Source organism: Myxocyprinus asiaticus, chromosome 29 (genome assembly GCF_019703515.2).
Source record: "Myxocyprinus asiaticus isolate MX2 ecotype Aquarium Trade chromosome 29, UBuf_Myxa_2, whole genome shotgun sequence".
Taxonomy (NCBI): Eukaryota; Metazoa; Chordata; class Actinopteri; order Cypriniformes; family Catostomidae; genus Myxocyprinus; species Myxocyprinus asiaticus.
Window position 1 is genome coordinate 28,735,375 of NC_059372.1, and position 243,793 is coordinate 28,979,167.

At 38.5% G+C, this 243,793-nt stretch overlaps 5 protein-coding genes and 1 non-coding gene across 15 annotated transcripts; 2 read left to right on the top strand and 4 right to left on the bottom strand.

Annotated features, from left to right (window-relative positions):
* Positions 1–7,837: 7,837 nt before the first annotated feature.
* On the top strand, positions 7,838–28,677 carry LOC127420412 (tumor protein D54-like). Of its 3 annotated transcripts, XM_051662689.1 has the most exons (8): positions 7,838–8,222; positions 13,660–13,811; positions 13,982–14,130; positions 15,509–15,568; positions 18,390–18,437; positions 19,206–19,307; positions 26,197–26,245; positions 26,347–28,677. In XM_051662689.1, exons 1-8 carry the CDS (start codon positions 8,204–8,206, stop codon positions 26,431–26,433), a joined length of 666 nt encoding a protein of 221 aa, XP_051518649.1. In that variant the 5' UTR covers positions 7,838–8,203; the 3' UTR covers positions 26,434–28,677. The 3 variants fall into 3 exon arrangements, with proteins under 3 accessions (XP_051518649.1, XP_051518650.1, XP_051518651.1); XM_051662690.1 differs by lacking the exon at positions 15,509–15,568; XM_051662691.1 differs by lacking the exons at positions 15,509–15,568; positions 18,390–18,437.
* A 2,236-nt stretch (positions 28,678–30,913) lies between these two features.
* On the bottom strand, positions 30,914–30,985 carry trnae-cuc (transfer RNA glutamic acid (anticodon CUC)). Its single transcript has one exon. It is a non-coding gene; the product is annotated as a tRNA-Glu (tRNA).
* Positions 30,986–31,271: 286 nt separating this feature from the next.
* LOC127420419 (pancreatic progenitor cell differentiation and proliferation factor B-like) lies at positions 31,272–34,836 on the top strand. Its single transcript, XM_051662701.1, has 5 exons — positions 31,272–31,443; positions 31,988–32,062; positions 32,177–32,254; positions 33,640–33,739; positions 33,932–34,836. Exons 2-5 carry the CDS (start codon positions 32,008–32,010, stop codon positions 34,053–34,055), a joined length of 357 nt encoding a protein of 118 aa, XP_051518661.1. The 5' UTR covers positions 31,272–31,443; positions 31,988–32,007; the 3' UTR covers positions 34,056–34,836.
* Positions 34,837–46,110: 11,274 nt separating this feature from the next.
* Positions 46,111–77,438, bottom strand: LOC127420384 (protein-tyrosine kinase 6-like). Of its 2 annotated transcripts, none has more exons than XM_051662645.1 (8): positions 76,891–77,438; positions 71,457–71,578; positions 71,097–71,257; positions 60,790–60,958; positions 55,558–55,716; positions 54,595–54,776; positions 47,800–47,953; positions 46,111–47,637 (listed from the first exon to the last, which is right to left on the bottom strand). In XM_051662645.1, exons 1-8 carry the CDS (start codon positions 77,304–77,306, stop codon positions 47,447–47,449), a joined length of 1,554 nt encoding a protein of 517 aa, XP_051518605.1. In that variant the 5' UTR covers positions 77,307–77,438; the 3' UTR covers positions 46,111–47,446. The 2 variants fall into 2 exon arrangements, with proteins under 2 accessions (XP_051518605.1, XP_051518606.1); XM_051662646.1 differs by having other exon boundaries at positions 77,010–77,189.
* Positions 77,439–77,540: 102 nt separating this feature from the next.
* On the bottom strand, positions 77,541–93,441 carry LOC127420386 (tyrosine-protein kinase SRK3-like). Of its 2 annotated transcripts, XM_051662650.1 has the most exons (8): positions 92,579–93,441; positions 89,722–89,843; positions 88,844–89,010; positions 83,967–84,114; positions 82,990–83,148; positions 80,355–80,536; positions 80,116–80,272; positions 77,541–78,674 (listed from the first exon to the last, which is right to left on the bottom strand). In XM_051662650.1, exons 1-8 carry the CDS (start codon positions 92,923–92,925, stop codon positions 78,475–78,477), a joined length of 1,482 nt encoding a protein of 493 aa, XP_051518610.1. In that variant the 5' UTR covers positions 92,926–93,441; the 3' UTR covers positions 77,541–78,474. The 2 variants fall into 2 exon arrangements, with proteins under 2 accessions (XP_051518610.1, XP_051518611.1); XM_051662651.1 differs by lacking the exon at positions 82,990–83,148.
* A 7,860-nt stretch (positions 93,442–101,301) lies between these two features.
* LOC127420373 (nucleolar protein 4-like) lies at positions 101,302–243,328 on the bottom strand. Of its 6 annotated transcripts, none has more exons than XM_051662614.1 (11): positions 242,747–243,328; positions 210,118–210,273; positions 207,083–207,194; positions 203,001–203,110; positions 161,575–161,722; positions 106,729–107,063; positions 105,840–106,019; positions 104,670–104,858; positions 104,240–104,359; positions 103,637–103,841; positions 101,302–102,501 (listed from the first exon to the last, which is right to left on the bottom strand). In XM_051662614.1, the coding sequence occupies exons 1-11, from the start codon at positions 243,080–243,082 to the stop codon at positions 102,284–102,286; spliced, it is 2,109 nt and encodes a 702-aa protein (XP_051518574.1). In that variant the 5' UTR covers positions 243,083–243,328; the 3' UTR covers positions 101,302–102,283. The 6 variants fall into 6 exon arrangements, with proteins under 6 accessions (XP_051518574.1, XP_051518573.1, XP_051518577.1 ...); XM_051662613.1 differs by having other exon boundaries at positions 104,240–104,362; XM_051662617.1 differs by lacking the exons at positions 203,001–203,110; positions 207,083–207,194; positions 210,118–210,273; positions 242,747–243,328 and adding exons at positions 169,162–169,267; positions 197,991–198,133 and having other exon boundaries at positions 104,240–104,362.
* Positions 243,329–243,793: the final 465 nt, after the last annotated feature.

Sequence of the window (243,793 nt, forward strand, 5' to 3'; positions counted from 1 at the left end):
TTTAAATATGCAAGACCACTATGATGGGGGAAAGAAATCTTTCAATACTTCATGCATTTGGATTCCCTTGAAAATCTGCCTCCAGTCCCATTCCATGGTTACATGTAAGTAATCTTTTGTTTTTGTTGTCTTTTCATTGTAGTTATTAACATAGTTAGTTGAGCTATGCTTGTATACCTGTTCTGACTCAGAAATTTAAATTTGAGATAGATCTTGTGCATATTTGACTAACTGAAATGTTACTGAATTTAAACTCCAAATTTTTTTATGTATTTTTTCTACATATATATCAGAAATAACAGCACACAAAGACACATGATGTGCCTATCCTGTCATTAACCATGTGTTGAAATATTACTCAAATTACAATTTAGGGATATTGATTTGTGTAAAACCCCTTTTTTTCTTTTTTTTTTTTTCTTTTTTTTTTTTTATTATGCATTGATATGTTCAAGTACTGTTTGTTTAAAGTGCCAACTGTAGCTTTACGTATTGAGCCACCTTTTCTTACTGCCAAAAGAGTTTACTACACAAACTTACTTTATCTTGACAAAAGGTAATTTGAAGACAATGGGAAGAGTTAAAAAAGGAAACAGAGCTCAGAGAGCTTATGTGCAATTGCTGGTGGTATGGAAGCTTTGGTCAGAACAATGAAGAGTGTTAACATTACAAACAGAGATACAGGTTATTCCTCAGAAATCTTGTCTGAACTCTCTATAACTATATTTGGTCAAGATAATAAGAAAAACCGTCATTGACTGTGGGTCAGATGGACCAGAAATTGAAATGGAGTGAGGGATTTGATTAGTAAACAACAGGAAAAGTCATTTGAGATTAATGAATCTCAGGTAATGGAGAAAAGAAATTCTGATTGTGAGACTAAGGAGCCATCAGTATGCAAGACAAAAAAGGCTGAGGAAGAGAGACATGTTAGAGAGGCATGTACTCAAGACAGTGGGACAGAGGACCTTTTTTTCAAATGTACATTATTGTGTTTAATTATTATACTTTAGTATCTTTCAACTCCAATACAAGCGTTTCTGGGCGCATAGCGCCCTCATCCGACCAAATTATCATAACTTACATTGTTATAACTGAATATTTAAATCATCAACAGAATGATCATTTCCACTGTGTGCAGTCTCCTGAGTTAAAATAATATCACCTCAATGATTTATTTAGTAAATAAAGAATTCTTCAGCCTAATTTCAAAATTCTGTATAAATTTAAATAAAGAGTACATTTTAAAATGTATCTGTATGTTTTGCCACTCTATATGATATTATGTTATTTTAATCAAGTAATGATTTGTCAAAAAGTAATTTACTACATTCAGCATGAAATAAAATATTGCAGGAGTGAAGGAAGCAGTAAACTCCCAGCTCGTACGTCTTCCCCATGGTTGATTGTGGGCAATTAACCGTTGTCAAGTGTACATCAAATGTACACTCGAAATTAGAGTGCATTGTGGGTAAGAATGACTGAACAAAAGTAGGGAACGAGTGGCTCACTCAGAATTCAGGCAATCCTACAAAATGGCGGACACTCGAAATAGTGCACTATATAATGGATAGGGGGCAGTTTCAGACACATCGAGTGTTGCGCGACTGGGATTGGTGCCCTAAGAAGGCTGCATACTCTGCGTATAGAAAGCGGCGGTACTGCTGTACAGAACTAATGATTTAAATTCTTTCAAAACTGAAAACTGTAACTACACTGAAATAAGAACTAAAAGCTATGAAATAGTGAAAGTAGGCATTAATAAAGCATGATCTTGCTTTGGTTTATATTTCAGCATTATATATAATGTCCCTGTGGGATATTTTCATGTTTTCACCATAATAATTACTAGAAAGTTTTCCAAACCTCTCTTCTTATTGACCAATTCATCCAGAGCTGACAAGAGCCCTTAAAGGGATAGTTCACCTAAAAATTAAAATTCTCATTATTTACTCACCCTTATGCCGCCCCAGATGTGTATGACTTTCATCTGCTGAACTCAAATGAAGATTTTTAGAAGAATTTCTCAGCTCTTATGGTCCATAAAATGCAAATGAATGGGTGCCAATATTTTAAAGCTAAAAACAAAACAAAAAAACAAATAAGTCAGCATAAAAGTAATCCATAAGACTCCAGTGGTTAAATCAATATCTTCAGAAGTGATGTGATAGGTGTGGATGAGAACAGTTCTTCTTGTGTTTTTGGTGATTCTGCATATTGCCTCCTGCTGGGCAGGGAGAAGAATGTCTACCAAAAAATGACAAATGTTGATCTGTTTCACACTAACACCTATCATATCACTTCTGAAGATATGGCTTTAACTACTGGAGTCTTATGGGTTACTTTAATGCTGCCTTTATATGCTTTTTGGAGCATCAACATTTTGGCACCCATTCACTTACATTGTACTGACCTACAGAGCTGAAATATTCTTCAAAAAATATTAATTTGTGTTCAGCAGAAGAAAGGAAGTCATACACATCTGGGATGGCATGAGGGTGAGTAAATCATGAGAGAATTTTCATTTTTGGGTGAACTATCCATTTAAAGTGATAGCTCAGCCATCATTTATTTTTATTTTTTTTAAAGTAATTGTACTTTTACTTGACTACAGTTTTTGGCTACTCTACTCACCTCTGGCCAGGTTGCAAAACACTGCCTCAGTGACCACAGCACTCAAAATCTTCTGCTCACTGTGCACTGTATTAATTGCCAAACACAACACCAATACTGTCCTGATTAATCTGAAGGCCATGCAGTACTTAAAAAAGAATGCAAGATTCCCAACATGGAAGAGACAGAAAAAATAGAAGACAGCCCCTTAGCTCAGGAGGAAGATGATGAAGAAAGAAGAAATGCTTACACAATTGTTTGCAGATCTCCCTTCACATATGAATTCAAGAAGGTCTTGGAGGATGTACAGGGAGAGCTTGAAAAAAAAGGATGCTGAGACACGACATGATGAGGAAAATCCATATTTCTGCCCAGGCATTGTTGATGTCCTTTTTGAGAACTACCTAGGCATTTTTCCCCTTTGGAGTGGTCTGCTATTGGAGAATTTGAAAAGGTATGCATCTGACAAAGAAGATGACACCTTTGGCCCAAGTAAAACAAGGGACACAAACTGCTATGTGGAGAGATGGTTTGGAATTGTTTAACAGTCAATTCTGAAAAAGCAGAGGTGACTGAGGCCAGGGACCTTTGTCAGGAAAATGTATGGCTCTCTACAGGGGAGATACAGAGAACACATCATGTCTCATAACTTCTCTGAGCAGTTACTCCTTAAATCCATGCTACCCAAATTCATCACTCAGTCTCAGGAGGGTTGGGCAAAGAGACACGGAGCAAAGCCCCACACTGCCAGCTCTAAATTTTACACTGCTCCAACCACTGTTCCAGTTCCAAAGAGAGCAAAGTCAACTCTGAACACTAGCAAAGATCTTCAGAAGAGCACAGATGAGAAGAACAGCAGCAATGACCTCACAAGTAAAGGGTCCGAGCCTGCCACAGAGGTACTTCTTTGCTAAAATAAAATGTATGCTCTAAACAGATTAAAATCAAGTCATTTTAATTTGTGGAGCCTGAAATCACTAAGCACTTTCCAGATTTATAAAAACATTAAGGAAGCATTATGAAACATTAAGCATTATTGAGGCAGCTGTATTTACACCCAAGGTATGTTCACCCAGGACACAGTTCTGCTTGTGTCCATCTTCCATAAAATACTTACAAAATCCCAAAACACAACAATTTTAATAATGTGATAAATATTCATGAATATAAAATGAGGTGGGTTAGTTCAATGACAGCTTTCTGTACCAGGACAGTATAATGTGCTGCCAGAGTATTGAAAATGTTAAAATGGAATGAGTTTACAAATGCTGTGTGAAGTGATTACAGTTTTATTGTTCATATCCTTGTAGGTTGATGCCTTTTGGACATGCAAACCAACTGAAGTTGTTGTGGCTGTTATAAGACATGCTGAACAGAAGCTGAATTTCACCCTACGGCACAGCGAGTTTCAGAGTTTGAGGTCTGATGAGCTCATCATAGGCGAGGCAAGTTTCTTATTAAAAGGGGCCTGGGTAGCTCAGCAAGTAAAGACGCTGACTACCACACCTTGAGTCACAAGTTCAAATCCAGGGCGTGCTGAGTGACTCCAGTCAGGCTTCCTAAGCAACCAATTGGCCCAGTTGCTAGGGTGGGTAGAGTCATGTTGGGTTAACCTCCTCGTGGTCGCCATAATGTGGTTCTCGCTCTCGGTGGGGCGCGTGGTGATTTGTGTGTGGTTGCCGTGGAGAATAGCGTGAGCCTCCACACGTGCTACGTCTCCGTGGTAATGCGCTCAACAAGCCACGTGATAAGATGCATGGTTTGATGGTCTCAGACGAGGAGGCAACTGAGATTCGTCCTCCGCCACCCGGATTGAGGCGAGTCACTACACCACCACGAAGACTTAGCACGCATTGGGAATTGGGCATGCGAAATTGGGGAAAAAAGGTGAGAGAGAAAAAAAAAAGAAGGTACTCATTAAAACTCTAGTTGTACCAGATTGTTTATCTCAAATTAATCTATCTGTTAATGCATCAATCCTTAAAGTTTATGTGAAAATGTCATGAGTTGTGCTGCATAAAATGAAGTAGATTGTCAGGCCAGAAGGTCAGATGTGTGACTTCAGACAAACCAGTCTTAGCAAAAGTGTTGCATAAATGATCCATTCTTAAACATGTTGACAGCGATGTGATTAAACATGACTTAACTTTAGCCTCTACATTACCTGACATTTTTATATGATTAATTTCTCCTACAATTTCTCCAAAAGGTGATAGAATGTTACATTAGAGCCATCCTCAATTCTAAGGATACTGCTGGCCGACTATACCACATGAATCACTACACCATGGGTGTAATTTTACATGGCACAAGAGAGCAGATGGCAAGGCAAGGGTTAAAAAAAGGTGAGTACAACTGTAATCATTTATTATATTTTTATCACTTTAGTATTGTATTCTGGAAGGGTGTCAGTAGGCTTCAGAAAGGAGACTGAATGGTTCTAATTGTGTGTACACACCTTTTAGTGTTATTTTAATAATTTGTTTACCTTTTTTTGGTTGGTCATGTGGAGGAAAATACATCATGTATACTGTGTACATGAAATCTTTGTTTTACTTCTGTATATTACAGAAAAAATACAGTTGTTTTTCCATTTTCACACATTTTATCAGGTCAGATTTGATGACTATGATGGAGCCATTGGATTTGTCAAGAAATGTGCACTGAAAGTTTGTGGTGAGTATACAGCTACTCATGTAGTACTGTGTGCCTTTACAGCATTTATGTATGGGTCATGGTTTGTGCATTTAAAGGTTATCATCCTTACAATTGCTATAAATATTTATAACTACCTAAAATCAAGTAAATACAACTAAATATACATTACTGTTTATTACATGTTTTACTAAAAGTTTGTGTACTTTTAAAAAATATGATAATTAATCAACTCACAGACAGTGACAGATTTAAGATTCTGACATTTGTATCTCGTGCAGCCTCATTTTGTACATGCTATACCATGTTATCAGTGCCTCAGGATTGATTTTAAGATTCTTCTTTTTGTTTTAAATGTCTTCATGGTCTTCATCCCTATCTTACTGAAATAATTTAAAATGATTGTCTTAACAAATCACTCAGAATATCCAACAGTGGATCATTCAACAGTGTCTCATTCATTCACTATGACCCCAAATTGTGGAACTCACTTCCAACTGATCTGAGAGCTGTCAATTCTCGATACTTTTAAGTAGAATGTTAAAATATACCTATTTATAATGGCTTGTTGGTTTTTTTACTCTCACTTTTATGTCTTTTTTTTGTACAGTAAATGTACTTTCAGTGCTGTGTATCAATTTGTCAACTGTGGTTTTTGAAGTTTTACATTAAAAAAGCTTATTTTATATTTATTGTTGCTGTTGTTGATGCTGACATATTTGAAGATGGCATGGTTTAATGATATGTTACTTTTTCAAACAGAATCTTCATGCCCTTTCAAACCACATTTTTGTGGTTGATCCTCTGCAAGGGTCAAATGAAGTTGAGGACTACAAAAGGCTGGCTACAGATTTGGGTAATATCAGATAGATTATGGGAAATACATAGGTTACACACACATTTAGTAAAGCCATAGAGTAAGGGCAAACATAAACCAAAATTGATTTTCCTTTTGTCCTGTAGACAGTATTTCAAGATGTGCCGGAATAGACTTGGAAAGGAGGAGTGGGTTAAAATCATGTGGCAGCCTGGTAAGATAACCTACACCTTACAGAAAGATGACACCAACTGTGGGATCTTTGTGATGCAGGTGATTCTATGCAACATGTTGTCTTTATGACTGATAAAACAACATGTAGTTTTACTGTGTAAAATCACACACAGTAAATGTATTGTTTTGCCATCCGTACAGATGGCCAAGATGACAGTGATGGAATTTCCAAACATACCACAGACATTTCACATTGACTCATCAAAACAATCTCTTCAAAATCTAAGAAGAGACATGGCAGAAGAAATTCTCAAAAGATCAGGTATCATTCGAAATATTAAATTAATATGTTGAGCACTTCCTACAAACTTAACAGTAATATACTTATATTTATTTATTTATTTATTTTCAGTTTCAAAGGATGAGTTCTGTTCCTTGTGTGGAAATGAGGACCTGCCCAAAACTGCTGTTGATGCTGTTTGGGTGAGACTTAATGTTTAATTGTTTTAAGACATCAATAGGTAATCTGAATAGTGGATAATCCGTAGATAATCTGGAGTGAAATTCCAGCAATAACATTAAAGTAATCAAATAATGTATACTGTTATGCATTAAAAGTTTCCTACAGTTAACATTTTCTTAATATGTTTAACGTATATATCCCCATGTAGTGCCTTGGAATGACAGCAGCACAAATACCAAACAAAGATACCCCTTCTAACTAAAGAGGCTGTAGGTGAGTTTGGCTAACTCTTACTAGAGATAGTAGGGTTTAGGTCTGGAGAATTTAGGGAACAAAAACTGCTAAAACTGCAAGATTCCCATTTTGATATCAAAGTTTTGTAACTTTGACCGAATCACATGATACTTTATACCTATGTAACTTGGAATCCTCACCACAAAGAGAATTGGACAACACCTGTCAAAAATTATTGTATATCTTTTCACTTATTGGTCATAAAAACAAATGGAGGTTCACAAATAATTTCCTCAAAATTATTTTTATTTTGGGACTGTAATGCACCAATAAACTGTTCAGAGTGAACCCCACTTTTCAACTACTGACCACTGGGAAGGGCTCCTAAACCAAACTTTCATCCTTCTCAGAAGCAGTTTAGTAAATATAAGATTGATTGTGTGTTTGAGTCTGTATGTCAATTCATGAAAGAATCCTAAACCTCTGGTTTGTGGAAAGCAAATAGGACACCTTCTTACATGATTTCAATGCTAAAGAGATTCTGGTTAAAATTAAGCAAAACATCTTTTAAAAATAGGTGGTTTCCTATAACCATCGGGGTCTCATGGTGTTTGGCGTGAATTTGGTGCCACTACACTTTATCTTAAAAGCATTCAAAATGAAGACATTTGAATATTTTTCCCAATAAAAATTCGTCAAAATTATGCAAAAGCCTTTTTTTTTTTTTTTTTCCACAAACTAGGTGTTGTAGTACAACCAACAGGAGACCACTGATGTGTGAAGTGATTTTGGTGACACTACATTGCATATGAGTGAAGTTATTGAATATTTTTGTTGTATCGCTTTTCGGTGTTGCACTTTGTAGACGGTCCCTGCGCACTCGTCTCACAGCAGGCTGCACGTAGAGACAGACCAGTGTTATGTGTCCAGTTCGGAGGACGGATTGTTTCGATGAAAATTAGGTTGTAGGTTGTTGTATACCTTACTACGGTAGGAAAGAGGCGTCATTTGTGTTTTAACAACGTTTCGCTTATGAGTTATTGACCCGGGAAGTTCGAGTCAGTGAACAGATTTCCAACTTTACAGAACTCGGGTTCTTGTGTTGGCTTGTCACCACAACAACATTTTGGGATGCTTTGGTAGAAGGCACGCATCTACGTCTCGCATATTTCGGTGCTCATTCTCTGAATTGCGTAACTGTCGAGACAAAATTGTGAAGATCTAAACCAACACATTTTTTCGACAATATGGATTCCGCCAATCAAGGTAAACAGAACCAAAACATTGAACGCAAATACATTGTTGCAAGATAAGAATATCTACAATGTAGATAATTGCTCTCCCGCGAAATGTAGTGTTATTCTAGGCACGCCTTATCTCTGTATCCCCAGACGCAGAGAATGTCCTATGGTGATGGGGAGAGCAGAGCAGGCAATCATGTTACTGTACTGAGCCAGTAACGCAGTGAACTTGAACACAGTGCAGTTGCTGTTTGTATTGGATTAAATTAATTTAAGTACAATCCACATATAAGAACATCAGAGTTGTTGTGTCCGTACACAGTGTGTTGACTAGTGATTTGTGCCTTTGAAATGTTATCTGAGTCTATCCCAGTCAATTTACAACCTCAGTCACCCCATATTCTGTAACTTTCCTGAACCTTTTCCCATTTCCTTTTAACCAAAGTAAACAGAAGCTCTCTGAATGTGGAACCAAGTATGATTGAAGACAATGGTGAATTCCATGGGTGTTTTTACTTGTAGGCAAACAACCAGTTTGTTGAGGGTTGTGGAAGATTTATCTGGCTCAAACTAGTACTTTGGTTGCATTTGCTTAGAGAGTGATACTATTAAAATGGGGTTAGTTTAGTTTAGGGTCAGTGAAGATTGTCTTGTCAGTGAGCGGCTGGACTGGATGACACGTCCCATTAATACACTGCGTGCCCAGTTATTAGGCAAGTGAGTATTCTGATCTTATCATTATTTCCATGCACATTTTCCAACTCCAAACCATATAAACTTGAATGCTTATTGGATTAAATCATTTTCATGTGGTATGTATTTGTGTAATGAGGGAGGGTGTGGCGAAAGTGACTAACACCTTATATCAAGGTGTGCATAATTATTAGACCGCTTCATTACCTCAGGTAAAATGGGCCAAAAAAGAGATTTAACTGACACTGAAAAGTCAAATATTGTAAAATGCCTTTCAGACGGATGCAACACTCTTGAAATAGCTAAACTATTGAGGCGTGACCACCGGACAATCAAACGTTTTGTTGCGAATAGTCAACTGAGGCGCAAAAAACGCATAGAGAAGAAAAGGCGCAAATTAACTGCAGAAGACTTGAGAAGAATTAAACGTGAAGCTACCAGGAACCCATTATCCTCCAATGCTACCATATTCCAGAACTGTAACCTACCTGGAGTGTCCAGAAGTACAAGGTGTCAAGTGCTCAGAGACATGGCCAAGGTCAAGAAGGCTGAAACACGACCACCACTGAATATATTCACATGTTGAAGCGTCAAGATTGGGCAAAGAAATACATGAAGAGAGATTTTTCAAAGGTTTTATGGACAGATGAAATGCGAGTGACTCTTGATGGATCAGATGGATGGGCCTGTGGCTGGATCACTAATGGACACAGGGCACCACTTCGAGTCAGGCACCAGCAAGGTGGAGGAGGGGTACTCTCATTAAGGATGAAGTAGTTGGACCTTTTCGAGTTGAAGATGGACTGAAACTCAACTCTCAAACCAACTGCCAGTTTCTGGAAAGTACTTTCTTCAAGCAGTGGTACAGGAAGAAGTCCTCAGCATTCAAGAAGGCCATGATCTTTATGCAGGACAATGCTCCATCACATGCATCCAAATACTCCACTGCTTGGCTAGCCAGCAAGGGCTGCAAATATGCCCAAATAATGACTTGGGCCCCTTCCTCACCTGACTTAAATCCTACTGAGAACTTGTGGGCCCATCTCAAACATGAGATTTACAGTGAGGGAAGACAATACACCTCTTTGAACAGCATTTGGGAGGCTGTGGTTGCTGCTTCAGCGAAAGTTGATCGTAAACAGATCAAGAAACTGACAGACTCCATGGATGGAAGGCTCATGGCAGTTATTGAAAAGAAGGGTGGCTATACTGGTCACTGAATATTTTTGAAAGGCCAAAAATATTATTTAATTGTCATTTTGTGTTATTTATTTGTTGCACCTACTCTAAAAATTGAGAATAAACAATTGAGTTGGGAGAGATTATTTTTGTAATTTAGTTGCCTAGTAATTGTGCACATTTATATATTCCCCTGAGAAAGACAAAACTCACTTTTTCTTTGTTAAACATTCAGGTTTGAGGTTCAATAACATTTTGGATTGACTGAGAGCATTGTGTTTGTTCAACAATAAAATTAATCCTGAGGAATACAGTTTGCCTAATAACTGGGCAGGCAGTGTATAACTCACTGCCACGTGACAGCTCCCTCACAGCCTGACCTAAATTGGGCACAATTTCAAACCTTTGAACTGATAATTTGATCTGATAGTTTCTTTAGACGTGTGCCTATTATGTACAGTAATTTAAGTTCCACTTTTGTAAAGCAATAGACAAATTTTTTTTTCAGCCCACATTGACTGTAGACTAAGAAATTATGATTGTAAAAATGTGATGTATTTCTGTACCACTACCATGTAAAAAAAAAAAAAAAAAAATCGATGAAAGCAGCATAACTGCTTTAATGACAAATTGAAGGCCATGAAATGAGTCCTGCTGTTCTGTCTGGTGTTACCAATAGCAACAGGCTGCAGCCATATTCAAGGCATTTTCTCACTGCACTGAAATCTCTGCTTCTCTTCCCTGCTCTGCTGTTTGTGTCTTTGTTTTTTGCCCCTGGAAGTGAATTCCCAGTTAGGTAAAAAGTGAAGAGTGGTTATAGGTTTATAGTGACCAGATATATACAATATTATGAATCTCTATGGAGCCTTTAGATTGAAGTGTCAACTTGTGCTGTGTGTTATTTCTGCAACACTTTATGATTGGTCAATCCTGACATCCAGCGGTCAAATATTTCTGAATAATGACACACATCCGGGGATAAAGTGATATTTCACCGGGCATCTGGGTATTGCGAGTCATCTTTCCTATGTCTCGTATCACTATGCAATCTCTACAAGTAAGGGAATAAAATAATTTTAACTTGAATCAATATTTCCCATTAATTAATTAATTTATTTGGCAAGGAGTTGTGCAATAAGCGTGAAAATTAGCAGTTGGTCATTTTTGCAATAATAGCTGCAATAGAATTAAGCTGTTTCTGGAGACTTTGCTGTCTCTCTCTTTTCACATAATGACGTAATTTAAAGCCAAATCATTATCTCATGTCCATTTAATTATTTGGAGTGACTATTTGAATTACTGTATGATAAAGGTCGATACCGATATCGATAACTAAGTTGGGCGGTACCTGCCTATAACCGATTAATCAACTGATAGTTTTTAAAATTGATACTGAATGAAAAAATAACACTCAAAGTAAAATAGTGTTGAAATTTATTACAAAAATAAACAGTACTGACTGAACCATGAAAATGAATTGTACTTTTTTAAATGAAATAAATATATAAATATTAATATATATGAACTAATGTTTGAATTTTAAAGTCAGCTGATTTTTAAATTGACGATGTTTCCTTGGTCCACAAGAGGGTGCAATAAATACATAAACCATTCAGCACTGTTATATTATTGCAAAGAACATTCCTATCCTGGCTGTTAAAAAAGAGCATTTCATTTTCAACTAATGTGCATAAAATAAATAAATAAAAAGTTTTAGTCGGTCCATATTCTCAAATGTTAAGTCAAAAGTAAAATGAGGGGGGAAAACGCTTCAATAGACTGTTCACATGGTGTTACACTTGCACTGATTCCTACTACTCCAGACTCAAGCTTCATAATAACTGTGAAATACCACATTGTTTTTTATTCAGTACAGTTGTATGTAGAGTAGCAATATTCACGGATAGCAGTGGTATTCGGCTGAACTCAGTGGTGAAGCGGCTCAAACTATAAGCCCAGGCCAGGGGCTGTTCAATCAGACGGAACACAACAGACTGGAACCGAACGCGAGAATCTCGGGACACACATTTCCAAGTTGAACATCTTTCCTGACAAAGCATTTAAACAACTCATTGCTTGATCTGAGAAACGCTTATACGAGAGCAAGACACAACGGCCAAAGACTGTAAGGGGTTTTGCAATCATCCATTTGTTTTTCTATGTAAAACAATAGCGTGCGTACGCTAGATGAATGTCTTTGTTTCCCTTTGTTTTTGTTTATTCAGCGTCTCGTTCAGGAGTGCTGTTTTTTAGATGATGTGTCTAATTAAAAAGAAATTTAAAAGCATATTGAGACACCTGCTTTCTGTTAAACTGTGTCTTGCCTTTTTTGCACATGCATGTGATTGATCTGAAGTCATCGTATTACAGTGAGGATAAAAAATTTAATTGAAATCAGATGCATTTCTGATTTGTTTATACATTTCTCTCAGCTGCATGAAGATATGAATTTGCTTTCTCACATCACTAGCTTTAAATATGCAACTTAGATGGCTAACGAATGCATAAACGTGACCAGCTGGATATAAACTAATGCAAATACATGGTAATATATGGTAACAATTGTGACATTTAAACATTTGGGTAGCACTTGCGTGTATTTTTGTCACATTATTCTAACCGCTTGAGGTTAGCTTTAATGTTAGCATCCTCTCAGCCTTGTCGGCAAACATACTGCTGTTCTATACTAATGCAGCATCTAGTAAAAAAAATGCATTACTTTATAATGATATGACAATGTGTACTGTAGTGTACTGTATACATACCTTTTGTTGAAACATTGTTGATGTTTTAAATCTGAAGTGTTCCGCTCTATGCAGAGTGTAGTCTCGCTTGTCAAAACAAACACCACAAGGCATCAGTGAAGTGATAGTTTTTATTTCGACCTCTAGAGGCTGCTCTCCTACTGTATAATGACAGTGGACCCTTCCCAGCCGCTCCAGCACTGGACGCAACGGGGAAAAACTATCGGTGTGGATTTTTGCCGATAACCGATAGTTCCAGAAATCTGTTATCTGCGAAACCGATATATCGGTCGACCTCTACTGTATGATGTTAGTATTTAATTAGGGGTGCAAAAAGCATCTAACACTATTTGCACTTAGTGCAAATAGACTGTGCCTTAATTATTTATTTGTTAAATAGCCGTGTAAAAAGTGGGATAATGTAGAATCAGTCGGTCATTTTCGCAAAATAAAACCCTTCAGGGTGATACAAGTGCCCTCTGCTCCGTGTTGGGGGTCTGACGACCATCTCTGGGTTTATTTTGTGATAGCGACTGACTGATTGGTGATTATATCTTAATTAACTAAAAATAACTTATTTTCTATTTATTTTCTATAGTTTTATCATTTTTTCTTGTTTAATTGCTATCTCAAGAAAATTTATATTGGCTTATCTCAAAACAAGACAGAAAAATAATTATGCAGCATCGCCTCTTTGAGCTTCCATATGTTTGGAAACCACTATTATTTTTGCAACTCAGTTTGGTTGAATTTGCAGTTGTGTTAGTGTCATAAAAATGACATACTTCAACTTTAACTTGTATCACTCAACAAACACACCCTCTCTCTTTCTCTTTCAAACTACAGACATCAATTTGAACTCTCCACATAAAGGTCTGGGCACTGACTCTCTCTCAGATGTGCCAGTGGAGAGAGGGGCAGCGGGTGTGAATCCAGTGACTCTCCCCCCAGTTCTTACAGAGGAGGAGGCAGAGGAACTGAGACTAGAGCTCACCAAGGTAAACACCAAAACCACTGCCCTTACACTGCCTTCCCATCCTGAATAATCTCCAAAGTGTGTAAAAAAGATTATTATCAGAAGTCATTACCTAGAGCCTTCATATATTCATTTTGCAGAGTTTATTTTGTATTTACATCCCTAAAAAAATCAATTCTGCCCTAATATCAGGTTGAGGAGGAGATCCACACCTTGCGGCAGGTGCTGTCAGCTAAAGAGCGCCACGCATCGGAGCTGAAACATAAACTGGGCCTCAGCCCCTTAAGTGAGCTCAAACAGAACCTCACCAAAAGCTGGCAGGACGTCCAGACCTCAAATGCGTAAGTATGCCTGCTCTCTACATGTCCCTCTCGCTTACTCAAACCCAGGAGGAAACAGGTACAGTCTTCTGGATTGCCACATACAAAGCCAAACCCTGAGCCCTATTATAGACCCTGCACATGCACCTCACTACACTGGCAGTGTTGTATAACATCGTTAAATCCATTCCGGTGATTTAGAATTGAGAGATGTTTACTGAAGTGGCAGGATAAATGGGTATTGACTTTGTACTGTGGCAGATCCTGTAACTGCAAGCTGTTAGCTGATGCCATCAGTGGATGTAGCTCATACACTCCAGCCTTCAGCATGCTCTCCACCAGCTCGCACGCATTCCTCTCGCTTTATGCCACTGGAAATCAGCTTTCAGATAAAGACTCATGTGTCCACTTGTATTATTCTGTAAAATTTTACAATACTACTGGAAAGCATTAGAAAAAGCCAGGGAGTGGAGATAACCATTGTTCTCTGTATATATTATAGTCAGGCATCTAAGCTTTCAATTGCAAGTCCTTCAGTGTAATTGTATTATCAGTTGACAAATGGCAGTTGAGTTTCAAAGGGCATTGTGGGAGTATTGTGGTCCAACTCAATCATGAATCACTCATTTTGTTTCAAGCTGTTTAGCTCATGTCCATTTGTTTAGTGTGCAACTTTCTGGGTTTTAGACCGAAACAACAGATGTTTGCCTTTTTTTCCTGTAGATAAGTGTTGTTTCAAATCAACATTTTAAAGACTTTGACCAAATTCATGTTAGATAACAGATTTAAACTGCTTACAAGCATTAAATTATTTATATTAATGCAGATATATAACACAATTTAATGATAGCAAATTAGAATTACTAAATTTAAATGAACACTTATTATACACAATATTTACTCACGTTCCAGTATTTATTGAAACAACAACATTTTGGTTATGTTATACTTTTTTTTTAATGCCTGATTAAGGTCACAAGACTGAACAGTTACAATGTTTTAATAAATATTGAATTTCTTGGGAGCTACAGCATTATAGATTTTTTTTTTTTTTTTTTTTTTTTTACCAAAAATTATTTAAAAAAAAAAAAAAAGGTTGACAAGGCTGTTAGAACTTACAGTAGGCAGAATGACCACATCTGGCAATCGAACATTTAGGCACAGTTATTGTCCGATAATCTCAAAATGGCAGATTAAAGTATTAGCCGATTAATGTACCTGGTTGATATATGTCAGTCTATCATTACTTAGTCTGTTATGAAGTTATTGGTCTGTTGTCAGGCAGAGTAGATATGTCATGATCATTATGAAGATAATGTAGTATTACCACACTTTGCTTTTGCACGGCTCATTCAGCTCTGCTTGAGGCAGCACATAATCATGTCTGTGTTTTTTTTAGCTATGCCACAATGACAGAGAAGCTGGGCCAATTGAATGAGAAGGTTGCAGGGTGTGATATGTGAGTGTTTGAGCGCACTGGCATGTATCCAGATTTGCTGTTAATGCATGAATTCCTCTCACCTACACTCCAGACGGAGGATGGTGGAGCATTTCACAATCCAGAAATCACCCTTGACATCTCACCATCAAATGGTGTGCTTCAGGAGGAAACGTCTTTGGTTTCTCTGCCGTGCTGACCACATTTCACTAAGATTGACAATGCATCAAATATAGCTTGTGTACATCTCACCTCAAATGAGCACACTAAGCAAATTTACTAACTCCTAACAAGCTAAACCAATAGCTGATGTGTGGTGAGCGTTCTGGCACACTATGGTTGCCGTCGCATCACCCAGGTGGATGCTGTAAACTGGTGGTGGTTGAGGAGAGTCCTCTGTTCACTGTGTAAAGCGCTTTAACTGTAGTGTCAGAAAAGTGCTATATAAATGTAACGTTCGAAGTCTGGCGCACACATAAGAGATATAATGTCTCTTTGCCATTGCAAATTTTTTAAGAACAGAGAAAGTGCATTAAGTGATACTGGCTATAATAAAATGGCATATCAAACAGAAATATAAGCCTAAATGCGCAGCCATATTTGCCTTTACATAGCGAAATTCCGTGGGCGAAGAAGGCATGGGCGGACGTTGAGCGTGTGCGAAACTAGCAAAAAATGTATTGCCTAGCCCCTTTATAATGCTGCACTTTATACTCTGGGAGAGTGAAGTTTAAAAGAAACTCACCGCTAAAATGATATCCTTATCCATTGTGAATATTCAGTGTAGCTGTGTATGAAGCACCGCCCACACAGAGGTCACTGCCAAACCAAGCAACTTCCTATTGGTCAACACAGTGAATTCGCCTGTCAAAGTTCGATATAAAAGTTTGTGATTGCACGGATTCCCATTGAAATGACTGTATTTCACCCATGGAATTTCGCCACGCAAAGGTAACTGTACGTGTCCACTGGTGCGGAAGAAATCCGCTCAACAACGCTCTCAACGCTAGAGAGCTGTGGCTTTTGGACATATTTGTAATATGTAAAGTGAGTGTGTATCGTCTATCATTGTTTTCAGTACACAAGCAATAAAATAATCTTCTATGCATGATTACAGTTGGAAAGATGCCAGTTTAATTTCCGAATGCCCAAAGTATGTAAACAGTGTTGATTTATTACACTTCCTTACCCAGCCACAGTATTGCCACAATGAATGTGTGCAATCTTCATTTGAGGTCTGTATCAAGTCTGAAATAAACATAATAATGTTATTAAGGCACTGAATCCAGCAGAAACTCCAGCATTTTAGACATATTTTGAAGCGCTTATAACAGACATCACCGCTTTAGCATATAGTAATTGGCTGGCACCCAGTGTTTTCCGCTCCTCATTTGCATAAAAAAAAGAGCATTTCTCAAATTTTTGACACTCTCAACCGCCCTCAACGCTTTTGAAATTGAATTGAAAACGCTCGCTCAACTTCGCTCACCACGCGCCTTAACAGCTTTTAACTCTTGAAGCCACTGCCAGTTTGGTTGTTTGTTTGTTTTTTTGCATGACATCACAATAGTGAAATCGATTCATTTTTATTTGTATAGCACTTTTTGCAACACACATAGTGTCAAAGCAGCTGTTTAGAAATGTATGATGGAACAGAAAACGATGCTGTATTGTCTGTAATGTCTCAAGTCCTCATTGAGCAGTTCTAATGAAAACGTGATTGAAAAACATGCTTTTAAAATTATTTTAAATTTATAAATAATTTTCCCCCAGTGAGCAAGGCAAGGCGACTGTGGCAAAGAATCAAAATTCCATAAGATGTTGGGAAAGGAGAAAAAAAGCCTTGGGAGAAACCAGGCTCAGCTGGGGGAGCCAGTTCTTCTCTAGTTATATACAGCATGAATATTACTCCAATATTTTGTATTTATTTGTAATACAAGTCATGTATTAATTGAGTAAACAGAGTAGATGTTGGTGGGCAATGTTTAAAACTAAAGGATATTGACTGAAGTGTAAGGTTAATGATTAAAAGATGAGAGGTGAGAGAACCCAGAGCTTCCAAGTTGTAAATACTTGTTCAACAAAAACGTGAACGCTATGATGTGAATGTGTCATAACATTCATTCTGGTTCTTTTAATGTGTCTCTCATTCTTTAGGTATAGGTTTAGATGTATGAATATAGGTTTAGACTTGAACTTGTCAGACTGGCTGCAGTATCACGAGTGTGTGAGAGTTTGCTCAGTTCCCTCTTCACACACAATCTCAAGTGTGCAATCAAACCAACAGACAGATGTCTAAAGAAAGGGCATCAAATTTTGTTTATGTAAGAAAAGTGCTGTCATGTGCAGATGAATGAATGCTTTGTTGGCAGTGATTTGGTGACCAGTCAACCATGTGAAAATGCTGTTTGCTGTTTTGTACACTTCAGTCATGAATATTACATTAAGGTTTACTTGCCAATATCCTCTGCGCTTACATGCTACTTGTTTTCACCGTTAACACATGTTTTTCTAATTATTTTATAACATGGACGTATATTTGAGCAGTATCTTTGTCTTTCTGTGACATTTAGTGCTTGAAAGCTCCTACCAAATGTACTCCCATATTTCATCTGAGCAAACAAAATCCCTGGAGTTTGTGTGTCTACTGTAAGGGTACTGTGCAAATTAATCTTGTATTGTTTTGCTGGCTGTACAACTCAGCCTTGTTTAAGTTCTGCTTGTGTGGTGGGATCTGTATTCCATAACTGTATACGTTTTCTTTCTTTAAGTTGTGTTTATTTGCGAGCACATCTTCTCTGTGAGAGTGGAGATTTGAATGTATTACCCTGTTCGTTTGTAGATATCTTTCAGCTTCAGCCACTCTGGATGACATTACCAGCTCTGAAGTGTGAGTTATTTCATTCTTTGTTCATTTTGTGTATTTTAAAGGTTGCTTTCTTGTTTATGTCTTTGTATCTCTATTTGTTTCTTTGTTTCCACGTTAAAGGGATAGTTCACCCAAAAATGAAAATGTTTTCATCACTTACCTACCCTTATGTTGTTCCACACCCACATGACTTTCATTCTTCCTTGGAACACAAAAGTAGGTGTTTGGCAGAATGTTCGTGTCCAGCAAGTCACCATTCACTTTCACAGCATGTTTTTTTTTCTATACCATGAAAGTGAATGGTATGTGTTTGGAACTGAGGAAAAATGCAGTTATGAGTAAATGATGACACAATTTTCATTTTTGGGTAAACTATCACTTTTAACACCATGTAGGGGGCAGATGCTTCATGGTGGCTTGCTATATTTTGGACTGCTTGAAAATTGGGTCTATTTTGTTGATTGGTAGAGCTATAGAGGTGAATGGAAATTAATGGTGATATTGCAGCTACAGTTTCTTCTGTTGTTTGCTTTTTAAAGAAGTGTGAAGCACAATTGCTGGAGATGTTGTTGTGGATATGATATGCTTACTCTGTAGATATATTTATTTAGAGGCTATCTTATGAAATGACTAACAATTATATTTTTAATTTACAGGTCAAATTTGGTTGACTAACTCCTTAAGAACTGTTTCACTCATGTCTAAAAGGGCGTTTATAAGTTGTCATGACACCTCTTTATTTTTCTCTCTCTCCCACATTCTCTTCTCTCTGCTCTCTTCCTCTTCAAGGTATAAAAAGACTCAGGAAACACTGTCTCAGGCTGGACAGAAGACCTCGGCTGCCCTTACCACCGTGGGCACAGCCATCAGCAGGAAACTGGGAGACATGAGGTAACACCGGAGTAAAAATGCCAATCTCCATTCTTCCTGTCTTTCTTATTCTGTCCCAAAATTACAGTGTGACTCTGCAGCAGTTACAGAAATTACTTTTTATTCTATATATATATATATATATATATAAAACAGGGCCATATTTGCCCCCTGGAATTTTTTTAACCACCCAGTGTGTTGGCAATTTATGTCAAATAAAATAAATTATAAATCTAAATTGCTGTTACCTATAAAGTCAAGCAGCATCAATTGCCAAAGCAGCTGTAAAAAATTCACAAGATATCTTAACACAGTTAACACCGGGGGGCGTGGGTAGCTCAGCGCATATTGACGCTGACTACCACCCCTGGAGTCGCAAGTTCGAATCCAGGGTGTGCTGAGTGACTCCAGCCAGGTCTGCTAAGCAACCAAATTGGCCCGGTTGCTAGGGAGGGTAGAGTCACATGGGGTAACCTCCTCGTGGTCACGATTAGTGGTAAGTTGTGCGTAGATCACAGAGAGTAGCATGAGCCTCCACATGCTGTGAGTCTCCACGGTGTCATGCACAGCGAGCCACGTGATGCGGATTGACTGTCTCAGAAGCGGAGGCAACTGAGCCTTGTCCCCCACCACCCAGATTGAAGTGAGTAACCACACCACCACGAGGACCTACTAAGTAATGTGAATCGGGCATTCCAAATTGGGGAGAAAAAGGAATAAAAATAAACAAAAAACACAGTTATCACTGCCAGAGTTAATTTTAAATAATTGGCCGCTCACTTTTTTAGATTATATAAGTGAATACAGATATCTGACAGCTGTAGGTCATTACGGTGACTTCAGAGATGATAAACCCATAACAAATTAGGCCTAGAATAGAATATTATGAAATGTGTTAGACAACAACAAAAAATATATATATATAATAATTAAATACTGATGAATTCACTACGTGGGCATTTTTTGAAATATCTGGGGCATTTTAATCACTTGTGGTGACATTTCTGCCCTAAGCCCTGGTTACTGTCTGACCCTGCTCTGCAAGCATTCTGATTTAAATCATTCTTATCTATTAACCTGCCTGCTAATGCTTATTAACTTGTCTTTTGTTTTTATTCACTTTTTCCTGGGTAACATGGATATGGACTGTTATTAAATCATAGCTCCTCATTAATGTGCATTTGTTTTGTCTTACTCTGTCATTGGTCTGTCATTGTATCGGCATTGCGCATGATTTATCTTAAACAGTATTTTGTGTATGTATGTGTGTGTGTGTTATATTCTGCATCACATGCATGTGATTTTGTCTGCTCTGTCTACATCATGCCTGTGACTTTTAAACATCCCTTCTTTTTTTGTTTCTTGATCCACTCCTTTGCTATCCTCCATTCATCCATTACTCTAAACTGATTAACCGTAACATGTGTTAATGCAGTCCAATGACACTCAGCAAAACCACTTCTGCCTTCGGCTGCATTCAGCTGTTTTAGTCAGCATATGATTAAACAGAAGCATGTTCTATGTTATGATTCACTTGACAGCTTTTTTCTTCCCTTCTCATATTATTATTTGCACACCTTTATTTGACTTTCTTCCCCACCTCTAACACAAACAGTAGGCTGAAGAAAATGAGTGCTATGATTGAGGCCTGTTTTGCCTTATGCTTCAGATCAGTGGATCTTAATTGCTGCGTCATGACCCAAAAATGGGCCAAAGAACTGTTCTGAGAGTCGCGGACAGCATGCGAAATAACAATGCTAAATGTGAATAATAAAATGCAACTTGCCGTATAGTTGTGCATAGTTAGGATAGCCAAATAAATAGGCTTAACAACTTCTCATATGTTTTGTTATTGATGTCCAGTCAAACCTTATCGTAGTTTCACGCAAATGTATCTGTCGATGACAGCATGGGCAGGTTGCTTAACATATATTTTTCTCTATCACCTTATATCACAATATACAGATCTGAAAGGCCCCAACTCCTCCCATAGGCATCCTGTCTTTTTTGAGAAGCCTCACCATAAAATTGTAGAAAAGGTCAAAATTTTATAAGAACAGTCATACTCACACACACGTTGGTGCGGCTATCCTTATGAGGACTCTCCATAGACATAATGGTTTTATACTGTATGAACTATAGATTCTATCACCTAACCCTAACCCTAAACCTAACCCTCACAAAAAACTTTCTGCATTTTTACATTTTCAAAAAAAAAACATTATTTAGTATGTTTTTAAAGAGATTTGAATTATGGGGCCACTAGAAATATCCTCATAAACCACATTTATAGCATAATACCTTGTAATTACCTGTTTGTAACCTAAAAACATCCTCGTAAACCACCCAAACCTGCCCACACACACAACACATAAGTACATACACACAGACAACCACATACACTCAAATGACACAAATGCAAACACAAAAATGCAGTTAGGCAAAAAAAAATTATTATAAACAAAAGATTTGTTTAAACAAATGGTAGTTTGTTCAGGGCGCCACCTGCTTTTCAGAGCTGTAGGTTGTGATAGAATTTTTTTTTTTTTTTTTTCGTTTTTTTTTGTTTGCTACCATCTAGTGGAATGATCTGAGACTAAAAGTAGGTGTCCCCTGCCTTTCAGAACTGTATATTGAAATAAAAGGTGATTCTATTCTATTCTAATTTTTTTCTAGTGTACCTAGACGAAAGAATTCAACATTTCTTTATGTGCTCATACATTGGGGGAATCCTAGAGTTTTACTTAAGAGGGAAGCGCCACTATTGCAGTGGAATTCTGCTGCAGGACGTGATGCAGAAATTAATAAAAAAAACAGCAACATCTCTGGAATATCTGGAAATAAAGTGAAGCAATGGAGAATAAAATAGCTCAGTCCTCAGATGCCATGTTTTTTTATTTTATTTACATATGCGTCGCAGGGAATTAGGTTGCTGTTGTGAAAGCTGCTTACTGACCGCATGTATACAGTAGTAAATAATACGCTGCTTATACAGTGCATGTAAAAAGGAATGCCACTTTATCACTATAAATCTCTTTCGCATTGAGTCGCTTTCTGGTGTCCATGTAAACGCATGAGATCAAACCATTTAACCCTCTACTGTACGCATAATGAAATCATTGCTTTTAACTTTTCTTGCATAAAACTGACCTCATTTCTAAAATCAAAAACAAAATTAGAAAAATTAGGCATCATTGTGCAACAATAAAAAGAAGTTAAAATAATATTCTGGGTTCCATTCAAGTTAAGCTCAGTCAACAGTATTAGTGGAATAATGTTGATTACCACAAAAAATATTTTAAACTCGTCCCTCGTTTATTAAAAAACAAATTGCAGTTACAGTAAGGCACTTACAGTGGAAATGACTGGGGCCAGTCTATTAACATTAAAATACAAATTGTTTCAAAAGTCTAACCACAAGACGTTAACATTATATATGCAGTTTGTGGTAATATTTATTACATAATTTCAGTGTTTGATTTTTAAGATTATTTTTTGTTCTATGCGATTAAACAATTTTGGTAATGTGTTTGGTCATCAGTTAATGTCTGATATAAAATTCGGGTCTGAAGCAAAACCAATTGAGGACCACTGCTCTAAATGTTTTCTTAGTTTGGTCTGCATGATCTTTTCATAGTGCATTCTCTGTATTCCCATATGCAGAGGGCCTGTATCAACCATCAGAATCAAAATCATTAGCTGCTCCATGAGTCAGTCTCCATTACATAATAGATCATTTTAACAGATCAAAAGATCCAGTGCTGCTTTTATCTGAAAAAGCTCCACTGCTCAGTCCTTCCAAACCCCATTCTTCATTCTTTAGAAATCATCACAAATGACATCACATTGGCTCTTGAACTCATTGTATATGTCAATTAACATCATAATGATTTTATTTTGAAGTGTGATGGTCTTATAAACCAGTGGATGCGCCTCATTATTAATCACTCAGTAGTCCTGTGTATCGTTACGGAAAACACATCTCATATTTTGTTCTTTCTGCTTGCTTTGGTCATGCCTGATGCCTAACGCCCAACCCTCTTTTCTTTTTAATTGCTGCCTCTGCTTGTCCTACAGAGCTCTCCCTTTCTCTAACTCCTTTGGGTAAGAATGATTCATGTCATAATTGGTACTTATTAAATAATCAAAACACAAGTAGAACCCTGCTCTTCATATTTAGAGCTCTGTTTTAATACCAAGCCAGTATAATTTTGGATAATGCTCTATTATAGTTTGGATATAACTTAATTTTAATTGTTGTTTTAACTTGAAAGTCCTGCATATTTTTATTCCTACTTGCTTTTGCATGATCGTGTGATTTAAAAATGAGAAACTGAAGCACCTTTCTGTTAAGTGTTATGGTATATTGTTAGAAAATATCACAGATATATTAACGTTAACTGAACGCTCTGCGTTTTGTGCTGTCCTGCTTGCTTGCTAACATTCGCACTTCTTTCTCCTTTTAATGCTTTCGAAGTAGCAACTACTCCATTCGCCATTCAATAAGTATGCCAGCTATGAGGTAAAGTATTAGGGTAGACTGCTGCTAATTCATTGGACATTTAAGATATTATAGCTTGTCACTGGTATGCAATTACTTCTGTTGTAGCATTACTCATTTGTAAGTCGCTTTGGATATAAGTGTCTGCTAAATGAAAACATTTAAATGTAATGCAGTGGAAATGTTTCAAGAAAAATATACATTTCTTGATTGAGTCCTTGTGTAAAGCTCTGTAAAGTGAGAAGGCTTTAAGGCTGGGTATTGACAGCGATTTCCCAATTTGATTCAATTCCAAATAGCAAGCTCTCGATTCAATTGTGATACGATTTGATTTTGATTTGGGTATACTTCAGTTATAATGTTCATTTTGCTTACATATGAAAGAAATTCTCTCGCAGCTAATGCTTTAAATTATACAGGCAACCTTCTAACTTGGTAGGCCTGCATTACGGATATATTAATTAAAAAAATTAACAACTTGGCCCAAACTTTGAAGTTCATTTGCTTTTTATTTAATATCTCATAATCAACACAATTAAAATGGAAGTAAACTTCAAAGTAAAGTAAAAGATACATTTGAGGATATTAAGATTCGATATCAGGGTCGTTCAAGCAAAGATCACAATTAATCTGAAAATCTATATTTTTACCCAGCCCTTGAAAAGCCCTTTGACATTGTGTTTTTTTTTTTTTGTGTGTGTGTTTTTTTTTTTTTTTTTTTTTTTTTTTTTTTTTTTGGATACCTATAGATTTGAACCTTATAGCCTTTTAACTGTCATTAAATGTTCTTAGCCTAATGAATTATTAGGAATGGGAAAATATTGAATTTCGAAATATCGCAACCAAAATAATAACGAACCATATTGAGGCAAAAAATAAATGACCCATCAAACATTAAAATCTCTCTAGCTTTTTTCTACACTATTTACAAGGTCCTTGAAGTGCTTGAATTTAGCTTTTAAAAATGTAAGTACTGAAAAACCTGGAAAATCACTTTGTTTTGTTGAAAAGTGCTTGAAATAAAAATTTAACATTTCTTCAGTGTAGTGTGTGTCCATATAAGATAAGATCCACTCACTCCACTTTCATTGATTTAATGTCTCTTTTAATATCCTTTCTGTTACTACAGTCAGTTGTTGATCAAAAAAATAAAAAGGAACATTTATTTTAATCACACATAGCATGGATGATTTAGAGAAACCTTACGACTCTTTTCTCATTTATGCGTGCTAAGCTGTAAGATGCTTGCTAAATGTTTAAAAAGACAGTACTATTTTAGTGTTATACAAATAACAGTGACAGCGTACATCGTAATTATATAAATAATCTCATGGCATAATATTAATTGATAGAATGTAGAATTGTTATTTTTTTCACAAGAAAAAATGTGATTATAATAATGTCCTGCTCCTGATCTGCCTAAATATAATTATTTTAGAAGGTTTATTTGTTTGTGATCTTTTATTATAGAGAAAGTTATATTGGAAACACTTATTTGAATTTTGAGCATTTATATTGTGTATTAAACAACTTTATTCTGATGAGAAATTATAAAATGCATTTTCCTCAAACATTTTTCTAAAAAAAAAACAGTCTGTCAGACTTTGTCATCTAAAGGGATAGTTCACCCAAAAATGACAGTTCTCTAATTTATGCCATCCCAGACATGTATGACTTTCTTTCTTCTGCTGAACACAAATTAAGATTTTTAGAAGAATCTCTCAGCTCTGTAGGTCCCTATAATGCAAGTGAATGTGGCCAGAACTTTGAAGCTCCAAAAATTATATAAAGGCAGCATAAAAGTAATCCATGTGACTCAAGTGGTTAAATCTGTTGTTAGAAGCGATTATAATAGGTGTGGGTGAGAAACAGATCAATATTAAAGACCTTTTTACCATAAATCTCCACTTTCACTTTTACTTTTACATTCTGAAAATGATAGTGAAGATTTATAGTATAAAAGGATTGAAATATTGATCTGTTTCTCACCCAAAATGATTGCATCGCTTCAGAAGACATAAACCATTGGAGTCTCATGGATTACTTTTATGCTGCCTTTATGTGATTTTTGGTGCTTGAAAGGTCTGGTCACCATTCACTTGCATTGTATGGATCTACAGAGATTAGATAATTTTCTAAAAATCTTCATTTGTGTTCAGCAGAAGAAAGTCAGTCATTCACATCTGGGATGGCATGTAAATGTAGTAAATGAGAGAATTTTCATTTTTGGTGAACAATTCCTTTAAGTGTTGTCATATCGAATCGAGATTATATGGAATCGTGAACCACATATCGTACATTGATCCGAATCGTGAGATAACCATATCGTCCCATTCCTATTAATTGTGTCTAAGTTGCAATGCTCCTTCCATTGTGACCTCGGGGAATAATGGGTGTTTTGTTTAATAGGAACTCTCCAACCTTTAAATCATTTGAGGACAAAGTTGGAAACATCAAGGTAAGGCTTAACCTTACCTATTTGGGCAATATCTGGATTTGCCATTGCTGTTGTCTTGCAAATTCCCTGATCTTTCTCTGTTTGTGTTTCCTTGTTCTCAGGACAAGGTGGTTGGAGGGAGAGCTAATGGTGAAAGCGCCCACTCTCCCAACGAGTCGAACTCAGTGCAGGGCAACGCTCCGTTCTGAGAGCCCACCCTCCTGACTTAAAAACACATCTCATTTCTTTGTGAATCCTGAGTACACCCACACTTCAGTTCTCTCTCCCTCTGTTTCTCTCTCAATTATTTGATCCCTTTTTCCTCTGACACCCCTCCACCTACTGCTAGGATGTGCTTGCCTCATCGCACCATTAAAAACACACCCTACAGGTTGTGCCATGAAATCATCAAAGGTTGTACAAAAAAATTTTTGAATCATTTTGTATTCAGAACTATTTTACACTGCTCTGAATAATGTTTTTGCATAACTTTTATCTATATGTGAATATAAAGGAATATAATAACTATTTAAACATTACTGCCAAGCAGCATTCATCAGATGCATAAAGATGCAACATTTAAATCTAAAGGGGGGAGGATATTAGATAAAAAATAAAATAAAAATTGCTGCAACTTGCTGAATGTTCAGTTGAGTAATTTTCTACTCTCAGTACAATGTGAAGCGATGCTTTGCTGTACACTTGTAATGTCTGACCTTCTCAGTCTGCCTTACACACTCAAACTGATCAAACTTTTTTTTTCTTACATCAAGTAGTTTTTTCTCTCTTTATTCTCTTTGTACCTTTGCTCTTTCTTGCTCTTGTTCAGTTTAATTTTCAAATGGATGAGAATGTTTTATTTATGCTGTGCTTGTCAGAAATTGCTTGCCTTTGATTTGTTCCATGCTATGTATGCCAGTTAGCAGATGCCCAGGGTTGGGAGAGTTACTTTTGAAATTTATTCCACAACAGATTACAGAATACATGCTGTAAAATGTCATTTGTAATGTATTTCGTTAGATTACTCAAGTTCAGTGACGTATTCTAAATACTTTGGATTACTTCTTCAGCACTAGTAGATTTTTTTCACTTGTTTTGACCATAAAAACTCTGCCAGTACAGTAAGACAAAATACACATGTTAAAAATACATTCTCTGAAAATCCTAAATATCTTATGCAGTGTTGTTTCTAAAACAAGATCAATCAAATTGATCTTGTTTTAAGGATTTGTAGATATTTTTACAGGAAAACAATACAAAAATTATTATCAAGAATACGATTTTTGCCCTAATATCAAAGGTCTTACTAGAAAAAAAGAAATCATGATCCAATGTGAATTTTCTTGATAAAAAATATGATCGTGCCTGGTAACATGTGCATGTAAAATGGCCAGAAATAGCATTTTAGCTTAGCGTAAAGCTGACAATTTACACAAGGTTTATTTCTATTTCTTCTGCTCCAAATTTACTTCAAACTTACTTCTCTGTCTGCTCGTATGAATGTAACACATCATAAGAAAGTGTTTCACTGCTGTTCAAATGCACTTTGGATCACATCATTTATATGTATAAATGTTTTCCATCTGAAAGAACTAAATATTAAAAGAAACAATAAAATGCAAAGTAATCTCTTCAGTTATCAAAATACTTATATTTTGTATTTCAAATACGTAATCCCGTTACATGTATTCCGTTACTCCCCAACCCTGCAGATGTCATAGACATTTTGGTGTCAAAATGTTTTATACACGAAAACTAACACATCGGAAGGGTCACAATTTTAAGAAATTACCACAAAAAAAATCATATATATATATACACACACACACACACACTCTCTCTCTCTCTCTCTCCCTCCATCCCCTGGTCAAAAGTTTTGAAACACTCATTCTTTATTATAATTTTTTTTTTCACATTTTAGAATAATAGTAAAGTCATCAAAACTATGGAATAACATAAATGGAACTATGGGAATTATGTTGTGACTAAACAAAATCCAAAATAAATAAAAACTGTGTTATATTTTAGCATCTTCAAAGTAGTCACCCTTTGCCTAGAATTTGCAGACATGTACTCTTGACATTTTCTCAACCAAATTCTTGAGGTATCACCCTGGGATGCTTTTTAAACAGTATTGAAGGAGTTCCCATCTATGTTGGGCACTTATTGGCTGCTTTTCTTTATTATTTGGTCCAAGTCATCAATTGATGAAATTTTAGTTTTATAATGAAATAAATTAATATGGTGGCACAATTATATTTTTGTCTACAAAACTAATTTCAAACATTTAAGCATACGCCTTCAGATCAAAAGATTTTAAGATCATGAGAAACATTTCAGGCAAGTGACCCCAAACTTTTGAACGGCAGTTTATGTGTATGTGTGTGTGTGTGTGTGTGTGTGTGTATGTGTGTGTGTATATATATATATATATATATATATATATATATATATATATATATATAAAAATAATAATTATTTTTTTTTTGGCAGCATTTGTTTATTTTTCCATTAGAGGTGGACACTCGTGTATTCTGTATGGTAACACAGACACTTTTTACCTGGAAGTTATTGGAGTATATTTCACTATTGGCAAATTGTAACTTTTTCCCCCTTCTTTATTTTAATATTTTTTTTTTTATACCTTTTTTATCCTATGTTATTGCATCCATTGGGTGGCTTTGTTTCAATATATTACACAATTATTAAATGCTTGACTGGGTGAGATGTGAGGGGTTTTGTACATTTGACAGATGAAGAGGATGACAACTATACACAGCTGCTCGACATGGCTTTCTGTTGGAATTCATGTGTTATGCCATCATACTAAATAAGTGGATACTCCTGTTGTTAAAACAGAATTTCAGCTGTTGAAAAGAACATTTATTAATTATCTTTATTATTATTATTTCAACAAGTACACACACAAATATTAGGGGGAGGTTGTTGTTTGGGGAACAGGCACCATAGCTTTAAATTAGGGATCTCAGCCTTGCTGTTCAGAATTAAAGGCTCTGATTGTTTCTTTTAAAACAACAGTGGTGTAATACTTCTCGTTTATGATTATAAATCAATAAAGCATTCCTTCAAATGGCTTGTTTTCTCAGTCACGTGTTTTTCTCTTCCTTTTATAATCGTAGTGGAGTAAATCCGCCAGTAGGTGTCAGTATTATACTACCAGTATAACATTCAACTGTAGCGCGTTTCCTTGTCAAGCTGGGACACTAGACACAAACTGTAGTCAATATACTAAGAATAAAAATGAACGTAGTGTCGAAAAGTTCGGCAATGCAGTTGCCTTCTCTCTCGAATGTTTAATAGTTAATATGTTTGCATTTAAAGGAATATTGCGGGTTCAATGCAAGTTGAGCTAAATTCACAGCATTTGTTGGACAATTTTAATCACCACAAAAAATAATTTCAACTCATCCCTCATTTTCTTTAAAACAAATAATAAAAAAATCGAGGTTACAGTGAGGCACTTACAATGGAAGTGAATGGGGCCAATTCTTGGAGGGTTTAAAGGCAGAAATTTGAAACTTAACATTTTATAAAAGCACTTACATTAATTATTCTGTTAAAACTTGTGTATTATTTGAGCTTTAAAGTTGTTAAAAATCATTTTTACAGTCGTTCTAATGTTTATGGCATTACGTCATCATTGCAGCGAAGTTGTAAAATTGGATATAACTTTACACTAAAAGGTTAGTAAGTGATTTTATCACACTAAAATCATGTTTACGTTCATATTGTTTGTGTCTTGTGACTATCCTTATGAAAAAGTGAGTGTTTTAAAGGTGCACTCAGCATTTTTTTTTTTTTCCTCATTAAAAAAAGTTTAACTCCTAAAGGCATGAATTGTAATTTTGCAATACAGTATATGTAGGAAATCATGAACACATATTCAAATGAAGACTCCAGTCAGAGCAGTAGCCTTATAAAAGCTGTTTTATTCTACATGGAGAGGGTCCGCACATGGGGGCGGCCATGTTAGAATCACATGACCAGCCGAATATCACTCACTTAATCTCAGTAACCGTCCTGTTATTTGACACTTTCACTCATTGATTAAAGTAATCATGGCTGACTGTGAATACTACATTTCTACAATGGCATTTGAAACTAAAAAGTAATGATTTTAAATGACGCTGCATCCAAGCCGCTAGCTGTCAGTAACAAAATTTATTGAGTGCACCTTTCACGTTTACGGATTGGTCCCATTCATTCCCAACGCCTCACTGCAACCCAGATTTTTGCCTTTTTAAAATGAAAGGATGGACAAGTTGAAATAATTTTTTGTGGTAATCAACATTATGCCACAAATGCTGTCGATTGAGCATAAATTGAATTGAACCCGGAATATTCCCTTAACACATTGCATATAATAATCAAATATCTCAAAACCTTTTATGGCTAAAAATACAAACATCAGCTTCATTCTATCACAGTATTAACATTTTTGCTTAAGATGATTTTCTCAAATGGATAGCCAGTTCTGATTCAATGCGAATATTAATTCTCTACCAACTACATTTGTTATCGTCATATTACATTTACATGCAGATTATGGCTTTAAGCAATATTACGGATTCTGACATTACTTCTTTCAGATTAACCTTACTTATTTTCACCGCATTTAGATGTCAGCAAAGGTTCAGATTAGTTAAAACTAGACATAAAAAGCAATTGTTCCCTGACCGGGAATCGAACCCGGGCCGCGGCGGTGAGAGCGCCGAATCCTAACCACTAGACCACCAGGGAAGTTGTTTAGTGATTGAACGCAATGCTATTTAGATAAATGACCTTTTAAACGGCATATGTACGTGTTTTCATGTATTTTTACATTTAATGGGATGAATGATGAATATTGACTTCTCTTTCTTTCCCTTCTAGACCATTCCGAATTAAAGCGCCAGCCACTCCGTCCTTGTTTTGGCTGGTTTCATCCGGTTACACGCTTGCTCAGGGGGTTTATATGGACGGGAGAGAGGTCACGCCTCCGCTCGCCACTGCTGGTCGTTTACGTCACCTCTGTATATAAATGACAGCGAACGGGTTGTTTTCGTTAGACAGCATTGCGGTACGTATTTCACGACGTGGAGGGTCTTATCCATCCAAACCTTTTCAAATGGGCTCCGTCGCCTAGCGTTATCTCCCCAAAGCCTCCGACTGAATCGAGCAGGGTGCTCCAATAACATCAACACGAGCGGTAAAAGAAGGTGCGTTACAACTAAAGGGTTTGCTCTTATTTTACAGGATGCACCGTCAGACGGGTTGTTTTGGGTCATTGTTTAGGGTCTAGATACTGAGAACGTACAGCCATGTACGTTGTTGTTATGTTTTCCATTTCTGTCGTTTTAACGGAAATCATGTCTTGTACAAAACGTTAATTTGTGGTTGCATGTACATCCCTTTTCCAGCTGCTGGAGTACTTGTACTTACTGTCATTTGTTTGTGCATCCTTTTGAAAATAATGTGTAATGCTCTTCAGTGTCTCATGTGGCATAATGTCAGTTTGGTGTACACTAAAGAGGATAATGAGTAGCCCTTACAACAACACTGGCTAACCCAAACCAGGATTCAGACCACATGTTAGTGTAACAACCTTTTAAATGCCTATTTAATGTTTTCTTTTGTGTTTGTCTGTATTCATTAGAAGCCACAGAGTTTTTCAGAATTTGTATGATAAATGATGTTGAATTGGCCTATTTGGTATAGAAGCAGCCATATCTGACCAACTGTCCTCTTCCCCCTCCTCTTCAGGGTTTACACAAGTCTGTAAAATGGCAGCCATTCCAGCTAGTGGTTCTCTTGTTGCCACTCATGACTACTACCGAAGTAAGTAGCCTTTAAGAGCACTTTACTTTTGGTGCTCCACAGTGTATGGTTGCCCCTCTAAAAATAGTTAAAGTTATACAGAGAATTTGCTTTATAAAACTGTTTTCTCACCAGGGCGCATCGGCTCTACATCCAGTAGCAGCTCGTGTGGCAGCTCTGAGTATAGTGGGGAGGTTATTCCACATCATCCAGGTGAGTTTTGTTTGTTATTTCATTTTCATTATGTTCCATTCAAACCCCCCACCAACACTGCATTACAGCAGTCCTGTTATAACTCGCTTCACACTATATGGTGTTTTGGGCTATTTTATACACAATGCAACAATTCACAGAATACACCCACATCACCAATCTAATGCAATGTGTGTGGCAATCTGATGACTGTTTCTGAGTAATCAGCTATTGTATGGAGCTGAAACAATGACAGGTGTTTGAAACTGAATTTTGTTCATTTGAATTGTTGACGTGACAATTAACAAAATTGAAAAAGATTGTGTGGTATATTTAATCAATTTGTATTTTAAAAAAAATATTTTTGGTTTTAAATTATTTAAGAGGTGAACATTGGACACCGCCAGCTTTGTTCAGATTTCGACCATTCTGAAAACCTCCACCTTTTCCTGTGGAACATGACCTTTGGCCTATTTTTTTATTTTATTTTATTTATTATTATTTTTTTAATCTGAGGTTTTATAATCTGAATAATTACAGCTATTTCGACCTGAAAATTTAAAAACATACGAATTTATAAAATGCACCACAGAAATCTTCAGTTTTGTTAATTGTCACTTTTAGAGTTCAAATGAGCAATATTTAGATTCAAACACTTAATTATTCATTGTTCTAGCTCCATACTATTGAGGAAGTCCTCCTACCGAATTGTTACTTGAGGTGATATCACATTTACATTTGCATAGTGAAATCGCACAGGCGAAATACAGTAATCTCAATGGACCCTTTTCACACTACGATAGTGCTGAATGGGTGACCATGCCAAATATAATTTTTGCTGACCCATTTGCTCCAACATAAAAAGAAAAATGCCACTATTACATTTCCACAATTTAGGGTTAGGGTTCCAAATGAAGAAAAATGTAGAGTAATGGATTATGGCTGTCTAAAGAGAGAGGATGGCAGCTGTCTGGCCACTCTCTCAGCAGCTGTACTGTAAACCTAATACAAAATTATCTGAGGTAACTTTTTTTTTTTTTTTTTTTTCTTTTACTAATTCCAGGGAAATACAAAGTATAATGTTAGAAATTTACACTAATTTAAAAATTGCCTGTGTAATTTTGCCATGCAAAGGTGTAAATATGACTGCTCCTTTAGTCATCTGTTTGGGATTGGATTGTGCCATTTTATCATGTTGCCTTTTACCTGACCACAACATGGCACACATATGCACCAGCCTAAATGTCTTTGTTTGGAGACACCGCTATCCGATGACATCACCTTTAATGGTGATTGAGGTAGTGCTTGCATCGTTGTATACTAAATCCATTAGAAGTTTAAGCTGCTTTAGAGGAAAGACTGACCATGCTTGGTTTGTTCTAATTAATTGTTTCATTGTCCCCCAGGTCTGCCCAAACAGGACTCTGGTCATTGGTGGTCCAGTTTCTTCTTTGGGAAGCAGAACCAGCCTGGTATGGGAACTCTAACTGAAGAGGCTCAACAGAAGTGAGTCAAGTGTCTTAAAGTGGAGTCATTGGATTGAGTTTCACTGACACCATATTTGGTGCATGTAACATGAATCCTTGCTTGGTGTTAATCATAACTGCAGTTGCAGATTTTAGAATTTGTAACCAAGATCAGTCCATTAAATGGTTACATTTTCTTTTTTAATCTCCTAATCTGATTGTCTCTCTCCAGGTCAGGGGTGATGAGCATGACCAATGGGCAGGTGACCTGTGTTGCCCGGGAGATGGTGAAAAGGCAGGAAAGCGAAATGTGTGATGGAGGCAAGTCGGAGGTGGGGAGTTCTCCCAAATCCTGAATCTGAGACCAGCTCAGGACCCCAACGCTAGGGGACGGAAATGGCCCCCTCTTATTTTATTTTTTTTTTATTTTATTTTATTTTTTTTTTAAATCTCCCATGCATATAATGGCTTGTTTTAGTATTTGTTTTTCTTTTTTTTTTTTTTTACTCGTTTTTTATAAATATATATACCATAATAAAATGGAATAACTGAAACATGCACAAATATTTTGTACATTTTTACACATCTGTAACACTGGTGGAGTTACATGTCTTTGTTACTCATTATCATTGTATTGTATGTATTTTCAACACAATAAATTGTCTTAAACAGCCCACTACTGGATTTTTTAAAATACTTATAAAAGACATTTTCATATTTTATTACAAACCCCCCATTAACAATTAAAAGGTGGTTGGCTAGATACACGAAAAAGCCTTTCTGTGGCATGATGACTCTGTATTTCTTCAGTTAGTTATTATTTCTCTGTATTCAGCAAGAGGTCCCAGCTAAGAGACTGTGACAGGTGCTGTGTTTGGGAGTTTTTGTTGGAGACAAAAAGGCATCTCATGTAAATGTTTTTTTTGTGTGCAAAATGAATGAGGCAGAGTAAATGGCTATATGGATATTATACAATACAAATATAAATTAGTTTTTCTCTAACATAAAAAGGCTTTTAGATGTACAGACTTGAAATCAAATCTACACTTGATAGGAGCAACACATTCAAGTCCACATATGCTGTCTGCTGCTCTGTAGAGGAGCGCTATACAAACTATTATTAAAAATGTTTCTTAATTTTGTGCAGGTGTCTACTTGACCACACGGTCAGCAGGGCTTATCCTTTTGGAAGAGGCTCCACTGGATGTTGGGCTCTTTAAAACCACACTTATTGTCCAGCCATCGGTCATGTGTCCTGAGAAATCTATTCAGAAAGACAGAAACAGAATAAGAAAGATAGACAGAATTACTAACTCTTTAATATATGTTGCATGTCCATTGTAAACCCTAAAGATGTCATTACAGCAAATAACAAGTTTTCTTAATATTACTTGAAATGTCAGGTTTTGGGCTCATAACTCAAATATTAAGTTCACTGAACTAATTTATCTTAAAAATCCATAGATTAATATTTCAAGTGTTAATAACTCAAACTATTGAGTTCAAAATTGAGGCTATGGGGAATACCCACCATTCCTTGCTATTTTAATTATTTAATTGTTTCCTTGCATTTAAATCATTTTTATTAAGAATTCATAGATGTTTTATCTCTTTTGTTGAATTATGTTGTTTTGTTGCAAATAGTTGTTTCGTGTGATGTCACCATAGGGTGATCTGTGCCCACTTTGGTCAAGTTGGACCCTGTTAACACTATCTCAGTTCTCCTTGTGCATGTGCAGCTGAAGTGTAGGTATATATGCATTTCTGTGGAGAATTAAGGTTATTTAATGTCTGACCTAGAATCTGTTATTATCTGTATTTGAACTGTGCTATTGTGATCTAAACTTGAATCAATTCAATTAAAATTATTTACGATAGTAGAAACAACAATATTTAAAATGCAAATCTGAGTTAAGTCTACTTGCATCTAATTAACTCAATTTAAATAGTTACATTCACTCTAATTGAACACCAAGTTAATTGAACTAAAATACTCAAGTTTTGGGAGACCCCATTACTCAGTAGAATTGAGGGAATGAGTTTACTCAATCAAATGAGTGCAATGAATAAGGGTTTTCAGTGTACTTTTGTACTATGGCTGCTACATGGTCACAAAATGGTTAAAGGGTAAAAACATTAGCACAGAAATAAATAAGCAAATGTGTTTATTCAATGTTCAATTCAATCATTTTGGAAAAGTTGCTCTAACGGGAGAGGAAGTTACTTGCTACTGTTTGCATTTAGCTGATTAAAACAACTGCTCCAAGTAGGTTTCCTATCATACCTTGGTGTTTGGATTTGGTCACCCAGACAGTCACTTGTTTTTGATTTGGTTCCTTTAAATTATCAGAAAGACTATTGACTGCCTTCATTTTGTCTGTTGGGCAGATGCCTGCACACAAAAACAAACATAAACAGAATCTGAAGATCTGCAATAGTTAAAGTGACCTATGTCCTACAGAGTAAATCCACTTAGAAATGCATTTTATTAAAATTGAGGGGATTCAAATGTCTTCTGAAAAGAACCAAACAGTGTAATCCCCTGTGAATATGTGATTTTTCCAGGGAGTCCTTTTTAAATGCAGAGTTTTGATAAAGTTTTATATGCAACTACTTTCCCTTTGATATTTTTAGTACTCTGTACTGTTTAAGCAATCGCATTAGGTCTTTTTCGGGCAGTTCGCAAAAAAGGAGGGAGATACCTGTTTTTATTTGGTCAACAAACTAGTCAATGACAAAACATGAGTTGATAAGGCTAAAATAAGAACAGAGTGTGCTGTAAATTCAGGTAGAAGTTCATGCATGGAAAAAAAATAAATAAATACAGCTTTGGGAAAAGCAGTCAGCAGCATAACACGTGTTCAGTAGCTGGTCAAACACAGAAAAGAGCTAAAAATAGTGCTGCACTTACTCCGATAAAACTCATTCCGAGCAAGCAGACAGACGGGGGCATTTACTGAGGCCATGGTCAGCTTTTATGTGCAAATATGACTGAACCGACTGCTTGGAAATTGAGATGTTCTTTGGAACCTGCGGAGATACAGGAAAGAAGAAGGGGTTAAAGTTTTATGGTCTGGGGACAAATATAATCATCAGAGTGACATAAATTGCATTCCTGATGCATTCTGGGAACAAAAACTGGTCAAAGTCCTCCATGAGGAAAACCAAAATCTCTTATCATGATAAAAAAAAAAACTAAAAAAAAAAAAAAAAAAAAAACTTGTTGACTGAAAACAACTTGCTGGTTGTTGTTGGGGAATCACAGGTGTGTCAAAGGGCACAGAACGAACTTTTGTCCCCGTTTGTTTTGCTAATTTAATGATCATGTTGGTTGATAAGTTGTTAAGAATGATCTTGTGTTTTTAAAATCATTAAAGATATTGATATTAAAAGAAAATTCAGTTTTCAATACAAGTTATGATAAATAATAATAATAATTAACGGTTCACGGTTTCAAACGTATAGCCACAAGATGTAAACATTATATGTGTTAACTTGATTTTAGATTGATAAAGTTATATCCACTATTACAGCTTTGTTGTAATGATGATGGTACACTGTAAACCATCTGTAAATCCCTGAATATATCACACTAAAAATCATGTGAACATTTAATGATAATTTTTTGTGGCTATACCTTTGAAACTGTGTGTATTTGAATGTTTATGGACTGGCCCTATTCACTTACACTGTAAGTGCCTCACTGTAATAATGATTTTGCCTCTTATTTATTTTATTTTTTTATTTTTATAAACAAGTCGAAATTATTTTTTGTGGTAATCAACACTATGCAACAAATGCTGTCGATTGAGCTTAAGGTTAAGAGTGTTTCTCTGAAAGTTTTTGTACATTTTCAATTATAAGCTGAAATATAGCTGCGAGCAGCAATTAACGGGGTTCAAGCGGTTTAAGGCCTTTAAGCACATGCGTAAAAAGGTATTATGTTTTATTTAGCAAGCATGTAACCACCTAGATCATAGATGGAATAGACCATTTACAGCCAATACAGGCAATTTACTTAGTAAATATATGGTTTTTAAAGCTTTTTAAAGCTCATAGCGCCACCTATGGTCCGATCTCCATAAAACTCTGCATGCTTGTTTAGAATCATATGTCACATGTGCTCACCTAATTTCATGCAGTTCTGAGTTTTTGTTTAGGAATTATGGGCTTATTTGTACACTTGACCACACCCATTTTCTAAATGACACATAGCTACCCAAAGGGTAAAGTTCAAAATGTTTTATTTTTTTATTTTATTTTTTTTATAATTATCGACCTAGAGAGTCCAGAGAATTGTACTGCATTGGTTTGATTGAGGTTGAGCGAAAAACCTAGGACTAGTTCACAAAAGTAGTTTTTTTTACATAATCGTGAATATTTAATGAACGATTTGATTGGCAGCAGTGGTTCTTGAGGCAAAGTTGTTCAGTACGAGGAGATCTAACAAATTATGTGAATTATAGCAGCGTCCCGATTCAGAGGCTGCATCCTTCAAAGGTCGCATTCGAAGGCCGATTGCGTCACTGCTGTGCGACAAAGGCTCTCCCAGTTCGAAGGCTCCTTCAAATGCGGCCTCCCAATGCGTCCTTCGTTTCCCGTGAAATGAAGGATACTGGATCCTTCGCGGCCTTGCCTACCCCAGAATTCATTGCACGCCAGTGACGACAGGATTGTTTTGAGAGAAATTGCAGAATTACACATTTAAACGTAAGTATTGGGTTTCAGCTTACTCAAATATCTAATGATACAAATGTAAAAAAAACAACAACAAAAAAAAAACTTTAAAGTGGTTTAAATGTTGACATATCTTACTAAGATGCAATTATATATAGTTTATACTCTTTATTATATACAGAAATGGACCATTGTGAAAATATTTAGACAGTTTGTGAACCCTGTTTTGTTTTCAGACAGTTTAATATAACTTTCAAAAAAGTCCAGTACAAACGTTACAGTCACTCGGCTGCTGTCACAGTTGTTAGGCGACAAGAACAGTCCTCCATAGGCTAGACTGTCCCAATTAAAAATGCTCAGTCCGACCTTCATGGCCTTCGAAGGCGAGGCCGATCGGCCTCTGTTAACCTTGTCTAATAGGTGCTCAAATTTCATTGGCCGATGGCGGCCATGTTTTTTGAGATACGCCAGTGTCCTCATAGACAGTCATGGCACCTTGGACAAAGACACTGCACACTCATTTTCAACTCAGTCAGACTAAGGGTTGCGTAGTTAGAGCTGTTTTCATGTTTTTTTTTTCTGTTATAGTGCCACCAATAGCCAAACTCCTCATACACGTATGTACCGAGTTTGGTGAAAATATCTCATTTCGTTCGGGCATTATAGCCGTTTTAGTAAAAATGGCCCGCACTTTTCGAACGTTTTGGCACCCCTAAATGACCGTGAGTCGAAATTTCTACTTTTTTTTTGATAATTATTGATAATCAGACTCCAGAGTATATTTCTGCACTGGTTTGGTTCCGATCGGGTGAAAAACCTAGGACTAGTTCGCAAAAGTAGGTTTTGCACATTATCTGAAATAGATAATGTTCGCTAAGCGCTTGAACCCCTAATTACAGATTATGTTCCTGTTGTCATGAGTCATTAAAATTTATATTCAGAATGGCATTCTATGGAATATACAGTTGCGGACATGATGGATGTTCGCCCTTCCACTGGATGTCTCTATTTACATGTGGTAAGGCATAGTTAAGTTTGCTTTACAGGATTTTCATTGAGGCTGCTAATTGCTTGTGTCCCCATTTTGCTATTTGGCATAATCACAGTTTGACTGACAACACTGTCAGAGTGTGCAGCCAAAATACTGTTCCATCTCTAAAAATAAAAATACTACCTCCACATTAACATAGTCCAAGAGGAGTCACTGTGCTATCATAGCCGGCCTGTGCTAATTATGGGAGTTAACCCTGCATATAGAACAGAGGAGTTTCGCTTGATCTCGCTTGATTAGTATAGACCTGTTTTAATGCAGAATATGTTAAGTAAGAATACAATGAAATCTGATATCTCTGGTCCGGTTCTCACTCCTCAGGCGAATAATGGGATTTTTAAATCTCCCCTAAGCACAAGATTTCAGGCACTAGTCCTAAACACTAATCCTTTGTCAAGTCAAATCAACACACAATTGGTCTTGAACACAATCTGAACACTTTGTGTAAAGCCACAGTGGCATAACACTTGTGAGAACTATGCATCTTCAGTAGATTGTGATGATAAAAAGAGAGAGTGAAACAGTGGGAGATTAAAGGGAAAACTTGATGTTGTTTGATCTTATCTGAAACATCGTGTAAGGTTAGTACAAATAAAAAGACGTCTGGAATTGAATTCAGATGCAACAGTCTGAAATGTTAATGGAGGAAAAAGCTTTAATTTTTTTTTTACAAAGATCTGAAGCAGTAAATACTTTTTAGGGGAAAAAATAGATGTTTCCCTCTGTGGAAGGCTGTTTAAGGTGTGTGTGTGCATGTGTACATACTAAGCTGTAATTTGGGGAAAAGGTGTCCACGAAAGTGAGCTAAATCTGACAAAACCTCCCTTTGGGGACATTTGTGGATGTCGTTAATTGGAAAATCAAATTAAAAAAAGAAATAAAGCAAATACTGTTTTTAAAATACTAAAAACAAATTATATAGCAAATCATAGTCTATAATAATTATAATTAGCTTTATATAAAAACAATACACTGTACAAAAATCTTGTTGTTTCAGCTTAAAAAAGTTGTGTTCATGCTGCATTAAAATGTTATGTTGTGTCAACTTAAGAGGCAAAGTTGTTTAAACAGAACATAAACAAATATAACATGTTAAATGAGCTTAATGTCTTTTTTAAGTAAACTTGACTTTCTAAGTTTAATCAACTTCATTGTAATTCATTTCAAAATGAATATAAAAGTTCAGTTACTTACAATCACTTAACACTTTATTAGGTACACCTGTACACCTACTTATTCATGTGATTATCTAATCAGCCAATCATGTCGCAGCAGTGCAATGCATAAAGTCATGCATGTACGGGTCAGGATCTTCAGTTAATGTTCACATCAACCATCAGAATGGGGAAAAAATGTGATCTCAGTGATTTGGACCGTGGCATGATTGTTGATGCCAGATGGGCTGGTTTGAGTATTTCTGTAACTGCTGATCTCCTGGGATTTTCACACACAACAGTCTTTAGAATTTACTAAGAATGGTGCCAAAAACAAAAAAACAACCAGTGTGAGGTAGTTCTGTGGACAGAAATGCCTTGTTGATGAGAGAAGTCAGTGGAGAATGGCCAGACTGGTTCAAGCTGACAGAAAGGCTACAGTAACTCAGATAACCACTCTGTACAATTGTAGTGAGCAGAATAGCATCTCAGAATGCACAACATGTCAAACCTTGAGGCGGATGGGCTACAACAGCAGAAGAACCCGTTGGGCATTTTATTAGGACCATAGTGTTCCTAATAAAGTGGTCAGTGAGTGTATATTATTGTTTAATATTACTGATAACCTTATAAAGTAGTTAGGGCCATCCCCTTGTCAGAGGTTAAATAATCTGCCATTTGATGGTAAATGGACAGTCGATGATCAAAGACCAACAACTGATCCCTCCAAGGGTGTAGATTTAGACTTGAATAATCAAGTTGTCTCAACAAGACCAATCCAGGGCAATTATTCCAACTCTACATTTTAAGTTATGATAACTAGAAGGCAAAATAATTTGTATGTGAGTGAGTGTGAAGTAAATGTACATATGAGAAAGAGAAACACATGAATATGTACCTTCTGTCCATCCACAGTAACACAAAACAAACAGCAGCAAGACTCTTGTGCCCATTTCTAACTACGAAATCAAATAAGGTCTTGGACAAATGCAATATTCTAGACCTGTTAGGTTAGTAGCATGTCAATATAGACATATACTAACATAGATCAGTATACTGGATATTTATATATACAGATATATGTGAGTGAGAGCTCTGCATTTAAAATGTCATGTTTCTTTAAATATAAAAATGGTGCCACTGATATCTGAAAATAAGCTATTTACTATGCCTACTTTAAAGACCATGCATTAGTATGCCTTGATATTAACTTCAGGTGGACCTTGCCTTTTTGTAAGCTGACTGTCATGTGTATAGATCCTTAAAGTCCAATGGCAGCATAAATGTTCCAGGAAAATACTTTATGAATCTTGTGAAGCAGGGGCCAAACTGAGCCTTACGAATTGTTGAGTATATCCAAACACACATGAGCTCAAGGTGGACTCTATCTTTATATCACACTCCTCCTTTGCTCCAGGCTCTTGGACTGACTGGCTATTTGCTTAGGAACTGATAGTCCCACCCATCTCCTTTCCTGACCATTTGAGAGGGACACTGTGGCAGGGAAAAGGGACATTTGAATAAGGAGAAGGTCCAAGGAAGAGTTGTTGGGATGCTTTGCTTTTGCTCTACTAAAATATTTCACATCCCTCAGCTTTTATGCAATTGCCAGGGGAAATTCTTTGCACAAGAGATCAGATTCTCGTGGAAGCTACTAGTATTTATATTTGAACTTTGTAAATATATTAATAATAGGATTTATTGTCTTATTAAGCAAACTGTCTGCCAGTTGTGTTCTTGTTACCTTTCTCCAGTGACAAGGCTTCCCAAAATCCAAATTTGGTATTGTAAATTAGGGCAAACCTGCAAACTGTCAATCCACTTTGACCTATATTTGCCTGGTAAGGAAAACAGGAACACTTCAGAAGGGGGAGAAACAAGGACCTGATTCATGTGACCTGCTAACCAAAGAGTCTTGAACAGGAGGAGCCAGTCGGGTGGAGCATGCTCACTTACATCCTCTGTTGACAGTTCTGACCTGCATTTTAAAAGTCATTCTGTATAAAGGTCAATGGTGGACAGAGCATTAAAGGGAGAAAAGAAAAATCGTTTGAGATTCTCTTATGATCAGGAGGCTGAGGAGGGTAATCTAATTTACATCCTGTAATCTTAATATGATGACAGTTCACAATTAGAGGTTTAAAGGTTACATTTCTAAAAACATTTCTTAAATACATAGTGTAACAGGATGAGTAAGAACTTTCACATGAAAAAATAAAACTGCAAAACTGAGCTACCTAAACAATGCTAAAAAAAAATAATAATAACAGAATGAGACAATTAAAACATTCAATTAGAATTAATTAAAACTATTCAACAAAATGAAACTATTTGTTACAATCACAGGCTTTCAGTAGTAACATTAAAACTGGTTTACAAAACTAAAATTGGTTTCTTAAGGGCATTTTTTTTCCGTTTCATGGTCCATACTACAACAAGCTGCTGATGTTGTATTATTTCCAAAGAGAACAATTAAAAAAAATAAACTTCTGTTGACTCTTCTACTACAGTAAACTACAGTTACTATAATCTACTGTCATACTGTCACATCACAAATCATCCAATACATTTACATGCAGAAGCAGATACTTCCACAACAATTTCTTGTGTATTTCTACTCGTACCCCATTACACATTATAAATACAAAGGAATACAAAGTTAGAATAAGAGCACAGTTTTCTAACCGAAAAATATGCTCACATGACAGCACAGAAGCTCTGAAACACAGTTGTGTTAAAACATGACCATTGCATTAACCCACAATCCACCCACAACACTGTAACAACTTGGCCTGGTGCCAAAGTTAGAGGTTAGTGGGTGCACATCTTTTTGTGGCTTGACCTCTTTGACTGTATAAATTTGCAAAAGAGCAATATGAAACCTGTTGCTATTCATCAATACAGGCCTTTCCTTGTCTATTAATATTTCTGTATATTTATTCTCTTCATCCACTGAGTACTGGCAATATGGAAAGGTTATGAAAATGGCTTGGCTAGATTAGTGCTGTTACTTTCAAAAGTATTGTATCATCACTGTTGTGGTTACCAGTGTGGGCTCTCTGACACACAGTAGACAGGGTGCTGCTGCCCAGAGAAGCCATGCAGGTAAGCTGACCTAGTTTTAAAGATCAGAAACCAGAAAAGAGTAACATGGCTTGACATCAAAACACTTTGTATGATAAATGTTCACAGTTAGAGATTTAAAGACAATATTTCAGTAGAAGGAGTGCTATAATATACTTATTTGAAGCAGAGTATATGAAACTTCACATGCTGAGCTTCTATTGATAGAAGGGCTATCTAAGCAATGCTAAAAACATCAGTATGGGACATAACAGCATCACACCACGCACAAAGTAACATTTATTCATCACAATATAAAATCAGAGCTAGGTTTTACATTTACTGAAGAAAAGGTGAGTGGTCCTTGCCTGTGCAAAGTCATTGCTACGATGCTAGGGTGTTGTGAGTAACTTGTGCATTGCTACTGTGTGCTGTTTCTAAGTCTGTTTTTCGACCAACTGGGGGAGAAACAGATCAATATTTAAGTCCTTTTTTACTATGAATTCTCCTCCCTGCTCAGTAGGTGGCAATATGCACAAACAATGTGAATCGCCAAAAACAAAATAAGAAGTATGTGAAAGTGAAAGTGGAGATTTATAGTAAAAAAGGACTTAAATATTTATCTGTTTCTCACCCACACCTTCAAAAGACATGGATTTAACCACTGGAGTCGTATGAATTACTTTTATGCTACCTATATATGCTTTTTGGACCATCAAAATTCTGGCCACCATTCACTTGCATTGTATGGACCTACAGAGCGGAAATATCTTTATAAAACAAATCTTCGTTTGTGTTCAGCAGAAGAAAGAAAGTCATGCACATCTAGGATGGCATGAGGGTGAGTAAATGATTAGACAACTTTCATTTTTGGGTGAACTATCCCTTTAAATCACCGTTTACGAATATGATACAAATGAATGGGCAGAGCCATAAACTGATATTTACCTGTCGCAAAATTGTCCATGACATCTCTAATAAAATAGAGATGTTATCGTAGTAAAACTCCACACATAGTTCACTCCAAAAGGATTGTTTAGTGTAAATAATGTTGAAGATTAGCGGTCAGACAGTCAGTATATTAAGTTATGAGCTGTTTCCTCACTAAAGCAGTTTATTCAGCGTACTGAAGCATCTCCTCCATTTACATCCATTCAAAAAGAACGGCCTTTGGTCTCCTTGCCTGCTCCACCTGAGAGAGGGGCTCTAAATCTGTTCACGATGTAGCGGCATGACCAGCACGATTAACAGCACTCTCCCGCGCCCCTCACTGCATGTCCGACCATAAATCACTCACACACGGGGAACTATTGGAGTTTCCCTGGAAGTGTTCACGACACGTCACCGTAAATCATCACAGTCCTAGTCTGAGAGACCTGATGCAAAGTTGAATGATTTTCATACATGCTAGTGTGTTTCTTACGGTTACAGCGAAACATAAACATTTTTAACTTTTATGCTGGTGTAGGCGTAACATTTCTTCTCCTTTTTAAATGTAATTGAATGTGATTATTTAGGGTTTAAATTGAATATTTATTTCAATTTTCACCATTCTTAACTACACCACATTACTGTGAAGGAGCCATAGGAGCAAGGAGCGTTTCAGGAACGATTATGCTGCTTTGAAATGTTTTGGATTTGAGTACTGTGAAATACAGGAACACTAACTGATCCCATATAAATTTGTAGGTGTTCAAATCTACAATCGTGTGGACTGCTAATAGAATGGTGATTAAACATAACTGTTAAAAAATATCAGTGTAAGAGAGCATCTCTTTAGATTAAAATATCTGGATCTGAAACAAATCGAGTCGCTGTTTCCACAGATGTATGTTATACTTGTATTCAAGCGTGAAGATCGCAGTGCTTATGGATACAGTAGATCTACATTCTAGGCCCATAAAGTTGCAGTATAAAAATGGTGCTCTTCGGTCATTTCATGATGTTTCATGCACCAACTTAATAAAACAGGCCTACCTGTACATACATTACAATTTATGTTAAAATTGTAAGTTACAAATTACATTTACGTTAGTGCAGTTTGCTGGCAGTTATGCAACATAATAGTCCGTTCAAACAACACAGACATAAAACCCGCACAAGTCTGATACCCATATTATGATTAAAATATATGCCATTAAATTTTGAGTACCTAAAAATAGAGACATCAATTCAGTGTTCCAACTTGGTTGCACGTTACATGCATCAAATCTTTATCGTAATACTCCATCTGCTGGTGACATTTCATATTGTATGGCCATGATGATCCATGGTTTGCTTGTAGTGCCAAGTTTCAACGAAACAAATGGTAACATTTGCCAAATCAAGTAAACATTGTTATACAAATGCTCTAAGCCAGGACCTTTCAGGTTTAAGATATGGCAATAAAACTGAAATGAGTGGTGACCAAGACTGTCATCTCCTTATGTGTTTCAAAGCCATAGTTTGGAATGACGTGATGGTCAGTAAATGTCAACAGAATTTTATTTTTTTGTGTTAACTCACCTTTTAACACAATGCAATATAAAATAAATCATACAAAAGCAACATAAAGCAGTGAATATTGTTTTATACAATTTTGTTGACTGTTTTTTAACACATACACATTTAGGCTACACATAGCTTTATGCTGATTCTGCTAATGCCAGTTCAATAAAGGAATATTTAATGACATTTTCAATTGCGAAAATGTGAAAATCAAAGGAGATCAGCAGTTACAGAAATACTCAAACCAGCCCGTCTGGCACCAACAATCATCCATGCGATTACTCAGAATGGTGCAAAAAACTAAAAACATCCAGTGAGGGGCAGTTCTGTGGACGGAAATGTCTTGTTGATGAGGTCAACAGAAAATGGCCAGACTGGTTTGAACTGACAAAGTCTACAGTAACTCAGATAACCACTCTGTACAATTGTATTGAGAAGAATATTATCTCAGAATGCTATTCTTAGATGCGGGTTGGTGCTGTTTTGGCGGCACGAGGGGGACCTACATAATATTAGGCAGGCGGTTTTAATATTGTGGCTGATCGGTGAATATACACTACCGGTCAAAAGTTTTGAAACACTTAACTGAAATGTTTCTTATGATCTTAAAAATCTTTTGATCTGAAGGCGTATGCTTAAATGTTTGAGATTAGTTTTGTACACAAAAATATAATTGTGCCACCATATTAATTTATTTCATTATAAAACTAAAATTGTATTTAAAAAAAAAAGTTTTTGAAATTGATGACTTGGACCAAATAATAAAGAAAAGCAGCCAATGAGTGCCCAACATAGATGGGAACTCCTTCAATACGGTTTAAAAAGCATCCCAGGGTGATACCTCAAGAAGTTGGTTGAGAAAATGTCAAGAGTACATTTCTGCAAATTCTAGGCAAAGGGTGACTACTTTGAAGATGCTAAAATATAACACAGTTTTGATTTATTTTGGATTTTGTTTAGTCACAACATAATTCCCATAGTTCCATTTATGTTATTCCATAGTTTTGATGACTTTACTATTATTCTAAAATGCGAAGAAAAAATTATAATAAAGAATGAGTAAGTGTTTCAAAACTTTTGACCAGTACTGTGTGTGTGTGTATATATATATATATATATATATATATATATATATATATATATATATATATATATATATATATATATATATATATATATATAGTATATTCATATACAAATCTACATATCAAAGATAGTTCCTCTGATGTATCTGTCTTTAAGAATTGTTCCATGATCCATGTTCCAAGTTTCCGTGAAGTGGTCTGTTCACAAGGTGTGAAATCAACCAGCAGAATCAGTCCAAGTCACTGTAGCGGCTGATGACTTCTAGGTTTTGCCTCAGGTCCTTAAAAGTTGGACGGTCTTCTGGCTGTGCACTCCAGCAAGATAGCATGATATCATAAATGGCCTGTGGGCATTTGGATGGGGCAGGCATTCTATAGTTGTGTTCCGTGATCTGAATAAACACCTCATTTGATGAAAAACCTATAACAAAGTAGATAAAAACTTGAATCAAATATTTAACCTAGATTTGTCCATTTATCTTACAATTACTGGACCATTAAAATCCTTTTTTTCAGTAGTCTCAAACTGAAAAAACTAAACAAAAACATAACACATATAATAATAAACATCATGAAACTTGACCTGGATAAGGTATTCCTCCATAGGTGAGAATTTCATAAAGCAGAATGCCAAATGACCAGACATCAGATTTATTTGAGAAACAGCCATGACTGATAGCTTCTGGGGCGGTCCATTTATATGGTATTTTCCTCTCATCGGATATATAAAAAGGCTCCTAGACATGAATGAAGACATAGATTAAGAGTTCCAAAAAGTACTGTGACAATTATGAACCTATAAATTGAGCAGATACATCACAGGCATCTGTATAAACCTATGAAAGATGGAGGGTCTGCTTTGCCACTATTTAATCTAATAAATTGGACCTCCCACTACCTAAAGCTAACAAATGATGGAGTCTCATGTTAAATTCACTCCCTCACCAGTAATGAAAATTACTAAAAGTACAAAAAGTTAATTAGGTTTGATTTTTGACCTGCTTAAGAATATGAAAAAGACATATGAATCCATTTCACAGGACCTGGTCCATCATGCAAACACTGTTATCTCATGATATTTCCATGATGCAGGATGAAAATGTCCCAAGAGTAATTTCATAAATCACCAGGATGCAGCACTAGAAGTGGATGAAAGGTGTTGTTACATCCTTTGTTTGATTATACTGTATGTCAGTCTAGTTGCCAGGAAAGAAACCACAAACAGTGCCTGCAGAACGTCTTGGTTACATACTTAACCTCTGTTCCCTGAGACGAAGGGAACGAGACATTGTGTAGCTACACATATGTGACTGCCTTCTTACACGACCTAGTTGAAACCTCTTTACAATAACACCAATATTCTAATATTGGCTATGGTGTTTGAACCCTGCCTGTTTTGGTGCGTAACTGTCCGCTATAAAAACAGGTGCACAGACACCACTTCCTCAGAATTTCTGACTGAGAACGAGTGCATCGCTCGTGCCTCAGGAACTCTGAGTCTTGTAGTGTGTTTAGCATTGCAATGTCTCGTCACTTCGTCTCAGGGAACCGAGGTTACGTACGTAACCGAGATGTTCCCTTATGACTCAGTACACTTGACATTGCGTAGCTACGCATATGGAGAACAGAATCCCATCACGCCGCACTACACGACATAACTTCCCAGAGAGGAAACATAGTGGCACAGTCTTGTGGAATGGCGACCGACATGAGTATGCCGCATTGAGTGATCCTCATGATGGCCAGGAGGAGAGCACTCATAACGAATATATGAACTATAGTCATATAGTATGAATGAACTTGTGACACTTATAATGAAGTGCTCGTGACTTTATGGTAAATTATAACGGCCTGAATGCAGGCGGTTGTGCAAATGATGGAGAGCCCATACTTAAAGAGAAGGGCATAAGTATATATATATATATTTGGCCAATGAATAGCAAGTGCTCTAAACAGAGAGGACTTGTGAAGAAAGAGACGTTACATCTAGGTTGAAAAACCTTGCGAATGTGTTTTGAGAGGACCATCCTGCTGCAAAACATATCTCTTGTAAGGACACACCATTCGTCCATGCCCATGAGGAGGCCATGCCTCTAGTTGAGCATGCTTTAACACCAATTGGGCAAGTCTGAACCTGTGACTCATAAGCCAGGGTAATTGCATCGACAATCCAGTGAGAGAGCCTTTGCTTGGAGACGGACATTCCTTTTGTGCGTCCTCCATAGCATATAAAGATCTGATCAGACAGTCTGAACTGGCAAGTACGCTCAACGTCTGCATGTAGTGCCCGTACAGGGCATAACAAATGCAATGATTGTTCCTTATCCGAATTAAATGGAGGAGGGAAGAAGGCCTGAAGGTGAACCACCTGCACTCTGAAGTGCGTGGTAACCTTATGCACATTGCCTTTGCTGGGTTTGACAGTGGCTCTTGAAAGACCAGGGCCAAACTCCAGACATGAATTGTCCACTGATAGTGCATGCAGGTCACCTACCCGTTTTACTGAGGCCAGAGCCAGCAGAAGTGCGGTCTTAATGGAGAGCATGTCCAAAGGCTCGAAGGGGGGCCCTGCGAGATTTTTAGGACTAAAGTTAAGTCCCAACTGTAGCCGGCTGAGATGGGTTTAATCGTCTTGCTCCTTTAAGGAACTTCATGATTAAATCATGTTTGCCTATAGAGGCACCGGCTTCATGTGCGTGATACGCAGATATATTTGCCACATACACTTTGAGGGTTGACGGGGTGAGTCATGCGTCTAATTACTCTTGAAGAGATATTAGAATTTCATGTATGGGGCAGTTTACAGGGTCCTTGCCATGTGAGAGACACCAATTAGTGAACACCTTCCATTTTAGTGCATAGAGGCGTCTTGTGTTCGGCGAGTGTGAGCGTGCCGTAGAAGGGCGTGCACCAGGACTTGGATAATTCGTTATGTACTTCGGGGAAGAATGGGTCAAATTTGTGGGACGCTGCCGTTTGACGGCATCCGGACTGCTGGAGCCATTCATCGAGATGAGACTGTTCAGGTTCCTCTAGGGGAGACCACTCAAGGTGAAGCTCTTCGACCACCCTAGTAAGGACGCAGAGCATCTCCCTGTCAATGGCACGTGCACGTTCCTCTCCCTCGCTGGGGGCAGAGGCAGCAGCATCATCCACTGACCACTCACCTAATGCAGCGAGAGACATGACATCATCATTATAATCCCCAGCGTCAGAATCGCTGCACGAGATGAGGCCTCCCACTCTTTCAGATGGTCGATTTGTGAGCGAAGCGACTTGAGACTCATGTCCTCACAGTGAGGACAGTTTCACGCCAAAACAGGCAGGGTTCAAACACCACAGCCAATATTAGAATATTGCCGTTATTGTAGAGAGGTTTCAACTAGGTCGTGTAAAAAGGCACTGCCATATGCGTAGCTACGCAATGTCAAGTGTACTGAGTCATAAGGGAACTGAGAAGAGCTGAAACAGACTGAGGAGGTGAAAGAAAAGGGAAAATAGAAGGAGACTGAATATCAGCTGAGGAAACATCAGGACACAATTTTAAAGAAAGAGAGAGAGAGCGAGAGACAGAAAGAGAGAGAGAGAGAGAGAGAGAGAGAGAGAGAAAAAGAGAGAGAGAGAGAGTGTTCACACTGCACTGAAGGAGTCGTGGAGGACGAGCTGCACTTCCTCACTCACTGCAGTAAATATGAGACCATTAGAAACACACACTTTACACAAATAGCTCATATTCTACCTGAATTCCAGGACATAAATTATTTAGACAAACTCTCGTATCTTATGGGAGAGAAAGTAGAGTGTGTTCAGCTAGCAGCGCAGTATGTGTCCTACCGTCATCATATAAGGGAGAGAGACTGATCCCTCATCATATTACAGCTCTATTCAAACTGATATTTTAATTTCCTTTTTTTCCTCCCTTCCTCATTGCTCTCTGTATTTTACTTTGTCATTTGTATTTTATTTTATTATCATTATTATTTATTTATTGAATATACATGTTTTTATTTTTATTTTCTCTAATGTTTGTAATATGTTTAATGCTTTGGCAACATTGTACATTGTATATGGTCATGCCAATAAAGCTCATTTGAATTGAATTGAATTGAATTGAGAGAGAGAGAAAAAGAGAGAGAGAGAGACAGTTCCAGCAACTCAGAGTCATATATACAGTATATATAAAAACAAAGGTCAGAAAAATCCTCCAAACTGGATTGAGTGGCTGCATATCAGTCAGACTACTTTTACTGTTGTGCTGATTGTTAAATTTTTAACTCTCAAAATGTAAAAAAATGTTTTATTTATTTTTGCATGTATGAATGCGTAGGAACCTGCTAAAGCTGACTAATGATTCAAGTTCAAACTGGAAACAGATACAGTATAAAACCATTTTTATTTGCGAGGAAAGAATTAATGCAATTATTATGATTTTTGTTGATATTATTATAGATTTAACCGATGTGGCTTGCCCTAGATTTTGTTTTATTTTTTGGGGGTGTTGTTTTTAGCTGTGCTTTTTTTTTTTCTCCCCTTTTCTTCCCAATTTGGAATGCCCTGTTCCCAATGCGCTCTAAGTCCTCGTGGTGGCGTAGTGACTTGCCTCAATCCAGGTGGTGGAGGAGGAATCTCAGTTGCCTCCGCGTCTGAGACCGTCAATCCGCGCATCTTATCACGTGGCTTGTTGAGTGTGTTACCGCGGAGACGTAGCGCTTGTGGAGGCTCATGCTATTCACCGCGGCATCCACTCACAACTCACACACGCCCCACCTAGAGCGAAAACCACATTATAGCGACCACAAGGAGGTTAACCCAACGTGACTCTACCCACCCTAGCAACCGGGCCAACTGGTTGCTTAGGAAGCCTGACTGGAGTCACTCAGCATGCCCCGGATTCGAACTTGCGACTCCAGGTGTGGTAGTCAGCGGCTGTGTGCTTATTAAACTTGTTTGAGTGTTTGAGAACTTCAGACCACATAGCTATAGTTGGCTAGTGGCTGATAGCTGAAAACCCAAGAACCAGACACCTAAGAACCCAATCACCACAAAAACGTTCAATAAAATGCACTAACTGAATTCCATGTGGACAGGTTTCTTGGAGACTAAGGATTTGATGACATTGTACAGCACTGTTCCTTTATCTATATGTATTCTGAGTATGCTTTTGCTTTCACCAATAGCTCCAACAATGTGATGAAAATTCAGGAGGTGTAAACTGTTGTGTTTATCTGACAAAATGTGCTTCTCTCTCAGGATAGCCTACCATAATACCCATAAATATAAATGGGTAGCACTTCTTGTCAGCAGGAAATACTTAAATAAATGTGTTAAAGTGTGGGTTGCACATTTGGCCAGGCAGAAAATAGTTATTGGAATGTTTCACTACCATAACAAATGTGTTTAAATATGGGTGGGATATTTTCTCTGGCAGAAAATAGCTATCAGAATGTATTACCACTGAAATAATTGTGGTAAATCCGAGCATATAGCACACTTTGCTCAGCAGGACATACAGTATCTACTATAATCTTAACCCTAACGTACATTCACAGCACTTCACCGAGGCATCGCAAAAAATTTATTATTAGTGATGCGTTAATTCATTGTTATTAATTAAAAAAAATAAAAAATCAAGCTTGAAGTACAGTACCACCTTCACCAAGTATATAAGCTTTTAAGTGAGAAGTTTCTTACTTGCAACTAAGTGTTTTTGTGAAAAGCGACTCCAGGGGTGGTAGTCAGCACATTTTACCCAACATTAAAACCTTGATAATACCTTAGTTAATCATTTCTGAGATTGCTTTTTTGTTACCTGTATTACTTTAACTATTATGTAACTGTACAGATAGGCTATAGAGGCTGTTTGTTAAATTGGAGTAACTTGTAGTCCAAGTCCAAGTTGTCTTTAAGTTATTTAGGCCAGACATAAAGTATCTACCACATGCTATTGCTAACTAGCAGCCACGAGAAGTACAACTTCCCTAAAAATTAATTGGTACATTTTGTAATTACATGTTTATTGTTTTACATAGAGGGCAAATTTCAGTTGAAAGTGATCATACCTATGTCCTACTCACTTCGAAGTGCAGAGCCCTTGAAGTGGGTACTCTGAAGGGAACATGGCATTACTGTATGAATGTACCCTTTGCTAACAGTCTAGTGGAAGGGTCCTTTGTGACAAGATTTATTTTCTTACTTATGTTTGGAACTACACTTCAAATGGGGTCCCCTCCCCGAAGTGCCCTTCAATGGCGTAAAAAGGCCATTTGGAAATCACCTATAATCTCTATACATGTATTACCCATCACTCTTTGAGCAATTCAATATTTAAGCAAAAATCTTTGCACTTTTCCTGACCTTCCTGTTCAGGATTACATACAGTACCAGTAGTTTAACAGCTTCACACTCTTCTCCTTATTACCATCCCATTTCAATGAAGACACATTTAAATTTTACTTAATATAATATTTTGATATGGGATGGAAAACAAAACATCTATTTGAACTAATCTAAACAATTTTCTAACTTCAGCTTTAGTTAAAGTTAACCTAATGTTGTATTTTGCTTAATGTCTATTTTAATTTTTTCTGTTCTTACTAATGATTCAATATTCTATCTAACTGAAATAAAACATTAAGGGAATAGTTCACCCCAAAACGAAAATTCTCTCATTTACTCAACCTCATGCAATCCCAGATGTGTATGACTTTCTCTCTTCAGCAGAACACAAACAAAGGTTTTCAGAAGAATATTTCAGCTCTGTAGGTCCATACAATTGAAGTGAATGGGTACCAAAAGTTGGAAGCTCCAAAAGGACATAAAGGCAGCATAAATGTAATCCATATAATGTAATCCAATAGTTAAATCCATGTCTTCAGAAGTGATATGATAGGTGTGGGTGAGAAACAGATCAATATTTAAGTCCTTTTTTACAAATAAATATTTATCTGTTTTTTACCCACACCTATCATATCACTTCTGAAGATATCGATATATTCTAAAATATTCTTCTAAAAATCTTCATTTGTGTTCAGCAGTAGAATACTGATATATAATTCATACACATCTTAGATGGCATGACGGTGAGTAAAAGATGAGAGAACTAAAAAAAAAACTATTCCTTTATACCACCTAAATTAAATTAAAAAATAAAAATAAAACCCATGCTGGAGGACAATGCTTGGTGGACACCACTTGCACCATGGTAAAAAGAGCAAAATATAATATGCGACTATAACGATAGAGGGCATAATTTTCAACAGTATACATAAGAATGCAGAGTGCTAATTCAGTTGTAGTGTAGTATACATAAGAGTTGTATTGCTACTACTTATAAGAGGGATGAAGATTTTGAAGTTCCGAAAATTAAATGTCCACTCACCTTAATGATTCGAGCTAGGCCAAAGTCAGCCACTTTGCAGATATATCCCTCTCCAACTAGAACATTTCTTGCAGCAAGATCTCTATGAATACTGTTATTAGCCTCTAGATATGCCATCCCATCTGCCACTTGAGCTGCCATGTCTATCAAAGACACCAGGTCCAATGCCCCACCCTCAGAACCTGAATAGTGGGAAGACAAATATATATATAGAGTAGCGATAAATTTAAAGAGTGAGAGAGGAAGTAAGACATAATAAAAAAGAAAAAGAAAATTAGCTTTACATTAGTGTAATACATTCACCAAAATGTAAAGGTTTAGTGTGTCATTTTTTGATGTTGAAATAAATGCTCCTATCCAAGCTCAATATGCAGAGTGAAATATAAAAGTAACCCATTTATAAGTTGATTTCCCTGAAAAGAGAACACAAAGTGGCTCTACGGTACTTTCAAAACATTGTTCTGTTTGTTTGAGCATAACAACATTGGTTCAACCAATGGCATGAGTTTGGGGTGGGGCTAACTGTTCATCCAATCAAATGCAGCCAAGGGGAGTGCTCAGAAAAAGTCATTACTTTTGGAATGATGTTAGGCACAGAAAAAACACGTCACTTTTAAGATTTAAATAAATATGAATTTGGTTACACTTTACATTAAGGTTCCATTTGTTAACATTAGTTAACATGAACTAACAATGAATAATACTTTTAAAGCATTTATTCATCTTAGTTAATGTTAGTTTCAACATATAGTAATACAAATTTTATTAGTTAGTACATTTTGAACTAGCATGAACTAACAATGAACCATTGTATTTGTATTAACTAATATTAACAAAGATTAATAAATGCTGTAAATAATATAATGTTTATTGTTTGTTCATGATACCTAATGCATTAACTAATGTTAACGAATGGAACCTTATTGTAGAGTGTTACAATGACTTTTGAGGACAGTGACTGACTTCTGAGGAAGTTGAGCAGGTTGCCCTTTTCCATGAGTTCAGTGATGATGTAATATGGCATAGAGGAAGTGCAGATGGCAAAGAGAGCGATCAGGTGCCTGTGACGCAATCGTTTCATAATCTGCACCTCCATTTGAAATTCCTTCTGCTTAAGACAATCTGTGTTAGAGAGAAACAGAGAAAACACAGGTTATGACATTTCCAGGAAGAAACTTTGATTAAGTTATATGACTGTCACTCTAATCAGGCAGGAGTCTCAAGGATGGCCATCAAACTTCTGCTATTTAAACAACTCCAAATTCGGGTTAAATTATGTTGGTAATGCATGACAAGTTATTGACAGGTAATATACAGGAAGAATCTAAATTTTAAGCAGGAAACATCAAAATATGCATACTTACCAACTATATAATATGCAAAAAGCAATACATAGTACATCAAATAAAGAGGACGTTGGAATCCTCAGTATTTATGAAACAGTAGGCAAAAAAAGTGCTTCTAATAGTCATACTGTGGTAAGGAAGTATTCAAGCTCTTACAATTATCTGTTGCTCTGTATTAATTCCACCTTGTGAACCAACCCACAACATTCCAGTGAAAGTCAGGGTTTTGAATAAGCAATTAAAATGCAGTTTTTTTTCTGCTCAGCCATTCAGTTGTAGATTTACTAGTGTAATGTGTTAAGGATCATTGCCACTCTGCATGACCCACATTTGTTCAGCTTCAGCTCATGTATACCTGGCAGCCACCAGTAATGCTATGTATGCAATGTACAATCCAAAATTGCTGGTTGTAAAAATTGATGGGTATTCATGTCCTGAGGCTGCAAGCAAAGCAGGTGGTTTCCTTCATGGTCAAAAACACTTTTATAAGAATAAGGTACTCCATTTCTTGCTTTTGAAGAGGTTTTACTTAGACACCCACTCCTGGGAAACGGTAGTTCAAACAACGGTGTTGAATTTCTTTGCATGTCTGTACCATTTTCTGACAATAGATTTATGAAAGCAACTGTATTTACAGTAGTAATGTTCTGTAACTCTTTCCAGCTTTCTGTATAATAATAACTCTTTTCATATGAGGCATCAAAAGACCTCTTGTTATAAAAAATGCAATCAGTAACGTAATCTCATAGATTATATTTTTGGTGTAATCTAATCTGATTACTTTTGGATTACTTTCAACCTTATTCTATTTTATCTCACATGCATTTGTGTAGGATAAACATTTTAACATAAAAGTACAAAAAGGAAGAACATTCATTCCATTCTTTATTACTAACAAAAAGAGCCTCACAAAAAGTGCTCATAAAGACATTTTAAAAAGTGCATTAAACATTACATGAATGAAAAAATGATCAAATCTAACAGCAATGACAGAGCATGGCCAAAGTTTATAATTCAAAACTCTGAGGCATCAAGTTCATTTTTAGTGCATAAAACAATAGCAGCATTACGATCATTAATGACCATAAAATCAACATAAAATGATCAAAAAATTAATGAAAATTAATGACCATATAATCAACAGCAATGAAGTTACCTAGGTCAAAGTTTTCATCTAAAAACACTGAAACACTTTTAACCCTTAATGCTTACTGACAGTCCATTGCCTATTCCAAAACTGAGGTGAAAGATATTATCTTTTGAACAGCAAGAATATTTTAAAAGAGCAGAATATTTTTAAATATTCACAAAAGAAACAACTGTGTCAAGTTTTATGCCAAGTTTCATGCATGGACTCCACTGCATTAGCAGCAACAGTAGAGAGATGGGTTTTGTTTTGATATTGCTGCAAATTTTCAGTTGAACTATTGTGTTTCTTGTGGGCAGGACCCTTAGAGATGGCATCCACTAGATCCTTTGAAGTAATTAAGTTTAATATGTGAGCTGCACACCATTAGTGAGGTAGAAAGAAATAATATATCTAAAAAACATATCTAGTATCTTTAAGCACATAAAACATTAGAAACATTACATGAACAAACAGTAATGAACCTGCAATCAAAAGAAATGACATTGCTAGGTCAAAGCTAACAGCTCAAAACTCTGACACACTTATTTTTAACCCTTACTACTTAGTAATAGTCCATCACCTATTCCTTAGCTGAGGTGCATATCTTATTGCTGTAACGTAAAAGGAGCACATGCTCAAAATGTTCATCTGTGAGACTATTGCGCTTCGGGGTAAAAATATGATGATATTGTAATGATCAAATTATTAACAATTTACTGCTGTTACCTTGTTAATCAGAGAATCAGATTCAGAATCAGAATGAGCTTTATTGCCAAGTATGCTTACACATACAAGGAATTTGTCTTGGTGACAGGAGCTTCCAGTGTACAACAATACAAAAACAATACAAAAACAATACAAAAACAGCAGCAAGACATAGATAATAATAAAAAATAAAAAATAATTCTACACATACGTACAGACACACACATACATACACACACACATATACATGGGTGGTGCAAATCTAATACAATCTGTTATGTACAGTGTAAATACAAATCTGTTATGTACAGTGCAAATGTTTTTTTGTTTTTTTTCAGAGGAATGAAATGGCAGAAGAGGTTGGATGTGTTGGATAAATATAAGAAAGACTAAACTGTGTATTGCACATAGTTATTGCTCAATGGGGCAATTTAACTGTTCATGAGATGGATAGCCTGAGGGAAAAAAACTGTTCCTGTACCTGACGGTTCTTGTGCTCAGAGCTCTGAAGCGTCGGCCAGAAGGCAACAGTTCAAAAAGGAAGTGGGCAGGGTGAGTGGGGTCCAGAGTGATTTTTCCAGCCTTTTTCCTCACTCTGGAAGTGTATAGTTCTTGAAGGGGGGGCATGGGGCAACTAATAATCCTCTCAGCAGTCCGAACTGTCCTTTGTAGTCTTCTGATGTCTGATTTCGTAGCTGAACCAAACCAGACAGATATTGAAGTGCAGAGGACAGACTCAATGACTGCTGAGTAGAACTGTATCAGCAGCGCCTGTGGCAGGTTGAATTTCCTCAGCTGGCGAAGGAAGTACAACCTCTGCTGGGCCTTTTTCACAATGGAGTCAATGTGGGTCTCCCACTTCAGGTCCTGTGAGATGGTAGTACCCAGGAACCTGAATGGCTCCACTGCTGCCACAATACTGTTTAGAATGGTGAGGGGGGGTCAGTGTTGGGGTGTTCCTCCTAAAGTCTACAATCATCTCCACCGTTTTGAGCATGTTCAGCTCAAGGTTGTTTTGACTGCACCAGACAGCCAGCTGTTTAACCTCCCTTCTGTATGCAGACTCATCGTCATCTCGGATGAGGCCAATGAGAGTGGTGTCATCTGCAAACTTCAGGAGCTTGACAGAGGGGTCCTTGGCGATGCAGTCATTGGTGTAGAGGGAGAAGAGTAGTGGGGAGAGCACACATCCTTGGGGGGCACCAGTATTGATTGTACAAGTGCTGTAAGTGAGTTTCCCCTGTATCACAAGCTGCTGCCTGTCCGTCAGAAAGCTGGTAATCCACTGACAGATAGATGTGGGAACAGAAAGTTGGTGTAATTTATTCTGGTGTATAGCTGGGATGATGGTGTTGAAAGCCAAACTGAAGTCCACAAAAAGGATCCTTGCATATGTCCCTGGTCTGTCCAGATGTTGCAGGATATGATGCAATCCCATGTTGACTGCATCCTCCACAGACCTGTTTGCTCGATAAGCAAATTGAAGGAGATCTAGAAAGGGTCCAGTGATGTTCTTCAGGTGGGCCAACACCAGTCTCTTAAATGATTTCATGACCACAGACGTCAGGGCTACAGGTCTGTAGTCATTAAGTCCTGTGATTTTTGGTTTCTTTGGGATTGGTGTCTGCAGCCTCAAAAACACTCCAATCAGTGCAGTCAAAGCAGGCTTGTAGTTCCAGCTCTGCTTTGTTGGTCCATCTCTTTACAGTCCTTAATACAGGCCTATCAGATTTTAATTTCTGTCTGTAGGTTGGAAGAAGATGAACCAGACAGTGATCAGAGAGTCCCAAAGCTGCTCTAGGAACAGAGTGATATGCATCCTTTATTGTTGTGTAGCAATGATCCAGTATATTTCTGTCTCTGGTTGGGCATGTAATGTGCTGTTTGTATTTGGGCAGTTCACGTGTGAGGTTTGCTTTGTTAAAATCCCCAAGAATAATAACAACTGAGTCCGGGTATTGTTGTTCTGTGTCTGTGATTTGATCAGCCAGCTGTTGCAGCGCGGCATTCAAACACGTGCTTGGCGCGATATACACACTCACCAAAATAAACGAGGAAAACTCCCGCGGTGAGTAGAAAGGCTTACAGTTAATAAAGAGTGCTTCCAAATTAGGACAGCACATCTTCTTTAACGTTATTACATCTGTACACCAACTTTCATTGATATAAAAGCATATTCCACTGCCTCTCGTTTTCCCCGTTAACTCCGCGATGCGATCAGCTCTGAACAGCTGAAAGCCCGGCAGATGTAACGTGCTGTCTGGAATGGCTTCACTCAGCCAGGTTTCTGTGAAGCACAAGGCAGCAGAGTTTGAAAAGTTCTTGTTTGTGTGGGTGAGGAGATGTAGTTCGTCCGTTTTGTTAAGGATAGAGCGGAGATTTGCTAGATGAATACTCGGCAGCGTTGTTCGAAAGCCCCGCCGACGGAGCCTGAACAGCGCACCTGCTCGTCTCCCTCGCCTGCGTCTCATAGCGCGTATAAACAACACAGCCGCGCCTCCGACTAAAATGTCAAACAAAATGACCAAATATTCAAAATCCGGGAAAAGATTGACTGGTGTATGCTGTCGAATGTTCAGCAGTTCGTCTCTGGTAAAACTGACTGAAAAAAGATTACTAAACACAGGACAAACAAACAAAAATAACAAAACAATAGAAGCGCTCCACACCGAGGCAGCCATCATGATGTTTACATGAGTTTTAACAGAAGAATTAATGTAAGTGCTGTAAGTTGCCCAATTAACGCCCATTGTGAATGCCTCTCTGTAACCTAAATCTTTGCTTTTTTAAAGGAATGAAGGGATGAGTTGAAATGATTTTTTGTTGTAATCAATATTATGCCAGAAATGCTGTCATTTGATTTTAACTTGTATTTAACCTGCAATATTCCTTTAAAAGTTCACTTGGAAATGTATCTGAATTGCACTCTTCCATAGAAATGTACTGTTACTGTTAGAATTAGCATTAGGTTCAGTGTGCATCCTATTATACACATCTATCTAGCTAAAAGCTCACCATTGTTCTTGAGGATTTTGATGGCCACGTTGATGTTATTTTTCCACTTGCCACGGTAAACATCAGCAAAGTAGCCACTGCCAAGCTCCTCTTCAAGAGTAAATTCTTCTTTAGGCAGCTCCCACTCATCAACCGTGGAGTGTGACAGATCCTGCGGCTGAGGCTTTTTCTACAGCCAGAAAGATGAGCAAGGAGTGTCAGAAAGGTGATGTAAAACTACACACATGCTTTTTACTTTATGAGAATTATAAACAGGTTTCCTTTTTACTGTGTTTTAAATAAAGATTCTTTATGAATAATCAGATATCAGGCATTATACAACAGTTACTGTAGTTCCAGTTCTTGAATCTGAGTGGCCAATCGACATTCCAAGAGTGCTGATATATGGATATCTTCTGATGGAGAGAGAGGTCTTGTGTACACTGGATCTAACATGCATTTTCACTGCCTCATGTTTTCATATTCTAAGCATATCATTGAATACTGTACATGGCATCGCATCTCTGTCTATAGGCTACATACATAAGCGGTGGGTGAATGAACTGCAGGGTAAAGGTACATCAAATAAAATGAAGTAAATAAATAAATATAATTTAAATACAAATACATTTTCCCATCTGAATCCATACATTAATTTCAAGATTTTCAAATTGCAGGTTCTGCCTACTGTACAATGTTCACACTCCATACAAAACACAGCTTTGTACAGTACACAGCTGTGTACATCCCGCCACAAGCCGACACAGACCGGGCACTCAAGGAACTGTATGGGAGTATAAGTAAGCAGGAAACCGTGCACCCTGAGGCCGCGTTCATTGTGACCAGGGACTTTATCAAAGCCAATTTCAAATCAATCGCACCGAAATACTACCAAAACAACAGTTTCAACACATGAGGGGACCAGGTTTTGGACCATTGCTACTCTCCCTTCCAGGATGGCTACAAATCCCTCCCCCGCCCACCATTTGGCAAATCGAACCACTCTTCTGTTCTGCTTCTGCCCGCTTACAGGCAGAAACTGAAACAGGAAGTACCCGCCCTCAAAAATGATCCAGTGCTGGTCGGACCAATCAGATTCTGTGCTAAAAGATTGTTTTGATCACGCGGACTGGGAGATGTTCCGGTCCGCCTCTGATGAAGACATCAAGGTTTATGCTGATACCACAATGTGTTTCATCAGTAAGTGCATAAGAGGACGTTGTACCGACCAAAATTATACAGATCTACCCGAATCAGAAACCATGGATTAATAGCGATTTTTGTGCAGCACTTAATGTGCGGACCTCCGCTTTTAATTCGGGGAACGCGAAGGAGCATAAACAAGCCAGTTATGCCCTCTGCAAAACTATCAGAGCAGCCAAATACCAGTACAGGGACAAGATTGAAGGACATTTCAACACCACTGACTCTAGAAGCATGTGGCAGGGAATTAATATCATCATGGACCAAAAAAATCACGGGAATAAAACTCCGCTGTGAACACCCCTGCCTCTCTCCCAAATGAGCTAAATATTTTTTTTATGCTCGTTTCAAGGGAAATAACACCGCACTCGCAGAGAGAACTCTCGCGGCCGAAGCTGCAGAGGTTAGTTCACTCTCCGTCTCTGTATGTATGCGGATGTAACCTTGATCCTTCCGACAGGTGAATATCCATAAAGCCGCGGGTCCAGATGGCATTCTGGGCCACATCATCAGAGCATGCGCGAACCAACTGGCTGGTGTTTTTACGGACATTTTCAACCTATCCCTCTCCTTGTCTGTGGTCCCCACGTGCTTTAAAACATCCACCATTGTGCCTGTACCAAGCAATCCAAAATCACTTGCTTAAATGAATGGCGTCCTGTTGCTCTGACCCCCATCATCAGCAAATGCTTTGAGAGACTAATCAGAGATAACATCTGCTCTGTGCTGCCTCACTCACTGGACTCACTGCAGTTTGCATACCACAACAACCGCTCCACTGATGATGCCATTGCTTCTACACTACACACTGCTCTCTCCCACCTGGAAAAAAGGAACACATATGTGAGAATGCTGTTTGTAGACTACAGCTCAGCATTCAACACCATAGTGCCCCCCAAGCTTGATGAGAAACTCTGCCCCCCAAGCTTGATGAGAAACTTAAGCCCAGGCTCTGGGCTTAAACAGCTCACTGTGCAGCTGGATCCTGGACTTCCTGTCAAGCAGATGCCAGGTGGTTAGAATGGGCAGCAACATCTCATCACTGACCCTCAACACTGGAGCCCCACAGAGCTGTGTTCTCAGCCCACTCCTGTATTCCCTGTACACACATGACTGTCTTGCAACACATAGCTCCAATGCCATCATTAAGTTTGCTGATGATACGACGGTGGTAGGTCTGATCACTGACAGTGATGAAACAGCCTACAGAGAGGAGGTGCACACTCTGACATGCTGTTGTCAGGAGCACAACCACTTCATCAATGTCAGTAAGACCAAGGAGCTTGTGGTGGACTTCAGGAGAAAAGACAGAGAACACAGCCCCATCACCATCAATGGAGCACCGGTGGAGAGAGTCAGCTGCTTCAAGTTCCTCGGTGTCCACATCACATAGGAACTCACATGGTCTGTCCACACTGAGGCCATTGTGGCTCACCAGCACCTCTTCTTCCTGAGATGGCTGAGGAAGTTTGGTATGAACCACCACATCCTCACACGGTTCTACACCAGCACTGTAGAAAGCATCCTGACTGGCTGCATCACTGCCTGTTATGGGAACAGCACCGCCCTAAACTGCAAAGCCCTGCAAAGGGTGGTGCGAACTGCCAGACACATCATCGGAGGTGAGCTTCCTTCCCTCCAGGACATTTAAACTAGGCGGTGTGTGAAAAAAGCTTGGAGGATCATCAGAGACTCCAGCCACCCGAGCCATGGGCTGCTCTCACTGCTACCATCAGGCAGGCAGTATCACAGCATCAGGACCTGCACCAGCAGACTTTATGACAGCTTCTTCCTCGAAGCATTCAGACTTTTGAACTCTTAATCTCTCATGATCAATATACATCAGCACTGCACTTTATTAATCTTATTATCTTACACTGGACTGTCATAAACTATATTCTCTCTTAACAATACTGGCAACTGAGGGGTCACGTGACGCCATGCAAGAAGCAGACGTGTGAGCGATCTGGTGAATTTGATACACCCAGTTACACAATTGCTCTTTGATGCAAAACATGGCAAAGAAGTCAAAATCCTCGGGCTCTGGAGACATTAAAAGACACTTACGTGCTCAGGATGAAAGCCCTGACAGGCCTACGGACCGGGGACTCAATTTGGATGGTGCGGCGGGAGAAGGAATCCAGCGTCAGTTGTCCAACATGTCGGTGATGTTGACGAAGATTCTTGCTGACTTGGAGGATCTCGCTGTAATACGTTGATCGATTACGGCGATGGAAACAAAATTCTCTGAGCTAGTTACAAGAGTGACTGATGTTGAGAGACGAATCGATTTTCTGGAATCTTCGGAGAGGGAATTTACCGCTAATCCGCCCATGACCAAAGTTGATTTGGAACATCTCCTTGAAAAGCTTGAAGATCTTGAGAATAGAAGCCGCAGGAATAATGTTAGAATTGTTGGAATTCCTGAGCATGAGGAGGGCAGAGATATGGTGAAATTCCTAGACAAGTTTTTCCCGAGTCTGCTCGACATGAAGGGATGTCAGGCCACAAGTTGGAAATCGAGCGAGCTCACAGAGTCCCAGCTCACAGATTTGCTGTGGGAGACAGGCCCCGACCGATTCTGGCCAGATTTCTGAGATCATCCGATAAAGATCTTGTGTTGCGCCAGGCAAGGAGCAAAGGGAAGCTTTCTTGGAAGAACCATAATATTATCTTGTTCCCGGACTTTGCGAACTTGACAAGAGAAACGCGATTGGTTCAAGGAATGTAAGAAACTCTTACATCGGCGAAAGATCTCATTTGCTCTGATGTTTCCAGCCAAACTGAGAATAGAAACGAAGGTCGGTCTCAAAGTGTTTACATGTCCCAATCAGGCAATGTCTTTTATTGAATCAATGGATGAGTAAACCATTGGATGTTTCTCATGTGAGTGGGTCAATTCGCTGCACTGTGCTTGTTTTGTGGATAACACTTTTCCTTAAAGAAACTTTTGCATTGACGATAGATGACTTTTGCATTGAAGTTCCCTGCCAGTTTGAGAGTGGACATTACGGATGACTGCAAAATATACATGCTCACACAAAGGATGTCTTTTATAAAGTTGATGGATTGTGTAAGTCATGGTAGTGAATTAACTCGACCATCCGGGGAACCGGGATGCTGGTTTTGTTTCTTTTTGTATTGGTTCCGCCTAGTGACTGGAGCTTGTTCTACTGAATAACATTCCTTTGGAACAGCTGTGGATTAATCTGTTTGTTCTTCATGCTTATTCCTCCTGCTGGCTGTAGTTTGTTTTGTTGAGTTTTTTACGGGACACTGGAATGATTACGACATCCGTTGAACTCATAAGAGCCGGCTCACTGAACATTCGTTTGTCTGTCCGAGGAATCTGAACGGTTTCATATCAGCTGGAATTTGGTTTGTGGAAGATCACACCTTTGAGACAGTTCTGTGAATGAGTCTTCATGTTCTTTGTGTTCATTCTTCCTATTGCCTGGGTTTATTTTACAAAGTATTTTCTGTTATGTAATTTTGCCTCACAAAATTGAGCAATCCGATGGCAAAGTTGTCGTGGGCTCTCGTGGGCGTTCATGGACCTTTTGAGTTTAGAGGGATTGACGCCGGTTGGCGCTTTCGTGCGCTGGGTTAATACGCACGTTTTTCTTTTTTCTGTTTGTTTTGTTCGGGGGGAAGTTTGGGGTGTATTTGTTTCACTAATGGGGAATGTGGTCTGTATAATTTTGTTTTTGACACACAATTTATTTTTTCTACTATACCAAAATGTCTAATGTTAATATGTGTGTACTATCTCTCTTGTTTTTTTTAGTGCTGGCTCAAGTAAGAGCAAGGGAGTCATTATATTGGTAAATAAACATCTACAATTAAAATGTCTCAAACAGACTAAAGATAAATTAGGGAGAGTCATTATTGTTTTAGCTGAAATTCAAGGGCAAAGGCTGATTTTGGCTAATATTTACGCACCTAACGCTGATGATCAGGGCTTTTTTATAGATCTTGAAGGGATGTTGCAAGCCGCTGGCACCTCTCATGATATAATATTGGGAGGAGACTTTAATCTTTTGATGGATTCAGTCCTTGATCACAGTGAAGCAAAAGTGTGTAAACCCCCTAGAGCAACATTGACGCTTCACAGGATGTGTATAAATCTTGGTCTTTCGGATATCTGGAGACTTTTAAACCCATCTGGTAGGTACTACAAATTTGTTTCATCAGTCTATAAGATTTATTCTAGAATAGATTTTTTTTATTATATCCAAATCCCTAATTTCATCTGTTGTTGATTGCTCAATTGGAAACATTTTAGTCTCAGATCACGCACTGGTGAGTTTAGAGGTGATGCCACATATAGAGAAAAAGAAATCATATAGTTGGCGCCTTAATGTATCCCTTCTGCAAAATCCTGATTTCCAACAAATGTTAAAGACTGAAATCAATGTTAATATGGAGACCAACTGGTCCTCAGTATCCTCTGTGGGTGTGGCTTGGGAGGCACTTAAGGTGGTTCTTAGGGGTCGGATCATACAGTATGCCTCATTCATCAAAAAATCCAAAGCACGAGAGCTTGTGGAGTTGGAAGGAAATATTAAAAGTGCAGAAGCAGAGCTGAAGCACCGTATGTCAGCTGATGGCCTCAGAGAATTGACTCGATTGAAATATAGATATAATACTATTTTGTCGCGGAAAGTGGAGTTTTGGTTATTCAGGGCAAGACAGTCATACTTTGAGTCGGGTGACAAAGCAGGGAAGCTTTTGGCTAGATATATAAAGCAGAGAGAGTCTTTTTCTATTATTCCCTCAGTGAAATCTGCTGGTGGTGAAATATTTACCTCAGCCATTGATATTAATAATGCCTTTAAAGAATTCTATATTGATCTTTATAGTTCCACGTCTTCGTCTAATGATGAAGATATTAGAAACTTTGTGGAACCATTAGATCTTCCTAAACTGACGATTGAGCAAAAAAACTCTCTTGATTCTGAGATAACCTTGGAGGAGCTTGACGAGGTAATTAAGTCCTTACTTACTGGCAAGGCTCCGGGGCCAGATGGTTTTGCCGCAGAATTTATTTAGATCCTATGCTACAGAACTGGCTCCACTTTTGTTAGAAGTTTATACTGAGTCATTAAAGAATGGAAAGCTTCCACCAACCATGACACAAGCCCGGAGCAGTCTGATTCTTAAAAAGGACAAAGATCCAAGTGAGTGTAAAAGTTACCGTCCAATCTCCCTGATCCAACTAGATGTAAAAATATTGTCAAAAATTCTGGCTAATCGATTAAGTAAAGTTATGACATCTCTTATACATATAGATCAGGTGGGGTTATTCGGGGCCATAACTCTTCTGATAACATCAGGCATCTCATCAATATCATGTGGTCAGTAGCGAATGATCAATCTCCGATCGTTGCCATCTCACTTGACGCCGAAAATGCGTTTGATATGGTAGAATGGGATTATCTTTTTAAGATTTTGGAAATGTATGGGTTCGGGAGTACATTTATTGGTTGGATTAAGTTACTTTATAGACACCCTGTAGCAGCGGTATAAACAAATGGATCAATTTCAGATTGTTTTACTCTGAATAGGGGCACTCGACAGGGCTGCCCTCTTTCCCCGCTATTGTTCTGTCTTGCCCTGGAACCATTAGCAGCCGCGATAAGAAAGGAGGATGATTTTCCAGGGGTGACAGCGGGAGGTGTGGCGCATAAGCTTCTGCTTTACGCAAATTATATTTTATTATATGTCTCTGAACCTACTAGATCTATGCTTTGCCTCCACAGAATTATTAATTCCTTTTCCAAGTTCTCAGGATACAAAGTCAATTGGTCTAAATCCGAAGCTTTGGCGCTGACAGCGTACTGCCCAGAAACGGCTTTCCAGCCGGGCGCCTTCCAGTGGCCCAAACAGGGCATTAAGTATTTGGGTGTTTTATTCCCAACAAATTTGTCTGATTTAGCTAGAGTTAATTTTGACCCTATAATAAAAAGGTTTTCGAGCGATGTGGGCTTCATTACATATATCGATGATTGGGAAGGTTAATGCTATTAAAATGAATTGTATTCCAAAATTCAACTACCTGCTTCAGTCTCCCTGTAGATGTCCCCCTCTCTTATTTCAAGCAATTTGATAGCATAGCGAAGTCCTTTATTTGGAATGGTAAGCACCCCAGTTTAAATTTCAATAAGTTACATAAGCCGATTGACAATGGTGGGTTAGGCCTACCCAAGATTTTGTTTTATTATTATGCGTTCGGTCTTAGACATTTGGCTCATTGGTCGCTTCCACCTGAGAGAGCCCCTCCCTGGTTTTGTATTGAAAAGGAAGTTCTTGCCCCTATCTCGCCACTGCAAAGCCTTTCGATCAAACAAGCCGGAGAGGTTAAGTCGCACCCCGTTATTTTGCATTTGCACTCAATATGGACAAAAGTGTTTAATTCGGATATTTATTTAAACACAGCCTCGAGCATATGGCTGAACCCTAAACTATGTATTAATAAGTCCCCTTTTTGTTGGTCAGATTGGATTGTGAGGGGGGTAATGCACTTCGTGACCAATATGAGGGTGGAGTATTGAGACCTTTTGAAAATTTGGTTCAACATTTTGGCATTCCCAGATCTCAGTTTTATAAGTATTTACAGCTACGCCACCTACTCTGCACTGTTTTTGGGAGTGGCACGCACCCCCCTAAAGCGGCAGGTGCTTTGGGAGGGGTGATTGCTGCATTTGGAAAAGGCCATGAAGCATCAGTGTATTACTCCCTACTAATTCAGAGTCTGGGGGATGGAGCCTTGACTTCTCTCAAGAGAGTATGGGAAAAAGATTTGAATGTGGTATTGAAAGATGGAGTGTGGACTAAGATTCTTAAAAATGTCAAGTCTGTATCTAGAGATGTAAGGGTTCGCCTTATGCAATTTAAGATTTTACATAGATTTTATTGGACCCCCTCTAGATTATATAGGCTTGGTCTTAAAGACACACCCACTTGTTGGCGATGCCAATCAGAAGTTGGAGACACTACCCATGTCTTTTGGGGGTGTGTTAAGATCCAGGAGTTTTGGTTGAGGGTTCGGAGTTATTTGTGAGATGTTTTGAACATTCAGGTTTTGCTTTGTCCCAGAGGGTGGTCATGCATTTAGGGGATAATCACATAAAAAAATTGGGTTCTGACCAGTCTCATGATCAGAAGGCAAGCAATTTTAAGGGGTTGGAAGTCAAGTGGAGCACCCTCTTTTTCGGAGTGGTGTGTGGAAATGGGGAGGGTAGCTGCATTTGAAGAAGCGGTAAGTAGAAGGCTGGCGTTTAGGGACTTATTTGTTAAAAAATGGGGCAAATATTTCATTTTTTTGGGGGACTCTCGGGGAGGGGATGTGGAGAGTGTAGTTTAGTTTAATCATGTATGCTTATTATTATTTTCTTTATTTATTTATGTGTATATATGTATGTGTGTATATACAGTGCATCCAGAAAGTATTCACAGCGCTTCACTTTTTCCACATTTTGTTATGTTACAGCCTTATTCCAAAATGGATTAAATTCATTATTTTCCTCAAAATTCTACAAACAATACACCATAATGACAGTGTGAAAGAAGTTTGTTTGAAATCTTTGCAAATGTATTAAAAATAAAAAACAAAAACAAAAGTCACATGTTCATAAGCATTCACAGCCTTTGCTCAATACTTTGTTGAAGCACCTTTGGCACCAATTACAGCCTCAAGTCTTTTTGAGTATGATGCTACAAGCTTGGCACACCTATTTTTGGGCAGTTTCTCCCATTCTTCTTTGCAGGACCTCTCATGCTCCATCAGGTTGGATGGGGAGCGTCGGTGCATAGCCATTTTCAGATCTCTCCAGAGATGTTCAATCGGGTTCAAATCTGGGCTCTGGCTGGGCCACTCAAGGACATTCACAGAGTTGTCCCATATCCACTCCTTTGTTATCTTGGCTGTGTGCTTAGGTCGTTGTCCTGTTGGAAGATGAACCTTCGCCTCAGTCTGAGGTCCAGAGCGCTCTGGAGCAGGTTTTCATCAAGGATGTCTCTGTACATTGCTGCATTCATCTTTCCCTCAATCCTGACTAGTCTCCCAGTTCCTGCCACTGAAAAACATCCCCACAGCATGATGCTGCCACCACCATGCTTCACTGTAGGGATGGTATTGGCCAGGTGATGAGCAGTGCCTGGTTTCCTCCAGACATGATGCTTGCCATTCAGGCCAAATAATTCAATCTTTGTTTCTCATGGTCTGAGAGTTCTATATATATATATATATTATTTATTTATTTTTTTGGATTGTGTGTGTGTTATGTGGGACCACACGGGTGTTCGTCAGGGGTCAGGGTGGGATTGTATTAGTAGGGTTTAAATGTAAAATGTTGATTCTTTATATATGTGTTGAGTTTTTTCTCATGTGCATATGAATCAATAAAAATGTTAATTACAAAAAAAAAACAATACTGGCAACTGACTATCAACCGACAGCCTGAATGTCAATACAGCACAATAAAACATACTATATATTTTATATATACTTTTTTATTGTATACTGTGTACTCTATATTGTATGTGTATTCTATATTGTGTGTATTGTATACTGTACATTGTATATTATTATTGTATTTTGTGTTGTGTAATTATGTGTATATTAGATATGTAAATTGTGTTGTGTAAATCTGATGTTTATTGTAAATTGGTATATTATCACTGTTTTATCACTGTCATGACTGTTATGTTGCTCGGAACTGCACCAAAGGCTTTCACACACTGTTGCACTTGTGTAAATGGTTGTGTGACAATAAAGTGATTTGATTTGATTTGACTGTCGAGCCTGTGACTGAATCGTGAGAACAGCATGACAATGACGTTTTGATGATGCAGGCAAAAAGTCACTACAGGGACGTATTCCTGATTAGACATATATGACACAAATCCAAATCTGTACAGTATTTAATGCAAATGGACACACACTTTAAAAACGAAACTCATGTTCTCATAAAAATGAAGCAACTGTATAAACCACTTCCCCAGTTAACAGAACTGAAAGAGAATGAAAGAAGAAAAAGATGACAACAAGCAGAGGAGAGGAGAATGAGCAAGACTGGAGATTCTCATAAGTAACTGAAAAAGAAAGCTAGACTCTATCTTACCTGAATGCAGGGTCGCTTCAGTCTGTCCAAAGAGGCCAATGGATGCGTTTGATAGTATTTTACCACCTCTAATACGCTGGAGAATTTGAGAGACTGATTTATATAGAATAGACCACTAGCCTGGTAGATTTTGAAGTGCTTCGTTTTGTTCTTTGTCTTCACTGAAAGAATAGGTTCAGGATGAGAAATAGATCAGACATACAGTGAATTTCACAGAATTCCTTCAGGCTGAAAAAATATAGGAAAATGTGGCATTCTTCAACAAGTAGGACTGGACTTACATCTGCTTGGCATATAGTATCAGATGTTTGAGGACACTAAATAAACATAGTAAAAAAAACAACACACACATGCACACACCTGAGAGTACATGGCCCACACAGCCAGACTCACTGATTCGCACGAGAAAGGATCCATCATCATTTTCTGCTGACATGAGGTGACTCAAAGCCTCAACACGGCTCATCTTTCCAAAGAACCACCTAAAGAAATAGAATAATTACTAGGATCATATACTGTATATTCTTGTGGCATACAATTAATGACAACAAATTGGTGTTTAAAAAATAGCCTACTGCACCTAACATTGATCCTCCCATAATACCACATTTTAAACAATTATATTTCCCTTTCACACATAAACACCTGTCAATCACATCTTCCTTTTGTCAAGTGCACCTACTCAGCCCACGCTGGATATTTTGCTGTATTTACAGTGCAAAGGAAAAGCAGCTTCTAAGCATATAAGCTATGCCACAAAAAAGGAGCATTTACACAGAATGTTTAATGCTTCACCTAGGCAGAATAATGTCACGGTTATGTACGTAACCTCAGTTCCCTGAGATGAAGGGAATGAGACATTGCGTTTATTAACGCATATGGGGAGTGCCTTTTTACATGACCTAGTTGAAACCTCTCTACAATAACGGCAATATTCTAATATTGGCTATGGTGTTTGAGCTCCGCCTGTTTTGGTGCGAAGCTGTCCGCTATAAAAGCAGGTGCACAAACACCATCTCCTCAGAATTTCTGACTGAGAACAAGGAGTGCATTGCTCGTACCTCAAAAACTCTGAGTCTTGTAGTGCAGCTAGTGTTCGCAATGTCTCGTTCCCTTTGTCTCAGGGAACCGATGTTACGTATGTAACCGAGACATTACCTTACGACTCAGTACACTTGACATTGCGTTTATTAATGCATATGGGGAACAGAATCCCATCACGCTGCACTACACGTCATAACCTCCCCGGAAGGAAACATGACGCTGCAGTCTCGTGGGACGGTGGCCGACATGAGTATGCCGCAGTGAGTGACCCTCATGTTGGCACTCATAATGAATATATGAACTATAGTCATATAGTATTAATTAACTCCTTCACGAAGGGAGTTCGGGAAGGGAGTTTATTTATAATTTATGTGCTTGTGACTTATGGTAAATTACAACGGCCTGAATGCAGGCGGTTGTGTAAAAAGATGGGAGCTCATCCTTAAAGGAAGGAGCATAAGTATATATATATATTTGGCCAGTGAAATAGCAAGCGCTCTAAACAGAGAGGACGTGTGAAGAGAGAGACATTACGTTTAGGTTGTAAAACCTTGCAAATGTGTTTTGAGAGGACCATCCTGCTGCAAAACATATCTCTTGTAAGGACACACCATTCATCCATGCCCATGAGGAGGCCATGCCTCTAGTTGAGTGTGCTTTAACACCAATTGGGCAAGTCTTACCCTGCGACTCATAAGCCAGGGTAATTGCATCGACAATCCAGTGAGTAAGTCTTTGCTTGGAGACGGAAATTCCTTTTGTGTATGCTCCATAGCATACAAAGAGCTGATCAGACAGTCTGAACTGGCGTGTACGCTCAATGTATGTGTGTAGAGCCCGCACAGGGCATAACAAATGCAATGATTGTTCCTTATCCGAATTAAATGGAGGAGGGAAGAAGGCCTGAAGGTGAACAACCTGCACTCTGAAGGGCGTGGTAAGGACCTGGGTTTGACAGTGGCTTTTGAAATACCAGGGCCAAACTCCAGACATGAATTGTCGACTGATAGTGCATGCAGGTCACGACCCGTTTTACTGAGGCCAGAGCCAGCAGTAGTGCGGTCTTAACGGAGAGCATGCGCAAATCAACAGAGTCCAAAGGCTCGAAGGGGGGCCCTGCGAGAGCTTTTAGGACTAAAGTTAAGTCCCAAGTCGGGACTGTAGCTAGCTGAGGTGGGTTTAATCATCTTTATGGAACTTTATTATTAAATCATGTTTGCCTATAGTGGCGCCAGCTTCATGTGTGTGATACGCAGATATAGTCGCCACATACACTTTGAGCGTTGATGGAGTGAGTCCTGCGTCTAATCGCTCTTGAAGAAATATGAGAATTTCATATATGGGGCAGTTTACTGGGTCTTTGCCATGTGAGAGACCCCAATCAGTGAACACATTCCATTTTAGCGCATAGAGACATCTCGTGGACAGTGCTCTAGCCTCTAAAATGGTGTTCATGACTGAATGCGTCAGTTCTGGCGCATTTAGCATGCTCCGTTCAGGGGCCACACATGCAGGTTCCACGGATGCTGCCGCAATGCTTTTTGAAAAAGCTTCAGTGAAAGAGTTCTCCCCAGTTTTAACTGAGACAAGACACTGTAGAATGGCCTGAACGTGCTCGCTCATGAGGTGTGTACGCCCGCTCGTGGAGTCGAGGCGGACTCCCAAAAAGGAGATTTGTTGACTGGTGGAGAGCGTGCTCTTCGCCCAGTTCACATTGAGGCCCAAGCTGTTTAGATGTTGAAGCATTAAGTCCCTGTGCTGACATAACAGAGCCTCTGACTGTGCCAGTAACAGCCAATCATCGAGGTAGCTCAAGATGTCGCATGCCGCTCAGTTTCATAGGGGGTGAGAACCGCATCAATGCACTTTGAGAACGTGCGAGGAGCCAGAGACAGTCCGAAGGGCAAGCAGCCTCATCCACTGACCACTCACCTGATGCAGCGAGAGACATGACATCGTCATTATCATCCCCAGCATCAGAACCGCTGAATGAGATGAGGCCGTGCACTCTTTCAGAGGGCCAGAGCTCATCTCGCACATAACGTATCGACAAGCGACTCTTTTATATATATAAATAAATATATATTTATATTTCACAAAATATACAATATGTAATTGCTTTGTAAGGATACACAAAACCTGTCGAAGCACTGCGGGGAACCAGGATGCTAAGGCCTTTCACCAGTGAAGCGTCAAGTGGCGAGGCGGAGTGATGTTCGCCGGAGCACTGCAGGGGAGTGGAAAGTCTTCCCCTGAAGATTCCGCCCGCTGACTTGTGTATATCGACGGCAGTAGAGGGCTTCTACACAAAAGATGATCGTTGTCTTGAAGGAAGAAATTGAAGAAATTCTGTTTGTGCACCTGCTTTTATAGAGGACAGCTTCGCGCCAAAACAGGCGGGGCTCAAACACCATAGCCAATATTATAATATTGGCATTATTGTAGAGAGGTGTCAACTAGGTCGTGTAAGAAGGCACTCCCCATATGTGCTAATAAATGTAATGTCAAGTGTACTGTGTCGTAAGGGAACTATGTATTTAAATTAACAAAAATAATGTTAAGCAATTGCTGTTTTAAATATGAACATAGAATGAAATAAATAAAAAATATGAGATATTATAAAAGTGAAATAATAAGGGTATTAAGCTATTATGGTTGCCAACTTTACAATTTACAATAAATATTCACAACAATCAAATGGCTTTTATTTTATTGAAAAACAATGTAATCTATCATTGTTCGGACCTTTGCTGGGGAGGAAATTTGGAGACTGAATCTCTTGGAGTTTAAAGGAATATTCCGAATAGAGCTGGACAATTAATTGAAAAAATAATCGAGATTACGATTACAGCTGCTGCAATTAACTAATCATGAAAAGTGTTAATTACATCCTTCAATTAAATAGTGTTTAGATTTTCTGTTTACAAAATGTTTTGGTCTGTTGTGTGCATGAATGCAATAGACAATCAAAAAATCTGTTTAAATTAGTCTATTAGCATATCAGAAATGACAACCTAGTATTCTAGTATTGTTGTGTTGCACACTTTTTATGTATAATTTATACCAAATGTAAACAAAATTTGAAAACACTTAAAAAGTATTTTAATCAAAATGAATAACTGCAATTACAATATCAAGTCAATTATGATTTTCATAATTGTGTGGAGGCTTCACGCTATTCTCTGCGGCATCCATGCACAACTCACCACACGCCCCACCGAGAGCGAGAACCACATTATATCGACCACGAGGACGTGACTCTATCCTCCCTAGCAACCGGGCCAATTTGGTTGCTTAGGAGACCTGGCTGGAGTCACTCAGCACACCCTGGATTTCGAACTCATGACTCCAGGGCTGGTAGTCAGAGTCAATACTCGCTGAGCTACCCAGGCCCCCGTCTCTCATTTTCTTTAAAAAAAAAAAAAAAGCAAAAACTTGGGTTCCAGTGAGGCACTTACAATGGAAGTGAATGGGGCCAATCCATAAATGTTAAAATACTCACTGTTTCAAAAGTATAGCCACAAGACATCAACAATATGCATGTTAAAATTATTTTAGTGTGATAAAATCACTTACTAACGGTTTCTGTGTAAATTTATAGCCAATTTTACAACTTCGATACCATGACAACATGTCAACCTTAAAACGACCACAAATAATAACGATTTAACCCTTGTGTGTCAATAAAAAAAGTTACACAGAGGTACTTAGAGGACAAAAATGTCCTCTTCAAAAAACTGCCATAATAATATTAATATTATTTTCCATTTTCAATGAGTGAATTTTTTTAACCAACATCGGTCCTGATCATAACTACCAAATATTCATTAATTTTCAGGATTTTAACCCTTTAAATGCCAGTTTGTTTATATAATGCCCCTGTTGTTTTTTACTCACACATACACAAACATTTCTCAATACACACATACAAAACACACTCTGACATCCATACCAACACACCCACACAATTTTAGCTGCATCATTTATTCAACTGGCCTGCAGTGCTCTATAATACAGCAAACAGAAAATAGGAAAAAAGCATGTATTTGCTCCATAGGCTAAACATGAAAAAATGGCGCCATCTGTTGGAAAATATTGAAAATGTAATTCTGCAGCCAGGGCTCCAGAATGAAAGCATAATAACATGATTTTATGCTTTAATTACACTGGGATCAAATATTGCAGTTGTAATGGGGACATTTTTGTCCTGAAGTTCCTGAGTGTAACTATTATGTGTACACAGTGTATTATAGATGTATTATAGGAAGTGAGGTTGAAATATCAAAATTCCCCAGAAAATACACACCTTCGGTCAAATGTATGCCGTTGGCACTAACACAGCCAAACTTATTAGGGAAAACAAGAATGAAAAAGACAAAAACAAGGGTTAAACAACTTTACAGCTCAAATAATACACAAGTTTTAACATTAGAATAATTGTAAGTGCTTTTATAAGATGATAAGCTATACATTTCTGCCGTGAAACCATCGAAGGATTTGCCCCATCCATTTCCATTGTAGTTACCTCACTGTAGTCTCAATTTTTGCTTAATGTTTTTTTTTTTTTTTTTTTTTTTTTAAGAAAAGGAGGGACAAGTCAAAATTATTTTTTTGTGGTAATCAGCATTATGCCACAAATGCTGCTGATAGAGCTTAAATTGTATTGAACCCGGAATATTCCTTTAATTTTAGCTATACCCCTGTTCAAAACAAAACAAAACAAACTGGAAAAAGTTAATTTGTCACTCACGATTGAGACTCTACGGATTCCGCGCGCGCCAGGTAATTGTACGGAACAACACCGGTCGCCAGAACACAGGCATTTGAGTCTATTTTTCTCGCGGTCCACCATTCTCCAGAACGACTCACAATTTGGAACAAATCACCGGCTTTGAATGACACCTCCGCGACGTGGCGTGCCTCAAAGTCCCACAGAGCCGTATAAATAGCAGCACTGTCCGTTTTCTGAGGTGGCTGGATTGCGTTTCGGGGCTCCGTGTAACGACTGGCAGACTCCGTCTCTCTGTTAACTGTACTGCTCGAACCATCGCCCACATAGCCACTGTCAACGTTTATACTGATTTCTACATCGTCCCTTGAGGTTCCGTATATTCTGTCCCATAATGTCTGAAGACATGGGCAAGTTGTCCTCAACCATTCCCCCATGTGATGAAACTGACCGCGGGTTCGGCGCTCTGCTGAAGACAGCTGCTCTACTGGATCCTCAAGTAAAGCACGCGAAGAGCGTCTTCTAGTTTAGGGAACTTGCATGATTTCAGACATTATAAGACGGATGTAAAAACGTGTTCGGCGTGAACTGCCCCTTAAACCTTCCGTTTTCTTTTTCTTTTTTTTTTTTTTTTAAACCACGCCTTTGCACGACAATGACACAAAGTTCAGTAGGCTATACAGGCATACTTTATTTCAGGTTGCTTTACAAGAGAAAATAGAACAGCCTACGGGCAAACATCATGCTTGCAAATTCTGTTTAAACTCACATCCTGGATAAGGTTACGTTTTATATTTGCCAAACAAATTCTAAAGAATGTGCAGAAACATGAATACTGAAAAAATATTTTATTTACAAGAGTTGTCTGCAGAATACAACAAAGAGTCCATGGTGCTCTCGTGTTTATAACTTACTGGAAGACAATTACTTTTTGACATGGATGTGATTTCTGCGAAAGCCGTTTATGAGGAAACTAAACCAGGTAGTTTTGTCACATGGCTCCTGTGTCATCCACAGTGTTCAAGATCATATACCTGGCAGAATGCAGCCAGCCTTTACATAGGCTAAAAACACTCAATAATGATAACGTATAATGGCCATAGTTTTCACTTCCTTGACACCTATCCATATTTTGGCAGGTGTATCGTTTGTAAACATAAACTCTCACCTTCAAAAATATCAGATGATCTCCTGTTCCTATCTGAATGGCCAGATCAACTCTAGCACAACATAAACTAAGAGGAAGTGCTGTGTGAATGACTGGAGCATAACAAAGTGCTTGATATTGCTGATGATCAAGAGTTGCTTTGGCAAGCTATTGATAATCTGGCCCTATCAGAATAAGGAGATTCACTTCTCATTCACTTTTCAACTTTTCGATTCCTCTCCTTTGATCTTTTTTCTTGAACAAACATTTATTATTGCACTTTACATCATTAATATAACATAACCAATCAAAAAGAGAGTCTGTCTCCCTATCATTGGAGTACACATTTGTACATTTCTGTCTAGTGCACTTTTCTGCATGCAATTCTTTTCTGCATTCTTCTTTCTGTTCCAGTATGCCACAATCTTCTTTTTCAGTAGACCTCTTTTCCTTTCGTTCTACACCTCAATGGTTTTGAAGTAGATTCTGGAGTAGATATTGTCCAGCTGACTGTGAAGGGCATGAAATGAGGGCCGTTTGGAAGCCTCGGCATGCCAGCATTCCATCATAATGCGGTAGATGTTTGGGGGGCAACGGCTTGGAGATGGTAACCTGTACCCCGATGACAGGATCTCCAAAACCTCCTTATTACTCTTCCCTGCATTTATGGTGGAAACAGTGTGTTGCATATATATGAGAAAAATAAAACAGAGAGCATTTCATATTTTTAGAACAAAAATTGTAGGCAGTTTCCACAAATATTGTACACTTTGGTGTCCCGTGACTTTTTAAAAAGTCATTGAAGGGAAAAATAATTGTAGTAAAAAATAATTCCTGCATATGTGTCCCACATTTTGCACACAAACCTGTTTTATGCATGATTTCCCCTATTTTACAGGAAGTGTAACAGTCCATAAAATTGCAAAAATCACAAAAATCAGGGTTTAAAATATTATGTAGACATGTTTCATCGACATCATTTGTGGCATGATGTTGATTACCACAGCAAAAAATTTCGACACGTCCCTTGTTTACTTAAAGGGCAAAAATTGCAGTTGCACAGTAAGGCGCTTACAATGGAAGTAAATGGGGCCAATCTGTAAATGTTAATCAGAGATTTACAGTGTTTACCAGATTACAGTTTACCAGTACCAGTATTACGGTGTGACAACAAAGTTGTAATATTGGATATAACTTTACACAGAGATGGTTAGCGAGCAATTTTATCACACTAAAATCATGTCAACACGTAAAATGTTCACACCTTGTGGCTATACTTTTAAAACAGTGTTTATTTAAATGTTTATGGATTGGCCCCCATTCACTTCCATTGTAAGTGCCTTACTTTAAAGGAATATTCCAGGTTCAATACAAGTTGAGTTCAATCGACAGCATTTGTGGCATTATGTTGATTACCCCCCCCCCTAAAAAAAAAGAAGAAAAAAAGAAGCAAAAATCTGGGTACCAGTGAGGCACTTACAATGGTGAAGTGAATGGGGCCAATTCATAAATGTTAAAATACTCACTGTTTCAAAAGTATAGACACAAGACGTGAACAATATGTGTTTTAAAAATCACTTACTATTATTTTAGTGTAAAGTTTACAACTTTACAACTGTTACCATGACGATCCATGTCAACAAACCCTAAAACGACTGTAAAAATGATGATTTAAACAGCTTTACAGGTCAAATAATACACAAGTTTTAACAGAAGAATTTATGTAAGTGCTTTTATAAAATTAAAAGCTTCACATTTCTGCCTTTAAATCCTTCAAACTTTGGCCCCATTCACTTCCATTGTAAGTGTCTCACTTTCTTTTTTAAAGAAAAGGAGGGACAAGTCGAAATAATTTTTTGTGGTAATCAACATTATGCCACAAATGCTGTCTGTTTTATTGAACTCAGAATATTCATTTAACCACGATTTTGCTTTTTTTTTTTTTTTTTTTTTTTTAAATAACCGAGGGTCTGCTAATTGCTGTTAATGAGCTTAACTTGTAATGAACCTGAACGTTCCTTTAAGAGTTTTAGGCTCTAGTTTGTTCCCTATTTGTGGAAAGTGCCAGTAGAAATAATTTTTGACAGAGAGACCCATACCATCATATGGCATCTTTCCACGTGACATCATCTCAAAGAGCAGCACTCCAAATGACCAGACATCGGATTTCACTGAGAAACGCTGGTAGAGAGCAGCTTCTGGAGCCGTCCATCGCACAGGAATCTTAGTGTTTCTACTAGCTGTATACACACTATCCTACAAACACAGACAATAACACAGTAAGTTTAACTTTTTACATGCTGTTGTCCAGATGCATCTTTGAAATCCTGGTTATTACCTTGATGATGCGAGCTAGACCAAAGTCAGCCACTTTGCACACAAGGTCATCTCCAACCAGGATGTTTCGAGCAGCCAGATCCCGGTGGACAATATGCCGATCCTCCAGGTAGGCCATTCCTTCTGCTACCTGACCAGCCATGTAGATGAGGTGAGCAGAAGTCAACACCTGACCCTCTGGTGCTACAGGGAGACAAGTGGAAAAAAGAGGTTATAAGGAAAAGCAATGAGTTGCTCAGTGTGATAGGGGAATCTCAGTTGTGAAGCAGAAATCATAGTGATCAAGGCCACATCATGGTAAAAACCTCAGTTTCCTAAAGTCATCGTTTCCCAAAGTATGTGGTTACGGAGAGCAATTTCGAAAGTCTCCCTTTTTTGGTTGAGGAAAACACTGTTCTATTGTGGATGATAGGTGTACAGTAAACGTAGCAAAATTAATACGTTTTCAAGCGAAAGTGGATTAGTGTGGATATGGCCAAACGTACAAAAAAAATCGTTCACTCAAAAGTGACAATTCGGTCATAATTTACTCAGCCTCATGTCCTTCCAAATGAGAAATCGTAGATAATTTACTGGTCACTGTCAGGATCCTGTCATTGTCTACTCTTGGTTTTTCACTTTTATGACAGGATCCTTACACACTGGTTGTTTTTGTATTTTGTCTCATGTATATCTCTGCCCCGGCTGTTTCTGTTCTGTCTTGTTACCTGGCCCCGCCCACTTGTTCCCTGATCTTTTGTTATTTGCTTCATCTGCCCTTCTCGTTTACCTCTTGATATTTCCCCGTGTTCTTTGTCCTGTGTTGGATCATTCCTTGTGGTTTCTGTTTGATCATAGTTTCTTGTCAGTCTGGTTTGTTCCTGGTTCTTGCATTTTTTTTATGCCTGTTTTTGCATTTTGGTTGGTTTTCCCTCTCATGGGTTGTTTTGATTCGTGTCCTGTTTTGCCTGGACTCTTGTATTTTTTAGTTTATCTGAATAAAACCCCTTTTTGTGTTCATCACCGGTAATGAACAGATCGGTGATGATCTGGGGGTGCTTCAGCAAGGCTGGAATCGGGCAGATTTGTCTTTGTGAAGGACGCGTGAATCAAGCCACGTGCAAGGTTATCCTGGAAGAAAACTTGCTTCCTTCTGCTCTGACAATGTTCCCCAACTCTGAGGATTGTTTTTTCCAGCAGGACAATCCTTCATGCCACACAGCCAGGTTAATCAATGTGTAGATGGAGGACCACTGGAATGACCGGATCAAGACCCTGTCATGGCCAGTCCAATCTCCAGACCTGAACACCATTTAAAAACTCTGGAATGTGATCAAGAGGAAGATGGATGGCCACAAGCCATCAAACAAAGCCGAACTGCTTGAATTTTTGTGCCAGGAGTGGCATAAAGTCACCCAACAGCAATGTGAAAGACTGGCAGAAAGCATGCCAAGACGCATGAAAGCTGTGATTGAAAATCAGGATTATTCCACCAAATATTGATTTCTGAACTCTTCCTAAGTTAAAACATTAGTATTGTGTTGTTTAAAAATGAATATGAACTTGTTTTCTTGCATTATTCGAGGTCTGAAAAAACAGCATCTTTTTTGTTATTTTGACCAGTTATCATTTTCTGCAAATAAATGCTCTAAATGACAATATTTTTATTTGGAATTTGGGAGAAATGTTGTCAGTAGTTTATAGAATAAAACGAAAATGTTCATTTTACTCAAACACATACCTATAAATAGTAAATCCAGAGAAACGGATAATTTTGCAGTGGTCTCTTATTTGTTTCCAGAGCTGTATATCTTCAGAAGCGATATGATAGGTGTGGGAGAGAAACAAATCAATATTCAAGTACTTTTTAACTATCAATCTTCACTTTTACATTATTTTTCTTTTGTTTTCTGGCAATTTGCATTCTTCATGCATATCGCCACCTACTGGGCAGGGAGAAGAATTTATATTAAAAAAGACTCACAAACACCTATCATATCACTTCAGAAGACATGGATTAAACCACTGGAGTTGTATTTATTATTTTTATGCTGCCTTTACGTGCTTTTTGGAGCTTTAAAATTATGGACCTACAGAGCTAAAAATCTTTGTTTGTGTTCTGCAGAAGAAAGTCATGCACATCCCTGTTCCAGTATGCCACAATCTTCTTTTTCAGTCAACCTCTTTTCCTAACTCTTCTCTTCTGTCAGATGATTTAATGTACTTTTAAACAGTCCCCATAAAACACTGCAGACAGATCAAGCCATAAACGTCTGATAAGAATAAAATTCAAACCTTCACACAGCACTTCAATATACAAAATTGCTTCACCATAGTGGTATATATACAGCTATCATATACTGTATGTACTAGTGTACAAGTCATACAGAATGACTGAAATTAGAAGAGTGTAATTGACAAACAACATGATCATTAACTTTTTATATACAACAGAAATATTTTAGGTAACAATTTAGGTTGACAAACACATTTTTAGAAGTATAAATGTTCCACACAAATGAACGCTCAATTAAGTGAGATCATAAAACTGTATGCATGACCATTATTCAAGAATGTTGTCCAAAGCAGTTTTAGATAAAGTATAGCCTGTCACACTGCCATGTCATATCAGATACCCACATTGGTGTGACACTTACAAGACAGATATGCTTTCAGGCTTCCTTTAATCATGAGCTCTGTGATAATGTAGACCGGTTCCCCACGAGTGCAGAGAGCCAGAAGCTGAATCAGTTTAGGATGGTGCAGATTCTTCAATGCATGCACCTCCTTGACAAATTCATCCAGTTTTGTGTCCTCTACAGAGCAGAGTAAAAGAGCAAATGCTTTAACAACTTTTATATGTTTTTTTAACTATTTCTGTAATATCAACAATGATCCTTTTTTTCTTTTTTCAAGGTACAGTATGATACAGTTCCCAGATGATGAACAATTTCTGGTGATACGTCATTGTGCAACATTTGTAAAATTGGATATAACTTTACACAGAAAAGGCTAGTAAGCAATTTTAACACACTAAAATTACGTAAACATGCATATTTACATTATGTCTTGTGGCTATACTTTAGAAACAGTGAGTATTTTTATGTTTACAAATTGGCCCCATTAACTTCCATTGTGTGCCTCACTGTAACCCAGAAGATATTTGTTTTTATAAAGAAAATAAGGGAAGCGTTAAAATTAATGTGGTAATCAACATTATGCCACAAATAATGTCAATTGAGCTTATTCCTTATTGCCAGGTTATTCCTTTAAAAATCATCAGTTTTTTTTTCTCCATTGTTTTATATTTCGATATGCAAAGCTTTATGGGATTGTAGTTCATTCCCTTTTTTAAGACGTAACATATATAATCTTGTATCTTTGTCTTTTTGTCAAGTTGGTAATGTTGTGATTCACCTGGTTGGTTTGGTTCATGTCTTATAACACTTTTATGAAGGATTTTATGAAATCCCTATGGATGAAATAAATGGGAAAAATACTTCCTGAACCACGACGGCTGAAAAACTTTTCAGTGTATAGCATACAGTGCTTTCCAATATACAGTATATATTGCACTCCAGTATAGAGATCACTGTCTCTCCTCTGTCAAGTGTAAATGCATATGATGTCACACCTTGCTTGAGCATCTTGATAGCAACTTTCTGTTTCTTGGTGGTCCAGACAGCCTCCCAAACCTCTCCAAAGTGGCCTTCTCCCAGCTTTTTGATTAGCTGAAATTCCTCCCTCGGCCGCTCCCACGGTTCCATGTCAAACAGCTCTCTCTGCACGTGGACACACACCCACACAGGTTAAAAAAGATCTGTTCCAAGAATCTCTCCTCCCCATAACACATTTTGCTCTACACACTGCTCTACACTCTGAGAGGGTATAGTTAGTACATAGTTACATTTTCATAAAGGCTGACTCAGTAATCTTTTCCTCATTAAAAAGGTTTTACTCCTAAAGAAATGAATTGTAATTTGGAAACATATGTATATAATCATGAGCACTCACGTGAGATGAAGATTCCAGTCATCTCTGTAACTTTATAAAACCGGTTTTATTTTACACAGAGAGGATCCCCTCATGGGTGGCCGCCATGTTAGGGTCACATGACCAACCGCATACTACTCGCTTAATCTCAGTAACCAACACTTTCAATCATGGAATAAATTCATCATTAATCTGACTGTGAATAGTGAATTTCTACAACGTCATCGGTAACTGAAAACTATTGCGTTTGAATGATGCTGCATCCACACTGCTAGGTGTCAGTGTAAGTCCAAGACAACATTCATAAACAAAATGATTCAGTGCACCTTAAACTGCATATACATGAGATTTAAAGGGGGAAAGAATGGATAAAATTATAACTTATAAGACTGAACTGGGAAAACAAATCATTACAGTGAAGAAAGGTTTGTTTTGGGCTAAAACATCAGTTCCACAATGTGTCACATATCAACATACTAAATGTACTATGTTATGTTTGTTGAGAAGAAACAAAATAAAGAACTTTGAATAGTGTGAAATGTCTTTTGACACACTGCCAATTGCCACAATGCACTTGTTCCCGCAAATGTATCAGATGTGAAAAATGAAAATTAGGCCCAGTAATTGAAAAATCATTAAGATTTTGACAATGTAATGTATACACTTCTTCTTTTCTTTTGGCTGCTCCTGTTAGGGGTTGCCACAACAGACCATCTGTGATCTGTGGTTTTATGCTGGTTACCCTTCCTGATGCAACCCCCAGTGACTGGGGGACTCTCACTCACACATATGGGTCAATTTAGAGTCTCCAGTTCACTTAACCTGCATGTGTTTGGACTTGTGGGGGAAACTGGAGCACCTGGAGGAAACCAGTTGAGCTGGGACTTGAACCTGGGACCTTCTTTCTGTGAGGTGACAGTGCTACCCACTGAGCCACTGTGCCACCTACCTAATATGCTGTTGGTCCATCATGTGCTGCCAAAACAGTGCCCACCTGCTGAGGCATGGTCTCTTCAAGACCCCTGAAGTTGTCCTGTGGTATCTGGCACCAAGACATTAGCAGCAGATCCTTCAAGTCCTGTAAGCTGCGAGGTGGAGCCGCCGTCGATCGGACTTGTTGGTCCAGCAGATTGCACAGATGCTCAATTAGATTGAGATTTGGGGTATTTGGAGGCCAGGGCAACATCTTGAACACTTCAACATGTTCTTCAAACCATTCCCGAACAATTTGTGCAGTGTGGAAGGGCACATTATCCTGCTGAAAGAGGCCACTGCCATCAGGGAATACCGTTGCCATGAAGGGGTGTACCTGGTCTGCAACAATGTTTAGGTAGGTGGCACGGGCCAAACTGACACCACATGAATGTCTGGACCCAGGATTTCCCAGCAGAACATTGCCCAGAGCAACACACTCCCTCCACCGGCTTGTCGACTACCCACAGTGCATCCTGGTCCCATCACTTCTCCAGGTAAATGGCACAAATGTACATGGCCATCCACGTGATGTAAAAAATATGCAGCAGGGTGCGATGCACTGTGTGTTGTGACACATTCCTGCCGTAACCACCATTACAATTTTCTGTGACTTGTGCCATAGTGGACCTTCTGTCGGTTTGGACCAGATGGGATAGCCTTCGTTGCCCTATTGATAAGCCTTGAGTGCCCAACAACCTGTCACCGGTTTGTCCCTCCTTGGACCACTGTCGGTAGGTACTCACCACTGCTGACAGGGAGCACCCCACAAGCCTTACCGTTTCAGAGATGCTCTGACCCAGTCGTCTGGCCATAACAGTTTGGCCTTTGTCAAAGCCACTCAGGTCTTTACTCCTGCCCATTTCTCCTACATTCAACACGTTAACTACAAGAAGGATTGTTCACTTACCATCTAATCTACTCAAAACTTGACATGTGGCCTTGTTATGAGATGATCAATGCTATTCACTTCACCTGTGAATGGTCATAACACTTATCGGTGTACGCACTGTTTACACTCACCGGCCACTTTATAAGGTACACCTGTACATATACTTATTCATGCGATTAACTAATCAACAATCGTGTGGCACCAGTGAAATGTCTAAAATCATGCAGATATGGGTCAGGAGCTTCAGTTAATGTTCACATCAACCATCAGAAAGGGAATATGTTATTTCAGTGATTTCGACCGTGGCATGATTGTTGGTGCCAGACGGGCTGGTTTGAGTATTTCTGTAACTGCTGATCTCCTGGGATTTTCACACACAACAGTCTCTAGAGTGTATAGAGAATGCCACGAAAAACAAAAAACATCCAGCGAGCAGCAGTTCTGTGTGCGAAATCGGCTTGCTAATGACAGAGGTCAGATGAGAATGGCCAGACTGGTTCGAGCTGACAGAAAGGCTACGGTAACTCAGATAACCCCTCTGTACAATTGTAGTGAGCAGAATAGCATCTCAGAATGCACAACATGTCGAACTTTTACAGAAATATGTTACAGAACACGTTACAGAAATACTCAAACCAGCCTGTCTGGCACCAACAATCATGCCGTGGTCGAAGTCACCGAGATCACATCTTTTCCCCTTTCTGATGGTTAATGTGAACATTAACTGAAGCTCCTGACCCATATCTGCATGATTTTATACATTACACTGCTGCCACACAATTGGCTGATTAGATAATCGTATGAATAAGTAGATGTACAGGTGTACCTAATAAAGTGTCCGGTGAGTGTATATATATGTATACATACAGGTATGAATAAATATATATATATACACAGTGGGGGAAATAAGTATTGAATGCGTCAACATTTTTTTCAGTAAATATATTTTTAATGAGGCTATTCACATGAAATTTTCACCAGACATCAGTATTAACTCAAGAAATACGCAAATGTAAAGAATTCACAACATTAAATCCATAAATAAAGTTATGTGTAATAAAGTTGAATGACACAGAAAAAAGTATTGAACACGCTAAGAAAAAGCAGTTCTCCAAGGTAAGGTAAGGCAAGGAACCAGCTGAAATCCATAAGTAGTTAGAAAGTAATTATACCTCCTATCTGTGCAAATTAATATCAGCTGGGTTAGTAAATTGATGGTCTATAAAAAGGCTTTTCGTTACCAAGGTGTCACACAAGAAACATCTCATGATGGGTAAAAGTAAAGAGCTCTCCCAAGACCTTCGTAACCTTATTGTTGCGAAATATTTTGATGGAATCGGATACAGACGTATTTCAAAACTTCTGAGTCTTCCAGTAAGCACCATTGGGGCCATTATCCGCAAGTGGAAGCAACATCACTGTGTCATCAACCCGGCCACGCACAGTAGCTCCTCGCAAGATTTCTGACCAGGGAGCCAAGGACCACTCGGAAACAGCTCCAGAAACACTTGCAGGCAGCAGGTACCATCGTCACAGAGAAAACAATAGGCAATGCACTCCACCACCATGGCCTCTATGCACGTTCACCCCGCAAGACTCCATTACTAAAGAAAAGGCATGTCGAAGCTCATGTAGTCTGTATAGTCTGGTCAGACGAGAGCAAAATTGAACTTTTTGGCTGTCATACTACACACCATGTTTGGAGAAGAAATGGCACTGCACATCACCCTAAAAACACTATACCAACAGTGAAGTTTGGAGGTGGAAGCATCATGGTGTGGGGCTGTTTTTCATCGCATGGTACTGGCAGACTTCATATAATTGAAGGAACGATGAATGGAGCCCTTTACCGGGAGATTCTTGAGAAGATTCTGCTGCTATCCACCAGGATGATGAAGATGAGATGTGGGTGGACCTTCCAGCAGGACAACGATCCAAAGCATACAGCAAAGGAAACTCTCAATTGGTTTCAGAGAAAACACCTTGATTTTTTAGAATGGCCCAGTCAATCACCTGATTTGAATCCAATTTGACATTTGTGGAAAGAGCTGAAGATCAAGGTTCACAAGAGGGCCCCCCAAATCTTCAAGATTTAAAGACAATATGTTTAGAAGAATGGGCCAAAATCACACCTGAATACTGCGGCCGATTAATTTCTTCATACAGGAAGCGTCTTGGAGCTGTCATTACAAACAAGGGCTTCTCCACTAAGTATTAAATAAATTTAAGTTAGCGTGTTCAATATATATATATATATCACACACACACACACACACAGTACATACACATTTGTTTTTTTAATTAAAGGAAACAGTATCAAATGATGGTGACTGGATCAACATCTTTGGAGGTCCTGGAAAAACAGTCCTATCAACAAATCAGATTTTTGATTTTGCTTAATATGTACGAGAGATTTGAAAACCAAAATAACCACTGCAGTCTCACAAGAGCCAGTGCCCATGGTCACTTCTCCAGAAACACACTGCTTATCTACAGTATATCGCTAATTGGATCGCTAATGAGGAACTGATCCCCAAGATATGGAAAGCCCATTTGTGAGAGTTAGTTTCATGAGAACAAACACAGATGATTAAAATTAGGATAATGAGTCATGCCATTAAATCATATAATACAGAAAAAGAGAATTTTCATACTTGCTGTACACATGGCTGCTCTAACGGGCATCCCAGACTTCTGGAGTTCTGCTGGTAGTATCTGATAAGCTCATCCAGAGTTGCAAATGAGATCTTTTCGGATACAAAATAAGCACCAATCGCTGAGCGATGAATACGAAAATGGAAGACATTACTTTCACTCCTGGCTGTGGAACAAAGAATAAAAGTAAAGTCAAGTTGTTTTTATTTTGTCATCAGTAAAGCTTACATTGGGTTCACCGGGCATTGCAATGCTTAAAGGAATGTTCCGGGTTTAATACAAGTTAAGTTTAATGGACAGTACTTGTGGTATAATGTTAATTACAAAATAATTTCGACTCGTTTATAAAAAAGAAAACAATTGCGGGGCACTTACAATGAAAATGAATGGGGTCAGTCCATAAACATTAAAACACACACTGTTTCAAACGAAAAGCCACAAGACGCAAACATTATACACATTAATATGATTTTAGCATAGTAAAATAACTTAACCATATCTGTATATGAAGTTTTGAAATATTACTTGTTTTCTACATCTACTCTTCTAAGGAGATAGAAAACGCTTAGTCAGCTGTACATGAGGGGCCAATGTGGTGTTACAAGCTATGAGGGGAGAGAGAAAGAGGGATGTGCTTGAGCCCTGAAAAATGGAGAATTGGTGTGTATGGATGGAGTGGGCATATTATGCAGACAATAATAAAAAGATTGATGAAGTAAAGGCTACGTTGATGATGTAGATGAAAAAAGGAGGAGGATGAAAATGAAGATGATGTATGAGAGAAGGGAAGACAAGGGAGTACAGACTGGAAAGGAAACTCCAGGCGTTCAAATGAAAGAGTGTGTGAAACAGAGAGAGAGGAAACATGGAAACAAACCTGAGATAGTATATTCATCGCTGTGACTCTCACTGATCCTCACCAGGAAGGAACCAGTTTTATTTTGAGGAGCCAGAAGCAGATTCTCAGCTTTTTGTCTGTTTATATTCCCATAGTACCATCTGTAAACAGACACACAGAGAGTAGCTGAATACCTCGCTGAAGGAACAAATCCTTAGATAAATGTAACGATACCTGATACTTTTTAATGCTTTTATGAGGGCCAGTTGACCGTATAGGCAACTAGTCTTGAAATGATGTTTAAAACATCAATAAAGTCATTCAGGAACAATTCTCAAAATAAATCGCAATTACAATATCCAGGGAAATAATCGTCAATTATGATATTTGTCATAATCATACAGCTGTACTGTCAAGAACATGTTTGGGTCAACCCCCCCACCTCAAGTTACTAGAATGCAAAAAATAATGATATCTTATTTAAATTGTAAAGCATATATACTACTGGTTGTACTGCCTTTAATGTATGCTAAATTCTAAAAAAAAAATAAATAAATAAAAATAATAGACTAGAGTATTACTTTTATTGTGAAAAACGAATGCTGCACTACAACAATAAGACTCTATAAAAGAATCTATAAAAACTATTTAAAAAAAGGTAATTAAAAAACTTCAAGTAAAACAACCAGACATGTTACTGTAATGAGAATTCTCATGAAATTGTCATGAAAATACAAAGTTTTAAAAAATGCAATGCAATAAAATAAAATAAAATAAAAAAATAATAATAATATAAAGAAAATAAGTAAAAAAAAAAATAAATAAACAAATCTTAAAATATGCAGCATTTTCAGGTTAAAGGTGACCTGGGCATGTGTACACTTATTTCCACTTATTTATTAAAAAGAAAGAAAGAAAGGGCTCACCATTTGCCCACATTAGCCACTGTTCGGCTTCTCACAGTAAACACTGTGGCGTCATGCAAAGTGTTGCCATGTAAAATATGGGTGCGGCCGAGTGCACATGCTTGTTAAGCATAATCCCATAGTGCTTCAGTTTCAGTGAAACTCCAGGTGACAGGTGTAGCAGAGGCCTACCACACACAGCGCTGACATAACAACCCAGAGGGCTTCACTATGAGGATAGTAATCGACTGACCCCGTTACATCAACACAATAGAAGTAAACAACAGTAGCTAAATGAAAGAAAACAGCGCATAATCCATTGTTCTCACGGACAATGATAAAGTCCATTTTGAAATAGGTGAGACAGTGCAGGTATACAAGGGCGCAGATTTGGCTTGAATGTTGGGGGGTTGCAGTGTGAAGCATTTACATGTTTCCACTGATCATGGTATAAATAATGCGGGGTTGTACTTGCTTGCTTTGATTATTGCACATTCTCATAGTATTGTAATTGCAGCAAATATTGAGGCATAATGCCATTTTTATGTCATGTTGCGCATAACAGTTGTCAGTTGAGGGCGCTATTTTGCTGCTGTTGTTTTTAATAACCGTTCTTCTCCTGTCGGTCTCAATAAAGCTCATTTGGTATCTTTGGAGTGCGGGGTTTTGGAAAAAAAAGGGGCCGTGGCTAATCCAATGGCTTATCTTGACAGCTTGTGGAAATTCTAGAACGCCTAAAATCGCTTACAGCACATTTAATGATTGATGAAGTGTATTCGAGCACACAGCTGATTGGTCTGTGCTTTCTGTACGTCATTTAGATCATTCACATCGACCGTTGCGGCGTTTGTGTCGACCGAGGTCAGAATGGCATACTACCATACTAATTCTGCCATAGATAGATATGGCAGATGTAGATAGAATTGCATGCCATTCTGAAATCAGGGTGCTACGCAAACCTTTTAAGTGAACGAATTGTTCTTGATCACTTTCATTGTTTTTGGTGGCGAACGGCTGCGTCCGAATATCCATACTTCCCTACTATACAGTATGACAAAAACAGTATGCCAATGGAGTAGTATGTCCGAAAGTAAGCGAAAAATACCCGGATGACCTACCATTTACGGTGAGATTCTGAAGTGTGGATCGACTGGACACTTTACTATCCCATAATCACGTTCAAAACGCTGAATTTAAAAGAACAGTTGTAAACCGCGAGTCAGATGGCTATTTTTAATTGAAAGAGAGATATATATACAAAGAAAGTTGTTTCTTTCTTTCTTCGTTGTTTCTTTCGTGCTTAAATGGTGCTTGTTTAACAAAACCAGAGTAGATTGCTTTCATGGTTGTTGTTATTACGTCATATTCAGGTACTCGATTGAACTTCCTCGATTGAAGTACTCGCATACTACTCGCATGCATACCTAAAGTACTGTTTTACCAGCCGAGAAGTGCGTCCTACATTAAAAACAGTAGCTACTCTGACAATACGCGATTTCGTACACACGGTCTGTGTTTTTAAACGCGTCATTTGAGTCGATGATTGAAAGATTCACTCTTGACATATAAGACGCTCATTTGTCGCCACCTAGTGGAGTAAATATGAAATCTCCAGATATGGTCACTGAATGAAATCAAATTGAACAATGAGTCAAAATCCCCACCACTATTTGGAAATACCCCATATAACACAGAAAAGCGACCTGAAACTATACAACAGGACCTGAACTAACTGTTAAACAATTGAAAACATCTTGTTACCTGCTGACAAGATTTGGCAAGATCTTCTAATTCAGTTCTTGGAAAAAGGTGTGTACTACATAGAAAAGACTAGTGGGATCTCTCACGTATCGAGTGCTAGTTTCCCATGAAAAGATCATTAACATTTTATTTCTAAGAAACATCTCTTTTACATAACCATATAGCATTAAACCGTATCAAGTGCAGAGCAAATGCTGACTACTCAGCAGATTCTCCGAGTCTGGACTTACTTATAGTTCGCGAATTCATCTTGCACTAGGGCCACGTAATTAGCTGGGACCAAACCAGACTCCAAAGACCCGGTCAGCTTCTTGGCAAGCACATAATTTCCCCTCTTCTCTATGACAGACAGTTTGTCCCCTTCTTTCACCGTCAGCTCTTCCTCGCTTCGGGCTTCAAAGTCGAACAGAGCCGCGTACAGTTGCGTCGGCTTCTTCTTCGGCGACGGGATCCGGATATCACCTGAAACGGTGCGGATCTCGGCCGGACGAACGACGTTCGGATAGTAAAACTCAGGCCATATCCAGTCCCATAACCTCTTCAAACATGGCATACAGCTGCGACAACAGTTCTCCATCCCAACCCTCTCTTTCTACCAGTGACGGACGCCAGGGTAGCACAATATTTGGCACCTCTCCACAAAGCGAAAAGGTTTAAGTTCAAAATAAAGCGGTGTGCGGGTCCCTTGTCGATGGCGAGCGACCGTCCGTAGTGCGTGATTCTACACCGGGATCTACCTTTGCTCAGCTATCGCACTGCCATAGCGGAGGATCAGGTGAAACCGGTTCTGTTTCGGGATGGATCATGCACAAACAAATAATCGCGTTGTAGGCATGCGGAAAAGACATGCTGGAGAAGTGTTCAGTGAGACTATCAGATGAGCAGAAGGTGTTGTTGTGGTTAATGTATCCTCGTTTTAAACAACCATAGCGCTTGATTCGTCCATGGCGTTCCTTTCATAAATGATCATTGCGGCTGATCGCTGTGTGATGATGATGATGGTGGTGGTGCGCCGCAGTATTTGGTGCCTCTATCCGCTCCAGAGCAAAACACCGCGCAGTGTGTAACTTTGGCTGCGAGCGACTCTTGTCCTGTAGTGCGATCATCTGTTCACTAGGCAAGAGCTGGAAACATGCATTTACTATTTTAAGATTCCTCTGATCTGTCCTTGAAACGCACATGCATCTCTCCAAATATCTGCATTAAAAACACGTCCCTCTCACAATCAATAAATATCTCACTCACACACACACACACACACACACACACACACACACACATATATATATATATATATATATAAAGCCTATTTTTATTTTTTTTAGATTTATGCATTTCAGTTTCCTAACAAAATTCCATCAAATCAGATTGTGCAATGTTTAAGAAATGTAAATGAATAAAACTTCAAATATTTAGGTTTTCTAAATTTGATTTGATTAAAGATTACTCAATTTAAATGTTATGGACACTCATTTGCATCAGCAATGGATTTCTAAACTTCTATATTTTGTTACTTTTTAACACAAACACATGTTTTTTATACATTGTTGGGACTTTCCATTGACTTCTTAGTTTTGAATTCAAGGGAAAGTTCACCCAAAAATGAAAACTGTCATTTACTCACCCTCATGTTTCAAACCCAAATGACTTTCCTCTGTGGAAGACAAAAGGAGATGTTAAGCAGAATGTGAGCCTCAGTCACCATTCACTTTCACTGTATGGAAAAAGATGCAATGAAAGTGAATGGTGACTGAGGCTCACATTCTGCCTAACATCTCCTTTTGTGTTCCACAGAAGAAAGTCATACAGGTTTGGAATGACACTATGGGTAAATCATGCAAATAGGCTAATTATCCATTCAATCTAATTATAATTACACCACAAGCCTACATCTTACCAAAATGTTGTGGCATTTTAAGATGTTATTTAGTACCTTCAGGAAGCAATTTTCATCATAGGGGTTAAATGTTTGCGATTTCAAGTTTGATTTGGATCGCAAAACTTCACCCAAACACTCACATACTGTACATACATACACACAATGATGATGCCAATTCTAAATAATTATTTAGGAAAACAGATATCTGCAAGCTGTTTGATATATAGCACACTGTTTTATTAGTATATTTAGCTTTGTGACGTACAGCTTGGGAGAAGAAAAAAAAAGTCACAATGTCATGTTCAGTGACATCACACTGGAGAAAGCTTCATCTCAAATCATTGGTTTTCATTAATGAAAGTGATATGTTAGGAGCCGCCCATGCTGTTATGCATTAAACAACAGAAATCTTTTTTTTTCTTTTCATTCAATCTTTGTTTTTTGTTTGTTTTTTACATATGTATTCATCAACACTTTTCTAAAGAATTAAAATATTTAGCCACATGTACTGAAAAAAAGTATTTACTGTTATATATATTCATATATAACACAATATATATATATATATAAAAAAAGAATTATTTCATATATATTATGGTATTAAAGGGGGAAATGGTTTGCCAATAAGATTTTTTTTCAACTATAAAACAGTAATCATTTACCTGAGGTTTTCAGTCTGCTGTTCTAGGACTCTAATACTTGACGTCTGCACCCAATGACGGGCTTGATAATGGCTTTAAATCATTAAGGAACAAATGGTCATGTTTTTCTTAATGATCAGAGGAAAATATTATTTTACAACAAGTTTTCATTTTATATGTGTTGACAGCAGTTAGAGAAAGAGTGATTGGGGTTTGCCCGAAGGCAATGATGGGCGTCTCCTCGACAGACATACTGTCTTGCTTTAAATGCATTGAACCTAATGAAGCAAGTCTCATTTCCCCTCACTAAAAAGGAATCAGATCAAATTAAGCAATGTCTGAAAAGGAGAGGGGGGAGGGGGCATTTAAAGTAAATAACAAAAATGAAAACAACAAAATAAGAGAATTTGAAAAATCTGTACATGTAAACATCACACTTCCACTGAGTCCAAAATGAGGAGATAATAGACAGATTCACATTGGTATTACGTACATATCAAAACCAGAGCTGACGTCAGCAGCTCCTTATACAGTCAGAGAAATCAAGAGGAAACCAAGGAGAGACAGAAAAGATCCAAAGCACCGACAAATTATAAAAGAACAGACTAAAAGGGGAACCACATTAATTGGACCATAGCTGTACACCACTGTGGTAGAAAAATAAAAAGTCAAGTTTATTTTTTTTTCTTTCATTTCTTTCAGAGCTGTACATCTGATCAAAGCAGACCTTTTTTTTTTTTTTTTTTTTATTTATTTATTTATTTTTTTTAAGTTGTGTAGTTTAGCAGCAACCATAACCAGTGTCACACCTGAATGCAAAGCCTGAACCCTTATAGGACAAATCGGTGTGTTGTGTTAGAAACAAGAAGGACATGAGACAAGCAGTCTGTTTACTCATACATAACATCACAGTAGATAACGGTGCTGATTTTTACCCATCTTTAAAGAAAAAAAAGGGGGCATATGACAGCAAATAAGGGAAGGCGTTTCTACACTACTAAGGGACATAAAATGACAATCACTTCTGTTCAGCCCTTTTAAAGGCATGGTTCATTATCAAATCAAGGAAATAGATGTTTTCCCAAATATCTTAGCCGATACAGTACTGAGATAAAAGTTCTTGGGACATCTGACTCTTACATGACTAATACTGTTGCTAACATCTATTACTTAAACTTCAAAGTTAATGCACATTGCCTGTGCAGTGTGGTATTGATTTTGATCAAGAGAGCACTTGAGCAGGTTGCCCTTGGTGTGAAAGTTTGTGTGCAGTCCGATGTGACCATGGTTTGGCTGGCTGCCTGGCGTGTTGACATCCTTGTTTGGAATGTATAGGCAGGCATACAGGACAACTTCATATGTGATGTTGGTATTGTTACAAAACAGTTCTGAAAAGACCACTTGCAATACAAAAAGAATTACAAAATAATAGTAATCGAGATAATTATAATAAAAACAGGAATCAGATAAAAAGGTTTTCGACAGTGGGCCACAAGAAGTCCTCAGCAGAACTCGCGGTCTGAGAGTGAGAGATGTTGATTATGGCTAAATTACCCCTCACTCCCCCTGACACACTGTACTGTACAACCACACACACAACACAGAGCATGGATTCAAAACTGTGAACTAGTAACACCTTTTTCAAGATTGTCATTTGCCTTGTTTTACAGTTTATATTTAAGGAGCTGTCCTTTAGTGAATTGGAGACAAAAAAACAAACAGAAAAAAAACCTTATGAACAGATGAACCATTTGCTTTTCAGCTTCTCCACAGATGCGGTAAGCAGTCCCACATTCCATGACACAAATGTTTAACTATTTCCATCGCAGAGCTCAGTAGCATGTGAGGTTGGTGTATAATCAGCAGGGGATGACAGTCAATTTAATAGGCAGTGGGACCCATTCCCCTGTCAATCAGACCTCAATGTGAGAAACAGAGATGACAAAGACAGGTTGAGAACGAACAGGGCATGCCGACAGCTGGAATTCTCTTATATCTGACCTCTCACCATCTATGTCTGTATTGTTGAAAGGACAAGAACATGGGAGAGACAAAAACAAACAGTAAAAACACAGAAAAGAAGGAAAGCGGCAGGCAGTTTGATCTTTGAAGGAGACCTGTCAAGAACATGTACAGATTATTTTTCACCCCAAAATCAAAAGCAATCATATTTTTCTGAAAGCGAATAAAGCCTGTTTTTAAGACAATTAAAATGGTTTGCATTGTGGAATTATTTTCATGACAATTAAGTACAACAATTCTCATTACCGTAATAAAAAATAAAAATCTTATTCTCATTATTTTAATGTAAAGCATTTAAACATCATGGTCATCTGTGTTGTTTCACTCAAAAATGAAAATTTTCTCATCATTTTCTCACCCTCATGCCATTCCAGATGTGAATGACTTTGAGTCTTCAGCAGAACACAAAGATATTTAGAAGAATATTTCAGCTCTGTAGGTCCATACATTGCAAGTGAATGGTGACCAGAACTTTGAAGCTCCAAAAAGCAGATAAAGGCAGCATAAAAGTAATCCATCAGACTCCAGTGGTTAACTCCATATCTTCAGAAGTGATCCAGTTGGTTTTGGGTGAAAACAAACCAAAATGTAACTTCTTTTTCACTGTACATCTTGACAGCAGTCTTCTTGACAATCATGATTTCAAGCTTGATTACACTTCCTACAGCACCATCTAGCGCTCTGCACATGCATCAAGCACTAAGAAGTGTAATCAAGCTTGAAATCATGATCATGCCTAGAGACTGCAATGACAAGATGAACAGTAAAAATGAGGTAATTTTGGTCTGTTTTTACCCAAAACCAACCGGATCACTTCAGAAGAGTCTGAAGAAGTACTTTTATGTGGCCTTTACCTCCTTTTTGGAGCTTCAAAGGTCTGATCACTGCTTACTTGCATTGTATGGAGCTACAGAGCTGAGCAGATGAAAATCAAACACATCTGAGATGGCATGAAGGTGAGTAGATGAGAGGATTTTCATTTTTGGGTGAACTCTTTAAGAATACTAAGATTAATCTAATGAGAATCACCTTTGAGAATAATGAGGAAAAGCATTATAGTAATGTGAATTTGGGGGGAAATCTGCTTATTTGTTATTATTTGCAATGTCACAATACAAAACATGCTACTGGTTCTAAAAATAATTGTAATTGTATTTATGCAAAATATAATTTCATACTTTTATTGTTTGATTTTGGGTGTGAAATGTTACCTTGACATGCTTTCATGAGATTCACCCAGTAACCACAAGCAGAACTAAAAACATCTATTTACCATGTTCTCTCTTGAAATAAACATCAAAAAATTAGAGAAACAAAAAGGAACATGGGCCCACTATAATGAAAGCAACCGCACTGAGCTGGGCACATTGAGGAGAGGTCTCACACTGTCAATTTTGCATATTTCTTCACATCTACAGCAAAATTCTAATGAAAAATCACTATCTTACTCACAAGGCTGAAATTTGTAGGTCTACCAAGACTTTTCATAAATACAATACAGTTCAATTTTCCTCCCAGAAATCATTAATTCTGCATGTTTGTTTTGGATGGGGGTGTCAAAATTGCACAAAAATATGTCTTAAGAGGTAGTGGAGTCTCTGGTCACATACACAGAATGTTTTTGAAAACATATTCCCACACACTCAAGTCACTCTATCACACGCACATCCATTCATATGTTTCCAAGAAATCACATCATTCTTTCAATCAAACATAGGTCCTCATGTACGCAGGGTTGAATGTATCTACTGATTTAGAAATCTCCTCAGCGGGGGTTATGGTAGCCTTTCTATATTAGTCTCTCTCCTTTAGGGCCAGGAATGCTTTTGATTATCTTCTGCATTGCGATATTCCTTTTCCATCCCCCACTAGAAGTGCAATATAGAGCCTCCAATCCCCTCAATCACAGATCAGCACTGCCTCTGTGTGCAAATGGAGCAAATTACAGTGACATTATTGTCAGTCAGTCCCTAAACAAATCTACCTCACTAACTAAGCATTTTGTAAACCTCTCCAGCTAAATACTCAGTTCACTATAGACTGCAGAGCTGAGATCGCTTTAGGGAGCCCCTTTAGCATGTGTCTGTTTGTGTATATATGTGGGTGTGCGCCAAGCTCTTGTGCCAAGACAAGCTGATTTCTATTGATTTTCAGATTTTAAGGGTTAGTTCTCCCAAAAATTAAAATTCTGTCATTTACTCAGCCTCATGTTGTTTTAAACCCATTTGGAACACAGAAGGAGATGTTAGGAAGAATGTTTGGGGCCTGACAGACTCAGTCCACCCATTCACTTTCACTGCACATAGTGAAACTTTTCACTCAACATTCTTCAAAAATGTTCCTCGTGTTGCACGGAAGAAAGAAAGTAAATAAGGGTGAGTAATTACGACAGAATTCAGATCTTTAAGCACACACTGAAGCACTTGAACACTTAAACAAAAAAGTCAAACAAAAATACGACTGCAAAGCAAACAAAAGCAGCCCTCTGTATTAAACAAATGCTCTCGGCCAGGATGCAAAACTGTGATAAATCAGCACAGCAGTTTTTGTCTTTCTTCCAAGGATTTGGTTTCCATTGTCCATCTTTCGGTTCATTTCCTGCCTGTACGTTTATTTGTTTATTTCATCTTGAGGTGCTCTGGTTGCGTTGGGAGGCTTGAGGTTTCAGGTCTGTGGCGTTAAATCGGAGTCCATAGCAGCAGAGTGGATTAATGGACATTAATAAGAGTCAACAGATAAAAGACTAACAGCTTCATCCTCCTTCCATCTCAATTCCTTCCTCTCTATCTCCCTCCATCAGTCCAGAGTAGAAGGAATAGGAGAAGAGAAATGGATAAGAGAAAAGGAAGGGCACAGTATAGAAGAGAGTACAACAGGGGTGACATGTAGAGAGGAAATGGAGTGCAGAGTTGGCATTTGTAAGTGAAAGATTTGAATGCACCAGAAAAGGCTACAGCAAGTGGCGAGTCCCAAAAAGACCCAGTCGATTAGGAAGATATCTCAACCTCATCAGAACACTTAATTAAGTCCAATAAGCCATTTCCAGTTAAAGTCCAGTATATTTAAATGGATAGTTTACTCAAAAGTGAAAAATCCATCATCATTTACTAACCCTCTTGTTTACTAAACCAGTATCACTATGACAATATTTTGCGTGGAACACAAAAGGAGATGTTAAACAGAATGTTAGCGTCAGTCACCATTCACTTATATTGTATGAAAAAAGATGCAATAAAAGTGAATGGTGACTGAGACTAAACATTCTGCCATACAACTTTTATGTTCCACAGAAGAAAATCACACGGGGTTGGATAGACATGCGGGTGAGTAAATGATGACAGAATTTTCATCTTTTGGTGAACTATCCCTTTAAAATGGATCGGAATATACAGCGATCAGCCACAACATTAAAACCACCTGTCTAATATTCAGTAGGTCCCCCCAAAACAGCGCCAACCTGCATGTCAGAATAGCATTCTGAGATGTTATTCTTCTCACCACAATTGTACAGAGTGGTTATCTGAGTTACCATAGACTTTGTCAGTTCGAACCAGTCTGGTCATTCTCCGTTGACCTCTCTCATAAACAAGGCATTTCCATTTGCAGAACTGCCCCTCACTGGATGTTTTTTGTTTCTGGCACCATTCTGAGTAAACTCTAGAGACTGTTGTGTGTGAAAATCCCAGGAGATCAGCAGTTACAGAAATACTCAAACCAGCCCGTCTAGCACAAACAATCATACCACGGTCCAAATCACTATGATCATATTTTCCCCCATTCTGATGGTTGATGTGAACATTAACTGAAGATCCTGACCAGTATCTGCACGATTTAATACATTACACTGCTGCCACATGATTGGCTGATTAGATAATCGCATGAATAAGTATAAGCACAGGTGTACCTAATAAAGTGGCCAGTGAGTGTAAATATATATATATATATATATATACATACACCAAGAAGTATTATGACCACTTACAGGTGAAGCGAATAACATTGATCATCTCCTTACAAGGCCACATGTCAAGTTTTGGGTAGACTAGATGGTAAGTGAAGTATCTGCATTATTTTATGCACTGCAGCCACACGATTGGCTGATTAGATAATCGCATGGATGATTGTAGGTGCCAGATGGGCTGGTTTGAGTATTTCTGTAACTGCTGATCTCCTGGGATTTTCACACACAACAGTTTCTAGAATTTATTCAGAATGGTGCCAAAAACAAAAAACATCCAGTGAGTGGCGGTTCTGTAGATGGAAACACCTTGTTGATGAGAGAAGTCAACACAGAATGACCAGACTGGTTAGAACTGACAAAGTCTACGGTAACTCAGATAACCACTCTGTACAACTGTGATGAGAAGAACAGCATCTCAGAATGCTATTCTTAGATGCGGGTTGGTGCTGTTTTGGCGGCACTAAGGGGACCTACACACTATTTGGCAGGTGGTTTTAATGTTTTGGCTGATTAGTGTATACAACAGATTTGGAGACTGAACAGAAAATCTGCATTTGAATTACAGAAACAAATTCATCCCACTCACTGCTTTCAATGCCTCAATCTCAGCTTGCTGAGACCTAGTTGGCTATGAAGTTGAGGATGGACAGGTGATAATTTTCTTCTCCCCCATACGGAGCGGGAGACTGCAGAGAGACTGAGAGAGTAGGACAGACAGGCTGAGGTATTTCCAGGTGAGCTTCCACCTGTGTATCTATATGCATAAGTTATGATTCAGAGGTAAGAACGAATGGAAAAGTGCTTCAGGACACAGAGAGTGCTTATTTACAGCAAACACAGAGGTTTCTTTTTTATGCTGTTTCTTTTTTTTTCTTTGTTCTTTCCATTATGCCTCAAAATCAAAAGTGTCTTCGTTTAGTTAGTGCCACTGGGAGGACTGCCGTGCCATAATACCTCCTTTGAAGTAGCTAGAAAATAAAGAAAATCCTATCAATGGCTCTCGAAAGGGGCATGGAGGTGGAACTTTCAATGAAATCAAGGGAGATGTTTAAGAAGTGAGGCCAAGGAGAAGGTATGAATCAGTATGTGGTGCATACAGACACATCAAAATGTCTGAGATTCTCCTTGGTAAAGCAGCACTGCAGTGTCCTTCAAAGCTCCGCTCACATTTCCACTACAACCCATCCATCCCCCTGCTTGTTCTCCAGGTCATCTCTCAAAAGTTCTTGCTCTGATCAGAAGCGTCCACCAGCTGAAGCAATATGAAAGCGAAAGCTTGATGGAACTGTGTGTATAGTCTCTCTCGTCTCCCAATATAACTTCTGATGATAAGAATGATGGTGATGAAAGCTCCACAAGGGAGGGACTCAGTCAGTTATGTGGTCCAGAGGTACAAGGGCATGAATATAGAAAGAGAGAGAGAGAAACCAGTTCAGTTTTGTTGTAGTATGAGGTTCTCCAGCTCGTCTGCCGATCGGAGCAGAAAGGCTGCAGATTCACGATATCCTGCGATCAGCTGACGCACAGCCGCCACCTCTGTATGGCTGAGCTGAGCTGAAGCCCCGCCCCCTCCACCATTCCTCCCGAGACTACTTGAGCTTGACGAGGATGAATTTGAGGCCAGAGACTTCATACTGAGATCAGTAGGCCCTGAGGAAAGTGTGTAGAGAGAAAATTAAAAAGAAAAGAAAATTACAACTAAGAATAGAGAGTAAGTGCAAGGACATTCAAAAGTGGGATTCGAAAGTCTGCATGGAAAATCTGGGATTCAAAATCTAATTTAAAGATGGCTAAACTAAAACGTTTTAGGATTTAGAAAAAAATTAAAACGAAGAAACATTAAACGATTACAAAATATTTAAGATTCTGCATTGTTTCTAGGCCACTAATCAAATATGTGACACTGACCATGTTAAATCCTTTGCACAAAAGGCCAGATTTCCTTCCTTCCATTGAAGCAAACAAGATAATCTTTGAATCATTCTCAAATTATGCTGGGATAACATGAATCATTAGGTTTTGGACAAAATTGTTGAGGCCATTGGGAGCTCAAATGCATGCTGTCATGAAAGCAAAAGGATATCTCAAATACTAAGAAATGAATGTTCATTTTCAATTTATCTTCTCACTCAAATTGTAATTCTGAAATATACAGTACTGTGCAAAAGTCTTAGACACATAAGATGTTTCACAAAAACATTTGTCTTAAGATGGTTTTTTATTTCTTCAGCTTTAGTGTGTCAATAGGAAATATACAATTAGACTCCCAAACATTCCTTTTGCAAATAGAATAGAATAGAATAGAACAGGGAGCCCTGCAACAGATGGCATGACCCCCACAGAACCCCCGACTGAACATCGAGTCAGTCTGGGATTACATAAAGAGACAGAAGCAATTGAGACTAAATAGATAGAAGAACTGTGGCCAATTATCCAAGAAGCTTGGAACATCTTTGAATTGGTGCTGTTTTGAAGACAAAGGTGGTCACACCAAATATTGATTTAGCTTTTTTTTTATTTTTTTTTTTATGTTTACTGGACTTTGTATGAAATTAAGTGATAAATTAAAACTATTAATATAATTATTTTTGAAGACATACTCACTATGCAATATTTCTCACAAGTGCCAAAAACGTAAGGAAAAGAAGAAGAAAAAAAACTTTTAAAAACTGAAAAACTCAGACTTTTGAACCCCACTCCATCACTTCTGAAAAAAATTAATTTGTGTAAATGCAAACTATTCTCTGCCCTGTTCAATTATAGGCATTACTACACCGTCTCTCACCACTGGCCTGGGCGGTAGGTGTTGTCAGAGAGACAGGGTGTTGCATGCTGGCGCACAGTCCACCGTAACCACGGTAACTGTAGTTGAGGCCTCCATTGATGTACAACTGGTCCTGGGAGTATGCTGTGGCTGCAAGGGAGTATGCAGAGTGGGCAAGTGAGGCCGGCTCACGAGAGACAGCCTTATCCAGTGCTATTGGCTCCTCCTGTAAATAAGACAGAGAGGTATATCAGCCACATGCACTTCCATTTAGCCCAGTTTTAAAACAAAGCGGGACAAAACGCAACAGTTCCTGTAGCTCAACTGGTAGAGGTGCTAGCAACGTCAAGGTCATTGGTTAGATTCTCATGGAACACATGTTCTGTGAAATGTATAGCTTGACTGCACTGTTAGTCACTCTGGATAAAAGCATCTGCCAAATGCATAAATAAATAAACAGAGATACCAGAACACTTCTAGGTGTCAAATGCAGACCCCTTTATACAATTACCTACAACAGGCTCGACATTAAGGATGGCCTGGTGGCCGAGAGCCAGTGTTGGGGAGTTTAGGGCCAGTTAATGGAGCGGTCACTCGCCCTTACATTTTTGCAAATTTACTCACGTGTGCCTGGTAGACGTCCATGCGCATTCTTTTGGCAGCTTTGCGTGATTCACTCTCGCAGGCTGCTGCTAGAATGTTTTCGGCCATGGCTGAGGTCAGGTGGGGTGGTGTGGGTCGGGTCTGCTGGAACAAATACAAATAAGATCAATTAATCAAACCAATATAACAGTACCAGCTTTGGAACTATTGATATTTCAGATTTAAAACTTCACAGAAAAGAACAGAACGATAATAACGTGGTGTTTTTATTTGCAGGATGTGATACAAATAAATATCTTAAAGACTCTAAATGTCACAAAACTAGGTTGCATTTCTGAAAAACTAGGGTGTGTTGGTTTGCATGTGCTTTATTAGCCACCAGGTGGCAGTAGATGACATCTTTTAATGTAAGGAAAACAGAAGGGGCAGCTCAGTGAGGCAGCGAGTGTACCTCCATGCCGTTTTTCTTCATACGGCGGCAGGATTTGAGGTAGGTGCGGATGCGCTTGCGAGCACGCTCCTGGAACTCCGGGAACTGGCGGCTGCAGGATTCAATAATGGCCTGGATCTTCTCTTTAGGCTGTTTAGAGATTGGCACCATACGGTCCAGATTCTCATCCACAAACAGACGTACAAACATCTAAACAGAAAGAAAAATAAGCATTCAAATTCAGACTGATTGGTGAACGGTTTAGATTGATTCATTGAAAAGAACTGACTCAAAAGAATGATTCACTTGCAAATCAAACATCACTGTGGCTTGCGAGCAAGTTCTACTCTATAATATCTAATCAGCTAGATATTGCTCTTTTGTAAAGCTAAGCAAAATGAGAAAACGTCAATGACTTCTAAGATTTTATTAATTTCCATTACATTTTCAGGCTTGGAAAACACAATATTGTAAAAATCTAATCATAAAACATGCATTCAAGCATTGCAGTTTGAATTACAAATAAAGCCATGAGAGAGATTGCATGGTTTCCACGAGTTATAAAGACTTTAAAGGAATATTCCGGGTTCAGTACAAGTTAAGATCAATCAAGAGCATTTGTGGCAAAAAGCTGACAACCACAAAAAATAATTTTGACTCATCCCTCCATTTCTTTAAAAAAGCAAAAATCAAAGTTACAGTGAGGAACTTACAATGGAAGTGAATGGGGCCAATTTGTGGAAGGTTTAAAAGGCAGAAATATGAAGCTTAAAATTTTATATAAGCACTTGCATTAATTCTTCTGTTAAAACTTGTGTATTAATTTGAGAAAAGGTTAGTAAGTGATTTTATCACACCAAAATCATGTAAACAGGCATAATATTTATATCTTGTATCTTTACCTTTGAAAAAGTGAGTATTTTTATGTTTACGGATTGGCTCTATTCACTTTCATTGTAAAAGCCTCACTGGAACCCAGATTTAAAAAAAAAAAAACAATTTTAAGAAAAGGATGGACGAGTCTAAATACATTTTTGTGGAAATCAACATTAAGCAACAAATGCTGTCCACCTGAGCTTAATTTGTATTGAATGCTAGAGATCTATGCATAAAAGAGACACTTTCATGCAGAAGAAAACCAAATATCACTTCCTGAGTTGAATGTCCTGATTTGTTTATGCAATTACTCACATTAAAGGCCTTCAGCCTTTCAGGGTCGACTCCTTCTACATCATTTATCTTATCACTATCATCATGGTCATCGTGGTCATCATCGTCGTCATCACCAGCCTGAGACCGACCGACAGTCAGATCTTCAGCACATATCTCCATCTTTATTGAGTCGTAGCTCCCTGAACTGTATTGAGGAGACTGCATGCATTCACATGCAAAACACACACACACAAAAGAACCAAGGTAAGCCTTCAGTATGCATGAGTGTAGAGATGATCAGAAAAGCCTTTGAAATGAGGGACTGAAAGATGAATCAAAAAGAAGATGATGTCTACCAATAAGGCCATTCATGCCCACCAACGGCGCTCAGACTGATGAAAACCATGTCTTCAAGGTCTAACCACATTATTCAGACATTCTTGCATTCCAGATTGTGAATTCCTATGCGTGCAAGTTTTTGTGCTCTTCCTTTTACAAAGAAAATAGAATTTAAAAAAAGACGGAAGGATGGCCATGGGAAACGGATGAAATGAAAAAGTTTCTTTTCAGACTGAAGCCTTGTTCAGTGGATCGTTCAAATCCTTCTGCTTCTATCTGAATGAAGAACGCAGATGTTCCAAGCAAGCTAACTGGATGAATGAGGTCTGATTGAGTGGCTTTCATGACTGTCAGATCAACATGCATTGTATGCTCAACAAATTACAATCTGTTGCACAAGTGTGAGGGCAAAGTTCACTGGCAGTACCAATAGCAAGTGTGTGAATGTGTGTGAGGGTTAATGCATGATTGCTATTAGCAATTATCATTTTTTGGCCTAAATGAACAAACTTACTGGTGTACAGGTTATTTAAACATTGTTGTGGGTGTTTGTTTTGTGTGTTATCTTGACAACTGTAGTTGTGTGTACCTTGTTGGTATATTCCCTAATGTCTCGGCCAAGGCATAGCTCTGAGGATTTAGGGTATTTTCTGCGTAGCTCTTCTGCACGCTCAGGGTTAAAGGTAGCCAGCATGGCCGCAGCACTAGGCAGGGCCTGACTCAAACTCTCTGTGAGATTTACTGGTTGCTGGTCCTCTGAGGATGATGGTGAGGATGTTGTGCTGAAGTCGAGTGGCGCTGTGGTAACATTTCCATTCCCGTTAACCTCGGCTCCTGTGCTGTCAATCACACAAGCCACACCCACCGAGGGAGGAATCAGTGTGTGCAACCCGTTTCCACTTCCACTTTCAGAAGATGAGTCATCTGAAAATATAAATACCACAAACACATTTTATAAATAAACAATGCTGACTGGAATGATAGAAAGCACACACACTGTACTTGATGCCAACAGCACACAGTTTTACTGTATTATTAAGTTGGAGTGTGTCATTTCTGCATCAGTAGCAGCACCAAACACCATTGCAGAAATAATGACTGTTTCCAAACAGGCTTCCTAAACACTGCCGCCATCTGCCATTGGTCGAAGAAAAAGGTGGTTGGTCCCAGTGTTCATTTCGTCAACTAAATAAGTGATGAAAATGCTAATTGTTTTTTTTTTTTTTTGTGGTTAACAATAATGAAGATGAGACGAAAAATACAAATCATGACGAAAATTAACCGATCTTGAGTAAAACATACTGTTGACAAAAATATGAAGACAATCTTGTTGAATATTGATGATTCAAATGATCCAGTCATAGTATTTTGGGGATTTTCACCCTTGAACTGTGGGAGCTGAAAGACCTGAACAACAGTAAACTGAAGTGCTTCTTTAATAGCAGGTTATTCACTTTACTCAAATGCATACTATACAGGCTACATGAGATTAATTTAATTATTCACAACATAGATATAATATTATAACTTACATGAAGCGAACACACAGGTGAACTTGAACCAAGTTCCATGCTATTCTAAATGTTTATCTCGCCTTGTGAATAAGCCATTGCCATAACAATACGCTATACGCAGTGCAAAATCCTAAACAGTCTATAAAAACGCGGAAAATTAATTATACTGAAAATTTAGTCTCTAAAAGTATGAAGAATCCACAGTACAATAACTATTTTGTACCTAAAACTTCAGTATACTCAACATCTGCTACTACTGAAGGAGCACATTTCAGTTGTAAGGCCTTATACAAGTTTATACGAATAAATATTTGCTTTAAAAGATGTTTGAATATTTGGTTTAGGTTTCTACTCACTGTAACAGTTGGAAATGTTTTATTTATTTTTTTATTTTTTTGCACATTATTAAATATGACTGTAACGTTATTTTCGTTTGCTAAAATTACATGTAATTTTAGTCAGAATAAAATTGACAAAAATTGATGAATGACATGACAAAATATGGACTAAATTTAAAGGTCATTTTTGTCAAAAGACTAAAAAAATAAATAAATAAAACCTGTAAAAATTAACAGTTTTTTTGTCCAAACAAACTTTGGTTTTGCCAAGGTTGCTATGCCGGTCCACTCTAATAAACAGAGCACTGTTGATAGAGCCACAGCCTTTATACTCTTCAGGGAAATGAACTGGGATAAGAGAAAGTATTTAAATATATATAAAAAATGTACACACATCACCTTTAACATGTACTTTTCCATTAAGTTTTAATATAGGAAAATGTTGAAAATGTATTTGAAATAATAGGAATCAACATTAACAGTTAAAACTGTTTGTCATATTTCAAATCAAACATGTTCTTCCACAAACAGGCAGCTAAAATGCATCAAGCTGTCTGCAGGGGGCACTTTTGGGCAGTTACTCCGTGTCTATATGCAAGTGTACAGCCTATTTAGTCTATTTATTGCTTTTTATTTATTGAAGATGCCCCAGTCAAAAAACAATGTAAAAAAATCCTGTTAAATTTACGGTAAAAAACTGGCAGCTGTGGTTGACAAATTCACCGTATGAAATACGGTAACCACATTTCGGGCTTTACGGGATGTAATTTTGATGCCTGTATATTTTACGGTGCATTACTGTTGTTTATATTTTTAAATGATAAACTTGATATATTAACCTTCTGACACTGTACAAATCATCTTTTCACTTTATAATGTATTGTTAATCACTGTAGTAATTACAGAAGGGCACATGACATGAAGTTCATCAAAAGTGGCTCTTCCAGGAGCAATGACCAATAACCATGTAGAGACGTGTAGAGCACAGTATGACTCACACAAACACAAAACACCATCAGGGTAACACATCTGAAATTAAAATAATGCAGTAAACATGAACTAAACTACATCTGATAACACACAGAATACCCCAAAGTACGTAACTGATATTAAAAATAAGAAGAAGCATAACTATTCCCATAAAATATAATGAAATGTGATGGGTCATGCAGGGAGTTCTGGGAATGCACGTTTACTGTAATTTTAACAATAATTTACATGTACTCTCTTGTTAAACATAATATACATTTTTACAGTTAATTATACGGGAAAATCATACTTTTTACATTTGACAAAAATGACATTTAAAAAAAAACATTCAGTAAAACTACTTGCATTATCTTTTTAAATATATTAATATTTTTACAGTATATTTTAAGGTAACTACCGTTTAACCAATTAAGAGGTTTTTACTGTTGCATTTTTACAGTCTTTTACCTTTAAAATTACGGACATTTTTTACAGTGAAGATTTTCTTTATGTTGTCCACTACCAAGTGTTCTTCGTGTAATGCTAACATACTGTAGTTAGTACACTAATGCACTACACTGAAAGCATCATGGCATCCACAGATACACATACAGTATGCAGAAGCCTCAGACTGTTTTTTTATCCAATACATCAAAGTCAGTTCAGCAAGAAGTTGTTATTTGGTACACACATGTACGTACACACACACACACACACACACACACACACACACACACAAACATATTACATCCCTGTTTTATAAAAACATACCCCTTCTGTCACTCAGGAATATATAGGTTTAGAAACAATACCAAAATAACCATTTCTTATGCCACACCTCTGCAAACTACCAGGGCAATATCTTAAGAGATGGAGACAAACTGAGAAAATGGAAACAACAACAAAATAAATAATAAAGTCTGTGCAAGTGTGTATGTGCAGACGTAATGCCTACATGTAGCTATAGGGGGAAAACACAGTAAGGGCAGAATTGGGGTCAGAGTACAGTGCCAACAGAAAAAAAGAGGGAAAATGAGAAAGGGAGGGAAAAAGAAGAGAGGACAGGATGGATTGGATGTAGAGGAGAGGGCACAGGCCGGTGAGAAGGAAGGGTGGAGACTGGATGGAGACAGGGAGGAAAGGTGTGATGCAAAGAGGAATAGAGTGAGTTAGGGGATGAGGACAGAATCAGGAGCAGAGTGAACATCGGCATGGGGTGGGAGGAAGCAAGTGGAGGATGAGGGGGTTGGTAAAATTATCTGTGGAGGACACTGGATGAGAGGAGAGAGGGAGGAAGATAAAAGAGAGCTAGGTAGAAAGACCGAAAGAGGGAGGGATGGAAGAAGCAGCTAAAAAGAGAGGGAGAGAGAAAAAGAGATATGCAGTGTGTGGAGGGGGTGAGTGTGGCAGAGACAGCCGCATATTTATTGGAGTATAAAGAGTATTCATGCAGGGAGAGGAGGGCTGGCCTAATGCCTGCCAGCTCATCTAAAAACCTCCATGGCTTCACTTCAGCGCACACACACTTTCTCTACAGTATATCCCTCCTTCACTGGTGTCTTGAAGGAGAGGTGTTTGAAGGACAGATGAGAAAGCTCCCAATGTAATGTACATGAAATGTGTGTGTTTCCAAAACTCTTGGCTATAGTGGATGTGTCTCTCTTGCACTGTGATGTCCTGAATACTCTATTTTCTTGCCTTGGCTCAGTAAACGGCCACAGCAGTCAGGCTTTTGAAGTGCTGAGTTTGGAGTGAGGTGTGTTTTTCTCAGTTACAGAATAGGGTCCATGAGTCTGTGACCAAAAATGCTTCTCTTTTGCATTCTTTTGTTATAAAATGCAACATTTTTCATGAATTTTATTATAAGCATAACAATTTGAGTGAATTATTGAGACAATTTCTTAGTAGGATTATGTCACCCTTATGTGCAAACCTGGATAAACCATGTTATCCAGTATGATTTGAGAATACTCCAAAAAAGCATCTTGTGTGCTTTAATAGATGCAAGGAAACCTGACCTTATGTACAAAGGAGTTAACATGCTCAATGTTCCAAACAGTGGCGCCTGCAGCTGTACGGCCGTACGCACTGTGCGACTGACATGAGAAATATTTACTCTCAGAATATTTCATCAATCATGAAATGTGTCCCGTATTTCTGTTGGCTGTTTAAAAGAACTAGCAATGCCCAATTTGCGAATGAACAATTCTTTTGAGTCGGTTCTTTTCAGTGAATTGGCCAAACGGGCTTGCAAAACGGTCTGGATCGATTCGTGATTCAGTAAAATTCGTTCAGAGCTCTCTCACTGAATCATTTGGAGCGGTTTTTCACACAGTAAAACAGTATCGGGATATTTATGAATACAGCGCTGGATACAGTGGAAATTTACCTACAATTTTTGAGAGGTAACTTTGAGAAACTTCAGCTAGTGCTGTTATGTGAACAAGGGGCTGTTCAAACTGAACGTGTTTTTGCGTCCGCTCGTGCTGTTTATCAATTGTTTTTCATGTAAACATTCGCTAGATGGATGTTTTTTGACAACTGTGTCACATTTCACTGCGATTTTAGCATCTCTCACGGGAGCGCTGCATTTTTAGACACTGTGTCAAGTTAAAAGAACTTCTTCAACTGATAAAAACGCACCTCGAGACACCGGCATTCTGCTCTATTAGTAGTGGTGCGTTTTGCTTTTTTAGCACGATAACACGTCTGTCTGAATGGTTAATGGCAGAAATGCTTTAGCCAATAGTTACATGAATGCTATTCATACTCGAGAAAATAAAACAAATGCTTATCTCAAAGTCACCAGAATTGAACGCTTTGGTGTTTTTTGTCAAAAAATAAATAAATAAATCTCCCGGGGGAGCATGCCCCCCAGACCCCACTAGATACAAGGTTTATTAGGCAGATTTCTGTGCGTACCCTCAGATTAAATCCTGCAGGTGCCCCTGGTCCCAAATTTGCTTACATTTGATTGGGAACCTACAAAAATAGTGCAGAATCGTACAATTTTCTGTTTATATCCAGGTTTAAATTAAAAACAAATCCCGGTCAGATTTTTTTCTGACCCCACTGTATCTCTCCAATGATATGCGAAGGGATGGAGGTTAAATTGGTTCATAGAAAAAAAATTTCTGGCATGTATGCACAAGCAATCTCATGATTAAAGGGGTCATGACATGCATTGTTTTGTTATTTTAATATGTTCCTTAAGGTTTACTTATAATATTAGTAAAGTTGTTTTGCAAAAAAATTAAAAAAATAAAAATTATAAAAAATTAAAATGTGTGTATGTGTCATGTATTTGAAAAAATTATAATTTTTCACCCTCATTCTGACCCTCTGTCAGAAATGCTCAGTTTTAGTGCTGCTTCTCTTTTAAGACTTGACAGTTGATCTGCTCTCTTCTTGCCATCCCACTGCTCACCGCTGCTGGACAGACTACGGAAGTGATACGGTAAAGTAGGCGTTGATGTGCTGTTGTAGAAATGGTCAGATGCAAATCTCTACCACAGTGTGACATCACAATTTGGGAAGTAGAGAACGAGTTGTTTTGGCAGCTTGGTTTCAACAAATGTTCTTTTTATAGAGAGGAGAAATTTTTGAATTCTGAAACTGTGACGAGGAGGAGGGCGGGGCAGGGCTGGGCCATGACTATGCATGCATGCCCGGCCCCCAATTGGGCTAATGAGCCGGCAGTTCGAGAGAGAGCCACACGCAGCTGCCATGTGTGTTTATGTTTATGTCTTTTTAAGTTTTCATTAAACATTATTTTGATGGTTCGTCCAGTTCCCGCCTCCTCCTTTCCCATTTTAAATCCTGTTACATTGGTGCCAAAACCCAGGAAAGGGGAGGGTTGCGCTGACGTGGAGTCCTCGCCACTGCCATCCGCCCCAAGGAGCAGCCGCGGCTGTCCACCGGTGGGACGGAGGAGTGGCTGCCAGCCGCCTGGACGTGGAGGAATGGCCGCCATCCGCGAGGGGAGGAGGGGCTTGCTGCCGGCCACCTGGAGCAGTGGAGCCACTGCCGGTGGCGGGGGGTTCGCTACCGGCCGCCAGAATGTGGAGGGGCATTCCATCTGCCAGGGGTCAGAGGACTTGCTCCGGTCAGCCAGGGGAGGAGCGGCTGTCGTCCGTTAGAAGGTGGAGGAGTGATCGAGGACCAGGCGACGGTGTGTCTGGGAACCAGCGAGCAATTTTTTTACTTTCTATCCTGAGTCGAGGAGAGGGATAAATGCAGCTGGATGGGGTAGTTCGAGAGAGAGAGGGAGAGCCACACGCAGCTGCTGTATGCGTTTATGTTTATGTCTTTTTAAGTTTTCATTAAACATTATTTTGATGGTTTGTCCGGTTCCCGCCTCCTCCTTTCCCATTTTAAATCCTGTTACAGAAACTTACAGTATGTTTTTATAGTACAATGACTTCCCTTAATTTATAAGTAAAATTTGACCCCTTTAAGCATTCCCTTAAGGGTTACAGTGATATGGCCAAGTAAGATGTCTTCCTGGATTAACATCCTTTGATGGTCCTGGAACAATATTCCTATCAAAGAAACAAAGTCCTTACCCCAACTCTAAGCCTAACCCTGCCCCTTTTTCAAGTCCCTAAAGTCTGATGATTGATAGGATGTTGTTCCAGTACCAAAACGGATGTTTCTGGACGAACATTTCCTATTTGGCAAAATCAGATGGAAAATGTATTCATCAAAGAAACAATGTCTTTATCTAACTCCAACCCTAACCCTTAAGCCTAATCATGCCCCTGACATTTTCCCAATCCCTAAAATTTTATGGTTGATAGGATGTTATTCCAGTACCAAAACGGAGGATTCTGGACCAATATGTCCTCCTTGGAAAAATCATGTATATAATTTGTTTTATTAAAAAAAGAACAATGCTGTCAGTCAGTGCGTTTACTTGCACTTAAAAGTTTGATTTCAGTCAGACTAAAACATTAATTCCTCTTTTTAAAATGTCATGTAAACGGACCTAGATAATGTGATTCAGCTCGGCTCAGTCCAGAATGTATCCACAATAATGGGACCACAATTAGCCTCAGCATTTTGCACAACATGCATTACTGACACTTCCTCAGCTGACATTCTTCCTTCCAATATTCAATTACGCATTGTGTCATGTATACTTGGACAGACAGATGAAGACTGTAGCTCGACTAAGCAAAACACTGCTGGAGCTCGATTGTAACTGCGTATGCAAACATACTGACTGTAGTATTAAGACCAGCTCGGACAAACACACAAAGCCTAGTGCTTCAGCAAGGCCAGACCTCCATATATACATAGAGCAAGAAGTCTGTCAAGGTCCCTTGATAGAGAGTATCCCATGTTAACCTCCTTAACGTGGTACTCATCCCCCGAAAGCAGGTGGCAACTTCCTGAATCTCTCGTCTTCCATTTGACGGGAATAACGACTGGCCAAATTAATCTCCTTTACCGTGTGACAAGCATGAAATGTGATTAGTCCTGGCTCATGTCACTCAACTGGCCCCAGTCCAGTTCCATCCTTTAGAGAATTTCCCCTTTTAATCATCCAGAGTACAAGCCATATAAACAAGCTGACTGCGTCTGAACGTCCTGCTATACCTGTGGTTTCCCAAATCACTCATCCACAGGACCATACTGACTCTGAAGACTTTTTTTTTTTTTTTTTTACATGATATGTGCTCATTTTAAGGCAAATTATGCAATTTCTATGCAAATCATTAGTGAAACCATTCTTGCGTAAATAACTGTCTTAAATTCAATGCAACAACTTACGTAAGAATGGTTTAACGAACGATTTACACAGAAATTCTCACTCCTGAATTGTATTTTATTTAGAGCCCAACCGATATAGGATAGACCAATACCGATTTTAGAGGGGGATAATTCACCAATTATATGGCCGATATAGTTAATTTTTGAGCTGGAATGAAAATAAACCTTTTCTATGTGGATTGTGCACTGATTTTGCACCGATATGACTATGCAAAGGTACTCAGAAGGCTGCTTTGTTAAACAAATATTTTTATCAAAGAATATTTGACATTAATATTATACATTGTCAACAAATTCTAGAAATGAACATTGAGAAAATAAAGAATAAATAAAAATACAATAAATAGCTAAATGAACATCTGTAGTACTGTTTAGTATCAGTCAAATGCAGACTATTTTAATACTGGCAGTCAACTAGGGGCAGGTTGTAAAACAAGAAGCATTTACACCTGCCGAGTCAAGAGATAAACAGCGGCAGCGGTGTTACACCGTATTCTGCTATACAAGTTCAGAGGAAACTTTCAACGGTGGAAAACCAGACTTTTAAATATTACATTTTGTAAATGCAACAACTGGAATTGTTCGGTTGAAAGGGGTACCAAAATGCGAATCCTGAACAAAACAGTTTGGTGAATACATGTTTACACATTAGCTTCCACTCAGCTGACAAGCTATAGAAGTAGCTATGTTGTTAGCTAGTTAGCTATAAGCTCGTTGTCACGGAGAGTAAAAGATGGACGTTGTTTATTTACTTTCCAGCATTGCGTCTCACCAACTAGGTAACAACATAGCGTGAAATCAGCACTCAACAGACACAATCCAGCACCATTGTCTGCTGAGCTGCAAAAAGATGCTCTGATGTTCACCTTTCAATCTGCTACTTTACTGACTGCACTGACAAACTATAGCTGGCAAACATAACAAACAGATGTGATAAACATGAGTGACATGGTTGTCAGGGACAGGGTTAACGATATATAAGTTATATTGAAAAGGGAAAATGATGGGGTCATTGTTTATTAACTGTCCAGTATATATTTCACAAACTAGTTAGCAACTTACCGTGTAGACACCGCTTAATATCGGCTGACCTATAAATTGGTTGGGCATTAATTTTATTGTACTCTATGTTAAGAGTTACTATTCTGATACTGTGTAAACAAATGTGTGCATCTTTGAACAAACAGTCGGTCAAGTGATTGTTGCTATGTTTATTCACAATTATCCGCAACTGCTCTAGCAGGTGTGTGTGTGTGTGTGTGTTTGTGTGTGACACACACAGACACTCAGAGGGGTGCAGGCACAACAGTCGATAGCACCACTGTGCTTCCTGTCTCAGAATCTCAGTAAAGACCAATCAGGCGTAATGATCCAGCCTACCCAGCAGGCCCTGTGTGGAGTCGCCATAACACAAACATTTCATCAAGGGGTGCAGTCCATGCAGTTATTGGCGAAGAGGATGGCTTGTGTACTTTTGAACATCCCCCCACACAAATATGTATACATAGCTTAAATAGGTTGGTAGCAAGCAGTAGGGAACGAGAGAAGGTCTGCTCCCTCCTTGTGCAGTAATTGACTGTTTTTTAATTCATGCAGATGACCTCCAATTAGTGGGTTCCTCCAATAAGCCACAGCCTGTCAGTCAAGTCCCCCCTACTGCAGTCTAACATGTATTCACAGCACACCTACACATGCACTCCCAACAGCTTCTCTCTCTCTCCGTCCCTCCTTTCTTCACATTATGAATTGCCTAGCCTGGTCTTAAAGGAATAGTTCACCCAAAAAAGAAAATTCTCTTATCATGTTTTTCCATACCCATATGACTTTTTTTCTTCTGTGGAACACAGAAGATGTTAAGCAGAATGTTAGCCTCAGTCACCATACACTTTCATTTTGTGAACAAAGCAATGAAAGTGAATGGTGACAAGTTAAGGGATGACAATCTTCCATACATCTCCTGTGTTCCACAGAAGAAAGAAAAGTCATACTACATTTTTAAAAGTGGGACCATTTTTAACTTGACAAGACATCCCGTTATGCAGTGTTCGTGACAGGACATTTAGAAAAACGCTGAGATGCAACGCAAGGGCCAAGGATGTCTGTCTGTAGTGGCAGTACTTTAAAGGGGATTAATTTTTTCAGAGAGGGTTTTACATTGAAATTTTATAGCGATTTTAATTTTATTTAAATTTTAACGCTAATTGAAGCATCATCGCTAAAAAATATCTGAACTAAAAAAAAAAATAGATAAAAAAAAGATAAACTAATCTACCTTCACTAATTGACAAGTCGGTCATCCTTTCTTCATACTCCTCTCTCTTTTGCACTTTCTCTTCCTTGTCTGACATTCAGCTTGTGCAAAGGAGGCAGATTCTCCCCTTCCCCCTCCTCTACACCCATCCCTCCATCTCGACCTCTTTCTCTCACTTCTGCACAATAGAGATCCACCCTGTCTTCATCCACTATCACTTCCTGCTCCTCTAAAAGAAGCCAGAGCTCTGATACTGGGGAGTGAAAAAGAGAGAGAGAGAGAGAGAGAGTGCTGACAGTGCAGTCCAGCTGCTCTGAATGTCACTGTGATTCATTGGGGCATTTAGGGCACTGGGGACAGGACAACACTGGAGTGTGTGTGTGTGTGTGTGTGTGTTTAAGAGGGCAAGGGTCTTAGAGGCACAAGGGCATACACACACACAAGCACGGCAATTGAGACCAGGCTCGTTGTGCTGCTGTCAGGTTGTGAGGATGGTCCACAGACAGTCAATCAGTAATGTACCCATGATTCTCTTGGGGGTGTGGGGGGATTGCAGAGGGCAGGCAGGAAGCGCAGAGTGCTGCATCAGCCACCAGCTGCCAACAAACTCATCATAAAGTATATGCTTAACACAGACATACACAAAACCACACAGACACATGAACACGCACTCTCACTCAACATGACCACAATCACCCGCAGCTCTGTTTTAATTAAAAAAAGCACTATACCCCTGGAGTTCACAAGTTCGAATCCCAGGGCGTGCTGAGTGACTCCAGCTAGGTCTCCTAAGCAACCAAATTGGCCCGGTTGCTAGGGAGGGTAGAGTCACATGGGGTAACCTCCTCGTGGTCGCTATAATGTGGTTCGCTCTCAGTGGGGCGCATGGTGAGTTGTGCGTGGATGCCGCAGAGGATGGCGTGAAGCCTCCACACACGCTATGCCTACGCGGTAACGCGCTCAACAAGCCACGTGATAAGATGCACGGATTGACGGTCTCAGACGTGGAGGCAACTGAGATTCATCCTCCGCCACCCAGATTAAGTGAGTCACAACGCCACCATGAGGATTTAGAGCGTATTGGAAATTGGGGAGAAAAAGTGGAGAAAAAAAAAAAGCACTATAAAACCTAGTGAGCTGCCTACCTAGACATAATTTGAAAGTCAACATGAAATTAAAGTTGACTATTTACTTGCTTAATATGCAATAATGGTCTTAACAGGTTAATTGCAAGTAAAAAAAAAAAAAAGGGCTAAAAACGGCTTTCCTTATTTGCTGTTTCTCAACTCACCCCATTAAGGAAAACCATTTAAGGCTTTTAAGTGACTTAACACGTTGTTGGCTTATAAAGCATAATTGGTGCAAAAACCTACATATAAGCACACTTACTGTCGACTATAAATATACCAATTCATTCAATACCAAAAAATCCCAATAGAAAATAGAGAAATCTATTCTAAATGTACCATTGTACCCAATACTTTGTGTATAGTAATATTTTGTAAAAAAAAAAAAAAAAGGGTCACTTGCAAGGTTCCATTTCAGTTAGGATGCTGCCTACATAGGCAGATGCCTTCTAAAGTTTGTAACAGCGCATAGGCTATATCTTTAATAATGTAAGTCTTTCAGTTCTCAGTGGGCATCAGGAAAGCTGATTAGCCGTTCCAACAGATCAGTAAATCAGTCAGCCATTGACAGCTCAGCACTGTTAGTTCAAGCCTCATTCTTTTAACATCAAAGAAATATGCACTTCTCTACACTGGTTGCAATAACAACTTGTTAATTAAAAATGAACTATAAATCAAACTTTACTCTGCCTAAACACTGATCTTCCCCAGGATTAAGCACAAACATTTTAATCAATATGATTTAATCTACAACAGCGATTTCATATTTTACAGGAGCTGGTATAAATCAATGTTTTCATTGTAGTCTGGTTGGAGAACATTGATGTAAATAAACGGTACAGATAAGGTAGGGCATTAATTAAAGGAATTGTTTCTTTAATGCCACAATGGGCGAATAAATTAAATTACACTTTGTCATGTACACACCACTGCCTGCAGCTTATTCAGTGTGTGTATTGTAGGGGACAGCGCACTAAACTAAAATCTAGTTCACAATTAAATCAGTTTAATTCTACAACATCAGAACAAGTAAAGCATGGATAAGTGCACTAAAAATACAACTTATCCATGTGGGCCTTTACACACAAACACACACACACACACACACACACACACACAATAACACACTCACACACAGAGTATGCCAAAACTCACACCATGAGCACACTTACACATGTTTCAACACATGGTAAAATGCAGACAGAAACACGCTCAAACACAGAAATTCACCACTGACCCTTTTCCATCTTGTCCAATTACAAAAAATGATTCCCTTGGAAATATACGTAACAATAAAAACAGAAAGTTCATATTGACATGCACTACTTAGTATTTTGCCAATTCTTTCATAATTATTATGCATTCCGTTTTTATGATACTACAATGAATATTTGTTCTTTAAAAAATTCATTTGTCACACAGACAAATATACACTTTCCCTTTTACACTAATTTTTACATACATTTTTAACCTAAAATTGTGATGACATGTTATGTGTCAACTACCCATGTATATGCATGTAAAATACTGTATGTACATATCCACAAACAAATCAAAATGCACTCATGCAAACAAATACATACACAAACCTCTTACTCAACATCTAGTTTATGAGGCCATGAGAGTACACACAGCGTGACTCAGTTTCCATTTGTCACAAACAAATAATACCACTGATTCTCTCTCTCTCTCTCTCTCTCTCTCTCTCTCTCACACACACACACACACACTATCATAATATCATTGTGGGGACTCTCCATAGATTCCATGCATTTTATGGATTTTATACAGATCTTAATGATAATTTCTATCCCCTAACCCTACCCATAAACCTAACCCTCACAGAAACCTTTTTGCATTTTTACATTTAAAAAAAAAAACATCGTTTAGTATGTTTAATAAGCCATTTCCTTCGCAGGGACCGCTGGCTGGTCCCCACAATGTAGTATAAACATGTACACACACACACCACACATATTCAGTCAGAGAACATAACGCTTTACACCTGCGCAAACTTATGCATGTATATTTTTATGCATATGAATATGTTTGTTTCTCCATATGCATGCATATTTACATACATTACCAGCACAATACAAGTGCTTGAAGTTGAAGAAAAAAAGTGCAGGTGCTCTCCTTGTTTGTATTAAGTTAGTATTGATTTTTTGGTAAATAAATTATACTCTTAGACTTTGCTTTTGTTCACAGGTATGTTTATTTAAAAATAAATAAATACATTTGGGGGTTTTTTACTATACAGCAGGGCTCTTCAACTACTTTTTTGGAGGGGCCAGATTATCCAGATGAAAACTCAAAGGGGGCCAAAGTTTTTTCTGTATTTATCTTACCTAACACTTTCATTGTAACTAACATGCTAACATGAAAAACAAAACACTGTTAATAATATGCATTTACTTACCTTCTTAAGATCTGGCTGAAGAGATGAGACATGCCAGTATACCACTTGAAAAATGGAGAATAAAAGCAAACTTTTCTGTGTATTTCCTGTATATGGAGTTAGTGCAATTAAGAGGATACATAATGGATGTTGTTGTAAAATGACCAGTGTGTCAAGGCTAAAACTCATACATACAACTTACGGTTTGAGTAAAACCACTGTGAAAATCATATTGTTAAGGCAGTCATTCTGTAGTGAAGTGCAGGATTTCAGTGAGTAGGAAAATGACGGGAGCCTTTAAGTCCTCCTGAGATGTTCCTACTTAGAAGTTTGTAAGTCTTAATTATGACGTTATGTGCGTTAAAGTGATTTTGGTCAGAACTTTGCATTGGGCGATTTTACACTTTCTTATAGGAAGATTTTTTTTTTGTATTAGGTGTGAAACTGATGCTTCGTGTATATTGTTTTAGCTGTTTAAGACAGAGGAAACTCTGAAAACATTAGTCCAGAGAAATAAGGGACTTTTTTTGTAGTATGTAGTGGTAATGTGTAGTATTTACTGCAAAATGTTATGGCTATTCTTCATCAAAAGTGTACAAAATGTATACAAACTTAGCAGTCAACATTCATAATTACACAATGAAGAATACCAATTTACTGTCAGCTATAGATGTGCATCCATATAATTCGTCACTGAAATGTCCCCAACTTGGAACTCAATAAAAACTATAAGTTATGGACTGGTAATTGGAAAATTGTGGTGGTGTGCATCTCGTAAATACAATAATTTACTTTTACATTTAATCATTTAGCAGATGCTTTTATCCGAAACGACGTACAAATACTACAATACAAAGAATACCATAACCAAATGGGATGATCTGCGATACAAAGTTACAGAATTGCTGTAGAACAGAGATGTAGGTAAGACACTGAGACAAAATAAAGAACAAAAAATGTAAATGAACAGTATGAAAGAGTAAGTGCATTAACAGCTATTCAAATGCAATAGTATTTATTGCGACATGACTTAAAGGAAGAATGCGACAGAATGAGAACCTGAGAGGAACAGTCAGACTGGTCATTCAGCACTATTTCAATGACGAAACCAAATCAATGTGTTTTTGTATTACAAGGTAGATAGAACTGAGTGCTACTGTAGGGTGTAAGAGTGTAGGAGGTGGTTTAGAATCGGCCATGTGGTTTTTTCACGTGTAGCCCGGTAGCTTCTGTTAGCTCGAGGTTTTTTTTTCCAGGCCTCAGCGGAGCTGACCTGAGCACAAGCAGTAACAGATGCTAATTCTTTTACTTCTCCTTCCCCAGCCGCCCTGTAGGGAGTGTGTGTGTGTGTGTGTGTGTGTGTGTGTGTGTGTGTGTGCTTTAGCGTATGTGTGTTGGACTCCCCTCTTGTGGGATTACAATGGATTATCCTGCTAAGACGCGGCACGAGCTGCTACCCATGCTGGCACCAGGCCTAGCATTGCCATAGCAACAACCCCCCCCCACACACACACCTTGTAGCACAACCATTGTAGCAGTGACAGCTGTCCTGTACCCGAAAGTGAGAGGGAGAGATGGATCAGTAGAGTGAGAGGAAAAAGGAAGCGTTTGAAAGGGGTGAGAATGCGTAAAAAGAGAGAATAATGATGCTGAGAGGCGAGAGAGATACACAGAGTTAAAGCGTGAGTCTGTGCTGGAATGAAACAAGAAGAGAAAGCAAGAAAAGCAAGAAAGCAACCAAGCAGAAAAGATTGAACAAAATAAAGCTGCAGGAAAGAGAGAGACTCCTCTTATTTGGTTTGTCCTTTATTGTCCTGGTACCACTGACACAGCAGATAATCTTCACTCGAGACACCTGGGAAGAGCAGAATCAAGACTCAGCATGTACTCAAACATAGTTGACGTATTACGAATAATTGATTTTTTTTTTTTACATTTTTTTTTTTATCGAAATCAACATGTTTGATAAAAGGGCCTACTTTCAGTTAGTCACTCTGTGTGTCTTCATCTATCCGATTGGTATGCACATTCCATTTACACACTTGCCCACATAATTGTGTCTCCCTTAAATGAAAATAAATCTTATATAGTATTCCTGCTCTTTATGCAACTGTAACAAAGTTCACTTTGTGATGACGGTAATGCATGCAAAATTTTACAGCGCTTTACTGTATGTGGCTCAAAAAACTAATAACAGGAGGCAGCTATGATTGCTAAAATTGCTTTGATGGTTACAGTACAAAAGGCAAGCACTGTTATGTGTCACACTTTCTTTGTTATCTTTGGGATGGCTAGTTAAAATGCAAGGGAAACATTTACATTTCCCCAAAATCTATTTGAATGTATAATCTATTTGGATGTTATAACCTGTGACCATTTTTTGCAAGGGTTTTAAAAAAATTTTAAACAACTTTTTTCCTTAACTAGTTCATATTAAATGGTCCTCCGGTGTGACAAATGAATTTTTAATGGTACAAAAGTAGTCTTTTCCATAAACAGTATGTCATAAAAACTACATTGATAATTGTAAAAACAATATGTAACAGTGTAAGGACGGGCAAAGAGGAGGTGGGAACCGGCTGAACAGTCAACGTAAAGTTTAATGATAAAACTCAACATAAAACCAACATAAACAAACAAAGGCACACATGCAACGTGGCCGCATGCATCTCTCTCTCTCAAACTGGAGTCTCCAGCCACCCCTTTATCTCGCTCTCCTGCTGATCAGCTGATTCAGCGCCGGCCGTGCTCCATCACGGCCTGGCCACGCCCACCTCCTCGTCACACTCCTCCACCGCCAGATTCAGGCCGGGGTGCCAACGGTCTGACTTACTCCCCCCATTCTGTCAGCCGGTGGCCCACCCCGCCTCCTGTGAACCTGGGGCGGAGAGATGAGGTGAGGCGTGGGGAGAGGGAAAGGGTGAGTGGAGACACACAGAGAGAGAGACAGAGAGAGGAGAGAGAGAGAAGAAATTGCTCTCTGGCTCCCGGACGCACTGTTGCCCAGTCCTCAACCACTCCTCTGCCCTCTGGTGGATGCCAGGTTGTGCCTCCCCCAGCGAGTCCTCCGGCCCCTGGCGATGGAATCGTCCTCCCCTTCTCAGCAGACGGCCGCGGCTGCTCCCCTGGTGGATGGCAGCGGCAAGGACTCCGCAACAGCGCATCCGTCCTCCCGGGTTTCGGCATCACTGTAACAGTTCAAGGACGGGCAAGGGGTAGGCGGGAACTGGCTGAATGGCAAACACATCAGCCAACGATAAAACACAACACAAAACTCAAACGAACACACATGCAACGCGGCCGCGTGCGTCTCTCTCTCGAACCGGCGTCTCTGGCCGCCCCTTTATCTCGCTCTCCCGCTGATCAGCTGATTCAGCGCTGGCCATGCTCCATCACGGTCCGGCCACACCCTCCTCCTCATCACACAATAATAGCAAAATGCTTCTTAAAAACCTTGGAGTATAGCATGTCACACATGTCAACTTTACCAAAAAATATTTAAATGTCAACTACCAAAATCCTATACATATCAGACTTCTAAAGACCTCTCGGTTTTATAAATTAAAACCTTCATAGTGTGCACAATTACATGAGGAGTTGAGGATTTGATTTTAAATTTAACTCGTACACTCACACAGTGTAAATCCTAATGGCACAGCTGAAGAGAGACCAGTTATCAGGTAGATTTAATGGGCCCGGCTGAAATTCCCCAGTTTGGGATCCAAAATGAGCAAAGATAATTAGAGAGGGGCTCAGAACCGCCTTTCACATTTAATAAAGAAAAGCCATCTATTAATCTCTTCCTCCCCCTTCCTCTCCTCCTCCTCTTCAATCTGTCTCTCCTAGGACAGCTGGTGGTTCTTTGAAAAGAGAGTTTTCTAGGTTGCAGTAAGTGGGCTGTTCCATGAGGCCTTGCACTTGAAGCCTGCCAAGCGGCTCATCTGCTTGTCTGTAAGACTTCAGTACAGCAGACCCAAGAGTCCAGACAAAACAACTACACATAGAGGACTGACAAGAACAGTTTATACTGTTGGTACAGTGCGTTTGGCTGAGAAGTAGTATATTGTTAATCTGTTATTCTAGCTGACAATCAGTGGGTTTTTTGTGGGTTTTTGTCACATTCCTTAAAAAGCTTTACCAAGATAACAACAGTTCAGTCATGACTCTCTCTCTGAAACTCTCTGAAAGATTTAGCATGTTAATGTGGGTATGATATATATTAATAGGATATTGGTCTTGGTGGACTGGATCTGTTACACTGCTGCTCCTGCAGCGCAAGTACATAGACTTGCTACTGATAGAACATACACAGAGTTAAGCATGTGGACTGCACAATTAGTAAAACACAAGCCATGCAGCATCAAGCATGTATGACATGATGCTGCACAATTAGACATACAGTAAATACAATCCCCCAACAAAGCAGGGAAGCTGCACAAATATATAAAACAAAACACAACTCCCCAAACTAGCAAATCAACCGCCAAGACTTGTGTACTGCTGCTGCTGCTCTGAAGAACCATGTGCACAGAGTGTATGCTAGCTAGGTGTGCATTGGCCTGCTTGGCCAAATGGCATAACACTAATGAACTAAATCTCTTTGTGTGCCTGAGTTTGCTTGGCTGAAAAGGTTTAAACGGCTAGTGACCTGACTCATAATGTGTATCTGGACCAGGCCCAGAACATATTTAACTAATGACTTAGCCTAGCTATGTGTGGATTTATTTAAACTAATGACCTAAGAAAGCGATGTGTGCTGGTGCCTGATTTGGCTACGGTTTACCTTGAAGATGTGCTTCTATGTGTCATAGCCAAAAACAGACCTTACCATGCAAGGTGATAGAAGAAGAATCCCCAGCAACCACCTGAGCAAATAGTATTTTCAAAGAAAACTCTTGCATGTTAATGGTTATAAGCATCACAGTTTTACAAACGTTTTACAAATTCTTACACATGTAGGAATGGTTATGAACGACTGAAACATTTACACATGTAGTGTGACCGCCCCTTTTCACATTATTACATAACTGACAATAAAACATTTATGTAGGAATCTTTATGAACGATGTACACATTCTTATGGTTTTATGAACAATTTATATATTCTTACATAATTGACAGTGAAAAATTTACGTAGGAATGGTTATGAACAATTTACCCATTTTTATGGTTGTACGAACAATGTACACATTCATACATAACTGACAATGAATCATTTTCTCCAAGGATCACACATACTGATAAATGTATACATTTAATGCACTATAAGGGTGCTTTCACACTTGGTTCGATTGCTTGGACCAAACCCGAATTCGTTTTCTCCCCCTCCCCGTGCTAGTCTGTGTTTACACCATCTTATTTGGGTCCAAACCACAGTCTGATTGCATCATCAACGTGAGTACAAACGGAAGCTGTTTACCACTGTATCTAGGTAACAACTCGAGAAGATGTCACTGTGTTAAGTGAAGTATTAAGTTTGTCTCTTTGGATTTACCATGAAAACTTGCCATGCACAGAAGAACACTGGTATTGATGAATTGAATGTGCAATGATGTGATGAATATTAGTGTTTGTCTGCCACGAGCCCACAGATGCATTGAAAGAGATGTGAAGAATGTGAGCTGCTCTCTGAAGGTGGTGTATTTGGACACAAGCAGGTATGAGAAATGCATTATACCATAATAATTGCGATCGGGAGCCTGAAAAGATGAAAAAAATACGTCATCACAAGCGGTTCACTTCCATGATTGGGTACAATTGCATTCATAGCAGCAGTGAACCATACTGGAGTTCACATGAACCTTACCCCAGACCACCTTTTCAAATGGACCAGTGCGCGGGTGTGCACCCGAGTTCGGAAAACAGCGTTCACATTATCCAAACAAACACAACTTTGACGTCATTCGACCCCGGTTGCGCACCAAAAGTGCTAGTGAGAAAGCAATCCTAAGATGTAGTGCATTTAATGTACAAGTTGATTTTGATTTTACTGTAATAACAATAGTAACTATGGAATTAGGGGGAAACGGACATGTTTTTACACTTTACATCCAAAGATCGAACATTTCCTCCCTGCTATAGTAAAAAAAAAAAAAAACATGCCAGTCATAAACGGCCAGCCTGAGTGGCATTATAAATGAGAGTAGGTCAAACTAGTGGTACAGAAGAGCTGCAGTCAGCCTGAGATGCTGTATCTGGGCAGCGGTTCAGCTGGTAATAGGATGTGAGTAGAAAGGCCTGTGAAAGCACTGCCTTGCCTTTCACCCAATTCCCCAGGAAAAAGAGAGGAGAGAAAAAGAGAAAGGGAAGGGGAACGGAGAAAGACAAATACAGTAGAAAGAGAGAGAGATGGACTAAGAGACAGAGGGATAGAGAAATAAAGACAGGGGGCCCAAGGCAGTGACTCTATCTGCCGCAGCTCAGCTCCTCTTTTGCCATCTTTTGTGTCATACTGGTACTGCAACAGTGAGAGGCAGGGGATGAGGGAGATGTTGAGAAGAAACATAAAGAGAAATAGATATGGGAGAAGTGTCAGTGTATGTTTCTTGTGCTCTGAATAGTTGTGCTGAGAGAAGAAACAAATAGTGCATTTAGCGCAGTGTGGACAACAGCAGACGGAGGGAGAAGAGAGGGGGATGGAGGAGAGGAGGATGGGAGGAGGGTCTATCATGAGATTGAAGGGATGACAAAATTACACGCCATCCAGAAACATTCCTCCCTTGTTCAGTGCAGTATAGTGTATCTTTGTAGCCTTGCTAATAGTAGCCATAAAGCACACACACATTCAACAACAGACAGTGCCTTGTGCCACAACAACACACTGTTTTTCTGTTGTGTTGTCAATGCTCCAAAGTTACATGTGGATCTCAGTCTGTTATTTTGTGCATGCAGAGATCACAGAAAAACCAAAAATGCAGTGATCTCAATGACTGTTATAATCATTCTATTGGGAATGAGGAAGCTTGATGCAGTAGTCAGAACTGAAAGACAACAACACTGTCCTAACCATAAACAATGCAATAAAGTGAAGAGTGCTGAAAGGTATCTCTACCATTAGACTGGGTATCAATACGGATTTCCCGACTTGATTAAATTCCAATTCACAAGCTCTCGATTCGATTACATTGCAATTTCGAAACTATTTGAATCTAATTAATTTAGGTATAATTAGTTATAATGTCCATTTTGTTTACGTATGAATCTCTCTCAGCTAAAGCTGTAAATTCTACAGGGAACCTTCTAACTTTGTACAGTACAAAAATATCTATTTTGAAAAATAATAGGGTCCAGACTATGCAGTTTATCTGCTATTTATTTAACGGATATAATAATCAACACAAACAAAACTGAAGTAACTTTAAAGTAAAATATCAATCATAACCTCATAACTTTATATTAAACATTAAATATGTTTTGATTGGCTGTGATTCTGCCTTGTCATGGAACAGTTTTGCATTTAGTGTGGACCGACAAATTGCTTGTCGCTGAAATCTTATCACCTTGCGTCTGGTTAGAATACAATGTAATGTGTCAGCAGAGACTCATTTGTAGGCGTGGGTGATATGACCAAAATCTTATTTCATGATACGTGTAATTTTATACCATAATAACGATATATATTGCGATATAGTAATTTATTTCTGGAAAATCAATAAAAATCAGTTAACCATATTGTTATGCCTATTTTTGGAAAATCCAGTCAGTGAAATACATACTTTTTAAGTGAAAACTACTTCCTCTTATATAATTTTCTCCTTATTTAGAACTTGATAAAGTTAAAAATAAAATAAACACTCGGTTTTAAGTCACCCTTACCATATTAATCAATTTCACATTATGCCACATTTCGGTCTGATATGTTGTTGACCAAGAGTATTATAAACTTTCCTCAAGAAACTCAAGATATTTTCAAAGCAAGCAACAAAGAAAATATTACATAATTTAAGTAAAAAAAATACACAACGACAGTAACACGTCTTGAATAAAATACATTTCAAAAATATTTATAAACACTTCTTGCAAAAAAAAAGAAAAGAAAAAAGGAATGACTGCGGAGTGCATCTTTTGGCTTTCATAATATTCGTAAGCGTGCTTCATTTTGAGGTGGTGATTGTTTGTATTACCACAAGTGATTATCGTCACACGACGCAGTTTGCAGATTATTTTTTTCTAATCTGTGTCGGTTTTTGTAAACCTACACCACAGATGTCGCACCTGTTTTTACAACAAGCTCCCATTCATTTTCTTTACTTTTCTCTTGATCACATCAGCAATAATTCATCAAATGATGGAGAAGTACAGATGTGCGGTGTAGTCAAGCGAACCTCGGCATGTTAAAGAGATGATTTAGGTGTATGGATCAAGTGATGCTGTCCCAGCAGTGTATCAGATCACAGTGGACTGTTGCATCGGCCCACAAAATCAGAATGGTAAAGAATTAGCAACAAATTTTGTAAAAACAAAAAAAAAAACGTTTGCGCCGTTGCCTGATCTGCATAATTCCATTAGTGAATCTGCCGCTACACCAGCGTGCACAGCTGCTGCAACTCATTCCCCGCTCAAGCCTGGTTTCAGTCTCATGTGAAGCGAGCCACTGATAGATACGCATGCACTACGGCTGCGCACATGGATATTTACATATCGCGATATACACAATATTGCAAAATCTCTATCGGTTGACACTTTATATCGTCGCCACGATATATATCGTCATATCGCCCAGCCCTACTCATTTGTCGGTAAAATAGTATGGCAATTTCTAAGGCTGTTAATTTAGAGCAATTAATTGTAAAACACATTTAATCATGCCCCTGACCTGCCAAACCACACTTACTATAGGCAAACAGCACACAATGAGTAAGGAGTCGTTCATACAGGATGAGTTCTTGCAGTCAAAAACAGCTAGACAGAGCGCAGCTGAACTGCAACAGAATGTATAGGTCTGAAGATTTAAATGTATATTTAACTTGACACAGCGCCTTAAAAAACGCAGCGGTTATGATGCAAGTTGTGACACCATGGCCATCAACGTATGTCTGACGCATGCATGCCCTAAACAACTATAAAATAACGTAGACAAAATGTGATAAACCACATCTACACTAATGCATTTTCAATGCGTTTTGATTTTGCAATGTTTAAACCCCTCATCAAGGGATGTGCACCGTAACTGCTTGTAATATTTGGATAACCATGAGGGTTCACAAACGATTATTCGGAGTTGGGACTTGGGAATAATGAACATTTATTGCAAGTCAAACACTACTAAAAATGGCAGGGAATAAAGTTCACAGTGAGCTATAAGCCTAAATAGCACAATACATAGATCTTCAAATGATAAAATCACTCACATTAAAGTCAAACAAAACTTATCAATATTTTTAAAAGTATTCTTAACCATAAAAAAAAAAAATTAAAAAAAAAAGGTCAAATGCGGCGGTCCTGCATAAGACGCTGAAAAGAAAACAGTGAGAAGCAGCGAAACGGTCAAAGACATCTGTCTAACACGTGTTTAGATGGAAAAGCTATTGATAAACTTTGCAGATGCACTGAAGACCTCTATTGCACGTGTATAATAACCGAATAGTGATTTTGGCATTCGAATACAGGTGCGTCGAATGATTAACCAATAACAACTATCCTGAGCACATCCCAACTCTCATCCACAATGGGAACAGCAATTTCCCACACCAAAAAAGGAGACTTTCAAAAACGCTCTTCATAACTGCATACTTTGTAAAATGATGATGTTAGAATAGGTAACTTAAAACTGAGTTTTCAAATGAAGACGGATTAGAGTGGATGTTGCCTACTGTTTGTTCAACGATATGGTAATTGTGGCATGGGGGTCATGTGTCGGTCTGCGGGAGAGGGAAATTGGTAAGGCTCGTCACCTGGCTTGTAATTATCTCTAACACCTGTCTCTCACTATAGTGATGGTGGAGGGAGACCTAAAAAGGCTCGCCAGAGCGTCGGAGAGGGGAGAGAACGACACATGATCACGCCCCCCCATGCCACAGTAATAAAACAAACAATATAGCCTATTGACTCCTAAAGCCACTTTAGTTTTTTTATTCATGCTTTTCTTTTCTGCCACAATTATTCAATTCCTTTGAATTATCATCATTTGGGTGCTTTTCTCAGCAAATATTCATATATGCGATTAATTCTATTAAATACTCAGCATACAATGTAATTAATTGGATTGGACAGCCCTAGTAATTAACTACAATTCTTTTCAGTACTACACTTTTCGTACTTTGGTACACTGCAACATGCAAGTGTTCCTCTCTATCTTTTCGAGACCAGAAAAAGACATACAACAGGTAGAGAGGTGTAATAGCAGTTTACTTCACATGCACTCAAACAGTCACACATCCTTACTTCTTGCTCACCTCTGTTCCAAGTTAATGAATATTGTATCACACAGACAGGAGGAATTTAGTGCGAGAAAAAGGTGCTTCTCTCTCCCTCATCACACAAGCATGCACTCATTTGCAGGTCTGTAGTGCTACTCAAAACACGCAATGATTTCCAATAACCAACGTGGAGCAAATCTGTTCTGAAATGGCTTTCAATGGGAGGCTCTATACCCATCAACACACTGACACCCTTAACCTGCAAACGTGCATGCACAAAGACACACATTCATCGAGTTCAGCTTGAGAGTGAATACAATAGGAGTCAGAGACTGCTAGACCATCCGCACCCTCTGTGACTCTCTAAATGCAGGCACACGTCCTGGCACAGGGCCAGAATGAAAGGAAAAGGAGACAGAGTAAGAGAGGGGGAAGATAACGCGAGGGTGAAAGAAACAAGAGGGAAGAGATGGGGGTATACAGCAGTGCACCACTCCTGCACGGACTGTGTATGAAACCTAAGGCAGCTGCCACTTAATTACTTAACAGCATTTTTGTATGAAGGTACTTGTTAAAGGGACAGTTCACCTAAAAATGAAAATTCTGAAATCACTTACTCATCCCCATGTGGTTCTAAACCTAAAATAAGATGTTAGGCATAATGTTAGACTTTGTTAACATTCACTTTCATTGCATCTTTTTTCAACAAAATGAAAGTGTTCCACAGAAGAAAGAAATACGGGGTTGGAACAACATGAGGGTGACTAAATGATGACAGAATTTTCATTTTTGGGTGAACTAGTCAAATTAATGTAAAATGTTTATTTCTGGACAAGTCTGGATAAGTGAACATTTTTCTTTTTTAAATTGTCATTTTTCAGCTTTCGGACAGAGCCATGGAGAAAAAAAAAGAGAGAGAGAGGCAGAGACGGAGAAAGAGGTGCCGGCAGAGAGGTGGGGGAAGGGTACAAGGAACATTGGCAGTGTTAAAGGGACCATCTTCCTCCTGCTGTGGTCTTGATGGAGTAAAAAGGAATATTGGGAGAACAGATGAGACAGAAAAAAAAAGAAAGACAGGAGACTGAATTATTATATCTTGCAAGGCACAAGTGTGGACAAAGGCCAGCAGTAACAGGCAATACTGACACCAGGGTTGGGAAGGAGAGAGTGTGAGAAAAAGAGACAGCCACAGAATGACAGAGGGATAGAGAGACAAGGTTTGGGATGGGGTGGTTGGGAAATGAGCATAAGCAGCTTTACTGTCAGCAGATAGCAAATTTGTCACTGTTAAAAGTGTTCTGTAGAATCACACAGATGAATACCTCAGCGTCACTTCTCAAACACATCTCTCAGACTCACAACACTGCCAACAAAACCACACGCTAATGGACAGTAAGATCCTGACTAACTGTCCCGCTCTCACACGGTAGTTTGGCTTTAAAGGGATAAAGCCATCATTTACTCATCCTCATGTCATTCCAAACATGTATGACTTTCTTCTGTGGAACACTAAAGATGTTTTTAAGAATGTACTGGCTACTATTTTCCATGCTATTGCGATGAATGGGGACTATAGTTTTTAAGCTTCAAAAAAGGCGGGCTGTGCCTTTATTTTTCAAGTCTTCCGAAGCCATAAAATAGATTTGGCTGAGAAACTATTTGTTATTCAATTAATAATCTAGACATCTGCCGTAGCTCAAGAGAGTTGAGAAAAGTAGCAATGTCCGATTCATGGATGCATTGTTTTTACAAGTCAAATATTTGTAATAAATAGGTTGATCTGCTTTACAAACCAGTCTGAATGGGTGCGTTAACATGCACAAACTTACATGATTATGCTGAATAACCCAAAAACATGTGTGGTCATATAAATACCTTAAACGGCTTTCCTTTTGCAGGGTAAGTTCATTAATGAATCAAACAATCAGATCGACAAAGGTGGATTTTTGGCCATTACTCCAATTTAGCATTGCATGTAAAGAACTTTCAGCATTCTTACCTGCTTATCCAATGTTCGCAAGTGTTGTGCGCATGCCTGTTTACGTTTTGACATCAAAAGCAGAGAATATTCTTGCATTGTCTGATTTTTTTGAATAAGCTGATTTTTGATTATCAGCATATTGGTGTGTATGTAAACATACTCACTGATTAGTTCTTGAATCAAACATTGCTACATTTTTGGGGGAACTATTCCTTTAAATCCAAAGCTCTTGAAAATCAATTCTGCTCCAGTTTGTCCGTGCTGAAATATATCTGTTTAAAATGCAAAACAGCAGTTTATTGGAATCCTATACCTCCCAGGATGAGTGTGGTTGAACAGACAGTATGGCAAGAGTAGGTCTCTTTTCAGCTGCAGGCTTTAATGTGTATTAAAGGGTCAGTTCAAGCTGTACAGTCGATTCTGTGCTGTTTTATAGCTTACAAAAATTACAAATGTAATTATACAGTGGGATGGAGCAGTAGTATGGCTATGGGCAATGAGTCCTCATTTAGGGTGGGCAGTCACATGCCTCTGTCAAAACATATTACCCCCTCCCCTTTCCACGTTCCAGCAAAGTGGATTACAGAGAGAGAGAGAGAGAGAGAGAGAGAGACAGAGAGAGAATGCAGACTGCACTAAAAGATTTCAACTAAAGGCTCCAAACAAGCAAATGATAATCATAAATTGTCATCATCTCTATTCTGAACAAAAATAACAATGCAGAATCAACGTAAGATGCCACATCTTCACACACATATTAGTGATGAAGGTTGATTGCAAGTATGTGGGGGGTCAGGTTTCCTGTGGTTTGTGCTTCTTAAGTGTGTGACTCAGCAGTGTTTTCAGAGATGCCGCCCCTAGACTCTTTCTCTATCTGTCCTTTCACTTTCTCTCTATCTCCTCTCATCATACTCTGAAGGACCAGGCAGGTCCATTAGCATCTTCAGAGAGCTGAAGCAGAATCATATTGTGCATCTCCTTTCCATCGTAATATACCAAACACCCTCCTGTTTAAATGAAACAAGGCTGCTTAAACTGGACTGCAAATGAGGAACTGCAAATTCTGAGCTGGTACCAAAACACAAGAGTGAATAAACAAAATATTTATTTGCATCATGGCAGTGCAAGTCTCATACAGCCAGACTTTAGACCATTGTCAAGCGTACCTCAAAGTCTGGTGAACATTTTTGCCTTTTCTGCCAAAAAACGACCCCTTTAGAAAGGGTTGCCTGACCTGTTCCAAAGGGATGGGTTAGTAAAACGAGCAAACCACAGTTCGTACAACAAAGCAGTAACTAATTTAAATAATGGCGTACTGTGAAATGTTGTTCAGACTTCACCGTTCTAAAGAAATAAGTACCAGTTATTTTCGGAACATTACTCTACAAAGCAGAGTAAATGATTGTGCTCATGTATATACCGTATTGTTTACTTGCTGCTTGCCTCAAAAAAAACCTCTTTAATATCTTTCAAAGATTGGAAAATCAACTAGGTCTTCCTCTGAAGCACTCACAGTAACCGTCTGCTCACTTAAACAAAGCCTTTCCCAGTGGACTGATGAAAACCCATGAATTCTTGCTTTCACAAGTTGCGTAGCAGCTGACCAATCGGTTTAGAACTGCAGATTCTAATCTGATCACCAGCTCTGGACAATTTTGTGCACAATATGCATCAGACCATCCGTGAACAATCTGGTTGTTCATCCAAGGCAGAGCCTTGTGTAGCACTCAAAAGCCAGTGAGCAGCTGTATCTTTTTGTCGGCAACAGTCTGGCATTTCTGAGCTATAATAATGGCCTTGATCTGTCAGTACCTGGAGAGTATTCTGTGTTATTATGCCCTGCAAGGACCAATCTATCCTCCGTCTGAAAGCTGTGTAACCCTGACTAAATCCATCTGATGGTCACACATGCACAAACACTAGCCAATGTATTTGAGAAAGTTGTAGAGTCTTGTACAATTCAAACTCAATCAAACAGGTGCAGGACTTGGACCTTGATATAGAGCGCAGGCGAGAGACTGGTTAGAATTCAATCAATCAGCTTTTTGCAAAGGACTGTTTTAAATTGACATCTGATTTGATATATATGCTCTGATGAACTCTGAAATGAAATCTGAAATGATCTCATCATTCGGAAATAGACTGCTGAGGGCAGTACATGCAATAAAAAATTACATCTCTTATTTCCTAATATTTTTTACTCAAAAGAATTGTCCAGAAGAATTGTCCATGGAACCTTTAACCCTTTAAGCTCGGATGGGCCCACCAATTATAAAAAAAAATCAATGTCAAAATATTATTAACTACAGACTTGACCAAAACAAAATAGGTATCATTTGAAAGCTTAGAATCCGTTTTGATCATTTATAGATAAATTGCATTGTACATATTATTGCAATCAGAAAAACATCAAACTCATCAAATAGCCATGTGTCATATAGCATATGTCGTTGGAAAGCTCTCAATGAGTAGAATAAGACTAGCCTATTTGTTATAATGTTAAAATATAGCGAGTAATAGCTAAGTATAGGTCACTGACATTTAAGTTTCATGTGAACAGGTGTTGCTTATATGCTGTGTTTTCACTTATAACTTCACGAAAAATAAACAGAACATAAAATAACACATACTTTTACTTAGGAGCCAATTGTCTTTCAAACGAGCCCACACACACAAGGTAATCGGATGCATAGATCATTATATAATCCACACGAAGCACAATGTTACTCACAATAACACAGACTCAATGAGTCAAATGGCACTCATTCTGTAAAATCTCATTACTAAAATCATGTCTGCATGCTATGCAAACCTTTATTTATTGTTGTGTTTGCATGTGTAATTAGTTCTTATGTACAATTATTATGTTTAATTTGTTTGAAGAGGCATTTGGACACATGGATGCGTTTCTGTACACATGGATAATGAATTTTTGAAATGCTACAACTTTTGATTGCTTTGTCGTATCAACACAAAATTTCTCAGATACACTTGACATGATTGGGAACAAAACAACGTTTTTCGGAGCTCAAGTTTTTTGTGATTTTTTAGCAGTTTTTAGGTTGAGAGTCTCAGAATGTAACAGTATCTATGTCATTAAAAAATTTGAAAAGGTTAATTTTACAATGATACCAAACACTTGACCCTCTTTTTTTCTTTTCTTTTTTTTTTCCGAGTTATGAGCCTTTAATTTTGTGTATGCCACTGATACTAGATATCTTTAAAAACTCCCTCCCTCAGAGCTTAAAGGTTTAAGGAATCGTAATCATTAAGATGAATCAGAACCAGAATCATTAAATTCATTACGATTACCATTCCTATGGACAACCAGCATGGTCTTTCTGTTGAATCTATTTTACTATGGAACACTTGCGGGTTAAACTACTTAAGAAGTCTTTTGGCTACAACAGCAAACCAGCTTCCAGAACACAACATTTGCTGGTCACAAGCAATGCTCATCTTTTCAACATGGACACATTCAGTTTTATTTCTGCATGCAAGCAGTAGCATAAGGCCTGATACTTCCCCTTGAAACTTGACTGTGTTCACTAGCAGTAAATAGGGCAAAGAGGTGAACCGTTTCCTCCCTTGGTAATGCTCATGCTATTCCTAGCAGGGTTCTGGAGAGCTGACCCACATACTGGACACAGAGCCTGGACAGATGGAGGAAGAAGTAACTCTAAAGCTGCCCTTCAGGACCACAGAGGAACCTGAGTCCATTACATGGAGATGAATCTCACAGAGTACTGAACAAAACTTCTATCGGAGATGCCAAGGATGGTTAGAGAGGTTTGCAATTATCACCAGTTCTAAAAAAGATGTGAGAAAGTCTGTGTAGCTGTTAGTGATATGACTTCATTGGAAAGACAGATCCAGCTGTGCAGAGTTGTTTGGTTGTGAACAAGTGGTTCTTGCAGCGAGACATGATTCTGTTTCATTCCATGAGCAGCTGAAGAAATGAGTGGTCTTACCATGATATCTCACTTAACAGTGTAATCCCTGGATTACTACAAAGCGTGTTAATCCAGCAAAAGGAAGATAAGTGCTACAATCCTCACACCATGCCATCAATCCTGCCAACCGATACACATCCTACAGCCTTATACCTCACAAAACAAACGTGCATGCATACACAGGCCTATTTCATTCATGATCTTCTTAAAATGTCTTCTAAACCGCATTGGCATCTCTGGTGATTCTTCTTCTTGCTCTATTGTAAATTCAATTTGCTCCCATTTTTGTTCCTCATAAAAGATTTAGCAGAAAGGTGATCTTAATCTGGGTCACTGACATTCCGCGACTGTTCCCCTTTCGAGAAGCGTCATTAAGATTTTCTTCATGATTAATATTCAGTCCTCTACCTCTCATTACACACTGCAGGATCTCTCTCTCTTTCTCTCTCAAACACACACACACACACACACACACACACTAACGATATACGCTAAAGGCCGTTTTACAAGACTCAAGTCAGGCCTTCAAAACATCTCTAAACACAAGCGTCAATCATTGCTTTAACTGCCATATGAAAAGTTTTGCAAATAGCATCAAAGAAGGTGACCTATCATATGGTTAAGCTTAGAACTGATACAATTCTGGGGATTAATGTATTTTGATATAGTATATCCCAGTAGAAAGAAAAAAAAGGATGTGGGTTCATGATCCTGACTAAGGATGCTCAGGATGTTATGTTGAATAACTAATAAATAAATAAAACATAATAATAATATATATATATATATATATATATATATATATATATATATATATATATATATATATATATAAAATCATTTACTTGTATATTTTACAATGAAAGTGAATAGTGACAAAGACTAACACTCTGCCCAACATCTCTTTTTCTGTTCTATGGAAAAAAGTCAGTCAAATGGAGTGAGAATGAGTCAATTATTATAGTATTTTCATTCTATCCCTTTAACAGACAATACTATTATATGACTTCAGAATAGGGCTGAACGATTTGGACAAAAAAAATCTAATTATAATTATTTTGAAAGATATTGCGATTGTGATTTGAACTGTAATATGATTATTAACAGGTTCACATCATCTTCACATTGTATCTGTTCACTGCGTACTGTCGACTTCATGATAAGGTCTCAGAACACTTTTCATCATTATATTTTTGGAACCTAATAAGTTATCATTAAGTTAATAAATTATTAAGGAAATTCTTTTATAATTTTGTATTTTGTATAATATTAACAACAACAATAATTATTATTATAAAACAGTACCATATTTATGCAATATTTTTTTAACCTGCCTAGGTATGTGGGCCTTTATTTTGGCAGTACACTGAAAGTTTGTAACAGAGTTGACAATGGCCTTTTAATGCAGAGAAATGCTCTCATTCACTCTTCTGTCCATAAGAGACCTGCAAAATTTATTTTTTTACTAAACTGCAGCCTTTGTGATTTGATGATCGCACTACGTCATACCGTGATTTTGATTTTATTTCGATTAATCGTTCAGACCTACTTTGTTTAGAAGACTTAATATATGGCGCACAAGTTGTTTGGACTACCTTAATGTTGCTTTAATCGAGTCTTTAGTCACTTTTAAAACTTGACAGTCCCTGGTCGCTGTGAAATGTCATTGTATGGCAATAGCTGCGTAATGATTTTTCAAACATTTCTCTTTAAGTGATGCACAGAAAAAAATGTCAGCATATGAATTTGGAACAGCATGAGCGTGAGTAAATGATGCCAAAATTTCCATTTTGGGATGAACTATCCCTTGCAATTTTCTATCAGAAGTCACCACAACAGTGGAGCCAGAAATGGAGGAAATGAACAGGTGAGGCTCTTTAGATACCCAAGTGACTAATTCTAACATTCATTAAATGTCATGTCAGAAATATGTCCCCACTCACACACTTATCGGCCTGTTAGAATTCACACAAATGTGTGTTTGTGCCAGTAGCTGTCGATGAGTGGTGATTTGCATTGTGCTGCAGTCAGAACAGCCCACATAACTCTGAGGTCACATGAGAGTGCAGACGCAGCCTGTGGCTCCTCTCGTCTTTTTGATTCTGAGAAGCGATTAAGCAGGCGATTCTGTACGAGTGGGAGTGGCACGTTCCACCTTTTCTCTCACCCCGTCTCACCCACCTACATCCGCCTAGCGCACACACTCGCTCTTATTGTAGCCTGCAGCTCAGGGAATGAACATTCCGTTTCTGCCAAAGACCCAGCCGTGGCTTCAACAAGCCTCCTCTGGAATCCTAATCACTGCAATCATGTACTTCACAAATAATTTCAAATTCTCCATTTTTCAAAACAAATGTTATATTCTAATGTTCAGACATGGACAGACTAGAGGTTTTATTCAGCTAACTCAAAACTAAGAATCTAAGGCTTTTTTCCCCACTTGGTTTAATAGCTTTGTCCACCCCAAGTTCGATTCCACCCTCCTCCCTGCCCCTTTTTCTGCTAGTAGCTTTTTCCATTGTATTATTTGGATCTGAACCACAGTTTGTTTGCATCATCAATGTAAATACCACTATCAGTACTACTGCTGACTTTTTACCAATGTAGCTATTTAACGTTTCACGACAAGAAAACATCAGTTTCACTGTGTTATCTAAGTATTTTTATTTAGGGAACATTGTATCTGAATCGTTATACTACTCTGGTACTTGATGACAGATGGCACTACCTATTCCTTTCTTCTTTGGATTAATTGTTCCTGCTTGTATTATTCTTATTTGTCTGCTTAATGAATAAAAGTAAATTAATAGCAATACACTAAACAAAAAGAATACTGTATATGTTTACAATTTGTTGTTATATTATCATATCATTTGCCAGGTCCCTTCTGATCCCTAACCCTAGTACAGACATCTTTAAGTGCCAGAACAGGCTGCATACCATTGAGATAGAGTCCCAAACAATGAGGCAGGCTGTCCAGAGTTCCAGTGCTGAGTCCGTGCAGGACACTGATGGGGCAATGCTGCATCCCAGGGATGGTGATGGGGGGAGGAGAGAATATAGAGCTGAGGAGAAGCAGGCACCGTCAGACAGAAGCAACAACCCTTTTATTTGGACCTACAATATAACACAAAGCCTCCTTTCCTCGAGCCTTCTCCTCTCCCTTTTTCTTAATGGCTAACAGCCTCTTTCAATTTAATGGATTGCAACGAAGGAGAATGGGTAGAGTGTACTGTTTGTGTGTGTGTACTATATGTGTGTGCAGGAACACTGTCTGCAGACACATTGAGGTGAAAAAGATTACAGCCCAAACCTCTACCACATAAAAGCCATAATTGTGCATCCCTTTTGATAACCATCAGAACTGCCCTAAAGCACATACTGTATATACTTTAAAAGATAGAAAGGGGAAAAGAAACTAAATGTTTGGTGCTCTTCCATTCAAAACACGTTGTCATCAGAGTCCACGCACAAGACTCCATGATATTCTGCTCCCTAGATATGGTCATTCCTTCAAATAAAAAGTTATTTTTACCTATTGTAGCATCTGCCAGGAAAAAAGCAAACAATCAAATCGCTTGAAAGAAAGACATCAGTGTTCACAGAGTGAATATTTTTTGTGTTGGGGGCATATAAAGAGACATTTTGTTATTCATTGTGTGATTGAAAGTCAGAGCAGCAGTGATGTGGGCACAACGCAGACCAGTTATTTTGGGTCCATACGGCCCATTAGTGACAGCACACTGATAGCATCTTTACTGCAACCCGCTGCAATCCAGCAGTCATTATGAAGTCTTTATGACCTGTGACAACCATTCAAGGCGTCTGCATTCTATTAGAGAAGTCTCATTTTCATTTTCATACAGGTACTGCGCCGTATCGACAAACAACTCAAAACAGACAGGAAAGGGTGAACCGAGGAAAGTTTGGTTGTATTTCTGGGAATTACACTGAGACGACCAGCCAGTGTTTTGTGACTGTGAGAGAGATCAACCTTTCTTCTCTGCCTGTAAAGCTGTCTTGCATAAACTGAAGGCAGTACCAAACGACAAGGCCTATCTCTGCATTCCCCCAAACCAAGGACTCGTTTTATAAAAGTCTTAAGACACACATTCACAGCCCTGATACCAACCACACCTTCCAGGATTATTAGTTCTGTATAAATGATCAATTTAGCTTTTATTTTTATTTTATTTTCAATCAAATTTAGTTTAAATTAGTTTTATATTTATGATTATTAGCTTATGATTTCAGTGTTTTCTAGTTTTCAGTTTAGTTTTTCAGTATAATTTTCTTTTAGTTTTAATATTTTAGGGCTACTAAAGTTAATGTGTTAACTGATATCATTTAAATATGTTTAACGTATGAAATTTCGCAAGGCAGTCTAGTGTTATCGCTATCTAGTGGCATTTTCATGTTTAATGAAGGTGGGTTGTAGGTTTCACATTTTCATGGTCATTTTTATTTTAGTTTAGTTAATTTTGGAGTCATGAAAATTTATTTTAGTGTAGTTTCAGTTTTTACAATTGTGCTTTTATTTGTATTTCAGTTATATGAAAATGTTTTCATTTAGTTTTTGTTAACGATAAGGACACTGCCACCTTTTCCCTTTGTCTGTCTTTTCTTTTCGGTCAGGTTGGAGCCTGTGCACCATTGTGGCCAACAATTTCTGGTTTTCTTTGTTTGGCGTATAAATGCCTCCATATGCTGTGCCTCCCTCCCTCCAGACCAGTCTGTCAGCTGAGAACGCCCCAGTCTGTGGGCAGAATAATGCGGCCCGTCTTGCGTCTCAAGATGCATTTGTAAAGGACATTCCATTTGCATCTTTAATTTGCGTCCAGACATGGTTGATTCATTTGCATCAGAAAATTATGAAGCTGTGAATTTATAGTGGGCCGACTGCAGGTGAAACCGGTGCCTTTTGGGAATAAATTTAATTAGATCTGGATTACACGTTTAAAAGTGGACGGAACAAGAACATAAGGATGTATCTTCAATTCACGCCTTCAAATCATGTTCAAATATGCATGGATGTGCACAAATACACAGTATGATTTCAGACACTAATGTAAGTGTCATTGCAAATGTAAAGGTGCGCCACACACAAACACATTTCACTTTGTTCCCAAACCTAGTGAGCCGGAGGCAGCATTTTAAGGCATCAAAGGCACACTCCCAGTGCAAAGGCTGTTCCAAAAGGTAAGCATCTTAATTATTCTGCCTTCTAAGACACTTTGCCAAATTCTGAGGCAGCATGGCATGCACCCTTCACAGAGAAGTCAACAGCAGAAATCCAAGATGGCGGAAGAGGCGAGAGAAATATTGATTATAGATCAGCTTTTGTTCAAAACTGAAAAGTATCAAATCATACAAATAGTTCAGAGTAAATAAAAATTTATTATTTTACCCAATATTTGTGTGCTTATTAAGAGTACTGCACCATTAGCTTAACAGCATGCTAAGGACAAACTCTATTCAAATCAACTGAGAGTTGAGTTTTTCATCCAGAGCCACTATTTGTGAGGCACATGGAGTTGCTGTTTATGTACAAAGTTCTAAAATCAGTCACTTTTGAGGTTCAATAATGGCATGGATACTGTCTTAGAAGGAGCTATCCATGTAGACAGTAGGTAGTGAGGAAGCGTTAGGTTTTGTAACAGAGCTATTGTGTCTTTTGGAGCAGCGAGCTGAATATCTTGACAAAGACTAAAGGAACAAGGCAGACTGTCCAGAGTCCTGGATATTTGAGGCAGAATGCTATGCCTTTGTCTGTGTGGTATTGGAACCATCATTGTGGTGGGTGTGTTCATGGGGCAGTGCCGCATCACAGGGATGGTGATGGGGGAGGAGACGGAACCAAGAGGAGGAGGAGGGCTGCTGCTGCATGGACAGCCAAACAGAAGCAGCCGTCCTTTCTTTGGATTGTACTGCACAACTGGGATCTAAATCATGCAGTATGTTTAATTTGAGTTCAAATATAGCTTATACTGATTTGTCAGATTTTCATCAATCCTGTGGGTCAATGTAGAAGCTTATAGACTGCCCTATAGGCAAGATTGTAACCATATACTCACAATGAAATATTAGTGGGGGACATACCCCCCTTAATGTCTATGGTGGTTGCGACCCTGCAAATAGAAATAAACTGATTTAGCTTTGTGATGTCTGTTTTTGCGATGCATGGTCCACGTCAGCAGATGCTTCTTGTGAATAGCATCCTCAAAATGTTTGAGTGCTTTTTATAAGTCAAAGTAGCTTTAACCCATACCTCCAATCTCGTTTCATTAATTGGATGCCAGGTTTGCCAACTGCTGACTCTATTTAGCTTTTGTTGACATCATTAGCCTAGGGGTTCACATACATTTTACATCCTACTCCGTGAATGTTTGAATGATGTATTTAATATGTACAAGAACAATACAATAATTGTGTTTTATTAGTTGAAGCAGATTGTGCTCGTTTATTTTTGTAACTTAGATGAATATCAAACCAGATTTTAAGACAAATTTATACATAAATGCAAGTTTATACATTCTACATAAATGTAGAACCAAAGGGTTCACATACATTTTCTTGCCACTGTAAGTGAACAGAAAATGTTCTGAAAAATGTGATGGGTTGCAATCAAAACTTCTCTATAATATGTAAGAGACAGCTGTACTTGTTTCTATCCTAGCCTAGCACAGATTTTTTTGCAAGGAAAATATAAAAATATATATAGTGTATGGACGTGTACATTTTTATTTCATCAATTTTATCATCACATTTTAGCTTTTTAAAACAGTAAAAAAATTCTACATTGTATCACTTAATACTGTCATGAAATTTTTATAGTAACGATATAAGCTGTCACTGTTTGAAATACTGTGTACAATTTACAAGTATTTTTACAATGAGTTTACATTCATTTGCATAACCAGAACTAAAATGGTCTCTTTAAGAATGGCAGCAGTTCAATAGGCATCACATGAGTGTTTTGTTTCAACACACATTAACAAGAGTCATCGCATGGTTTCTTTACTGTGCTATGTGTGATTAAAATGAATGTTTCTTTTAACTTTTTGATCAACAATTGACTGTAAAGAACAGAAAGTATATAAAAAATAAACATTGTGACAACCATAATTTGAGGGTAATTTGTATGATATCAAGAATGATATCTGTGTGCTGACGAAGAGGACTGAGACCAAGTCATAACTGTAAACCTCTCACACGTATTGTACACACCAGTTCCAACTGGTCTCTCTTCAAGGCTGTACGGAAGATAAACTGTGGAGGATTCAGGACATAGGGAAAAGAGGGAGGGGATGAGTGAAGGTGAAAATGAAAATGGACTATTTCAGGGACAGAAAAGTCTACGGGCAATAAACACAGAGAGCTGCTGTTTACAGAGACCTTGTGTTTTTACTGCGCACCTTTGCATCTTCACAATGCTCTGCACTGTTTAATCTATTGATAACCCCTTAAAAAACGTGACTGTGGGGGAAGTTTCGTTTAGCACAAGTCTTTAAATGTGCTAGTATAGATTCAGTCTCTGCTATAACAAAAAATATTTTCACTTACAGTCAAATACAATAATCATGCTAACAACACTCCCACAGATTATTTTTATAAGCAGCCTTCAAGTGAAGTCAGAAAAATTCTAATTTTAAGTTATGTGCACACCAAGCAAAGTCGTATTTATCACATCAAAATGTTTCTAAAATGAGCTTTACAGTGGTTAGTTTCTCTGGCTACCATGAAGTCGCAAGCAGTTTAGAAAGCGCAACCCCATTCTATTCAGCACCAGGTAAATTTAGTAGGAGTATTATAATTAGTGCTAATATCATTAGGCAATTTAGTTTCTGAGGCTAAGCCTCCACTGTCGGTTTAAGAGGACAATCCCCATGCGGATACTGCGAGATGAGACATCCAAAGACTTGCTATAGTAATTGCCATTAGGCTGTATCTTATTAGATCATTAATGATTTTCATGATGTAGCTTTAAATGTAATTAATTATGCTTGTGTAGTGGCTTTAATGCAGGTAAGTACATTTCTCTCAACGGTAGCTTTGATCATCCAAGATCAGTGGAGATGATCAGGAAAGTGTTATTTTTTTCCTCTACACTTGGGGAAAGAAATGTCGAAAGTCATTATAGTTTGAAAGACAGGTGACCATGGTGTGAAAATTTCATGATTTCAGATTGTGAGAGTGTTTGGTATTTGATACATTCAGAAGCCCATTCAAACTGAGGGTAAAGTCAAGTTTACCCTCAGTCAACCTTTATTTATAGAGCACATTTAAAAACAACAGAAGTTGACTCAAAGTGCTTTACAAATCAATCAAATAAATATACAATGACAGAATTATATACATACAAAAAAAGAAATAATAATAATAAATCGATACAATTAAAAACTGCATCAAGTATTTACCTAATTTAACATATTAAAAAGTCCTATTCAAATGCTAAAGAATATAAATATGTTTTCAAAGAGGATTTAAAAATGGCTATTGAAGAAGCTGACCTCACATGGTTAGGGAGACTATTCCAGGGTTTAGGACCTACCACAGAGAAGGCATGATCACCCTTAGATCTATAGCGACAACGAGAAACCCTCAAAAGAAGCTGATGAGAAGACCTGAGTGCTCTGGTGTGGGAGTAAGGGACGAGAAGATCACTGATGTATTTGGGTGTGAGACCAGATAGTGCCTTGTAAACATAAAGCAGAATTTTAAAATTGACCCTGAATTTTACGGGAAGCCAGTGTAGAGATGCTAATACGGGGGTATTGTGATCCCTCTTTCTTGACCGTGTCAAAAGACTAGCTGCTGCATTTTGAACCAGCTGTAGGCAGGATAATGCAGTTTGAGGGAGGCCAATGTGCAGTGAGTTACAATAGTCTAACCTTGATGAAATTAGTGAGTGGATCACAATTTCCAGGTCTTTGCTGGAAAGAAAATGTTTGACTTTAGCGATAGATCTCAGGTGGAAAAAGCTACCCTTGACAATGGCACTAATTTGCATATTAAAAAGTAATGATGAATCTAAAATCACTCCAAGACTTCTTACATGATCTTGTACATTCGATGATCAGAGGACCTAAATGGACGGCCAGGCCAGGTAAGGAGGACATGGAGGGACCTAAAATCAAAACTTCAGTTTTGCTTTCATTTAATTGTAAACAATTGTTTGCCAGCCAATGTTTAATATCTTCGAAACAATTTAGGATGTTATAAAATGAATACTTCTTGTCTAAGCTCACTGGTAAGTAAAATTGGGAATCGTCAGCATAACAGTGATAGGATATGCTATACTTCTGGAAAACAGAGCTCAGAGGAAGCGTATACAAGGAAAACAATAAGGGTCCTAAAACTGACCCTTGAGGGACGCCACATGATAAATGAGCCGATGTAGAAGAGAAATTCCCTACATTTACAGAAAACATCCTATCTTTTAGATAGGAGGCAAACCACTGCCAAACCAACAACCAGGACCATACCCTGGATGCCAACCCTACACTTGAGACGATTGAGAAGAATGTTATGGTTGATGGTGTCAAATGCGGCACTAAGATCTAATAAGACTAAGACAACATGTAAGCCTGAATCCATGGAGAGAAAAATATCTACATCAAGAATATCAAGATCTTGGAAATAAAAGGCAATTTAGAGATTGGCCTATAATTATTGTGTATTGCTGGATCCAAAGAAGGCTTTTTAAACAAAGGATGTAGAATTGCATGCTTAAAACTGCTCGGAACAACTCCATTACCTAAGGAGCTGTTAACTATCACTGTCACACTGGAACTAATAGTTTTAAAAACTAATAGTTGGAGACTACATCTGCTAACTGTTCATGACGAAACTGGTTCAAAGTGAGTCAGGGAGCTGGATGAGGAAGGTATTAGTGGTTGATCAAATTGTGAAGGTACAATAGCACTTTTAATATGCTCGATTTTGTGAGTACAAAAGTTAAAAAATTTGTCACAGGTCTCTTGAGTAGCATCCAAAAAAGCATCTCTCATGGGGTTTAAGACAGAATGGATAGTATTAAACAATACTTTTGGTCAATTTGCATTATCAGAGATTACTTTAGAGAAAAACTTAGCTTTTTCTTCTTTCACTGCTCTTTGATAGCTTGTTAAAGACACCTTTATGATGTCAAAAGAGACCTGAAGCTTGTCTCTTTTCCACTTGTGCTCCGCTTTTCTACACTCTTGTCAGAGAGCACGGGTGATGTCATTTAGCCAAGGCTGTGAAACGCCCTTAATTCTCCTTGGCTTAAGCGGAGCGACATTATCAAGAGTGAAAGTACAAGATTGATTGAAAACTTTAACCAGTGATTCAGTATTGACTTTATCTGAGACATCATCAGTAAAATGCGATAAATAAAATTCTGAAAAAAGATTGGCAGTAGATTAGCAAATGGACCGGGAGTGACGTAAAGACAGAGAAGTAGTAGGGAGAGGAGAAGTAGAGACAGACTCAAACATAAAAAGAGATGCCAATATCTAAGATTTCTAAGTTAGATACAGAGATACCATAAGATAACACTAGATCTAATGTATGACCCATGTTGTGGGTAGAACCAGTGACTTGTTGAACAAAATTTAAAGACTCGTTGGGGAGAGAAATTCATTTACCACCGGTTTTGATGGACAGCATGCATGGATATTAAAATCCCTAAGAATCAGGAGTCTATCACCGCGTGACACCAGTCCAGAGAGAAGGTCCGAAAATTGTTCAATAAAGTCCCTATTAAATCTGGGAGGTCTGTACACAAGTGCACATAAGGCACGACCCAGGGCGTCAAACTTTAATAGTTGGACCTCAAAACTGGAATACATATCCATAGGTAGCATTCTGCATTTAAAAAGTTTCTAAAAACAGTGGCAACGCCACCTCCTTGCCCTGAAGTCCGTGGGGAATTTAAAAAGTCACAGCCTGGCAGTGTTAGATCCCCCAGGGCCATTTGTTCACTAAGATTCAGCCAGGTCTCGGTGATGAATAAATAAGAGTCTTCTAGGATTTCTGAGCCAAGTGGATTTTAAACACAACTTCCAAAAGATTTTTTTTTTTTTTTTTTTTGAGAAGTAACATGATTATTATAGGTAAAAAGTGTTTGTCCTAAAAGCACCTAAAAGTGCAGATCATTTACTTTAAACTGAAAATTCGGTCATCATCAACCTACCCTCACGTTGCCTGAAATATAACTTTTTTCATGTAGAACATAAGAGTTATTATCAAAATACAGAGCAGAAAGCTGGTCTTTTCCGAACAAAATTCAAATGCATGGTGATCACTGGCTGTCAAGTTTTCAGTTGTGATTTTTCTTGCTGGTTTATTTACAAAAAAATAAAAAATGTGTATGGTTGGGATTTAAATTACACTATATTATTTTTGTCCCTTTAGTCATGTCTTGAGCCAGTATGTCCACTCGTGCCCCTTCCAAAGTTGCATCATGCTTCACAAGACACTGCATGAAATCTATAGGTCTAATGTCCCACTGCAATCCACTATGACTTCAGTCATTGCACACGTTGTTGGTCAGAAGCTAAACTGTGGGAAAGCATTATCTGATCTAATTTCCTTTCAGCACAAAATAACTTCCAATCATCTCAGTGGGTAGGGGGCAGAATTACACACAAACCCACTTGCACTAATGTACGAGTGTACCAGCAATGATGGCCAGAGTGAGAGAGAGAGCTAAAGTATCAGCACTCCTTTAAAGAAAAAAACAAAACAGGAAGTTCTCTGGAAATTAGGAAGCGATCCTGATGACTGCTATCGACTGAATGGTATCAACCCACAGCGTGTGCGGTGTAAGTTTACCTACAGACTAGAGTTTAATCCTGTATGACTAATAGGTTTTCTGTTACAACAAATACATGACGAGGCTTGACATCGAATGGTGATTTGAAAGAGGATTTCACCTGGTATTAGTCTTTGAAGTCGACTACATAATGATTAGAGGATACATACAAACACAGATGCTGATATTGCTAATGTATGGACCATTAATTCCGCACAGACAGTGGGCAGGTAAACTGATCTAAACACAATATATACTAGGGCTTGCACAACATCTCATTTTTACTAGGCAGGTCAACGTTTTGAAAATTACACAGAATGTCTATGGACGAGCTCATCCTTGAGGGAAAAAATGCATTAGAGCGCCACCTACATTTCAGATCTGTATACTGTAATGGAATGTGATAGAGAAAAGTCATGTGATCCTAGAACTAGTTGACAGACCAAAAAAAAAAAACCACCCTTCTCTAGCCCTTGCTTTTGCCTCCATGAGATTACTGATTTAACCGGATGAGGGTTAAAAGTGTAAATGCTTGGGCGCATACCTCATTAAAATTATTAAGAGGGTTTTCAGTAGCAGTAAAGATGAGATCAAGGGAGGGAGAGTAATGTACAGAAACTGTACGGCTGATCCTCTGGCCTGGTTAGGATGGGGATAGTTGGTGGGCATGGTGGGGCTTAGGGTTAACTCTCCTTTTAACAACTACGCTAACTTCACATCTGTGTGTTTGTGAGTCCCTCTCTGACCAACAGCTGGGTCACCGGGTGATCCCATGTTATCCCCCCCCACCCCCCATCCCCATCCCTCAATCTCACATCTGTGCCTTTCACAACTCTTTCTAATGCATTCTAACACAGAAAATGTGCCAAAGGTCGACAATTGGTGCTGCCCCATAAGCTGATCCAGATCTTAATACGGCCTGCTATTTTCCCAAAAGCCCTTGCTGGTGGCGCACCACACATTAAAAGGTTGAATGAAAAATGAAAATTCAGTCATTGTTTAATTAAACTCTTGTTACAAACCTGAACTGTACCTTCTTCCATGAAGCACAAACTATTATATAAGTGCTTATTTCCATAAGGGGAACTGGGACTGTTGAGCTCCGAAAATGAAAAATGACAAAAAACGACCTTATAAGCAGTCCATAAGACTTGTATGCTACATTCCAAGTCTTCTCATGCCAGATGATTGTGAAGAATAGACTGAAATTGAAGTAGCTATTCACTGAAAATCATCCCCACTGCTGCAGCTCTCAAATCTCATTCCATTAAAATATGGCACATCAAGATGAGTCACGCCAGATTTGATGTCAATCACGAAACATGCAAGATCCAATGATGTTTCACATCAGTGACGTCAAACCTGGTGTTATGTGTCTTGACACATAATAATTTAAACGAGATTTGAAAACTACTTCAGAAGGGAAGATTTTAAGCACACGACAACTTAAATTTCATCCATTTCCTCACGTAAAACTATCATATGGATTCAGAAGACTTACATATAGCACACGAGCTGTATGGACTAATTTTATGGTACATTTATAATGCTTTTTAAAAATATTTTTTGGAGCTCTACAGCCCCATTTCCCATTATTAAAAAGAGCATTCCTGACATTAAGAATTTTGTCTTATTTAGTGTTCCACAGTAGTAAGATATTCATATGGGTCTGGAATGACATGAGGGTGAGTAAAGGGTTACACAGTTTTAATTTTTGGGTGAACTATCCCTTTAAGGGAACATTTTTGTTACTCACTCTCCCATTAATTAACACCCATGTTTGTCACTGTTTTTGTCGACTGGCAATCAAACCAAGGTCACTGGGTGCCGCAAACACACCTTCTTTAAATTTAGAAGAACAAACAGGCACGGCTGAGTGCCCCTTTTATAATGGTTTATCTTATCTCCTTCCTCCAATAGTGCATTTTATTCGCCCTCCAGTAAAAGCCGGAGAAGCTGATAGCGCTGGGTCCAAATTTCAGGGGCATTTTGGAGATTTATGGAGCAACCTTTTTACAGCCTCTCTGAAATGTACCATACCCATACCCCATAAAACAATCAGGGAGAGGTGCAAGGCCTCTGCAAAAAGGGTGCTTACACAAACACTCTTTTACACAGCTCCCACATTGAGGGTTGAATTCTGAGAAATGCTGAATGTGTTGAAATAGTCGATGGGATGTGCGATTCGTGTGGTTAAGTGCGCCACCTCATCATCCTTGATTGTATCCTTAAGTCTACAGCATACACACACACATACACACTCCTCATTAGAAGTAAACCAACCTTATGGCTTGATCAGGTGTCTACGATCTAATTGTACAGAGATAACGAACCCAAATACATGCATGTGCTAAATCACAGCAGGCTGCCATTCCTGCAAACAAAACACATTGTTAGCCATTGGTCATGTGCACAAACCTTTAAGTGTAATAATTAATTCAAACCCTTGTTATTTGAGGATGCGTTGAGGGGTGGCAGTTAATAATTAAGCAACCTCTGGTCTTGGCTCAGTGGAAACCATCCTCTCCCAAGGCAAATGAGGGCTTCAGTAGAGCACCCCAACACACACACTACCTTCAGTAGCTATCTAAATGAGGATATACCATAGACCTCTATTGTTTTTAAACAATGCTAATTATATAATTACAGACTAACCATGACACCATGTATTAACCTGACAAGATGCAGTAAGATTCCAGAGACAAGCAATTTGTCTGTACATAATGAACACAAAAATGCTGCGCAATGTGACGGAGAAACCGCTAAAACATATTTGATGTTTTGCATGCAGCTATGTTTAGGTGAATGAGAATTCACTGTAGGTGAGGCTACCCAGTGTGACACTTCAGAAAGAGAAATAAAGCGATGTCAGGGTCACGGCTGTATTGACAAAAACTCATATTAAGGGTCAACATGCTAGAGTTAACACTTCTTAACAGATCGAATGAAAATCCATTGATTTAAATGGGGATGACGCTTCACAAAGATGTTGAGGAAAAATGCAAGGGTTTGCAAAAGTGATGCTGCATTATGCGATCAAAAGTAGAATATTTAAAAATTTTAACTGCATTGACCAATGAGAATTTTAAGGCCTTTTCACATATTATTATTTTGGTCCAACTGTGGTACAATATTTCGCATCAACATGGGTGCCACGATGAGTACAAGCAGCAGCTGTTTACCAGTGTAATTACTCAAGAGAAGACGCCTGTTCCACTGTTTTACTGAAGTGTTTGTCTCTTTGGATTTACCAACAAAACTTCAAACACACAGAATAGCACTTGCGTTTGTCTGCTGCAGACCCATGGATGTGTTGCAAATGATGTGAAGTATGTGAGCTGCTGTGAAGTCGATTTATTTGAAGACAAGAAACATGCATTATACATTGATAATTGCGACTGGGAGCATATAAAGATGCAAAATATATGTCATCAATAGCTGTTCCATTATGCAATTAAGAATGAATTGCGTTCATATCAGGACTCAGCAGCGAACCATACTGGAGTTCGCATTAAATGTATCCAAGGCCACCTTTTCAAGTGGACTTGGGTGCGATTCGCAAGTGCACACCCGAGTTTGTAAAATAGCATTCACATCAACTAAACAAGCTGAACTTTGAGGTCAAACGAACCTGGATGTGCATCAAAAGTGCTTGTTTAAAAGCACCCTTAGACAATTTTTTTTAAACATTAAATAGATAGCTTTTATCATTTGTCACTTTTTCACATTGTGTATGGTTAGGACTTGATGTTACTCTACCCTTTACAAGAAAAAAAATATTTTTTACCTTTGAGAACATCCACAAAGGGAGATTCTGTCAGATTTTGTCCCCAAAGTATAGCTTAGTAAACACAATAAAGAGACCCAGGGAGTAGATATTTATTCTCTAAACAGAGTACACATTTCTCGTCTTGACAAAAAAATAGAGGGATCTTAAGGACATTTTCACATTCCATCTTTCTTTTTATCCTCAAATGCATCTCTATCAGTCACTGCCCCCACATGCAGTCATAATGAGCGAGGGGGCTGCCTGATCATGTGCATAAAAGAGGGGGGAGGTGAACAGTGGTCCGTTCTTCAAGCTCTCTCTCTCTTGTATGATTCATCTGAAGAGCCTTTCAGATTTTATCGGCCTGCTCCTTCCCTATTTCTCCCCTCCATCCTTCACTATCTCACTCCGGGTCCTTCAGATTAACTCGGCAAACATACTCATAATCAAATAGAACACACACTGGGAAATGTCATGTTAATGGCCTTGCATTTTTAATAACATTTCCTTTAGGTGATCATGTGATTATTGCCCTTGGCTTCTCTCTGTCTCTCCCACACAAACTCTTTACTGCTTTTAGGCTTATGTTGGGGGGCATAGTCTTTTTTCCCCCCAGACCTACACGGAGACGACGTCTGATTCAAATGACTTCACATCTACGTATTCAAGTATTATCGACTTACATGGTACATCTTAAGACTTGACAGCCTAGTTTATTGGGAATAGCTGCACTCTTCAGTATAGGCTTGGGATCTCTGTCTATAGCTTACTGGTCAGATGGTTGAATCAGATAAGAATCAGCGACCTGCTGAAACCAGAGAGAATGACCTGACAGCATTAATGAACCATTCAGTCATTCAATCAGAGCAGCATGCCACCATCAACTCACCTGACGGACACAACACTGCTGTTTTCTACAGTTTCTGGAGGTCAGCTGCATGCCATAATTGTGTGCATTCATTTAGAATAGAAGTTGAGTCGGAAACAGCAATATGGTCTAGCAGTTAGCAAGCGCTCTGACACATTGAGCTATGGTGCTCATATATCTTAAAGTGAGTTCGAATCTGGCTTACATCATTTCCAGGATGTTTTCCCAGCCCACTGAACAGACTGTACCTCCATTTCAAATTCAATATGGCATCTCTGACTAGGGTCCATAAAAAGTAGCAATAGACCCAAAAATTGAGAAAAGAAGTCCAACAGAAAAAAAACCTGTAGGTATTGCTATATACAGAATACAGAGACACAACCAGTGAGTCTCCACATGCCAGTAATCACCATATTCTCCCACAGAGCAGACACCACCAGGACTGAGACAATCGGCTGTAACACATATTTTCATGAAGCTTCCACTGTCATGTTTCAGCCTGCTATTTGTCTGAGTCACACACACTGAGTGCTTTAAGTAAATCACTGGCAGCTGTGACGAAGGGCTCCAGACTTCTCATTCAAGTATCTGGAAGAGAGTTTTTCTTCTGGGACATGTGCATCAGCGCTCACTTGTTCTACGTTTGATGATTGTGCCTGCTGGTGTTGTTACTGAATCTCTGAGCTATCTATCTGTAAATGCTGAGACTGTAGAGAGCAGATCAGAGATGCAGCTGTCTAAAGGATGAGAACAGAGGGATAGCGTGAATACAGAGAGCACTGGTGTATAAAGGAGAGATGAGGAGAGAAGGGAAGGGGAGGTGACAGGAAAGGAGATGATAAAGGGAGGTTAGAAAAGGAGAGATGAGGAACATTTAACTGACAGGTGTGTGTATTGTATGTGTGAGAATAATATTTTAGAGTGTACAACTGCTGTTCTACATCTGTTAACATGCTTTCTAGTGCAGCCAGGGGAATCACCAACAAACACAATCAGTGTACACAAACACTGAAGACTCTCACATACTTCATAACAGAAATATACTTGACACTATATGCACACTATACTGCGTATCTGTTAATCGATCGCAAACACTGTGTGATAAATTGTTAATGCAATTTTGTTCAACATTAGACCAAATTCAGTGCATTATATACGGATAAACTGCTTTGTAAGAGTGAAATAATACATGCAAACTAGTGTTAGCAAGCACCACTTATTATATGTAGATGAGTTCTAAAAGAAGCATTGAGCATTGTCTACTGGTTAAATGCTGACTGTAAGGGCAATATTGTTATATCAATGTCTAATAGCCCCTTGGATAATCACACCTTTAGGTGAGTATTAAACAAGCTTGTGAAGCTACTACTTTTATCTAATTATTTACTTTTACACTTGACCTCCATCACTGGCCTCCAGAGGGAAAGCCATCAAGTTACACTGTCATTTTCACTTGGCCTACTTAACCCACCACCACAAACACAGGCTCAAGGCTGGACTTGTACTTGTCCTTTAGGTTACTTTGCCACTAGGGTTGAAGCAAATCCACGCATGTAATGACAAAGGTCATTCAAATCCATCTAAGCTCTAATAGCAGGTCTGAATCACTCGAGCTTGAGCTTGCCTGAGCTTCAGCTTATGACCAGATTTCTGATGACGTCCAAGGAACCTGCCAGTACAGGCAAAGGTGCACTATGACCTGATTATGATGTATTAAAGGTATTTTTAAAATCTTTTGTGGGGATTATTAATGTGTAATAATGCCTTTTTATTTTTTTGACTTCTTTTTGACACTTTTTAGTGATTGAGGCTATAAACGTGTAAATTTCACGAAAACTGTCAAGAGCACGTCCACGTTACATTTCACCCTAAAATCAAAAGAAATAAATTTGAATGTTTATTTTGCCAAAAGAAAACCAATTCACCCTCCAATTCACATCCCCATAACGCAAAAAATAAACAAAAAATAAATAAATTGCTGCAATGAAAAAAGAATTATATATTACTTAAATAGTGAAGTATTTACACATCGTGGTAGTAATTACTGCACTGACTTTAATTTATTATTTAAATATCACTGAGTGCGTTCACATGCACAATTGTACACTTATTATGCTTAATAAGCTGACAACGTGTCTGATCATGGTAACACCTTTAAGGGTTTTCTTTTATCAAAGTAAGGTCATAAACAGTATTTTTGCTTAATTTTCATAAAAAATAATTAGCTTATGTTCTAAATAAAAAAGGCTTCATTTTCTTTATACAAAATACATTATTTTATTTTGATTTTGGGGTGAATTGTGACCTTGACACATATTAGGTAGAGATAGAGATGGAGTAGGATCGAGACACCATGCAGGCCCAATTCAAACCTGCATTTCCTGCATGAGCATGTCTGGAGCATGAGTTCTAACCACTAGGCCAAGGCTCCAACTAATAATGCCTTTTAAAATGCATAATAACCAGGTGAGAATACGATTCACTTGTTCACTAGTAAAGGGATGTAATTCATCGCTGCAGGGTTCTAATGCATTAGTAAAGAGCTTCAGTGCACTACTGCACTGATATAATGCATTAGCTCAGGTTTATTATACACCACAACAGGGATCTGATGAACTTTCCAGGCCGATCACAGGGTGCAGTGATGTACAGGAGTATTGTGGTGCATTGGGGCAGAGTATGACCTTGACAGCATCTGTTCAGACAATATGGCTTCATTAGTTGGGACTTTAAACAGTTCAATTATTTCAGGCAAAGAACAGCATTAGAGGCAATATAATTTTTAGACAATTTTTTATGTTAAAATACATTTTCCTATCCCATCTTAATATGCAGAGACAATCATAAGTAGAGCAAATAGAGCAATGTTTTCAAAGCGCTACAGATCCACAATGTTTACACTTTTTGGGGAAATCAACCAATATCTGGCTTACTTATAGCTGACATTTCATATTAAACTGGGATAGGAGAACATATTTTGTGTGTGTGTGTGTGTGTGTGTGTGTGTTTGTAACATGTACAGGCCTCAGAGGCTGGTCTTCTTTTACTCCATCCTGCAGCCTCCAATGTCCATCCCCCCACTCACACTCTCTCTCTCTCTCTCTCTCTCTCTCTCTCTTTCCACCCTAAGGCTCTTCCGCTGTGAATGAGAGGGCACAGGACCAAGGCCACAGCCATAGGAAGCCACTGTGTCAAGACTGACACTTCACACCCCTGATCACACACCTATATATATACATTCCCTTACATTTACAGGAAGCAATTACACCTGCAGGTAATGCCATTTATGAATACACTGTGCACCTAGATTCAAATAAACATTCTTTTTCCATGCAAAATATTGAAGAAACCTTTTATGTGGACCAACTAATTGGTTTAATTGAAAAATAGAGTGCCTAATCTTGAGCATCACTTCACAGACTGTTTGAATGACTAAAACGCACTGGCAATGCTTTGAAAACATACAAAACTATGGATTTTTTAAAGTTGCTACATTCCAACCCCACAGATACTCAAATAGGACGACACACATTATTATACATATGTCACAATTAATTATATCATGATGCATCATGATATCACACTGGATAGCAATTAATACAGCTCAAAATGTGTACGGAGATTCCACTTTCAGAGTTTGCACTTATTTAGACGACCTGCTTCTTCATTAACTGAACCGTAGAAAATTGGATTGGGATGGATGGATGGATGGACTGATATTGGAATCAGGTCCGATACCACGCTCATGTACTGGTACTTGTAAAAATGCTCCGATACCAAAAACCGATACCATCTGACGTACGAATGTCATTATGTAAACATTCAGCGCACAGATTAAAATCACGTCATTTACTATTGAGATTATTTAAAAAGTATCGGTACTCGTACTTGTTCACAAAAAATGGTATTGGGACATCCCTAGATGGATGGATGGATGGCAGTATAAAAAAAAAAGAATCACAATATATCGATATATGATTGCATCAACAAAGCACTAATCAACATATAACATGAATGCAACAGAACACAAGCAAAATTACTGTTTTCAGTCCACAGGTTAGACAGTCTAGGTTGAGATTAACAGCATGAGTAATTTGCCATTTAGACATTGATTAACTTTTACAAGAGGCCAAACAGGTACAGGGAAAGTAACCAGATGACTACACCTAATACATGGCCAATCAGTACGTTGTCTGCATGGTTGCATTGCAGACGAAACTTCCTACAAGTTTAAGATTTGTGTTATACGGTCAAATGCATCATATTTTCTCATTTGACGCTGTTTTCTCATGTAAAGGCAATCTGGAATCAACCGACCTGCCTGAGGTGAGAAAGGTGTTTGTGTACCAGAACATTCCACTTTCAAGAGCAACTCCAATCACCGGAGTGAGCAGTCCTAATTACCTAATCTTGTTGTTTGTCTTTGACTCCATGAACGTCCCTATACCTCTCTTTTTTCCATCATCATCTCTCTTCCTCTTTCATCCTCTTTGCTGTAAATTCTTGTCAGATTCCTGGCGATAGAGGGGTTTAGTGTGGCAGGTCTTGTGGTCTTTCTCAGCTGATGGCTGTCAGTGTCAGCTTCACAGAGTGCTCTGAAAGGACCCGCCTATGACTGTCCTCCAAGCGAAAGGTTTCTGAGGTCTGCCCCTGCTCTCGTTGTACCCTGAATATAATCATCTCAGTGTGCAGCTGGGCTGTGTATGTCTCTCACTGTCAATGTCTCATAGAACTCAGCATTCAAGTAAGAGCGCAAAAGTGCCAGTCCACTATTTCAGCTGGCTTTGTTTCTGAGGCATTTTTCCCAATCATTTCTTCCTAAGGGATTTCAAAAAACCTCCATAAGGGTTCTAAGCTATGAGCCAAACCAACCAACTCCAAGGTGAATCACAAAAAGGGCTGGGTGACAGGATGATGTAATCGGATATCGATGATATCTGACAAATATCCCAAAGCCGATTGCGGCACTCATTGACAGACGAAGATCGATGATCAAAAATCAGGAAATTACAAAACCATGGAGCTGGGAACTCGTTAAATAGTAGCCCAGGGTATGAAATTAGCACCCGCCAAATGTGGGTAGCCTATGTCATGGGTAATTGTGCTTACCTACCCGCCACTGTGGTGGGCTAACTTTAAAGCAATAAATTCTGTAAGACACAAAGACATGCGCTTGAAGAAACACATTTTATTATATTTTTAAGAGCAAGCGAAAGCCGTCAATGCACGTCTCTGAAACACTGTTTGTTAAGATTCTATCAGAGTCTATCATTGTCTATGAGAATGCTGTAAATGACCTCAGACTGTCTCAGAAGGTGCTCGAAGTTTAGTTAGCTTTATTTCCATGGAGCAGCTCGTGCTTAACATGCATTGTGAATGCAACTCTGCAGGTTAGCCTATACATGTGTATACAACCTAAACAAGTTCACCTTGAACCTAAAATGTATTTATATTTCAATAATCATTATTATAATCATTATTATTATTGTTTAAATTAATAATTGTCTTTAAATCTTAAATTAAATTAGTAATTCTCCACCTGTTGTAGACTGATACTTCCGTGATGGCAAATGGAATGGTTGTTATATACTTTTTTTTTAACCACTTTGTTATTGTAATTGCTTTTTTGTTTCACTGAAGCACTGATGTAATGGAATGACAAATTAAAAATGAGGGAAAAATATACAACTATTGATTTAAAGTTATTTATTATAAAATATATAGAAACAATATATTTAAAGTTTATTGAATAATATTAAGATATGTACAAATATACTGTATAAGTACTTTGAGAGTGTAATAAATGATATGGGTGGACAAGCGTTGCTGAACTTAAAAGTATATCAATATAGTACAGTACATCAAACAGTGTTTTCCCTTTGTTGGTTTCATGGATGGCAGAGTGGTTTAAACAATTTTGGCTGAACATTTCAAATGAACTCAGACCCCTTCAAAGGGAACTGAACTCAGACATCTGAACACAGTAAGCTTTAAATCTTTGTTGCAGTTCATTTATAAAGCACATTGTGAATATTTATAACACACATTTCTGACCAATTGTGAAGCCAGCAACAGTGTGAATTTAAAGTGCACTGGGATCTTTTTCACTTGGACCATGTTTTGGTTCCCTCAAGGGAGTACAGAGTTTGATTCTTTTAAAGAAAACAGAAATGAGAAAATGCCGTCAAACACTCTTATGTCAAGAAGCAGGAAAATCCTGTTTTTGTGATATGCCCTTTAATGCATTAATCAATAACAAAAAACAGGGTGTGTTGAATCCTATTTTGAAACTAATTTTGATACTATGTATTCTTGATAAGAATGAATTGATCCTCTGTGAACAGAGACTTCATCTGGCATGACTCAAGCAGCAAGAAAGGGTGAATGGGGTGAGGTTTAGAAGGTACCGTCACTGTGAAAACAGTTCAGTTTGTGATTCAGTAGTTGATTCTTTCGTGACTTTGTGCCTGTGTAGGTGTCTATGAGGCTCTGTATGTATACATTTATCAGAAGCAGTTGAAAAGAAGGCTGTATGGATGTGTTTATCAAAAGCAGGCTTCAGATTGCCTTCAATACAGAAAGATTACAGCTATAAATCCACCACAGATTGATTGATAGAAAAAGAGAGTTGGGGAGAAAACTCTCTCTGCTTTGCCACTATTATCTAAACACAGAGCTTTCTGGGTTGCTAATGTCACTGCACAGACACAGAGACTCTGTTGGAGAATGCAGTGAAGAACCACTGACCTTTAACATCAGCAGAAACTTCCTCTTACCTCCCTTGAAAGACCTGAAGCAGTCTTGAGGCCATCTACAAGTACTCCTAATGGTTGACAAAATTCACTTTCAGCAGAGATATGCATTTCAAATGTACTCTTTCTCTTCCAGGAAAACAGACCAAAAGTACTGATGACTCATCTTGCACTACACAGATTTCTGTCCAATCAAATGCTCTCTAGGAATGAGTACCTGTATGTCCCTCCTCCAAATATCACCTGCAGCCTACTAGCAAGTTGCGAATCACGGTTCATGACAGTGAGGTAACTAAAACCTACTGGCCCATTTGTCCCGCCCATACTTCCTTTTTCAATAACAACAAATAGCAGTGAAAAAAATATGTTGGTTAACAAAAACATTAAAGCAGTTTCTGTGTGTTTTGATGCAGTTTGAGAAATACTGAATCTGTTGTAGCCTATTTTGTGTGAGCAAGGCAAGTAAAGAGCTCTGTTGCATAAATCTATGTTATGAGCATTATTCATACAAATGAACAAACCTAGTAACTACACAGGACAATTTTTTATGTGTTAACGCATTAACCACGAAACCAATGTGATTAATCTGGATTCATTGTTAAATTAGTATGTCAAACAAATTAAAGCCCTCACAAAAACAAAAATGAGCTTGTAAAGAACAAGACCGAAACAGAAACTAAATGTGCACTAAAATACAAATGAAAAAGAATTACAGAGAAAATGACTTCTGAGTCCAAAAGCTCCTAAAAAGAACCACCCAATCAGACAAGTAGACAAGTAAAACAAATAATCACAGTTCACTTGTTGCATTTTCTGATAAAGTGTTGTGTGTGTTGTCATTGGCAGAACAACAATTTGTGGTGCTGTACCAGAGGTGGAAAGTAACGAATTACAACTACTCTCGTTACAGTACTTGAGTAAATGTTTTTAAGTATAAATAAATAATAGTACTTTTACTTGAGTTGATTAAAAATGAAGTATTCAACTTCGCTACAATTATTTTTCACCACAATTACAAAGTACAAAAAAGACATAATATTTCTGAATTTTTGGGAAGAAGAAAGTTATAAGCACAAAATCTGTTTATGAACTAAAACGTGCTGTGCGTGGAACGACGGAAGCCCGCAGGGCACAGCAGCTCTCATAAACTGCCACCGGTGTCCTCTCTTCTCTAGCTTCTCCAAGACTTTCTGCCCTGTCACTATACAAGAACTGTAATATGGAGATTTTCTGTATACTTCATTTTATTCTGGAAAGGAGCCATTCATTCAGGTACGAGAGAACCATCTGAACACGTTTAACCACCGATCAAACTTCACTTGTTTTTAAAGTAGGCAATGCTTTAACTCTGTCAAACATAAACACAATGTAGTTTGACATATATGTGGGGATATCTTGTTTACTTGCTACTATATGTCTAAAACAAACTTTTTATGTACAACTAAACACAAATTGAATATACCCTGGTCCAACACAACTCAACAAAACATGCACACATGAATTTCATTTGAGACCGAATCGTTTCTCTCTTGCTAATGAGAGGGTTCAGAGCCTCGATTAAGATGAAGATGAGCCGATCTCTTACCGTCCTCCTCCTTGTGTGTATTCTGTGGGCTGTGCATCCTCTCTGTGCTGGAGGGATGGTTCAGATCAGATAGTGCGGCGTGACGTTCAGCTGATATCCATGTGGGGTCACTCATATCAAACTCCTCACTACTCACTGAACACTCATCCTGCAGAGAAACAGACAGAGAGATGTCAGTCCAACAGCTGAGGCAGGATTGCTCATATCAGTGCCATGTGTGTGCAAATCTAGAATAGATGTGAAAGTCAAATTGGACCGTGATGTTGGCAGGCAAACAGGCCATGAGGAGCTGTCAGAGAGAGCAGTCACCCCCTTGCTGAGTGACAGCTTCACTCACACACACAAATGACTGCAGTAACCCACCAGGAGAGGATGACCAAAATTATTACTGGCCCCAAAAAGCACACTGTGTATATATACACATTTATTCATTTAGCAGACACTTTTATCCAATGCGACTTGCAATGAGAAAGAATACAAATTAAGCAATTCATCTTAAGGAGACAGAAACATGAAAAGTGCTGAAATTACAGAGCTTCTAATATTCTGTATATTTAGTGCATTCAGAAGTATTCAGATCCCTTCATTTTTTCACATTTGTTATGTTGCAGCCTTATGCTAAAATGCTTTAACTAATCTTTTCCCCCACATCAATCTACACTCCATACCCCATAATGACAAAGCAAAATCCAGATTTTTGAAAACTTTGATTATCAAACTTTGATAAATGTTTTGAAAAATAAAAAATTGAAATATCACATTGACCTAAGTATTCAGACCCTTTGCTATGCCACTTGGAATTTAGCTCAGGTGCATCCCATTTCTCTGGATCATCTTTGAGATGTTTCTACACTTTGACTGGAGTCCATCTGTGGCAAATTCCATTGACTGGACATGATTTGGAAAGGCACACACCTGTCTTTATCAGGTCTCACAGCTGAAAATGCATATCAAAGCATAAACCAAGCCATGAGGTCAAAGGAACTGCCTGCGGACCTCAGAGATAGGATTGTGTCGAGGTACAGACCTGGGGAAGGCTACAAAAAACTTTCGGCTGCATTGAAGGTTCCCAAGAGCACAGTGGCCACCATAATTCTTAAATGGAAGAAGTTTGGAACAACCAGGACTCTTCCTAGAGCTGGCCACATGGCAAAACTGAGCAATCGGGGGAGAAGGGCCTTGAAAAGAAAGGTGACCAAGAACCCAATGGTCACTCTGTTTGAGCTCCAGAGATTAGGGATGTGCCTGAAGCTGAATACCTTATTCGGAAAGGCACAAATAATGACTTCAAAACGGATAACAATTTCATCCGAATAATAGAAAGAAATATTCAGAAGACTGATGATCATCCAACGAGCACAGGTATAAAGCGCTACTTTAAATAAACATATAGAAAATGACAAAGCAATGATGAGTATGTGAAGCCAATATTATTACAGTGTAAACCTTATGAATGAAAATGCGCACGGTGTGATTTCAAATTCAGATCAGTCTCGACTCCGTAAGTCTCAGTTGAAAATGGCAGAAAATCCCCAAATTCAGGTTTGCAAAGCTTGTAGCATCATACCTGTAATCGCTGCCAAAGTTGCTTCAACTAAGTACTGAATTAAGGGTCTGAATACTTATGTCAATGTGATATTTCAGTTTTTTCTTTTTATTAAATTTGCAAAATTATCAAAAATCTGGTTTTCACTTTATCATTATGGGGTATGGAGTGTAGATTGATGTGAAAAAAAATAATAGTTTAAAGCATTTTAGCATAAGGCAGCAACATAAAATGTGAAAAATAATAAGGGGTCTGAATACTTTCTGAATGCACATTATATGCCCCACACTATCACTCAGAAAACATGAAGCCAAAATTGAAAACCTGAATCAGCTGAGGCATTCATAAATGTCTCCTTTGGTGTGATTGCTTTGAAAATCATTAAATAGACCAGCATATAGAAGTCCTGTTGAAATCCACAACACCATACTGTGCAGAGATGAATTTAGTAATAAAAGGCATATTTATCAGAAATATTTTATTCACATGCGTGACTAATGCTTTGTGTTGCCACATGTTCAAGCTACAGAAATACACTAGTCTATTTATCTGCTCACAAACCTGCTTTTTATTTTTATTTTTGGATTTTTTTCCCCTTTTTCTCCCAATTTGGAATGCCCAATTCCCAAATTAAACTTCACACCATCCACCGCGTCATCCACACTCAACTCACCACGCGTCCCACCGAGAACAAACCACATTATAGCGACCATGAGGAGGTTACCCCATGTAACTCTACCCTCCCTAGCAACTGGGCCAATTTGGTTACTTAGGAGACCTGGCTGGAGTCACTCAGCAGGCCCTGGGATTCGAACTAGCGAACTCGAGGGGTGGTAGCCAGCGTCTTTTACCACTGAGCTACCCAGGCCCCTCACAAACATACTTTGAAATGTCTAAAGTAAAGAAAAAAAAAAAGAATATTTCCAAAGGTATGAATCTCAAATAAACTGATATTCTACAAGCATTTAAAATGTTTATTAATTCTATTCCTACAGTATGTATAACTATAAATTAAAAGCAAAAAAAGAAAGATGTTCAAGATTGTCCAAGGCAGGAAAACTTTCTATCATCAGTGGATTTTTATGTAACAGGCACCCCAAACATAAACAATCTAGTAAGAAGCCAAATGGAAGATTGCTACTTTGGCTTTAAAAAGATATTTAAAAAAATAAAACAAAAACTAAGGAGAGGTGCTCATTGCCAAGTGTGGCTGCTATCAAATATTATCATTTATATCTGTAGCACAAACAGTGCAGGACGAGTTACATGGAAAAGTTTAATATTTACAGTAGAATGAGCAATACTAAGTATATGAGCAACAGTAATGGTGACACTTTTCTTAGTAAGCATCATCACTAATAATAATGTGTTAAACCCTCAGTCAAAAAAATCAGCAACCTCAAATTAATAATTCATTTCCTCAGTATGCTAATCCATTTCCTAAAATTAATAATTTGTGCCATCAAAACAAGCAGTCCATCCTATTTCGTAATCAGTTTCTTCACATAAATGATTGTTTTCCCAAATAAATCCATTCTCTCAATTCAATATATTAAATCCCCAGCTATGCCTTTTGCAGCCCAGAGTCAGTGCTGAGGAAGTCTTTTATAATGAATCAAATAAATGACAACATTCTGTATTTTGCCATATCTGATAGCATCATTTCCTTAACATGAATGTTTAGAAGAAGCAACTCAACAAGTACATTTGCAATGTTAAAGGAAGTATGCTGGATTCACAGAAAATAATTATTTATCCAAAGATTTCTTCATCGTCTTGTCTTTCAAAAAATAAAAATAAATAAAATAATCAAGACAGTTAAAAGCTTCTTTAACGTATATGGGAAGTTAAGTTTTCACCATTTTTAATCACATTTTTGATTTCATTAGTTCAATTTAAATGGTCCTGCAATGTGACAAAAAAATGTATTAGCGCTGTCAGTCGTTTAAATCACAATTAATCGCATCATTTTTCGTAGTTAACCACAGATTTTGAAAGTGCTGAAATTTAACTCTAAATATACTTTTTTGTATTTATTTCCATCTTAGGGGGGAAAATATATATATATATATATATATATATATATATATATAATATAAATGCTTTATTAACATTTTACGCACAAAGCCTTCGACAGTATTAAGATAGAAATGCACTAAAATAGCACCAATAAAAGTAACTTTAAACGTTTCTCAAAGTCTAAGTGGGAGTTTGACTAATTGAAAGAACTACTCCCCACATAGGTAGCATTTTCATTGCAATGCACCTTAAATCTCTTAAACTCTCATCCTCCACAATATTAATTTGCCAGCAGACTGTGGCAATCCGCTTTGTTGAAGCTGTGATCATGATTCGTATCAGGGCTTCAGCGTCAAGCGCTGCTTTGAACTCCACATAAAAAGCGCTTGCAGACAAAAACGTCTCATTCTGTGTTTTTGTGATAGTGAAGACTTGACATGCTTCTGTGGTAATAAAAATGTGCCTTACATAGGCGAAAAATACTTGATTTCTATCACAAGTCCCATCTGGGTTTGTTTTGTACAACACAGAGTGTTAAGAAGTCCTTTCCCCATCACTTTATCACTAACACTGAATCACTGATGTGTGTGTTCGTGATGTGTTTGTCAGTGTAATGACTCCGGGCGGACACATCGCAAAGGTTCTGCCCTCCCAACAATAGTTTTTACTGGTAAATGCATTAATCACGATAAAGAAAAATGATTGCGTTACAACTTTTTTAATTAATCGCATGCGCTAATGTGTTAATTCTGACAGCTCAATTTTTTTTTTAAATATTTTTTAAATATTATTATTGATATTTCATGTCAACTACCCACGTATTCGGTTATTTAACACCATCAGCTATTTCCTTAATGTCCTATTAAACAAACATTTTAAATAAATAAAAAGGCCAAAAAACAATCTAAAAATTATTTGAAATAATTATCTTGATAATTAAATGACAAATGTATTGTTTTAATTATAATTACTATGAAATAATGGCTATTAAACTAGATTTGTTCCTTTGACTTGCTGCCTTTATTTGTGTAACCTGCTTGATAATGCCAAATTGGTCTAGCAGCACAGCAAACCCTTCCACCTCTGGATGATATCCATTATTTAATTTTAATTACATAACAACCTGTACCCTCAAATTAATGTCTCTAAATGATCTCAAGAGCTCAACCACTTCTGTTCTGTAGTTACAGTGAGTCTGCAATATGTTCTCATTATCTTTATGAGCATCTTGAACTTCTCAGTTGACACTGGCTATACATGCTGTGCCAGATTTGTAAAGCAATGTAATACCTAAGCATAATGTTGTGGACGGAAGAGTATGATTTATTAGACAGTCAAAAGAAAAAGCTGCCTTAGGGACAGTGGGTGAGGACACATCTGTTGTTGAATGAGAACCCCATAACCCCACAGCACTACATGATCTCTGTTTAAGCAGACACATTTCCCTCCCAGAGCTGCCAATCACCCGCCACCAGCCCAGTGCCAGATCTGATTGGTTAAGGAGTTTCACATGTAAACTGGACAGTGCATTATTGATGTAGCACTGGGAGAGAAACTCTCCCCTTTCTCCCTACCACTCTCTCCTTTCCGTTTGTGTAAGTTTTTGATAAATACTTTTAAAATACTTTCTCCTATCCTAATTTAATGTGCAGAAATACACTATATTGCCAAAAGTATTCGCTCACCCATCCAAATAATTGAATTCAGGTGTTCCAATCACTTCCATGGCCACAGGTGTATAAAATGAAGCACCTAGGCATGCAGACTGCTTCTACAAACATTTGTGAAAGAATGGGCTGCTCTCAGGAGCTCAGTGAATTCCAGCGTGGTACTGTGATAGGATGCCACCTCTGCAACAAGTCCAGTCGTGAAATTTCCTCACTACTAAATATTCCAAAGTCAACTGTCAGTGGTATTATAACAAAGTGGAAGCGATTGGGAATGACAGCAACTCAGCCACGAAGTGGTAGGCCACGTAAAATGACAGAGCGGGGTCAGAGGATGCTGAGGTGCATAGTGCACAGAGGTCGGCAACTTTCTGCAGAGTCAATCGCTACAGTCATGTGGCCTTCAGATTAGCTCAAGAACAGTGCATAGAGAGCTTCATGGAATGGGTTTCCATGGCCAAGCAGCTGCATCCAAGCCATACATCACCAAGTGCAATGCAAAGCGTCGGATGCAGTGGTGTAAAGCACGCCGCCATTGGACTCTAGAGCAGTGGAGACGCGTTCTCTGGAGTGACGAATCACGCTTCTCCATCTGGCAATCTGATGGATGAGTCTGGGTTTGGCGGTTGCCAGGAGAACGGTACTTGTCTGACTGCATTGTGCCAACTGTGAAGTTTGGTGGAGGGGGGATTATGGTGTGGGGTTGTTTTTCAGGAGCTGGGCTTGGCCCCTTAGTTCCAGTGAAAGGAACTCTGAATGCTTCAGCATACCAAGAGATTTTGGACAATTCCATGCTCCCAACTTTGTGGGAACAGTTTGGGGATGGCCCCTTCCTGTTCCAACATGACTGCGCACCAGTGCACAAAGCAAGGTCCATAAAGACATGGATGAGCGAGTTTGGTGTGGAAGAACTTGACTGGCCTGCACAGAGTCCTGACCTCAACCCGATAGAGCACCTTTGGGATGAATTAGAGCGAAGACTGCGAGCCAGGCCTTCTCGTCCAACATCAGTGTCTGACCTCACAAATGTGCTTTTGGAAGAATGGTCAAAACTTCCCATAAACACACTCCTAAACCTTGTGGAAAGCCTTCCCAGAAGAGTTGAAGCTGTTATAGCTGCAAAGGGTGGGCCGACGTCATATTAAACCCTATGGATTAAGAATGGGATGTCACTGAAGTTCATATGCGTCTAAAGGCAGATGAGCAAATACTTTTGGCAGTATAGTGTAACTATAAACAAGCCACTTGTATGTTCATTCAAATTCGACAATGAAAGTAAACCAAGTTAACTTGACATTAAAACGTAAACAGTCAAGTGTAAAATACTTGTGCACATTAGATAAGTTGGTCAGAACACCAGTAAAGGTGTTTACATACAGGGGGGTAAAAATATAGATTTCCTGATGCATGGCGATCTTCATTTGAACGATCTCAATATCGATCTTTTACTCTGCGCAACCCTCCAGTACAATGAGAGGAAATTACTTGCATTTGCAACCAAATTTTGCGCCATGTGATTAAAATGTATATATTTGGCAACTGGCTGATACATGTTTAGATTTCACTCACCAGTGAATTAATTGTGTAGTATAGTGGTGGAGTATTCAGCAGTGAGATCCTTTCACAGCGTGTTGAGAGTGAAGTTGTTGAAATATACCCATATGAATCGATATCAAATCGAAATCGGAATCGAGAGCTTGTGAATCGGAATTGGGAAATCTGAATCAACACCCAGCCCTATTACATACAACATTAAAATCAGGGTAATAGGCAAAAATTGGGGTAATTGTGTGTTGGTCGGTTTATACTTTGACCGTTTATGAACTTAACCTGATAAAAGAATGGCATTTAAGGCGTTTACACGACTTTACCAGTTTCGGCTCAACCATAATCAGTGTAAGGACATGCATGTAAACAGCTCAGTGATACAGGACATTTAAAGAGAAAAGAAAATTAAGGCGGAACTTAATTTTATCCATTGGGAATAGATTGGGTCATGAAAAGTAGTCTTTATATGACAGGTGAGGTAGGGGAGGGGTTAAACAACAAGGGCTTGGTGGCATCAGCCGAAAGGAAAGTAATTTCACAAGCCTAGCAAGTTATTACATTTTGTTACTAAGACAAACATTTTGTATCTTTGAAATAAAGTGCACTGATAAATCATTCACAATAAAGCAAGGAACATGCATTATGAAAGTAAATGTGTCAATTTAGCTTTTATGTTGAAATTGTTAATCAGAATTTCAAAACAATTCATGCAAAAACAGCAATCAGATGTGCATTATTTAGGGCCAAATTATTCCAAAGTTGGTTGGGAACTTCATCTGCAAGAATTAACAAGAAATCTTATTGTACCAAGCTCAGCCATGTTGCAGTGTGAAAAAATGCCAGAAAGTCCAAAGAAATCGGTTTTGTAAGGTGACGCCAACTGTCGTTGAGTGACGTGACGATAACTGTAATCCTGAAAATTAAAAGACACAAAGAATTTTAAATGAAAAATCAAGCCAAAGATATTGCTTAAATGAAAATGGACGCAAACAAGTGCTAAAATAAAAATGCAAGGGATTTTTATTGATTTATCGAGTCATTTAATGACTGTATATTTTTTTAACAATTTGTTTACGTATTTAAAGAAATAGTTCACCCAAAATTGAAAATTATCTCATCATTTACTCACTCTCATGCATCCCAAATGTGTATGACTTTCTTTCTTCTGCTGAACACAAACAAAGAATTTTTGAAGAATATTTCAGCTCTGTAGGTCCATACAATGCAAGTGAATGGTGAACAGAACTTTGAAGCTCCAAAAAGCACAGAAAGGCAGCATAAAAGTAATCCATAAGATTCCAGTGGTTTCATATATGTCTTCAGAAGCAATGCAATCGCTTTGGGTGAGAAACAGAACAATATTTAAGTCCTTTTTTTTTTTTATATTAATCTCCACTTTCACTTTCACATCTGAAAGTCACTTGTGGCGCCTGTTTAGTTTCACAAAGTGGAGATTTATAGTAAAAAAAAAGACTTAAATATTGTTCTGTTTCTCACCCACACCTATCATATCACTTCTAATGACATGAATTTAACCAAAGGAGTCACATTTTATGTTTCCTTGTGTGATTTTTGGAGGTACAAGGTCTGATCACCATTCACTTGCATTGTATGGAGCTACAGAGCTGAAATATTATTTTAAAAAATCTTTGTGTTCTGCTGAAGAAACAAAGTCATACACATCTGGGATGGCATGAGGGTGAGTAAACAGTGAGTTTTCATTTTTGGGTAAACTATCCCTTTAATAATCTATTTAAATATTTGTTAATGATTTCATTTTGAGTGATTTGGCCCTCCATAGTGTGTGTATGATGTATGCATTGTGTATAAATGACTCCCCAAAGATCAGTAATAATGCCCAGGGGTCAGCTGATAGGAACAGACAGCAACAAGTGGTCCGAGGCATCCTTAAAAGGTCATGAGGTCAAGCCAGACTTGCTTCAAGCCAAGTCACAATATGTCAGTTAGATAACAAAGAGGATCACCCTACTCAGTCATTTAAAGCGGACACACACCCGTCCATTGCGTGTCCCACACAAATCTGCTGCATTTTTATTCCCTCGTTGAAGTCAGCATATAAACATTCCAGCACCTTCTTAATCATCTTCCAAAAGAACATAAAATGGGAGCCTGTATTAATCTGACATTTAACACCTTTTCAATTACAATCGCATAAAACCGTATTTAACCACTTCAAGCCCACGATCAGCACTGCACAGCTAATCCAATTTAGAATAATGCAGGTCATCAGCGGCCAAATCTCTCCAAGTCCATCTCCCAACACCCCACGGCTCAATTCTGTCTTTTATTAGTTTTTATTGTTTATTAATGATCCTGCATGTGCGTTCATCTCATCAGCATGCAGGTGACATTCCTGCCTCTTACTCTCTCTCTCCGTCTCCCTCTGACAAACTGCTGCCTATGCAGACAGAGAGAGAACAGGGACAGCCTGGCATTTTCTCTCTTTACGAAACATCCCTCATCGTTTTTGTCTTTAAAGGGATAGTTCACCCAAAATGAAAATTCTTTCATCTCCGCTATGTTGTTTCAAATACAAAGACTTGTCCTTTCATGTGCCCCAAAAGAAAAAGTCATACGAACTGAGAATGACATGAGTGTGGGTAAATGACGATAGACTTTTCATTTTTTAATGACCTATCCCTTTAATAAGAATAACAGATAGACAGCCTCATTGAAAGGGAGTCCAATCACCAGGTTTCTTTCATTTGAGGTGTGACTGACTGTGGAAAGTGGGTCTGTAGGCTGCGCATGTGTGTTTCAGGGTTTCTTTTGTCTGATAAATGTGTGTGTGTGCGATATATAGCATGTGTGAAAGGATACACACAGCACAAAGAGCACATGTCCTTGGGAGATGGTGTCGTCTCAGCCAGGCTGGGCGTTACCTTAGTCCCCTCTCGCTGTTTCATAAGTCAGAGTCCTCATTTAGTTGATTAACTTTGCTTCATAATGATATGCTTTTTGGTTGGTGAGAATGAAAGGAGCTTTTTATCACTTTAACTGATTTATGTTCACACAGCTTGAACCTCTGAGCCAGGAATCAGTTAAGTCCAGACATTTGTAGAGTGACTTTATTAGCAGGGTTAGCCTGTTAGCCGCTCCTCTGTATACCAAGCTATAAATTCTCTAAGGCAGCACAAATTAAGTGTGTGAAGGGGGTAAAGTCTTTAAAAAATAATTAACTTCAGGAGCGAGTCTATTTTTAACGGTGTGCCAAAGGGGAGCATCTACAGCTGAAGTCAGAAGTTTACATACACTTAGGTTGAAGTTATTAAAACTCATGTTTTAACCAATCCACAGATTTCATATTACCAAACTATAGTTTTGGTAAGTCGTTTAGAACATCTACTTTGTGCATGAGACGTGTAATTTTTCCAACAATTGTTTACAGACAGATTGTTTCACTTTTAATTGACTATATCACAATTCCACTGGGTCAGAAGTTTACATACACTAAGTTAACTGTACCTTTAAGCAGCTTGGAAAATTCCAGAAAATGATGTCAAGCCTTTTAGCAAACCAAATCAGCCAATTAGCTTCTGATATGCTAATTGGCTAATTTGAGTCAATTGGAGGTGTACCTGTGGAAGCATTTTAAGGCCTACCTTCAAACTCAGTGCCTCTTTGCTTGACATCATGGGAAAATCAAAATAAATCAGCCAAGACCTCAGAAACAAATATGTGAACCTCCACAAGTCATCTTTGGGAGCAATTTCCAAATGCCTGAAGGTACCACGTTCATCTGTACTAACAACAGTAAGCAAGTATAAACACCATGCCATCATACCGCTCAGGAAGGAGACGCATTCTGTCTCCTAGATATGAACATAGTTTGGTGCGAAAAGTGCAAATCAATCCCAGAACAACAGCAAAGGACCTTGTGAAGATGCTGGAGGAAACAGGTAGACAAGTATCTATATCCACAGTAAAATGAGTCCTATATCAGCATAGCCTGAAAGGCTGCTCAGCAAGGAAGAAGCCACTGCTCCAAAAAAGCCAGACTACAGTTTGCAAGTGCACATGGGGACAAAGATCTTACTTTTTAGAAAAATTTCTTCTGGTCTGAGGAAACAAAAATTTAACTGTTTGGCCGTAATGACCATCATTATGTTTGGAGGAAAAAGGGTGAGGCTTGCAAGCCGAAGAACAGCATCCCAACCGTGAAGCATGGGGGTGGCAGCATCATGTTGTGGGGGTGCTTTGCTGCAGCAGGGACTGGTGCACTTCACAAAATAGTTGGCATCATGAGGAAGGAAAATTATGTGGATATATTGAAGCAACATATCTAGACATCAGCAAGGAAGTTAAAGCTCAGTCGCAAATGGGTCTTCCAAATGGACAATGACCCCAAGCATACCTCCAAAGTTGTGGCAAAATGGCTTAAGGACAACAAAGTCAAGGTATTGGAGTGGCCATCACAAAGCCCTGACCTCAATCCGATAGAAAATTTGTGGGCAGAACTGAAAAAGCATGTGCGAGCAAGGAGGCCAAACCTGACTCAGTTACACCAATTCTGTCTGGAGGAATGGGCCAAAATTCCAGCAACGTACTGTGAGAAGCTTGTGGAAGGCTACCCAATACGTTTGACCCAAGTTAAACAATTTAAAGGCAATGCTACCAAATACCAACAAAGTGCATGTAAACTTCTGACCCACTGGGAATGTGATGAAAGAAATAAAAGCTGAAATAAATCATTCTCTCTACTATTATTCTGACATTTCACATTCTTAAAATAGTGATCTTAAGACTATGACAGGGAATGTTTTCTACGATTAAATGTCAGGAATTGTGAAAAACTGACTTTAAATGTATTTGGCTAAGGTGTATGTAAACTTCTGACTTCAACTGTAAGCGTTCTTCCATCTTCACGTACAAGAGAATTGTCTCCGCAAGATGTTCCAAACATGATCAACTTTCTCTGTTCCATGTAGCATACATATCATGGTCGTTCATTACCATATGATGAAAAAGAATAGAGACTGTGGCTGACAAGCTCTAAAATGACAGAAAAGGACCACAACATTATGATAAAAGTGGTCCATGCAACTTTTAATAAAATCTATGTTGGCTACTCTTTTTTATTTTATTTTATTTATTTATTTATTTTATTTTCTCCCAATTTGGAATGCCCAATTCCCACTTCTTTGTAGGTCCTCGTGGTGGCGCGGTTACTCACCTCAATCTGGGTGGCGGAGGACAAGTCTCAGTTGCTTCCGCTTTTGAGACCGCCAATCCGCGCATCTTATCACGTGGCTTGCTGTGCATGACACCACAGAGACTCTGCATGTGGAGGCTCCTGCTACTCTCCGCGATCCACGCACAACTTACCATGCGCCCCATTGAGAGCGAGAACCACTAATTGTGACCACAAGGAGGTTACCCCATGTGACTCTACCCTCCCAAGCAATCGGGCCAATTTGGTTGCTTAGGAGACCTGGCTGGAGTCACTTAGCACACCCTGGATTCGAACTTGCAACTCCAGGGGTGGTAGTCAGTGTTAATACTCACTGAGCTACCCAGCCCCAGCCCCCCCCCCCCAATGTTGACTACATTTTAGTCAATTTGGAGCTTGACAGAACTAGTCCCCATTTACTTTCACTATGTGGAAAAGACCAGCAATGATATTCTTTAAAAAAATCACTATTTGCCTTCCACGGAAAAGAGAAAGTCATTCTAATTTGGAACAACATTACGGTTAGTAAAAGATGGCAGAATTTTAATTTTTGGGAGAATTATACCTTCAATTTACAGAGGAATCTCATAAATACATACACGACACACGTGTGCCTAATGTACCTTCAATGATTGATGCCCACCTTCTAGAAGCACCACAGTCTGTTTTGTCAAGCACAGAGGCACTAAAATATGAATACAAATGAATATATTTCTGAGACAGCGTAAACCATGCACGAGATCGCTGGGACAACATTTGTTTTCCTAAACTCAGGAGATTGGCCCCTTCTGCGTGTTTAGAGACGGATCTTCAAGGCTGGGTTACCGAGAAAGCTTTTTGGAGCCGAAGCCTGAACCATACCCGGGCCATTTAAAGCTAATCCATTTAGCAAGCTAACCCATCCTGTCTGTCTCTGCAACCTTCTCTTCTCATATCGCCGACTTGGCTGCTAGTGGTCTTGTGCAAACCCCAACATTACCTAAATGTAATGCATGGGTTTAAGTTGAGAAGTTCAATGCAATTAACCTGATAAATGTTGCATAAAAAATATGCCACAGAATATTATTAAAATTTTTGCAAAATACCTTAAATATTGATATCTGTGGTTTTGGACACTTTTTCTACAATTAATCATTTAGCAAGGAAAACATTTTCAATGTAGCTTCAAGAAATGAGTGAGCAGGTCATGGTGCTTCCTGAGCATAAATAATTTATTATGTAACTGTGTGATTGTTTTGCATGTACCACTGGAACAAACGATACCTTTCTCCATCACGTTTTATTAAATCTACAATTAGTTCCCCTATCTTTGTGCCTTTCAATGGAAACTGATCAAGATCTGCAATACTGAAACTGATTCAGACAGAATAAAAAAAGCAACAAAAAAAAAAACAAAAAAAAAATATCAACATATATATTTTCAATCCAGACACAAACTTTCAAGTGTTCTTATAAAATAACCAAAAATTACATAAAACGCTTCATTAAAGTCAACATTTATGCTATTTACTTTCTTAATACACATTGTCGATCTTATTGTGAACTATGCATTCGCGCAAGTTCCATTCTAAAAAAATATGTCTTCCGAATCTTTTATCAAACTTGCTACACCTCTAAAATGATTTCCTTTTCGGGAAAGGCCATTGCACTAATGTTAAGTGTTTTGTGTAGGAACACAGCATTTTTTGTGTTTGTGGTGTCAAGTTAAACCTTGTGCGACCCCCACGTCCACATGCGTGGACGTTGTATTTTGGCTTTGCTATACGCAATGCATAATTTAAATGAACTTAAACCGACTTAATACTGTTAAGCTCTGTGAATCACAGATGGTTGTGTTTAATAAGTAAATATATAAAAAGCACACGCAGTGCCAGCGCATTAGTGAATGGTGCTGCTCTGCTGACACCGTGGCTATTTTTAGCCTTCACGTGGTGCGCAATATTTGAGCGCTACTCACGAACAACATCTCAGATGTAGATGCTCAATAGTTCGGTTCACTTATAATATGCATTCAGAAAGGCACCGGATGTGCATTTTACCAGAATTTGAATAAGAGGCGAATTAAACTACTGTGAACTTGCCTACAAACACACACATACAGGACTTCCTGGAGAGTTCAGAATGTCAAAATAAAAGCCCAAGTTTTTAAAGTTAAAGTTGCAAGATTGAGAAATATTACTGTTGTATTTAAAATTCTAAAAGTCATTAATAGTAGTAATAATAATAATTTAATTAATATTATTATTATTATTTGTTTACAAATTCTAACAATATTTAATGAATGAAAAGTAAACTGATATCTTATAACTAAATTAAACAAAAAATAGATCTGAATCCTTTAAAATCTTGATACAAAATAAAATTTTATTTTTAGCAAAAAAAAAAAAAAAAAACTTCTTTACTACTGAACACCTATACTGGAATTACTGTTAATTTTGCTGCTATACTATGCAGTAGACGAGTTAATCTTATTAGGCAGTACATTTATATTGAAATAATGTGTAGTTAGAGGTTTGTGTTTCTTTACATATTAAAGAGTACTCCCAATTAGTTCCACACAATACTGTAAAGATATTCTAAACTGATTATGCAAAAAAACAACAACACTGGTATCGGATCGGGATCGGCCGATACTGAGATTTCAGATATCGGAATCGGATCGCATGAGTAAAAAGTGGTAACGGTGCAACCCTAGACTAGGCTGGGCTCAGACGCGTATGATCAAACCGGTGCGATCTGCATTCATGATGCTGTTTACCAGCAAAAGAGGGACTGAAGTGGTAGTCATAATGAATCAGCTGCTCAAATAGTCTTTTCAACATCACAATATCTTTATTTTTTGTTACAAACATTCAAACAATCATTAAATAACCGTTACCGTCAGAGCGCACTGTTTTGATGCAGCGATGCGGCCATGTTTTCTGACATCAAACAAAAAATATACAAACTAGTCAGTCCACCTGAGCCTTCTCCCATTCCATCCATCAATCATTCTAAACACTTCTGGTGCTGGGAAAGTGGATGAGCTTGGTTTTTGAACCTTCTATGCTTCTATGGAGACCTCAGAATTGTTATAAACATCTAAAAACCACATTATATGTTTGATGATATATAATCTGTCCTCCTGTGAAGTGTAAGGTAAGATTTTTTTTTTTTTTTTACTTACAGTGCGCATTAAAGAACTTACGCTGGGGGATCCGTCAGTACAGGAGAAAATGTTAAGAATCAATGGGTTCTTCCAAAAGCTGAAAATTAAAATAAGGATGAAAATAAGGTGCATTTTCTCTAAATAAATTTCATTAAAATTTCACAATTTAGTCATGTTGTCCACATATGTGGACATACATTTTTAAGAAAATTACTATTATAAATTTCATTAAAATTTCACAATTTAGTCATGTTGTCCACATATGTGGACATACATTTTTAAGAAAATTACTATTATACTACACTATAAAAACAATTTCAGATGCAACTGTGCCGTGTCTAGCTTTTTTTAAGCGCAAGAAAATGCTTGGTCTAAATGTCCCCTTAGTCTTCAGCTCCTCTGCTCCATCCACCGGGCAACTTTTTTTTTTTTTTACTACGTTCCAATTGAAAATATTTCACATTAAGAAAATAAAATGGGTTGCGAACACTAGGGTTGGGAATTGTAAGGAATTTTATGATTCCTGTTCCGATTCCAATTCCTCTTAACGATTCCAGTTCCTTAGTGGTTCCAGTAACGATTCCAATAATTATTTTAGTACTTTTTTTTAAATAATTATTTAGAAATGAGATGTTTTTTTTCTCCCCAATTTGGAATGCCCAATTCCCAATGCGCTCTAGAGACACAGGTCACAATTAAATAAAGAGTAACAGTTCCAGAGAATGTTGTATTTCAGGCTTGTGAGACTTCAACAGTTCTTATTTAATTTCGAGTTGGACATTCATAACTTGCACATCAGTGTAAGATTACTTGTATACTGGAAGCGCTATATGTTTCGCACTGTAGATTCAAAAGAACCGGCTCATCTGAATGGTTCTTTTGGGATCAGACAATACCGGAAACACCATATGTTTTGCGCTGTAGATTCAAAAGAACCGGCTCCTTTGAATAATTATTTCGGGAATCGAACTGTACCGGAAGCGCATATGTTTCACACTGTAAAAAGAGCCGGCTCGATACTCGTTCAATTGGGAATTAAATACACTGGTAGAACTGTGTGTTTTTACGCTGTAGAGTCAGTAAAGGGCAGTGCTGCACTGCTGGAAACACTGTCAGATTATTTCAGGACGGTTTTCCAGCCACATCGGCGGAAAATTGCATGCTGGAGAACTGTTTACAAAACCGAACCGTTAACAGAACCGAAAGTCACGAAGATCATACGATTCCGGTATTTTTTAAAGAATGAAAACGGTTCTGAACAAGAACCGGTTCTTGGTTCCCAACCCTAGCAAACACCGTTTCAAGTTGACTTTAAAGATGCCATGAAAATCGCTTAACTTATGTTTGAAGTGATTTTTCTTTCCTGTGTTGATGTGTTCACTATTGAAACAGGAAGTTTGGGTGGGACATATGAAAGGCTTAACCCTTTATATTAAATAGCCAATAGACTTTAGTTGCGTCACAGCCATGAACCCTGGTTTGTTACTTGCAAATTCTCATTCTAAAGAGCATTTTGATTGGACAACATTGTCCTGCAACATGAGTCATCAAGATATTTGCTCAGTTTTCCTAGAAGAGAAAGACTGTCCATTTTGCATGTGTATATCTGCATATAAATGGATGATTTTGTCATATTTTAGGAGTAAAATATAGATAGCTTTAAAGCAAATAGACATGGACTGAAGGTCTGATTAAACTCATGACAGGAATAGAACGGACAGACAAATTCTTACACATCCACCACACACAAAGTTACAGGATCTTTCCAGGCCCTCAAGAGTAACACTGACAGCTGTCAGTCACATCAAAGCTGCCTGTATTTCTCAAATCCAACAGATGTCCAAGCGTCCTGCTCTTTCTTTCACTTCATTCTCTCTATGCGAAGGGATCAATAGCAACCTAAGAAAGCACACTGTATCATTTCAACACAGAAGGAGAACGTATTGATAAGAGTGCCGTTGCTCTACCAAGTCATGTAAGCCTGCACACTTAAACGCACATGCATTCGAATTTCATGCACACACAAGCTTCTACTGCAGAATATTGATTGTGCAGGAAAACCAGCCATGAAGAGGGAAAATACCAGCACTGACACATGGTATACATACACCATCATGGCAAAACACACTCTGCCATACTCATCCAAAGCACACTAAAATATAGTTCACCCAAAACTGAAAATTGGACTGTTATGGATAGTCATTCCAAACCCGTATGCTGTTATTTTGTCCATGGAACACAAGGATCATTTTGAAGAATATGTATGCAGCTTAATTCCATACAACAATCGTGGGCTGTCAAGCTAGAAAATCACAATAAAAGTCCCAAAATGTAGTCCATTTGACACAAACACTACACTGTCATGCACATTAATATGACAATATTATGTGATTCCAAAAATTGTGTTAGGTATAAAGACTGTTAAAACAAAATGTTAATAAATAATTAAGCCTCACTGGAAGGACAAACAGACAGATTGATATCCGTGTCGGTTTGTGATATTACACCCCAGTGTCCGCCACAGGCTAAAAAACATAAAGCATTCTATTACATGAAGTCGGGTTATGATCAATGATTCTGACTGGACCTTCATTGATCTGGAGGTGAGGAGAGGGGGAGCTATTTCTGCCTGCCTTTGCTCCTCTGTTACCCTCAGAAGAGCAGCGAAACAGAATCTGCATGCTCAGTTACCACCCCTGCCCATTATTCTACACACAGCCCCGAACAAAAGCCAAAAAGAGGAAACAGACAAGAGAGCATCTAGAAGGGCCATCACTCTTCTATGAGACATAGAGGTTTGCACAACCATTAAATTGAAGCCTGAACCCTGTATTTTTATTTCCTCTCCAAACAAGAAGACACAGATGCACAGATTTTCACAGCTCTGTCTCAAAGGAGTGTGTATGCGCATGCACACAAAACAAAATATGTTAAAGTCAACATGAATTGCTGTTCGCAACCCATTATACTTCAAAATTGTGACATATTTATGATGGTATTTAATGAGAAAAAATGTGTGGCAGGACTTGATTTTATTCATCAGGAATTTATTGGATTGTAAAAAAGGGTGTGTTACATATAGTACAAGAATGGAGCCAGGCCTGAATGCAAGTTTGCTAAATAATGCCTAAATGGGACCAATGAAATAAAAAAAGCTAAAAAGGTATTTTGAAATAATAAAGAAATTCAAAATGGTGACCAGTTATAGCACCTAAAATATAGTGACGCACAAAAATTAAAATTTTTGGACGAAAACCGAAATCCTTTATATACAAATGTTTTATACACAGTATATATATATACACACACACACACACACACACACACACACACACACACACACAGTATTGGCCAAAAGTTTTAGGCACTTGTTAAAAAGGTTGCATAGTGAGGATGTCTTCAAAAATAATTATATTAATAGTTTTCATTTATCACTTAATGTCATACAAAGTCCAGTAAACATAAAAAGCTAAATCAATATTCAGTGTGACCACCTTTGCCTTTAAAACAGCTCCAATTCGGGGGACCTGGGTAGCTCAGTGGTAAAAGACACTGGCTACCACCCCTGGAGTTCGCTAGTTCGCTAGTTTGAATCCCAGGGCGTGCTGAGTGACTCCAGCCAGGTCTCCTAAGCAACCAAATTGGCCCGGTTGCTAGGGAGGGTAGAGTCACATGGGGTAACCTCCTCGTGGTCGCTATAATGTGGTTCGTTCTCGGTGGGACGCGTGGTGAGTTGGGCGCGGATGCCGCGGTGGATGGCGTGAAGCCTCCACATGCACTATGTCTCCGTGGCAACACGCTCAACAAGCCACGTGATAAGATGCACAGGTTGATGTTCTCAGACGCGGAGGCAGCTGAGATTCATCCTCCACCACCCGGATTTAGGCGAATCACTACGTGACCACGAGGACTTAAAAAAAGCGCACTGGGAATTGGGCATTCCAAATTGGGTGAAAAAGGGGGAAAAAATCCCCCAACCCCCCCCAAAAAAAGAAACAGCTCCAAATTCTCCTAGGTACACCTGGACACAGTTTTTCATGGTTGTTGGCAGATAGGATGTTCCAAGCTTCTTAGAGAATTCGCCACAGTTCTTCTATCTATTTAGGCTGTCTCCTTATGAAATACCAGACAGACACGATGTTCAGTGGGGGGCTTTGTGGGGGCCATGACATCTGTTGCAGGGCTTCCTGTTCTTCTATTCTAATCTTTTCTATTTGCAAAAGGAATGTTTGGGAGTCTAAAATGTATATTCCCTATTGACACACTAAAGCCGAAGATATAAATAACCATCTTAAGACAAATGCTTTTGTGAAACATCTTATGCGCCTAAGACTTTTGCACAGTACTGTGTGTATATATATATATATATATATATATATTATTAGCCTTTTGAATATCTATTTATCTAATCGTATATGTATGCATATACTAATATATACAGTATATACTGTATATAGGCCTTGCTTATGTTAGGACTTTTTGTCCTAACTTAAGCAAATAATTACCCTAAAAAGTGCTAATAAATTACTTACAAACAAAGGACAAAAGCATACCTTCCTAAGTTTTTCTTGTATCTGTCCATCATCCATATTGTCAGTATTGTTGTGAGGAGTTTATCTGTGACAGTGTCACTCACTGGTCCCGTTTCAAACGAAAAGTGATTTTGAATTTGGCCGTTTGCGTGAGACCGTGAGTGGCGGATGCAAAGCAGGTTGAATTGGACTCCTGTTTGACACCGCTGATTTAGAGTGAGGCTCGGCTCAAACATTAGGTGGGGATATTTTACCATGATATGTGATGGTGGCTCAAACTAAACGGACTAACAGCCTCTAAATACACATGGAAAAACACTTCATTAATGAGCTGATATTCAAGAGAGCGATCGCTTCATTACTGTTGGGAATGTAGATTTAGGCAACTAGGTAAGGCAAATACCAACAGAATGTGCAATTGTATTTTAAATTTCACCACAGCGTGCTTTCATAAACACCTTTGAGTGTTTTTGTGCTGTTGTGCTCATTCGTGTGGACACACATACACAAACTGTACAGATGCGCATCTCAATTATAAGCACAATATTTTAGCATAAAACACTGCATTTTCATCATGTCATTGTCTCTGCTAATTGATTTTAATGTAACAGTTTTTGTTCAGATTTTTGGCCTATTTTAGGCTATTTTTCTCTTTCGGCCTAAAAGTTTCATGGCCGAAATTTCGGTGCATCCCTACAAAAATGTACACTTTGCATTAAAACATTCAGAAATATTTTAACCTAAAATCTTGATGTTAAACAAAAAGGTTCATGAATATGATATTTGTCAACTACCAACTTATATTTCAGTGTATGGTGTTAGAAGTTATGCACGCAGGCGTGCCAGATTAATTAACCAACATATGCACAGACATCAATACAAAGTCACTGTGAGTGAAGATAAAAATTTACCTAAAATTAAATTCACTTCACGCATCTTCCAACTGTAGCTGCTTCAGCTACCTTAGCTATTCCCTGCTGATCACGTTCAGGAGAGAATGGACATGACAATTAAATCCAATTTACCTTAAACAATCCTAAAAAATTACAATATAGCCATCAACACCTTTTTTGAAATTAAACTACATAAAAAAATCCTGGAAAAATTAAAAACCACTTGCCGAAGGCAATCTTTATGGAATAGCAGAAGACAAAAGGACCTTCTATCTAAAGATTGAGTTTATCTACATACGATGGGAGCTTCTATCAAAAACATTACATTTCTTAACCAATCAATGTAATAGCTGCTGGCAAGATGAGAATTTCTACGAGCTACATGGTATTGTGAGAATCATGAAAGGAAAATAATTTTAGTTATTTGTATTAGTTAAAGAGTCAGTGTGAGAGAAACGGACAGTGTGAGATGTTATAATCCAGTATAATCCACTTTCCAGTTCAAAGCCACTTTTCCTGAGGACACGTGTTGTGTTGTATCCTTTTTTGCAATATTGGTATTGCAATACCAGCATTCACACTGACCACTTCAGATGCCCAACAAACTGCCTGACTTCCTGTATCCTGTGGTTGCTGTTACTGTCCAGTAGCGTTTGAGCCTATTTACAATTGATGCAGCTTTCTATTGAAAAAAAAAAAAATTTGTTTTAATTCTTTTTTTATTGCATTTTACAAGTGGATTTTACAAATTTTTATTGACAAATAAACAATACTGTAAGCATGTTTAAAACGAAACTGCTTTTTTAAAGAATTTTATTGTTTTATTTTATTATTTATGAAATATTTAATTGCCAAATAGTCCATATAGAATTCTTTTTCAGATTATTTCCTTATTACAACAAAACTAAATATGTATATTAAACTACATGTTGTCATATGAACAAGTATCTCTGAGTCTCCTGAGCCTTAAGTACATCTTGGTTTGTTCGGAGTGAGTTGATTCAGTCAGCTCCAACGGGTTCTTTGATTCACTAAAAAGAGCCGGTTCATAGAGTCGTTCATTTGTGAATTGGACAACACTGGTAGCGCTGTAGTTGTTGATTCACAAAAAAGAACCAGCTCAAAACAATACTTTCTTTGGGAATAAGACTACACTGTCGCGTGTTATGTCTCATGCTGTAGATTCAAAATAACCGGCTCAAAAGAGTCATTTGATTGGGAATCTGTCTTCTCTGGTCAAGGGCATAGATCTGGCTTGAACATGGGGGTGGGGGGTTGCAGTGTGGGTTGCTGCAGCGCTTAATGACAGTACAGGAAACACTGTGAAGTATTTTATTCCAGTTTTCTGTCTGCATCACTGGAAGAATGCATGTTCAAGAACAGTTAATGAAACCAAACATCATGAAAATAATTTGGTTACTGTGTTATAATGCAGTCATTACCGGAGAATTTGTATGTGTGGTGGTGGGTTATTAAAACGTACTCACACATCCACTGGAAATCCGAAAATAGTCTTCCCTTCACCTCGTTCGCATGAATGCTCCTGAACATCGCCATTATCTTGCTTCTAGATTTACAGCTAACTGAGACTATCGATGAGCAGCAGTACTACCTAATGAGAGCTGTTCTATGTAAAGACCGGCAACAGAGCCCCCTTGAGGACAAAACTGAACATATTACATTATTTTACAAGCACCCGCCAGAATGGCGTGCCACACTGTGAAATTCACCAGCCAAATGGAAAATTTACCCACATTTGGCACTTGCCGGGGGTTAATTTTGGACCCTGACAGCACTGGTCAAAAGTTTGGACACTTATTCTTAATTATATCTATTATCTACTGTACATATCTACATGACGTCATCAAAACTATGAAATAAGCCAATGGAAATATGGGAATTATGCAGCGAACAAAATAAAAGTTAAACAATTCTAAACCATCTCATATTTTAGATTCCTCAAAGTAGCCACCATTGGCCTTGATAACAGTTCTGCACACTCATGACATTTTCTCAACCAACTTCATTAGGTGCCACCTGGGATGCTTTTTAAACATTATTGAAGGAGTTCCCATGTTTGTGGAGTAATTGCTGGCTGCTTTTCCTCCAATCTCTGGTCTAACAGAGAGATCCTTTGTATTCATGATAAAATAGCATTTTAAAATCAATGACTTTTCGTAGAGGGGGAAGAATTGTACCTGCTCTGCTTCCTAAATCAGACCTAGACTGAACATGTGATCTCTTCGCCCACTCTGCAGGACACATGATCACTCCCAGCAGCATTACCAAATCAAACACATGTCCTATTTTTCACATAAAAAAAAAAAAAAAAAAAAAAACGTTTTCAACTGTTGGCTACATGATGACTTAAATTTCATCAAGAGTGACCCTTCCAGGAGCCGTGACCAAGAAACATAACCATTTCCAGAAAATATAATGAAATGTGATGGGTCATGCAGGAAATTCTGGGAACAACCGATTATTGTTCTTCACTGTAATTTTAACAAAAGATTACCATAAAAGTACATGTATTCTCTTGTTATACTGTAAATAAAATGCATTTTTTTTTAACTATATAGTAAAATCATACTTTTTACTTTTAAAAACATTTTTTTTTTTTTACAATATTTTTATTTACATATACATATGTTGTCTTGTTAAATATATTATTATTATTTTTATTTTTTGCCATATATGTTAAGGTAACTACTTGTTAACCAGTTAATGTTTTTTAGTGTAGCATTTTTACATTCTTTTTCTGTTAAAATTATGGATATTTTATTGCTAGTGCCATGCTCTAGATGTTGAGCTAAAGGAACAGTAATTCTTGGCTTATATTTCATTCAGAGAGAATGTGGTTTTTAAAAGCATGGCTTCAGTGAAGCCATTAAACATATATTCTCACTTTTTTTCTATTGAATGACCCTCACGTCCATGTAAAGCATACAAGCCTTTGATACCTACTCCTACTGAGATAAGACAAAAATGTATCCTCTTTTTTCCTTTAACATAGATGATGTTTTTCTCCATGAGAGATATAGCAATACTGAAGTTTAAAGCCAGGCTTTTCAAGACAAATCTTTACAATAAAAAGCTCTTTTAATCTTTTTTTAAGGCTGAAAAATGCATGTAGAAACATACGGTCGCTTGTCCTTTATGCAAAGTTACATTTACATTTAGCAGACACTTTTATCCAATGTGACTTACAAATGAGGAATATAGCAAGCAATTTGTCATACAAAGTTCAACAACATCTACAGTGTTGTACTGCCAAGCTCTCAAGGTGGCTGGAGTAGTATAGGTGCTAGCGCAGAAGAAAGAGACAGAAGTTTGTTTGTTTTTTGTGAACAGTAAGTGCAAGTTAAGTTCAATAGTAAGTGCAATTAGTGTGGATTTGTTAAGTGATCGCGGAACTGATGTGTTTTCAGCTGGTTCTTGAATGTTGAGATGGTATCAGCAGATCATGTGGATGATGGAAGCTCATTCCACCACAGTGGAACAGAGAATGTGAATGATCGTAAAATAGACTTTGAGCTTCTTTGTGATGGGACCACCAGGCGCTGCTCACCATAGACCACAGAGAGTGAGTTGGAGCATAGACCTGGAGAAGTGAATTAAAGTAAGAGGGTGCAGTTCCATTGGCTGTCCTGAAGGCCAGAGTCAAAGCCTTAAATTTGATGAAGGCAGCTACAGGTAGCCAGTGAAGTTAAATCAAGAGAGGGGTGACATTAGAATATAGCAACATATACATTCTGATATCCTTTTGTTCACTGAAAAAAACAATCTTAATAATTATTTTTGTATTTATTTTTTTTATAAACAAAAATAACTAAGTAGCCTTAAAACAAGATACATTTACTTTCCAACCAATTATGTAAGATAAATAAGAGTGGTTTCCAAATAATACATCTTGAACTGATTTAAAGCAAGAAAATACAATTAGGCTAGTTAACTCAGTTTGATAAAAGGTTAGGGTTGTATATTTTCTGAAAAAATAAAATAAAATAAATAAATAAGAAAATAAATAAATAAATATATATATATATATATATATATATATCTTGTGAAATTTTGGTCCTCAAGTAAATTGATCTTAATGTCAGGAATGTTGACCATCATGACAGTAAAGAAATGGTGGTGTACATATAATCCAGATAACACTGCAAAAAATGCTTCTCCAAGAATATTTGTACTGAGATGACCTCACTTCCTGTAAGATATACCCTGAGGCAATGGTTTTATCCAGGTCAGCAGAGAAGAGTAGCATAGTGCAGTTTGTGACCTCTGCAACCAATCCCTGCACTCTCTTTCAGTACACACAGCGACCAATGAATGTCCTCTCAATGCGGCTTCTGCAGCCAACCACTACTGTCTAAATGACCTCTGTTACTGATCATGTCATCTCTGTCTGCAGTGTCCTAGCCTTTCTGTAAGCAGGACAAAGGGGCGAGATCAATTTAGTCTCTCAGTAACACAAGACAAAGCTCAGCACGAGTAGCTTGCTTGTGAATGGAGACTGAAGCAAGAAGATCAACTATGATTACAAACCTTAAGAGAAAAAAGACAAACTGAAGGGAAAGAAAATTGGATGATGATGATAAAGATTTAATGTTTTCCCTGACAGAGTTCAGTACGGTTAACTATCGAGAACCACTTCTTATTCAGATCTGGTTCCAATGTTCACAAAATGCAGGAATCTAATAATTTTCATGACGTTTGGTTTTGTTTAAAGGTGCAATATGTAACAATTTTCATATAATATTCACCCTTTTTTTTGCCAATGTGTGAACGGCTTGTAACGCAACTTAAAAAATGAGACCTTCCCGGACTTCCTAGGTTGCCTATTAAAGCCTGTAGATTGATTTTTATGTGAAGGGAACGGGTCGCTTTTGCCGGGAAATCCAAAGGATGTGACGTTTACACTAGGTAATGTTATCTTAGAGATGGAATCCAGCAAATGTCCGGCTCCCAGCACAACACCGACTCCTACATAAACTCCAAGTGAGACAAAAAAATAAATAAGATTATCTACTGAATCCGTCTGGCTAAGCGGGAATGTGATCGTGGTCGAGCAAAAACTAGAGTGAACGTCTCGGGTTACTTGACCGTAACCCTTGTTCCCTGAAAAAGAGATGCTGCACTTGATTAATCGCGCATGGGAACGTCTTTAGAAGTGACCAGCTGTGAATATGTGTGCAACACGTCAATGAAATTGACTAGAACCTTTATAGCCTCTGTTGGTGACATCATCAGAATGCACCAGTACCAGGGGCTATAAATACAGTAGATGTGCCACAGGTGCATCATCAGGTATATATGTCTGAAGAGCAGTCCTGGGACATCCTCAGTGCAGCAATGAAGCGCAGCATCTCGTTCCGCTTTTTCAGGGAACAAGGGTTACGGTCAAGTAACCCGAGACGTTCCCGGTCACAAGCTACACTTAATGCTGCGCTTGATTAAGCGTTTATGGGAACGAGAATACCCACGCCGCCGCACTGTGGGTGTCTGGACCCCTTACGGTTGTTTAGTGCGTGCTCACAAGAACGCGAAAGGTCTCAGACATGAGCTTGTGACGTTGACTCAAGGACGTGAGAGCCCGGAGTGGCATGAACATCCAAACTATATAATTTTATGAATGTGTGCGGAGAGGACCAGCCTGCCGCATTACAAACATGCTGCAGAGGAGCACCCCCCGCCAAAGCTTTAGAAGAAGTGACCCCTCTGGTAGAATGAGCCCTGATGCCTACTGGCGAAGCTTGACCGCACCACTCATAGGCAAGGGCAATAGCATCCCTCACCCAATGTGACATTGTCTGTTTTGTGGCGGCCGCCCCCGTTACGGCCCCCATGACAAACAAATAGTTGCCCTGACTTACACCACCGGCTAGTACGGTGGACGTAGGCCTGAAGAGCACGGACTGGACACAGTCTGTGAAGTCTCTCCTGATCCGACGTTGTGAACGGCGTGACCAGATGTACGGTTGAGAAAGGAACCTTAGGCAGGTAGTCAGGATGAGGATGCAATATCGCTTTTGCCATTCCTGGGGCAAAGTCTAAGCAGGATGGCAAGACAGACAGAGCCTGCAAATCCCCAATTATTTTTAAAGAAGTGATAGCCATAAGAAAAACCATCTTTAGAGTCAGGAGCTTGTCAGACACCGACTCTAGAGGTTCAAAGGGGGTCTCAACCAGACCCTCAAGGACTATAGCTAAGTCCCATGATGGGATCCTGGTTCTAACGGGAGACCTCAGTCGCATGGCCCCACGGACAAAGCGAGCGAGCATAGGATGTTTCCCCAGTGGCACCCCGTCAATCAAGGCGAGGCAAGCCGACAGAGTGGCCACATAAACCCTGAGAGTGGTGGGGCATGTGCCTACTGATAATTTCTCCTGCAGGAAGTCCAGAACTGAAGCAATCTGGCAATTAACTGGATCTGCATTATGTGCAGTGCACCACCTTTCAAAGACACCCCATTTATTGGCATAACTTTTTCTAGTGGAAGGAGCCCTAGCACTCAGAATGGTCTCAATAACTTCAGGTGAAAACCCAGTGACCCTCAGTTGGTACCCTTCAGGGGCCAAACATGAAGGTTCCACAGCTCGGGCCGGGGATGAAATATTGTCCCCTGCGCTTGAGACAGAAGGTTCCTCCTCTCCGGTATCACCTAAGGTGAGCCATCGAGGAGAGATATTATCTCCGAGAACCATACCGTTCGGCCAATGCGGCGCTATCAGTAAGAGGCAAGATCCCTGTTGGCGAACTCTGGCTAGAACTCCCGGGAGCAGAGAAACCGGAGGAAACGCATACAGGTGCATTTTGGGCCATGTATGCACCATCGCATCCAGACCCAGGGGGGCTGGGTGACTCAGAGAGAAGTAGAGGGGACATTGCGCTGTCTGTTGGGAGGCGAAGAGGTCCACCTCTGCTTCGTAAAATCTTAACCAGATTTGTTTCACTACCTCGGGGTGGAGTTTCCATTCTCACGTCGGTAGTTTCTGTCTGGATAGTAAATCCGCTCCCACATTCAGGCATCCAGGGATATATACTGCTTTGAGTGACAGGAGCTTGCCCTGGGCCCAAAGAAAAATCTGCCACGCTAGTCTGTTTAGCTGGCGCAAGACTGCTGCTGTGTTGTCCACCTGCATCAGGACATGGCAGCCTCTCAGATGCTGGAGGAAGTACTTCAGGCCCAGAAATACAGCCATCAACTCGAGAGAGTTGATAAGCCAATCGAGCTGATGACCCTCCCATTCCCCTTGAGCTGGACGACCACTTAAGACCACTCCCCAGCCCGACAGGGAGGCTCCCAGGAACTTCCTGTTTTGTGGCAGTATTTCTATATGAAAGTATGCGTCCATGAGATCGATCGTGACTAACCAATCACAATGTTGAATTTGTGACACAATCGTCTTGACAGTTAGCATCTTGAACTTGAGCACCTTGACTGAGCGGTTCAAGCCTCGAAGATCTAAAATCGGACGCAATCCCCCATCCTTCTTGGGAACCAGGAAGTATCTGCTGTATTAACCTGACTCTCTCTCTGGAAGGGGAACATGTTCTATAGCCCCCCTGACCAGAAGAGATTGCAGCTCTTGTGACAGTAAATGTGCTCGTTCCGGTTTCACGGTAGTGGGGACCACGGCGTTGAAACGCGGAGGACGGCGAACTAATTGAATTCTGTAGCCCTTTTCTACTGTCTTTAGGACCCACATAGAAATACCTGGCAGTAGCTTCCATGCTGCCAGGTTCTCTGAAATGGATACCAACTTTGATACTTCCCGTTGAGGGGATGTTGGGTGTTCCATGTCCTGGGCAACAACAGGAAGCACCAGAACACTCAACATTTTGCTGGAAACCGCTGCCCCCCAAAACATCAGAGGCGGTGGGGATGGAGAGGTTTCATGGGGGTGTCGGGAAGGAGCAGGTAGATGTTTTGCATGCCCCGTCCTGAGGGGGGCTACCCCCACAATGCTACCCCCACATTATTTGGAAATAATGGTCCTGAGGTCTTGCTTTGGAGGCTGCTGAGGGCGACGAGCCGGTCCCCGATCTTTACAAGGGGGAGCGCGACTCGCCACACTTTGTTTTTGAGTCTCCCTTCTAGAAGGACCGGGGTGAGGCTGGGTGGCCGGTAGCCCTTCCCCCTGAACGCAGTGAGGAAGGAATTGCACAAAGGCTTCCTCGTGTTTTTTCACCTCCCGAAACCTGGTGACACTGTATTCATTGAATCGCCAAACAGGCCGGAAGGTGAGACCGTGAGGTTTAGCCACAGATGTCTCTTCGTGCTGACCAAAGCAGCCATTGAACGGACGATAGCACGAGCCGTCTGCTTGGTTGCACGGAGAGATAAATCTGTGGCTCGACGAAGCTCTGAGAATGCTTCCTCGTCGATTGTACTACATGCACTCAAGTCCTTCAACAGATCAGCCTGGTATGCCTGTAACACCGCCATGGTGTGTAGCACAGCACCAGCCTGACCTGCTGCTTGATAAGCTTTCACCACAAGCATTGAGGCAGTTCTACACGGCTTTGTGGGGAGAGCTGGTCTTTTTAATGATGATGTCGAACCAGGCGAGAGATAGCCCACGAGCGTCTCTTCTACCTGTGGCATCATCGTATACCCCCGTGCCTTAGCACCCACGATAGTCGAATATGTCGACATCGAAGGCACAAAGATACGGGAAGTATAAGGTTTCTCAAGTTAACTCGTCATGGAGATCTTCAAAGAAGAGGAGAGACTGATTTTGTGTTCCCTTCTCCTGGCCACCAGACAGAAATCTGTCTTCTAGTTTCGATCATTTGGGTTTCTCTTGTTCGCGTGGCCAGTCTAGCTGTAATCTGGCCACCGCACGAGTAACCACCTCGAGTAATTCCTCAACCACTTTGTTATCACATGAGGAACGTTCAGAGGTAGGCAACTCAAAGTCCGCTGACCCAAGAGATTCATCGTCCCCCTCATGAACCAAAGAGGTGCCGGGGCGTACTTCGAGATCACGCGAGGGACTGGGTCTGGAGAGAGAGCAAGCGATAGGGACGAACCCGTCTCTCGCTCCTCAGCCAGATCCATACGCAAGCCCCACGATGGAATGGTGGGTGCTGGCTTTTGGAAGTAAGCGAGACGAGCGCGCAGCGTCTTCACTGTGAACAGCTCACAATGCTCACACTCGCCTCGCTCCAACACAAGAGCAGTGTGCTCTTCCCCCAAACAAACAAAACAAAACTGGTGTGTCCGATTCAGCCATAGGACGTAAGCATGGAAACACACACCGTTTGCTTTGTTGATCGCTCATTTTTTCTTTTTTGTCTTTCTTTTGTCTTTTCCACACTTGAACGACAGAGAAAGAGAAAGTTTTCTGCACACTGCCTGACAAATCTAACTCCTATCAGAAGAAAAATAGAGAGCTTGAGAAGCTGTAGAAGCACAAACACAACACAGATTGGTCTGAAGACAAAAGACCTGATGATGCACCTGTGGCACATCTATTTATAGCCCCTGGTACTGGCGCATTCTGATGATGTCACCAACAGAGGCTATAAAGGTTCTAGTCAATTTCATTGACGTGTTGCACACATACTCACAGCTGGTCACTTCTAAAGACGTTCCCATAAGAGCTTAATCAAGCACAACATTAAGTGTAGCTTTTGACAGGGAACATCGGCAGGGCATTTGATTCCTGAAGGGAACTTCGTTTGGTTTTGGGGATCAAAACCGACCCTGAATTGGCGTTTTCTTATTGGACAGGTAAGCTTACATAAAAGCATGTGAAATATAGTGCCATAAGGATTGATCTGTGTAGTTTTAGCTAAACTACAATAACACATGAAATGAATGCTAGACAATGTTCAAGAGAATGAGAGTCAAATATAATATACAGTCTCAAAGTTTGTACTTATACTTCCTTTTTTAGAACTCGCCGATACAGAGTCTGATACCATTTTTTTTCTGAATTCCATTTCAACAGTTTATTTAAATTGTATTATCAAAATGGTGTTTAAATAAATTAATTCCTTAAAACTTTAATCAAATGAACATATAACAATTAATTTTCAAAATATATTTGTATTATTTTAATCTAATGAAGTGCTTTTATCCCCCGTTTGGAGTTATACTTTGTCAAATTAAGTGCTGCATCACAGATATGAGATATTGCTTAAATATAATAATATTTCTATTAATTTATTCTTATTAGTAGTAGTATTACAGTGAATATTACATACAGAACTATACAGTAGTGATCTATTTCTTTTGTATTTTTTTCCATTAAAATTGAGCTTTTATTTTGATGTGTTTCTGTGTTGTTATGACGGCAGCTTCTCAACTCGGAAAAGCCAGTCGCTGCATGACTCAAAGTGATTATTAAACAGCAAAAGGCCGCTATTTAATAATAAATATGTAGTCTGTATGTGCCTCAAGCTACAATTAGTGCTCTGTTCACTGTCAGCTTCTACAAACAAGGCACATGATGTTCATTATAGTGTTTTCCATATATAAGTCAAGGATCTCTAAAAGGTATGAGCAAGATATGTGTCTTTGTGTCTGTATAACACCGGCTCCACACATTCACAAGCACTCACAGTGGAAGCACGCAGCACATGCAAACTATATATTTATCTCATTAAATCGCCGCCTTTGTGGTTTAATAATCACACTGACATAATGTGATTTTAATTTGTGCACTGAATATTTACGTAATGACATTCATACGTCAGATGGTATCGGTTTTTGGCATTTTTACGAGCACAAGTACAAGTACATGAGCGCAGCATCGGAACCGATTCTGATACCAGTATTGGGACATTTCATTTTTGGGTGAACTATTCCTTTAAAGAACTGGAACCAGAATCGTTAAATTCCTTATGGTTCTCCTCCCTAGATTTATGATTGGCAGGGTTTATGCACCAACCCATCAAGCCGATGACATACATAGCCTCATGAGGTCAGACCCAGCATTCAATAGACACACAGATTACTGTACGTCCCACGACTGCTATTCTCCTCTAATCCAGTCAGCCACAAATCTGTCATCGGAGCACGATTAACCCCTTTCCCTCCTCTGCAAACAATCCCACAAATAAAGCACAGATTGAAAGACAATACTGCAGACTTGACGAGCTTGTCTTCCCAACACGCTTCTTATATCTTAATCAGCAAGACTTCGTTGGAAAACAAAGTCATGTTTACAAGGTACCGGGTTAGCAGAAAGTTTGAGAAATACCTAATCACTTAATTAGCTAAAGGTTGCCTGGTTATTGGGATTAAATCTTGAAATATAATTCAGAGTTTTGTTTGAGCCACTTGCAGTAGTAGTGCGAGATTTCCACAAGCAGAACTATTTATTGCACTTTGTCTTGTCTGTAAAAAAATAAATAAATCAGTACTTACAACTTTCAGATAGTCCGAAATTCTGATCACATATACACACACAATTGTTTTAGTGTTCACTTTATGCGAGAACCTCCCCTAAATGACAAACAAAACAAATTGTGATTTGTTGCTTTACTTGTCATTCAGGCATTCTCTTTCTACCTGGTGGGATCAGCTGGGAAGTAATTCAGAGTTCTGCTTTTAAACTTTGGGAAAGCCATAGTAATGCACACACTGCCTGGAGCTCTGCTGGCTGAGTCTTACATACAGTACAACACCAGGAAGCATCAGCCAAATGCGGAACAGCACAAGGGGCACCGGGGAGCCTGTATATCAAGTCCTAGATTCCCCCCAGTGTTCATTTTTTAACAGTTTTTTGTTTTAGTCATAGTTTTAGTCTTTTTTTAGTTGACAATAATGTGCAATGTGGACAAAAAACTGTCAAACTGTAACAAACAAAACTTTAATCAAATATTCAAACATTTAAGGAAAAATGTATAAATATTTTCTAATTTAAAAATGTATCAAATATATATCTATACATAACCTACTGTCCTTGTTGTGAAAAAAACTGAGCTCCTAAAATAATAATGAATAGACTGAAGTATTAGCTACTTTTTAGAAGTTAGCCTACTGTACTCTGAATTCTTCATGCTTTAGAGACTAATTTTCCGTGAAAGGATATTATATTGTGTGTAGCATGTTTCTTACCGAAACAGTGTATTCACAACGCAAGTTACGCAATGCAAATTACACATATTCTGACTTGCGCATCATTTAGTTCAAGTTCACCAGTTCATTCGCTTCACTGTGCAGATATAAGTTGTTATATTACATATATGTTGTGGATATAGGCTACTATAGTGATTAAAATCATGTATAAATAGGATGCTTTTGAATTAGATATTTACCCCATTTTGAAGCAGTTCATTATGCCTGTGTTCAACTCACGCAGCTCAAGATGAGAAATCCCCAATTATTAATGGGTTAGATTGATGAATCTATATCTAATATCTTCTTCTATATACAGATTCTATGGATGTTTCGTCTCCTTTTCATATCTTGCACTGTTAATATCTTGCAGTACCATTTTTATCAGCATCTCATTGGTTAGCTCAACACTCACATGTGCAAGAACAATAATAACATTCCAAACAAACATACTGGGTTTGGACACTTGGATGTAATTACAATAGATTGCTCAGTGGCATAGATGCTCAGTGACACTTAGAAAAAATTAAGCTCAAAACAGCTGTGGCAACTTGGGCAATAGCAATACTAAGACAGATCAAACAGATCTTGAAAATGGAGAAACCTTTAAATTCAACACTAAATATTTGCAATCCTTTTTACTTCTGCAATATAATGTATTTTAAAAACACGTGAAATCTTGACTTTATTCATTAGGAATTGGATTGTAAAAAGTAGGAATATAGAATGCTGAGCAGCATAACTTTTATTGCCCCAACAAGGTGAACAGGGTGAACACACTGACCAAACAAAAACCCAACAAACGTGTTTGTTGGAGTTTGTTGGGGCAATGTGAATTGGCGTTAAAGGTAAAGTATGTCACTTGTTTTATGTCAAAATACATTCTACTATCCCAGTTTATTGTTCATTGACAACTACAAGTAAGCCATTCGTGGGTTTACCTGCCCCAAAAGTATAGACACTGAGCCTCCCAGGCACTATCAAAACATTGATGTTTATATTTTGAGTGGTCCGCTCATCCCCACCCATCCCATTCTAGCTCAACCTATAGCGTGAGTTTGGGGCGTGGCTACCTGAACTAGCTGTTCAGCCGGGGAATATGAACAACCATGGCAGATGTGTTATGGAGGAAACGAAATTTAGCTTTGCCAAAATTTGAAGATTTGCTAAAAGACAGAGAACAGAGTAAAACCAGAGTGAACACTGGCGTCGCATTTTCAAGGTGGAGGACTTTGAGATAATTTTTGGGGCTCCATGGAGACGCCAAACTTGCCGAGTTGTTTCTAGACAGGTAAGCTACACTAAAGGTATTGCCACACACATTAGCTCATTACTGTCGAGCTACAGATATATTCAGAAGATACTCTGAATATGTATCATTACACATACTATTTACCAAAAGAACCATCCTACCTCAGCACACCCAGCTGCTGGTCAATCGAGTGATGTTATCAGACAAGCCGATTATGTTGCCACACATTCTGTCCCATGTATATATATATATATATATATATATATACATATATGTCATAGTGTCTTGTTTATTACGACGTTAAACGTTTATCACCTTTTATTTAGTGTGGCCTTTTTGTGCATAGGCAATCAGAGAGAGCGAAAGGGCGTGATGAGTCTAAGGGGTGTTGGCTAAGGTTGTTTGAAAACATACTTTATTTTTGTAATTATTACTAGTAGCACAGAAATGACATACTTCACCTTTAACATGCCAGAATAGAGCAAGGTGGTTGGAGGGACGGGGCTGAAAAATAAGAGGACTTGGTGATATCAGCCGAACCGGAAGTCATTTCAGATGTGGAACAAGTTATTAGTTACTTGTTGGTGAAAGGTTAAAAAGCTTTTTGTGGAATAACATATACCAATGATGAATTGTGCTCAATAAGACCAGCAATGTCTATTTAAAAAGTAAACATGGGCAATTTTGATATAAATGTTGACTTTAATATATGGCAGGTCCCATCTGCCACGAAGCATGAACAAGTGGTCGTACAGACCCAAGGGACACAGAAAAAGCCACATCTTGGGACTATAGATGGGAATTTGATGTGCCTTGTAATGGCAGGGCAAGAGCAGAGGTTGGTACAGCCCATCTCAGAGAATGAGGGAGTAAAGAGACAGTTATTGGGATACCACAGGAACAATACAAAGAACAATAGACACAGGGAAGGAGAGAGAAGGAATCAGAGAGGACAGAAGGAGAAAGAGACAGAGAGGGATGGAGGGAGGAAGGGAAAAGAGGGATGGGAGAGGAGGAGTTTGACTATTTCGAAGGCTAGTTCGAGAGAGGGATAGTGAGGGAGAGAAGGAGAACGAGGAGATCCTCACTATCGCACAGCTTGTCTTTAGGGAGGGATTATGGCTCAGGGAGCCTCCCTCCCACTGGACAGGCTGACGTGGGGGTCAGGAAAAGTGATTTTATTTTGGTAGGCTTTATCCTTGTGAAGCTCTGGCAGAAGGCAGAGGATGATAAAGGCGGTTTTAAAGCCTTTAACCCTTTATGGACTAAGACGGCGGGCCGTGCACCCTCTCTCCTCTTTAATTGCATTGCTGTTACACCTAAAAACCAGAACCTGCTCTTTAAACAGCACCGGTGAAATGCATGAAACAGTATAGGAAATAAAGTGGAGTAGTGTGTCATGACAGAAAAGATGATGTCATAGAAGGAGTGGCGCAAGTCACAGAGGAAGGATTAGAAAATGTTCAAAAGATGGTGAGATAAATGTGAATTTTGCTGTCTGACTCAAGTGTCAAATTTTTTTGGTTTAAGAGGAATAGTAAATTTGCCCACAGCAGTGTATCAAAAGCACCTGCTGAGAGTCAGAAGATCAGAGCAGATTGCATGAGCAAAGCCTAAATAACTTCTGAATTAATTATTGTACAAATATTTCTATATTCACTCTAGCCTAAATTATGTCAGAACCTACGGGGAGAAAACACAGCAATATCTGAAAATTAATTACGCTGATACAAAGAAACTTTCTGTTATATTGTTCGGTATTTTCCAGTTTCATTTAATGTAATGCAAGATGTACAGTAACGATAGCCTGTAAAACCAGCTTTGCCAGATCCTGATGGAAAACCCTCAACTAAAATATTTAAAGGCACGTGCTGGACACGTTTTTAATACAATATTTAGCTATTAAGAATAGTTTAGGGATCAGAAGAAATCAACGAGCATTTAACTCTTTTAAATGTTCTCTCAAAAATAATCTGTAAACTCACTGCCGTCCGATCGTGCTAAAGTTCCCATTTCAGAGTGCGAATTTATTTTCATTCAGCAAAACTCGTGGTCAAAACACACTACTGTCAGAATACATGCATTTTTAACAATACTGTATATCAAGAGTGCAGAATGCGTGTCATCATTATTAATACATTAGGTCAATAACTAAAATATTTTAGGTAAAATGCTGAAGGATGATAATACAATACAATTTAAAGCACGTGTTTCGACGCTGTCCTGTTGCAAAGGTCTCGCGATGGCAGAACACTAAACCCAATAATAATAAACGTGTTAAAATAACATGACTTCACTTATTCGGTCATTAACCTTTAACTTGATTGGCAAGCGTGTTGTGTTTGTCATGTAGAGGTTAAACTAAGCGATGACACTAACACCGCTTGTGCTCAACTGAAAATGTACATTAGTCATAATTTAAACCCTAACTAGAAGAATAAATAACTACAACGTGCTGCACGAGGACTAGTAAACAAAATGACGTTCTACTGCTGAGGGGAAATTAAGATCATAAAAACATGCTAGACAAATTGACTCCTTACCTTCTCTGGTGGACGCAGTTTGTTTTTAATATTCTTCTAAGACCCCCTCGTTGCTGAGCCACTGTCTTCTCCAGTCTCTCTATCCGTTTAATTTTACAAAAATACTGTGGCAGCCGCGAGACCCTCTCTAGCAACCAGCCCCGAAGATGGAGGCGGGGCCGCGACCGCTGACGTCACACTCCCTGCTCTAATTACTGTACAGTGAGTGAGGTGCAGAATCACCAAACCTTTTAAGAGCAGTCCACATCCCCTGCCTTTTTTTCTGCCTCCATCTTCGTCTAATGTAAACGCAACACTTGTACTGGAAATCTTCTCCTTGTATCATTTGAAGAGAATGTGTTTTGTGTGTGTGTGTGTGTTTTTTCTTGGAGCAAAATCACATCACCTTTTTAAAATTATTTTCTTTAAATAAAAAATAAGGAGCAAAATGTATCGTGCATTCATCCCTTATGCTCAACGCCTTATCAAGATCATAATGAAGACTATATGACTTAATAATAATAAAGCAACAACTTCAAATACTGTCGACTGCAAATGCTTTGAGAAATATTTGATTGTTCAGTTATTCAGCACACTTATTCTGTCCTGACAGATGGGTGTGTTGGTGTTGTTGGTACCAAAGTCTTGTTCTTTTCTCCACAGAAGAGTGCAGCTAAGGGTCGGCCGAGTTCTTCTATTCCTATAGATCAATATGGCCAACTCTCCACCCTGATTTGGTCTCAATTACCCAGCGAACATCTAAGTGCACGAACATACACAGACTTTGATTTATGATTCACTAATGGAGCCCTCAAGTGAAGTTCATAAATTCAAAGGAATCGGAAAATGTTATTCTAGCTCACAATACAAACCATACGTGCCAGTGTTTAGAAGAAAAACCCAGGGTCTACATTTAGATTTATAATAACAAAGAGGAAAATCGGAGTAATCGTCTTTTAAAAGATAGTTTACTACAAGGTAAACTGATAAAGTAAGATCTTGTAAATGACAAAAGGAAATTAGCTGATAAAATTAAATGGTATTTAATCAAAAGTGTCACCCAAAACTATAAAATAAATTGTTAATGTAACAGAAATGCCCTTGCTTCTTAATAAATTATTCTTTTATAAAGAATAATTCTTTATAAATTAAGTATTCACATTCCTAGTGATTTTTGATCTGTGAAACAACCCTGAAATATCACAAACCAACTCTGCTTAGCAGTAAGTTCATTAGCAGTATGAATTGCTTGATAAATCTGCCACCTACAGACAAAATAGAACAATGCAACTTTCTCAAGAATAAATGACACATTCCACACTCTCACACTGCTAGTCACCTGCTTTATCACAATTACCAGTGACACTCATAATGTGGCAATGGACAAAATCTATAACACATTACAAATACAGCAGCTATTTCTCTGCAATGTTGACTGTCACATGAAGGAAAAAATCTTGAGCTGAGTATGCATCCAAAAAACTAACACATGAAAAAGGGAGAATGTATAAGGTATAAAATACAAAATCTGTTCAAAATCTGACTATATGATTCACAACTAGAATATCTGAGGAACTCACGTCCTTCCCCAGAGAGAGAGTGGGTGAGCAAGCAAGAGAGAGTGAAAATGAAATGAGTTTCCTGAAGAGGAGATACAGCAAATGGGGGGGGGGGGGGGGGGGACATAAACGATAATGAACATTCCCCTCTCCTTAATCTCCTCCATCCCCCCTGTAAGAGGTCAGAGTCTGCAGCCTGCAGGAAGGATGCTGCTAATTTCCTTCTTTATTGAATTGAGCTAGACACACGTCCTGCAGGGCCAACCAGCCTCCTTGCCACATCCTCTGCTGCTCTGCTCTCTCTCTTATTCTCATCTGAGACCTCAGTTAACTTTTCTGCCAATGTGTGTGATTTTGATTATCTGTTTTTCTTTTTACATATATATATATATTTCTACAGCTTTGTCCCTGTCTCTTGTTCTGCTTTACTCCATCTGCCTCTAGCATTTTACTCTGAGTTCTTAAGAAATTTAATTTCAAGGACCCCTTGAAGTATAGAGAGACAGAGTATGGACATCCCGTCACATATTGTTTAAAATTGTGCGCATTTTTAAACGTACCTATATCTAAATATGTTTCTTCCTATTAATGTAAACTTTTGTTTAACATGTATTTTTTTTATTCCCAATTTTTTTTTTTTAGATCAAATAATAATTGCAGTACCGCCATGACCCCCTAGGGCCACCTAAGATCCCCGCTCTAACTTTTGGGTGGCATGACTTTGGCTGTTTTCAAAATTCCTTAATTTCATATGCCCACTTACCCTGCTGGTAAATCTCAAATCTCAGGGGCCGTATGTATAAAAGCCACTTAAAGTAAAATTTTATTTTTAAAGTAATATTCTGGGTTCAATATAAGTTAAGCTCAATCGACAGCATTTATGGCCTAATGTTGATTACCACAAAAATTAATTTCAACTCATCCCTCCTTTTCTTGAAAAAAAGCAAAAATCGAGGTTACAGTGAGGCACTTACAATGGAAGTGAATGGGGCCAATTTTAGGAGGGTTTAAAGGCAGAAATGTGAAGCTTATAGTTTTAGAAAAGCACTTACATTAATTCTTCTGGTAAAACTTGTGTATTATTTGGGCTTTAAATCTGTTTAAAGCGTCATTTTTACAGTCGTTTTAGGGTTATAGGGTTTGTTGACTTTACATTGTCATGGCAACAAAGTTGTAAAATTGGCTATAAATTTACACAGAAAATGTTAGTAAGTGATTTTATCACATTAAAATAATGTTTACACATATATTGTTGTTTATTTTTAATTTTTTGATTTTCTCCCCTTTTCTCCAATGTGCTCTATGTCCTCATGGTGGCATAGTGATTTGTCTCAAACTGGGTGGCGGAGGATGAATCTCAGCTGCTTCTGTGTCTGAGACTGTCAATCCATGCATCTTATCATGTGGCTTGTTGAGTGCATTACTGCGGAGACATAGCACATGTGGAGGCTTCATGCTATTCTCAGCGGCATCCACGCACAACTCACCACACGCCCCACCAAGAGAGAGAACCACACATTTTAGTGACCACGAGGAGGTTACCCAATGTGACTCTACCCTCCCTAGCAACTGGGCCAATTTGGTTGCTTTGGAGACCTGGCTGGAGTCACTCAGCATGCCCTGGATTTGAACTCATGACTCCAGGTTTGGTAGTCAACGTCTTTACTCGCTGAGCTACCCAGGCCCCCAACATGCATATCGTTTATGTCTTGTGTAAAAAGTGAGTATTTAAACATTTACGGATATACATCCATTTTCACGCGAATGCTCAATGTCTTCGTGCACTCGAACGCGAGCCTGTCAAAGTATACTCCATACAACTGTGCACGCATTCACAGGCGGAAACACCGGACTTTCTCTTCAGAGTTTTGTTCACCGTTCACTTGCATTGTATGGACCTACAGAGATGAGATATTCTTCTATAAAATCTTCATTCGTGTTGAAGAAAGAAAGTCATACTCATCTGGGATGGCATGAGGGTGAGTAAATTATGAGAGAATTCTCATTTTTGGGTGAACTATCCCTTTAAGAATCAGGCTTAGGCTTTGCTTAAAGTAACTTTTAGCTTCTTTATAAAAAGCTTTTACTCTTACACAAGTCCTACTTTTTGTAAGAAATATCTGACACATAAGTCAAAGCTTAAGACCATTTTCTAATGGTCATATACATATGGCCCATGCTATAAGTGGCTGGGGCATTTTCTTGCTCACTTCCTGTGTGCTACCTTTAATTTTCTTAAAGTAAACACTCACAAAGAGTGACACATGAAAACAAGGTAACCAAGCATCATGATTTTTTTTTATTTTTTTATTTTTCTAAAGAAACTCTTTGAAAAATTGCACAGCAAAGTTGAAAGCAAACAACTGGAGTGCACAGGTTGGTTCTATAAAAAAGGAAATCAAATTGCAGCAACACAAATCATGTCTTTGCTTGTATTCGTAAGCAAAAAAAAAAATATTGCGTTTAAAGAGATGTTTGTGTACTGAAATAAGAGCCCTGCTTAGAAGACCAGCTAAGACTAGCTATAATTTCCATGCAGGTCCAGACTGGTTTATGCTGGTGGACCAGTACAGTCATGATATTTACAATCAAAACTTAGCTGGTAAAGCACACATGCATCCAAAACTCAACATACAGTTGGTGACCAGCCCTGCAAATATCTTCAGGCTATACGTTTTTGGCCAAAGCAATTTAGAAAACTGAAGCATAAAAATGAGAGTATCATGGTTTTGGTCAGGTTGGGTTAAGGAGAATGGAGCTAATATAAACAAAACAAATGCACCTCTAATCAGACAAGCCAATCACTTTATTGCCCAGTAATGCCACTTGTAAGGTTTTGAATATAACCAGCAATAATTACTGTGAGCAAGAGTCCACTGACCAAACTTAAGTAAAATTGGCACGGCAAGGAGACGAAGAGTTAAACGCGTTTGTGCATGTATGTATAAATTGAGGTGCACATGACTCTAAGAATGGTTTGCCTTTCAACGTTAGATTGGGACTTCACCGGTTTTCTCACACCTCAGCTAATTAGCAAGCTGCTCAAAACACTTGTTAATTAGAACAAAACGAACTGTCATTCCCTCTAAATATCATTCCGCACAAAGTCACGTCTACCCACCCCACCCACGAGTGGCTAATATGGCAGGGTTCATATCTATGCCTATTAACAGGAGTGCATGCTTAAAGGCAGTGTTTGTGAGTGCCTGAAATACCTACCTCAGTAGAAAATACTCTATATTAACTCTCTGACATTTATAAAATATAATATTCTTGGTCATTTAAATGAAAACCAATTAAGTACAACACCTCCTGTCAGTAATATACAAATGCCCACAATGAATCCCACACCATCTGGGTGGACTGAAATGAGACACAGCAGTCTATGCAATATATGTGCAGTATATAAGTCAGGAAAAACAGAAAGGATTGGCCAAATTAACTGTGAGAGATAGAGTGAGTTGTCATGTACCTGCTCATTGTTGTTCATGCATTGTAATTTCTTCTGTTTCAGGTAGGTTGTTGTGAGTGGTATGTTGTAGTCTATGAGGTCAGCAGCCAGAGAGGTTGGATGATTGTTTTCTGAGAAAAAAAAACAAAAAGGTAAGTGAATAGTGACTAGTTGTTTTATTTCTGAGTAAATATGACATTTCAGAGGTGGTTAGTAAATCACTAGTATGTCTAGTATAATATATATATATATATAATATATGGTTATTATATGTATGTATACTATAGCTTCAGTATATCTAACATGTCAATCTCTCTAAAAAAGCATGGCTAAGTGTTTTGCACATAATGTATGGAGTCTTGTGTTATTTCTGTAAGCTGTCACTAGAGGGCAGTCTCTGCCCCAGTGTTTTTCTGCAGGCAGGCTCCTGTCTCTTAGTCCAATTAACAATAACAAAGGCCTAATTATAAAAACATACATATGCAAATCACATGAATATGCATAGACATTTAAGCCCTTTCTCCCCCCACAGCTGCAGTATTTCCACCGAAGGCCTCTGCATTGTTTTCAATTTCCTGTGATTGGTGTGAATTTCTTTTCATTTTTGTGTGAGGATCATGATGATAATGATTCTGATGGGAAAAATAATGATGACAGATTTGGTGCTTAATTTGTGTGTGTGAGAGTATGCGTATTTGTGTGTTGCTGTGATACATACACACTCACTTTGTATCACACACACACACACACACACACACACACACACACACACACACACACATGTTGGTGTGGCTATCATTATGAGGACTCTCCATAGACATAATTATTTTTATACTGTACGAACTACAGATTATATCCCCTAACCCTAACCCTACCCCTAAACCTAACCCTCACAAAAAAACTTTCTGCATTTTTACATTTTCAAAAAAACATTGTTTAGTATGTTTTTTTAAGTGATTTGAATTATGGGGACACTAGAAATGTCCTCATAAACCACATTTATAGCATAATACCCTTGTAATTACCATTATGTAACCTAAAAAAAATGTCCTCGTAAACCACTTAAACCTGCCCCCCCCCCCCACACACACACTGCTTTGAGTGTCCTGGAAAAAAAAAAAAAAGGTGAAAAAAGATTTCTACACAAATCTAAAATACAAGCACACACACATAGTAAGGAATCCTTATTAGATTTAGAAGTGTAGAGCCATTTTTGTCATGTGACATCCTTCTGATTTATGGATTTTTTTCAGCTTTCAGTTAAAGGAGTCATGAAGCAGCCTATTACCTGCTGATAATTTCTCTCTCTCAGTTTCAGTTTTAAGGGGCTTTATTGGCATGAAAAAGATTGATACATTCGTACTGCCAAAGTGTTTACAGCTGAGCTGCATACAAATAAAACAGTGCAAAACAGAAACAGTGCATATTATAAGATATATATACAATGTATTCTTGACAAATAAGGTAAAAATGATAATGTTAAATAATAAAAATGTACAAAAATAAAATATTACTAAAAAACTATTAGAGAGAGACCTTATATTTAGCCTTAATGCCATTCACATATCTGTCATTCAGAGAAATTATTTCAAAGCTAAGAAAAAAAAAGTGTGTAGATATGATTTTACCACATCCTCATCATGTGCCACTAATATCACAGTACCTATATATAAATCTCTGCATTAAGCCACATGGCAGCAAAGCAGATATGTGGCTAAACGAGCTCATGTCAACCACAGCCTGAGTGTCAATTAAATATAGAGTGAGAGTACAGTAATTAATTACTTTTAATAATTCAGCACTGAACTTTAGTATGGGCTTCTGGAGCTGAGAGGAGCAGGTTGGGGGGGGGGGGGATTCTGCGCACCCCCATGGGCAAGAAGCCAATTAGCTGCTCTCTTTATGAGCAACACCCAACCTAAGCCCAACGCTGACACAACACTTTGACAGTTCAGGCCTAGGAGGTGTTTTCTCTCCCTCTCGCTCACTCTCTCAGCTTACCTCACAGCAAGCGGGACATCTGATTGGCAATCGGTTCTAGCACACACTGCTAGGTTTGCGGACGAACTATGAGTTTTACCCATTTCTCCATTCATTTCTTTGTCCCAGTGAAAGTCTCCCAATCAAATTCCTCCCCCAATGGATTCCACTCACATTCCCTCTGTCAGTCCCTCTCGATAGAAATAATCTGCTTTCAGAGGTATTTTCTTTGTTAAAAGGCCTGTAATTGGGCTAATTGCAAAGTGTAGGGAGGCTAGCAGGACACTCCAGTGACTGCAGCCTAATCAGAGGGTGTTTGGATCTCTGTGTGTGTGTGTGGCTAGAGGGGGTTTCATTAGCTTCAGGCTGGCGCAAGGGGGGTGGGGGGGGGGGACAAAAAGGACGAGAGGGTTTTTTCCTAACAAAGACAATGAGTTGTCCAATGAAGCATTGTGAAAATGAATATGTATGAGTGTATGAGGATGAATGCGTTTTGGCTTGTTGGCTCTGTGGAGCTCTTTGGAGTGATGGATGAAATAGCTTTAATGGAAATGTCTGTTTAGCAATAAAGACAACCCTCGACGGAGTTGATACTTATGTTATTGATACTTTTAATCTGTGTACCTAGAGCAGTCCTTCTGCGAAGTACTCTTACATTTACAAAAAGCTAGACAAAGCGCAACAGAATGGCATAAAATGCAGGTGTCTTGGGACACGCTTTTTTTTTAAAATTAGGACAGCATTTTATAACGCAACACATATTTTGTGAGAAAGCAGAAGCAATGGAATGGTCAAAGATGTCCATCTAGTGCATGTTTACATAGAAAAACACAACGCATGTGTCCGGAGACTTTGTCCTTAAAGCAGGGCACTCATTTCGTGAGAAACGAAAAACAGGCAAAGGTGTAATATAATTTCAAATTAATTACTGTAATTTGATAGTACTTTTTAGTACTAAATGTAGAGTAGCGCATTACATTTCAAATTCTTGTAATCAGATTACAGTTACTGACTTAATTAAAAGTTATTTACTTTTAAGGATTTAAGTACGTTTAAGTATTAAAGTATAATGGTTTAAGTACCAAAAGTATATAGGATCTTTAGAGACCCTAGGTATGTAATGGTGTCAGAGTTTGTTTTTTTTCACTTCCATAAATTATATTTGTAATGATTACATCATATCTATATAAATTAAATATCACAGAATATCTATTTCTTTGTTTATTACAAGAGAAATTAGTATTATATTCATACAAATGACTACTATACAATGTTGATTTTCTGTGCAACAGAATTATCTGTAATTATCTGTAACCTATATGTGTGTACACATACATAAATTACATGCTATTTCTTACTCAAGGTGGTGCTGTTGTTTCAGTGATTGATTTGATTTGCATTTTAATTGTTATTTGATGAAGAAACAACATAGAATTAAACTATAGCAAGTACAACACATGAACAGTATGTTATGGTTATTGTCATTTGGGTATCCTACTGAAATTATGCAAGTTGTGCATTTATTTAGACTCAATAAGTGCCTGAGAAAATACTTATGTGTAGCTTATGTGCAGATTATGTGTTGTGTAGCTCAATATGTGTTTGACAGCCAGTTGCGTCTCATGAAATTTCAGTATGAAAGTAATGAATAATGTTCTAGATTTTTCTTTATTTATTGCATTATCTCTTTGATATGAAAAATAAAATATAAAAATATATTTTATTTGATTATTTTCTAATTGTCTTGAAAATATTTTGAAAATGTTACAATATCTGGGCATTTTGTAGATCCATTTTGATGGATATACGTGCTGGGTCTCTAAAGACCTGAATATGTAACGAGTTTTTGGTGAAATTCCCATGCATTTAAGGGTTAAAGGGCTGCACTCATTTTGCAAGAAAACATATAAACAGAGACATAGGTAAAATACGTCTATCTAGTGCATATTTAAAATCTTATTGGTTAACAGAAGTGTTGTTCAAGAATCAGCAAGGAACACAGCCTACTTGGCAAAATTAACCAAGATAGACTCTTGCTAAGGTCCCTGGTCTAGTCTAGGTTGGACTGTGTGTGTGTGTGTGTGTGTGTGTGTCTGTGTGTGTGTGTAGTTTTTATGTGGTACCTTTGAACTCTGCTACACTGGGGCTGATGTGCATCCTCTTTTGGCATTCTCCACAGCTCATCAGGAAACGGGTCACCGCCTCTCTGGGCAGGAATGCATACGTCTCTGCTATCTGTGCACACACACACACACACACACACACACACAAACATGTTGGTGCAGCTATCATTATGAGGACTCTCCATAGACATAATTATTTTTATACTGTACGAACTACAGATTATATCCCCTAACCCTAACCCTACCCCTAAACCTAACCCTCACAAAAAAACTTTCTGCATTTTTACATTTTCAAAAAAACATTGTTTAGTATGTTTTTTAAGTGAACTGAATTATGGGGACACTAGAAATGTCCTCATAAACCACATTTATAGCATAATACCCTTGTAAGTACCAGTTAGTAACCTAAAAAAAAGTCCTCGTAAACCACATAAACCGGCCCACACACACACACACACACACACACACACACACAGAATATTAAACTCAAAATTATGATCAATCAAACCCACTGATCCTACAAACTCAAACTCTGAGTGTTTCTAGTATACAAGCTCAGTAGTGTCAGATTTTTCCTGCTTAATATCTGATTGATCTCAGTTCAGAGACACCGAAAATAACTTTCAAAAATGATTATAATGAAAATTACAGAACAAATACCTATGCATTAAAGGAATAACACTTAAATAAGTCGGATTTAAAGGTGGAGTGGAAATTGTTATTTCAAAGTATTGGAGTGTTTTACCACACAATATGGTATCAATATTTTAACACTAGGAATTTATATTTTTAGTTACATTTTCACATTAATATTTGTTGGGAAAAAAAGACCACCACTCAGAGCAAGTGTGTGAACCTTTAAATCCTCCTCAACAATTAAGTAAACAAAAACAATAAACAGTTTTGAGCTGTTTATTCACCATGACGTTTCAAAACATTTGAAGCTTTTTATTGTTTTCTTGGTTATTTACTTTTCAACTACAGTATCTCTTTCTGATTTATACTTCCTCTATAATTGCCTCTCTTCTCTCATTTCTTTCTCCTTCACCCTTTTGCTAGTAAACTGGACAAAGAGAGAGAGAACAAACCCCCACATTGAAACTCCCTCATGTCTCTCCATTCTCCCATGAGGAAACAAACAAACATGGGCATCCATGGTACCACAGCTGGAGGGTACAGCACAAGCGTGTGTGTGTGTGTGTGTGTGTGTGTGTGTGTGTATGTGTAATGGCAACAGTGCAACTAAACACAGAAACCCATTACACTGCCAGTCCAACTGTCAGAGAAACTGAGCTTTCTCCTTTCCAAAGCCACCATCCTTCAGGAGATCCTGGGAGAAGCAGTCACATAAATCCTGATGCCCAGGGAAAAGCTCTGCTCAGCGAGAAGAGCCACTGCTCAGAGCCCTGACTTCCCCTAGTAGACCAACAGCTGCCAGGCGTGAGAGAAACAAGGAACGGCATGGAGGAAACAGTGTGTGTGTTTGTGTGTGTGTGTGTGTGTTAGTCAATCTAAACCACACATCAAATAAATAACCAAAAAATCAAACAAGATTATTAATGCATTTATTGGAAATATCACATGAGGAAATGATATGTAGATTGCTTCTGAGAGCAAACATACACTCCTGTAACTGACCAAGAGAGGGCAGCATCACTAGATGCTCTAGAATGGGTGAAAACCACACTAGGTGAGAGCATCCCCTGTCACTCTCACTTCCCATGTTTCCCTGTCAGCCATATGTGGTTCAGAGTTCTATATATGTTCTTTGTAGACAAAAAGCCTATAAATGTGAGCTAATCCTCAACTCTGACCAAAACAATGCAACAGAAAGCAAGCAAGCAAACAAAAGAAAGACAGAAATAAACAAATAAACAAAAGAAGCAAACTAAAATAATGAAATGAACAAGAAAAAAGAAAACAAAAAGAAAGAAAAAGAAAAAAGAACAAACTATCAAAAGAAAAGCTAACAAAAGAACAAACAAAAAAACAAACAAAAATAATGAATGAACAAATAAGCAAAGGGAAAAAAGAACAAACAATCAAAAGAAAAACAACCAATAGAAAGAAAGAAAGAAACAAACAAAAATTAACAGATCAACAAAAGGACAGAAAGAAAAGAACATATAATCGAAAGAGAAAACTAACAAGCAAAAGAACAAACAAAAGAAATAAACAAAAAGAAGCCAACAAAAAAATAAAAGAATGAACAAGCAAACAAAAGAAACAAACAAAATGTAAACAAAAAATAATTAATGAACAAAGGAAAAAAATACAAACGAACAAATGATTGAAATAAAAACTAACATAATAAAGGAAGAAAATAAAGAAACAAACAAACTGTACGAACTAATAAACAACGAAAAAGAACAAACGATTGAAAGAAAAAATAACAAATGAATAAAGGAAGAAAAGAAAGAAACAGAAACAAAGAAAAAATTATTGAAAGATAAAGAAAAAAAGGATAAAAAAAAGAATAAAATTATAAATAACCAAATAAGCAAAGGGAAAATAGAACAAACAATCGAAAGAAAAACAAAAGAAGGAACGAAACAAACAAACAATCAAACAAAAAGATGTAAACAAAAATGTATTAATAAACCAATAAACAGGAAAAAAGAAGACGAAACAAAGAAAGAAAAAGAAAGTGTGCATGTGTACAGTATGTGCTTGTGTAGTGTGTGTGTGTTACAATAAGCATACAGCCTACAACTTTCATTTATTGGGTAATGTGGCGCATTCAGACTGAATCACCCAAAAATCACAGAAGCAAGCATTTCTGTCCCACAAATCACACCACGACAACAACAACACAGCAGGAGTGCAGCACACACCACAGGCGACATGCTTCTTTTTATAAGAATCACAGGGGAAATAAATCAGTCTGTCAAAGTAAAGGAGACTTTAAGTGACAGACAGATATAGGCAGTAGCAAAGGGGGTGGTCACATAGGGTATTCCATTTGAACTGTAAAAGACCATAAATATATTTTCATGTCTGATCAGAAGTAAGAAAACGTTCCTCTCTTTACTCACCGCTTTATATGTTTTCTTCTGCCCGGCATGTTTGGGTGCTTTACCCGGGTCGGAGCTGATCTCCACATGCATGGCATAGATGATGTCATAGAAGTCCTCCACCACAGCGACCCTTTTCAGGGAGCAGCTATCCTGCCCTGAACCCCCGTCCACACACTGCAATCAGACAAAGTCATGAAAATTCACTTCAGCTTAAACATACTGTAAAACATCTGCGTGCACAGACCTCAGCAGGGGCGGAAAGATAACAAAAGGATGCTAAAAATATTTAATGAGTACTACTAAAACTTACATAACTCATTTTAAATAACTTTTACAGTATTTAAATATTTTTCATTTATTATATAAATACTCTAATTTATATAATTCATATAATTTATAATTCATGAATATAATTCATCACCTACAAAATCCTACTCTATTATATCTTTCAATTATGAAAAATGTACCATGGTATTACAATGTTTTTTAGACATGGTCCATACCATGTTTTTTATATGTACCATAGTAAAACTATGGTATTCTTTAAAGTACCTTGGAGTACCATAAAAATATGATATATGAATATGGTAATCACTAATCATCCAGTACCCTGATGTTACTAATGTAACATTACAGTCCTTTTTCTTAGGGCTTGTTTTTTCTTGTCTCATCACTACTTGTACTTTCTTTCTCATCTCTGCTGCTTCTCAACTGACACTTTCACTTTATTTCTTTTCACATTAAAAAAAATTCTGTAATTTATTTTTAGGACTGTAATATCCCTTGTAACCATACTGTTGTGGAACCATGCATCAGTGATCAGATAGTAATACAATGGTACTCAATTGATTACCACATTCATATACCATTGTACTGTGCTCCTAATTTTATTCTTCCACTCAAAGGAAATCTCATAAAGACACATACTTACTGTTATTATGCCATTTCTATTAAATTATTTTCTTTTAATTATTTATTTTTGTTTACGTCCAGAAGGGCACTTTAGATTTTAGAATGAAATGGGTGGGGGCTCGAGCCCCTGATGTAATGTGAAATATCTAATATCTTATATCTGCCAAAGTTAGAACATCAACATTTGAGATTAATTAAAAATATTTACAGCCATTAAATTTACCGAACACACAATTACTTAATTACCTAAACATTATTACTATTTAATTTTGTTCTGTGTTATTTCTAAAAACTCTTCAGCAAATGAACACAAACACAGGTGTTCAATCCCATAACCGGACTATCATTTATCAGTACATAATGGAGAAAGCCTTTCTTAGTGGCAATTTTTTTTAACAAACCAAATCCAGATAGAACTCTTAACAAAAGTAAGGTAATTTCCAAGTAAAGCAATTACAATTGCTCAACATGTCCAAAATTTCACCTACAAGCAAACACAATGTTAATGAAAGGGCCATCAGTGGATTGCTGCAAGTGGCAAAAATCTTCGTTACACATAATATTGCTTTCTTTTTTTTTTTTTTAATACATAATTTTTAGTGCAGTACATTTTGGATGGGAAAACTGTAATCATAAATAAATCAATTTATCAGTCAATCTATCTATCTATCTATCTATCTATCTATCTATCTATCTATCTATCTATCGATCTATCTGTATGTCTGTCTGTCTGTCTGTCTGTTGTGTACAGATATACTTACTGAGCACTTTATTAGGAACACTATGTCCTACTGCTGTTGTAGCCCATCTGCCTCAAGGTTTGATGTGTTGTGCATTCTGAGATGCTATTCTGCTCACTACAGTTGTACAGAGTGGTTATCTGAGTTACTGTAGCCGTTCTGTCAGCTTGAACCAGTCTGGCCATTCTCCGTTGACCTCTCTCATCAACAAGGTGTTTCCATCCACAGAACTTCTGCTCACTGGATGTTTTTTGTTTTTGGCATCATTCTGAGTAAATTCTACAGACTGTTGTGTGTGAAAATCCCAGGAGATCAGCAGTTACAGAAATACTCAAACCAGCCCGTCTGGCACCAACAATCATGCCACAAATCACTGAAATCACATTTTTCCCCATTCTGATGGTTGATGTGAACATTAACTGAAGCTCCTGATAGGGTTGCATAATAGACCGGTGCTATAGTAGTATCGCAATACTAAAGCTTCAAAATACTGGTGGTGCCACAGTATTTTTTAAACGGTAGTACCGTTAATACGGTAGTACCGTAAGTTATGTTTTATGTGCGGTAGTAAATATTATTTTCGCTAAAACCTTCATTTAACTCAGACCTACACTACCGGTCAAAAGTTTTGAAACACTTACTCATTCTTTATTATATATATATATATATATATATATATATATATATATATATATATATATATATATATATATATATATATATATATATTTTTTTTTTTTTTTTCTTTCTTCACATTTTAGAATACTAGTAAAGTCATCAAAACTATGAAATAACATAAATGGAACTATGGGAATTATGTTGTGACTATAAAAATCCAAAATAAATCAAAACTGTGTTATATTTTAGCATCTTCAAAGTAGTCACCCTTTGCCTAGAATTTGCAGACATGTACTCTTGACATTTTCTCAACCAACTTCTTGAGGTATCACCCTGGGATGCTTTTTAAACAGTATTGAAGGAGTTCCTATCTATGTTGGGCACTTATTGGCTATGTTATTATTTCGTCTAAGTCATCAATTTCAAAAACATTTTTTTTTTATATATATATAAAATTTTAGTTTTATAATGAAATAAATGTATATGGTGGCACAATTATATTTTTGTCTACAAAACTCATTTCAAACATTTAAGCATACGCCTTCAGATCAAAAGATTTTTAAGATCATGAGAAACATTTCAGGCAAGTGTTTCAAAACATTTGACCGGTAGTGTATGTCTGCAATGACATAAAAAATATTGTCTTTTCGAGTGGTGTCCCCTTCACGCAGTGCCCTTTCAGAGTGCAACATGCTGTTTAGAATTTGCCCCTTTTATGGTATTGTTTATTTTTCAACGAGAGGTTTTCCCATGCTTCAGACACACATGTCAGAATCCCAGCATGTTAATTTGGCGGTCGTGTCTCCTAATGGATAATATGGATTTAAGTAAAATTTCGGAGAGTGAGAAGCTTTTTACTCAACACAATTCACGTAGCGAGATTTGGAATTATTTTGGGTTTTGGCTGATGAGACCAGAAAAACCCATCTGCTATGAATGTCTACAGAGATTTCAAGTCAAAGGGGGGATACACCAGCAACCTTATTAAACACCTTCGGACACATCCTACTGCCTCTGTAGAATACACATGGGTTAGTGTTACTTTATTTAACCTAAATGCTTTATCTTAACATTTACAGATTTACAGTTCCTCTGAACAATCGAATGATGCACTTAATTTTTTTCCAAGGACAAATGCATGGTGGTGGTAACTTCGCTAAGCTCGCACTTATGATTAGATCACGTCCCTGAGCCGTGTGATCAAACCGGTGTGTGTGTAATCTGCACTTGTGCTGCTGTTTACCAGGAGAGAGTGGGTGAAGCAGTTATAATTATGAAACAGCTGCTCAAAACAGTCTTTTCAACATTACAATATCTTTATTTTTATGTTACCAACATTCAAATAATCACAGAAATAATGGAATAAAAGTTTAAAGACGTTGCTGTTTGAACTGACTATTTTGATGCGGCGAAGAATTATTTTTATCTATTTTTTTTTACATCAAACTAAGAATGTATTAGATAACAAATTAGTACATTTGAGCCTTCTCCCTGTTCATCCATCAGTTATTTTCACCACTTTCAGAGCAACAAGTGGAATTTCTAAGAACCACCTTTGCTATGAAAAACTGTGTTAAGAATTAATACACTATCGTGTGGTACCGTGACACTTTAGCTTGTATAGTATCGTAAGACGTAATTATCATATCGTGACAACCCTAGCTCCTGACCCATATCTGCATGATTTTATGTATTGCACTGCTGCTACATGATTGACTTATTAGATAATTACATGAATATGTAGGTGTAAAGGTGTTCCTACTAAAGTGCTGAATATATAATGTTAATGTTGTGATGTTGATATACAGTATGATACATGTTGTGAATTCTACAGAAACAAGAAAAGCCCTGAATCTCAGTGGGACCTTTAAGAGCACTGAATCTGGAATTCTGTGGAGAATTTTTACCTCTCCGTCATGAAAATCAGAGGTGGAGTGCCTCAGGGGTAAAGTGGATATGATCACAGCATGGCTGACAGAACAGACTCTAAAATAATGACAATATACAGTATTTCTGATCAGTTATTGAGTGTTGTGGCACCCAAAATAGTGAACTTCAACTAAGATTTATTTACAAAAAAAGACTGGCTATACCATGGTTCAGTGGTGGTATCAGATTAGAATACCATGGCATTTCATATACAAAATGAATATGGTAATCATACTGTTTTACTGATTTACTTGAATATGGTAAACAAACAAAATGGTTCTTTGAGGTACTTCAAAAAACTGCCATGGTATTAACATCATGGTTTTCCATGGTATAATGTTATGGTAATACTGGTACTTTTTGTGAAAGGAAATGACTTTGAATAATTGTAAACACGCATTGCAGACATTTTTCCTCTGTTGAATTTTTTGTGCCAAGGTGCACAACATTAAGTTTAATAGAGCTTTAAGGGAGTTTGGGGATCCAGCTTCCTGCTCCCACTGGAGGGCCAACCTCATTACCACTGTAACCACTGCTGGCCCCTTGGGTAGGTGTGCAGGGCAGAAGGGTCATGTGACTCGCACAAAGCCTAAGAGTCAAAGTTGGAGTCGTAGCGGCCAGCAAGCAAGCTAACTCAAATCATCATCCACATATTTTCCTTTCATCTCTGTTAGAGCTCTCTGCTGCTCCATGCTGTGCCTGCGTCATATGCAGAGATGTTCTCCTCCAGCCTAGGTCCTTCACCTCCATCACATCCCCCACTCAGACCCTTCCACCAGCCGCTACAGGGCCACAGGGGTTACCATGGCAGCTAGAGACATGGTGTAACTTCAAAGCACCATCTCACCAACCCAGTTTATTTTAAGATTTAATGAAAGTAGTAATGATGAAGCCTAAAGTTTACTTTAGTTTTGACGCAAACGCTAAAGTATACTCCATTTGACTGTGCGCACAAACACAGGCGGTTGGTTCATGTGAGCTACAACTGCTATGTGATACCGAACAATTTCTCTTCAAGAGATTAGACCCATAGGATGTCTTTTTAGTCCTTCAGACTTGAGTTATTCAAAGGCAGATATCTCCTGACCTCCTCACACACATGATCTTGTTGCTTCCACCTTCTTGTCCTGTTGTTTACAGTGATTACATGTTCTGTTGCACTTCTTGGTAAAAGCAACAACTCAGTTGTGACTGTTGACACTTTGTGGACCCACTAATTAGTGCAATTAATTCCAGGCCCATACTGCATGTTCAGAGTATGCGCTGTTTGGAAAATCGGACCGCGCGTGCAAAGTGCTGAGCACTCTGTTGATGACGAAATTTACATCATGCGTCCTGTACGTATAGACGCTAAGCATTCATGCAAAACCAAAGTGTACTTTGGCCTTAAGGGTGTACGCATTAGAGAAAGCTCCAACCTAGAGTTTGACGTATAGAAATGCATAAGATTCAAATCGGGTAATGGAAACAGCTGGATCAGTTTGAAATAAAGCAAGACAAAAGCAAATTGGATTACCAAAAGCACAACTGGAGATTCACATTGGTCAACAGTTGCCTACATCAGAGTGTGTTGCAGCAAAATTAAAAATGTTCTCAACTTTTGGTCACTTGATGGAGCATCACTTTCGCAAACCCTTGCATTTTTCCTATACGTACTTGCAGACTGATCTCACAGTGAATTCGGAAAGAATAGGTTGACTTTTCTTCAGCCAAACTCGGTCTGTTCTTACTTAAATTTGAAGTTGTGCCCCCAGTGGCCAAAGCAGGAAGTGTTTTCAAATTGCGTCCACAGAGAGGCACCAAAAGCTAGTTGTACAGTGAGTTATTTTAAGCTGTAAAGGATGTAATACAGTAAAAAGGAATGCATATTTCATTACCCAAACCTAAACCTAACGGTTAGTGAAGAAAATTTTTTAGAGGGAAAATGGAACCTCCGGTAGTCACTTATGCTAATGTAATTACTTCCTGGTTTTAATGCGGGATGTGAACCCCAGTCTCCCAACTGAATGAACAGCATGATAGTGCTGTGATGTTTTACACCTTTATTTGATAAAATATTAGGGCTGAGGAAATTAAAGATTATTCTGTTACAAATCGCGATTCTTGAGCCAAACGATTTTAAAATTGTCTCCCTGGTGAAAATTTGTTTTTTTTTATTTAATAAAAAAAGCATGTTAATCTTAATGCAACAATGATTAATAGATAAATATAGGATGCTATATTTGTGCAGAGTTCCACGTAACAGGTTTTCTCTCTTAGAAGTTTTGTCTCTTTAATTCTTTACATTTAGCCCTTTAATGCTCCACTGCTACAGCCATCAAAGCGCCGTTTATTTACTGTCGGACATGAAAATCCTCTGCTGTGATCAATGTTCCTGTTATTATGCATAATCCAAAAGTTAATTTGAGAGATGTTGTGGAGAGTATTTGTCATTAGTTATTCTTCAGATTCTGTCTGACACTGCTTTAATAAATAGCTGAACCGTAAAAAGGCTCATCAAACTTTTGGATGCTGTAAACTACATGTTGCGCCCCTGCAATATTTATAATCTAACAGCCAGGGAATTCATGCACTGTGGCAGGTGTTTTCGCACATTTAACCACCACTGTCAACAAAAAATGCCACTAGACACAAAGACATGTGCTTGAGGAAACATGGCTGATTTTATTTTGAAGAAAACACTCTCATTCATTCTCAGATTATTGGAGAAAAGGTTTGATCCCTAGAAGGCTCCGTATCAAGAAGTTCCCAGCATATGGTAGACAAGATAGAACAGATTTTAGAGATAAGTGGGAAGCAATTCTGAACAAATGTTCTTTTGACTTGATACTGCTTCTAATAGAGGAATTTAAATAAGACATTCAGACTGTCCAGGCTCAAATTGCTGAAGTTACAAGATCTATCAAGACATGCAGTGATGATGCAAAGATGAGAGAACTAAAGTAAAACTGAAGAAATTTAAAAGAGATGAAAAAGACTATAAGGAAGATAGAATCTATGCATGGCACTAGTCAAACCAACACTCGTCCCACATGACTTCAAGGAAAGTTTCCTTTGGCCTTACTAGTATTGAGAATGAGGGTCTCTCTAAAAACAATTAACATTCACTTTTTTTAGCACTCAGAGGGCACACAGAGTAGAGCAAAAGAGAGAGAAGAGGAATATGAGACCAACCTGGAGAAGAATGAGGAAGCCAAGATCGCCCTTATACACAGAGCAGGAATAGACTGAAACTGTGATTAACATCTCCAATGAGCATCCTTCAAAGAACTGTGTAAAAGTCTTATCCAAGGGGTTGTAGTTTGCCCTTTATTTATCTTTTTCCAGATTACAAGTGTAGGTGTTGTTGTTCTTTTATTTTATTATTTCCTCATTAAAAGTTTTACTCCTAAATAAATAAATAGAAGAAGACTGCAGTCATATCAGTAATCTTATAAAAGCTGTTTTATTCTACATGCAGAGGGTCCCTTCATGGGGGCGCCATTTTAGAATCACATGACTTGCCGTAAGTAACTGCCTTGTTGTTGGACACTTTCACTCTTTTTATTCAGGATTACATTAATCATTAATCTGACTGTGAATAGTGATTGTCTACAACGGCATCTTTATCTGAAAACTATTGTGTTTGAATGAAGCTGCATCTACACCCCTAGTTGTCAGTCAGTGTCGACAAGACGACATGAATAAAAACTTACTGAGTGCACCTTTAAGCTCATTTTCCATGAAATTCTAGACTATGGAAACAAGTAGTTATTGGCGAATGTGGAACACTAGGGTTAACAAGGTGATAATGTGACTTACTAGATGAGTGTTATTCTCACCTGTGAAGTTTGTTTGTGAGACTCTTCGTGACGAAGGCCCATGCCAAAATGCGTAGGGGAGTTTTTTTTTTTAACTTTTAGCCATGTGGAAATAAAGGCTTTTTTATTTATTAAGAGAGATATGGTTAGTTAGTTTTTTCTTGCAAAAAGATTCATATTTAAATATATATATATATATATATATATATATATATATATATATATATATATATATATATATATATATATACATATACATATATACTGTAAATTAAACTTGTCATTGCTGCATTTCTTAAGAAATTTTAGGGGAAGCCATGCTTCCCATGTAGAGATATATTCCCTCCAAATGTATTAGAGTTCATTTGTTCTATATGGATAGCAATTCATTCATTATATATTTATCACACCATGGTCAATAAGATGAGAGTAAATGCTCTTGCTGTCATGCTCCTTTACTGGATTCATCACAGGTACCTAGGCGAACAAACTGAAAGTTCATTATGACTGCCACTAGGGGGCGAAAGTCACTGTCACTTTCATTGTCTGAAAGTTGCAGACAGTGAAAAGGCATCTAAACTCATAATCCACCTGCAATTTACCATGTTTAAAGTCTTATCCATGTGAGGCAAAGGCACGAATAGTTATATGATAAACATCAGCGCAGAATTACAGATGGTGGGCACAGGGTGTGTTCTGACAATCGGCAAGCTGCTGTAGTTATGTGACACACTCATACATTTACTGCTGGATTCCACTCCACTACATTAACTTCAGGAGATAGGACGCGTGTGCCAGGCTTGGCCATTGTGTGTGTGTTTATTAGAGATGCTGCTGTAGCATGATGCTTGCCCAGCCTTCACCACCCCCACCCCCTTTTCCCAGCGTTGCAGGGCACATCAGCGGCCTGGGATGATAGTGTGTGTGACAGCCGCAGCTCAACCACGCACGCCAATGTGGGACACAGGAGGGAGGGGAGCAGCACAGCACCTTCAGGCACAGCAGACAGGACACTCTCTCTCACACACACACGCACGCGTGCCCATACAGGGTGCACCTCAAGGCAACCCCCCCCCCACCACTTTGCATGCACTGGGTCAAAGTCACGGAACCCTGAGAGGGTAAACCCAGACTGTCCTGTTTTGTGTCTTGCTCCCACACACACTCACAGTCCAACATTTGCATTTTCTTTGTGCCATTGCAACATGCATCTTGTGCATACTGTTCTGGAGAGATTACCATACATGTATGAGCTCAACACACATGCATTGTGAATATAAGGCCAAGAACAGATTTTTTGATTTCTTTAAATTAGGTGCATTTTTATTGCAACAAAAAATTTAGACATCACGGCCAGAGACCTGTAAAATGGTAGGGAGACATCAAGGCATGTCTGAATTCAATGTTTGTGTAACATCCCTTCTACTGAGATGCCTCCATCGGGCCAATGTTTGAAATCAGCATATGTGTATCCTTCACTGCCTATGATATCCCACAATAGAGCGCAAGAGTGTGGTTCCGGATGTAAAAACCCCTCTTCATTTTTTCCATAGGGGAATTGATTACTAATGATAAATTATCAACCTTAAAATACAATATCATGTGATCCGAGTTTGTTAATTGAAGGTATATGCTTCCTTTGAAACCATCAGCATGCATTATTTCATATTTTTTTAACAAAATGTGTTTATTAACAAAATGTCTGGTGAAGAACTAGACTACCCGTGAATCCTGAAGAGAAACGATCCAGCAATCAGAGAATCACGACCAAAAGAAGCGTGCCAAAAGAGCTCTGCAGCAACCGCCCACTCCAATGACGCACTGTCAACTATACTGTTTAACTACTTTTTATACTTGTATATATTTGTATATCTGCTGTTCAACTCAACTTCTACTGAGAAATAAGCATTGAAGTCATTAAATATTGGCTTGATTACGGCCCTACAACTTCAAAACGCAGTTATTGCACAGACATTAAAACAGAGAAAATTTAGGGGGCCTGGGTAGCTAAACGAGTAAAGACACTGACTACCACACCTGGAGTCGCAAGTTCAAATCCAGGGCATGCTGAGTGACTCCAGCCAGGTCTCCTAAGCAACCAATTTGGCCCAGTTGCTAGGGAGGGTAGAGTCACATGGGGTAACCTCCAAGTGGTCGCTATAATGTGGTTCGCTCTCGGTGGGGTGCATGGTGAGTTGTACGAGGATGCCACAGAGAATAGCATGAAGCCTCCACACGTGCTATGTCTCCAGTAACGCGCTCAACAGGCCACATGATAAGATGCGTGGATTGACGGTCTCAGACGCAGAAGCAACTGAGATTCTTCCTCTGCCACCCAGATTGAGGCGAGTCACTATGCCACCACAAGGACCTAGAGCACATTGGGAATTGGGCATTCCAAATTGGGGACAAAAATGGGACAAAAAATGAATAAAAATGAGAAAATTGGCTTCAAAGTTTAATGGTTTTAGTGTGAATTTTGTAGTTACTGCATTTTTCACAATCTAGTCTGAAAGCCACAATTTTGACAAAATGTGTAGTTACTGCACTTCACTTTTGCATAGTAGTAATAATTGGTTCCTTCAAAGACGCTTTCATACAAAAACGCAGCCTGACAAGTCATTGACTGACTGGACAGTGAAGTAGCTGCCTTCGTTGTCGGACTCAGCCAGAGACTGCCTGAAATAGGCACAGAAACATAAGGAGAGGCTGAAAAATGAACAGAATCATTTCTTTTTTTTTCAGTCTCCCTCAATCCCTCCTGCTATACCTCCCTCATTCCCTCCATTTCTCACATTCCCCCCTCTACGAGCAGCCTGCACCTCTCATCTAGCACCTCAATGTTTTTCCCTTACTCTACTTCTCCTTTGCTCATCCAGGCCCTCGTTCCCTTCAGCAGCACCAGATAATTACAGTTTTCTCTCTTTCCCTTTTAATCTCTCTCTCAACACTCTCTCCTTTTCTGCTACTCTTTTTCTCTATTGCTTCCACTCCCTGGTCCCGGACCAAACAGCCCTGTTGCTAGGAGACAAGCTGGGTCGGAGCAGGAGCGGCAACAACGGCAGTAGCAGCAGCTCCCCCACATCTCCGCCTCTCTGGAAACAGAGATGGAGGGATGGTGGAGGAGTGCGGTGGAGGGGAGAAGCCCTGTGTGCTCAGCCAAAAGGAAGAGACAGACACCAACCCCTTCCAAACAATACTTCCAAACAAACAACAACTACACAACAGGGATGTGCAGAACTATATACTTTATACTTGTCTGTGGGTTGCCTTAAGGACTAGTCGACTAATTGGTCTTAAAGGGTTAGTTGACCCAAAAATGAAAATTGTCATAATTTTCTCACCCTTATATTGTTCCAAACCCTTTCTATCTTCCATGAACACAAAAGGAAATAAGACAGGATGTTAGCCTCAGTCACAATTTACTTTCATTCTATGGAAAAAGATCCAATGAAAATGAATAGTGACTGAGGCTGACATCCTGTCTAACAACTCTATAATGTATAATATGTGTATTGTCTCATAACAATCTCCATTTGTGTTTCGCAAAAGAAAAAAAAAGTAATTTGGATTTGGAACAACATGAGGGTGAGTAAACAATGAAAAAATTGGCATTTTTGGGAACTATCCCTTTAAGGAAGCCCTGAATATTTAGGCAGCTTTTTAGTTTCTTAGTGTGTGTTTACAAAGGATGTGTTCCCTCACAAAAAACGTCCACCTGCACCACATGCTGACCACATGCCAAATTCATAGGAGGGCAGAAAACCTGCTGACACTTGCTGGGTTTCCATCCACACATTTTTATGCGCATTTTGGAATATCTCATAAAAACTGCTGGATGGAAACACCAAGATACAAATGAAATCTCCAAAATGCTGATAAAAAACTTCTCCCTTGAGGTTGATAAATGTTTTATTCGATAAGAAGAAATGCACATAAACTATGATGGAAACACATTTACTGAATAAACTCCTTTTGAATGTATTAGGATACAAGATGCACATAATAAAAGAGCAAAGTCTTTTTAGCAAGTAAGTCCACTGGTGGCCATCTTTGGAATGCTATTTGGCAGCTATTTTTCTTTGTAAACAAGCAGTATAAGAGAGCAGACGATCTACTTAAATGGGGAATGACTGAAATCTACAAAACGGTTAGTCAAGATAACAATCAAAGAACATGTTTCAAATCAGCAGTATAATCTGACAACACTGGTATCATAAATCATTCTTCTTTAACTCTGATTATGCTATTTGACAAATGATGATTTTGCCTAGGGCCCCACAAACCCATGGGCCGTCCCTGTATGAAGGATATAAATTATGATCTATTGTTTTTTTAATTCCCAGTGTGATAACACAAAAACCAATGTGCCAAAAAAAAAAAAAAAAAAAAAAAAAAATCACGTGCCAACCAACTCCACTCACACTCTTTTGATAAATGATGTTAGCCAGCTAGCTTATCACAGTCTTACAAATCTTATATCAAAATATAGCTGATACCTAAGTCTTTCTAGCAAGTCAGTCCACTGGCAGCCATCTTTGAAACACTCTCAGGAAGCTATTTCTAGTCATGAATGTGCAGCTCTTACAGTATCTACAGTACTTGAATGGGGAACACCGAAATCTCAAGAATGGTTGGTCAAGGGGCCTGGGTAGTTCAGTGAATAAAGACGCTGACTACCACCCCTGGAGTTCCCAAGTTCAAATCCAGGGCATGCTTAGTGACCTCAGCCAGGTCTCCAAAGCAACCAAATTGGCCCAGTTGCTAGGGAGGGTAGAGTCACATGGGGTAACTTTTTGTGGTCGCTATAATGTGGTTCGCTCTCGGTGGGGGGCATGGTGAGTTGTGTGTGGATGCTGTGGTGGATGGCGTGAAGCCTCCACACGCGCTATGTCTCCGCGGTAATGCGCTCAACAAGCCACGTGATAAGATGCGTAGGTTGACGGTCTCGGACACGGAGGCAACTGAGATTCATCCTCCGCCACCCAGATTGAGGCGAGTCACTACGCCACCACGAGGACTTAGAGCGCATTGGGAATTGGGCATTCCAAATTGGGGAGAAAAAGGGCAGAAAATCAAGAAAAAAAAAGAAACGAAATGGTTGGTCAAGATTACGATAAAAGAACATATTTCAAATATGCAAAAAACCCCGCAATTTTCCCAGCTTGTATAGCTAATGCGCATGTATGTATCTAAAAGGTGATTGGCTCTTTTACCTGTAAGGCGGGACTTAGTTCTTTACAGTGTTTTGTCTGATTGCTCTAAACTGCAAGTATTTTATTAATAAAAGAGTCACAGTGGCTTCAATTTCTACAGAAGTGATGATGGAAGCGTGGCTTTATTCGCACGTTGTTTTTGCGATATTATGGTTTTTTGCATGAATTAAATTTGTAACTTGGATGGAAACATAGCTACAGACACAAACATTTATAGTGCTGAAATACAGTTGCACCCTGAGCAGCAGACAGGGGGCCTGAGCAGATCTGTCTGTCCTAATTCTCAACAATGGGTTTGTACCCTCTTCAGGACAAGTGCTGTCTGTTTGGCACACTTCCAAATCAAAGGGAATGTGTAGCATAGGGGCTGCATTCTGAGGGCGTGTGCGTGAAGAGAGGGGTTTATCTATAGCGGAGAGATGGGCAGGATCGAGTGGGAGTAGAAATAGGTTGACTGGGTTAGCGCTAATTGTGACAGACAGTCACATTTTATGGGCTAATCTTGGCAAATGACTGCGTAGGTAAACAAACTGATGGCTAAATGATGGAGCCTGTGTGTCCACACTGACTTACTAATGACAGAGCCTCGGGGAGGGAACACACACAGACACATGTTAGCTCTGTTCCTAAACCTAGTGCGCTGCCTATCTAGACAGCATTTTAAGGAATCACAAACACGCTTCTGACACAAAGGCTATTTGCAAACCAATAAGTTTTTGTTTGAAATCGCAATGATTTCGCCAGTTTACGCCTCTTATCCTCATACGCCTTTTCCTCCACCGAAAACATTTTCGAAACATTCTCCACTACCGCATACCCGAAAGCTATGAAGTTAAGAAACTGAAAAAATAAGAGTTTAAGCAAAAACGGATAAGTGTGGATGTAGCCAAAGGCTCTTTCAAAAGGTTGGTAGCATAATTATGTTGCCTTCTTAGGCCACATCCACACTAGGGCTTATGTTGATAGAATCAAATATCTATATATCACAATACTTTTTCTCATGACATTGTATTGATACTTTAGCTCCATGTATCAATATTTATATTCAGCTATTTGTGTATTCATATCTTGTAAACACACAACAAAGTTGGCACACTGTTACTTCCAAATCAAGAGACAAAAACGTGATGTTTCGAGCTACATGCTCTTCATTAGACATCAGTATATTACTGTAATATACACAAATGAATTAGAATTGAAATTGTAATTTATTCGTAATCGAATCAATTTATGATATTGTGATGTATCGCAATATATCAAATCGTGACATATGTATTGCAATATGTATCGTATCGTGAGGTGACAGGTGATACCCAGCCTAATCCACACTATTACGTTTATACATGAAATATACATTTTCCAGAAGTACTATGCAGTACTAGAGAGCCGGCATGTTTGTTAAATGGAACAGTCACATCACTGACGTCATGTTTCGAGTTCGTGCTCAGTCACGGTTAGTGATCACACTAGATACGTACCATGCCTGAGCCAACTGAACCGTGCCCGTGCCCACTTCTTCAAGCGGGCCAAGGCATGGTTCAGCATACAGTGCCCAGGCACAGTACAGAGTGATCACACTAGTCAAACGAACTGGACTTTGGGGGTCAAACGTGCTCAGGCATGGTACAGATTGCCTAGTGCGAGTACACCTAAGATACCTCATTATTGCCACATTCTAAGGTAAAGTCACATGTAGTATCACATGGAGTTGAGAGAAATGTTGATTAGAAATATACTTATATATTCTCATTCAATACTAAAATTTTTGTTTCAATCTAAATACTTTTTTTTAACAAATATCTTCTTTAACAAATGTGTAACACATTGTCAGCTTAGTTACATGCTAACATTAAACTCTATTGGAATCAATTGCAAATTAAGTCTTATGTGCACTTCATGTGAGGAGTGCTATTTGTGTGGCATACATTTGCTGCCTATGAAAATATTGTGGCAAATAAGTCACTGATGAGGTTCCATCTCAGTTAGGATGCAGTATTAGATTACAGACCGAATGTGTCGTTGCACAAGTCGCAGGGCTACGAATAGAAAAGAATGCAGGTGTTTCGAGTCGCATTTTTACAAATGTTTTTTGACCTGATACAGCGTCTAAAACAGTGTTTCCTAAAATAATTTCTGCCACGGCACACTTTTTACGACTAAAAAATTCTACAGCACACCACTATCCCACATAGGCTAATCCTCATCAATATTTTTCCTTTTCAAGAACTTGTCCATGTTTTCTGTCCATCTTAGTAGCGTGTTTACTTGTAATGTTTGAAATTCGGTTATGCAAAAAAAAAAAAAAATTTTTTAAAAATCACATAGCTAGGCTACACTGTGTAAGGACACAGGTGGCAAGAGCGCTAAATGGGTAATGAAAAAACAATACATTTGCTTTTTTTTCTAATTTGTAGATTTGTTCTTGCAATGCCACAAAAAAATAAAACGGATGCAAACTCGTGAGGGGTGAAAAAGGTAAGACAATCACTGGTCCACGAACATTTTTTCTGGGGATATTTTTTTTTAAGAATAAGCTAAAAGCACCAATTCCAGTGAATCAAGTTTATTCAAGTTTACAACTGTGCAGAATTAGCTGCAAAATAAAGAGCTTGCTTCTGTTTCACAAATTTGTTAAATTTTATTAACTGATTAGCTCAGTGACCCCTTCTGGAAATGTCACTAAGTGGCGACAAATGATATTCTGTAGTGAGTCAGTGAATAAGTTTGAGTCGTTCATGACCGAAATCTACCAAGAGACTTTATAGTGTTTAAGCATTAAAAGAACAAAGCAGATTTATAGTCTTCCTTCAGTCTGAGCATTATATTTCATCCAAAAAGACAACAGTAATAGTCTAATAATAGTGAGTTTCAATAACATCCTTACCTTCTCCTTTATTAAAACTTGCATGGCTACAAATCTACTGACTTCAGTATAAGAATTATAAACACAAAGCAGATCTACGGTATCATTTTCCTACAGTAGCCTATTTAAACTTTATCAGAAAAGACCACAATAATAGACAAATAATAATAATTTTGAGTTTCAATAATGTTCTTTCGTCATTGTAAAGCGCATTTCACATGAGTTGAGTCGAGGCGTCAATGCTCCGTTCAACGCCAGCGTCATGCGCCGCATTGCCCTCCAAGAGTGACAAGAGTTGCAGAAAGCGTCACAGAGGGGCGATTTTACGAGTTTGCCACGTAAAAAAGCGGGAGGTGTGCACAATAAACATTGAAAACATGTATTTGAAAGAGAGAAAAAAAGCTTGCAGTTGCTTTGATAGCAGAACTCATTTATGTTTAGGTCTAAGCATTTTCTTGGTGAATTTAAATTAGTTCAATAACTGGGGTCTCTGATATTCGTAAATGATAAGGTAATATTTAATTAAAATAAATTATGAGACATTCAATGTCTCTTCACAAATTTGGACAGCTTTTAAATATTTCTTGTTGCTTAGTACTCTCAAAGACATTATTGGTGAAGCAAAAACGTGTGTGTGAAAAACACTTTGGTGTAAAGTGGCGTCACTTCATTGACTTCAATGTATTCTGCAGCGCTGATGCGAGTCATGTGAAAGACCCTTAATGCGTATAAATATCAGTCACTTTTGCACATTAATCATTGCTCTTCACAATCACAAAAGTGACCGATTATGGTTTCAAAACGGCGAATTTCTCTGAAAGGTGAGGAGTTTGGATCCATGAAATAATTTTTTTCATGGATTTATTTATTTTGTGGAATTTGATAATTTTCCATGGCACACCTGACAATCTGTGCCGTGGCACAGTGGTTGGGAAACACTGGTCTAAAAAAAGGTGCCACCCCTGTGTGAGACACTGAAATAAAAGCAAAAACTGGAACAATGGTCAAAGATGTCTATCTAATGCATGTTTACATAGTAAAAAGGGAAAAGCAGCACGGATGGACACAAAAATGCATTCGGTGCGAACAGTTCCTTATAATGCAGCTGCCTATGTAGACAGAAGACAGCCAAGCAGCTCACTACATCTCCCCTTTCTCAGTCCCATGAGGCTCTTTACCCACCTTAAACTTTCTTTCCCTTCTCTTCCTGCTCTCTCCATCCCTCAAACTTTGTCTTTCCCTGTCCATCTGTCGTCTTTTCTCTGCACATGATTAGTTTGCTCAATAGAGTGCTGTGCATTCTATTGGTGAAGTACTCCGATTTCCCAAGTGCACTGAAATTGTATGTTTTGGTCGTATTAGCTCTCGGGGTATAAGCGGTGTGTGTGTGCTGGGAAAAGCACAGTTAATCACTTCAGTTTGATGTGAAGAGGAGAATTAGGACTGGACACACACTTGGGGTTACACTGCTCTATTAGGATTTATTGAGACCTCCAACATACATACCTTAGTGAATGCATATACCTGTATGCAGAGTGTATGGTAATGCAAAGGTCAGTGTTGAGATAAGGTGCACTGTAACTCCAAGCCATGAGCCAATTAAAACATTGTTAATTTATCCTGCTCTAGAGCACAGAGACTCTTCGCCATGGCAACCGCAGGAATGCAGGGAGACCAGAATACAGCCACTCACCCCAGAGGCTGTCCTACAGTCACCATGGTGTGTGCAGACGCAGTGAGATGCTGACAGTGTAAATGAAGATGGGTGAATGTATACTGTTAGCACTGGGTTTGTATTCTTTTTTTTTTTTTTTTCTTCTCCCCAATTTGGAATGCCCAATTCCCATGGTGGCATAGTGACTCACCTCAATCCGGGTGGTGGAGGACGAATCTCAGTTGCCTCTGCATCTAAGACTGTCAATCCGCACATCTTATCCAGTGGCTTGTTGAGTGCATTACCGCAGAGACATAGCACATGTAGAGGCTTCATGCTATTCTCCGCGGCATCCACGCACGACTCACCACATGCCCCACTGAGAGCAAGAACCACATTCTAGCGACCACGAGGAGGTTAAACCAACGTGACTATACCCACCCTAGAAACTGGGCCAATTGGTTGCTTAGGAAGCCTGACTGAAGTCACTCAGCATGCCCTGGATTCGAACTTGCGACTCAAGGTGTGGTAGTCAGCATCTTTATTGCTGAGCAACCCAGGCCCCGGGTTTGTATTTTTACCTGTGAAGCAGGCGTGCATAAGACACAAAAAGATTAACCAGCCAATATTTGGGCCTTTTGTCATTATCGATATTGGAAGATAACCATGCATGCTTGGCTGATTCCATGATCAGTTCCAATATCTTCATAATGCTGATTATTAAAGGCAAAGTTCAATAAAAAATTAAAATTCAGTCATAATTCTTTCCAAACCCACACGACTTTCTTTCTTATGCAGAACACAAAGGATGTTTTAATGATAATCCCCTGCATCTTTGCAATACAACGGCAGTGGATAGTGCCTCACTTTAACAGAGCTCCAGACTAAAAAAAATTACTTAGGAACCATTGGCTCTTAAACTGAAACATTAAGGAGCCAAATGGCTGTTTTTAGTCACCAAATCACAGAATTGCTCGATTTAGATTGCTATTCAGAAACAAAATAGAAAGCCGAAGAAAAGGAAAACTGCTGATGTTAGCCCATTAATCTGAGGTTTATATACAGTATGTATAGTTGAGAAGAGAAGTTTGGATTCCCCTTTTGTCTCATAAGTGTTCACACTGTTTTCATAATTTATACAAATTTAAGAGATAAAATATTTTTTATTTAGTACTGCCCTTCAGAATCAACATTACAGATATTTACATAAAGTAGTATGCATATAGTAGTGTGTTGCCTTCTTGAGCATCAATGAATGTTTGCACCTTGTGTAATAGTTGTGTACAAGTACCTCAATTGTCCTAAGTGTCAAAAGCTGGATCTCATATACTGTATTGATCTCATATACTGTATATATACAGTGCATCCGGAAAGTATTCACAGCGCTTCACTTTTTCCACATTTTGTTATGTTACAGCCTTATTCCAAAATGGATTAAATTCAATATTTCCTCAAAATCCTACAAACAATACCCCATAATGACAACGTGAAAGAAGTTTGTTTGAAATCTTTCCAAATTTATAAAAAAAATAAAATAAATAAATAAATAAAAAAATCACATGTACATAAGTATTCACAGCCTTTGCTCAGTACTTTGTTGAAGCACCTTTGGCACCAATTACAGCCTCAAGCCTTTTTGAGTATGATGCTACAAGCTTGGCACACCTATTTTTGGGCAGTTTCTCCCATTCTTCTTTGCAGGACCTCTCAAGCTCCATCAGGTTGGATGGGGAGCGTCAGTGCACAGCCATTTTCAGATCTCTCCAGAGATGTTCAATCGGGTTCAAGTCTGGGCTCTGGCTGGGCCACTCAAGGACATTCACAGAGTTGTCCCGGAGCCACTCCTTTGTTTTCTTGGCTGTGTGCTTAGGGTCGTTGTCCTGTGGGAAGATGAACCTTTGCCCCAGTCTGAGGTCCAGAGCGCTCTGGAGCAGGTTTTCATCAAGGATGTCTCTGTACATTGCTGCATTCATCTTTCCCTCTATCCTGACTAGTCTCCCAGTTCCTGCCACTGAAAAACATCCCCACAGCATGATGCTGCCACCACCATTCACTGTAGGGATGGTATTGGCCAGGTGATGAGCGGTGCCTGGTTTCCTCCAGACATGATGCTTGCCGTTCAAGCCAAAGTGTTCAATCTTTGTTTCTCATGGTCTGAGAGTCCTTCAGGTGCCTTTTGGCAAACTCCAGGCAGGCTGTCATGTGCCTTTTTACTGAGGAGTGGCTTCCGTCTGGCCACTCTACCATACAGGCCTGATTGGTGGAGTGCTGCAGAGATGGTTGTTCTTCTGGAAGGTTCTCCTCTCTCCACAGAGAAACGCTGGAGCTCTGTCAGAGTGACCATCGGGTTCTTGGTCACCTCCCTGACTAAGACCCTTCTCCCCCGATCGTTCAGTTTGGCCAGGCAGCCAGCTCTAGGAAGAGTCCTGGTGGTTCCAAACTTCTTCCATTTATGGATGATGGAGGCCACTGTGCTCATTGGGACCTTCAATGCTGCAGAAATTTTTCTGTACCCTTCCCCAGATCTGTGCCTCGATACAATCCTGTCTCGGAGGTCTACAGACAATTCCTTGGACTTCATGGCTTGGTTTGTGCTCTGACATGCACTGTTAACTGTGGGACCTTATATAGACAGGTGTGTGCCTTTCCAAATCATGTCCAATCAACTGAATTTACCACAGGTGGACTCCAATCAAGTTGTAGAAACATCTCAAGGATGATCAGTGGAAACAGGATGCACCTGAGCTCAATTTTGAGTGTCATGGCAAAGGCTGTGAATACTTATGTACATGTGATTTTTTTCGTTTTTTATTTTTAATAAATTTGCAAAGATTTCAAACAAACTTCTTTCATGTTGTCATTATGGGGTATTGTTTGTAGAATTTTGAGGAAAATATTGAATTTAATCCATTTTGGAATAAGGCTGTAATATAACAAAATGTGGAAAAAGTGAAGTGCTGTGAATACTTTCCGGATGCACTGTAAATAAATAAGCAAATAAATATATTTATTTTAAATATTCGTCCACGGAACTGCCGCTCACTGGATGTTTTTGGCACCATTTGGAGTAAATTCTAGAGACTGTTGTGTGTGAAAAATCCCAGGAGATCAGCAGTTACAGAAATACTCAAACCAGCCCATATGGCTCCAACAATCATCCATGCGATTATCTAATCAGTCAATCGTGTGGCAGCAGTGCATAAAATCATGCAGATATGGGTCAGGAGCTTCAGTTAATTTTCACATCAACCATCAGAATGGGGAAAAAATGTGATCTCAGTGATCTGGACCATGGCATGATTGTTGGTGCCAGACGGGCTGGTTTGAGTATTTCTGTAACTGCTGATCTCCTGGGATTTTCATGCAAAACAGTCTCTAGAATTTACTCTGAATGGTGCCAAAAACAAAAACATACAGTGAGGGGCAGTTCTGTGGGCAGAAATGCCTTGTTGATGAGAGAGGTCAACAGAGAATGGCCAGACTCGTTCAAACTGACAAAGTCTACGGTAACTCAGATAACCACTCTGTACAATTGTGGTGAGAAGAATTCTGAGATGCGGGTTGGCGCTGATTTGGTGGCACTAAGGGGACCTACGCAATATTAGGCAGGTGGTTTTAATGTTTTGGCTGATCGGTATATAAAGTATATACTGTATGTGTGTGTATATATATATATATATATATATATATATTTATGGGTGGAGCTCAGACTCGCGCTGTTTCGGGCATGCGATTTGTGAAACAGTTGTCACACTTTGCTTGTAAGCATCAAGGAATAAATTCTGACTGGATAAACTTTTCGTTTTTCTCTATTTGTTTGTAGATTAATTAAGAGTGGAAAGCGATTAAAAATACATAGGCAAAAAGGTGACTGAGAATGAAAGGATGAAAAATATTTAGTTATTTGTCATGTTAGGCCAGCAGAGAAGGCTTTGCTGGCGCTGAGAATTCACCACTGTTCAATAACTCATAATATAATATCTGACGAAACCGCATATGAACGCACACAACCCAACTGTCGCCAGTGGCAAATAGATTTTAAATTATTGTCACAATTAATTATTTTTGGTCGCGTATGTGACCATTTTAGTTGCAGTCTAGAGCCTTGTTACAGGACACAAAAGTACCAAAAAATGTGGTCTACGCGACTTCTGCATCATATTCCAAGTCTTCTGAAGGCATTCGAAAGGTTTTGATCAGAAACAACCCTGAATTGCTCACATATTTAAGTTTATAGCTAAAAACAACTCAAGTTCGCTTGTGAACATGCATGCCACTGTAAACAAGCTTCTCTCATAGTGCTTATGAACACATAGCACAGCTTTTGCTTAATGCAATTTTTGCAGACATGAGGCTGAGAAAATTGTGACAAAATGTTCACTATTCAACACTTAACTATTCCTGCCCTAACCTAATGCCATTTATTGAGCCAATGTTACTATGTCAGGCTGGTCAGTTCGCTCAAAGAAACAGAGTAATGTTTCATAGAATTCACAGTGTTTACACTTTTCAGGAGAATCAAGTTAGGAATGCCATTATATGTACCACCCTGTTCTGTAAATATCTGCATTGGCACAGACCATTGAATAAGACACTGAAGACCAGACACTGGAAGCAGGGCTTCAGTATTGTGTCTCATAACATTAATCTCCTTCTAGTTAACAGGAAAATTAGACTTATTTAATTTCTCTGTTCATGGGTGATAAATGAAACTAATAATTTTGGCCTGTCATTAGCCCCTTCCAGCTGTGTGTGTTGCTGTCAGACTTCCAGTGTAGTGTAACGACAGTTCCTCATTCCTCTAATTCATAAATAATCACTCTCTCAGTCTTGTATCTGTCGTCACTGCTGCAGAGCTGAATGTATGGGCCACTGACATGGCTGGTCTCCAGGGGAGGCCAAATTATAAACCGTTCTCAAACGAAACACTTGTTTTTGTGTGAAGGCACCTTAATCGCGAACCTTATGAATATGCCATGAATATTCAGTTTGAGTCACTCTATTTGCAGATATTAAAAGTGGCTTCACACCAACTTTATTAAAATCGATTAGTTCCACTAGAACAGAGTGTGACGTAGAGCTCCCCTCTAATCAAATTCTTTCTCTCCACAGTCCATGCACAGTCTTAATGTCAATGTTTACATTTAGTAATTTAGCAGACACTTTTATCCAAAGCAACTTACAAATGAGGAGCATTTATTTGTAATAAGAGCACTTTATTTATTCTACGAACATTAGTCAGGGTGGATGAAATCTATAATTTGACGGGAATGAAAATGAGGCTGTGAGGGATAGATGCAAGTATGTGGCCACATATTCAGCTTTGCGGGGTCCAAATGTAAAGTTTAAGAATCGGCCATTGAAATAACCATCTTGATCGACCACTATTCTGAATATTGGGGGGAATGCGACACCTCCTTGTCTATAGAAGGGTAGTTAAGAGCTTGGATATAGTAGTTAATGGCCTGAAGAGTTGTATAGTATGTTTAATCAGAGTATAAGCATTTTTCATTCATGCCAAATCAAATAAGGCATCTACCCTGAGTAAGGTCTATTGTTTGACATTCTGTTACCTGTAGCAGCTCTTAAAAGTCCTGCAGAGAACAGAACAGTGTTTTTGAGTGTACAAGAGAACACACTGACCACTATCTGCCCTGAAAACCTCTAAATGTCCCCTCACTATAGCAGAGCGCTATTCTCTATTCCTATGTATTACTCTTTTTTTCCTCATCTTCTGCCCTCTGCACTCATCCACTCCCTCTCTTTTCCTCTGCTCCTGTTAGCCTGAACACTCACTACCACAATTACTGCTGGAGCAACATCTACAGATGCTCAACTAGCAGAGGGGGGTCAGGACCACTGCGTCTGTGTGTGGCTGTGAAGCATGTGCAGTGGTAATCTGAGGAAAACAGGAGAGGACAGTGTGAAAAAGATTTTTGATCTGGTTTTCTCATCTCTACGTTACAGAAATAAACTGAGAGCACTTGTTGACCATAGTCCTTAGTAAGGGTAGACACCATATTTAATTTTTTCATGACTGAAAAAAAGGCCATGAGAGATAGATGTACAGTCTCTTCAATGGGTTGTACTGTTTAATATTTGGCGTCTTTCATTCAAATGAAAACTTTTTCATGTCAAAAAAGTCCAGTGGACAAAATATTCCAGAAAAGATGGGTTATGATAATTAGATATGATTTTGGACACATCTGTTATTTAGATGCCCACTGAAAGGACTGCATGTTTTTCCCTCACTCATGGCCTCATTTTCAATCACAAAACATTAAATATGGTGGACTACACCAGACTGTGTACACCAAGCTCTCACTTTGGATGCCCTGCCAGACCATTCTTGACTTGTTCTAAATGATTAACCACTCAGAGCATTGTCCTCATACAACACCAAAACACAAACAGACACTAATCTTACCAGCTGCTCCCCTACACCTGCTTTGTGTGTATGAGAGAGTGTTTTTGAGATATTTGAGCCCTGGGTAACAGCAACTCAGGGGGGAAGGGGGTGTTGTGAGTAGGTAGCTCATCCTTAGTGTCCATAACATGAAAGGGAAAGAGGCACATTAAAAATTAAGTTTTCCTTTATTAGGTTTCATTTCTGATATGAATGGGTCACAAAGGTTGACTAATTAACTAGTCCTCCAACAACTGTCTAGTCAATTAGTTGGGACTTTCTTCTGCAGAACGCAAACGGACATTTTTAGAAAAATATCTCAGCTCTGTAGGTCCATACAATGCAAGTGAATGGTGACCAGATCTTTCAAGCTCCAAAGATTACATAAAGGCAGCATAAAATTAATCCATATGACTCCAGTGGTTAAATCTATGTCTTCAGAAGCAATATTTACATTTATGCATTTGGCAGATGCTTTTATCCAAAGTGACTTATAGTGCCCTGATTACAGGGACAATCCCCCTGGAGCAACCTGGAGTTAAGTGCCTTGCTCAAGGACACAATGGTGGTGGCTGTGGGGATTGAACCAACAACCTTCTGCTTACCAGTTCAGTGCTTTAGTCCACTACACTGCCACTCCCCCAATATAATAGGTGTGGGTGAGAAACAGATCAACATTTAAGTGCTTTTTTACTATACTACATACTATATTCACATTCTGAAAGTAAAAGTGGAGATTAATAGTAAAAACGGATTGAAATATTGATCTGTTTCTCACTCAAAGTGAGTGCATTGCTTCAGAAGACATATATTTAACCACTGGAGTTATATGGGTTACTTTTATGCTGCCTTTTTCTGCTTTTTGGAGATTCAAAGTTCTGGCCACCATTCACTTGCAGTGTATGGATCTACAGAGCTGAGATATTCTTAGAAAAATCCTTGTTTGTGTTCAGCAAAAGAAAGAAAGTCATACACATTTGGGATGGCATGTGAATAAATTAAAAGAAATTGTTTTATTCTTTTTTTGGTTAAACTATCCCTTAAATTGATGTGCAAATAAAACATTATTAATTTTGAACACACTTTTTAACACGTCTTCTGTAAAAGCACCCTAAACCAGGGTTTTTTAAACTTTTCAGTGCCAAGGGCCCCAAAATATGATGCTCCCCTTGAGAGGGACCCCCTACATAATATATACTGTAAAGGCAGCAATATATTTTCAAGTAGGCCTATACAGACCAATTTATACTGTGTGATAAAAATAGTAAGTGATATTATAAAAGACGTTGATTGCAATTTTTTTTCAAATCGCTTTTATAATGTCGTTGTACTAAAGCCATATTAAAATATTTTCTTTGTATAAAGTTGACTGCATCTTTTTTTTTAGCCATTATTAAAGTAATGTTAGATGTAGAAGAAATGTATTGGGCTTTTAAAGGTGACAATGGTGAGGACAAACTATGGCTGTCAATATAATAAAATAATAATTTATAATCTCATGATTTCCAGTCTTTAGATAGCCGAATGAAACAGTAATAATGTCAAATTTTGGTAAGTTATCTTTTTTAAATAGATTTTTTTTTTTTTCTCTCTGAACTTTTCTGCAGACCCCCTAGCACCCCATTGTGGACCCCTGGGGCATCCCGGACCTCAGTTTGAAACAGACTGATGTCCAGTGAAATCAGAAAATGCAGGTTGACTTTTCTTTGGCTAAAATCGGTGTGTGTTTAGCAAAATGTGAAATACTGCCAGGGGTGGACTGGCCATAGGGACAAACTCCAAAACAAGCTCATCACTGATTATGCAAACGTGATTACTTCCTGGTTTCAATATGGGAAGCAAACCCGGGTACCGACGGGTTTTATGTTGCTGACGCAACAGGCTTCTGGTTACGCCACAAGAGAAGGTAAACACACTTGAGCCAATGCAAAAATGTCTAATAGGAGATGGCACTTGTCGGTCAGTCGGCATAATGTGGCCGATACCAGGGTACTGGAACACTGGGAAACAACATGGTGACTTACTGTGTAATCATGTTGTTTAAAACCCCTGCTCTAAGCAAAACACTCTTGATCGGAGTCAGGTTAACCCAAAACCTGCCTAAAAGGAAGGCTTCCTTCAGAACGTTTAGTTGGCTAGATGTTCAGGCAACTGACTAGTCGATTTGAAAATGTAGTTTTGCACATTCCTAGACTGAAGGTGACACAAAACATGTGGACTGCAGATGTACTAGTGGTAAACACATCATGGCTGACAAACTTTTCAGACTTCAGCTGCAAAATCAGCCCCAACTGCAACTGCAGGAGTGAGGCCCTTGATGATATCAGAAATGTTATCAATTTACACATACTGTACAAGCACTTCCATGTTCTCCTCTCTACACTTGCACATGGCTGAACACAAACACACACACAAACCATCCAACACTCTGACTGAGTGTGCTCAGGGAGGGTTTCTCAGTAATTTATCTCAGTGTTTGGGGCTCCTTTGGGCCACTGAGATGAAGTGACTGATAAAACAGGCCGTCCCAGTTGAGATGCTCTCTTAGGCGGAGCTGGGACTAGACTACACACACACACACACACACACACACACACACACAACTTAGGACAGAGAGAAAGAGTTCAGACTAAGGGAAGGTTGGCGTGTTTTTGCACAATGCACAATATCACATTCTGTATACACACATATTCATGTCCCAAACTGATCAACCACTATTATGAATAGTCTATGGTGGTTAATGTCCTGTATTTTTATCCTTCCATGGTATTCTCACTTCTCTGGTCCACCCACCCCACAAAACCCCAATCTGGTAGCTTCAGGACAAAATAAGCATAAGAGAAAAAGCCCTCTTCTGCAACAGTTGCTCCGTGTTTTGGACAGAGAAAGAGAGAGAGAGAGAGAGAGAGAGAGAGAGAGAGAGAGAGATGAGGAAAGAGAGAAACGTTAGGGGCTATTAATAGTGTCCACAGACGCTGGTGTCAACTGCATGTGATGGCTGTATGACTGTTTCCTCCAGCCACATCTTTCTCCTTCTCTCAACATAAATTCTTCTTTCTCTCTTCCCTGATATCCACTCTGCTTTCTCCCAGCCTCTCTCACCATCATGCCTCTCTCTCTGTCTGTGTCGATGTGGAAAAATCCTTTCCATCTTTCAATCTTTTCTATTCTCTCTCCATCCCTAAACATTTTCATCCCGTCATCCTCATGTAACTCTCTCTTTCACTCATCATACAGTATGTAATGAAATAGTTCTAAGGGTCGCTTAAGGTCAGGGGAGTCAGATGAGGAGCCATTAACTCGTGTGGATTATGTCTGCTGTATTCACACTATTTCAAGCTAAGTGTTTTGATGAGTAATACACTATGTGTCTGAGAGAGAATGCAGTATGTCTGTCATAATGACAGACTAATCATTATCTTATTGCGGAACTGCTGATCAATCTAGTCTAACATGAAACTATTACTTCAAGACATACAAATAAGAGGTAAATAAAAGAATGTAGAACTGCATAGGGGTTTGCGAGAATGTAATAGAAATTCCAGTGCTAGATTAAATTGAATAAAAGTGTATCATTATTAAAACAAAATGTATCAAATGAAAACTATCAAAATATAACACTTACATTATACTTTTAAATGTTGCTTTAATTGTTGCAAAATAACAAATGTGAAAATGTAAAAAAATCATTATAGCCAACTGATTGAGTGGTAAGCATTAATTACAATTTTAGGGGGTACTTCAAGTAAATAATTTTGGTCATATGGATTCAGCTGACAAAAGATTGGGAATCCCTGATCTAAATGAAAAGGTAAGATTTTAAGACTTCAAAGCTAAAGGACCGTTCACATCGAGAGTGAATATTTGCTATGAAAAATACTTTAAAGCCGACAGCACATTTCACGTCAGCGCTGAGAAAGTGTGTCAGATGGGATTTTTTTTTTATTAAAGCAAGCGAAATCTGTATTGTCAGAAGGGTTGTATCTTCCATTAAAGCACATATATGATGCAGTGCTTTTTCGTTTCAATATGGGAGTAAATAGGCCTTAAAGGTATAGTCCACCCAAAAATAAACATTTCTGTCATCATTTACTCACCCTCATGTTGTTTCAAACCCATATGTTTTTCTGTCATTCATGGAAAACAAAAGGAGATTTTAAGCAATCTTCTCATTTTGTGTTCTACGGAAGAAAGTCAAACAAGTTTGGAACAATATGAGGGTGAGTAACTGATAACAAAATATAGAGTAGGGGGCTTTCACACTGGCAGTTTAGTCCAAAACAGCATGGTTCGCATGAAAAATTGGTAATATGAAAGCTGTTTGGTGGACCGGCCGTATCTCTTTGCATTGACTGAAAACGCTCTCTCACTTTCATCTGAACCAGTGTCAAAAGCGAAACCACGAAAGAGAGACCCCGTGTGTGCGCTTTAGAGACTGAGAAGGACGCGGCCGTTCAGCGATCTGCAGCCAGGATTGAATGGCACCTAGAGAAATTAATAGTTTTGAGATTTTAAACTTCAGCAAATTAAACTTCAACATTCAGTTTGTTTTATATCTCTATGTATAATGTCTAATAATGCATTGGCAATGTACACTTACGTTTCTCTGGCGAATAAAATTGGGTGAGTGTCATCCCATTATTAGCGTTGGGGGGTGGGGGGGAGGGCTTTACATGGCACCCCTATGCATTGCATACTATACAATATGTGATTCTTGCACCTCTGTAAAAATTTGTCTAATTAACTCCGTCTTTTAATTATTTATTTTAATGATGACTATAGGGTTGTTCCGATACCAACATTTTGGCTTCGGTATGATACCAGCCCTGGTACCTCGGTATTGATACTATAATCAACAAATAAAAAGCCTTTTATATGAAATTACACAGAAAATGACGATTAAAAGAACTGCATAAAGTCTTACAGATTCAAATGATGCGTTTTCTGTTTTAATTAAATGTTATGATCAAATGGTGTTTAGTCAAATTGATACATACAGTTTTATTTAAAAAAATATATGTGGCACAAGACTGCTTGCGTTTGTGATATTGCTTACAGATAATAATAATAATAATAATAATAATAATAATAATAATACAAACATTTACTATTACATAATTGTTATTATGAGTATTATGGTTACTTTTTGAATATTACATTTTTATACAGTAGTTATATTTTTCTGTCTTCAATTTCATGCATCCATTTGAATAGAGCTTTTATGTTAGTGGGACTTTTATTTTGACAGACCTTTGAGTTCTTCCTGCTGGGATAATCCCGTCGCCACTCTAGAGCTGAAATCTCCACGCTGCACCAGAGTAGTTCATTTAAGTGTTAACAGCTGTTTATTCTCTAAACACACAGCATGAAAATTAAGCACCAGTAGGGTGTCGCGTTTGCGTGAGTGTGCACGCATGCGTGCGCCTGTGTGTGTGTGGGAATCATATGACAGAGCAGAGCGGCACCTCTTGTTCATTCTGTAGCATGCAGTGCATGTGACTGCAAGGGCGTAGATTTGGCTTGAACATTGGGGGGGTTGCAGCATGAAGCATTTACATGTTTCCATTGATCATGGTATAAATAATGGGAGGGTTGTACTTGCTTGTTTTGATTATTGGGGGGTGGGAGTGGGGGTGTCCCCCCCCCCCGGAATCTACGACCCTGTGTGACTGTATATTATTTAATTAAATTACATCCATCTGCTGTTTAAAGATCACACTTGGCCATTTTTATTTTATTTTCAAATTGTCATTGATTTAATCTCTTTCGCAATTAATCACAGAAAAATATGCGATTAATTAGTTACAAATTTTAATCGATTCACAGCCCTATTTTTAATATGTTCTATAATCATTTCTTGACCAACTGCTTTGGACATTTCGGTCTTTCCCCATTCAAGTAGATAGGAGCTACACTTTTATGCCACTTGTTTACATAGAAAAATAGCTGCCCAGGCTGCATGAGAGCATTCCAAAGATGGCCGCCGAGTGGACTATTTTAATTGAAAGGAACTTTGATATAACTTAGTGGAGTTCAAGCCATGTCACTTTGTGTGATAGCCTACAATTAAATTTTAACCAGTATATTTGTTCAGGTGGAAAGACTCATCACACAATAAATACGTCTTTAAAGTGTGAGAATCACCTTACAGAAACTTCTGAAAATAGTATTTTTTTCAGAGGTTCTCAGCATGCATACAGGAACAGTTAGTATCCCTATGTAAAGAAATGGAATGAAATGCAATATTACATTTTTAATATGCTGCTCAAAAGATCTAATCAATCAAATAAACAATCTAATAGACAATCTTATAATATCTTAATATATAGGCCTAATATATAAATCTGAATCCATTAAATATATTTACACTCACTGAGCACTTTATAAGGAAGACCTGTACACCTACTTATTCATGTGATTATCTAATCAGCCAATCATGTGGCAGCAGTGCAATGCATAAAATCATGCAGATACGGGTCAGGAGCTTCAGTTAATGTTCACATCAACCATCAGAATGGGGAAAAAATGTGATCTCAATTATTTGGACCGTGGCATGATTGTTGGTGCCAGACGGGCTGGTTTGAGTATTTCTGTAACTGCTGATCTACTGGGATTTTCACGCACAACAGTCTCTAGAGTGTATAGAGAATGGTGCCAAAAATAAAAAACGTCCAGTGAGCGGCAGTTCTGCAGATGGAAACGCCTTGTTATTGAGAGAGGTCAACGGAGAATGGCCAGACTGGCTCTAACTGACAGAAAGGCTACGGTAACTCAGATAACCCCTCTGTACAATTGTAGGGAGCAGCATCTCAGAAACTGACTCGCCTTCTTGAGACCGAAACAACTAGTTTGCTCAAAATAAACTCAAACTTACCTGGGTTACCACTGAAACGGCAACAACAACAACAACATCTGAGCCTTCAAGTGATCTTTGACACAAGTTTCGTTTTTGTGAAAATCTGCATTTTAAGAGATTTTCCATTTCTCACATTCAATGTAAAGTCTGCAGGCAATGCCCATATTATGTTGAAAGAGAGTATCTCATTCACTGGTGGTTCTTCAAAGTGAGCGCACTGACCCCTAGCAGATTTTGTTCAAAGCTGAGCTCACCAACAGGTCAGTACTCATAATCAGTATGTTAAGACATATGCACGCTGCATCACAGTCAAAAATAGCCCTGTACTGCTAATTGAATGGTGAGGGAATCACTTTCTCTCACTCAGTTTCTCCTATTACTGTCAATTAGCCTCCCTGTGTGATTTAAATAGGGGGTGTCACATAAAGAAAGCAGAACACACACATACTCAGAGAGAGAGAGAGAGAGAGAGAAATGGTATTTGAATAGGACAAATCTGGGGCAGCCACTTCATTATCAGGGTACACAGAGGGTACATCCATCGTAACTTTTCCATCATACCCATTTCCTTTCCTTTATCAGTGAAGTGGCTATGAGCTGAATCTCCATCTGGGTTCCTCATTATTTCATTTGTTCTGTCGAGAGCTGAGCTGACCCGCTCACCTTGTCTATGCTTCACTCTGTCTCTCTTGATTGCTTTCAGTCTCTCGTACAAACACGCATTTCTAGCTTGTCTTTTCACCAATAATACCACACACCACCATATTGTCTCACTACATTACACAGGTGAACCAAATCGGCAGGTGTGTTTGGGTTTAGTCAGTTATTATAATAAAGTCAACGGTTTGAAAGCTGAACGTTTTGGTTTAGACAAAGACATTCTGAAGCTCAAACATCTGAGACGGACAGTACAAATAAATGTAACAAGAGTTTTTCTTATAAAAGAAAATGGTTATTTGCATAAGTGTCATTCTAAATGTGCTAGATGAATAAAAAACTGTTTGGTGCATCATTTTATTATATTAAATTCTAGGTGTGAAGAAATGGGCAATGTCTTGTATGGAACAACACCTCTGTTATCACCCACCCATAAGGTTTCCTCCACGGGATATCACAAACACACTTGTCGTTAAACTATTATGCTCATATTACAATGTCTTGTCTACTCAGATAAATTCGATTCAATCTTGAAATGTGGGATGATTTTTCTAATGTTTTTAAACAAAAACACCTGCATGAATTGAGAACATCTATAGAGGAAGGCTTAAAAAAGACACTGAAAAAAAAATAATTAAAAAAATGATGGTCTGACCAACACCAGACAGACACGGACACATACGACTGGACTCATTTCTTAATTGCGCATTTTAAAATAGCTGATTGGTGATAACAGCGGGAGCTTCCTGACACCCGTGCCTCACATTCGTTCCCGTGGATACCGGGAGGAGTGGCACACGAACAAGTGGTTACTGGAGACCTGAGAGGAAGCACAACTACAGAAATATAACCGGGAGCTAAATTCACCGGCTGTGAGAGCGCGTGAACATGTGCGCCATTGTGCGCGTGGCTTTGCATAGGCAAATATTGCGCGCTAATACGCGTTTGTTTGGCGTGGGAAGCGCAGACGGGGAGAAAAAAAGCTCCCGTACTCACCGTTGTTTTGATGGGGACGTACAGGACCGGTCTGTCAGCTGCTCCATTCTCATTCTGTTCGCCGTCACTGTTCCCCACTTGGAAACCTTTGGATTTCACCCAGAACTTAAATTTGGCGTTGATGTGGTTGCTCTCGATATAGACGCCCTCCGAGTCGTCGCTCTGCAAGAGGGTCTGGAGAATTTTGTTGTATTTTCGCCGGGTGACGGTCTTTGTCTTGCCGGAGTCCCCGTAAGTGCGGAGGCACCACTCCTGAAAATCCCCAAACATCTCGCCCTCGGACACCGCGGGGCTTCTGCTCCTTCTCGTTAAATCCATCCGTTTTTGGGTTGACATATCGTTGTCTCCCTCCTTTGAAACGAAAGTGGCTTCGTTAAAAATGCTATTTTCAGTCAGAAATGCCGATAAAGTTCCTAATTTGCTGCGAACAACAATGTATTATTCAAATGTGCGAGTCGCGTGCCACACAAAACAAAACACACGACTTAACGTCAGTGAATCTGTCTATTCTCGCACCTGTTAACTGAGCCGTTTCTTTCTGTCCCAAAGGATGACAAACAAATGACAGTCCCCCGTTGAGGAACTGAAAGAAGGGGGCCGTCCTAGAAACGGCTTTCGCCCACCTGTATGCTGAAGCCGAAGGTTAATTAAAACAAAACTGTCCTTTTCAGGAAAATTGTAGCTGCGGGAAAAGCCTAAAGCATATATATATATATATATATATATATATATATATATATATATATATATATATATATATATATATATATATATATATAAATAGGCTGTTTAAATAAATATAGTCGCCCAGGGATTGCTAAACGAGAAATCCGTATTTAGTGTTCATTGAAGCTCGCGCAGACGCGCACCGGTCCGGCAGATGAAGCGACGGAGGCTCAGTGAAATGAACTGCTACACCTCCTCAGCTACACCTGAAATCGCTTACCACCTGTTAGAATGAGGTCGACGCTCGGCGCTCCTGTACCGACCCGATGTGGGTCGGGATTGTGCTTGTTCGCTGTAATATGAGATATGAGGCAGACTACC

What these genes read in the sequence shown, in the direction of transcription:
- LOC127420384 (XM_051662645.1), bottom strand. Translation starts at nt 77,306, where the DNA reads ATGGGGGAATGGTTGAGGACAACTTGCCCATGTCTTCAGACATTATGG. An exon ending in CCTGCTCAACTTCCTCAGAA is followed by an intron (nt 54,777 to 55,557) that starts GTCAGTCACTGT and finishes CCCACTATTCAG; the next exon opens with GTTCTGAGGGTGGGGCATTG. An exon ending in GCCTAGCTCGAATCATTAAG is followed by an intron (nt 47,954 to 54,594) that starts GTGAGTGGACAT and finishes ATTCATGTCTAG; the next exon opens with GAGCCTTTTTATATATCCGA.
- LOC127420412 (XM_051662689.1), top strand. An exon ending in AAGGTTGCAGGGTGTGATAT is followed by an intron (nt 15,569 to 18,389) that starts GTGAGTGTTTGA and finishes GTTCGTTTGTAG; the next exon opens with ATATCTTTCAGCTTCAGCCA. An exon ending in GACATTACCAGCTCTGAAGT is followed by an intron (nt 18,438 to 19,205) that starts GTGAGTTATTTC and finishes TTCCTCTTCAAG; the next exon opens with GTATAAAAAGACTCAGGAAA.
- LOC127420419 (XM_051662701.1), top strand. Translation starts at nt 32,008, where the DNA reads ATGGCAGCCATTCCAGCTAGTGGTTCTCTTGTTGCCACTCATGACTAC. An exon ending in GGTTATTCCACATCATCCAG is followed by an intron (nt 32,255 to 33,639) that starts GTGAGTTTTGTT and finishes ATTGTCCCCCAG; the next exon opens with GTCTGCCCAAACAGGACTCT. An exon ending in ACTGAAGAGGCTCAACAGAA is followed by an intron (nt 33,740 to 33,931) that starts GTGAGTCAAGTG and finishes GTCTCTCTCCAG; the next exon opens with GTCAGGGGTGATGAGCATGA.
- LOC127420386 (XM_051662650.1), bottom strand. Translation starts at nt 92,925, where the DNA reads ATGGAGAACTGTTGTCGCAGCTGTATGCCATGTTTGAAGAGGTTATGG. An exon ending in AGCAGCCATGTGTACAGCAA is followed by an intron (nt 84,115 to 88,843) that starts GTATGAAAATTC and finishes GTCCACGTGCAG; the next exon opens with AGAGAGCTGTTTGACATGGA. An exon ending in CCTGAAAGCATATCTGTCTT is followed by an intron (nt 80,537 to 82,989) that starts GTAAGTGTCACA and finishes GTCTCCCTGTAG; the next exon opens with CACCAGAGGGTCAGGTGTTG.
- LOC127420373 (XM_051662613.1), bottom strand. Translation starts at nt 243,082, where the DNA reads ATGTCAACCCAAAAACGGATGGATTTAACGAGAAGGAGCAGAAGCCCC. An exon ending in AGAAGAAAACATATAAAGCG is followed by an intron (nt 207,195 to 210,117) that starts GTGAGTAAAGAG and finishes GTGTGTGCACAG; the next exon opens with ATAGCAGAGACGTATGCATT. An exon ending in AAAGGCTGAAGGCCTTTAAT is followed by an intron (nt 104,859 to 105,839) that starts GTGAGTAATTGC and finishes CTTTCTGTTTAG; the next exon opens with ATGTTTGTACGTCTGTTTGT.